Genomic DNA, 288,358 nt, shown 5'->3' on the forward strand with positions numbered 1-288,358 from the left:
AAGATTTACCTAAAACTTTCAATATTTTAGTAGTATTAAAGGTTTTTCTGAGTGAGCTCGTCCGGGATAAGCCATGCTTATTTCTCATGAGGCTTTACGGTGATAAAGTATAGCTTAAAAATAAATCACACCTATGAAATCTTAGAAATAACTGCTAGCCTCTTCTATAATTTGGTCTTTATTAAACTATAAAAATAAACTTCTAATCAATTGAGAAGTGTCATCTACCTACTGTATGATATCCATGACGGGTTGAAAGTAGGCACCTGATGACATTTGTTACATAGAATCTCAATGTCGTATACGCAAGTCAATTGTCAACTAGCAAACGTCAAAGTTAGTGATTCACTGTTGGAGGGCTTCTATAGGAAAGCCCTGTTGAAATACGCTGATGACCTGATGATGATGCTGATGTTTCCAGGGGGCTGGAGCATGGCGGGCATGGGTCTGCTGGGCGGCGGCGCTGGCGGCGCGGGCGGCGTGCTAGCAGCGGAGGTTTGTGCGCCGCTACTGCTGCTGTGCTGGCTGTGCTGCTGGCCCGATGACGACAGGTCCGGTATGTTCACACTCACGACGCGTGTTTACGTCAGCCAACCCGCATTAAAGCATCGTGGTGGGTTTAAACCCCATATCCCCATATAGGGAGGGAAGCCTGGCCTGTAGTGGCCTGTTAAAATAGGCTATTAATTCCTTCTCCAATACATAATTCGTTCTGACTCCACAGGGTAGGCAGTGGAATGATGGTTTTGGCTTTGCACCGCCTTTAATATATCTAATAATAATTAATATTATTTAAAAAATTGTGGGTAAATTATGAATTTGCATGTATTTGCATATTTATCTACCTATTATTAATTTGCATGTGGAATGTGATTTTTGTAAAAGTAGTAAGGGCCCGCGCAGACATTAGACAAAAAGCCGTTCTGAGTTCTGCGTTCTGCACACCGTTTGTATTCTTTAACTATATATTTATGTAACATTATAGCAGACTACTATCTTCTTGGGCTCTTACTATACTTACTACTTCGTTATTTTAAATCTGAGACGTAAGGATAAAATATACTGTTAGATATTCGTAGTCGTACATATAAATTATTTGGTTATTATCCACTTTTTATTATTATATTATATTTAAACTTGTCTTTTATATTTATTCTTTATGCTAATAAATTAAGTATAAAGTATATATAGCTTGCAAATAGGAAATATTTATTGTTTTCTTTACAGATTCTAGCTCAGAAATGCATCCTCAAAAGCCTGTTATTGCTAATGGTAAATAATATAATATTCTGTATGTAATATGTGTTTAATTTAATTTTGTAAATGTGTAAAATTATGTGTTTTTGGTTTTTACTGTGGAAGTAACCTTGGTGTCAAAAACACTTTTTTGTTCTTAAGTGATGTTGATTTTATCTGCCTTTTTTGTTTTGTAATTATTTTATATATTTGACTATTATTATCATGTTTAAATAAAATTACAGTCACCCGTGCTCTAGAATATTTATCTTGTTTAATTTTTTTTCGGATTTCATTACAGAGTCAAATTCACGACACCGCCGCTCCAATGAGTTGTTTGGCCGAAGACTTGGCAGCAGCGCCGTATCACTACACCTGCCCAGTACTTCTGGTAAGGTATTTATGAGACGAATAATTTAGCATTCCATGTGCTGGGCATATTGTGTGACAGAGAAAAAAGCTCTGAGCAGAGCCTGGAACTTTTGACACAGGTGTCAGGTTAAGGAGTTCCTCTATGACACAACAGCAGCACAACACAACAAGAGCAGCATGGGATCATAGAATTATGTGGCCTTGAGCTTGAGTGCTGTCGGGTAATATATCCAATTTTCTGTGTTACAAAAAAACCTCAATTTTGTCAACTTAAATTCAAAAACCCAAGATGTTAAAATTAAAGATAAAAATGGTTGTGTCACACCCACGTTCCTCTGAGAGTGCGTAAACGGGTCATTCCTGGTCTTAATATTAAAATTGTTACCGAGCGAAACACTATTGTCACTCTAGAGTTGCTTTCGTCTTTAGAGCTGTGTAGTGGGTTAACACTGAAAATTTCTGATCTATATAAGCTGTCCCTGCAGTAGGACACTAAAAATAACGATTCATAAAAGTAGGTACATAAATTGATTTATACATACATTTGATTTTTTATTGCATTAATATAAATAACATTTATAATAATGCAATCAAACTTTCAACTTGCAGGTCATACGAAACAACCCCTGTCTGCTCATAGAAGTCATGAAGAAATTAGGGGTCGGCGGAAATCACATTTGGATCCGAACGAACAAGAGACACGGTACCACTCGGCCCCGAGTGTCATAGATGAGGTACTGCATAGAAGGGATTGGGAGCGTTCTACCAAGGAACTTTACATACCGCTCAAATCTGACAATGACTTTTCTAACGCTAATAATGATAATGATAACTCTGACAAATCTGAAAAAGATGATTCCCTTCTTGGAAAATCGAACGAACAAAGTGCCAGTAAACCCTGTAAGAAACATCATAAAAATATCAAGTCTTCTCGAAAGAAAACTGTAAATAAAGAATCTCTGAATGATGACGTGAAAGACCAAGATGCAACTGAAACAACAACCAATTTTTACATCGGTGAATCTAGCAATACTACAAGCCCCGAATACACAAACGATGTCAAAGTTGATGATATTACTAAGACTGTATACAAGCCTAAGGAAGCGAAACAAAGTCTTAATGAGTCGATACGAAGCAAGGACAGGCAGAGGCCCTTAATTCCTCTCACAGAATATCAGGTAGCTGGTTTTAATTTGGAGGCTATTGACGACATAGAGTTCGATAGATCTGGCGCCGTCCATCACTCGGTGGAATCCCGATCAAGTCTTTATAACACGCATTCAATACCAGCCCCGCCGCCTTCTGTAGGTCAGTAACAATTTGTCATATTATGCTAAGATTGATATACCAGTTTTATTCATATTTAAAATTACATCGAAGTAAAAGAGTGTATTTTTATATCGAACTATCTAAACTATTAATTATATCCTTGGAAAATCTATACTTAAATAGCATAACAACAATTAAAATAAATTCATATTAATAACATATGCCCTGGCTTCACCTGGCGCTCTGGCTTCACAATATCTTATTCGTTCAGGTCAAGATTGTTTAAACACACAAACTACTTAGAATTACAATTTTTCTCTGTTGTTAATTATTTAATAAATAACTTAACCTAACAGAAGATATATCACAATTAAGAGTTATTTATGGGTGAATAAAAAATAACCACTAACGTAAGCCAAATACTTACAAGTTCCTTCAACTACAGAAGCTGTAAGTTACGAGATGGAAGTTTCTTATTTGGAAGAAACCGGTACAGCGGGTGTGTGGCGCGCCCCTGCCCCTGTGCCGCCAACGGTGTTGGCGCCGGTAGGCTGGTCGAGAGCCAGGCATGCCAGCGCTGGCGATGTGTTGGCCCCTGTTATTCGACCTCAGTCAGGAGCTCTTTCTGGTAATTTCATTTTTAACAATATCTCTTTTAACTACCTCAGACCACAGCTGTTGTGACATAATGCGGTTTTTTGTTTCAACAGAGGTTCTAACTCCTAGCTCGGCTTAATTCTTCGATTTAAATTGGCGCTTTGTGATCTTATGGTAGACTTTGGCTGTAGCTAGTTATCATTCTAATGGTAAAGCATTGTCTATTTTGTTGCATGTTCAATTTAATCTACTTGTAAACGTTGCATTCAAATTATGCAATAATTACGTAGTTTTTAAATTGGTCGTAAGAGATTTACTGACAGATCGGGATAAATGTATTAAAAGTAGCCAATCCAGGTTAAAATGATCTCAGTGATTTGAATCCAAAGCTTAAAGATTTTTTTTTAAAGTCTTTGAATCATCAAAATATCTACACATGTATTCGTTAGTTAATATTTTTTTTCATATTTAGGTAATTTTATTACTAGTAGATATTATGAAAGATCTTGTTTAATTTTCAGAAAGTGATCTAGACTTTGAGCTTGAAGGCTGCGACGAGCCACCGCCGGCATATGACGAAGTACTCCTAGCATCCATTGACAGAAAAGAAACTGCAATATGAGCTTTACTCTTTTACTTAAAAAATAAGATAAAATTTGTTAACAACTGATAATAATTTTTTCACAATACATATATTAGAGCCCACACTGACAAAAAACTCCGCGTTCTGAGTTCTGCATTCCGTTTTCTCTGGAACAATATTAATTCCGTGTAGTACATGGAATGAGGGACCGAATTATATCAATATTAATTAATAGAAGTTACGGATTTCTTATAAAAGTTGATTTAAATATCACGTATTTTTTCAAATTTTCCATATGTCAAAAACGCTGTCGTCCACTTTGTGACGTCACTAACACACTTGATGTTGTTTATAAACGTCGAACTAATTGTTAACTATTATTTTTGTCCAACGCTCCATTTGTATGGGATTTATTATAGTGACGTCATGAAGCAGTTGAAATATAGACTGTCATGGCCGCCAAGCGTTTGGCTCGTATTGTCAAATACATATTTAAAAATTTTAAATTTTTATATAATCACGTCAAATGAAATTTTCATGTAATCAAAAAATATTAAAAAAAATAATTTCAGTCTAGCAGAACGATAATGATTGATTTACGACCATTTAAAAAAAATCAACTAGTCTATTGAACTTCCATAGTACCGCACAGACTGCAAGCAACGCTGTTTAACCGCTTGTACCTAAGTTTTGGCAATATAGTTACAAAAATTGCGCAGAACGCAGAACACAGAACGCATTAACACTTTCAGTGTGCGCGGGCCCTTATAAGTTCTCTACCAAATATAATTAGTTTTTGACATTTGAAGTACCTGTTCTCTAGAAAAAGAATTCAAATTACTCCTGTAATAAAAATAATTTCACTACATACTGAATGTGCGCTATTCGTTTCAGAACTAATGAACAGTTGACGTATGATTTTCAACATAATTATGGTTATGTTGCGAAGATCTAAGATTTTTTAATTTTTCTATAGATTTATCACAGATCAGAATATAGTTAAGCACATCACAGTTTTACCACTCCAATATTTATAGGTATTCAATATTCATGTTAATTTGCACTGGCTACCTATTAACAATACAACTACAATCTTCAAATAGCTAAACACTTATATTGGACATATTAAGTTAAACATATAATATACATACTTGTATTTCACTACTAAGTTACAAATACAATATACTGTCATGTAAATAGTTCAATGTTCATAAATTGAAGAGAGTTAAAAAAATCACGCATGAATGTTAGATAATATATATTTTTGAAATATCTAACATTATTTTTGTAATCAATAAGATTTTTTAATAGTCATCTATTCATAGATTAAAGCTTTATTACGAGGAGTATTACATATGGTTAAATATTTGAACTCTACCCTTAAAGAAGTTTCTGATTTGGATGATGCCAATTTGGTTCAGTTCTACGCAACCAAAACGCAGACGTGTCTACTCACACCAAAACGGAGTCCTTTTACTGTAACTCCTGCTTTCCGAAATATATCTGTACCCAGCGCCGGCCCGAAGTAAATTTTAGAATGGAGCAAGATCCAATTATGGCGCCTCTCCTGTTTGCTCCAGACTCCTAATAATAATTATATGTACCAATTGTGAGTCCAAAGTAAGTATGGAACGCGAAGATCTCGACCATAGTCTGCAGTGACCAATTGAAAATCAGGCGCAATACCGTTTACGGTAGACTAGGATTTTAGTAGTAGGTAATATAATATCGATAACTTCTAAAATCATACTCCCGGACACCGGATTGCGAAGTGATGGGGCTTTCTTTTATTGTTCTTTACCATTTAGGCGCTCCGTTCGCGCGCCGTATGGACGGGCCGGTCCTATCTGTACCCATCACCGATCACATAGATCTTCTGGGTATCGACAGTTCCGCTACCATCCATTTCGGTCCATCCATAGAAGCCAAAGCCAAAACTGCTGCGGTATCCTTAATACGATGAAGCAGTACTTTACGCCCCACCAATTGGTACCACCACCACTAACTTTAAATCAAGCTCAAGTCCGGTCGTGCATGGAGTACTGCAGTCACCTTTTTGATGGCTCTGCTAAGTATCGGATGGCTGCTTTTGACCGTTAGACGCTGTAGATCGTCGACCCAGGACACTCAAAGGCGAAGACTTACCCTGTCTGAAAAAACCCTTGGTTATCGTAGGAAGGTTGCTAGTCTCTCGGTTTTTTACAGAACATATTTCGGAGAGTGTGTGTGATCGTGTGTTGGTCACGATCTGCATGATGCGATCAACACACGATCAGTTTTATCGGATGTCCTTCCGTTAGCGCTGTAAACTTATGAACTTATTGTCCGTGGCTGACATCAAAGAACCTGCCTGACCTGTCCCATGGTTGGACTTCATATCTGGGAGACATAAGAAATTGGTGACCTACGAAAAGTGTTCCCGCTATAGTTTTAGATAATGTAGTACCTACCTATAGAATACCTGCTAGACCTTAGAGAAGTCAGGTAGTAGTACTTGCTCCACTCAGGAGGACCATTCCTCCCAAAAAATACAGTAGTTGGATTATTAACAATGTTTTACGACAAACTGCTGACAAACTTTCGCCTTTTAAATTCACGTAAGTCTGATAATCACATGTTATTGTTTTAAGCTTCTCTGTGTTTTAAAAATGTGTTTTTTTTAAATAGTACACAATAATTTATTTATATTTTATAATGGTTTGTTAAGTTTGTTATATTATGTATTTTAATGTGTTAACTTATGTACCTACAAGTCTTTCTAGTCAATTAATTATCTAGGTACCAAACTATTAATAGTATTTGCTCAGAATTTGTATTTGCAAAAAAATATATTAATAACAAATCTAATGGATAAATAAGTAAAGACTATAAAAAAGGTAACTAACTACAACAGAACAACAGACCAATAGCGATCGATGCAATTAATTATTGTATGTACTCACTCGTATCTAAGTAGATTTTATCATATAATTATTATTCCAAAAAACCTACTTTTGTATCATTTTCTATATTCTTGGCAGGTTCGTTGATGACACTTTCATGATATGCGGGCGTCGGGAGGGGAAGTACTCGAAGATTATGAAGTCGTGCGCTCGGGGCAGGGGGAAGAACTGCGCAGGTATATAATCGTGCGCACGGGGCATCGCTACCCTCCCCCCGGCCCGCACGGACCATTGGGAGTGTTACGAACGAATTTGCAAAGCTATAGCCGATCATTAAATTTATCTCGTCATCACGTATCAAAACTGAGGCCCTAGTGGCAGTTTGATACTGTTACTATCGCGTTAACGTAAACGCGAATTTCTAAGGAATTGAAACAGCACCATCTATTGGCACTACTGCACAACTATTTCAATTCCATATAAATTCGCGTTTACGTTAACGCGATAGTAACCGTATGAAAATTGTTTTCACAGCATTTTTCACCAGAACTTCATAGTTGCAAAAATGCTCCGCCTTTCCTGAGGGAATTTTTTACTCCAAACGTAATTTCTACAATTTCTGTGACTATGCGTAAGAGTAAAGCTAGCGCAGCGATGCGTCAAGGGCTCCCATTTCGGGGCACATAAAACGGCTTACGAATCCTGCGACTACACACTATCTATGTGTTACAAATCTATGCCATTTTGTACAATTATTTGTAAGAATAGTGCTATCTTTTGTTAAAAACCTTAAGGTCGCCATTAACGGTCAATTATTCTCACGTTTCTGAAAAGCCAACGGCAGTACCCACGTGGCATACTATAGAAGTCATATACGCAGTGACCAACACACGATCAATTATAGTCGTAGGTGCTAACGTAACAGAAACGTGAGAATAATTAACCGTTTGTGGCTAGCATTATGCACCTTGTACGGTGATCGGCTCGGACAACTAATACAAAAGTATATTCGGCTTTAGGTACTTAGTGTACTTACAGGTTTTTATTATTTTAATGATCATATATTATGTAAAATTTATTGATTTTAAACAATAATAATTGATTCATTGATAGTGCGCCACACGAAAATTACAAACATTACAACTTTTTTTTAAGAAAATAATAAAAAGCTTAAGTAAAAATGACTAATTTAAAATAAATGTATTTATGTTGATTGCTGCTTAATATAATATTGTTAATATGTATCCAAACATTGTCGATTTTTTATCTAAGAATAAAATTGTTTTCTTAACACCGAATTCGCAACTGTTTTTTTTTCATTTAAAATTTACCTATGCATTGCCGATAATAATAAACAAACAAATGAAAATTATATTGTATCCCATAGATTGTATAAGATATTTTAGCGAGGCTAATTCACTAACATAGACGTATGTTAGTAGACATACGAAATTGGGATACTACTATTATAAAGCTGAAGAGTTTGTTTGATTGAACGCGCTAATCTCAGGAACTTCTGGTCCGATTTGAAAAATTCTTTCAGTGTTAGATAGCCCATTTAGCGAGGAAGGTTTTAGGCTATAAATTATCCCCGTAATCCTACGGGAACGGGAACCACGCGGGTGAAACCGCGCGGCGTCAGCTAGTATTATATATAGCATCTCTACTACTCGTATATTAAATAGAAATATCATCCGGTGTCTACTAACAACCCTTCGTGGATATCATATTAATAGAAGTAGGTAGGATATTTCACAGTTGATTTGATGTTTATTTATGTAAATTGTTAATAAAGACCAAATTAGTAACTAGGCCAGCAGTTTAGAGTAACTAGTTAGTAACCAATTACCTCAAAAACTACGCGACGGATTGTAAGAACTTCACCATACCTATAGGTTGTACCTATTCTAAAGCACTCTCTAAAAACTCACTTCGTTCGTTTTTTATAAAATGAATCTCGTGCTATATTGACCATAACCTACTATTGAAATATTAAATATTAGCGGACGCCCCTGACTTCGTCCGCATGGAATTTAGTTTTTCACAAATCCCTCAGTAACCATGGATTTTTCCGGTATAAAAAGTAGCCTATGTGTTAATCCAGACTATAATATATCTTAATACCAAATTTCAGCTAATTCGGTTTAGTAGTCGAGGCGTCAAAGAGAATCAAACATTCATATCATCAAAATCATCAGTTTTCGCAAATCTCGGGAAACCATGGATTTTTTCAGAATAAATCTATGTGTTAATCAAGAGTTAAATCTATTTCCATTCCAAATTTCAGCCAAATCGCTTCTGTAGTAGCGGCGTTAAAGAGTCACAAACATTCAAACAAACATCCAAACATCCATACGCGTTTATAATATTAGTAGGATTTCCCAAGATAAAATATTTCCAAGTCGTGTAAGATAACAACATTATCAAAGGACTGGTATGGTATATGCGGATATCTCTACATATCGTTTTGTGTTCTAAAAAATGCGCCTGTCAGCGCAAGCTCAGTCATGTCAAACTTAACGTCATTTACGGGAGTACCAAATTGTAAAAACGATGAGAAATGTCGTCTTAAATTATAAATGTTTTACCGAACAACACCTTAAATCGATACTACAGTTTTGCATCCTTAAACATTTATTCTTCACTCATAATCTTTAATTTAAACAACGTTTAGTCCATTGGCTGATATGATGATGATAATGATGATACCAAATTTGTGACCAGTATGATTCGGAGAAATTTGACTGTAACAGACGGACATACGGACTCGCGAGTGATCTTAATTATAAGAGTTCCGTTTTTGTACGTAGGTACGTATAGAATTCCTTTATTTTTTAGGGTTCCTAATATACTATAAGTATTTCGCAAAGGACAGAAAAGTCATTCATCTATTTCAAAGTCAGCTTATTTATTTTCTGATATACAATTTCAGTAATTACCAACTTAACTAGTCACTGGTTCTTCTTCTGGGTCTTCACTCATCGTTGGCAGAGGTGTGTGAGGGTTGTTATCCACGCATATACTCCGCAGAGTTATGGTAAGGGAGGGGAATGGCGGTGGTCCCAGAATCAGGATGGTAGTACAGCGGTGGTTGAGTTTTAGTTGGCGGCCAATAGACGGGTGCTGAAACGTAAAATTAAATTTGCTTGTCTTCCTGCCTTCTGCCTTCTGCAAGGTCAAGGATTCAATTCCCACAATATGGCACTTGCCTCTTTTTAAATCTATACTAATATTATAAAGAAGAAAACTTTGTTTGTATGTTTGTTTGTAATGAATAGGCTCAAAAACTACTGGACCGATTTTAAAAATTCTTTTACCATTCGAAAGCTACATTATCCACAAGTAACATAGGCTAAATTTTATTGTTGAAAAAAATAGGGTTCCGTAATATATTTGAGATTTTCGGACACAAGGTGTAAAAAATCAACCAGAAAAGTTACTTAATTTGTGTACGCTGCCTAAACTATAAAAGATAGAACCATAACATGTTCTAATTAATTGTAGATCTTATAAATATCTACAAAAAAGTCCGCGACACACTTTACCTATTTATGTCGACTGAGGCACAACAACCATTTTTTTTATTTAAATTTTTTTTTTTTTGGCCTACATTCAAACGCATTTATTTTACTCATGCTATTAATCCTTATCAAAATAAATTATTTCATCACTAAGTTCAGTTTATGTAGATAATATTTGGTCGTTGAATGATTAAAATTGGACGTTTGGTTTTCAAGTTATAGGGGTAGGGTAGGTAGGGGTAGGGTAGTGATAGGGTAAGTGTAGAATAATAGTAGAACCCTACCTCTACTATTATTCTACACTTACCCTATCACTAGGGTAGGAGTAGGTTAAGGTAGGAGTAGTTGAAAGTATACATCGGATTTTACGCAAACGAAGTCGCGGGCGTCTGCTAGTTATTAAATAAATAAATAATAAAAAAGAGGTAGATAGGTTACATAAACCACATTCGATGTTTACAACTGGGCACACATATTTCAGCGGCGACAGTGTGTGTTCCGTAGTGCACTAGTAACCCAAAAGTTTCTTTTTAATTTTTTTACGTATCCATTAACCGTTTAGCCGTTAAAGGGTAGGGACACTTGACTTTAACAAAAATTAGCTCTTAAAGGCTTAATACGTTAAGGGAGCTCCTCGACAGTTCACAGTAGCTACCTTGTGTTTGGACTAGATTAATTTTATATTGATGAGAACTTTCCATCCATATAGGTTGTGACTGCAAAAGAGGTCTGGTGATGAAGACGACGGAAAGTAAGGTCCTCATTGGTTTGATACCTTTCACGTTGTTTTTGGATATTCTTACGTGTGGATAATCAAAATTTTTAAATAAAAAAATTAAATAACTTAGGACTTAGGTACTTATCATAAGAAAATAACGTTTCAGCTAATTGCTTATTAATTTTTATTCACACTTAGGAGGTATATTAACACTAAAAATTAAAAAAATAAAAATTTTATTATAAAAAAATCAACTCAAAAATTAAGCAAAAATAACATCTTACCTATGTGCTACCTTCTGATCAGTTTGTAGGCGGTGCCAAGCCAGTGATAATTTAATTCAAGCCGTTTAAATTACAAAATTTCTGTGGTTCTTTCAGAAACGGTTTTAATTTTTCCATAATATTACGATGAAATTTTGGTACGCTTGTAATCTATCGGCCGATTTTTCGGACACAAGGCTTAAGCCGGATTTATATTTGTCTGACGCGTCGTGTTGTGACGCACATCAGAAGCCATCACGACATGTCACACATAAGTGTAAACGTTGCCATAAAAAATGTATGATACCGATTCTATTTTAATGCGTCACGACTCACGACACGACACGTCAGACAAATATAAATCCGGGTTTATTTTTACAATTTTTTTTTTATTTTTTACCTTTTTACGCTACCTTTGGGACTTTTAACGGTGTCGAATGAATAAATTCTCACTACTCGATATTTTAAAATTAAAACAATACAGCGTAAAAAAAACGCGCGGAATAATTTTTACTCAGATCCAGTATAACTAATAAAGCAGAATTAATATGTTTGTATTTTTGTTACAGATACGATTGTCATTTATTGTCAAAATTAAAGCATTAAATGTTTATCACACTAATCACACTTCACATCACACTAATATTATAAAGGCGAAAGTTTATGTGTAAGTGTGAAAGTGTGTGTGTAAATATGTTTGTTCCTCTTTTACGCGGCCACTGAAGCGATTTGGCTGAAATTTGAACTGGAAATAGATTTTACTCTGGATTTCACATAGGCTACATTTCATCCCGGAAAAATACATGGTTCCCGCCGAGTTTGTGAAAAACTGAATTCCACGCGGACGAAGTCGTGGGCGTCCACTAGTTTATTATAAATTATAACTCACAAAGTTTTATTTATAAAATGTTGAACACTTTTCTGACATAAAAACTCTTTGCTAAGATTTCACTTAGCTTTCGTTTTTAGACGGATGATTAACCGTGCGTTTTACGGTATACGAAATGACATACATTATGATATTGAAATTGGTGAAATAAGAAACACTTTACGAGCAAATGTGTTATAAAATGGGTCACATACATACCATTACGCCTCATTACCATAGGTGACCAAGTTCTTCCACTTGCATACCTATCTGATATTTATTTTTCCATTATTACTCTGTGGCGCAGTGGTATGCACGGTGGATTTACAAGACGGACGTCCTGGGTTCGATCCCCGGCTAGGCAGATTGAGGTTTTCTTAATTTGTCTAGGTCTGGCTGGTAGGAGGTTTCGGTTGTGGCTAGTTACAATCCTACCGTCAAAGATTTGACCCCACCGCCAAGCGATTTAGCATTCCGGTACGATGTCGTGTAGAATCCGAAAGGGGTGTGGATTTTCATCCTACACCTAACAAGTTAGCCCGCATCCATCTTAGATTGCACCATCACTTACCATCTGTTGAGAATGTAGTCAAGGGTTAACTTGTAAATAAAAAATAATCTCATCAATCCTTTTATACCAGTCCGTCGGTTTAAACAAAGACATAGACATATTTAGGGTGCCTACAGTTTCTTACTTAAAAATTAAAAGCCTTTGTTAGTATTAAAGTCAGTTTATTTTATTTGAAATATAATTTTATTAACTACCTACTAAACTGACCAGTCACTTTGAATCATTGTCTCACCGTTGGGCGAAGTTGGGTTGGGGCATCTGCATTGGATTTGGCCCATGCGTATAATGGGCCTGTTTCTGTACATACCCCATAGAGTTAGGGTAAGGTAGGGTGGTGGCCCCCGAACTGGGCTGCAGCGGAGGATGCGTTGTATTTGGCGGGTAGGAGACCCCCTGAGTTATTCCTAAAAGTAAAGAAAACGAAGGTAATGAATAGTTATCAGCAGTGGTGGATTTACCAGTAGGCTAAGTAGGCAGATTTTAGAGGGCGGCAAATTTAATCCAAAAAACTTTATCTTCTACAGAAATAAAGAAAAATTTTGCAATGGATCAGAGATAGAGGTGGTCACGACCCTCACACATGAGGATTACGACACAACGAGGATATGAATACGAAAGGTAAAACCACTTGACATACAAAGATGAAATTTGGCAGGGAGGTAGTTTATAGATAGTAGAGGTCAACTAACAACGGATTTTGCGAGAGGGCTGGATTAAAGAGGTCTGAGGGCGGACGAAGTCGCGGGCATCCGCTATTATGTATAATCAATAAATAGTTTAGATAGACAACTAGTTCTATTTTCCTCATATTCAAAATGAAAAGTAGAATGTTTAACACGGGTAAAAGAATCAATTCCTATTCGGACTATAGTCGCCCTTGCTACGCTCGAGCGTCTAAATAAATCGGGAATTGATTCTTTCCGCCCTCGGTTAACAATCTACTACCTATTTCATTTCTCAAACTCGGAAAGTAGTGTTGTTTTGATCTGAGTATTTTAGTCAAATCTAAAGTTAGGTTAGGTTAGGTTCGAACATGTCAATTGACACTTAGGTCACTCTTTAGGTATAATAAATAATTAAAATAAAAAAATATGTGACTATTGGATGGAAAATGCTGCTTCCCTCCTTAGAGAGGGAAAATTTCCTTTATATTACTTTCCACATAAGGGCCGGAATGAACTTTAAAAATAGAACCGCTGCCAGCTGTGTTGAGTTTTATGTTTATTTTTTAATTTGTCCCCAGCTAAATTCGGGGACAGGCAAAGATCGTTGACCATACAACCTGTTCAGACGTCAATGAGGAAGAAATAAACTAATTATAAAAAAATGCTGCGGCCATGTGAGTTTCTAAACAGTGAGTTCCATATTAAAAATTAAAAAAATATAAATTGGCGGGATTAATCTGTCATGTATCTGTGACGGAACCAATAAAAATAGGTAATAATCATAAAAATAAACTAAAAAAATACGCCCCAGTTTGTCTCAGACCACAACTTCCAAGGAGTATCCGCCATGGAATCCATCGTCTGATAAAATACCAGAGTCTCCTATTTTAACAGATATCCAGAACAGCCAAATTTGTTATAATATATCATGTAATATCATCATATCATCAAACAAACATGCAACTTTTAATTTAACGAATTGTCCTAATTTGACAATTAATTTTAAATTATTTATTTTATATTATATAATATTATTATACTCGTATATTATCAATAAATAGTTAAGACACACAACTAAGTTTTATTTTCCTTATATTCGAAATGAGAAGTAGAGTGTTTAACATGGGTAAAAGAATTAATTCCTACTCGGATTATAGCCTGAGGGATTGATTCTTGCCACCCTCGGTTAACAACCTACTATTTAACACGCTTTTAAAAGCTTCACTTGTAAGTGTAACTATGTATGTAAGAAAATTTGACCTGCAAGTTTCTTGTAATCTTAATTTGACCCGCTTCCCGGTCTTCGATTAGGATGAAATTTTGCACACGTTCTGAGTTTTGATGACAATAGATGACTAGCGAAGAAACGTCATTACAAATCCAATATGGCGGCCTCCCAAAGAAGACGGACTGGCAGTTCGAAATCCACCCCAATGATATGGACCTCAAATGGAAGGGTTTGTAGTCAGGAATACGAAAAAAGTAGTCACGTGACTTAAATCCTATATGGCGGGCGTCCAAGATGGCGGACAGGCTACTTGATATGCTACATGATATGGGTATCAAGCGTGTATTTAGTTCTTTAAACTATTCATGTTATTATTATTAAATACTAGCGGACGCCCGCGTCCGCGTGGAATTTAGTTTTTCACAAATCCCTCGGGAACCATGGATTTTTCCGGGATAAAAAGTAGCCTATGTGTTAATCCATGCTATAATATATCTCAATACCAAAATTCAGCTAATTCGGTTAAGTAGTCGAGGCGTGAAAGAGTAACAAACATTCATATCAATAAAATCATCAGTTTTCGCAAATCTCGGGAAACAATGGATTTTTTCGGGATAAAAAGTAGCCTATGTGTTAATTTAGAGTAAAATCCATTTCCATTTAAAATTGTAGCCAAATCGCTTCAGTAGTAGAGGCGTTAAAGAGTAACAAACATCCAAACATACACCCAAACATCCTTAAAAACGTTTGCGTTTATAATATTAGTAGGATAGTTGTATTATTTTAGAAGGTAGCCGTAGTAGTTGGTTATTAAACCAAAAGTCTACACTCACCATTGGCAGAGGTTAGGTGCGAGGTTGGTTGTCCATTGGTGGTGGTCCCCGACCTGGGCTGGTGCAGTGGAAGCGTTCCTTAAAGAAAGCAAGATTAAGGTAAGCAAGTTATCTGTTCGAAATCTTTGTTTTGAATAATGAAGAAGATCATCTAATAACAATGTAGGGCGGCAAATTTTGATTAAGTAGTATTTGTAAGTATTACTTTTCGTCGTCATTAACCCATATTCGGCTCACTGCTGAGCTCGAGTCTCCTCTCAGAATGAGAGGGTTAAGGCAATAGTCCACCACGCTGGCCCAATGCGGATTGGCAGACTTCACACACGCAGAGAATTAAGATAATTCTCTGGTATGCAGGTTTCCTCACGATGTTTTCCTTCACCGATTGAGACACGTGATATTTAATTTCTTAAAATGCACACAACTGAAAAGTTGGAGGTGCATGCCCCGGACCGGATTCGAACCCACACCCTCCGGAATCGGAGGCAGGGGTCATATCCACTGGGCTATCACTGGTACATATTACTTTTAATTTTATAGTCTTAGTATGATGATGATGATGAGATGTGTTACTAGCGCACGAAAAATGAGGCGCTCAAAAGAGGAAATTTATACACAACTCAATGTTAGTTGTAGTTAGCAACGAACGCTATATAAAAAAATAATACCTAAATATCGTCTACAATGTCTAGTTGTGTGTTCAGGGAGTGTAAAAACTATGTATACATATATTTTCCTTTAATTTCGATTTTCCTCTAAAGATATTACAATAATCCGCTAGAAGCAGCACTGAGGGGGGTATGTGTTGAATTTTCTATTAAAATCATCAATGCCAAATACATTTTGTTTTTTATTACCGTTTTGCAATTTATTCTGCAATTTCTTGGATTTTTTGAGGTACATAATTTCGTACAATACAATATAATACCATACAGTATATACAGTACAATACAAATCGTAAATTCAATTACGTTTTGATAAATTTGACGTTGTTGTCAATGGAGATTTTTAAACAAATCGATTGTAGCCGCTATACTGTGCTAACCGACAACAATAAAATTTTACAGGATTTTTTTGTCGTATTACGTTGAAGTAGGAATTTGATATTTTTTTTATTTGACCGGCGTTTTTTAAGCAAATGCACCAAAAAACAGTCAGTATTACTAATAAAGTAAATTAATATTTTTGTGTTTCTGTTAAAGATAATAAAATGTTTTTTTATTATATTTTATCTCATAAAATGTTGAGCATTTTTCTGACATAAAAACTCTTTGCCAAGATTTTAAAAAGTACCGTTCGTTTTTAGACGGATATAAAGGTTTTATATTACATTAAGGCACATGTGCATTTTACTTTACATTACGGCACATGTGCGTAATGAGATACATTACGACATTTAATTGGTGAAATAAGCGATACTTTATTAGCAAATGTGTTTTATTAGATGTTACAGTACAGGCGGGTTATTGGTTCGTTATCGTTAGTAAATAAAACTAATTTTAAAATTTTGCCCTTTGAAAATATTACTTGTATTAAAATTGGCACATATGATAAAAGTGTCGCTTACTATAATTTGACGGTCATTATATCTATTTGTACCCCCCTGGTGCTGTTTCTAGCGGATTATTTCAAAACATTCAGAGGAAAATGGCTCATTAAAGACAAAATTGGCATGCGTGCGCTCAGTGTTGTAGTGTATTCGAATCATGGATTTTGTAGGGACGTAGCCAATCTATAGTATAAAATTATCATTGACAAAGCATTTGTTCAGTAGGTACTCGATATCAAAGGGGGTAGGGTAGGTATAATAAAATAATGGACCAACGAACCACTGGCAAATTGCAGAATCGTAGTCTGCATGCTTTCTGAGTTCAAAGCTGCTAAATAGAATGCGGGCCTTTGAATATACACACTGGCATCACAGTCGTAATCGTGCTAATGTAAAGTTTGTCAGTCTTTATAAAATGAAGTATATCTGGATATCGCAGGTATGTGGTTTTAAAAATTAAATACTCGCACTTACGCGTCTTTTTTTTGGACTTGCAGCAGCGGTAGATACAGCATTTCACCAATACGATCATGGTCACTGTGCACCCAAAGGTTAATATTATTCCTATAATCTCATATACATTCGTCTCCGACGTATCCGAGTTTGAGTACCCGTACATCTCGGCTGCTACTCGATTTTCCATATTCTCAAAATCCTTCGACTCCCACGTATCCAAGGATGAGTACCCGTACATCTCGGCTGCTGCTCGAATACTGTAACTAATTATTGTTATACATAATATTGTACAGGATGTCCGTAAATTAATGGATAAAACGCAAATGGTAGATACACCACCAAATACATAAAATTAAAATATAAGTATACGGTTGAATTGAGAAACCTCCTCCTTTTTTTGAAGTCGTCGAAAATATAAGGGACTACATATATAACTTTGGGACCCTCCCATTTTACATTACGCTCAAATCATTAGATTTTCGAAATGCACACTTTTTTATGCACTAATCTTATTAGTTAATCGTAGTAGTTATCCTTATTTGATGTGCTTGTTGAGTATTTTTGAAGTAACTTCTGTATTTTTCCCAAATTTTAGGTTTACTGGTTTCGGAAAAAGGGGGGAATGGTCAATTCGTCGTATTTTTTACATTACTTGGAAACTATTTATTTTAAAATTACAAAAAATATATATTTGAGATCCTCTTTACACTCTCTTTCATTTGATGTGTCACATGGAATGCAGTTGGAAGGTTATTTTTCGTGTTTTCCAACTTGCCCCTCAAAAGTGACCTTCATATCCAAAAATTTATATAATTTCTGAGGTTTATCCGTAAGTAGAAAGCTAACTTCTGTATTTTTTTCAAAATGTCAGGTTTAGTAGTTTCGGAGAAAAGTTTGAATAACTTGGAAACTATGTATTTCTAAATTACAAAAACAAATTTTTTTTTAAAATTCACTTATCAAGGACCTTTCATTTGATGTGTCACATGATGCTGTTAAAAAATTTTGTATTTTCCATCATGCCCCCTAAAAGTGAATTCAAAATTTTCTAAAAATCTTCAAATAAAACGGTAATTTCTGTTTTTTATTCAAAATTTTAGAAAAGGGCAAGGTCAATTGTCGTCTATTGATTAAAATAACTTGAAAGCTATTTTATTTTTGATTCTACAAAAATTTTTTTTTTCAAATTCTCATAACAAGATGACTGATGTGACTCTGAGCCTTCTTATGAGGCCGAACCATAGGTCATCACTGGCAACACGCACTGTTCGAAGACAGAACAGAACAGACAGAAGAAAAGGTTCCGTTTTTGTACTACGTACGTTCGGAACCCTAACAATATAGTTTTCAAAATGTTTTTATTGTATGGATTGAGGAAGAACTAACTACGCAAACTTACCAACTGATTGAAGATGTTAAACACTCATTAAAGTTCTAGTGAGTACTGTATTTTACTGTCTCCAATAATTTTGAATATAATCAAGTTGTTGTTACTACCAAGCTCAGTGTAGGTCTAGTTACTTACTGAATTAAACTTTGATAGATATTTTGACCGTGCGTTATCCTCTAAGCGAGTAGGTTGACACACCTACCTACTCGTATAAGTGATAAGAGCTTAGCGCAAATAGTTTTAAATAATTATTTTAAGGATAAAATTGTTATCGAGTCGCGCGGAAGTCGCCAGCCAAATCGAGAGAACGGTTCATATAACTAAATCAAAAAATCAAAATCAAAATCAAAAATCATTTATTTCAAGTAGGCTCAGTTTACAAGCACTTTTGACTCGTCAGTTGACTACAGCTTAAATAGTTGTTCATATGATCTAATATATAAAATTCTCGTGTCACAGTTTTCGTTGCCATACTCCTCCGAAACGGCTTGTCATGCCGTTTCGGAGGAGTATGGTATACATATTGATGAAATTTTTTGTGCTTATCCGGTATCTATGAGAATAGGCCAACATCTATTTTTTATACCCCTGATTGTTATTCGAATCGTCCGTGGGTAAGGGTAGGGTAGGGATAGGGTAGGGGTAAGATAGGAGTACGGTAGGGGTAGGGTAGGGGTAGGATAGGGGTAGTTTAAAGTTTACATCGAGTTTCACGCGGAAGAAGTCGCGGGCGTCCGCTAGTAACATCTAAAAATCGTTTTATATAAGACTAGCGGACGCCCGCGTCTTCGTCCGCGTGAAACCCGATGTACACTTTCAACTACCCCTATCCTACCCCTACCCTACCCCTACCTCTACTTCTAAACTACCCCTACCCTACCCCTACCTACGCCTACCCTACCCCTACCCTACCCCTACCCTACCCCTACTCTAATCCTACCCTACCCCTACCCAACGACGATTCGAAAGTACCACGAAACGTTTCTTAAATATACCTTAAGCACCCCCGTATTGGTGACGCCCACTTCGCAAGGGGCCGTGCAGCAGAAATCGTAATATTTTAATTTCGCCATAACTTCAAAACCAAACGTCCAATTTTAATCACTCAAAGACCAAATATTATCTACATTTTAGCTGGTGGGAGGCTTCGGCCGTGGCTAGTTACCACCCTACCGACAAAGACGTACCGCCAAGCGATTTAGCGTTCCGGTACGATGTCGTGTAGAAACCGAAAGGGGTGTGGATTGTCATCCTACTCCTAACAAGTTAGCCCGCTTCCATCTTAGATTGCATCATCACTTACCATCAGGTGAGATTGTAGTCAAGGGCTAACTGGTACAGAATAAAAAAAAAAAAAAAACATAAACTGAACTTAGTGATGAAATAATTTATTTTGATAAGGATTAATAGCATGAGTAAAATAAATGCGTTTGAATGTAGTCCAAAAAAATCAAAATTTTAAAATAAAAAAATGGTTGTTGTGCCTCACTCGACATAGATAGGTATTGTGTGTCGCGGACTTTTTTGTAGATATTCATAAGATCTACAATAATTAATTAGAACATTTTATGGTTCTATCTTTTATAGTTTAGGCAGCGTACACCTAAGTAACTTATCTGGTTTATTTTTTACACCTTGTGCCCGAAAAATTCAAATATCTTACGGAACCCTATTTTTTTCCAAAATAAAATTTAGTCTATGTTACTTGTGGATAATGTAGCTTTCGAATGGTAAAAGAATTTTTAAAATAGGTCCAGTAGTTTTGAGCTTATTCATTACAAACAAACAAACATACAAAGTTTTCCTCTTTATAATATTAGTATAGAAGTATAGATGACATTTTGGCTTGTCATTTTTGCACAGATAACAAAGTGCGCACACCAGCTTTTGTTTTTTAAGACAAATGCACCAAAAACAGCCAGTATTATATAATAAAGTATAGGTGTCAAAGAATAAAGTATATTAATATTTTTGTGTTTCTGGTACAGATAAATTGTTGACATTTATTGACAAAATTATTAAAATTAAAGAATTAAAAGTCTAATGGATTATTAGACAATACAATTATTGAATCATAAATAGTACAATTATTTATACTAGCTAAGACAACAATATTTAACTAGGCTAAATTTATTATAAAAATAAAATAAAAGGAAATATCATTATATCTACAACTATAAATTTAAAATAAATTAAAACTAATCCCTAAAAATGCTTATAAAAACTCGCCGCCCTTGGTAGGGTGAACATCACGCAGGCAGCATTTATATCATTTTAAAAATCGTTATTTTTAAAATGATATACGAGTAGGTACTTAAAGATATGCATCAAAATGTTTATCCACTTCAGGATGACCTGGAATCTAGACCACAGATGAATGGAGAAACCTAGACTCCATACAAACGTGGGACCAAATGGTACATTTTGTGCATTATTTAAGGGATTAAAGTGCTATCTTAATCTACGGGACCCTTCACTGCGCGTGGCCCGCACGCACATGGCAGGTTTTTTCAAGATTAAATTTTACGACTTTGTCGAAACTTTTTTAATGTACACACATTCAAAATACATGTACATACGTCATACATGCTAAATTACAGCTTTCTAGTAGTAATAGTTTCTGAGCTAAACTGTGGACAGACAAACTGTCATGGCGAAACTAAATAGGTTCCTTGTTGACTACGGTACCCTAAAAATGATGTAGTGACTCAATACTAATGTCATCTACTTGTAGCAACATAGATTTGCAACACGCTGACCTAAAATTTGAAATCCTTTATTCTAGTTTTCCATGACTTTCCGCATGAATTACTGCCCTTAAGTATATGTTGAGTACCCCATAGGCATTGGTGATAAAATACATCCTTGATTAATAAAAAAATATATATTAAAATATTAAACATTTATTAATTAAAAATAGTTGTACAGGTACATTGAGCATAGATACATCAATACCTATATAAAAAGAGTAAGTTAGTAATTATTAAAAGTTAACGTAGAAAGACAATTTAACTTCAAAAATCAAGTAAATTTTTAAAGTTAAATTGTCTTTGTTCTTCAGTTTCTATAGTCAGTCATGAATTAGATTTAAAAAAAATGTTACCAAAACTTCAAACTTTACCTACTTATTTTAAGTAACACGATATAAATATTACATTTTTGTTTAATGTTTGCTGACTAGTAATATTATGTCTTTTAATATTTTTATTTTTACCAAAAAAAAAACTGAAATAAAATGTTAATTTCCAATTAAATAAAATCTATACTAATATTATAAAGAGGTAAAGTTTGTAAGTTTGTCACATTTTTTAAATGGGGTAATCTTCGGAACTACTGGTCCGATTTTAAAAATTCTTTCACCAGTAGAATGCTACATTATCGGGGAGTGCTATAGGCTATATTTTATATTGGTATCATATATATTAGCCGAGTTATCACAGTTTTTGTCATACAGGTCGGATTGAAAATCCTCTTAAACAGACTTATTCGCATGCGCTGCCTTAACTATTGTGTAAAATTGAAATTAATGTATATAGACTTTATGTATCTTTAAAAGTTCTACAAAAAAGTCCGCGACACCATACATCTATCTTCTATATATTAGCAGATATAGTACCTTTTGTGTTTTAAAAATTATTAATTTTATATACTTGGGTTAACGTCATTATTTATACAACTAAACTTTAATCCTTATTAAAATAAATTATTTAATAATCACCAGGATATTATGGAGATACGATTTGCCCTTTACAGTATGTTAATTAGTTAAATAGTTTCGGAGATAATACGAAATTTCTAAAAGACGCAGAAATTCCGCTATATGACGCACGGCGCTTTCATTTACGTAGTTTCCGTTCCCGTGTGAATATGGGGATCAAACATAGCCTATGACACTCGCAAATAACGTAGCTTTCTATTGGTAAAACAATTTTCCAAATCGGTCCAGTAGATCCAGAGATTACCTCCTACAACCACACGAACTTTACCTCTTTATATTATTAGCATAGAAGTCTCTATTTCTCTTGGTCATACCACCACTCTCGAAGGACTGGACCGATTTTGCTAAGGGTAGGAGTAAGATAGAGAAGTTACAGGGTAGGGTAGGGTACGGGTAGGGAAGCGTAGGGGTAGGGTAGGTTTAGGGCCGGGTTTAGGGTAGTGGTAGGGTAGGGGTAGAGGTAGGGTAGTGGTAGAGTAGAGGTACGGGTAGGATAGGGAAGTGGTAGGGTAGGGGTAGGGTAGGGTAGGGTTGGGGTAGTGGTAGGGTAGGGGTTGGGTAGGGTAGCGTTGGGGTAGTGGTAGGGTAGGGTAGCGTTGGGGTAGTGGTAGGGTAGGGTAGGGGTAGTAGTAAAGTTGACATCGAAATTTACGCGGACGAAGTCGCGGGCGTCCGCTAGTATGATATATGGCGGACCTAGCTCCCCCACGAGTGTGTGTTATATGTTTGGTTGGAAATAACGGGTGGTGCTAAGGGTTAATTCTTATTATTTTTTTTACATGTTTAGGTATACATAGGTATCCATCCAATACATGACGTTTGCATATTTTTATACTGATAAATATCTTCTGTCATCATTTGGAACTTGAATTATAAAAAAAAATATACCGACAATACAAGTTAATGCAATAAGTATATACAAATTGACTTGTGTAAATAAACATTTTTATGAGAAAATCTGGCAAAATGGTATAAATAACTCCAATAGGTACATTAAATAACGATAAATCAACATCGGAAGATGTTCATAGTCATGCTAAATTATAGCTTGGCAACTTCGTTCGTAACACTCCCGATGGTCTGCGCAGGCCGGGGGCCGTGTAGCGATGAATGAAAAACCCACGACTGATGCACCTCACTTCCCCGCACGCACGATTTCACACCACGAGTGTCATCAACGAGCTTGCCAGACTATACAGCATTGTAGTCTCTGCACTAAATCGCGGACAGACAGACTAACATGGCGAAACTAAAAACGATGTAATAGATCGTCGGTGGTTCGGGATACATAGTAACCCTTAACGGCCAATAGGGATGATGACAGATTTTTAAATTGTATAAATTAAGAGTATGCTAATAGTAAAGCAATTTTGTAAAAGGAACAGGGTATTTGCGATCATTACTTTCGGAGCTACAGGGATTTAAATGGTCAGATTTGCGGCGCTGCCACGGATCCCTGAAAAACGCCCCATACAAAATGGCACGAACTAATTAAACTTATTAAACTTTAGTTTAATATACATATATTGTTATCATCAGGAATAGATTTGGTTTGTTGTAAGTTTTAAGTTAACCATAGTCGTAGACACGTCCGTGAACACACAAGGTTTCACCTGAAAACCAGCGCCACAACTTTTGTTCACTTGTGTGTGGACAAATAAAGATATTCTATTCTATTCTAAATAGATCCCTGGTGGTCATTTAGTCAGCCTCAGTGGGCGGTACGCTGGCGATCTGTTTTCCAACTGGCGACGGTGGCTGGCTGATGATCCTGGGCGCAGGCAGTGACACGGCGCTGTGTGCTGGCGAGCGGCTTGAGGGGAACACTGTGTCGGTGTGTGTCGGTGCTGGAGGCAGCTTGCACAGGCGGGCCATCGCCGTCGCGCTCTCACGTACACCTGTTCATGAATGTTACGATCAGTGGCGGATTTGTAGTCTTGGTTGCTCTGCACACCATAGTAACAGCCGCTACCTTAGACCATTAAAAATAAAGGACCTGCCTCGTAAACCATTACCCGTCTGTCAAAGATCAAGAATCAATGATCTAACGCGTTTATAAAAACTGTTGCTATAGAATCGATGTTTCGTTGTTGTAATCGTTTTCGTCGTGTAAAGAGCTCCCTAAAAATTCCGGTTTGTGTAGTTGAATGGCATAAAAAACGGTACCTCAATTTTATCAAATTTGTAATAAAAACCATTTATAAAAAAATCGGTTCTTTTGACGAAACAGCCAAACATCAGTAATCGAATTTTCCATGTATTTAATCTGTGGATAGTATAAGCAATATGTTTGTTAGACTGTGTAAAAATTACGCGTGTGTGTATTGCGAGTCAATTATATAATTGTGTGTAGTGTATGGACACAGAATATACTTAATGGTGTTAAATGTTTTCGATGTGTGAGTTTACCTCGTCCCCCTCAAAAAACGACAGGCTTTTTTGTTGGTGAATTTGGGTGCGAAACAGGTCCATTCTTTTTAATGGTCTAAGGCCGGTACTCTCTCTCTCTCTCTATATACTAATATAGCTGACGCCGCGCGGTTTTACCCGCGTGGTTCCCGTTCCGTTCCGTTCGGTTGAATGCAATGTCTATTTAAAGATTCGCTAAATAGCTTGACGGTACGTCTTTGTCGGTAGGGTGGTAACTAGCCACGGATCAATTAAGAAAACCTCAACCGGCCCAGCCGGGGATCGAACCCAGGACCATTTTAGGAAATTAAATATCAAGTGTCTCAAACGGTGAAGGAAAACCTTAGTTAGGAAATCTGCATACCTGAGAATTTTCTTAATTCTCTACGTGTCTGAAGTCTGCCAATCCGCAATGGGTTATTAGCCTAACCCCTCTCATTCTGAGAAGAGACTTGTGCTCAACAGTGAGCCGAATATGGGTTGTTAATAGGGTTGCCAACCGTACTATAATATACAGTATTATATTACTACCGTACTATAATATATACTACATTTCGGGTCTGCGTACTATATACTGTTTAAGAAATATATAGTACGCAAAAATGCTATATTTTTAACAACTTTATGAACTTTAAATTTTATGATCATTATTATTGAATCCAAACTTGTCTATCTTATGGAATTCCAAACTTAAAATTGACGATTAAAAAAATAACCTTGAAAAACGTTAAAAACCATTTAATATCTTTTATTTACTTAAGACAAAAATTCTTGAAAAATACAATAAGTATAAATAAATATAGTTTTTTAGAAAACAAACGTGTTTTAACGCTTATTTCGTAAAATACTAAACTTTTAAAGTGTACTATATTTTTTTATCGCAAAATCTGGAAAATACTATATTTATCGCAAGAAATGTTGGGAACCCTAGTTGTTAATGACGGTGATTTTGAAAGAAACCCACCAGGCTGTACAGGGTAAGCTTGCGACTTGGGCTTTGGCGGGGCGGGCGGCGGTCTCACCGACGTGACCGGCTCGGGGAACGTTGCGTGAGATAACTCTGTAACAAGATCGTATTCTTGGGTTTAAAAATATTTATTATTTCACAAAGAATTCACTCATTCACTTATGTGAAACTTATAGGCTAATACAATATATTTCAGTTTGAGCGTACAAGAATAGTAAAAAGTAGTAATAATAGTAGTGCTAACAAATAAACTAAAAACAATAATATAATAACAAATAAACAATAAGAATTATAACGTGATAAACACAATACACAATATTTCAATAACTATTTGCGGGTAGTCATTAAAAAATACCAACAGCGGCCCTTCTTTACGTACTTTTTTTTTTTTTTTTTTTTTTTATTCTTTACAAGTTAGCCCTTGACTACAATCTCGCCTGATGGTAAGTGATGATGCAGTCTAAGATGGAAGCGGGCTAACTTGTTAGGAGGAGGATGAAAATCCACACCCCTTCCGGTTTCTACACGGCATCGTACCGGAACGCTAAATCGCTTGGCGGTACGTCTTTGCCGGTAGGGTGGTAACTAGCCACGGCCGAAGCCTCCCACCAGCCAGACCTGGACAAATTAAGAAAATCTCAATCTGCCCAGCCGGGGATCGAACCCAGGACCTCCGTCTTGTAAATCCACCGCGCATACCACTGCGCCACGGAAGCCGTCAAAACTTAATAATAATAATAATAATAATAATAATTTATTTATTCATCAGAAAGCAGGTTTACAAAGATTACTTAAATATAATAAGACCCTGATACTCTCTACCATAATAATTTGGTGTATGAAAAATTTAAATAGACTATGTATAATCTTAATTTAAAAGCAAACAAATAAAAAAGAAAACATATGTAATAGCTTATACAATTTAACATTTTAAGATTCAATGATTATGACAAATGTAACTCAAAACTACTGTGACAGATAAAATAAAATAATAGTCATAATATATACTGTCAAAATTATTAAACCTTGTTAAATTTAGTGCAAAGTCAAGTAATTTTTACCAGTGAAATGTTAAAATGTCAATTAAAATTATGTCAAACACACATGTCAATTAAAATTATGTCAAAATATTTATCATACGTCAAAAAAAAAGAATATCATTAAAATTTGTAATTTAAATACTCATTTAAGTTATAGAAACATTTATCCATAAGCATTTTAGAAACCTTATCGAATAGGCTGTGACAAAAGCTGCCTTCAATGTAAATAAGGTATTGACTCATATCAAATATCAATTAATTTGGTAAGTACATGAAGTGAGGATCCGAAATATATCCATATTTATTAATAAAAGTTAAGGATTTCAATTCAATTCAATTCTTCTTTATGGCTTTCATTTGTGCCAACTGGGCACTGTTTATCTCGCCAGTGTCGAGTAGATGGAGGAGGCACAATGGAGATTGTTCGGTGAAGGCTGACAAATTTAATTTTGAGAATCTACTAAATAGTTAATATTAAATGATATTATTTTGTTAGTTCTTAACCTAAAACAACACAAATAACATATATTAATAAACAAAATATATAAACCATATTACAATTTGATCTTATTACATTCTACATATTTACATAAAAATCTACAATATGGACTAAACACAAACATTAACAAACATTTAACACTTAAAGGACGAGGGACTTTTGGGGGAAGAACGTCATAGAGAGGATGAAGAAGTCTGGGACAGTTAAAAAGGAGATGAGTGACAGTGCCTTCATCCAAACCACACTCACAGATAGAGTTATCCCTAATCCGGAGCTTGTTTAGATGCACAGGTGTACATGAGTGACCAAGACGCAAACGGGAAATAGTTGTTAGAACCCAACGTTCAGTCATTTTTTGAAAGAAAAACCAGGGACGTCGTGGTATATTTAGCTGGATAGATGAATAATGTTTGCCTTCCACCAATTTTGATTAATTCCAGAAGGACTCCCAGGATCTATCCAGATAAGTTTTTGTAAGGGCAGTCAAGTCTTGTGAAGAATTTTCAAAATGTTCAAGGGAGCCAGTTAGCACAGCAGCTTTTGCACATGAATCAGCAGTCTCATTTCCAGGGATTCCGGAGTGACTTGGGATCCAAACAAGCAAGATGGATAATCCTCTTTGATAACTTGACAGCAGAGCTTGCCTGATCTTTAAGATAATGTGAAATCTTGATTTGCTTTTGAATGGGTTTTCTTTAATGGACAATAAACAACTTAAAGAGTCTGTAAAAATAACCGTCTGTTGAATGTTATGGGACTGTGCAAACAGGACTGCTTCCAATATAGCAGTGGCTTCTCCTGTGAACACAGAAGACTCGGGAGGACATTTGAATTTCAATATTATCTTATACCTGGGAACCCAGCAGGCAGCACCAACGCATCCATCTGGGGATAACTTTGATGCATCAGTATAAATATGCAGATGATTTGACCAATTTTGATTAATATGGCTTGAAATTTAATGCTAGTATCTGGGGCTCCTTTAACTAGGCCAAGATCTGTGATGATAGGAGGGTTATATAATAGAGCTTTATATGAGGTGGAAAAAAGTGGGTTACATTGGAATTTTGATATAGGATGAGGGAGGCTATTAAATTTCAAGAAGCTATCTAGCAAATAGGAAGAGGAGTAACGACAGTGGGGAGTGCGGGACAATTGAGTTAATTTGGCCCAAAGAGGATGTGATGATAACTGTAACACTTTGCTAACATACCGGTGACAAAGATATTGGCGACGGACAGAGGGTGGAGCCAGTTTGTTTGCAAAGTTGTCAAGCCAATCGGAGGGATTATTAGAAGTTCGGTCAACATGGTTAAGGGAACGACGGAATCTTCTAATATTTGTCCAAACAATAGAGGAAGGAGAACGAGGACTAAGGGATTCACAGAAACCCATCCAGCCTAACTTTTTCTTTTTTGATACAACCCTTTTGGCTTTAGCATCGAGTTTTTGGTAGACTAAAAAAATTCTTAGGGACATACAAGACGAGTATGCCTCCTCTGCAGAGGTTCTTTCCCTAAATAAATCACTGCATTCATCATCCCACCAGGGAGGTGAAAGCATGTGTTTTTTGGGAGGATGTTTTCTTGGGATATGTGAATCAGCCGAACGTTTAAGACAATTTAGAAAAGATTCATAACTAATCAAAGTATTTTCATCCACCTCAAGACTTGGCAGGGAATCAATCGTGCAGTCAACCGATTGGGCATACGCTGCCCAATTGGCTTTTTTAAGTTTATATTTTAAAAGAGGGTCATAGTTGGGGATGGGAAGGGATCTATTATTTAATGAGATTATGATAGGAAAATGGTCACTGCCATGGGTGGACGGCAGCACCCTCCAGTTCATTTGGGAAGCCAGGTTTGAGGAGCAGAGGGAAAGGTCCACTGCAGATTTTGGATTTTGACCAGGATATGCTCGACGTGTAGGAGAACCATCATTGAGGATGCAAAGGTTAACATCGTCCAGTATATCTATAAGTAGAGGACCAAACCCATCAGTGGCATGACACCCCCACATAGTGTGGTGAGTGTTGAAGTCACCCATGACTATGACCGGACTGGGAAGAGAAGATAGGATAGATTGGATTTCAGGAAAAACAGAAGAAGAAGGGTGAGGAATATACAGAGACACAAAAGAAATATCTAAAGAACGAACAGCCACAGCATTAAACTGTTGGCTGTGCGGAGGGAGAGGAATTTGGGAATAAGGAAGGGAGTGCCTCAGAAGGATGGCACTACCAGCACAACCGTCATCCCTGTCATCCCGCAAGCAGGAGAAACCTGGAACCCGAATACGAGAACCTGGAATCAGCCATGTTTCCGAGACGGCAACAATGACAGGTTTGTGCAGATTTATGATGGAAATTAATTCGTGTTTTTTGGAACGTAGGCTTCTACAGTTCCATTGAAGTAGGGTTATTGGGTCCATTATTGAGAATTTTGAAAAGTTGGGATAAGTTATGGGCAACGTTGGGCGGTAGGGGGATTTCGCTACAAGGAGCTATAATATTGACTAAAAATTCTGATAATATTTCTAAAATTCGACCCTGAGAAGGGACATCAACATTATTATTGTTGAGAGCGCAACCATTTGGTTGGGATGAGGAACATTCACCAACAATATTCTGATGAGCTCTTTTGTCATACCCTTTCCCCAGAGGTGCACGGGGTCGAGGGGAGCGGAATATTGTCTGGCGATATGAAGTTGTTGAGGGATGTTGAGATCTGGAGGGAGTCCTAGGGGAAGAGGAAGGCATTTCTTTTGCTACCTCTGCATACGAGGTACGCACAGGGGGGAACTGAGACGCTGCTTCCATGTAAGATATATTATTTTGTGACATTACCAGTTTTATGGACTGCTGACGAGAGAATTCAGGGCAGTCCTTGTCTGTGGCAAAGTGTTTGCCAGAACAATATAAACAAGTAGATTCAACCTGTGTAACAGGGCATGAATCACCTGAATGGGGTTGAGCACATCTGTAGCATCTCGCTTTGGATCTGCAAGCCAGTTTAATGTGGCCAAACCGACAACAGTTTTGGCACTGTATCGTGGGAAATTTGTACACTTCGACACGGAGAGAGGAGTAGTAGGAGTAGAGTCTTTCAGGGAGCATCTGCCCTCTGAAAGTTACTACAACAGTCTGGGTCGGCACCCATGTGGTTACACCCTCACTGGTGGTTTTCCTATTTAATCTTCTGGCCTTGAGAACGATTCCACAACCAGTAGGGAGCTCAATAGACTCTACAAATTCGTCCATCGTCCATTCTATTGGTACACCTTTAACCAGACCCATCCTGGAAATGTTGTATGTCGGGATAATTGCTTTGTATTTACATAGTGTTAATATTGGGTTAGTCAAAAATCAGTTGGCACTCTGTGCCGAGCAAAATTCAACAATAATTTTGTTACGCCCTACATTTTTAATGCCACCTATTAACAATTGAGTCTATTTTATTTTTGTGCAGAAATTGGCCAAAAGTTATGGCTCTTAAAGAGGCACCAGACGATGGGTCAACTACATCACGTGACACTTGGACAATGAACGGACCTTTGTCATCTAATGAGTATGATTTGGGGCCGTCGGAAAATGATGGGTGAACATATACATTTTGTATGGAAGGAATGGATTGGGAGTCATTGGGTTTTTTGGAGGATGGGACTTCTGCATTCTCTCCGTGTCGTTTACGGGATGGACCCGGGTCTGGGGGCTTTGGAGGCGGATCTATGTCATCCTTCAATTTTTAAAATTATAGCTACAATAAACTATAATAATTTACCACCACCAAAAGAGTTAGTAATATCTTAAATCTATATCTATACTAATATTATAAAGAGGTAAAGTTTGTAAGTTTGTAAGTTTGTCACATTTTTTAAATGGGGTAATCTTCGGAACTACTGGTCCGATTTCAAAAATTCTTTCACCAGTAGAATGCTACATTATTGGGGAGTGCTATAGGCTATATTTTATATTAGTATGATATATATTCGCCGAGTTAACACAGTTTTTGTCATACAGGTCGGACCGAAAATCCTCTTAAGCAGACTTATTCGCATGCGCTGCCTTAACCATTGTGTAAAATTGAAATTAATGTATGGAGGCTTTATGTATCTTTAAAAGTTCTACAAAAAAGTCCGCGACACCATATATCTATCTTCTATATATTAGCAGATATAGTACCTTTTGTGTTTTAAAAATTATAAATTTTATATACTTAGGTTTGCGTCATTATTTATGCTACTTAACTTAAATCCTTTTTAAAATAAATTATTTAATAATCACAAGGATATTATGGAGATAAGATTTGCCCTTTATAGTATGTTAATTAGTTAAATAGTTTCGGAGATAATACAAAATTTCTAAAAGACGCAGAAATTCCGCTACATGACGCCCCGCGCTTCCAATTACGTAGTTCCCGTTCCTGTGTGAATATGGGAATCAAACATAGCCTATGACACTCGCAAATAACGTAGCTTTCTATTGGTAAAACAATCTTTCAAATCGGTCCAGTAGATCCAAAGATTATAATTTTAGCATAGAAGTCTCTACATTCCTTTGTCATCGCACCACGCTCATAGGGCTGGACCGATTTTGCTAAGGGTAGGGGTAAGGTAGGGAAGGTATAGGGTAGGGTAGGGTAGGGTAGGGTAGGGTGGGGTAGGGCAGGGTAGTGGAGTGTATGCCTAGGTTAGGGGTAGGGTGGGGTAGGGCAGGGTAGGGTAGTGTATGCCTAGGTTAGGGGTAGGGCCTACCCCTATCCTAGGGGTAGGGAAAGGGAAGATTACGGGTAGGTAGGTTATCCTACCCCTACCCTACCCGTACCCTACGGGTAGGGTAGGGGTAGGATACAGTTAGGGTACGGGTAGGGTAGGAGTAGGGTAGAGGTAGGAGATCGATACTGAAGCCTATTTTATATTTTTTGTCTGTCTGTTTGCCTTTTTTTTTGACCGGGCATCACGCTGAAACTACAGAATGAATTCAAATGATACTTAAGACGATTTGAGACCATAATACGTAGAAAGATAATAGGATACTTTTTGTCGCGAAAACAAAATCAGAAATGGATGAAGTAGGGGTAGAAAGTTTGTACGGAAAGTCCTTAATTTTACTAGGTACATTTGTAAATGTAAAATGATAAGTGGACTATTTATTAGGTATCGATACATCGATTTTTACGCGGACGAAGTCGCGGGCGTCCGTTGGTTGTTAATATAAATATTTTTATTATGTTTATACTATTTTATTTTCCTTCCTGTTCAAATAAATGTGGGTATTTTACCCTACTTATCATACCTCATTAGTCAATGTGGTTTCGGATCACGAGGTTCTAATTGTTTAAAGATAAGGAGTTCGAGTCTTGAGTCGGTCTATGAAATATAAGCTTTTCTTTCTCCTTCGAAATTTCCAGAGCTAATTTTGAACCTGGAGTTGAGAAATGGGAAGATTGAAATATTGTATTACCTATCTCCCTTGAATTCCCAGTAGCAGTCTAGTGTTACACCCCCTTGTGCTGGAGAGTAATTTTTTTCAAGATCTTATATAATAGACTCTTATATAATGCGGGTTACAGGGAGCCGCTGGATGCTGGCACGAGATCATTGTGCTTGGAGGTCCATGCAACAGGCCTATGACCAGCAGTGGACGTCTATCGCCTGATAATTATGTTGATAATGATGCTAATATAATAGACTAGGCTTAGCTCGAAAAATGTCTTTTGTGTTTTGATGTACCACTAACTTTTGAACCACAATGTAAGATTGGTAATGTACGGCAGTCGAATCCAAAAAATATGTATTACACCGTGTGTATTATGTTACAACAATCATTTTGGTACCAATTTTACATTGTGGTTCAAGAGTTAGTGGTACATCATTGTGGACGTCATTGTGGACGTCATTGGTTCAAGAGTTAGGGATAGAGTTTTCGCCAAACAACGCGTACTTTAACAGTATTAACTGTCAAACAGACCTAACCGCGACGTATGCTTCTAGCGACAATAATTGTCGAATAGACCAATTATGATATATATATATATATAATTATGATATATATAGATGTACCGACAGAAGATGGACCGAAAGAGTGATGAAATGGGCAGGTCCAATAGGCACAAGATCGAGAGGCCGCCCAGCTGCTAGATGGGTAGACGAAATAGAGGCGACAGCGGGAGTGAAATGGCAAGATGCAGCTAAAGATAGGGAAAGGTGGAAAACATTGGAGGAGGCTTTTACCCTTAGGGGGTCCATATAAAAATAAATAAATAAAAAACGTGTAAATATAAACAAAAAAAAAATCAAATTTATTTTAGATATGTTATTTAAGATTGTGTGTTAGTTTTTAAGATTTATATGGAATTCAATAAAGCTTTATTATTATTATTATTAGACCAATTATTGGTCTATTCGACCGCTAATACCTACTGTCATAGTACAACTAACACAATTCGACGCTAAGTATAGCGTGGCGTCAGAAAGGCGCTTTAACGCGCGCTAAATTCGCGTTCTGTTCGGCAAAGCCTTAAGATATTGGGCGCTTCGGATGAAGAAATAACCTCAAAGGAGGCATTGGGCAATGTACTATGGTGTACAAGGAAAGCTAGCACAATAAACCACTACATAGTATAAAACAAAGTCGCTTTCTCTGTCCCTATACAGTGTCCCGTAAATATTACGACATACTTTACAAGGTGATAACTGACATCAAGACCTATTAAAATAACGCAATGTATGTTAGCCGAAATTTTACGGTTTTTAAGTTACATTTTGTACAATATACAAAAATCAACATAACTTAAAAATCGTAAAATTTTGGCCAACATATTACATTGCGTTATTTTAGATGGCCTTGTTGTCAGCTATCACCCTGTAGAGTATGTCGTACTAATAACGGGACACGCTGTATATCCCTTTATAATAAAGACATTCTTTAAAACTACGCAACGGATTTTGATGTGTGTATGTTTGTTCCTCCTTTACGCTGCGGCTACTGAAGCGGTTTGGCTGGGAATGGAAATAGATTTTACTCTGAAATAACAGGCTACTTTTCATCCCGGAGAAATCCATGGTTCCCGTGGGATTTGTGAAAAACTGAATTCCACGCGGACGAAGTCGCGGGCGTCCGCTAGTATCAAATATTTAGACTGTGTAAAAACAAAAAAAAGCGCCGAAAAATCACCGAAATCTCACTTACACGTGCGTCAACCAAGGTTACCCGTGAGCGAAAAAACAGGAGATTGTTATTGTTTGTCAGATAATCGTTAAGGATTTCAAAAACTTAATTAAAAATCATGTTTTTATTTTCCAAACGTCAAAAACGCTGTCGTCCATTTTGTGACGTCACAATGTACCTACTAAACGTCAAACTAATTATAATTTTGTGTGCAACGCACTGTTTAAAAGCAATTTGTTATTATGACGTCATGAAACAGTTGATTAGACCGCCATGGCCGTCAGGCGTTCGGGCTCAAATTGTCAAAATCGTTCGGTATTGTCAAAAGCATATTAATTATAAACTAAAATTTTCATATAATCTAACGTCACGTCTCAAAAGAATATGATTTTTTTTTCAATCTAGTAGAACGATAATTTATTTAAAAAACTCAACCATATCTACGGTGACTTAACTAACCTATTGTCTATGTTATACATACATACCTTGAAGTTGAATGACACGAGTTAATTTTCTTTCCACAGAAACAATCTACTTATTAGGTTGTCTCTATCATATTTATTTTAAACGAGCATTTTTGTGTCTATTGTAAGAAATCCATACCCTTCATTTGGGCCCCCCAATTGATTTATATACAGGGCCCAAGGCGCACGCTGCGCCACTGGTTTTCTACTGACCCCAAATAGTGGTATGGAACCAGACATTCGGATTTCTGGGGTACAAGTATACTACACTCACCATAGCTGGGCACCGTTAATCAAATAGTTAACTTCGTTAATCGTTACTCCGCTACAAAACAAGTTAGCTTCGTTAAACGTTAAATCGTTACATTTCGAAAGAATTAACGCAAGTTAACGTTAATCGTTAATCCGTTAATATGACTGTGTAAATTTGTATTTATAAATCGTTGCGTGGGATTGCCATTGGAAAAATGAGGATGAGCACTGGGGAAAAGTGTCATAATTTGTTTTTTGATGATTGATATCTATAATTTTAACATAATTATACTAATTTGTTGATTGCTTTGGAAATATAAATAAATAACCTTTCAAAAAAGTCATTGTTTATGTATAGTGTTTAATATTTAAAATACAAATGAATCCAATCAAAAGTTTTTCGCGCCGAGCCGCGATGCCGTGCGGTAAATAGTAGGCATTGGATTAACGATTAACGGACTTCTGCATATTAACGGAAGTTAACGTGTCCGTTAACATTTTTAAAGGTTAACTTAAAAGTTAATCCGTTAATCAAAATGTTAACTTCGTTAATTAACGGATTAACGAGTTAATGCCCAGCTATGACACTCACCCTTAATCCGTTTGACGCAGAAGTAGAAGAAGTAGCACAGTAGGAGTGCCAGTAAGACCAGTATTCCTGCCAGGGCCACGTAGTACGCGGTTTGGGACGGCGGCCTAGCACCGCGCACTGTGCCCATCTGTTGGTGCAAACAATTTTTTTTAAATATTTGCCATAATTATGTCCTTAAATATGACCAATATTCCCATTCCCCTCAAACTAGTCGGGGAAGACTGTTTAAGGAGTGGGTACGACAATAGACCAACGGGGCGAGGATCGAACTTTCATCCCTCGGTGATGACTCCGACCGCTCTTACCGTTGAACTATTGATGCTCTAAAGTTTAATAAAGACTAGCAGAACCTCGCGTTTTCCCCTGCGAAGTACGCAGGTTCAGGGTTAAAATGAAGCTTAGGTAACTCCCTGACAATATAACTTTCTATTGGTGAAAGATTTTTTTAAATCAGTTCAGTAGTTTCTGAGTTTATTCGTTACATCATTATCAACTACCTACATTAGGCTCACTATTGAGCACGAGTCTCCTCAGAATGAGAGGGGTTGGGCTAATAGTCCTCCACGCTGGCCCAATGCGGACTGGCAGACTTCACAAACGTAGAAGATTCTCAAATTAAGAAAATTCTCAGTTATGCAATTTACCTAACGATGTTCTTCCTTCACCGTTTGAGACACAAAAATTAAATATCACGCCCCAGAGATTTTTTTCAAAACTGTTCAAGTTACTAAGTCCATCGGCTATGTGCCCCGCCCATTGTCACTTCAGCTTCACGACACATTGAGCATTGAGCACACGTCGGTGACTTTATTTCTTCTGCGGATCTCCTCACTTCTGAATCGATCACGCAAAGATACTATAGCATAGCTCGTTCCATCGCCCGCTGTGTGACTCTGAGCCTTCTTATGAGGCCCATAGTTAGCGACCAAGTCTCAGAACTATATAGGTGCAACCCACATTGTTCGAAGACTTTAGTCTTCAGGCACTGAGGAATTTCGGACGAAAAGATATCGTGAAGTTTCCCGAAAGAGGCCCAGCCGAATTGGATACGAGTATTCCCACAGAAATGGGATCTATCCGACATTTAGCTGGTAAATTATTTCACTGTTCCAAATATAGCAGATGATAACACATATTTTGGCACACTTATTTCCTTGTACTACGTACCTTACCTACTATAAACGGTTCATTGGAATTTACGTAGATACAACTATAACTCAAACCAATTATAGAAGGACCTGTATCGCACTCATAGTCACGAACAAAATTATCTGTCATTTTCTGAGGAAAACGAGCTTAGATTTTGTATATAAGTTATACTAAATTAGAAGTTTTTGTACCTTTTTTACACAACTCAATTACACAAAAAGGTATTTTTACGGAGCTCTTTAACCGACGAACACGATTACAACTATTTAACATCGATACTATAGAGACAGTTTCTATAATCGCATTAGATCGTTGATCATACACTTTGACAGAAAAGTAACGTCTAGCGAGGCAGGTCCTATACAATACTAGTACAATTAATAGGTCTGAGAACTATAAATACAATTTATATAATTAATATTGGGATTACCTTCTCTTTGTTTCTCAAATCACTGTTCCTATGCTCTTCATGAATTCCTTATAGAGATTTCCACTGTCGAAATTTCTAACACTTTTTATATAGTTTAATTAAAGTAGACATTAAATTTATTATCAAATCTTGATTCTTATGATAGATAGAGAAGTATGACTTTACTAATCGTATGTAGTGGGTACTTTATAAAAAATCTAAACTTTTTCTACATTGTTCCAGCCAGGACAGCTGATATGGTTACTGTGATTATAGAGCAAAGTTATCCCAAAGTCGCCTTTAATTGAATGACTAACAACATATCGACACAGTGCACGCGCTGTTGGGAGTTGGTGTGATTTGTAAGGAGAAAGTTAACACAGTGTGCGTTTTGGTGCTAGTTGGAAAACGTGTGTGTTCGTCCTGGTGAGTGGGATGGGGGAGAAAACAAGGGCGGCCATGGGGAGAACATGGAGGAGACGCAACAATTGGTAGCGACACTCCGGCGCCTTTGCTATTAGGGGTGGCAGTATCAACATTGCGAGCGTCCTTTAGTAGGACTTGTTTAACCGACTACGGCGCAGTAAAAACGAGAGTTATGGTTATTACCGGCAGGTATCTATGTGGGTATGCAAAAGGTTTATAACTAGGGAAGGCATTATACATGAAAATTGTAGATAGAATGGATAATTTCTTTTTCAAATACGTTCGTAAATGCTAATGAGTCATGAAGATATAGATAATGCATTTTTGCATATAATATAAAGTGCACGCCACTGGCTTTTTAAGTAATGACTGATCATTACTTAAAAAGTAAGAAGGTATAAGTTATAAGTAACTTACCTTATAAGGAATAAGTCGGGATGATGGCAAGATACCTGATTGACGCTGGTTCCCTGGGAAATGTAGCGTGACACACACATTGGCTCTGTCTCATAACAATTATTCTTGCCACCATTCCACGTCCACAATCATCATCATCATATCAGCCGATGAACATCCACTGCAGGACACCTGTGTGGATGCAATCGAGTGCGAGAAGCGTCCATTGGATATGTGACGTCACATGATATTGAATAATAATATGGTGCCCTCTCATCATTACCAATGTATCTAATTTATCTCTCTCTTGTAATGTGTAGACCTGACTCTGACTCGGTCTCTAAAATATGCTGATATTGATGATTATCAAAGTAAGTAGTTCACGCAATGTTGTGGCAGCCCTAGGTGCTAAAAGGACGAGGCGTCGCGACGTCGCGCCTTGTCGCCTTCACGCATGCGCCTTGCAACCCTTAGATCATCTGCTATGACGAGATGAGGGTGCTATGAATCTAACATGCTCGGTACGATGACCTGATGAACTTTAGTATATTTTTTTATTTATAAATTTAATCAAGTATTTTCCTGTTTGAGCCTTCTAATACTTACGTAGTTGGTAGGTAGGTAAGTAGTTAAGTAGGTCATCATTATCAACCCACATTCAGCTCACTGCTGAGCTCGAATCTCCTCTCAGAGTGAGAGGGGTTAGGCCAATAGTCCGCCACGCTGGCCCAATGCGAATTGGCAGACTTCACACAAGCAGAGAATTAGGAAAATTAATAAATTTGAGATCCTTACTTATTTATCGCATATTAACCAACATTAATAAGATCAGAATAGGTTGATAGATTCTAAAAATATTGCCTTCTTTTCAGTTGATCAGATCATAGGCAGGTGCCTACGTCATTTGTTATGGAAGATTCGTGACTTTTACAAAAACATTGTCTAGACACAACTAGAATGATTATGTCTATTTTATGAGCATGCTAATGCTGAAATTCTGATAGCTTGCCAATATTTAAACGGGGTAGTAACCTTGCATCATAAAAACGTTCTAATCCAAATGGGGTAAGTAATAGGTACCTTTTAGCTATAAATCTCGCAAAACTAATAATATTGTTCACCCTGTATTCCTTAAAGACCTCTTTACGGAATACGAAAAATGCGGTTTTTTTGATTTTATATTAAATCATTTAGGTAGCTAACGTACGTCACTGTTAGTAAACTGACCGCCTGAACATTGGACGTAACTAATGCTAGCCAGAAACGGTCAATTATTCTCACGTTTCTGTAGCACCCACGACTTTAACTGTGTGTTGGTCACTGCGTACCTGACGGCTCGTCTTCAGCCGTGGGTGCTGCCGGTTTCACCGCAGAAACGTGAGAATTATTATTGACCGTCAGTGGGGGTCATTAGCGGGGCTATTAGGTATACTAGAGGGGCAGGTATACCTCCGTATAAAAAAGTATCTTTTTTTATTCTCTACAAGTTAGCCCTTGACTACAATCTCACCTGATGGTAAGTGATGAAGCAATCTAAAACTTTTGCGTTTATAATATTAGTAGGATAGCAGGAATAACGAAGGTAGCAAAGGAAAATGAAAGACTCGTTTGCAAAGTGTTTTTTTTATTTGATACAAAATTATTCATAACATCCAGTCATAATTCCGATTAACATCGAGATGGCTTTTGCGATTTAGAACAATAATAACAATAATTATTATCTATGGAACATTTGGAACAATGGAAGATCATTTGATAATAAAATATACATATAAAACAGCATTAGCGAATAATAATTTGTAAAATATTTACTATAGGTATATTAAATTAAGCTGTCAGCCTCAACTTCAGACTGCTAAAAATTCTAGAAAGAAAACCTGCAAACTGACATTTTCTTATGTAGGGCTATTCTGTAATGTTTTGTATTCAAAAGGCAAGAGCGAGTTCCGAATTCAGCTCTATTTTTCTCATTCCATAGTATCGTGACAGACAGAGAGAGATAGAGGTGAATTTTTTCAGACTCAACTTCAGACTGCTAAAAATTCTAGAAAGAAAACCTGCAAACTGACATTTTCTTATGTAGGGCTATTCTGTAATGTTTTGTATTCAAAAGGCAAGAGCGAGTTCCGAATTCACCTCTATTTTTGTCATTCTATAGTATCGTGACAGACAGAGAGAGAAATAGAGGTGAATTCGCAACTCGCAATAGCTAGTAAACTCACTATAATTATCATATTTATTTTACTATCCGCTAATGATTGCTCATTTTTTTTCTTTTCTCTTTTTGTTTGTTATTTTATTTAATATTGTTTATGAATTAACCATGTATATAATAATTATACGTATGTAATAACCAGTGCATAGTAAAACCAACTGTGGTTTCTGATGCATCATGGTTAGGCTTAATTTAAATATGTACTTTGTAGAATAATAAATAATCGTACAGAATAGCCCTCCTAACTCGTACTCGGGACATCGTGAAATAACAATGAGTCGAAAAGCTACTGTTATTTATTACTTAGTTAGACCTGTAAAATGTTTTTTTTAGATAAATTACTATTAAGCATTATCATCAGCTGTATTAATCAGAGAGTAATAAAATAAATGAACTAAACAAAAAAAAATTTGAAAATAACCCGCTATCTTGCGAAAAAAAAAGAACAAATTTCTTCAATTAGCATCTTAAGCACAGAATACAATTACTTGTTAATTATATTTCTGGTAAAAACGACCTTACACACCAATGAACTGTCTGTTAATTGTCTAATGTCAAATACTGCATCTTACAACTAAATCCTAAGCCTTTTAGATGTTAGATTTAGCAAGCAATCTCTGATTTTTTTTAAATTAATATTAGTAGGTAAATAAAGAATAAATAGTATTATTCAAATGTAACATTTTTTATTCATACTTTTTTTTATACATAATTATATAAAAATAAAAATATAAATCACGTAATATTGTGTAATCAAGCACAAATTAAAAGCAAAAACTAATTGCCCGGGCTACAGACCTTCAGTTCAGACCTGATCTAAATTTCAATCAAAATCATTAGAAAAAAAAACTACAGTTAAAATAGCAGGTCTGTAACTAGCATTACAGTTCGTTTCCTGTAGGATGGTGCGTAAATTTCAATCAAAATCATTAGAGAAAAACTACAGTTAAAATAGCAGGTCTTTAACTAGCATTACAGTTCGTTTCCTGTAGGATGGTGCGTAAGTTTCAATCAAAATCATTAGAGAAAAACTACAGTTAAAATAGCAGGTCTTTAACTAGCATTACAGTTCGTTTCCTGTAGGATGGTGCGTAAATTTCAATCAAAATCATTAGAAAAAAACTACAGTTAAAATAGCAGGTCTGTAACTAGCATTACAGTTCGTTTCCTGTAGGATGGTGGTTAATCGTAGACAGAGAAAGAACTAGACTACTGTTTGTCATTTTTTTTTCTTTTTTATTCTCTACAAGTTGACTGAAAAAACGGTACGCGTCATGATGCAGAGTAACAAATTGCCTTATCTCGTTTATTTACGAAGTTCACAAAAAAGTTGTTATCTTTTTTGAGGGAATGCGGCGGGAGCTATATATTCGTCTATTACTTTATCTGTCTACGATATCAATAATCTCAATATAGAGTATTTATATTAATTATAGTAAACTCCTTGGTTCAACAGTAACAACAAACTTTTTTTTTCATTTTCCGGATCCTTACAACAAAGGAAAACGTTTGTGGTAGCCTTAGTACTTGTACAATTAAGACTTGTACGCATTATAGTAAAAAAAGACATTAAAGTTCATCTTAGGTTTATTAGATAGATAATTTTACATTCATACCACTGAGTTATCAATAATTTTAAGTATATTTACATTGCAATCTATACTAATAAATAAAGCTGAAAAGTTTGTTTGTTTGATTGAACGCGCTAATCTCAGGAATTACTGGTCCGATTTTAAAAATTGTTTCAGTGTTAGATAGCCCATTTATCGAGGAAGGCTATAGGCCATATATTATCCCGTACTCCTACAGGAACGAGAACTACGCGGGTGAAACGGGCGGCAGGTATATAAATAAAAAGATAATAATATTATGTTCCAACTCTTTTACCTTTTATTATGGGAGACTACCACAAATTTTCTCATTTACTTAAAAGTGAAAAGTTGACCGCTCACACTATTTAAAAAAAATCGAAATTATTAGCTAACAATATAAATTTTGCATAACTACATCATAGGTATTGAATTTTTTTATCTATCTTTAATTTCATACCGTTATAATATCTAACAGCTATGAGCTAGATTACGTAAATTGTCTTAGTTTTGGAATAACTTTGACATATTAAAATTAGTTTAAATATAAGGCTATATAGATTAACAACAGCGTTAATAATTTACATTTAACATTTATATGTATATATTTAACTAGACATGTATCGTACTAATTATGTATATCTCAATATTACGTCAGGAATGTTTTGAGCGGTCATTAAATTGGAACAACTCTAATAAAATATTGAGAAAGGTGATTCATTAGTGATAAAAAAGTGGCTAGTTTTAATTTTTTTAGTTTTGTATATTGAGCGTGTTGTCCGAGGTTTGTTCGCTATGTCTCTCATAAGAAGAAGAGGGCCTTGAGTCTCAGACCAATTATTGTATGGGACCTGCCTCGATAGACGTTATTTTTCTGTCAAAGTATATGATCAATGATCTAATGCGATAGTATCGATGTTTCATAGTTGTAATCGTGTTCGTCGGTTAAAGAGGTCCGTAGAAATACCTTTCCATCCATATAGGTTGTGACTGCATAAGGGGTCTGGTGATGAAGACGACGGAAAGTTAAGAAAACTCCTCATTGGTTTGATACCTTTCACGTTGTTTTTGGATATTCTTACGTGTGGATAATCAAAATTTTTAAATAAAAAAATTAAATAATAAAGGAGGTGTGAAATTTTGTATTAGAGATAAGGTAGTATTTTCAAAATTAGGATTGTAGAACTTAGGTACTTATCATAAGAAAATAACGTTTCAGCTAATTGCTTATTTATTTTTATTTACACTTAGGAAGTATGCTAACACTAAAAATTAAAAAAATAAAAATTTTAATATAAAAAATTCAACTCAAAAATTAACCAAACTAAAAAGGAAAAATACCATCTTACCTATGTGCTACCTTCTGATCAGTTTGTAGGCGGTGCCAAGCCAGTGATAATTTAATTCAAGCCGTTTAAATTACAAAATATCTGTGATTCAGAAACGGTTTTAATTTTTCCATAATATTACGATGAAATTTTGGTACGCTTGTAATCTATCGGCCGATTTTTTAGACACGAGGCTTAAGCCGGATTTATATCTGTCTGACGCGTCGTGTTGTGACGCACATCAGAAGCCATCACGACATGTCACAACACATAAGTGTAAACGTTGCCATAAAAAATGTATGATACCGATTCTATTTTAATGCGTCACGACTCACGACACGACACGTCAGACAAATATAAATCTGGCTTTATTTTTACGATTTTTTTTTTATTTTTTACCTTTTTACGCTACCTTTGGGACTTTTAACGGTGTCGAATTAATAAATTCTCACTACTCGATATTTTAAAATAAAAACAATACAGCGAAAAAAAACGCACGGAATATTTTTTACCTAGATCCAGTATCTATACTAATATTATAAAGAGGAAAACTTTGTTTGTATGTTCGTATGTTTGTATGTTTGTTTGTTTGATTGTAATGAATAGGCTCAAAAACTACTGGACCGGTTTAAAAAATTCTTTCACCATTCGAAAACTATATTATCCACAAGTAACATAGGCTAAATTTTATTTAAAAAAAATAGGTTTTTTGGACACAAGGTGTAAAAAATCAACCAGAAAAGTAGGGTAGGGGTAAGTAGGAGTAAGGTACGGGTAGGGGTAGGCTAGGGGTAGTCTAGGGGTAGGGTAGGGGTAGTTGAAAGTTTACATCGAGTTTCACTCGGACGAAGTCGCGGGCGTCGGCTAGTTACTAATAAAGCAGAATTAATATGTTTGTATTTTTGTTACAGATTGTTGTCATTTATTGGCAAAATTAAAGCATTAAATGTTTATCACACTAATATTATAAAGGCGAAAGTTTATGTGTAAGTGTGTAAGTGTGAATGTATGTAAGTGTGTAAATATGTTTGTTCCTCTTTTACGCTGCGGCTACTGAAACGATTTGGCTGAAATTTGGACTGGAAATAGATTTTACTCTGGATTAACACATAGGCTACATTTCATCCCGGAAAAATACATGGATCTCGCCGAGTTTGTGAAAAACTGAATTCCACGCGGACGAAGTCGTGGGCGTCCACTAGTTTATTATAAATTAAAACTCACAAAGTTTTATTCATAAAATGTTGAACACTTTTCTGACATAAAAACTCTTTGCTAAGATTTCACTTAGCTTTCGTTTTTAGACGGATGATAAACCGTGCGTTTTACGATATACGAAATGAGATACATTATGATATTGAAATTGGTGAAATAAGAGACACTTTACGAGCAAATCTATACTAATATTATAAAGTGGTAAATCTATATCTATACTAATATTATAAAGTGGTAAAGTTTGTAAGTTTGTAAGTTTGTCACATTTTTTAAATGGGGTAATCTTCGGAACTACTGGACCGATTTTAAAAATTCTTTCACCAATAGAATGCTACATTATCGGGGAGTGCTATAGGCTATATTTTATATTGGTATCATATATATTAGCCGAGTTATCACAGTTTTTGCCATACAGGTCGGACTAAAAACCTTTTAAACAGACTTATTCGCATGCGCTGCCTTAACCATTGTGTAAAATTGAAATTAATGTATAGAGACTTTATGTATCTTTAAAAGTTCTACAAAAAAGTCCGCGACGCCATATATCTATCTTCTATATATTAGCAGATATAGTACCTTTTGTGTTTTAAAAATTATTAATTTTATATACTTAGGTTTACGTCATTATTTATACAACTAAACTTTAATCCTTATTAAAATAAATTGTTTAATAATCTCAAGGATTTGCCCTTTACAGTATGTTAATTACTTAAATAGTTTCGGAGATAATACAAAATTTCTAAAAGACGCAGTAATTCCGCTATATGACGCCCGGCGCTTTCATTTACGTAGCTCCCGTTCCCGTGTGAATATGGGGATCAAACATAGCCTATAACACTCGCAAATAACGTAGCTTTCTATTGGTAAGACAATTTTTCAAATCGGTCCAGTAGATCCAGAGATTACCTCCTACAACCACACGAACTTTACCTCTTTATATTATTAGCATAGGAGTCTCTATTTCTCTTGGTCATATCGTTTTCTCGAAGGACTGGACCGATTTTGCTAGGGGTAGGAGTAAGATAGAGAAGTTACAGGGTAGGGTAGGGTACGGGTAGGGAAGCGTAGGGGTAGTGTAGGGGTAGGGTAGGTTTAGGGCCGGGTTTAGGGTAGTGGTAGGGTAGAGGTAGAGATAGGGTAGTGGTAGGGTAGAGGTACGGGTAGGATAGGGAAGTGGTAGGGTAGGGGTAGGATAGGCGTGAGATAGGGGTAAGGGTGGGATAGGGGTAGGAAAGGGATAGGGTACGGGGAGGGTAGGTGTAGGATGGGGTTAGGGGTAGGATGGGGGTAGGGGTAGGATGGAGGTAGGGTGTAGGTAAGGTATGGGTAGGGTAGGGGTAGGTTGGGGTAGAGTAGGGGTAGGGTGGGGGTAGGGGTAGGGTAGATGAAGGGGTTGTGTAGGGTAGGGTAGGGGTAGTAGTAAAGTTGACATCGAAATTAAGGCGGACGAAGTCGCGGGCGTCCGCCAGTGTGTTATAAAATGGGTCACATACATACCATTACGCCTCATTACCATAGGTGACCAAGTTCTTCCACTTGCATACCTATCTGATATTTATTTTTCCATTATTACTCTGTGGCGCAGTGGTATGCACGGTGGATTTACAAGACAGACGTCCTGGGTTCGATCCCCGGCTAGGCAGATTGAGGTTTTCTTAATTGGTCTAGGTCTGGCTGGTAGGAGGTTTCGGCTGTGGCTAGTTACAATCCTACCGTCAAAGATTTGACCCCACCGTTAAGCGATTTAGCATTCCGGTACGATGTCGTGTAGAATCCGAAAGGGGTGTGGATTTTCATCCTACACCTAACAAGTTAGCCTGCATCAATCTTAGATTGCATCATCACTTACCATCTGTTAAGATTCTAGTCAAGGGTTAACTTGTAAATAAAAAAAAATCTCATCAATCCTTTTATACCAGTCCGTCGGTTTAAACAAAGACAGATATATTTAGGGTGCCTACAGTTTCTTACTTAAAAATTAAAAGCCTTTGTTAGTATTAGTCAGTTTATTTTATTTGAAATATAATTTTATTAACTACCTACTAAACTGACCAGTCACTTTGAATCATTGTCTCACCGTTGGGCGAAGTTGGGTTGGGGCATCTGCATTGGATTTGGCCCATGCGTATATAGCGTGGGTTGTGTGTCGCTAATATAAAAGTCTTGATAAATCAAGTAGGAGAGTGAGTGAAAGATAGCGAGATGCACGGAAGAATGTTTATTACAGCACAGGCACAAGTATAAAGTTCACAAGAAAGAGTAGGTACATAAAACACTAGAAACTATAGCTATTTAGCAGATACGTAATTAAACAGAATAGGTATGCGCGCGAAGTATAGCCGAAAGCAGACTTGAGACTACTCGCCGCGCCGCGCACGGCACCGAGCGGGCCGCGTGCGATACCGTTAACTAGTAGCATGTGTGCGTCGCACTGTACAATGCACGCACACTAAGGCCGCGCGCTAATATCTATAATATTAAATAATTACATTGGCTAACAACGCATATTTATGTAAAATGTAATGTTAAATCAATTTAATAGACATTCAAATGTAATATAATATAATAAAGATATTTAATGACTTTTAATTATGTGCCTATGTGGTTAAGCTATGCAGTACAAGTATTTACGCGTCCGCCACATATTCCCCCTGGCCAGACCGTAACTACGGTCGATAGAAGTCTGGGAATTTAACGCAACGTCCGCTTCTTGACACTTTCTCTGGTCTTTTGGTTGCCTCTGATTCTTCTTGTCTTCGTCTTTGCTCTGGTTTATCTGGTGATTGTTTTGCTGGACTTCGGTTTATTTCCGGTTTAGATGGGCTTCGGTTTTCTTCTGGATCTGCTGGACTTCGGTTTGTGTCTGGTTCTTTTGTGAGGTAAGCCGGCTTGAGTCTATCGATTGAGATGTTGTTCGGTTTACCTCGTATGTTTAATGAAAAGAACTTTGGATATTTATGAAGGACTTCGATTGGTCCGAAATATGGAGGTTCTAGAGAGCTTCTAACGTGGTCACGTCGAACGAATACGTGAGAACACGAATTTAGGTCGTTCGGAATATAGAATGGCGAATTAGAGTGCCATGAAGTAGGTTTGGGACTAAGTTGGGTCATATAAGACCGAAGACGAGTGGCATATTGGCTTATGTCACCAGTGGTATAATCTTTTTCTGGAGACAGAAATTGGCCGGGTAGATGCAGTGCTTCTCCGTAGACAAGTTCAGCCGGTGTAGTCTTGATGTCTTCTTTCCACGAGTTTCGGATTCCCAGCAGCACTATTGGAAGAACTTCCGTCCACTGGCTGGACGTGTGACACATAATGGCTGCTTTAAGCTGACGATGAAAGCGCTCGATGATGCCATTAGCAGCTGGATGATAGGCTGTTGTGCGGAAATGATGTGCTCCGATTAACGTGGTGAGGGTCTTGAAGAGCTGACTCTCGAAGTTGCGACCGCGATCTGTGGTCACTCGGGCAGGGCATCCAAATCTGGCTATCCAGCCGGATACCAGAGCAGCTGCACATGTTTCCGACGTCATATCCTTTATGGGAAACGCCTCAGGCCACCGCGTAAACCTGTCGATGACTGTGAGACAATATCTGTAATCAGAAGATGGGCTCATCGGGCCGATTAAGTCAAGATGGATATGGGAGAATCTGGAAGAAGGAGTGAGGTAAGGAGAAATAGGAGAGATGGTATGGCGAGAAATTTTACTAGTTTGGCATTGCAAGCATTGCCTAGCCCACTCTCTACAATCCTTACGAATCCCTGGCCACACAAAGAGTTGTGAGACCAGTCGTACAGTAGCTGAACTTCCCGGATGATGAAGATTGTGAAGCGAGTTGAAGACTTGTTTCCTTAGCTGTGGTGTTACGTATGGACGGGGTTTTGAAACCGATGTATCGCAGTAAACAGGTAAGTTACTGTTGAGAGTAGCGATTTTTTCTAGCTTCAATGAGGAGCCATGGAGAAGTAGGTCATGCAGTTCAGAATCTTCTTCCTGAAGTCGTGCAAGTTCCTCGAAGTTAATAGCTGCTGATACCTCATCAACGCGAGACAGAGCATCTGCTACCACATTTTCTTTTCCAGGTAAGTATCTTATGTCCGTAGTGAACTGACCTATGAAGTCCAGATAGCGAAATTGCCTTGGTGACTGCTTGTCTTTATTCTGCTTGAAAGCGAAGGAAAGTGGTCTATGATCTGTCCAAACTGCAAATGTTCTTACTTCGATCATGTGCCTAAAGTACTTGATGGCTTCATACACGGCCAACAACTCGCGATCGTACGGACTGTATTTCTTCTGCGAGTTGCTGAGTTTGTGTGAGTAAAAGGCTAATGGTTGCCAAATATCGCCTTTTTTCTGCTGAAGTACAGCACCTAAAGCAGTATCTGATGCGTCAGTTACTATAGCCAACTCAGCTGATGCATCTGGGTGAGACAAGAGAGTAGCTGTAGATAAAGATGACTTGCAGTCTTCAAATGCCTTCAGTAACTCTGGTGTCATGTCTACTGGATGAGATCCTTTAACTGTAGGTCCAGCTAAAACTGCGTTTAATGGAGCTTGAATGTGAGCAGCGTTTGGGACAAAACGACGGTAAAAATTAATCATCCCTAAAAATCGTCGTAGGGCTTTTACAGTCTTAGGAACCGGGTAGTTTAATATGGCTTCGACTTTGGACTCTAATGGCTTCGTGCCTTCAGATGATACACGATACCCTAAGAAGGTTACTTCAGGCTGGCCAATACAACATTTCGATGAATTAACGATAATGCCGTAATGCCGCAGACGTTCGAATAGCTTATGAAGATGGTTTTTGTGTTCTTCTGGAGAGGATGAAAAAACCAAGATGTCGTCTATGTAACCGTAACAGAAGTCCAATCCAAGCAAAACTTCGTCGATAAAACGCTGAAAGGTCTGCGCTGCGTTCCGTAAGCCAAAATTCATGAAAGGGAACTCAAAAAGGCCAAATGGAGTTGTAAGGGCTCCTTTAGGGATATCTTCTGGATTTATGGCGATTTGGTTGTAGGCTTTTACTAAGTCTATTGTCGAGAAGATGTTACAACCGGAAAGTTGGTAGGAGAAGTCATGAATGTGACGGATGGGATACCTGTCGGGTACAGTTCTAGCATTTAATGCTCTATAATCACCACAGGGTCTCCATCCATCGTCTTTCTTCTTCACTAGGTGCAGAGCCGAGGACCAAGCACTCTCTGATCGTCGAGCAACGCCACTTGCAAGCATGTCTTCGAACTCTTTTTTAGCGATTTGTAGTCGAACAGGATCCAGACGACGAGGTTTACAAGAAACTGGAGGTCCTGGTGTCGTCCTGATGTGGTGAAGCGTGTTGTGCTTAGCCGGTATATGTGTGCCTGGAGGTCGCGTGATTTCTGGGTACTCGCGTAATATCTGGTAGAACGGAGTTTCGCCAACAACAGCTTTTACTGATGCGATATCCTCCAAAGATCGAGCGTGGGCTGCGGAAACTGAGAGTGACGTCACATTATCAATAAGTCGTTGGTTTCTACAGTCAACAAGTAAGTGATAGAAACTTAAAAAATCAACGCCGATTATGGGTCGTGATACATCCGCTACAGTGAAATTCCAGGAGTAGCTTCTTCGTAGTCCAAGATCTAGCTGAAGACGTCTAGGGCCATAGGTATGAATAACCGTGTTATTAGCTGCTACTAGGTCATACTTGGATTTTATACAGGGCGTCTTGACTGCAGACCGGGGGAAAACACACAAGTCGGAACCAGTGTCTACAAGGAACTGCATTTTCGAAGTCCGGTCAGTGATGAATAGACGGCCTGACGTGGAAGGGCAGTCGTTGGCCGCTACTTGCGACCGCCCATGGAGTTTTCCGCCTTATACGAGCAGGGCTGCTTACACTTTTGCGCCTTGCTGCCAAATGTGTAATGGTAGAAACAGTGCGGGTGGGATTCAGGTGGATGACGGTGCCTAGACCGGTTATATTCTCGGTGTCCTGGCCGTGAGCGTGAGCGTGAACGTGGGCGTCGGTTTCTGTCCATGTGAGTGACAAGGAGAGCAACTTGCTTACTGAGCTCGCTTACCTGCCTGGCTATGTCATCATTGCCGGGCGAAGAGGTACTGGCAACCTGATGGGGAGACGCAGGTGCTATCTCGTGAACTCTGTCCGCTATTACCGCTAGCTTGTCTATTTCTATATCCCCTATCTGTGACGCTATTACCGTTTGGATGTTTTGTGGCAGGCGGCTCGTCCATATGCTCTTTACAAAGTCCGTAGCCCCCGATGGACCTGCCAGGTTCTGAAGATGGCGCAGGAACTGAGAAGGCTTGCGGTCTCCCAGCTCCTCGTGGACCAAGAGTTGTTGTATCCTTTTTTCCTGAGAAGCTGAGAGCCGATTAATTAATTCACTTTTAATTTTATCATATTTGTCGGTCGCCGGCGGATTGGTAATAACATCTTTTACTTGAATAGCGTACTTGGTTTCTAGTTGTGTGGCTACAAAGTAAAATTTCGTAGTGTCACTAGTGATTTTAGATAATATGAAATGTCCCTCTAGTTGCGCGAACCAAAGCGCTGCCTCGTCTGGGCAAAATGGCGGGCACCGTAAAGTACCAATCTTTGACACTTCTTCACCACAGTCGGCTTTGCTGTCTACTTTGTCTTGTGACATTATATTATTTTACTTATAGAAAATAAAAACGCTCACCTCTTATTTCGTGGCCCCACCGCACTGTAATATAGGTACTCACTGTTACGTACGAATGGTACGCACGTCGGGTTCACCAGTATAGCGTGGGTTGTGTGTCGCTAATATAAAAGTCTTGATAAATCAAGTAGGAGAGTGAGTGAAAGATAGCGAGATGCACGGAAGAATGTTTATTACAGCACAGGCACAAGTATAAAGTTCACAAGAAAGAGTAGGTACATAAAACACTAGAAACTATAGCTATTTAGCAGATACGTAATTAAACAGAATAGGTATGCGCGCGAAGTATAGCCGAAAGCAGACTTGAGACTACTCGCCGCGCCGCGCACGGCACCGAGCGGGCCGCGTGCGATACCGTTAACTAGTAGCATGTGTGCGTCGCACTGTACAATGCACGCACACTAAGGCCGCGCGCTAAAATCTAATATATTAAATAATTACATTGGCTAACAACGCATATTTATGTAAAATGTAATGTTAAATCAATTTAATAGACATTCAAATGTAATATAATATAATAAAGATATTTAATGACTTTTAATTATGTGCCTATGTGGTTAAGCTATGCAGTACAAGTATTTACGCGTCCGCCACACGTATAATGGGCCTGTTTCTGTACATACCCCATAGAGTTAGGGTAAGGTAGGGTGGTGGCCCCCGAACTGGGCTGCAGCGGAGGATGCGTTGTATTTGGCGGGTAGGAGACCCCCTGAGTTATTCCTAAAAGTAAAGAAAACGAAGGTAATGAATAGTTATCAGCAGTGGTGGATTTACCAGTAGGCTAAGTAGGCAGATTTTAGAGGGCGGCAAATTTAATCCAAAAAACTTTATCTTCTACAGAAATAAAGAAAAATTTTGCAATGGATCAGAGATAGAGGTGGTCACGACCCTCACACATGAGGATTACGACACACCGAGGATATGAATACGAAAGGTAAAACCACTTGACATACAAAGATGAAATTTGGCAGAGAGGTAGTTTATAGATAGTAGAGGTCAACTAACAACGGATTTTGCGAGAGGGCTGGATTAAAGAGGTCTGAGGGCGGACGAAGTCGCGGGCATCCGCTATTATATAATCAATAAATAGTTTAGTTTAGAAGAGCAGTGATAGCCTAGTGGATATGACCTCTGCCTCCGATTCCGGAGGGTGTGGGTTCGAATCCGGTCCCGGGCATGCACCTCCAACTTTTCAGTTGTGTGCATTTTAAGAAATTAAATAATCAATCAATCGGTGAAGGAAAACATCGTGAGGAAACCTGCACACCAGAGAATTATCTTCATTCTCTGCGTGTGTGAAGTCTGCCAATCCGCATTGGGCCAGCGTGGTGGACTATTGGCCTAACCCCTCTCATTCTGAGAGGAGACTCGAGCTCAGCAGTGAGCCGAATATGGGTTGATGACGACGAAATAGTTTAGATAGACAACTAGTTCTATTTTCCTCATATTCAAAATGAAAAGTAGAATGTTTAACACGGGTAAAAGAATCAATTCCTATTCGGACTATAGTCGCCCTCGCTACGCTCGAGCGTCTAAATAAATCGGGAATTGATTCTTTCCGCCCTTGGTTAACAATCTACTACCTATTTCATTTCTCATACTCGGAAAGTAGTGTTGTTTTGATCTGAGTATTTTAGTCAAATCTAAAGTTAGGTTAGGTTAGGTTCGAACATGTCAATTGACACTTAGGTCACTCTTTAGGTATAATAAATAATTAAAATAAAAAAATATGTGACTATTGGATGGAAAATGCTGCTTCCCTCCTTAGAGAGGGAAAATTTTCTTTATATTACTTTCCACATAAGGGCCGGAATGAACTTTAAAAATAAACCGCTGCCAGCTGTGATGAGATTTTTGTTTATTTTTTAATTTGTCCCCAGCTAAATTCGGGGACAGGCAAAGATTGTTGACCATACAACCTGTTCAGACGTCAATGAGGAAGACATAAACTAATTATAAAAAAATGCTGCGGCCATGTGAGTTTCTAAACAGTGAGTTCCATATTAAAAATTAAAAAAATATAAATTGGCGGGATTAATCTGTCATGTATCTGTGACGGAACCAATAAAAATAGGTAATAATCATAAAAATAAACTAAAAAAATACGCCCCAGTTTGTCTCAGACCACAACTTCCAAGGAGTATCCGCCATGGAATCCATCGTCTGATAAAATACCAGAGTCTCCTATTTTAACAGATATCCAGAACAGCCAAATTTGTTATAATATATCGTGTAATATCATCATATCATCAAACAAACATGCAACTTTTAATTTAACGAATTGTCCTAATTTGACAATTAATTTTAAATTATTTATTTTATATTATATAATATTATTATACTCGTATATTATCAGTAAATAGTTAAGACACACAACTAAGTTTTATTTTCCTTATATTCGAAATGAGAAGTAGAGTGTTTAACATGGGTAAAAGAATCAATTCCTACTCGGATTATAGCCTGAGGGATTGATTCTTGCCACCCTCGGTTAACAACCTACTATTTAACACGCTTTTAAAAGTTTCACTTGTAAGTGTAACTATGTATGTAAGAAAATTTGACCTGCAAGTTTTTTGCAATCTTAATTTGACCCGCTTCCCGGTCTTCGATTAGGATGAAATTTTGCACACGCTTTGAGTTTTGATGACAATAGATGACTAGCGAAGAAACGTCATTACAAATCCAATATGGCGGCCTCCCGAAGAAGACGGACTGGCAGTTCGAAATCCACCCCAATGATATGGACCTCAAATGGAAGGGTTTGTAGTCAGGAATACGAAAAAAGTAGTCACGTGACTTAAATCCTATATGGCGGGCGTCCAAGATGGCGGACAGGTTACTTGATATGCTACATGATATGGGTATCAAGCGTGTATTTAGTTTTTTAAACTATTCATGTTATTATTATTAAATACTAGCGGACGCCCGCGTCCGCGTGGAATTTAGTTTTTCACAAATCCCTCGGGAACCATGGATTTTTCCGGGATAAAAAGTAGCCTATGTGTTAATCCATGCTATAATATATCTCAATACCAAAATTCAGCTAATTCGGTTAAGTAGTCGAAGCGTGAAAGAGTAACAAACATTCATATCAATAAAATCATCAGTTTTCGCAAATCTCGGATGATGATGACAATGGATTTTTTCGGGATAAAAAGTAGCCTATGTGTTAATTTAGAGTAAAATCCATTTCCATTTAAAATTTTAGCCAAATCGCTTCAGTAGTAGCGGCGTTAAAGAGTAACAAACATCCAAACATACACCCAAACATCCTTAAAAACGTTTGCGTTTATAATATTAGTAGGATAGTTGTATTATTTTAGAAGGTAGCCGTAGTAGTTGGTTATTAAACCAAAAGTCTACACTCACCATTGGCAGAGGTTAGGTGCGAGGTTGGTTGTCCATTGGTGGTGGTCCCCGACCTGGGCTGGTGCAGTGGAAGCGTTCCTTAAAGAAAGCAAGATTAAGGTAAGCAAGTTATCTGTACCAAATCATTGTTTTGAAGAATGAAGAAGATCATTTAACAATGTAGGGCGGCAAATTTTGATTAAGTAGTATTTGTAAGTATTACTTTTCGTCGTCATCAACCCATATTCGGCTCACTGCTGAGCTCGAGTCTCCTCTCAGAATGAGAGGGTTAAGGCAATAGTCCACCACGCTGGCCCAATGCGGATTGGCAGACTTCACACACGCAGAGAATTAAGATAATTCTCTGGTATGCAGGTTTCCTCACGATGTTTTCCTTCACCGATTGAGACACGTGATATTTAATTTCTTAAAATGCACACAACTGAAAAGTTGGAGGTGCATGCCCCGGACCGGATTCGAACCCACACCCTCCGGAATCGGAGGCAGGGGTCATATCCACTGGGCTATCACTGGTACATATTACTTTTAATTTTATAGTCTTAGTATGATGATGATGATGAGATGTGTTACTAGCGCATGAAAAATGAGGCGCTCAAAAGAGGAAATTTATACACAACTCAATGTTAGTTGTAGTTAGCAACGAACGCTATATAAAAAATAATACCTAAATATCGTCTACAATGTCGAGTTGTGTGTTCAGGGAGTGTAAAAACTATGTATACATTTATTTTCCTTTAATTTCGATTTTCCTCTAAAGATATTACAAAAATCCGCTAGGAGCAGCACTGAGGGGGGTATGTGTTGAATTTTCTATTAAAATCATCAATGCCAAATACATTTTGCTTTTTATTACCGTTTTGCAATTTATTCTGCAATTTCTTGGATTTTTTGAGGTACATAATTTCGTACAATACAATATAATACCATACAGTATATACAGTACAATACAAATCGTAAATTCAATTACGTTTTGATAAATTTGACGTTGTTGTCAATGGAGATTTTTAAACAAATCGATTGTAGCCGCTATACTGTGCTAACCGACAACAATGAAATTTTACAGGATTTTTTTGTCGTATTACGTTGAAGTAGGAATTTGATGTTTTTTTTATTTGACCGGCGTTTTTTAGACAAATGCACCAAAAAACAGTCAGTATTACTAATAAAGTAAATTAATATTTTTGTGTTTCTGTTAAAGATAATAAAATGTTTTTTTATTATATTTTATCTCATAAAATGTTGAGCATTTTTCTGACATAAAAACTCTTTGCCAAGATTTTAAAAAGTACCGTTCGTTTTTAGACTGATATAAAGGTTTTATATAACATTAAGGCACATGTGCATTTTACTTTACATTACGGCACATGTGCGTAATGAGATACATTACGACATTTATTTGGTGAAATAAGCGATACTTTATTAGCAAATGTGTTTTTTTAGATGTTACAGTACAGGCGGGTTATTGGTTCGTTATCGTTAGTAAATAAAACTAATTTTAAAATTTTGCCCTTTGTAAAAATATTACTTGTATTAAAATTGGCACATATGATAAAAGTGTCGCTTACTATAATTTGACGGTCATTATATCTATTTGTACCCCCCTGGTGCTGTTTCTAGCGGATTATTTCAAAACATTCAGAGGAAAATGGCTCATTAAAGACAAAATTGGCATGCGTGCGCTCAGTGTTGTAGTGTATTCGAATCATGGATTTTGTAGGGACGTAGCCAATCTATAGTATAAAATTATCATTGACAAAGCATTTGTTCAGTACTCGATATCAAAGGGGGTAGGGTAGGTATAATAAAATAATGGACCAACGAAGCACTGGCAAATTGCAGAATCGTAATCTGCATGCTTTCTGAGTTCAAAGCTGCTAAATAGAATGCGGGCCTTTGAATATACACACTGGCATCACAGCGCCTGGTCTAATCGTGCTAATGTAAAGTTTGTCAGTCTTTATAAAATGAAGTATATCTGGATATCGCAGGTATGTGGTTTTAATAATAATAAAAATACAACCGACTTCAAAACCTAAAAAGCGAAAAATAACACCATAATATGTTCACCTGCTGATCAGTGATCAGTATGAAGGCGGTGCTAAGCCGGTGATGTATTAATTCAAAATTATTAAAAAAAAAAAAAAATACCGACCGAATTGAGAACCTCCTCCTTTTTGAAGTCGGTTAAAAATTAAATACTCGCACTTACGCGTCTTTTTTTTGGACTTGCAGCAGCGGTAGATACAGCATCTCACCGATACGATCACGATCGCTATGCACACAAGGCCAAATATTTTTCCCATATTCTCATAATCATTCGACTCCGACATATTCGAGGAGACCCTGTACATCTCGTCTGCTACTTGATTTTCCATATTCTCAAAATCCTTCGACTCCCACGTATCCAAGGATGAGTACCCGTACATCTCGGCTGCTGCTCGAATACTGTAACTAATTATTGTTATACATAATATTGTACAGGATGTCCGTAAATTAATGGATAAAACGCAAATGGTAGATACACCACCAAATACATAAAATTAAAATATAAGTATACGGTTGAATTGAGAAACCTCCTCCTTTTTTTGAAGTCGTCGAAAATATAAGGGACTACATATATAACTTTGGGACCCTCCCATTTTACATTACGCTCAAATCATTAGATTTTCGAAATGCACACTTTTTTATGCACTAATCTTATTAGTTAATCGTAGTAGTTATCCTTATTTGATGTGCTTGTTGAGTATTTTTGAAGTAACTTCTGTATTTTTCCCAAATTTTAGGTTTACTGGTTTCGGAAAAAGGGGGGAATGGTCAATTCGTCGTATTTTTTACATTACTTGGAAACTATTTATTTTAAAATTACAAAAAATATATATTTGAGATCCTCTTTACACTCTCTTTCATTTGATGTGTCACATGGAATGCAGTTGGAAGGTTATTTTTCGTGTTTTCCAACTTGCCCCTCAAAAGTGACCTTCATATCCAAAAATTTATATAATTTCTGAGGTTTATCCGTAAGTAGAAAGCTAACTTCTGTATTTTTTTCAAAATGTCAGGTTTAGTAGTTTCGGAGAAAAGTTTGAATAACTTGGAAACTATGTATTTCAAAATTACAAAAAAAAATATTTTTAAAATTCACTTATCAAGGACCTTTCATTTGATGTGTCGCATGACGTTGTTAAAAAATTTTGTATTTTCCATCATGCCCCCTAAAAGTGAATTCAAAATTTTCCAAAAATCTTCAAAAAAAACGGTAATTTCCGTTTTTTATTCAAAATTTTAGAAAAGGGCAAGGTCAATTGTCGTCTATTGATTAAAATAACTTGAAAGCTATTTTATTTTTGATTCTACAAAATTTTTTTTTTTCAAATTCTCATAACAAGATGACTGATGTGACTCTGAGCCTTCTTATGAGGCCGAACCATAGGTCATCACTGGCAACACGCACTGTTCGAAGACAGAACAAACAGACAGAAGATAAGGTTCCGTTTTTGTACTACGTACGTTCGGAACCCTAACAATATAGTTTTCAAAATGTTTTTATTGTATGGATTGAGGAAGAACTAACTACGCAAACTTACCAACTGATTGAAGATGTTAAACACTCATTAAAGTTCTAGTGAGTACTGTATTTTACTGTCTCCAATAATTTTGAATATAATCAAGTTGTTGTTACTACCAAGCTCAGTGTAGGTCTAGTTACTTACTGAATTAAACTTTGATAGATATTTTGACCGTGCGTTATCCTCTAAGCGAGTAGGTTGACACACCTACCTACTCGTATAAGTGATAAGAGCTTAGCGCAAATAGTTTTAAATAATTATTTTAAGGATAAAATTGTTATCGAGTCGCGCGGAAGTCGCCAGCCAAATCGAGAGAACGGTTCATATAACTAAATCAAAAAATCAAAATCAAAATCAAAAATCATTTATTTCAAGTAGGCTCAGTTTACAAGCACTTTTGACTCGTCAGTTGACTACAGCTTAAATAGTTGTTCATATGATCTAATATATAAAATTCTCGTGTCACAGTTTTCGTTGCCATACTCCTCCGAAACGGCTTGTCATGCCGTTTCGGAGGAGTATGGTATACATATTGATGAAATTTTTTGTGCTTATCCGGTATCTATGAGAATAGGCCAACATCTATTTTTTATACCCCTGATTGTTATTCGAATCGTCCGTGGGTAAGGGTAGGGTAGGGATAGGGTAGGGGTAAGATAGGAGTACGGTAGGGGTAGGGTAGGGGTAGGATAGGGGTAGTTTAAAGTTTACATCGAGTTTCACGCGGAAGAAGTCGCGGGCGTCCGCTAGTAACATCTAAAAATCGTTTTATATAAGACTAGCGGACGCCCGCGTCTTCGTCCGCGTGAAACCCGATGTACACTTTCAACTACCCCTATCCTACCCCTACCCTACCCCTACCTCTACTTCTAAACTACCCCTACCCTACCCCTACCTACGCCTACCCTACCCCTACCCTACCCCTACCCTACCCCTACTCTAATCCTACCCTACCCCTACCCAACGACGATTCGAAAGTACCACGAAACGTTTCTTAAATATACCTTAAGCACCCCCGTATTGGTGACGCCCACTTCGCAAGGGGCCGTGCAGCAGAAATCGTAATATTTTAATTTCGCCATAACTTCAAAACCAAACGTCCAATTTTAATCACTCAAAGACCAAATATTATCTACATTTTAGCTGGTGGGAGGCTTCGGCCGTGGCTAGTTACCACCCTACCGACAAAGACGTACCGCCAAGCGATTTAGCGTTCCGGTACGATGTCGTGTAGAAACCGAAAGGGGTGTGGATTGTCATCCTACTCCTAACAAGTTAGCCCGCTTCCATCTTAGATTGCATCATCACTTACCATCAGGTGAGATTGTAGTCAAGGGCTAACTGGTACAGAATAAAAAAAAAAAAAAAACATAAACTGAACTTAGTGATGAAATAATTTATTTTGATAAGGATTAATAGCATGAGTAAAATAAATGCGTTTGAATGTAGTCCAAAAAAATCAAAATTTTAAAATAAAAAAATGGTTGTTGTGCCTCACTCGACATAGATAGGTATTGTGTGTCGCGGACTTTTTTGTAGATATTCATAAGATCTACAATAATTAATTAGAACATTTTATGGTTCTATCTTTTATAGTTTAGGCAGCGTACACCTAAGTAACTTATCTGGTTTATTTTTTACACCTTGTGCCCGAAAAATTCAAATATCTTACGGAACCCTATTTTTTTCCAAAATAAAATTTAGTCTATGTTACTTGTGGATAATGTAGCTTTCGAATGGTAAAAGAATTTTTAAAATAGGTCCAGTAGTTTTGAGCTTATTCATTACAAACAAACAAACATACAAAGTTTTCCTCTTTATAATATTAGTATAGAAGTATAGATGACATTTTGGCTTGTCATTTTTGCACAGATAACAAAGTGCGCACACCAGCTTTTGTTTTTTAAGACAAATGCACCAAAAACAGCCAGTATTATATAATAAAGTATAGGTGTCAAAGAATAAAGTATATTAATATTTTTGTGTTTCTGGTACAGATAAATTGTTGACATTTATTGACAAAATTATTAAAATTAAAGAATTAAAAGTCTAATGGATTATTAGACAATACAATTATTGAATCATAAATAGTACAATTATTTATACTAGCTAAGACAACAATATTTAACTAGGCTAAATTTATTATAAAAATAAAATAAAAGGAAATATCATTATATCTACAACTATAAATTTAAAATAAATTAAAACTAATCCCTAAAAATGCTTATAAAAACTCGCCGCCCTTGGTAGGGTGAACATCACGCAGGCAGCATTTATATCATTTTAAAAATCGTTATTTTTAAAATGATATACGAGTAGGTACTTAAAGATATGCATCAAAATGTTTATCCACTTCAGGATGACCTGGAATCTAGACCACAGATGAATGGAGAAACCTAGACTCCATACAAACGTGGGACCAAATGGTACATTTTGTGCATTATTTAAGGGATTAAAGTGCTATCTTAATCTACGGGACCCTTCACTGCGCGTGGCCCGCACGCACATGGCAGGTTTTTTCAAGATTAAATTTTACGACTTTGTCGAAACTTTTTTAATGTACACACATTCAAAATACATGTACATACGTCATACATGCTAAATTACAGCTTTCTAGTAGTAATAGTTTCTGAGCTAAACTGTGGACAGACAAACTGTCATGGCGAAACTAAATAGGTTCCTTGTTGACTACGGTACCCTAAAAATGATGTAGTGACTCAATACTAATGTCATCTACTTGTAGCAACATAGATTTGCAACACGCTGACCTAAAATTTGAAATCCTTTATTCTAGTTTTGCATGACCTTCCCCATGAATTACTCCCCTTAAGTATATGTTGAGTACCCCATAGGCATTAGTGATAAAATACATCCTTGATTAATAAAAAAAAATATATTAAAATATTAAACATTTATTAATTAAAAATAGTTGTACAGGTACATTGAGCATAGATACATCAATACCTATATAAAAAGAGTAAGTTAGTAATTATTAAAAGTTAACGTAGAAAGACAATTTAACTTCAAAAATCAAGTAAATTTTTAAAGTTAAATTGTCTTTGTTCTTCAGTTTCTATAGTCAGTCATGAACTAGATTTAAAAAAAATGTTACCAAAACTTCAAACTTTACCTACTTATTTTAAGTAACACGATATAAATATTACATTTTTGTTTAATGTTTGCTGACTAGTAATATTATGTCTTTTAATATTTTTATTTTTTACCAAAAAAAAACTGATATAAAATGTTAATTTCCAATTAAATAAATGATATATGGCGGACCTAGCTCCCCCACGAGTGTGTGTTAATGTATGGTTGGAAATAACGGGTGGTGCTAAGGGTTAATTTTTATTATTTTTACATACTAAATTATATTTAGGTATACATAGGTATCCATCCAATACATGACGTTTGCATATTTTTATACTGATAAATATCTTCTGTCATCATTTGGAACTTGAATTATAAAAAAAATATACCGACTATACATGTTAATGCAATAAGTATATACAAATTGACTTGTGTAAATAAACATTTTTATGAGCAAATCTAGCAAAATGGTATAAATAACTCCAATAGGTACATTAAATAACGATAAATCAACATCGGAAGATGTTCATAGTCATGCTAAATTATAGCTTGGCAACTTCGTTCGTAACACTCCCGGGGGCCGTGTAGCGATGAATGAAAAACCCACGACTGATGCACCTCACCTCCGCGCACGCACGATTTCACACCACGAGTGTCATCAACGAGCTTGCCAGACTATACAGCATTGTAGTCTCTGCACTAAATCGCGGACAGACAGACTAACATGGCGAAACTAAAAACGACGTAATAGATCGTTGGTGGTTCGGGATACATAGTAACCCTTAACGGCCAATAGGGATGATGACAGATTTTTAAATTGTATAAATTAAGAGTATGCTAATAGTAAAGCAATTTTGTAAAAGGAACAGGGTATTTGCGATCATTACTTTCGGAGCTACAGGGATTTAAATGGTCAGATTTGCGGCGCTGCCACGGATCCCTGAAAAACGCCCCATACAAAATGGCACGAACTAATTAAACTTATTAAACTTTAGTTTAATATATATTGTTATCATCAGGAATAGATTTGGTTTGTTGTAAGTTTTAAGTTAACCATAGTCGTAGACACGTCCGTGAACACACAAGGTTTCACCTGAAAACCAGCGCCACAACTTTTGTTCACTTGTGTGTGGACAAATAAAGATATTCTATTCTATTCTAAATAGATCCCTGGTGGTCATTTAGTCAGCCTCAGTGGGCGGTAAGCTGGCGATCTGTTTTCCAACTGGCGACGGTGGCTGGCTGATGATCCTGGGCGCAGGCAGTGACACGGCGCTGTGTGCTGGCGAGCGGCTTGAGGGGAACACTGTGTCGGTGTGTGTCGGTGCTGGAGGCAGCTTGCACAGGCGGGCCATCGCCGTCGCGCTCTCACGTACACCTGTTCATGAATGTTACGATCAGTGGCGGATTTGTAGTCTTGGTTGCTCTGCACACCAAAGTAACAGCCGCTACCTTAGACCATTAAAAATAAAGGACCTGCCTCGTAAACCATTACCCCTCTGTCAAAGATCAAGAATCAATGATCTAACGCGTTTATAAAAACTGGTGCTATAGAATCGATGTTTCGTTGTTGTAATCGTTTTCGTCGTGTAAAGAGCTCCCTAAAAATTCCGGTTTGTGTAGTTGAATGGCATAAAAAACGGTACCTCAATTTTATCAAATTTGTAATAAAAACCATTTATAAAAAAATCGGTTCTTTTGACGAAACAGCCAAACATCAGTAATCGAATTTTCCATGTATTTAATCTGTGGATAGTATAAGCAATATGTTTGTTAGACTGTGTAAAAATTACGCGTGTGTGTATTGCGAGTCAATTATATAATTGTGTGTAGTGTATGGACACAGAATATACTTAATGGTGTTAATTGTTTTCGATGTGTGAGTTTACCTCGTCCCCTTCAAAAAACGACAGGCTTTTTTGTTGGTGAATTTGGGTGCGAAACAGGTCCATTATTTTTAATGGTCTAAGGCCGCTACTCTCTCTCTCTCTCTCTCTATATACTAATATAGCTGACGCCGCGCGGTTTTACCCGCGTGGTTCCCGTTCCGTTCCGTTCGGTTGAATGCAATGTCTATTTAAAGATTCGCTAAATCGCTTGACGGTACGTCTTTGTCGGTAGGGTGGTAACTAGCCACGGATCAATTAAGAAAACCTCAACCGGCTGGGCCGGTTGAGGTTTTCTTATCTCAAGTGTCTCTTATATCAAGTGTCTCAAACGGTGAAGGAAAACCTTAGTTAGGAAACCTGCATACCTGAGAATTTTCTTAATTCTCTACGTGTCTGAAGTCTGCCAATCCGCAATGGGCTATTAGCCTAACCCCTCTCATTCTGAGAAGAAACTTGTGCTCAACAGTGAGCCGAATATGGGTTGTTAATAGGGTTGCCAACCGTACTATAATATACAGTATTATATTACTACCGTAATATAATATATACTATATTTCGGGTCTGCGTACTATATACTGTTTAAGAAATATATAGTACGCAAAAATGCTATATTTTTAACAACTTTATGAACTTTAAATTTTATGATCATTATTATTGAATCCAAACTTGTCTATCTTATGGAATTCCAAACTTAAAATTGAAAAAATAACCTTGAAAAACGTTAAAAACCATTTAATATCTCTTATTTACTTAAGACAAAAATTCTTGAAAAATACAATAAGTGTATAAATAAATATAGTTTTTTAGAAAACAAACGTGTTTTATCGCTTATTTCGTAAAATACTAAATTTTATTAAGTGTACTAAATTTTTTATGGCTAAATCTGAAAATACTATATTTATCGCAAGAAATGTTGGCAACCCTAGTTGTTAATGACGATGATTTTGAAATAAACCCACCAGGCTGTACAGGGTAGGCTTGCGACTTGGGCTTTGGCGGGGCGGGCGGCGGTCTCACCGACGTGACCGGCTCAGGGAACGTTGCGTGAGATAACTCTGTAACAAGATCGTATTCTTGGGTTTAAAGATATTTATTATTTCACAAATAATTCACTCATTCACTTATGTGAAACTTATAGGCTATTTATTTTCTCGCAATCGTAGTGAAAAATATAGTGTAACACGCGGGGCTAAACCCATTATAAACTCGGTTTCTATTTAGCGAAATTTAATTTATTTATTTCATTTCACTTAATGCGAATTTCATTTAATGCGAAACAAAAACGCAAATTGGGCTAAGGACGTAACTGTTTGGTACCCTAGAGACAACAAAAGGAAACGCGGCAGGCCATTAAGAAGATGGGAAGATGATTTGAAGATGACAGCAGGAACACTTTGGAAAAGGAAAGTTCATGATCGCAAGGCATGGAAGATCTTGGGGGAGGCCTATGCCGAAAGGCAAGACGATTTACCGGTGTCGTAATTTTTTTTTTTATATTTTTATATTGTATAGTTTTTTTATATTAAGGTAAATTGTTAATAAAGGCTATTATTATTATTATTATTATTATTATTATTCTATTTAGCGGCCCTCGCTTTACGTCTTAGGCCCTAAAAATACCTCGTATATAATGGGTCGTTTTAGCACCTTGTATAACAATCTCGGTCATATGGGCTCCACATGAGGTTAAATATAGCCTGATGTTGGAGCGCGTACAGAATAAATTTATTAGATATTTGTATATGAGGCTGTATGGGGTATACCCATACTATCCATTAATGTACCCAACGTTATTTATACTAGGTATGGTCGGATATAATGAACTGCGGGTTAGGAGGGAACTGGCACTCGTGTTATATATCTTTAAACTCTTAAGAGGAAAGGTGTATAATGCGGAGGTACTAGTACAGGTGAGCCTAAACGTCCCGGACCGTTACGTGTCGCGGAGACGCAAGCCTCAGTTGCTGGTGGTACCGAGCGGACGTACTATTTTAGCCAAAAAAGCTCCGTTGACGTGCGCACTTCGCACTCTGAACGTCGTAGCTGAAAACATCGACATCTTCTCTTGTACTCTGAGTGAACTCACAAGGATTGCTGAGTGGTGTATTTGTTATACTAAGTAGGTAATATTAATTGTAATGTATATAGGTAAATAGAATTAAGTTTTAAATTTATAATATAGTACTAAGCTAGCGAATTAGGTGATACCTGTAAGGCTAGTTTTAAGTTATGATGATAATAAATAAATAAATAAATCTACTATTTTTTCAATCTAGTAGAACGATAATGAACTATATTTAAAAAAGTCAACTAACCTATTGTCTATGTTATACATACATATACCTTGAATGACAAGAGTTAATTTTCTTTCCACAGTCGTTGACGTCCCTAGAAGGGGCGTTGCTACCGCCGTATCAGCCGTATCAATGATACGGGGCCCCCAAACTACATGGGCCCCTTACGTGTGCAAGCAAAAATCAGTAATTATAATCTCTTGTGATTCCCGGAAAAAAACTCATAAAAACTGCAGAATATTCTGCACTTCATAAATGACAATACTAAAAAAAACCTTTTCTTCCCGCGTGCGCCCAAAAGTTAAAAACAATCTACTTATTAGGTTGTCACTATCATATTTATTTTAAGCGAGCATTTTTGTGTCTATTGTAAGAAATCCATACCCTTCATTTGGGCCCCTTAATTAAGACGCACGCTGCGCCACTGGTTTTCTACTGATCCCAAATAGTGGTATGGTATGTAGACATTCCGATTTCTGGGGTACAAGTATACTACACTCACCCTTAATCCGTTTTACGCAGAAGTAGAAGAAGTAGCACAGTAGGAGTGCCAGTAAGACCAGTATTCCTGCCAGGGCCACGTAGTACGCGGTTTGGGACGGCGGCCTGGCTCCGCGCACTGTGCCCATCTGTTGGTGCAAACATTAAAAAAAAAAACATTTGCCATAATTATATATTTAAATATGACCAATATTCCCATTCCCCTCAAACTAGTCGGGAAAGACTGTTTAAGGAGTGGGTACGACAATAGACCAACGGGGCGGGGATCGAACCACCATCCCTCAGTGATCTCTTACCTTTTTTATATTCTCTACAAGTTAGCCCTTGACTACAATCTCACCTGATGGTAAGTGAGATGCAATCTTAGATGGAAGCGGGCGAACTTGTTAGGAGTAGGTAGGATAAATCCACACTCCTTAGGTACCGGAACGCTAAATCGCTAGGCGATACGTCTTTGTCGGTAGAGTGGTAACTAGCCACGGCTGAAGCCTCCCACCAGCCAGACCTGGACCAATTAAGAAAACCTCAATCGGCCCAGCCGGGGATCGAACCCAGGACCTCCGTCTTGTAATTCCATTGCGCATACCACTGTGCCACGGAGGCCGTCGAAACCCGTTGAACTATTGAGGCTCTAAAGTTTAATAAAGACTAGCAGAACCTCGCGGCTTCACCTGCGTAGTTCGTATTCCCGATGGAATACGGGGTTAAAATGAAGCTCAAGTGACTCCCTGACAATGTAACTTTCCATTGGTGAAAGTTTTTTTTAAAATCGGTTTAATAGTTTTAGAGTTTATTCGTTACATTATCGACTACCTATATTCGGCTCACTGTTGAGCACGAGTCTCCTCAGAATGAGAGGGGTTGGGCTAATAGTCCTGCACGCTGCCCCAATGCGGACTGGCAGACTTCACAAACGTAGAAATTAAGAAAATTCTCAGTTATGCAATTTACCTAACGATGTTCTTCCTTCACCGTTTGAGACACAAAAATTAAATATCACGCCCCAGAGATTTTTTTCAAAACTGTTCAAGTTACTAAGTCCATCGGCTATGTGCCCCGCCCATTGTCACTTCAGCTTCACGACACATCGAGCATCGAGCACAAGTCGGTGACTTTATTTCTTCTGCGGATCTCCTCACTTCTGAATCGATCACGCAAAGATACTATAGCATAGCTCGTTCCATCGCCCGCTGTGTGACTCTGAGCCTTCTTATGAGGCCCATAGTTAGCGACCAAGTCTCAGAACTATATAGGTGCAACCCACATTGTTCGAAGACTTTAGTCTTCAGGCACTGAGGAATTTCGGACGAAAAGATATCGCGAAGTTTCCCGAAAGAGGCCCAGCCGAATTGGATACGAGTATTCCCACAGAAATGGGACATTTAGCTGGTAAATTATTTCACTGTTCCAAATATAGCAGATGATAACACATATTTTGGCACACTTATTTCCTTGTACTACGTACCTTACCTACTATAAACGGTTCATTGGAATTTACGTAGATACAACTATAACTCAGACCAATTATAGAAGGACCTGTATCGCACTCATAGTCACGAACAAAATTGTCTGTCATTTTCTGAGGAAAACGAGCTTAGATTTTGTATATAAGTTATACTAAATTAGAAGTTTTTGCCCCTTTTTTACACAACTCAATTACACAAAAAGGTATTTTTACGGAGCTCTTTAACCGACGAACACGATTACAACTATTTAACATCGATACTATAGAGACAGTTTCTATAATCGCATTAGATCGTTGATCATACACTTTGACAGAAAAGTAACGTCTAGCGAGGCAGGTCCTATACAATACTAGTACAATTAATAGGTCTGAGAACTATAAAAACAATTTATATAATTAATATTGGGATTACCTTCTCTTTGTTTCTCAAATCACTGTTCCTATGCTCTTCATGAATTCCTTATAGAGATTTCCACTGTCGAAATTTCTAACACTTTTTATATAGTTTAATTAAAGTAGACATTTAGTAAATTTATTATCAAATCTTGATTCTTATGATAGATAGAGAAGTATGACTTTACTAATCGTATGTAGTGGGTACTTTATAAAAAATCTAAACTGTTTCTACATTGGTCCAGCCAGGACAGCTGATATGGTTACTGTGATTATAGAGCAAAGTTATCCCAAAGTCGCCTTTAATTGAATCACTAACAACATATCGACACAGTGCACGCGCTGTTGGGAGTTGGTGTGATTTGTAAGGAGAAAGTTAACACAGTGTGCGTTTTGGTGTCAGTTGGAAAACGTGTGTGTTCGTCCTGGTGAGTGGGATGGGGGGAAAACCAGGGGGGGCATGGGGAGAGCATGGAGGAGACGCAACAATTGGTAGCGACACTCCGGCGCCTTTGCTATTAGGGGTGGCAGTATCAACATTGCGAGCGTCCTTTAGTAGGACTTGTTTAACCGACTACGGCCCAGTAAAAACGAGAGTTATGGTTATGACCGGCAGGTATCTATGTGGGTATGCAAAAGGTTTATAACTAGGGTAGGCATTATACATGAAAATTGTAGATAGAATGGATAATTTCTTTTTTAAATACGTTCGTACATGCTAATGAGTCATAAGGATATAGATAATGCATTTTTGCATATAATATAAAGTGCACGCCACTGGCTTTTTAAGCAATGACTGATCATTACTTAAAAAGTAAGAAGGTATAAGTTATAAGTAACTTACCTTATAAGGAACTAGCGGACGCCCGCGACTTCGTCCGCGTAAATTTCGATATCAACTTTACTACTACCCCTACCCTACCCCTACCCTACCGCTACCCCAACCCTACCCAACCCCTACATCTACCCTACCCTTACCCTACCCTACCCTACCCCCATCCTACCCCTACCCTCCTCGTACCCTATCCCTTTCCTACCCCTATCCCACCCGTACCCCTATCTCACGCCTATCCTACCCCTACCCTACCACTTCCCTATCCTACCCGTACCTCTACCCTACCACTACCCTACCTCTACCCCTACCCTACCACTACCCTAAACCCGGCCCTAAGCCTACCCTACCCCTACACTACCCCTACGCTTCCCTACACGTACCCTACCCTACCCTGTAACTTCTCTATCTTACTCCTACCCTTAGCAAAATCGGTCCAGTCCTTCGAGAGTGGTGGTATGACCAAGAGAAATAGAGACGTCTATGCTAATAATATAAAGAGGTAAAGTTCGTGTGGTTGTAGGAGGTAATCTCTGGATCTACTGGACCGATTTGGAAAATTGTTTTACCAATAGAAAGCTACGTTATTTGCGAGTGTCATAGGCTATGTTTGATCTCCATATTCACACGGGAACGGGAACTACGTAAATGAAAGCGCCGGGCGTCATATAGCGGAATTTCTGCGTCTTTTAGAAATTTTGTATTATCTCCGAAACTATTTAAGTAATTAACATACTGTAAAGGGCAAATCTTATCTCCATAATATCCTTGTGATTATTAAATAATTTATTTTAATAAGGATTAAAGTTTGGTGGTATAAATAATGACGTAAACCTAAGTATATAAAATTAATAATTTTTAAAACACAAAAGGTACTATATCTGATAATATATAGAAGATAGATATATGGTGTCGCGGACTTTTTTGTAGAACTTTTAAAGATACATAAAGTCTTCATACATTAATTTGAATTATTCACAATAGTTAAGGCAGCGCATGCGAATAAGTCTGTTTAAGAGGATTTTTAGTCCGACCTGTATGACAAAAACTGTGATAACTCGGCTAATATATATATGATACCAATATAAAATATAGCCTATAGCACTCCTCGATAATGTAGCATTCTACTGGTGAAAGAATTTTTAAAATCGGACCAGTAGTTCCAAAGATTACCCCATTTAAAAAATGTGACAAACTTACAAACTTACAAACTTTACCTCTTTATAATATTAGTATAGATAAGTCGGGATGATGGCAAGATACCTGATTGACGCTGGTTCCCTGGGAAATGTAGCGTGACACTCACATTGGCTCCGTCTCATAACAATTATTCTTGCCACCATTCCACGTCCACAATCATCATCATCATATCAGCCGATGAACATCCACTGCAGGACACCTGTGTGGATGCAATCGAGTGCGAGAAGCGTCCATTGGATATGTGACGTCACATGATATTGAATAATAATATGGTGCCCTCTCATCATTACCAATGTATCTAATTTATCTCTCTCTTGTAATGTGTAGATATGACTCTGACTCGGTTTCTAAAATATGCTGATAATGATGATTATCAAAGTAAGTAGGTTCACGCAATGTTGTGGCAGCCCTAGGTGCTAAAAGGACGAGGCGTCGCGACGTCGCGCCTTGTCGCCTTCACGCATGCGCCTTGCAACCCTTAGATCATCTGCTATGACGAGATGAGGGTGCTATGAATCTAACATGCTCGGTACGATGACCTGATGAACTTTAGTATATTTTTTTATTTATAAATTTAATCAAGTATTTTCCTGTTTGAGCCTTCTAATACTTACGTAGTTGGTAGGTAGGTAAGTAGTTATGTAGGTCATCATTATCAACCCACATTCAGCTCACTGCTGAGCTCGAATCTCCTCTCAGAGTGAGAGGGGTTAGGCCAATAGTCCGCCACGCTGGCCCAATGCGAATTGGCAGACTTCACACAAGCAGAGAATTAAGAAAATTTATAAATTTGAGATCCTTACTTATTTATCGCATATTAACCAACATTAATAAGATCAGAATAGGTTGATAGGTTCTAAAAATATTGCCTTCTTTTCAGTTGATCAGATCATAGGCAGGTGGCTACGTCATTTGTTATGGAAGATTCGTGACTTTACAAAAACATTGTCTAGACACAACTAGAATGATTATTTCTATTTTATGAGCATGCTAATGCTGAAATTCTGATAGCTTGCCAATATTTAAACGGGGTAGTAATCTTGCATCATAAAAACGTTCTAATCCAAATGGGGTAAGTAATAGGTACCTTTTAGCTATAAATCTCGCAAAACTATTAATATTGTTCACCCTGTATTCCTTAAAGACCTCTTTACGGAATACGAAAAATGCGGTTTTTTTGATTTTATATTAAATCATTTAGGTAGCTAACGTACGTCACTGTTAGTAAACTGACCGCCTGAACATTGGACGTAACTAATGCTAGCCAGAAACGGTCAATTATTCTCACGTTTCTGTAGCATCCACGACTTTAACTGTGTGTTGGTCACTGCGTACATGACGGCTCGACTTCAGCCGTGGGTGCTGCCGGTTTCACCGCAGAAACGTGAGAATTATTATTGACCGTCAGTGGGGCTCATTAGCGGGGCTATTAGGTATACCTCCGTATAAAAAAGATCTTTTTTTATTCTCTACAAGTTAGCCCTTGACTACAATCTCACCTGATGGTAAGTGATGAAGCAATCTAAGATGGAAACGGTCTAACTTGTTAGGAGTAGGATGAAATCCACACTCCTTTCGTTTCCACTCCTTAAAAAATGTTAAAGTAGATATAATTATGGAGGTGATAATATGATGTATAAATAAGGATCTGGTTAATTAGTTAATATATCACTCTTATAAGACAAAATGTTCACCGAAATAAAAGATGGATTAAAAATGTCGTAAAATGGTGTAGCAAACTTTTTTTTATAAAGTAATGATTGCACCTACCCACGCAGTTGGGCGTTTGGCGCTTTTTGGCAATAGCGGACTAGAAGTTTGGTCCGAATCATACGTTAAAACGCATCGTTAGCTTAGAGTTTCAAGGCAAGAGAGAGTACCTACCTATTTTTTAGGCAAACGCGCTCCAACTTAGACCACATGAATGCTTTCAGCAGGAGTGATTCTACTGAGCTCTCAGACATTCAGTTTTTGCAAATACCGTGGGAGCCGTGATTATTTCGTGCTACAAAGTGTATAAAAATCCAGGGTACCTGCATATAATCTATCTCCATTTAAGATTTCAGCAAAATCGGTTCAGTAGTTGCGGCGTAGAAACTTTTGCGTTTATAATATTAGTAGGATAGCAGGAATAACGAAGGTAGCAAAGGAAAATGAAAGACTCGTTTGCAAAGTGGTTTTTTTATTTGATACAAAATTATTCATAACATCCAGTCATAATTCCGATTTACATCGAGATGGCTTTTGCGATTTAGAACAATAATAACAATAATTATTATCTATGGAACATTTGGAACAATGGAAGATCATTTGATAATAAAATATACATATAAAACAGCATTAGTGAATAATAATTTGTAAAATATTTACTATAGGTATATTAAATTAAGCTGTCAGACTCAACTTCAGACTGCTAAAAATTCTAGAAAGAAAACCAGCAAACTGACATTTTCTATGTAGGGCTATTCTGTAATGTTTTGTATTGAAAAGGCAAGAGCGAGTTTCGAATTCAGCTCTATTTTTCTCATTCCATAGTATCGTGACAGACAGAGAGAGATAGAGGTGAATTTTTTCAGACTCAACTTCAGACTGCTAAAAATTCTAGAAAGAAAACCGCAACTCGCAATAGCTAGTAATAAAACGTCGGTATACTCACACTATAATTATCATGTTAATTTTACTATCCGCTAATGATTGTTCTATTTTTTTCTTTTCTCTTTTTGTGTTATTTTTTTCAATATTGTTTATGAAATAACCATGTATATAACAATTATGTATGTAATAACCAGTAAAACCAACTGTGCTTTGTGTTGCATCATGGTTACGGTTAGGCTTAATTTAAATATGTACTTTGTAGAATGATAAATAAATAAATAATCGTACAAAATAGCCCTCCTAACTCATACTCGGGACATCGTAAAATAACAATGAGTTGAAAAGGTACTGTTATTTATTACTTAGACCTGTAAAATGTTTTTTTCTTAGATATATTACTATTAAGCATTAACATCAGCTGTATTAAATCAGAGAGTAATAAACGAACTAAACAAAAAAAAATTGAAAAAAACCCTCTATCTTGCGAAAAAAAAGGAACAAATTTCTTCAATTAGCATCTAAAGCACAGAATACAATTACTTGTTAATTATATTTCTGGTAAAAACGACCTTACACACCAATGGGCTGTCTGTTAATTGTTCAAGGTCAAATGCTGCATCTTACAACTAAATCCTAAGCCTTTTAGATGTTAGATTTAGCAAGCAATCTCTGTTTTTTTTTTAAATTAATATTAGTAGGTAAATAAAGAATAAATAGTATTATTCAAATGTAACATTTTTTATTCATACTTTTTTTATACATAATTATATCAAAAATAAAAATATAAATCACGTAATATTGTGTAATCAAGCACAAATTAAAAGCAAAAACTAATTGCCCGGGCTACAGACCTTCAGTTTTATCTGATCTAAAATTCAATCAAAATCATTAGAAAAAAACTACAGTTAAAATAGCAGGTCTGTAACTAGCATTACAGTTCGTTTCCTGTAGGATGGTGGTTAATCGTAGACAGAGAAAGAACTAGACTACTGTTTGTCATTTTTTTTTTTCTTTTTTATTCTCTACAAGTTGACTGAAAAAACGGCACGCGTCATGATGCAGAGTAACAAATTGCCTTATCTCGTTTATTTACGAAGTTCGCAATAAAGTTGTTATCTTTTTTGAGGGAATGCGGCGGGAGCTATATATTTAAAAAAAAATCGAAATTATTAGCTAACAATATAAATTTTGCATAACTACATCATAGGTATTGAATTTTTTTATCTATCTTTAATTTCATACTGTTATAATATCTAACAGCTATGAGCTAGATTACGTAAATTGTCTTAGTTTTGGAATAACTTTGACATATTAAAATTAGTTTAAATATCAGGCTATATAGATTAACAACAGCGTTTATAATTTACATTTAACATTCATATGTATATTTTTAACTAGACGTGTATCATACTAATTATGTATATCTCAATATTACGTCAGGAATGTTTTGAGCGGCCCTTAAATAAGAACAACTCTTTAGTTCGTGCGTGTAGGGTGGTGCGGGTGACAGTTCGTTTCACTCTTGAATGTTGCCGCGATTCACGATAATAGTAGGTACGTATTATGAACGTCAACCGCATTATGCTACAGCGCACGAACTGTAATAAAATATTGAGAAAAGTACAGATTCATTAGTGATTAAAAAAAATATTGTCTAGTTTTTAAAGATTAAATATTCCTTATTAGTTTTTAAGAGTTTTGTATGTTGAGTGCGTATTGCCAGTGATGACATACGGATCCGAGGTTTGTTCGCTAACTATGTCTCTCACAAGAAGGCCCAGAGTCTCAGACCAATTATTGTATAGGACCCGCCTCGCTAGACGTTACTTTTCTGTCAAAGTATATGATCAACGATCTAATGCGATTAAAAAACTGTATCTGTAGTATAGATGTTTCATAGCTGTAATCGTGTTCGTCGGTTAGAGCTCAGTAGAAATACTTTTGTATGTAGTTGAGTGGTGTAAAAAAACAGGCAAAAACTTCAAATTTAGTATAAGATATACACCAAAGCTCATTTTCTAAGATATACACTGAATCTAAGCTCATTTTCTGAGGAAACAATGTTTGTGAATATGGGTGCGATACTGGTCCTTCTATAATTGGTCTGAGCCCAGAGTATACCCGCGCGCGATGAAGCGAACTATAGCTTGGCAACTTCGTTCGTAACACTCCCGATGGTCCGCGCGGGCCCGAGGGCGTGTAGCGACGAATGAAAAACCCTCGACTGATGCACCTCATTTCCCCGCACGCACGATTTCACACCCGCGCAGTCTTTCCCCCCGTCGCCCGCAGATCACGGGAGTGTCATCAACGAACTTGCCAGACTAAATGATCGGAGTTTCTTTACATGAGCGATTCAGTAATGAGATCCGCAGATGAACCAAGTCACCGACATAGCTCAACACGTCGCAAAGCTAAAGTGGCAGTGAGTAGGGTTAGTTCGAGGAGCCAGTGGACGTTGGTGTCCCAAGGTGCTAGAATGGTGAACCCCCACTAAATAATCCATCATCAAGCGGGTTACAAGGTTATAGGCCCTGTATTTCTTTGGTGTATTCGTATTCAATAGAAAAAGATGTCGCGGCTCTACTTTATGGACTAATCTCTTGACATGCATGTTATGAGATTAACATACTAGATATTATATCAGTCTTACAAACTACTTTTAACGTAATTTTTACAATTTTTTTTTTATAAGCATATCTATTACTGAAATAAAACATGTTAGTTTTTATTTATTTTAAGAGTGTGTCGAAAATAACGTATAAAGAACCCTGCGTTTTATAATAACTTAATAATTATATATTCCACTCGAAAACAAAATTGTATTCATACAAAATCGAAATTTTACCTAAATAGTACATACTTAAATACATAAACATGATGTACATAGTACATTTACATGAAGTGTTGCCATATTATATTTGACTACGTTAAATAAAATCGTTCAATTTGAGCGATCGTGAAATATTACATTAGAATATATTGAATTTCATAAGATTTTCGGGAAAATTAAGTCATTGACTACTATTAACATACTTTTAATATAATATGAACAATAAAAAAAAATGTCAACTACCCCATTCTTGTTAGAGCCCACAGATTTGGTATGGCGGCATAAGCACAAACCTTTTATGAGCTAAACTTCTAGTCCGTTCAAAACAAATCATAGTAGGGTCAAATTTCTTTTTAATTTTTTATAAGTTAGCCCTTGACTACAATCTCACCTGACGGTAAGTGATCATGCAATCTAAGATGGAAGCGGGCTAACTTGTTAGGGGAGGATGAAAATCCACACGCCTTTCGGTTTCCACACGACATGGTGCCGGAACCCTAAATCGCTTGGCGGTACGTCTTTGCTGGTACGGTGGGAACTAGCCACAACCGAAGCCTCCCACCAGCCAAGATAGCTGTGCAGTTCGACTGCAACTTCAGAGCGGACTAGAACTTTGACGTTTAACATTTGAGGGTCTTGTCGTTGTCGTGAGAATACGTTTAAATATTTGACTTAATAAAAAGGAGATATTTTTCCAATTAAATAATATTTAATAACTCGCATAATTAGGAAAATTTATCAAAATTGGCCCACGAGTTTTGTGTTTAGAGCGGCACAAAAACACACATATTATAGACAGATGAACACAGTAAAGACACAGTTAAACACACATTTTACATCGCGAAATCAAATAAAATAGATGAAATTTGGACAATACACAAATAAGCATATAGCTTGTGTTATGGGTACTAAAATAAATGAAGAATATATATTTTTTAATTTATATAAATACTCATAATATATAGATAAATATCCAGCCATTGGAAAACGCCCATTGTTATCATGCAAACATTTTCCAGTTGTAGAAATCGAACCCACAGCCTAGGATGCAAAAGGCAGGGCTACTACCCACTGTGTCATTAGGCAGTATATAATAATAATAATGAAAATATTGGTTTTTGTGAGGTATGAAGGTACACATTATATTCATATTTTAGCACATTTATTTGAGTAATAAGGTAGAGTATACATAGACTATTAAAAAAAAAAAATAATAAAAATAAAAAAAAAACGCAAATCCCAGTGTTCACATGGTAACTACTAGTATGCTTAATGTAATTACAAATAAGAAGTAAAATTATCATAACATAGGTACAATTACATGGCAATTACAATAATTAAACTTAAATCAATTTAAAAATTATTTTTAAGTACTTTTTCAAAACTAAAATAAATTCAATTTGCTATACAATATTCTTCATAAGCATTTAACATAAATCATATTTATATATAAACTATCTGTCATAATTTTTATCACAATGTAAAGCATTGATGGATTTGTGACTATCTATATATAGCTTGGCAACTTCGTTCGTAACACTCCCGATGTTCCGCGCGGGCCGGGGGGCGTGTAGCGATGAATGAAAAACCCTCGATTGATGCACGTCACTTCCCCGCACGCACGATTTTACACCCGCGCAGTCTTTCCCCCCGTCGCCCGCATATCATGGATGTGTTATCAACGAACTTGCCAGATTATAATACGAGATCCGGTTTAAGGAATATATAAAGCATCATTATCATTTTTAAAACCCATATTCGGCTCACTGCTGAGCACGAGTCTCCTCTCAGAATGCGAGGGGTTAAGCCAATAGTCCACCGTGCTAGTCCAAAGCGGATTGGCAGACTTCACACACGTATGTAGGTTCCCTTACGATTTTTCCTTCACCGTTTGAGACACGTGATATTTAATTCTTTAAAATATTTCAATATATCAATATTTTCTATCATTTATTTATTATCCCAAATAAATAACAGATGAGGAAATATATTCCTTATGCCAGATAAATAAATATTATACTTCTGTCACTCTCATTATATAGTGAAAGTACTTAATTCGGCTTCAGAAGATACATTGTTTTGAAATTTGATGAAATTAATGCCCAACTATTTATAATTTTTTTGTGATAAAATAAATCATATTATTAATGATGATGAAATGTTTTAATTTCAGTCTCTCGGTTTACAAAGCAAGAGATTACAATGTATAGGTGAAGTGCAATTTCATAAAATTTCATTTTACTTTCGAAATACAATGGGAAGTTTATAAACACAATCCATGAATTATGTATGATAATAATTGGAGAACTTTAACTTGCAATCAATAGGGATGATGACAGTTTTTTTAAATTGTATATAAATTAAGAGTATGCTAATAGTAAAGCAATTTTGTAAAAGTAACAGGGTATCTGCGATCATTACTTTCGGAGATACAGGGATTTAAAGGGTCAGATTTGCTGCACTGATACGGATCAATGAAAAACGCCCCATAGAAAATGGTACGAATTAATGACGTCGTAGGTACATAATAATCTTTAGATTTGTATGGGCGTTCAAACAAAATTACTAATATCTTTGTTATTTGTGCGTTTATGTTTATAGTTCATTTATTAAAAAATGTCACATTTAATATAAGCCAGCTAATATTGTACTGTATGAATTTTCATCTAATCACGATAAAAGATTTTTAATAGATTTTTGAAATTTTATAATCTTATTTATTTTGCAAATATCCAGACAATTTTGGTGTTTATGTATAAATTAGTTTACATTGACCTTATTTACCCGAATGTATCATAAAAATCAATATATTCAAACCTAGTCATCATCCCCATTCATGAACAAGTGTCATATCTCTTCCAAGTTCCAATAGAGAACACTGTTTTTACGGGTAAAAGGAAAAGCAAGTTGAGTATTTTGAGACTACTATATTAATAAATGTTACTCAATTGAAGAGAGATGAGTAGAGTGTTGAGTTTGTCACTATATAGGTAAATAAGCAATTTATGATCTCTTGTGCCCTGAAAAAGTTCGATTGTGAGGAACATCTATGAATATGGGCATCAGCATTCTTCACACACAATCAATGTTAGGATCCTCTTAAGCCAAGTAATTGTCTCGACTTTCAAAAGTGCCAGACGTATGTATAAATGTTCTATAATATAGATATATCTATAGAATTTTAACAGTAATACAAAGGTTTGAATGAGTTGATACTCTTCTACTATTGGTGAAATGTACATTTTGAGCGAGAGCCATTGAGTTATAATGTACTATATACTAGAGAAGTCATCACTACTGCGTTCCGTTCAACTGCGGTGATAACACCGCACTAGTTCATAGTTTCTTACTAGAATATCTTATTAAACGAAACATGACGTTATGGTCGCGATCTAGCTCTGCATAATTTTATAATATGGGTAGACCTAACTAATGTTTTAGTGCTGCAGTCAGTCCTGGATTAACCTATAAGCTATCTAAGCAATTGCTTAAGCTTGCATCCTGACTAAGAGAGCACCAGAAACGATCGAGAAAATAAACGAGCACACGAAAGTTAACGCATTTTTTTTAAAAACTCTTTGTAGTTTAATTAAGGATAAGGGACCCACAGGGTTGACTGTTTATAGCATCAAGTTACTTTAATCCATCACTGGCTGCTGCATATACTTCAATCAGCCAGAAAACGTGTTTTGTGTTTGACACAGCGTCTCCAGTATGTAGTACATACAACTCAATGGCAAGAACACTGTAATCCAGCCACAAATCATAAGAACGGTGCTAACCTACATCATGAAATATATAACTAAATCAAGACTTCCGATTCACTGAATTCTAATATAATCTCATATACGAGTAGTCTGTTTACCTGATCGCATATTACTGGGAAGATTAAATACTTGCTGTACCGTAATTTGCGAGCATAAATGCATAATCAGACGTAGAGCACATAAATAGCACTTAAAGACACTAGTGTGGTTATATCACATACACTTTAATTGTTATAACACTACTGCGCGGCGTAGGGGTTGGACGCAGCGGGCTTGGCGCATACGGCTTGTTCGTAGGAGGGCGGCATCGCTGAAAAGTGAAAACAGAATATATTACTATTATCTTTATATATATAAAAATTTCGTGTCACGTGTTTGTCCGCGATGGACTCCTAAACTACTAAACCGATTTTAAATTTGATTTGCATTCCGTGTGCATTTTGATCCAACTTGAAAGATAGGATAGCTTACATATCAATTTATAGTCACAACATTATTTTATTGCAAATTATTTGTCTCTATATATATAAAACAAAGTCGTATTAGTTACTCCACTTATAACTCAAGAACGTAGTTTAGAGCCAGGAGAATACTTACATAGGATCCTTTTTTTTTGTAGGGGTAGGGTAGGGTAGGGGTAGGGTAGGGGTAGGGTGGGGGTAGGATAGGGGTAGGGTAGAGGTAGTTGAAAGTTTACATCGAGTTTCACGCGGACGAAGTCGCGGGCGTCCGCTAGTATATATATATATATGCTAGCGGCCCCGATCATGCTTCGTTTTGACTTATATGCACTTACTTCTTCCCTATCCCTACCCTACACTATCATTCAAGTTGGATCAAAATGGTGTGAAAATTTTAGGAAAATTTAAGCGTGTAGATCATAGTTATTTTATGGACTTATAATACCTAAAATACAACCTATATTGATAAGTACTGTTTACCAACAAACAAATTAAAATTGAGGATATAAATCACAAATCATTTCACCCCTAATAATAATTATAATTAACTTGTTCTTAAATTAATAAAAAAATTAATTTGATTAATAAGCTTAGAACAATTAGATGTGGTTAATATATTTTATATAACATTTTTTAAAAAAATAATATATAATTAACAATGCCATGCGTTTTCTACCTTCATTTCCAATTTGTTTGTTGGTAAACAGTATTCATCAAAAAAGGCTGTAGTATAGAGCTAGACCTGTGCATCTTTTTGGCCAATCCTCATGGGCTTGCCAATGCCAAACACTCGTCGAGTGGCATGGAAAGTAAACAGAGACCAAGTGTTGCAACATACTCGTCATGCTCCTAATCCTGCCCATTGCTTCCTATTTGCGGAGCTTCGCTATTAATGGTGCTAGCAGAACAGTGCGGAAGCATAGAGGAAAATCTCGTAGCAGTGTCGGGGCCATTGGACAAGAGACAAGAAGATTTAAAGGAACTCATTCCAAACATACGGTGTTGACGAGTTTGTCAAGTTAATTAAAGGCTTGACTCTCATAGTATTGTCATTCCTCATTTAATGCGTAGGTAATCAAATTGTATGGAAATCTCTAAACTAAAAATCACACGCCAAAAGATTGTTGTATTACTTTACCTACATATAGAATACTAAAAATTTTGAAATATTATCTGTAGCAAAGTATGCGTAAACATATAAGTTTTTATATTTAAACAGGTATAAACTTAATTCACAGAATAATATACTGCTACTTAAATAATCTCAGACAACAAAAAATAAACGAGAAATGTTACTGCATGAGCTAAAGCTATCTACAGTTGGTTTCATGTAAGATGGTGCGGGTGACAGTTCGTTTCACTCTTGAAAGTTTGCCTTGATTCACGATATAGTACGTATTATGAATTACAGGCGAATGTCACCGTACCCATGATATCTGAAAAACACTTTAACCTACTATGTCATGAACTAAAGATCGTGCCTGAACTAGATCCGTAAAGACATTATATGAGGCCCTTCTCCAATAGGATAGTTGACTGTTATAAAATTTAATATAAACAATGTTCATTTCGTATATTACATAGTATAAGGGTCTGAAATATATCGATATTAATTATTAAAAGTTAAGAATTTCTTATAAAACTTAATGTCCTAATGACGCTCATTGTCAATTGGTAATGGCGGACTTATTGTCATTTGTATTAGGCGCTGTCAATTTTAGTTCAGGTTTTAGCCATGGGACTTCTTTCGTGGTGCGGAGTCTATTTTTCAATTTTTCCAAACGTCAGAAACGCTGTCGTCCATTTTGTGACGTCATGGTTTTACTAAAGGAATAAACGTCAAAGCAAGGCATGTCCAATTTTCCCGTAAACACTAAGCCGTGTGGTTAAGGTTTATAGTTTACGGGCTTAGTGACGTCATGACACAGATAAAATATAGACCATCATGGCCGATAGCGTTTTGGCTCGTATTGTCGAAACAATTAAAAAAAAAATTTATTAATGTCTCAAAAAAAATATGATAATTTTTTTCAATCTAGTAGAACGACAATAAACTATTAAAGACCATTTTAAAAAAGTGTCAACTACCCTATTCATTAGATAGGGTAATGTACACCCAGTAAAATGGTCACATTGGTATTTTTTTCAAAATGCTAGAGTAATTATGAACTCTGTAGGTTTAACATGCACACCACGACATTGTCTACTGTACACTATATTGTCAATTTGCTTATGTGTGCATTTCATGGTTACCCTCAAACCACGTGTCAGTGAATAACCATCTCCCTGATAAATATGTTCCAACCCACATTAATATTACCAAAACCATTTTCATTTCATTTCATCATTTTTCTTCTATGTAGGTTATGTTAGTTAAGTGGTTTGCCTGTCATCATCATCATTAACAAACCATATTTCGGCTCACTGTTGAGCACGGGGCTCCTCTCAGAATGAGAGGGATTAGGTCTTAGTCCACCACCCTGGATGTGGATTGGCAGATTTTACACATCTAGAGAATTAAGAAAATTCTCACGTATGCAGGTTTCCTCACGATAATTTTTCCTTCACCGATTGGGACACGTGATATTTAATTTCATAAAATGCACATAACTGAAAAGTAGGAGGTACTGGATTCGAACCTACGCCCTCCGAATCGGAGGCAGAGATTATATCCACTGGGCTATCACGTCATACAAACAGGCAAACCACATAACGAAGCTATTTAAATTATATTATTCACTTTTAACGTCTGGGAGACAAAAATAAACATGCTATTATCAAAAACAATATCTAACATAATTTAAGTGATAGCGATAGCGATACATAGCTTTCTAAATGATAGGGATATCAAAATGGTATATAATGAACAGTACAATTCTGCTATTTCTATTTATTACTAAGTACTACTAAACAACCTCCATGGTAGCAACATGCACAAATTAGCTAACAAATGCATCCAAAACATTCACTATTAATAACCTTACAGTTTAAAACGCAGTATAAATTCGGTCAATAAACACATAAACCAGGCGCTATCAGGAATTGAGTGTGCATAATATGAGGACCGCATTCTGTTTACGGTAAAGGCTTAGTTGCATATAACAAGCAACAAAACTGAAACAAAGCATTTGTTCAGTCCATATAGTCGATATTGAAGGGTATAAAAAAAACATACCTCCTAGCAACATAAAGAATAATAATCTGCATGCTTTCCTGACTTCAAAACCATAATCAGAATGCGGTCCATAAGATATGTATACTCAACTCCTCAGAGCGCCTGTGACGCTAATAGGTCTAACAGTTGAGATTCAGCCAATAAGATTTTTGAAAGACCACGTCATCTACTATTTTATTCTTGGAAGCTATACTGCGTTCACATTTTATATTAATAGATACGGGTGTAAATATATTGATAAATATCATTAAACAACCTTGAGTATTCCAGCCGGGCGGGGCGATCCCAAAGAAAACTGTCGGAAAAGTTGACATAAGTGGGAATTCCTAGTTATATTTGTACATAGATTTTCGTCATTATTTACATTAATTTATCTGATACGAATTTATCTTTTGTATGTAATAGTATACAGGAAGAAAATTTTTTTAGTGCGGATATTTTTATATTTTGTTCATAAACAAAATTTAATGATCACGTATTTTTTCTTTTTTTTTTTAACTCAAAAATAACAAAATTATCGTTAGCTAAAGTTATTTACTTTTGAACAGAATTTTAGGGTCACCCTATTGTGCGTTTATTTTATTTTCGTTTGATACCTAAAGGACGTCACCAGATCACTTTTAAGCTGAATATATCTTGTTTAGTAATAATATGTACATTATTTTGTTATTTTAGAGACATAAATTAAAAAAAAAATTACATTAAATGTATCGAACTGTTTGTAGATTTATATTCTATTAATGATACAGAACCACGAAAAAAAATATCCGCACTAAAGACCGAATCACCCTGTATAGTGAGATAAATGGATAATTTGGAATAACAGTTTTATCTAATAGAGTTATAACTTATAACTATGTACGATTGTAAGTAGCTTATATTTATTTATAATACAGTAGAACCTCTTTATGTTAAACTCTGAGGGAAGTGCCAAGAGATTTGAGTTGTAGAGTGTTACAGTCATCCATAAATTAATATACTTACTTTTTATCATTTCAAAAAAATACGTATAAAATGAATGTAAGAGTATTAGTTGAGGCGTGAAGGGAAGTGAATTACCAATGTAGTCGCATTATGGAGATTCGATGTTCGACATAAAGAGGTTCCATTGAAATTGACGATACAAGCGCATTGCGTACCTACAAAGCAACACTTCGCAGGGCGGACTCTCTAGAATAAAATAAAATAATTGATATATGGTTAAACAACCAAGGCCAACATGGTGTTGTGCTTCTAGTAAAAAAAATACCAGAACTGAAGGTGGCCGTTTTTCCAAATAACCCTTCAATAGGGATGATGACAGTTTTTTAAATTGTATATAAATTAAGAGTATGCTAATAATAAAGCAATTTTGTAAAAGTAACAGGGTATCTGCGATCATTACTTTCGGAGCTACAGGGATTTAAAGGGTCAGATTTGCAGCGCTGCCGCGGATCCCTGAAAAACGCCCCATACAAAATGGTACGAACTTATGACGTCGTAGGCAATTAATGATCGTTAGATTTGTATGGGTTGGGCGTTTAAACAAAATTACTAATATCTTTGTTATCTGCGTTTATGTTTATAGTTCATATATTAAAAAATGTCACATTTAATGTAAGGAAGCTAAAACTGTATGAATTTTCATCTAATTACGATAAAATATTTTTATAATCTTATTTATTCAAATATCCAGTCAATCTTTGCTTTTTATGTATAAATTAGTTAACATTGACCTTATTTGACCCGAATGTATCATAAAAATCTATATATTCAAACCTAGTCATCATCGCCATTGTGTGAGCTCTTAAACCTCATGTGCCTGGTATTTCACTTCCAAAGTTTTTTTTTTAATTATTTACTAAATGCTTACCATTAGCTTCGGGCGCGCTTGGTGCTGAAGGATAGGCAGTGCTCGGGTACGGCGTCGGGTAGGGCGCCGCCGCGGGGTAGGACGCAGTGGGGTAGGGCGCCGCGGAGGGCGCCGGGTTCGGGCTGGCGGTCGGCATCGAGGGGTACGGGTAACCCGTACTCTGGGGGTACGCTACTTGTGCACCCGTGTGCACAGGATACGTCGTCACCACTTGTGCAGCTGTGGAACATACAATGGAGGTTTTAGAGGTTTTTATATTTTGGAAAAAAATAGGATTCCGTAAGATATATGGGTTTTCGGAGACAAGGTGTAAAAAATCAACCAGAAAAGTTACTTATTTTACGTACGTTGCCTAAACTATAAAAGAAATATAGAAAGAACCATAAAATGTTTAATTAATTGTAGATCTTATAAATATCTACAAAAAAGTCCGCGACATACTGTGTCGAGTGAAGCACAACAACCATTTTTTATTAAAAATTTTTTTGGACTACATTTAAACGCATTTATTTAGTTACCACCCTGCCGACAAAGATGTACCGCCAAACAATACGATGTCGTGTAGAAACCGAAAAGGTTTTAATTTTTATCCTCCTCCTCACTAGTTAGCTCGCCTCCATCTTGGATTGCATCATCACTTACCATCAAGTGAGATTGTAACATCAGAGAGAGAGATAATATTATTTTCTTAGGCGCAACCTTATCCTAAATATTGAACATATTATTGACTGTGTGTGGGTTCTCTATACCTTTAGTAGCCAATGAAGCGATTTGAAAGTTTGTTTCTTACCGAGCAATTTCCAAAATTTCATTTTATTTTACAAAAGATACAAAGATTCCTACAGCCAAACATAGAAGCTATTTGCAAAACGGTCAATAACATATCATTTTTTTTCTGTAATTTTAATCCTCAGGGTAGAGAGTGGCAGATAAACTAAATGGTTTGTTTATCTTGTAATAAAACATGGCCGATATTGTACATTTTATACATATTATGATAAGATTGTGACGTATTAGATACCAATTAGTTGCAATATTATCTTTCAACTTATTTTATAACATGTTGCTCAGTTAAATAGGCTTACATATTTGAATGTATACTAATTAACTATGAGCCTTATTAGAAGGCTCAAAGTCACTCAGCGGGCGATGGAGCGAGCTATGCTTGGAGTTTGTCTGCGTGATCGAATCAGAAATGAGGAGATCCGCAGACGAACCAAAGTCACTGACATAGCTCAATGAGTCGCGAAGCTGAAGCGGCAATGGGACTTTTATGCTTGGAGATCCATGCAAGACCCTTTTGATACTGGGCACCTCCATTGCACGCTACACCCACAACTACAATTCCGACAACTGGAGCTTGTTTTATTTATTATACCGTTAAGGTAAGTAGGTACTTACTCGGATAGGGAACACTGTACTGTTGTTGTGGATACGGCGTCTGTACTGTTACTTGCTGCACCGGAGGCGCTAAGGGACAGAAATTAACAAGAGTAAGTGAATGATCTACGAGTGCCTATAATTTAAATACCCTTTCAAACAAAAAATAATTATCTAATCGGTCCAGGCCTCTTCGAGTAAACGAGTAACATACACACAAAAAAAACATACACTCGAATTGAGAACCTCCTCCTTGTTTTGAAGTCGGTTAAAAATTATCTGTGTCTATCAGACATCAGTCTCTGAACCATAATACGATCTACTGACTGTCATGTATATCGTTTCGGGTTTTGCACGTCCACTGATGTAGAGTCACTCCAAAAATGAGTATATAATACACTACACTATATGTTCCTACTAGACTATCAGGCTGAAACTCTTTCAGGCCCTTTTTAAGCGTTTTAAATTGTGATTATACTGTACTAACTATTTATACAGTTACTTTACAATTATTACCGCAACCATACGATGCTAGTGTTAAAAGTGATTGTCTAACGTAATATCGGCTGAGGCTTAATTTACATTGCCGCAAAACTGGAAGCGAATTTTTATAATGAGACTAGCGGACCCAGTCGAGCGGCTATGGTAGGGGTCTACCACAACACTACACTACCACAAAATTGATTGCAAATTTGATTGAAATTGGTTAATAAAAGTAATTTAATAGTCCATCGAAAACACAATGTGATACGTAATTTATATATATTGAGCCGTGATAGCACAATGGATATGACCTCTGCCTCCTCCTTCCTCATTTGAGGAAATAAAATATCACGTATCTCAATCGGAGAAGGACAAACATCGTGAGGAAACCTGCATACCTGAGATTTTTTTTAATTCTCTGCGTATGTGAAGTCTGCCAATCCGCATTGGGCCAGCGTGATGGACTATTACAGTGAGCCGAATATGGGTTGATAATGATGATGATGAAGACAGATAACTTTCTGGGTAATGTTTTGCGTAACGTATGTACGGAGAGTTGGTCGCTAACTATAGGCTCATAAGAAGGCTCAGAGTCACACGGGCGATGGAACGAGCTATGTTAGGAGTATCTCTGCGTGATCGAATCAGAAATGAAGAGATCCGCAGAAGGACCAAAGTAACCGACATAGCTCAACAAGTCGCGAAGCTGAAGTTGCAATGGGCGGGGAACATAGTTCGAAGAGCCGATGGACGTTGAGGCCCTAAAGTGCTGGAATGGCGACCCAGCACTAGAAAGTGCAGTGTTGGTCGACCCCCCAACCAGGTGGACTGACGACATCAAGCGAGTCGCAGGGATTCGCTGGATGCAGGTGGTTCAGCATCATTATGTTTGGAAGTCCCTACAAAAGGCCTATGTTCTGCAGTGAACGTCCATCGGCTGACATGATGATGTACGGAACCATGTACTTACGCTGCAGCACTTGGCCGCGGTTGCGGCGGCAGCAGCAGTGGGCGCAGCAAGCGATGAACAACACTACCAGCACTATGACGCCCACTATGTACAGCGTTGCTTGGAAGCTCATGTCGAGGGTTGTTGTGGTTACTTTCTGTAAAAGGGAAATGGCACAAAAAATAAAAATTCCGTTATTTTAAACGGATATACCTAGTAAGCGGTCTGAAAGTTTTTTTTTTCAACCGTCTAAAAAAGGAAGGAAAGGAGGTTCTCAATGCGACTGTTTTTTTAATGTTTGTTACCTCATAACTCCGTTATTTATTAAGCAATTTTGAAAATTCTTTTTTTGTTCGAAAGAGTATACTTGAGAGTATACTAAATGAATTATAATTGTTATAAAAGAATATTTGCTTTATCTTTTAGATATGAGCAATATTCCCATTTCCCTCCAATTAGTCGGAGAAAACTGTGTAAGGAGTGGGTACTATAATAGATCATCGGGCGGGCAAAGCAACGCGTTGATACGTACGAATTTTTTTTTATTCAATGACAAGTTAGCTCTTGACTGCGATCTCACCTGATGTTAATGTGACCATGTGACGATACAGTCTAAGATGGTAGCGGACTAACTTAGAAGAGGTACAAGTTTATCCTACACGTACCTCTAACGGTTTCTACGCGACAAGATATCGGAATGCTAAATCTCTTGGCGGTACGTCTTTGCTGGTATATAGGGTGGTAACTAGCCGCTGCCTACCAGACCAGACCTGAGCCAATTTAGAAATTATACAACCTTGACCCTACCAGGACGGGTCCACGGGGGATACAAGGAATCTCGCATTTAGTGGAGTTGCTGCCCCAGAAGGGTGAGAAAGCACATTATGGGACAAGGATGAAGAATAAAGAATAACTAAAACAGTGAAGGAGGAAACCTGCATACCAGAGAATTTTCTTAATTCTCTGCGTGTGTGAAGTCTGCCAATCCGCATTGGGCCAGCGTGGTGGACTATCGGCCTAACCGCTCTCATTCTGAGAGGAGACTCGAGCTCAGCAGTGAGCCGAATATGGGTTGATAACGAAGGGAGTCGTTAGAAGAAGGCGGCCCGGGAAAACGCGAAGAGCAAGTAAGAGACCCATTCATGCTAGCGCAATCACTATGCACAAATTTACAAAGGAGTGATATAAATTATAAATCGGTCTTTTAAAATAAGCATTTTTTCCGTAGCGTTGGGAAAACCGGTTTCATAATGATAACTGAGAAAAAAACAGATTCTGCTAAAGATCATACAAACAGAGATAATACATAAGATCATACATAAAGGTCTTGATATGGCACATCACGAAAAAAGCCCATTTGTGATTTAATGTAAACTACAAGAGATATTTAATACCAAAAAAAGACACTTGTAAATGTACAAATTTTGGCCAAAATATAAATTAGTAGGCTAGTTGCCTCGACTGGTGGGTGACAGAAGGGCTGGCTCTTTTTACCCGTGTACGGGAAAGCCAAAAGAAAGGGTAATGATTTAGGCAGTCTATATATGTATGTATGTATGTTCCACCGTAGCGCCTAAACTACTTAACCGATTTTAATGAATGAGGGGTCAAAAGATTCGTAATAATATAAATTGAGACATGAACTATATGACGGAATTTAAGCCTCAGATTCTAACCTAAAAAAACTGAGATAATCGTCACTTGTTTGGTACCAAAAGAAAGGTCATGACGAACACATTACAAATATGGATATTGTTAAGAGGAAATATATCTTTAAAATACGACCGTAAAGTTCTCGCGGTCCAGTCGTTTCATATCAGAATGCGACGATGTAGGTCCTCGTGGATATTGCAACGTAGGGCCCCATCGGGAAACGGAAAAGTATTAAATAAAACCCGATTACGTAAAAAGGTGCTTAAAAAGAACGAAACAAGAAAATATTTCAGATCGAAATAGAGAAAAGCATAGGAACAAAAATGGTCATGGTAGAGCCGTGGTCGTACCCATTATATGCCTAGCATGTGTATGTTTAAATAAAATAGTGTTCCTGGCATAATCACATTAGACCGTATACAGTCGGTGCGACCACGGCTCTACCGTGACCACTTTTGTTCTATCTCTATTTCGATCTGAAATATTTTATTGTTTCGTTCTTTTTAAACCCCTTTTTACGTAGTCAGGTTATAGTTTTTAAACTTTATTTTTTATTTGTGAATCGGCCTGGGTGTAAAGCGCGATAATGCAGTGTTCTCCAGTATTCTCCGTGTGAGATTGTGGGATTGATTTATATACGAGTAGTTATTAGGATATGTTAGCTTAAGTTTCTTATTGAATTCGTAGTTGATTAAATAGCTCAAAAACTATTGTTTTTTAATAACTGTTTGGTTGATCATTTTAATGTATTTGAATTGTGGCATGATTGTCAGTATCAACTGACAATCATGCCACAATTCAAATACATTATGTTCCTAATGTTTTGTTTTTCCTTACCTACTCATACTTTAATTCCAATAGGCGCAGGAAAGAAAACCGAGTTATTATTCAATGTACATATATTTGTTATAGGATTTTAAATGAACAAATAAAAATTAATAATAATTGATAGATTACAACAGTTTTTGACTACTAATAGTTGAACTGGAAAAACTTTTCATGATTCATGTAAGTAAAGCTATTATTATTAATTTTAAACACTAAATAAAAAGTTGTCTGGTTTTGCAATTGAGGTATACGTAATTTAGAGAAATTAAACGTTATTAACCCTAGCTTAATATTCTTAGTGGATAATAATAACAATAAATGCTTAATCATTCTATTAATATTAATCTTTCAGTTTGGGATTTTATATTGGCGAAACTACAACTTTGATAGAAGTGTAAAATTAGGCTAGGGGAATGTCCACCGGTCCTTACAACGTTGGCCCAGTGAACCCAGGTATAGGTATATAAATGTATATAGAGATGATAATATGATGTATAATTATGGATCTGGTTAAATAAGTGACTTAATAAAATGTATGTTTCTTTTAGAAAAGTACATTTCTTTTTATCACTCTTCTAGGGCAAAATGTACCAAAGCAGCGAAGTAACATTTGGAGCTGTATTAGTTTTATTATATTATTTTTTTCTGTTGCCAACAAGCTCAACAAACAAGAAAACGAACAAAGAAATCAATCATAAGTCTTCAAAAAATATCGTAAAACTCAGGCTTCATAGTAAACAATCTTAGCTTGTCCCCGTTGTGGACAAATTAAAGAAGAATTAAAAATGTTAAGTAAAATAATAGTAGTAGTAAAATGGTAGTAGTACTATCAGGATTTTTTTAGATATAACTAAGTTCCGGGGCGGTAAGGGTAGGCCTGGGCCGGCGATGGGCATTCCCCTTTGGTATAGCTAATAGTAAGATACTTAATAATAATTTATGCCTATACAAAAAAAATTTATTAAAATTTCTAATGTTGCTCAGTCTCTCCCATTATTTTTGTCTGACCTCGTCTGCACAAACTTAGTTATGTAATGTAGATTAATTTAAAGAAGAAGAAATTTATAATTCTGCTTAAAATACTTCACTTAAGGGCATATTTTCTATAATATTACATGTACCTACCTCAGTACTTATTTCAGTATTAAACAAGATTAGCACATGATCAAACAATAGATTCACAATAGAATACTGTCACTGAATCATAATCTCTTGAATTACCTGTCACAAGGTCAACAATTGTTCACCTTAGTACACTGCACAGCACTTGTGGAAGTGATCCAATACACTGAGTATTGAGTTACAACTTCAAATTAATATTATATGCCACTGATAACACATACCTACTGATGTGATAGGGTTGGCGCTTCAAAGATGTTTTCTGATGTTTCTTATTTATAAATGCGAAAATAAGTCTGTCTGTCTATCTGTTACATTTTCACGGCAAAACGGCTGAACCGATCATGATGAATTTTCATCATCATTATCAACCCATATTAGGCTCACTGCTGAGCTCGATTCTCCTCTCAGAATAAGAGGGGTTAGGCCAATAGTCCACCACGCTGGCCCAATGCGGATTGGCAGACATCACACACGCAGAGAATTATGAAAATTCTCTGGTATGCAGGTTTCCTCACGATGTTTTTCCTTCACCGTTTTGAGACACGTGATATTTAATTTCTTAAAATGCACACAACTGAAAAAGTTGGAGATGCATGCCCCCGATCGGATTCGAACCCACGCCCTCCGGAATCGGAAGCAGAGGTCATATCCACTGGGCTATCACAGCTCAAAGATGAATTTTGGTGTAGTGGTAAATGGGTTCTTGGAGCAAAACATCGGGTACTTTATGACCCTAAAATAAAAATAGAAGGGGGTGAAATAGGAGTTGAAAGTTTGTATGGAAATTGCTTCATTTTTAGAGTTACAGTTTTAAATTTGTTCATAAATCTTAGATAATCCGAAATATAATGTAATTTTAAAATATTTAAAATTCAATCCATAAATAAGTGATATAGCGACTTATGCACCTCACACGAGATAAGTTGAGAACAGTAGTTGGCCTAATAACAGGTCACTGCCCGCTAAACAAACACCTTTGAATTCTTGGTATGACTGACAGTCCTCTGTGCAGATCCTGTATGGAGGAAATCGAGACACCGCTACACGTTATGCTCAGTTGCAAAGGCGTAACGGAACAACGAGCAACCTACATTGGTTCCTCAGTGACACTCCATGAGGCTATCAGCGACCTGGGCGGCCTGCTAAGCTTTTGGAGCGATGGATGGAATAAATCCAGCGGGAACCTACACCGAGGGACCCACGCACAACGGTCAATCACATGGCTAAGTGCGGAAACGGCCCAGAAAAAAGAAGAAGAAGAAGTGATATAGCGGTTGAAAGTTTATATTGATTTTTACGCGGACGAAGTCGCGGTCGTCCGCTAGTTTAGATATAAATATTAAAAAATATGGGACTTTTATAATATCTTAAACAACATCACTGTTTTAGTCACACCTTTCATTGTAGTTTTGAAGAAATTATTTTTCGCACTACTATGTACAGGACAACTGTTACATAATATTATTCACTATATCTTGTATGTGTGTAATTTGTGCATATACAAGCAAATTAGAACTAAAAAATAATTAAAACTCCCTACAGATATTAAGTAATTTACAGCAAACGTTATGTCATCAAAACATCAATTTATGAAATTTGAGCTGAAAATTATTCACTTGTCTTCATGACAAGTTAGTATTACTAAGAGGAGTTTCAAAAAATACTAAAGTAACATACCGAGATTATCTGAGGAGTCAACCATAATTTTTACGACCTACCTTATATCTGTAAAATACTATATTTTACTGATGAAATGTTGCCAACCCTACATCTAAATTACCCTAATGATAACATATTTTGGCGTATTTTATTGTTTAGTGACGTTATTTCCTTAGATCTAAAAATTTAATACCTACCTATCTATTTTAAGTAATGGGGAATTTTCTTAAACAATTTTTTATTTAGTATGATTATACTAAATAAAAAATTGCTTCCTCAATTTAAGTTCATAATGAGTTTTTCAGGGTAGGCAATGCATTTTTGTATCTATGAAGTGCACACCACTATTTGGCTCCAGTATTTTCTCATTTGATTTGTCTTTATTTTGCTTTCTGTTTATAAAAGTAGGTACCGATAATGAGTCACAATAAAATTATCTACAGTCACTCATGCTAGTGATAATGGGAAAATAATCCATTAAGTAATGAAATATATATTTAAATTAATAAATGCTGTGTGGTGTATAACACAAATATATATGAAACATGACTCATAGGTTTCACAAGATTTATTTATATGGATTTATAGGGAGGTTAGGAAACAACAATTTTAACTGTGTATTTCCTTCCTTATTCTTGTTTTGGCATTTTGTGGAGCTGACAGCTGACAATCCTCTCTCCTATAAGTTGGGAGGCCTGGCCCTGTGTAGTTTTTTTTTTCTTATGTCTCCACTAGCTTGTCTATCGTGACAATACAACAAGCAATTCGCTTGTCTACAGTAGGTATTTATACTACAGCCTTTGTTGATGATTACTGTTTACCAACAAACAAATTAAAAATGAGGGTATAAATCACTAGTCATTTCACACCTAATAATAATTATAATTAACTCTTAGATTATTGAAAATAGATTAGATTAATAAGCTTATAAAATATATTTTATATAACATTTTATAAACAAACCATACATAATTTAAAATAAATAAGTTATGAAGTGACATGCATTTTCTACCTTCATTTCCAATTTCTTTGTTGGTAAACAATACTCATCAAGCAACGCTGTAGTATAGATGTGGTTTAAGCAAAGCAGTTCCGTCCTCTAAGGGGTCCCTGTCTGCTTTAGTTGTCAATATCACAGCTAGTGTAGGGACACTTTGCTTTTTTTCTTGCATGAGTGACACTAGTGCCTACTAGTTTTAATGCCAATTCAGTTGTTAGTAATTTTCAGTTATTTTAACACAAAATTAATGAACCGATTTTCATAAAAATTAAATGGGACCAATGCGAAAGTTTACACTTTCAGACAAAAAAGAATTTTCAAAATTGATTAATGAATGATTAAGCTATTAGGTAACATACATTAAAAACACATATAATTGAGAACCTCGTCCTTTTTTTTAAATGGAATGGACTGGGTGGACCGAGGACATCAAGCGGGTAGCAGGAAGTAGCTGGATGCTTGCGGCGCGAGACCGTTTTGTTTGAAAGTCTATGAAAGAGACCTATGTCCAGCAGTGGACGTCCATCGGCTGTTAATGATAATGACAATGAATAAGTCAAAACCTAAAACTGTTGTTAGTTTCATTCTACATATCAAATTATTAAAATTTTTTTGGCTACATATTGAGTGCACATGTAATATGAGGCTCTAGTGTGATGATCTCATGCTATACAAGGGCACAAACACTTGACATTAGTTTATACTATAGAATTTTGTAAGTGTAATATTGAACTAAAAGGTAAAATTAAATTTAATTAATTGTAAAAGGTTCAAATCCGGTCTGGGGCATGCAGCTCCAAGTTTTCAGTTGTGTGCATTTTAAGAAATTAAATATCACATGTCGTGAATGGTGATGGTCATCGTGAGGAAACCTGCGTACCAGATAATTTCCTTAATTCTCTGCTTGTGTGAAATCTGCCAATCTGCATTGGGCAAGGGAATATTGATAATGATGATGAAATATTGAACTAAGTATTCAGTTTGTTAAACATGGTGAGTTTTAAACTCAAATGATATTGTCAGAATATGCTCTTAGGAAATGTGTTTGATTTACAAATAAGGGCCCTGAATGGTATCTAGACTTGTTTTATTATACTTTGACAATATCATATATGAGTTGTTTATGTTTATGTTGTTGTTGTTTATGTGTAATTCACATTAATATTGTTAAATTTGCTCCATTGAAGGGTCACAATTCTGAATACTAACCAAGATTTGAATTGTTTTATTAATTTTTGTTACAAAAGCATTGGAACTGACTTAGTTGGCCTATAATAAAGTTAATAATAACTGATCAATGTCGAGCCATGATAGCCCAGTGGATATGACCAGTTAATTGCTCTGCCTTCGATTTGGAGGTTTGAATCTGGTCCGGGGCATGCACTTCCGACTTTTCAGTTATGTGCAATATTTAAGAAATCAAATGTCATGTGTCTCAAACGGTAAAGGAAAACCATTGAAAGGAAACCTGCATACCTGAAAATTTTACTTTACTCTCTGTGTGTGAACTCTGCCAATCAGCATAGGGCTAGCATGGTGAACTATTACCTTAACCCCTCTCATTCTGAGAATGACCGAATAAGGGTTGTTGATGCACTTAGTAATACGATAGTGAGACTTGAGTTGTATCGCCTTAAAATCAGCACCATGCTAGATACAACCAAAAAATAATTTAGTATACTTGATTTATACTAACTTTCTAATGAATATCATCAAAAAATCAAACTTACCTCCGTATAAAAACCTTCCAAATAATCGTCTTCGTCGAAGTGTTTATTGTCAAACATATTAGGCACAACAAAACTTAAAATATTATCATCACCATAATTAAATTTCACAACTGTTGCAACTGATAATCTTAAAGGGAAATGGTCCAGGATGTTATTATTAGTTTATGATTATGAGTCACAGGGGGATTTACCAATGTACAGCAATAGGCTACACTGTTTTCCTCTAAATTCCGCAAATCAACGAGTTTATTATTAGAGCCTGTTATGTAGTTATTGAATTTGAATGCAATTAAATATTTATTGATGAAATTCAAGAGATTTAAAATGAAATATTCACAAATACTCGACAAATCAACACAAATTACAATGCAAAATGCTTTTGCCTTTTTTTCTTGCTTTTGTTTGACACTGACAGTTGAATTGAATTGTCTTGTTTAACATTGACAGTTGACAAACTACAGATGACACAACAAACAGGCATAAATTGTTGAGTGTAGAGCGTAGCGTTCTAGCCTTAGACCATTAATAAGCCATTCGCTGCCCGCGAGTATTTTATCGAAAAGCCCGTCTGCACTGAAGAAGCCGACAGTCAGGGATTGCGGTTTTAATCTACCGTTGTGAGCCATTTAAAAAATCTTTATATTCCTCTATCGCGCGAAGCATGATACTGTGCTCGCCTATTGCCCTTAGTTTACTTTATATTTTTTAACGGTTACGATGGGCGAACGGTCGTCAGGAGTCAAGTGGCTAGATTTTCTAAAAGTCTATTATTTCTATGGATTAGACCTAATTTATTTATGAATTAGCGTACGCCCGCGACTTCGTCCCCGTGGTATTCAGTTTTTCAAAAATCGCACGGGAACCATGAATTTTTCCAGGATGCAAAGTAGCCTAAGAGTTAATCCAGAATGAAATCTATTTACATTTAAAATTTCAGAAAAATCGCTTCTGTAGCCGCAGCGTAAAGGATGAACAAACATACGATGTGTGATTGTAAGAGGTAAAGTTTGTGTGGTTGTAGGGGGTAATCTCTGGATCTACAGAACCGATTTCAAAAATTCTTTCACCGATAGAAAGCTACGTTATTTGCTAATGTCATGGGCTATGTTTTTAGTCCGTGTTCTTACGGGAACTGGAACTATGTGGGTGAAACCGCGGGGCGTCTTTTAGCGGCATTTTTTTGGTCTATTAGAAATTTTGTATTATCTCCGAAACTGAGTTGAGAATTAAACACATTATAATGCAGTCCAAGGAAGGTCGTAAAACGATATCAAATAGCCATAAGTCACCCTAAAGAACACCTTTCTAGTTGTAACAATTATAATTCAGTTTGAAGTTTATTTTGTTGCGGCCCATAGTTACAAAATGCTTTCGCGAAACCAATTTTTAGTTTCAATCATACTTCATTTTAGATCGATAGTGTAATGACGTCTCCATCGATCATTAGGCTATATTTTGACAACAATGAAAACATGCTACAACAATGAAAAATATTAATTTCTATGAATATTCATCTAAAATATCTATAGCAAATTACTCCAAAATAAATTATATTATTATATTTAACGTTCATTGAGACTGTTTTTCGTCAAACGAAAAATATCAATGATTCATTTGGACGATACGCATCGAATATCGCATGTCAACATTTCGCAATTGAGCTGCCAAGTTTCATTTTCAATTGTCATTATGACACTGACACTGTCAGTCATCTGTCAGTGTCAGTGGCTCCAAAACGAAAATCAAAATTCTAATTTCCATTCTAACCTACAATTTCAGAGCTGTAAAAAGTTTAATATATGTAAAAACTCAGTCTGATAAGCAAAACATAAAGAGGAAGAGCTAATGAAACTACAACTTAAACAAACTTTTAAATTTATGTCACTTATTTGCTAGAATCAGTACTAAAAAATTCCAACTATGTCGAAAATGTTGAATGTTTTGCAGACTTGTACCAAAATATTGCCACAAATATCAAGTCCTCAAATCACAAGCTGTAACAATTGGTTAAGTAAAGCATGCTTACATACAAATTCAACAAATTATGCAGTGAAAAAAACTACCACCGCCGCTGGAGGTGAGACCCATGGAGAAATTATTTATCTTATCTTTAGAACTTTAGAAGTAGTAGGACAAGCCTTGGAACCCTAATAATCTCTGCAATAGTGGCTTCAGTTACTATATTAATGAATTGTTGGTATTGAGATATAAACATATTTGATGTAGAATATTTGTGTAAAACTATAAATAAACATTTGCAGGGTTGTCACAATTTGAGAAATAAAATATTAAAGGCAAAAAAATCATTTAAACTACTTGATTAAAAAACGCATATTAATAAGTTAAAAAACTACCTTTAAAAAATACATTGCAAGTATCAAACTGGGTTACTCCAATATTTGCACTGTAATTTTAGAAACACACAGATTTTTTTAAATTTTCTGGGTGATTTCGGCCTCATCATTAGCTAAACACATATGAATACTTTTAAACACATATCAAGACAAGACTAACACCCTAAGGATCTGTAGCATTTTGCCAGCTATCCACCTTCAAATTACCTTCCCTTATTGTTTTCAGGTGTGTTGGGCCTAGGCAAAGGCAAAAAGAAGATCAGCAAGTTGGGATCTATGGAGAAGAAGCAATTGCCTGTAGAGACAGACCCTGAAAGACTGGTTAACTATGTGTGTGGGTCAAATATATACATTACTGGTGAAGATGTTAAGGTATTTTACCCAGCTATGAAAAAGTTAATGAAATTTTTGTTTGTATTTTTTTTATAGTATAAATTGCACAAGTCCTGCAAGTGGCCAGTTATACTAGTACCAATACATTTCATTTACTTTGTTGAGTGAGGGACACTTACAAAACTCAATAAAATGTATGGAAATGACAAATCATCAAACCTGTATACCTTGGTCCAAAGCAATCCTACAACATTGGTGCCTAACTAACTATTCCAAATGGGTAGTTCTAATGATACGTTTAATTTTATTTGGCTGGCACTTTCAGTGAAGCCAAAAAATGATCTTTGAATAAATTTATTACTTCAATGCTTTTCTTCCTTTCAGATAAAAGATGACAGTGAGTATCCTGACTGGCTATGGACACTGAACACAGGCAAACCTCCTCGCATCGAAGATCTGGATCCTAACACCAAGCAGTATTGGCTCAGAGTGAGAGCTGCCGGCATGCGTAGGAACAACAAACTACGCTCCATGCGCAAGTTCTAGACAATCCTTCTATAAGTCTTTAAAGTAGATTCAAAAGTACCACATTACTGGACACATGCATTTTTTTATTGGTGTACTTATGGCATAATATGGAAAGTAATTAAGTCTAAGTTGGAGCTTGCTCTACTTAAATATGACTGTTTACGCTTACCTGGAAGCTGTTTAAATTATAGGCGGCAGGAATCAGAAACCAGTAGTCCTAACATGTGTCATGAAAAGAAAAAACATTTTGTCTATGAATAGTGACAGAATCAAAAATAATGCTCTGTGTCCATCACATCAAAAGAGACTGAGATATTTATCCCTTCTCTTCTGTCATGTCTGGAGTACAAAAGGGTTTTGCCTGTTTCATTTGTACAATTTAAATATGTAAAAGCAAAGTTTTTTTGCAAAATTGCTTCTATGTCCACATAAGGTGGAAGGAACAAAATTGGTGCAGCCGAAAACATCCATAAAGCATTCTAAAGTGTGTGTGTCTAATTATGAATTAAGGTTGAATAAAAGTTATTTAGTAAATAATATTGTTAACAGAATCAATCTTTTATTACAATTTCCAAAAAGTACAATACTCCTACATAACACGTTACAAATTTTACAAAATACAGTATACAATAACAAAGCCTTTATTTATTTTCGTCTTCAAAGGTCAATTTTCCATACAAAATTACCAATTGGATGTTTTGTATTATTTTTTTCTACTCCATAATGGACTATGGACTACGGATGAATTTTAACTTTTTAAATGACTGTCGATTTAGTTTGAGCCTCTAAAGACAGTCCATGGTGTCTTCCTTGACAATTAATGGTGGAGCATAGTCGCCGTGTTTTGTGCCGAACGAATATGAATATGGGTTCTGAAACGGAAAACAAGAATAATTAAAATTAAATTTATTCATCGCCACGTTACGCCAAAACTTCTTTTGGCGTTGCCGACCATTGGGTAGATTTCACACGTATAGAAATAAGAAAATTCGCAGGTCTGCAGGTTTCCTCACGCTTTTCCTTCACCGTTTGAGACGCGTGATGTTTAATTTCTTAAAATGCACATATCTGAAAAGTTGGAGGTGCATGCCCCGGACCGGATTCCGAATCGGAGGCAGAGGTCATATCCACTGGGCTATCATGGCTCTCAAGTCAATGCCATTACGTGTGTTTTAGTAATTATTTCTCTTTAGGGATCTAATGGTGCTTATATACCTAATTTTTTTTTCCTAATTTTTATACAGTTATTTATTACAAGTTAGGTCCAGTGCAGCTTACATGTTTTTTTTTTTTTTTTAAAAAAAAAAAAGCTTACATGTTGCAGTTGGACCAACCTAGTAGTGGTTAGCCTTTTATGGTTTCCGATCACGACGTCCTGGATTCGAACCCTGGGTCGGGCTTTAGAATTTTTCTTTCTTCTACGAAATTTTGAGTTAAATTCTCAGACCAGAGTTAGAAAGTTAGTGATGTTAGGTAATCCCTCGTGCCTCAGAGAGTACCTAAAGCCATCGGTTCTGATCACTATCATTAACAACTAATGCCATTGAAAAAAAAACATACAGCTGAACGTAAAACCTCCTCCTTTTCGGAAGTCGGTTAAAAAAGAAGAGGCGCGGTGGATGTACGTAGGCCATTATAATAGGCTAGCTAGGATAATGAAGTAGGTACCTTTTTAACATTGTAGAGATTTGGTGGGTACGCAGCAGGACCAGGCGTCTTGGTTGGCTTGCCTGCGCCCTCCGCCCGCGCGCCGAGACTGTAGTGCGGAGACCTAAACAACAAAATAACCTTACAGTGAAATTCAAAAAAACCTTGAAGTCCAACGGCTCTCTCTGTTCAACGTTGTTTTGCGCTCATATATCTTGATCCCATGGGAATATAGGGATAAAAGTAGCCTATGTGCTATTACAGACTATAATTATCCATGTTTGCACCAAATTTTTATAATATGTGATTAACTTAATAATATTTTTCTATTCACAATCATTTCTTTTAAAAATCATTTTTCATTTTCACTTGTTATACCTACTTAATATTGCAACCAACTTTCTTTGTAACTGTATGTGGCCTTATTATTGTTTATTTTATATTTTTTGTACATATTTTGTTAAAACGCTGTTAGTTACAAATAAATAAATAAATAAATAAATAAATAAATAAATAAATAAATTTCATTCAAGTCGGTTCATCATTCTGGAAGTAAATAGCTGTACCTAATGTAACTAACTTGATTTGATTGAGGATTATCTACGTTATAAAAGGTAAAAACTTACTTGGTTTTGTACACATCAGTGTCTCTTTGGAAGTACACCGCGGGTCCAGGGGACTTCGGTTTGAGGTTGAAGCCGACTCTTGCCCCCATTGTATAGGCGGGTGTGCCAGAGCCCAATCTCAACGCGTAGGCGTTGGGCGCGGGCCCTGGGCGCTTCAACCCGAAGCCGAGGCGGGCACCCATGGAGTACTGGGGCGCCCGAGGCTCGCGTGTGGGAGGACAGCGCTCAGGCGCGTGAGCTCCAGGGCCCGGAGTTCGGAGTACGGCTCGTGTTGGGAATCTATGTTCATACAACCGGTAAATATTATGTACCGACCTCTATGTCCTCTTTGGCGGAGTTGGTAGTGCTGTGGTTTTGAACATTGGGGTTCGATTCTAAGTTCAGGTTAATTTAGGGTTTCATAATTTCTAAATTGGCTCTAGTCACGGTCAATGCCTACCACCAGACGGTGGTAGTAGACTAACTGCCATTACCACCCAAATAGCAAAGACGAAAACGTTTAGCATTTCGGTGTAGGCACGATGCTTTAAAGAAACCATCAGAGGTAAGTTAGTCCGCTTCCATCTTAGATCGCATCGTCACTTAAAAATACGTGAGATTGCAGTCAAGTGCAAATTACTATGATTGTACAAGTTGATGGAAAAAACGTAGGCTGTGGAACCCATGGAGAGAAGCCCAGGTGAAATTTATATCCACTCTAACAGTCAAGCGGCTCTTTCAACCTTGTCCGCTGAGGTTCCCTCCACCTACCTACCTCTAGGCTTGTTGAAAACTGCTGGCAATGTCTAAATAGGTACATTGGGTACCCGTTATCAGGTTATCCTTCGTTGGGTTCCAGGGCATACAGGAATAGTTTCCAACGAAAAAGCAAAACTAGACGCTAGGATACCCCATATTTACTGACCGTGCACCAAAACTCCAAGCCGGTGATGTCATCAACCCATCGCGCGTCATCCTTTCTAACCGGTACGCTGGTCCGGGGCTCAGCTGTTTTAGCTTGAAGCCGGCGCTTATGCCGAACGAATACATCGGGTTCCGGTACCGGGACGGATCGTGGAGGTTGAAGCCCACTGTTGTTGGCAGCCTGTAGGCGCCCGGGCCCGGCCCTGATGTTACAAAGCATGAAATACTTATGAATCATCGTCATGATGAAAATTCTCGGAAAAAGACGTTTTGGAACTCTCGTATCTTTCGTATGTGGTTTGGATTACAAGGGTCCTGGGTCTGGTTATGAAATAGTTAAAAAAAACCAGTCCAGTGTTGAGAAGTTGGTATTACACCTCTGACCTCTGTGTCTCGGAGAGCACGTCGTTGGTCCTGATCGTGGTGGGTCTAAGGGTTTAAGGCCCTGGCCCTATAGTGAGTCGGATAATGTTGAATGTTGTTATGTTAGGTGACTTACTTTGATGAATTGTACTTACCCAAAGGTTTTTTACATGCCATTGTTAATTTGGAAAAACGGGATGGAAGGATAAATTCACTAAAATTTCGTTTAATTTAATTTGGCATATTGTTGATACTCCTCCTGACAGTTGTTGATTTGATGTGAATAATTGTCATTTATCGAGCATTTTTAATATTCGTCACTATCGAAGATCACAGTAACCTTTTTTCAGTACCAAGTATTATTTCGACTGTCGAGTTTTCGAGTAGGGCTCAGTCTCCGAGCCAGGAACAGTTTCTACGGGGAATACCCTCCCAGACCAAAACTTGTAGTTATGTACAGTCTTTGAAAGTTTTTAATGCAGCATAAAAAAAAAATTTGGTAATTTCTTCCCCCATGAAAGGAAATATGTTGGTAACTTGAAGGATTTTTTTATTTTGCCATAGGCTTGAGTCAGAGTGACTTATTTGAAACAGTTCATAGATAAGTTAATGTACCATAGTCCTATAAGTAGGTACCTACTGATATATTAAAATTACCATACCAAAACAATACAAAAGGCTTTTTTTTTCAAAATGATACACTTTTATGTAAGTTCGTATACTTCTGTATTATTATTAGTTCTATGGTGTTGAAAGAGTACACAAATGGTTCAACAAAATCAGATTTAAATTTTCCTTTACTTTTATTCAAGCGGAGATCTAATAAATGAAACATTCGTTTGGTTTGGTCTTATTTTGCGGGTACGTGTGCAGAGGTCCCAAGAGGCGTCAGCTCATCCGATTCTACGTCTTCGTCCTCGGGTGTGTTGCTTGCTCCCCACTGTAAATTATACAGAGCTTATTACCGATACTTATACCTGACAAATTCCTACATACCTACTCCTTTTGTGCATCGCTGAAGCGTATACGGAATTATAATAGTGGTTTATAATTCCACAAACGCTTGTCGCCAACTGCAGTTATAGGTTTTCTTGACACTGTCTGTATTAGATAGAGAATTAATGAAGTCGGTAAATATTTCTCTGTTTAAAATATAGTAAAGTAAAGCCGACGGTATCTGTCTATATGCCTCATCAAAATCAGGCTGAAATCGTATACCTAGTAAGAACCTATAGCAATCTCAAGTGATTATTGAAGTCTTTATTACCTTTTCCGAAAGGGGATATTCAGAGAGTACTCGGTAGAGGTAGGCGGCGTACAGAATGTTCGCAACCCCTAGAAATCGCAGAGCGGTCTCAAATCCCGCGCACCAGGACACCACTCCTCCCATCACTGGACCTGTGGGTGCAAATTGGTAAACGTGTGGCACTTGAAGTCTCAATAGTTCAACACCGAGAAGTTGTGGATTCAAGCCCTGCCCTAATAGTCTATGTTGTCGTATCTACTCCTAACAGTCTTTAGGAGTACCATGGTGAATTTGGAATACCACGTTTCAAAGGTCCATATTATCAATCTTCCAAATATAAAGATTATTTATGTAGGTAAGTACGTTGTCTTCGGGATAACATGAAAATTAATGCCAGACTATGAATAGTTTTATATTTTGCTGTTTTTCGAAGGTTTGATATTTTATATTAGGTATTTTTGACATTATAGATATAGGCGAGCGCCTAGAAGCTACCTATTCACTCTTGTCTCGAATATACCCATGTAGGTGTTAAGGAAAGCGGAAGCTGGAAGGGTATTCCTTAACTTCGCATTGCGGATCACGAATTAATAGCCGAAACGCTTCGTATGAGGTACTTTAAAGATAATTCAATCACGCCTGAACGTCAGCAAAGATGCAGTGGAGTGGAGCATACCTGCTTGCCTTACATAAACTTTCAAGTCAGCAAAATGGTTGAAGTTGGGTTCGTGTGTGTATATCAGCTTACCAATAGCATATGCCGAAGCAGAAGCAGCTTGCAGCAAAGCAGCACGATGAGGCAGCGCTTGCGATCTCTTAGCCAGCAATGCTGGCACCAGCGCTGCGTCCGCCGCCCCCAGACCTCCACCTAACGCTGCTTGCGGGAACATCAACCAGCTTACCTGCGTATTATTAAATGTGCAATCTCTGAATACACCTAAGTACATGAACCCAGTTATATGTCGTATTCATTGAGTTTTTGATTACGGTAAGCTAACGACGTGACGGCTATAATAGCCGCCACGTCAGCTTCGCGAATCGCTGAGTTCTAAGTCAGAGAAGAAGAGTTCTTGCACTCAAATAAACTCCAAGTATACCTCGCTCCATCGCCCGCTTAGTAACTTTGAATTCAAAATTCAAATTCAAAATTCATTTGTTTCAATTAGGCTTAGTTTACAAACACTTTTGAAATGTCAGGATTATGTCATAATATAATTTAATCTAATGGTGGTAATAACAGTCGAAATCTTAAAATTAAAGTTACGAGGGTTCCAAAGCGCCTTGATCCGAAAATAGTCCACAACAAACTCAGCCAAGGTTTATTTGACCCTTCATAAAGGCCCATAGCACTGTATACATTTACTGTGCCCATAGCTTGACTATATCTCAGATCCGTAGGTCATTGCGTTTGGATACCTAACTACTTATCTAAAAATGTAGATACGAGCATATGTTTTCTGTGCCCATAGTTAGCGACCTATCGACACAGCAGAGTAGTTAACCTTTAGTAAAAAATGTAGATACATACGGAAGGAGCATGCGGCACAGCCAACGCCGCAAAGCCCACACACAACACGGCGACGATGGCGACTCGCTCCGGCCCCCAGCGCTGGGCGGGCGAGCCCAGCCCACTTGCAGCCACTAGGTACCCCGCGCTGTCCGGCAGAAACACGGCGCCTAAAGCCCATCTCTACACAGAAGAGCACGTTATCTTCTCTTTTGTTATATTAATTAGCAGATCTTTGCGGTTTTACCCGCGTAGTAACCATTCACGTGAGAATACGGGTATAAAATATAGCCCATGTTACTCCCTGACAGTGGAGCTTTCTCTAGTACTTAAAATATTTTTTCAAATCAGTCCAGTAGTTTTTGAGTTTGTTCGTTACACACAAAAGCACAAATCTTTCCTCTATAATAGTAGTAGGAACCTTAAAGTGAAACGTTCGGGATGTGGATGTCAACCACGTCGAGATGTCACTCACTGTTCTATACATCGTCTCACTGTTCTATGGTAGAAGGGAGAAGCAGGACCAAGATATTAGAGTTACTGAGTAACTCAGTACTCTCTAAAGTAGGTAGGTATAATTATCTGGTAACAAATGCACAACATGCGACATTGCAACGATACTGCTAAGTTAATGGAAAAGTCGTTGGGGGGTCGGCATCTAGGGCGACAACCGATGACCTTGCTTTTTAAAGTGTTGGTTTAAAACCTGCAAACACGACTTCACGATCCTGAACCGCCTAAGGGCTGCATCCAGCGAATCCCTGCGATTCGCTTGATGTCGGCAGAACACCTGGTCAACTAACACTGACGTTTTTTTGTGCGGAATCGCCGTTCCAGCACCTTGGGATCCCTTGGTACGGAGGTAAAAAACTAAATTGCATTGCGGACGAAGTTTAGCTTAGTGTGTAGGCATGCAGGTAGGTAGGCAGACCTCGGGATGAAACTTGTGTATGATCCACAGCGGCAGGCAGGGCTCCAGAGCGGCCATCACACACGTAGTGAGGAGCACAGCACCGGCGCAAGCACCCGTCGCGCCTCGCCCGGCTTCTGACCACATCACGCGCGCGCCCACACTTGCATCACTCGCTTCGTTGGTGCCCTTGACAATATTTTTTAATTTTTATGAATGACTAGCAGACGCCGCGCGGTCTCTCCCGCGAGGTTCCCATTCCCTTAGGAATACGGGGATAAAATATAGCTTATAGCACTCGAGGATAGTGTAGCTTTCCAATAGTGAAAGAATTTTTCAAGTCTGTTTAGTAGTTTCAGAGCCTATTCAATGCAAACAAACAATCAAATCTTTCTCATTACAATATAAGATAATCTTCAGAAAAACTGAAATAAACAGTGTAGGAAGTACAAGTAGATCGATGAGGAAGTAACTATTCATTAAATATTTTATACCTTTTAAAAATTTTAAACAGCCCTTTACATGGCCAGGCTTCTTTCAAGCTAAGAGAGGAGAGGATATTGAAATAATTTATGCTTGTTTTTTTAATGATCGGACGTAGGAAAAATATTAAGCATCCAGAAAATCGAATTGTAAGCAATCTATACTTATAATAAATCTGTAGAGAGATCAATTATTTTGTACATGTAAATATATTTCCAAAGTAACTATTAAGGGGTGATTAGTGATTGATAATGATACCAAAAAAGCAATCAGTAAAATTTTTGTCTGTCTGTCTGTATGTTCGTTATAGAAACAAAAACTACTCGACGGATTTTAACGAAACGTCATTTTCGTCAATTCAACGTACTTTTCATCACGCTACGATCAATAGGAGCAGAGCAGTGAAGGGAAATATTGGGAAAATGGGAGAAGTTACTCCATTTTTACAGCGATACTACTGTAAGGGCTGGATTATAGAGGGCGGACGAAGTCGCGGGCGTCCGCTAGTAAGTAATATATCTACGAGTGTAAACTTACCGTATTATATTCTTCTTTACCCAGGAAAATGTACTGCATTCCTAAACAAATAATTAGTTTTAATGCAAGTTTGTCCATTATCATAATACCTTTCTTCTTTTATGTATTCTGTGGTATTACCAAGATTGATCAAAAGCGCAGTAGCGATTAGTTGGAACGGTGCAGCCGGGCTCCATAGCTTGTATGCTGCACCACCAAACGGGTATCCTACTAAGACTCCTGCAAAATAAATAGGTAAATAAACTTCATACTCAGAAGTACTTTATAGTCCCAGGAATAAAATATTTATTTATGACCAATGACCATTATCGATAGGTAGGTTCTGCTCAAACTTTGCGTACGATATTCATGACGAGTCAGACTTAAGGCGGTTTGCCATCTGATGATGATATCGATATTAATTTGATTGTCAGTCACTGACGATCTAGTAAGCATACATGCCTGCGGCGCTAACCGCTTATCGTCCGATAAAACGGATCGTGTGTTGGTCGCGATCGGTATAATGTCATATCGCGACCAACACACGATCAGTTTTATCGGACGGCAAGCCGTTAGTGTTGTGTCTGACAATAGAGAAGGTATGATGACCTACAATAATGCAACAGGTCCGAATTTCTGCACAATGTTATAAAAGAAGGCTGGCAACCTCACACTAACGTCATCTGTGATGACTCTAGTCTCTGAGAGACCGTGAGCTCAGAAGTAATTTGACATGAAAAAAGTTTCCATTACCATTTTTCTGTGGCCTCATCTAAAGAGTTTGCCACGGGCACGGTTTGCACGGATTGTTAGATAGGTACTTAGGCGGATGAGGTATAACCAAGTATAACAGCTTCTAGCAATGCGCAGAGTGCTTGGTGGCGTCGATGCGCTGGCACGCCACCCGGCGCCGCACTTGTGCCTTGCGGAACAATAGCATAGAAGAACGTTCGAACCGATGAGTAACATCGAAGTTTACCGAGTGGGACAGCTGCCAGCAATGCACAGAGTACCCGGTGGTGGCAACGTGAGCCCCGCCACGCCACCCAGCGCCGCACTTGCGTCTCGCGCAACAATAGCTTAGAAGGACGTTCGAGCCGATGAGCAACATCCAAGTGTACCGAGTGCGACAGCTCCCAGCAGCGCGCCGAGTGCTCGGTGGCGTCGGTGCGGTGGCAGCGCGCGTGCCACCAGCGCGAGCCCCGCCACGCCACCCAGCGCTGCGCCCGCACCTTGCGACGCGCGCCCCAAGCCCGCGCACACCGCGCCGCCACGACCCGCGCAGCAGCCAAAAACTGTACACATTTATAATTACTAGCACTACTAGCTACTAGCACTAGGACTAGCAGACCTCCCACGGTTTCACCCGCGAAATAGCTTCGGCACCTATTTGTAATAATTAAACAAAAAACCTTTATAAATTATTATAGATTTTATACAGCGTCGTAGCTTGGGCCCTAGACCACAGTAAAATAGACCTTACGTCAAGTTGGCGGCAAATATTTTTTACGGAACGAAGTTAGGACGAGCACGAGGCGGTCCTGTCTGTGCCCCCGTGACGTTGAGGTAATGGATGGCATAATTATTTTGGAGGTAACTATTTGTCTGAAACGACAATTTCAAAATTTCCGTGACGTTGGAAATAAAACACGTTATGTAAGTATGCAGCGACTTTTAACTAGATAGGTACCTACTCCTAATTAAGAAATTTCTGCTGCGTACACCAAATTCCGATAATATTTAGCTATGGTCTCACGACTCAAGAATGTCAGAAAGTAAATATGTGACCCAAAAATGAAAGCGTATATTTACGAAATGTTAGATGCTTAGTGGATACTCGTAATAGTCTAGCTGAAAATATTAGCATCATCTTCAATCTCTATTTAATGACTCACTGGGTATTTAGAGCGTCGCCCTCGCCAGCGGCCGCAAAGGGGGTTGATAATGATCGGGCATACCAGTTTTATTTTAACAATAGTAAAACACCAACATTTAAAAAAAAAAAAAATTATCTCTCTGTCTCTTTGTTCGTTCTAATATCTGGAACGGCTGAAGTGATTTTAATGGGATTTTCACTGGAAAATAGAGGAGGTTATATTAATATTAAGCTACTTTTTATCCCGGGAAATCCATAGTTAGAAAAACTAACGTCCGCTAGTAACTAATTTAATCTACCTACCTTAAATGCCTGCGAAAAATCTATAGGTACCTACTAATATTATAAAGCTGAAGTTTGTTTGTTTGTTTGAACGCGCTAAGCTCAGGAACTACTGGCCCGATTTGAAAAATTCTTTCAGTGTTAGACAGCCCATTTATCGAGGATATATTATCCCCGTATTTTTACAGGAACGAAAACCATGCGGGTGAAACTGCGCGGGGTCATCTAGTAATAGGATAAAATGGTCAAACCCAGAGCAGCAGTGGCCAGCAAGGCAGTGGCCAGGCGTAGACCAGTGGCCGGGCCGCGGCAGGATGTGAGGTTGGCGGCGGCAGGAGTCACGAGCAGTTGTGTCGCCGCCTTCGCACCTAGTACTGCACCTACGATGGCCTGCGAAGTTCCTACGCGACTTCCTGCGTAGAACAGAGGACAAACATTCTAAAACCAAAAACAAACAGGCAAAAGCCTCAAGAGCTCAACGGTAAAGAGGCCGAACTCATTACCGAGAGGTCGTGGTTCGATCTCCGTCCGCTGGACCCACTCCTTACACAGCCTTTTAGACAACTTCAACGGGAATAGCGAACATTCTATAAACCGGAAAAAGGGTAGGTATAGTTAAGTACATACATTTATTACAAAGATTTGGCCCTTTTTTATAGTTTAGATTCACAAACTCCGCAGATAATCCACCGGTATCCTGATGGTTAGTGGAAAACAATCGCCTATACACCAGCAACTCTTTGGCGTTAAAGAACCTGCCCCTGTTAGAACCAGCCCCGGTCTTTACTTAAAGTAAGTACGTTAAATTGGGATTTTTTTTTCACCTACTTTTGTAAAAATTTAATAAACTCTACCATTGAATGAGATGGCTAATTACCGGGATCCTGATGGGTGATCTGATGCACCGTGGTGTTGAGAAGCTTGGCAAGCGGCGCGCCATGCTCCGTCCACAACGCCAGTGATTCGCCTTGCACCCAGTCCGGAATTATTGGCACTGGCAAGTTAATTTTTTAGTCGTTATGGGAAACCTTTTCAGCTACCAGTCTTAGCACGTACCAGTCAGACATCTATGAATTTTGGATACGGTTACAGTATCTTTAATTCTTTGCCAGCGAAGAAGTTGGTCCAAGATTACATATTTCACCTGGAAGTTGATTATAAACATGGACTCGGGATCTTGAGAATGAGGACCTGGTCAACCCTGACTACAAAGTAACCCATTTACAGAGGCGTGCAATGCACTAGGTAAATAGGATATGCTCTACTATTTTCATGTAATTTAATTTTTGGGAAAAAAATCAAGCTATCCAACGGCCTCCGTGGCGCAGTGGTATGCGCGGTGGATTTACAAGACGGAGGTCCTGGGTTCGATCCCCGGCTGGGCAGATTGAGATTTTCTTAATTTGTCTAGGTCTGGCTGGTGGGAGGCTTCGGCCGTGGCTAGTTACCACCCTACCGGCAAAGACGTACCGCCAAGCGATTTAGCGTTCAGGTACGATGCCGTGTAGAAACCGAAAGGGGTGTGGATTTTCATCCTCCTCCTAACAAGTTAGCCCGCTTCCATCTTAGACTGCATCATCACTTACCATCAGGTGAGATTGTAGTCAAGGGCTAACTTGTAAAGAATAAAAACAGTTAAACCGATTCTTTAGAAATATCTAGTATCCACAAATTTTTAAAAATAAAACCAGGTATTCAGCTGAAAATAAAAACAAATAAAGTCACTCAATCGGTCGACAAACATGCTAAGAAAATAAACCACTAACCTAACACAGTCAGTAAAACGTTGTCCAAGAAAAATGTTAGATAAACCAATGCAAAAGCAACTAATCCCGATGTGGACGTGTATTCCTGCATCTTTACTTGATGCTATGACGGTCGGGAGAAGACTGCAGGAACGCAGCACAAAAGTCCCATCTATAGATGATACATTGTCCCATCTATAGAGTCCCATCTGTGTCCCTCAATAGCGTGTGCCTCGATGATAAGAAGCAATTTGTTTTCAATCAGTGTTCGCCAGCGCGTGTGCGTTTTATTAGAATTTAACGCCATTGGATGAGGCTTTCAAGATAACTGGTGAAATTGATGAATTTCGCTTTTAAACCGATTTCAGTGTTGGTTTCCTGGTGCGATAATGGGCATTATTTCTACTTATGGTTCGATTTTTATTAGATAACTAGCGGACCCGGTCAAGCTTCGCTTTGAATTGCACTTCTTCCCTATCCCTACCCTAACCTACTCTTACCCTAAAATAGTCACATTAGGCCATAGTCTGTAAACCAATTTTCAGCTTTCTACGTTGAAAATTGCGGAATGCTCCGTACAAACTTCCACCCCTTATTTTAGGGAAATGGGGGGATAAGAAAGAGACAAAAGATAGCCTTCACTTAAAAATCACGTCAAAATGTCGCTCCGTTTTGCCGTGAAAGACGGACAAACAAACAGACAGACACACACACTTTCACATTTATATTACTAAGTATGGATAAAACAGTATGAAGCACGTATGAAGGTAGTTCTATCAAAAAATAATCGTCTTGTGAGGTGGCCGTAAGCTTTTAGGTGTCAATGCTTTTAGCGATGTCTGTTCTATGCATAGAAAAAAGAATCGGTACCTACGGATTCTGTGGGACTGTGGGTGGCACATGTCTAGTTAATTACATAAGGTTTTAATCAAGTTATGTATATGGTATCAACCCTTTATTTTGAATTTATGTGCAGTGCAGTGTGCTTAGTGTTTTATTTTACTGCATATTTGTGCGACATGTGTCCCCGACCCCCGTCGGCCGTCTCTTCTATGTATAAATGAGCTTAACGAAGACTGTCGGAGTAAAGGTTCTCGATTAAAGAAAACTGATAAGATTAATATATATCGACATCTATTGCAATATTCTGCTAAAAGTTTTTTTAAAGGTTTAATTAAATTGAGACCCATCCCAATTAAACTTTAAAAAAATTAAAACTTCAAAAAGTTTTATACGTGATCGACGAAATGAAAGCAAAAATTGAACGCAGCTGACGACAAACGTCAATGTCCACTGTCATGTCGAAGGCCAAAAGCTCGGGCGCACTTGTCAATGTCATAAATCGCAAAATAGTCAGCGAGAGAGGTCGATTTGTTCGATGGACTTGCTTCGCGTTCGTGATTCTGTGATCATTAAATGAAACGTGATTTGCAGCTACAGCATACATTCCTAACCAGAGGAATGTAGAACTAGGAAATCATCCCTATTCAATTATCAACACCTAGTGTATTGTTGAATATTACTGTCTGACTAAACTCACGTCCTGCCTGGCCCCATGCACTGATTGCTGCTTCCTTACGAAATAATGGTAAGTTAATTACTTTTATACTATTATTTAAATTACATATAAATATAACTCAAACTGTATCTGCCCTTTCAATATGTAGAAATTCTCGACATTCTAAATGAATGATTTTGAGCTTTAAGTTCATGTCTAAATTATATTCATACATGAAAACAAATAGTTTACGGTGTTCAAAAGCTGGCATTCCTTTAACTTTTACGCTTAGGTAGTAAGTTTAATCTAAATTATATTTTTAGAACAGTAGTTTATTGATCATAGACCATAGTTATTATAATAGTATTCATGCTTATGGCTGTTATTGATATAATAGTCATGCTTTGTGTTCAGTTTGTTTATATAATTCTATATTCACTGTAATTTGAACAAACATTTAATACATATACCTATAATAGGTATATATTTTTTTAATGTGATTTGAATCTTTACTAATATTATAAAGAGGCAATGAGTTTGTTATTGTAGGGGGTATCTCTGGATCTACAGAACCAATTTTGGAAATTCTTTTACCACAAGAAAGCCACAGAATTATTTATTAGTGTCATAGGCTATATTTTATCCCCATATTCACACAGGAATCAAAAAAATAGAAACCATGCACATGAGTAATTCATCTATGTTATAAAAGTATTGTTTGAATTAGTTATAATTTTTGTTATAATATATTTAGTTTCGTCTGTTGTTTGCATGTCATTTTTTTATTGTAATAAAAAAGTATTATTTTCTGAATCAAAGGTACCCTACATTGTTTCTATATTCTTAATTAATATTTAATGATAATATTATTTAAATTGAAAAATTATTGATGGGATTAGAAACAATGACATATACCAATATAGGATTAGAAATTAATATTATGGAATTATACAGGGCACAATTATCCACCCACTTTACTTTACCCGCATTATATTAAAGTGGGCAGATAATTGTGCGTCTGAGTATATAATTATTGGATATGGAATTAGAAATGGCATCAAGATACATTTATTTTGGCATTCAGTACTGATGAGCGAGTATAGACACAAATAATGTGTGGTGATGAAGCACCACCATTTTTTATCCTATTTCCACAAGCATAGCAGTGTATCTTGATAATTTAGGATAATCTTGAGAGTATAAGAAATCATCATTTGCATTTACAATATTCTTTCTTTTTTCCTTCTGTTGGATGTAACTTTTCCAATAGTTGACTGTTTTATATATATTGCCTATGGTGTGTTGCTTAGGAACCAATGTTATGTGTTTCTCTGACTCACTACTTTTCATCATTAACAGCTGATGGACGTCTACTGCTGGACATAGACGTCTTGCATGGACTCCCAAACAAATAGCTTCAAGCTGCCTGCAACCCTGCAACCTGGTTTAAAAACACTACTTTTAACCATAACATGATATATTGGTGTCTTATTTTTCTCTAGGCACGCTCAGCACAGAGGACTGTACTCAATGTATTGTCTAGGAGTGTAACTAATCCTATAATAAGACACAGTCCTACTACCTTCATTGGTGCAGCTCATCGCAATAGCTCATCTGCTGCATTTGTTAGGATCTTAAATGGTCAATTACATTTGTACATAATAAACCTTTATAAATTTTCTATTTGAGAGCCTTGATAGTCCAGTAGATATTATGACCTCTGCCTTTGATTCTGAGGGTGTAGGCTTATATTAAAAAACGTTGTAGGGAAACCTGAATAACTGAGAATTTTCTTAATTCTCTGTGTGAAGTCTGCCAATATAGATTAGTCCAGTCCTCGAATGAGCTGTAAAATATTGAGTTTTTGTTCTTCCTTGATATTTCTGGGTATCCTCTTTTGACTTTTTTGACTCCAGAATGTTACATTTGCGAAGTCGAGAATAGCAAAATAAATAGATTTTCATTGTTCATAAAATTCATGAACTTCCACAATGTAACGCCTGCTTCTATTAAATAAATTACAAGAGTACTATATACATGCATACAAATATATTGTATGATGTTAAAAAAAATGAATGTTTTTCTCAAGTTCTCATAATAGCTACAAACAATAGTCCAAGTGAGTCTGATAACAAGTCACACTTCATTGCATCTTTCATCTTGTTCTTATAATTCAAGGCTATTCTTATTGGAATCTTGTATTTTCTTTAAGCTGCTATGCAATACTATTGTGAATGTGTAAGTTTATTTAATTACTAGAAGACGCCGCGCGGTTTCTCCTGCGTGTTTCCCGACCCCGTAGGAATACGGGGATAAAATATGGCCTATAGCACTCGGGGATAGTGTAGCTTCCCAATCGTGAAAGAATTTTTCAAATCGGTTCAGTAGTTTCAGAGCCTATTCAATGCATACTAACAAATAATCAATTTTTTCCTCTTTATAATCTTAATATATAAATGCAAAAGGTCTCATTCATTACGAAATCTCGAAAACCCCTTGACGTACAAAGATGAAATTTGCCAGGGAGGTAGCATTAGTAAATATCCGTTAAAAATTTTGCGACAGGGCCGGATTAAGGAGGTCTAAGGGCGGACTAAGTCGCGGGCGTCCGCTAGTATTAGTATAGATTATATACCTTTGTGAGTGTCATAGGTTAAATTTTACCCTCATATTCTCACGGGAACGGAAACTACGCGGGTGAAATCCTGGTCACTGATAAAATATTAAGTAATGTTGGTAGATATTAAATTTTACAGTGTGGTTATATAAAAATGCAGCAAAACACCTATTTAATAATATGTAGTGCAATTACTATTAAAATTCTGAAATAAAATAAAAAAATCATAGTAGTATGTAAAACATATAAGTAGGTACATATATTTCTGTGTCTACGTATTTTTGACAATAAAATACCTATTTGATGCTAAAGATTTTCAACCTTACTCGACGATTTTCAAAAATCACAATAAGTAGTCCCGAAAAGTATAAAATATTTAGGTACAATGCATAAAGTAGGTATTCATTAATTAGCTTTATCACCGATTCCATTTGCATAACAAGCAATGGTATACTTATTTAAATAATAATGACCGTGCGTAAAGCCTTCGATATGAGATCGATTAATTAAACAAAAAATATTTTTTCATTACATTTATGAATACGCTTAAGTTTACTATTGGGTTTTCATAATAATTAATTAATTTATTATTAGTTTAACTGGATCACTTTCCGATGCATATTAATTAGCTTTTTAAATTGAATTTAATTAGAACCATGCGGGCGGAAAAACACTACAATCACAATGAACCCCTTTGACAAAAACGACTCGACGCCGACGGACCTCTCAATCGAATTTTATTATTTACAAGTTAGCCCAAGGGCTACTAAGACTACTACAAAGACTACAATCTCACCTGATGGTAAATGATGATGTAATCTTAGACGGAAGCGGGCTAACTTGTTATGAGAAGTATGAAAATCCACACCCCTTTCGGTTTCTACAAGACATCGTCCCGGAACGCCAAAACGCTTGGCGGTACGTTTTGCCGGTAGGGTGGTACTACCCACGGACGTAATTAGCCACGGCCGAAGCCTCCCACCAGCTAGACCTGGACAAATTAAGCAAAACCTCAATCGACCTAGCCGGGGATCAAGCCCATGAGATAGCTTTCGTTCTATCTTATATTATTTTAATATTGATAATTAATAATTATCTTATATGTATAATATTGATATGGTTCCTCCTGAGTTTTATCACATACTAGCGTTCACTCGAAACTTCGTCCGTGTGAAAATCGATGTAAACTTTCAATTTCCCTACTTCACCAACCTTATTTCACACCCTTCTATTTATATTTTTGCAAGTTTTTTTGAAGTATAATAAATAGTCTACTAATTTTACATTTACAAAATATGTACCTTGAAAACTGAAGGAATTTCCATACAAACTTCCTACCCCTAGTTGTCCTCTTTTTGATTTGGTTTTCGCGACAAAAAGTATCCCATTACCCATCTTCGTATTATGGCATCAAATCGAGCCAAGTTTCATTTGAATTCATTCAGTAGTTTCAGCGTGATGCCCGGTAATAAAATAGACGGACTGTCAGACAGACAAAAAATAACAAAAACGTGTTTTGGGCCTTAGTATCTTAGGTGTCTTTTAGCGGCATTTTTGCGTCTTATCACATAGGATATTTTAAATATATACCACTAAACAATATATGTGCTTGCGCTATTAGAAGTTATTTACTATGGGAGTTGGGAAATAGAGATCATCTAGTGGGTAAACAGAAACAAGAAACTGGTGAAATTGGTAATGATTTATTTGTTTTCACGCGTTTTGGTTATAAAAATAGTAGGTACGTGTTTTAAAATCCGGTTTCTCGTGAATATGGGTTAAATAAAACACGCCATTCGTTTAGTTTGAAATTAGAATAAATAATACACGTTTTTTTTTAATTATACAGCAAAGCTCTGGCCAAAGTAGAACGATTAACATTAATATTAAGTAACTCTTAAAATATTCGAATAATAATAAAATATAGATGAAGTTTAAGGTCTGTGACTGTGAGCGTTACAAGGTTAGCTAGAACAGTCGAGATTGGAAACAAATGAGCAATACTCTTTGTCAATTTATATTACGAGTAGTCTTTGTTTGTCTAGCAAATGAGGAAGAAAGTTCCAAAGTCATTGGTAAATAATATGTATCATGGACCTTAATAAAGAAAATTTGTCGCAAGCATTGAAGAGATGTTATTTAAGAGATTTTTGTATGAAATATTTAGGTAGATACTGGAATTTCGTGACGTGCGTGGCATACCTAACTAAGGGTGCTTTTTCCACCAGAGATGTGCTATGCTACGTTGCTATGTATGCGTATGTTATCCACCAATCACATTCATTGGTGCACATAGCTTAGCACTGGTGGAAACTGATTCAACTAAGGCAAATTTGATGGCAATAGTGAGATTGTGAATTACATTTTACCACAGAACAGAAAACGCTAAAACCAAACGCTTCTTTAATCCGTGCATTTCAAAAATTTTTTTTACACGTTAGGGGCCCCTGAAGTCCGGGGGCCTCATATCAATGAAACGGCTGATACGGTGGTAGATTCGCTTCTGCTGAAAAATTCTAGGAACATTAGTCACGAAAGTCTGGCTATGACAGGCTCTTAATAGACAAGAACAAATTGATTTTTTTTACCGAAACTATATCCGTACAAATGGTAAAAACGCGGCTTAAGCCTTCTTCCGCACGAGAGTTTTTTTAACGGACGTTAAAAAGGCGTTCAAATACAACAAATGCATTCCCAAGTATATTCAAAATTAATTTATTTCAAGTAGCCTCAGTTTACAAGCACGTTTGATACGTCAGTTGACTATTTGTAAAGACTCTACCACCGGTTAGGAAGGCAGGTTCTGCTGAGAAGAAACCGGCATGAAACTCGACAGTTGCTTTTTTACAATATTATAATTGAGACAACATTACAATTTCTCATAGTTTTACTTCCTGTGTGAAGGTGGAAGCTGATCCAACGTCCTCCGAGCATCTTTATAATTAAGGAACTCATCCATGGTGTAGTAACTTCGACCAAGTATGTTTTTAACACATTGCTTAAAGCTATACATTGGGAGGTCCACCACAGTCTTGGGGATCTTGTTATAGAAGAGTACACCCAAACTTGCAAAAAATTTTTTTACTCGTTGGAGACGATATGCAGAAAACGTTTCACACGTTTTTAAACTTTGTTTTTAAAATACGTCCCTTTTTTGAGCAGTGTTGCATTTTCAATTTTGGGCGTTGGAAATAGACCTTCATTTGACTTCATATTAAATTTGAACGCTTTTTTAATGTCCGTTAAAAAAACTCTCGTGCGAATGAGGGCTAAGAGCATGTCGTCACATCAAGTGCTATAACCGCTAGTGGTTTTCTGTTTTACGTTTCTTTTGTCACGTTAGTTTTCTGTCTGGCTCTAGATGTTGAAGATGTGTCTGGAGTTTTCTTTCCTTTGTTTGATACAAGCTTTTATTTGACTTGTTAATGTGGGTCAAATCTTTTACTGTATTTTAAAATATTTTCATCTGAATGAAAATGCTTACGTAGAACTACAGCCGAAACTCTAGATATGGCGGATCACTTATGTTTTACACACCCCCTATTAGATACTTAGTCCTTGGGATCAGGCTTTTACAATGTATTCATGACCATATGTTTTAGTACTCAATGTTTGTCTGTGATATTTATGGCGAGTCAGACAAATTTTGAACCTAGTGAACAAGGAACCTTTCTTCTTTCAAGACATATTCCAGACTTCGGCCGATATTATAATATGGTTGTGGCCATGGTTAGCTACTTTCAAATTTGTTCAACTCACCATGAATGTCACATACGAGTATATACATAGTTTGTTCAGAGGTCATAAACAGTTTTGTAAGCCTGGGCTATATTTATGAAAATGTATGAAATCAAATGATTTGCTGATAAAGACATTATGGACATCAGTATACCAATTTAAAACAAGAAATAATAATTCTAATAGGAATTTCTCTAAAACGAGTTTCAATACGTTACCACGAAAAACAAGACGAAATAAATAATACAAGACAAAATATACTACTTGCTTTGGATATTTTTATTGAACATCCTCAGAATAGTATAGCTTCAAATAGAAATAGATGGTGGGGAGCTTTAAATATCAGTTCGACATGTTTTTGGAAGAGTTGCTGAAACTTTCATGGAGTTTTAGAGATTTAACATAGTATTAGTATTGTAACGTAGTGTTTTAGTAGAAGTCTAGGGATGTAATACATCGAAGATTTATTTGCAAACGATATTATTATACAAATGGCCCTAACAAGTTAGGGTTTGCTGACTGATTTTATGGAATTTCCAACGGCTTTTCCAACCATTCACACACATACAGCACTTATATAGGTACTTTACTTTGATTTTGGAAATTCTTTCTCCAATATCAAAGTACCTATACAGGGTGATTCGGACTTTAGTACCGATATTTTTTTTCGTGGTTCAGTATTATTAATAGAACATAAATCTACAAACAGTTCGATACATTTTATGTAATGTTTTTTTTTCAATTTATGTCTCAGAAATAACAAAATTTTTTTATAACAATAAAAATATAATAACAATATTTATTTTTTATTTGACGGAATTATGTATTCCAATTATTTTTTGACGGCCTCCGTGGCGCAGTGGATTTAATGACGGAGGTCCTGGGTTCGATCCCCGGACGATTGAAGTTTTCTTAATTGGTCCAGGTCTAGCTGGTAGGAGGCTTCGGCCGTGGCTAGTCACCACCCTACCGACAAAGACGTACCGCCAAGCGATTTTGCGTTTCGGTACGAATTACGATGTCGCGTAGAAACCGAAAGGAGTGTGGATTTTCATCCTCCTCCTAAAAAATTAGTCCGCTTCCATCTTAGATTACATCATCAATTACCATCAGGTGATATTGTAGTCAAGGGCTAACTTGTAAAGAATAAAAAAAAACCAAGTCACGTTATTTGTGAGTGTCGCAGGCTATATTTTTTCTTCGTATTTCCATACGGGGGTGAAGTCGCAGTGCTTTTGCTAGTTTGTTAAAAAAATTTAATGAACTATTCTCACGTCATTACGCTCTGAAACCAAAACTCGTATCTGCATTCTGCAAGTTACTATTTTTACCTTACATAAACATTTGTTAGCATGTTGGAAATGGTGTCAGTTTTAATGGTCGAAACACGTAATCAGCCGGCCAATTCACTAACTATGACGTATTGTTAGCTACCTAATATAATTAACATGAAATCAATAAAAACCATAGCCGTTATAGCCCAGTGGATATGACCCCTGCCTCCGATTCCGGAGGGTGCGGGTTCGAATCCGGTCCGGGGCATGCCTTAAACTTTTCAGTTGTGTGCAATTTAAGAAATTAAATATCACGTGTCTCAAACGGTGAAGGAAAACATCGTGAGGAAACCTGCATACCAGAGAATTTTCTTAATTCTCTGCGTGTGTAAAGTCTGCCAAACCGCATTGGGCCAGCGTGGTGGACTATTGGCCTAACCCCTCTCTTTCTGAGAGGAGACTCGAGCTCAGCAGTGAGCCGAAAATGGGTTGATAACGACAATAAAAACCGAATTTTCCGTATTCCGTGAAACCCATTGTAAACAATAGTTACAATGTCAACTGGGCAATGTCATCTAATTCACCATATTTGACGTATGCTAGTTGACATATACGAAACTGAGATGATATGTAAAATGTCATCAGTTGCTTACTGGTAAATGACATTTTGTCAATTGATTTTATGTTTTTTTTTCATAGGTTCATATTAAAGACCAAAACAGTGAATATGCCTGCAGTACTCTTTTCTCTTGAGTCCTTTATTATGATTATTTGATAATATTTAGAGATAGACCGGTTTCGAAACGAAGCGAAACCTTTCACTGATATAAGTATAACCCAGTCGAGTTTACGTAGATTGAAATATTTATATGAATGTATTTTCGTCATTCAATGTATTTTTCACAGCACGGCGAAAAATTCAAATATAAACTACTAGCTGACGCCGCGCGGTTTCACCTGCGTGGTTCTCGTTCCCGTAGGAATACGGGAATAATATATAGCCTTTAACTTTCCTCGATAAATGGGCTATCTAACACTTAAAGAATTTTTCAAATCAGTTCAGTAGTTCCTGAGATTAGCGCGTTCAAACAAACAAACAAACTCTTCAGCTTTATATATTAATAGAAGTATAGATAGTGCAGGCGCTGCACTTAGTTGTACATGCAAAATATGAGGACAATAACTGTTGAAAACTCTAAATAATTACTGCATTAATCATTAAAATATTTTTTTATAAATAAGTTTATATTTGACGACCCCATTTTGAAACATGGACCGACATAATCACGTGATTTAAAGCCGTTTTTCTATTTCAGTAAAATGGTAAACACTCACGATAGATTGAAGTCTAAAAAGTGTATAAATAACGTGGTCATATTTACAACTAGCGGACGCCAGCGACTTCGCGTGGAAATCAATGTAAATTTTCAAGCCTTATTTCACCACTTTACAGTTTAATTTTTAAAAATTTTGAATCACATTATATTTAGTATTTTTTTATGATTTATGAACAAATTTTTAAACCTGTAACCCTCAAAATTAAGGACTTTCCATTTCAACCCCCTTCTTATTTTATTTTCGCAATAAAAAGTATCCTATAACCTTCTCCGTATTATGGTCTTAAACCGTGCCAAGTTTCATTTGAAATCATTCAGTAGTTTCAGCGTGATGCCTGAATAACAAAAAAACATGAACAGACAGATAGAGAGACAAAAATTCAAAAAAAGATGCAATGCAACAAAAAATTTCAAAATATTTTCAATGAACAGAATTAGACCTGCTACAGTTTTATTATAAGTACCTATGGACAGACATACAAAAAATCGAAAAAAAAAATATTTTTGGCTTCAGTATCGAATATATAATGTCACCCAACAAAATTTTTTAAAATATCTATAATGTACAGAATTGGACCTGCTACAGTTTTATTATAAGTTTACATTCAGTTAGTTAGCAATACGTGTAACCAGCTCGTTTTGCGTCGCAGTTTGTTCAAACCTGTTTGGAGTTGAACTGGCTGACGTAGTGGATGGTCGTCTACCTCTGCAGTGGCAATGTCATGTATCGCAGTGTGTATTAGGCGGCGGATAGTTGTAATTGGAAGTGCACGAGCAAAAACTAGCTCATAGATCTGGTGCCGTTGACTAGCTGGAAACGTAGTAAAAAATTAGGTACTGATTCTTAAAACAGATAGGTATGAGTTACATTTTCCTTGTATGTTCATGTAAATCAATAGTAGGTGCATACATACAATGATTATTTTAAAGTATAGTTATGTTACTTTCAAAAGCAGCGATGGGAATACCAATCCAAGATCCAATTTCTCCCCACCGCTTGAGCTATTAACCAAGGCAAGGACAGGGAAAGGTGGAAAAGATTGGTAGAGGCCTATACCCAAAATGGGGTCCATATCCTATATAATTTAGATTTAAGTTAAACATTAACATTAACACAAGATATTAAGTAAATTTGTAAAAAAATAAATCACTAGCACAATGTAAAATGTAAAAATTGACGATACTGGATTAAATAGGCTTTCAGTGAAAGGTTGGGGGAGGCCTATACCCAAAATGGGGTCCATATCCTAAATAATTTAGATTTAAGTTAAACACTACTATTAACTAACACTAGATATTAAATAAATTTGTAAAAAAATAAATCACTAGCACAATGTAAAATGTAAAAATTGAGGATACTGGAATAAAAAGGCTTATAATTATTATTATAGATAGATATGTTTTGTGCCTACAAAATAACCGCGAAAAGTGATTTGAATTTAGAGATTCCACTGAGTGCACAAATGCACAATTTTGTGTTTACTTACATTATATATTTATGTACTCGTATATACGAGTATATTATAGTTTTTACACTTCCTATACACACAGCTCGGCAATGTAGACAATAAATGTATTATGTGTTTAAATAACTTTCGTTTTTTAATAAGGGACTAAATGAAATTAAGACATTTATGCACATTTGTACGCCTCAGTTTTGATATGCTAGTGGCCTATCTCTGGTATAAAATATCATCGCATACATATAAATAAAATTGAAGTGTCTGTCTATATAGTTATTTGTAGGATAGTAAAACACAGTCAATTTTAAAATTTTTGTCTCTCTGTCTGTTTATCCGGGCTAATCACATGAACGCCTGAACCGATTTGAACGGGATTTTCACTGGTATATAGAAGAGGTTCTGGAGCAACATATAGGTTACTTTTTATCCTGGAAAAATCCAAGGTTTCTACGGGGCTTATGAAAAACTGAATAACGAAATTTCGGGCGTCCGCTAATAAAGATCATTCGAGAGAGAAACAAAATCGTTTATTTTAAATGTCAACTTTAACACTAAAATAACAACATAATTATCGATAAGCAAATAAAATATAATAATAATTATCGATATTTATCGATACACGAATAAATAAAATTTGTATATTTTTTTAATGTCAAGGCTATTTTAAAGTCAGTAAAGATTTAACTACTTCAAAAAGTAGTATTTTTTTTTATTTAATAGGTACTTTTTTACTAGGTTTAATTTAATAGGTCTGTGGTGTTTAAAATCTAGTTATAGTCAAGGTTTTGACGATATTGTAAAATTGTCGTTATTAAGCAAATCAGTTGAGATATTTCCGGCAAATCGCTTTGGCACAAAATTATATTTCGCAAGTCCAAAGAATTGAATCCACCATCACCGCATCACATTGTAATTAAAAAAAAATGTTTAGTAATTTAAACCAATATTATAATAGAGGTAAGATTTGATTTTTAATTTTTTTTTGTTACGAATTTACCTAAAAACTATTCCATCGATTTTAAATATTGTTCTAATTGTTTTTAAGTTAATCTAAAGTCAACTAAATATTTTCCTAGATCATTAGAAAGCTAGCACCAACGAGTGCACATGGACTATATTTTATCTCCGTTTTCTCACGGGAACGCGGCGGCGAGGCGACTGCTATAATAGTAGGGGAGTCCGGGATGCTAAATTTGCAGTTACTACAGCGTCATTGGGATCGATTAGATTTGGTAGATTAGATGATACAAATTATAATTTTCGCTTTCAGCGGTGGGGAAAAAATACTTTGGTTTACTGAAATCATCAGAAAACATGAGCGATTATTCAAGAGATACTTTCATTGAAAATAAGTAAAAAATTAACCGCAATCGTGGCTCGATAACAGGAATATATATATCTAAGAGTTTTATTTTGTAACTTTGGAACTCTCCCATTCCTTTACGTTACGCTCAAATCGTCAGATTTTCGAAATGGACACCTTTTATCTATCAACTCATCTACCTTATCTTAATCTGACGTGCTGGTTGAGTATTTCTGAAATTAGTTTTTTTTTGGTTGCCCTAAACGCACCCACCCAAGGGTTCATACTTTGTGGAGGTACTCAACGTGCAAGGTATACTACCTTATGTTCATCTGCCGCGCTCGAGTAACTGCAAATATCCCCTCTTCGGCTCCCCTATTATAAAAATAATATAAATTGTTAAAACAACCGTTCAAAAGACCAGCCTCACAAGAATTAGCTATAGACTAATTCAAACACCAGTAAGGTATAAATGTAGACCTAACCAGTGACCTAGTTCTATTGGCTCGTCACTAATACAGATCAGAGCCTTTGAAATCAGATCAAAAACCTCTATTAATAGATCTAGAATATAGAAGAGACACATTCGCCTTGTATAAAAAATGTGGAGTCAGCATTTCAGCCCTGAAAAGTATTTGCTCGAGTGGCTAAGTCGGTCACGAGGTGGCCATCGAGGGAACTTAATACTTTTCACCTACGTTGTATATCTACTTGGATAGCCCAATGTAGAAAAGGCTGTAGGTATTTTTTTGTACTATAGAAAGTTATTTTCTTCTTCGGTCGTGTAGATATTTAGATTAATCTACTGTTTAGCGGATATCCGCGTGTGTAATGTGACGTAACAGTGATTATTTTGTGGCAGAGTAAACGCCTCGAGCAGGTCCCAGGACTTGTGACCTTGGAAGTAGGTTTAAGGGGTCGATTCCTTTATAATGCATCAACACTCACCTTCCCTGCCCGATATGTTCTCCATGCCCACACTAAACAATTTATGATAAACAATAATTACAACACAAAACATTATTGCACACAATTACTAATGCGACTGGCAGCGTGACGGTGTGTATGCTGCCTAACAATTGAGCTCAAGTCGTCAAATACCAAAAACTGATACCTCCCCTCTACAGTAACATAAATAATGAATGTTAATACCACGACCCCCCACTAGGTGGACCGAAAACATCAAGCGGGTTGCAGGGAGCCGGTGGACGCTGGCAGCTCGAGACTGTTTTGTTTGGAAGTCCATGCAAGAGGCCTACGTCTAGCAGTGGACGCCCATCAGCTGATAATGATGATAATACCACCTGTAATCGAGGAACTTATAACAGTAATGTAAACCCTTGACGTGAATAAAAGTTGAACATCAACGCAAATAATCTTTAATTTTAGTAGAAATTGATTAGGTACCATAAAAATCTACAGTGAGTCAAACTTAAAAGTTAAGCATAAATATGATATCGCGGACTTTTTTAAACTTTTAAAAGGACGCAGCGCAAGGTTGTCAAAAGGAATAATTTCCCCGTTTTTGCCACATTTTTCATTGATACTCCGCTCATATTGGTCGTAACTCGTAGCATGATGTTATAAAGCCTTCACAGAAAAACAATTTTTCAATTCGAACCAGTATTTCCTGAGATTAGCGTGTTCAACCACACAAACCAACTCAGCTTTTTAGTATTAGTACGTACTAGCGGACGGCCGCGACTTCGTCCGCGTGGAAATCAGTTTTTCACAAATCCCGCGGGAACCATGGATTTTTCCGGGATGAAAAGTACCATTCCAAATACAACCAAATCGCTTCAGTAGCTGCAGCTTAAAGGAGGATCAAACGTACACACAAATTTTCGCCTTTATAATATTAGTGTGATAGATAATTTTGTCTAGATTCTAGAGAGAATTAATTATACTAATTTTAATCTTCAATTGTTTAGCGGCTCACGTCTGTACCGTGAAATTATTTATCGTCAGACCCATTATTTTCATATGCAGGATATGCCAGCAATTATTTATTACTCATGTTAAGGTCGAAGCAGAATTTTGCACTTAGGGTAATTCCCCGGCGCGGTAATGTGATAAAATGCTTCGTATTGATTAATTCAATACGAATTGTGATGCTACGCGTACGTATCGATACATAATTGTATTGGGACTTGAAGTCGTTCGACTACAAAACACGTTTGACTCTTGTTACGCGTCGGACTTGTTAATCCACATTTGCACTATTTAATAAAAGCGAAAGTGTATTTGTGGTTATTAATCACTGCTTATTAAGCGTCTATAAATCCTTAATAAGATTGACTTAAGAATATTTTACGATAAAGATATTTTAAGTAAATTTTGGTACATACCTATCACCTGTGAAAAAATTTTGAGCTCAAAAAGTTCGTATACGTACCTAGGTAAATCGGGATAAACTAAACCTTCGCTAAGGGACATACCTAGTTAGGCATTATAAAATATGGTGCCTAATTTTACTTTATATATATATATATATACTATCATAACATAATGGTGAACTCGTCATCCTCACATAAACGTCAAGTATATGAGGATGACTATTTATGTACCTAATTATATAACACTTACTTACTAATTAGTCACATAAATAGAACAGTGCCGTGTACTTCATAGGTGCAAAACAACACTGCTTACTTCGAAGACTCATTACGAACATGTGTTGAATAAAAGGAATTTTCCATTTTGTACAAATTTTACGTATAGTGCATAGTTACAAACAATGGACCATTTCAGCTCATCGTATAATTCTACTATTGTATGTATTCAATAATGTGGTAAAACATGTCAAAATAGACATAAATAGCCATGTTACACATGGAACTATCACATTATTCATGTGACATTGCCACTGCTCGTTCACAGTGTTGGCGCGCAGGTATTCTGTGCATGTGTGTGGTTGCCGTTAGCGAGTGGTCGGGGCCTTGACCTCTCTGACCACTGAGTCAGCAACCACCTGCATCTACACGTTTATAGCATGGTTTCCTAGCTCAGATGCATTCACGTAGGCTGCGGTGGGCATTCCGAGCCTTGGCTGAGTTTGTTGTTTGAGCACGGCGGGTTTGGAACCCTCGTAACTTTAATTTTAAGTTTTCGAATGATTATTATCACCATTATCTTAAGTTTAATATTATGACCTGACGTTTCGAAAGAGCTTGTAAAGTAAGCCTATTTGAAATAAATGAATTTTGACTTTGACTTTGAACCTGAAGGTATTCATATTTTACAATTTCATTAATGTATTTCGGTATTAAACTTGTATAAATTTTCCGATTGAGTCAGATGAGCGCTTTCGACTCTTGTTTCAAATTGAAATTACGCTTCTTTGAAACTTTTATGTTAATACCATAGATTAAAGAATAATAGGCAGATAGAGCGCACGGAGCACGACGGACTAACATTTTAATACTTTCCGATTGAGTCACAAATTTACGTATGTTTCGTTTCAAATCATGCTTCTTTGAAAAGTTGTGTCATTTAAAATACCAGTGAAATTATCTCGCTTTTGGTCAATGCTATATCCACCTCCCAGCGTTCCGTCCACAGAATGGTATATCGTCAAATATCCGCGCTTGGGGGGGTTAGTGATGCCCCGCTCGCACCACTTCATACCTGTGCAGTCCTTTCCCCTCGTCGCCCGCATATCATGGGAGTCATCAACGAACTTGCCAAGCTATAACGTGCTTCTCATAAAGTCATAAGATCCGTCGTATAACAACTTCATGTAACACATAAAATATCCATGTCCATATCCAGTCAAATTAAAAACGGTAGACACAAATAGATGCTTTTTTGCGTAACTTGCTTTATTATTTTAGTAACAAGTCGTGACAAAGTTGTCCTCGCCGAAGAAGATTATATACCCTAAAATATTTCGTCATCATTTGATGCGTAATGCCTTCAATTGTACTAGTACGCTCAATTGTATTAATTAATACTTCTAATAAAAAATGTGGATTTGCAAGTTCGTTTGTTTGTTACGCTTTCACGCCTAAACCACTTAACCGATATTAAAAAATATTTTATATATGGAAAGTTTTATTATCGCGGATAATAAAGCTTTCCATATCGTAATCCTAATCCTAATCACACTAATATAATAAAGGCGAATGTTTGTAAGTGTGTAAGTATGTTTGTTCCTCTTTTACGCTGCGGCTACTGAAGCGATTTGGCTGAAATTTGAAATGGAAATATATTTTGCTCTGGATTAACACATAGGCTACTTTTCATCCCGGAAAAATCCACGGTTCCCGCGGGATATGTGAAAACTGAATTCCACGCGGACGAAGTCGCGGGCGTTCGCTAGTATTATATAAAATATTTTTCTATATATAAAAATCTCCACAGCCCTTTCATTTGAAGGACACGATGTAGTCCGAAAATACTTTTTTAATTTACCATCTTGCCCACCTAAGTGACCCCACCCATTACTAAGAAAAAATCAGTATAAGGGGGACATGAAAACATCACAACGTTGCGTTTGGCGTTTGGGCACAAATTTGAGTCACTAGGAGTTGATATTTACCTCAACTAAATAGTAGTAACTAGTAGATTCGGAGCAAACTGTGACGGACTGACTGACGAACACGACTGATCCTTTTAAAGAGAGAGAGATTTTGTCTAGACTAGACAACCTCTCTCTCTTTGAAACGATCAATAAATAGTTAGTAAATAGTAGTAGGTAAAAATAAATTCCTAGTGACCCAAACGCCAAACGCAAAGTTGTGATGTTTTCAAGTCCTTAAATCCTAAAAAACGTCATTTCAAATGTTGAATCCGTTTTAAAAATCTTATAAATCTGTTAAATCGGTGAAGTACAAATACTAAACTAAGCTGAATATATTGCGCGAATCCTTTTCCGTAGAATTACGACCGATCAATCCATCTATTCAACAAACGTATCAGAGACAAAACTGTCAGGGCCTTCTTTATTTATTGCTGGTATTTCCGAAAGAATTTTATATAATCAAACCGTTTGCACCTTTTCCTCTTATCACGTTTTTCCTCAGAATTGTCTACCATTGTCTTTAACGATCTTTTGCAATGCGCGAATACATTGTTCCGTTAAGGAAAGGTGGCTTGTAATAAAGATGTACGTAGCGTGATCAAAAAGAGGACGTCATTTTAATTTGTTCCCAATATTGATTGGTTTTTATAGTCACGTGATTGTACTGTAATTGTTGGTGTCATATGGTCTATGAATATTATATTCAACGTTTTCACAGTCATCTAAAAAAGCCATATTCGTTTAACATATTAAATTGATGTATTCGTACTCAATATTACATACTAGTATACCTTTATTATAAATGCTTCACGACGAGCGTCGACTAAGCCGCTGAAACGATTTAGAGGTTCAAAATTTTACCCCAAAAAAGTTGAAAGGGCTCGAAAATTGTATTCGTAAAAATTCGTGTGTTAATAATTTTAAAAATTCACTTGTTGGTTGGGTGGAAAAGGAGTTGACTTTTTTTTTATATGAAAGTCAAAGTCTATACCCATGTTATTTTTCAATTTATGTTGGAGGTAACAGGTACATTTACTATGGTTTTAAATGTATTTATGATGGAGGTAAAAAGGGGATGATAGCTTGCACTAACATACATACATAATTTCTATGCTCTCCTTTACACTGATATCCGTTCGAAGGGCGTCTAGACCAGTATTTAGACGGATGGCTCAATACCAGACAAACCGGCTACTGTGATTGAACGATTGAATTTAGCGGATCCGATCAAGCTTCGCTTTGACTTATGTATAAGTACTTCCATAGATTAGAGAATCTACCCTCATCCTACGCCTACCCCCTACCGTAAATAATGAGCATTTTCTAACGGCGGCATTTCCATTATTTTTTTTAAATAAAAGAACACTTATATTACATAACATTACATCTTACTGTCGCAATATTTTTTGTTAAAAATGATGCTCTACAAAGTTGTTATACATTATTTTATTCTATTATCAATAGATTTTGCAGCATTCGCGATGTAAACAATATTATAGGTATTTTTTTACATCTTGGATTACATTATTGGAGTTTTAATAGGATACCTAATTTTTTTGAAAATATAATATAGCTTACAGCATACGGGGATAGTTAGCAGGATAGTAGTTTCGTGGCCTATTCAATGCATACAAACATTCAACATACGTAAACCTTCCCCAAGAATCGCTCGATCTATTGAAGATGATGATGTACTTTGAGCCGTGATAGCCCAGTGGATATGACTTTTCAGTTGTGTGCATTTTAAGAAATTAAATATCACGTGTCTCAAACGGTGAAGAAAAAACATCGCGAGGAAACCTGCATACCAGAGAATGTTCTTAATTCTCTGCGAGTGTGAAGTCTGCCAATCTGCATTGGGCCAGCGTGGTGGACTATCGGCCTAACGCCTATCATTCTGAGAGGAGACTCGAGCTCAGCAGTGAGCCGTATATGGGTTGATAACGACGAACGACATGAAGTCTGCCAATCCGCATTGGGCCAGCGTGGTGGACTATCGCCCTCTCATTCTGAGAGGAGACTCGAGCTTGGCAGTGAGATATTGAGACTGATGATTGATTCTAAGTTAGATACCCATCTGATTGTATGGAGTCAACATTACATAAATGCTTAACCAATTGTGTACCGTAAGTAGGGCATCTCAAATATTAGCTAACAAGCAGCTATTCGATTCGTAATTTAGTACGTACGATGACCTTCATTGTTCACATCGCCCACACGAATTTGATGTGTACACAATATATTCCGTATACAATTTTCAAGCGTACCCCGCTTGAAAGTTATTGAAGACGACCAGTTTACATAATGGTTTGACGAAATTGAATACAATATTTTCGTGTTTTCCATTTAAAATGTAAATACAAACAGAATTGTTTATTTCTATTTTAAATTGAAAAATTTGTTTTTTAAATGTTAAGGATTTTAATAAACAAATTTTTCAATACCTGCGTAAAGTCTGTGCCCGTGAGAATTCGGAGATATTTAATATACAGGTGTCCCGTAATTAATGGGTAAAACGCACATGGTAGATATCACTACCTAATTTAGGTAGCTAAAACTAATTTGAATAGTTTTGAAAAAATCCCAATATTTAGTTTTTTATGTATCAGTTTTTTAAATGCTACTGTAATTAAAATTTTAATAATGATCAGAATTTTTGCTAAACATTATGGATTAATTAACCAATATAGTGTAATTCGATTTTTATGATAATTTTTTTATGGATTTGGATTAATTTGTTTTGTAGAAGAAAGTTTTACTTAAGTGCAATAATTATTTTTTTTTCATTAAACACCATAGATTGAATTTGATAATAAAGCAGCAAGTTACTTTTATGGTTTTATTTAATATCAATTACTACATAAGCTATAGCTTGGCAACTTCGTTAGTGGCACTCCCGATGGTCCGCGCAGGCCGGGGGGCGTGTAGCGATGAATGAAAATCCCGCGACTGATGCATCTCACTTCCCCGCACGCACGAATTCACACACGCACAGGCTTTCCCCCCGTCGCCCGCATATCATGGGAGTGTCATCAACGCACTTGCCAGACTTCGTGAATTTGTTCAGTTAAACACCGTACCGTATGTGAGCGGCTGAAACCTATGACCACATGTGAGCTGAAATGTGAGACTATCTGATAACATGTTTAACATTGACGATGTACCGTGGCTTTTAAATGTGACAATTAAAATTTCCGTTCGATCTTCTCGACTATTATGGTCTAACTCAGAGTTTCCCAAATGTTGCCCTTGCCATGTTTTTCCCCCTACTTATTTGATATTGATTTTCTGTATCCTACAACTTACACAATTCTATAAACATATATAATATTTTTTTTACTTCATAGTTACTTTTAAAATAATGTATGTGTTTTGATGTTATAAGATAACATGATGTAAAAAATAGGTACTATCAGTGTATGTGTTATGATCCACTATCGTGGAAACCATTTTCATTTAATGGAGCCCCAAATTTTTTTTCGCTGACATAGACCCCTAGGGGTCGATATAGACCACTTTGGGAATCACTGGTCTAACTGAAAAGTTGGAAGAGCATGCTCCGGACCGGATTCCAACCTACGTCTGAATCGAAGGCAGAGGTCATATCCACTGAGCTATCACGTCACATTTTAAGTATTAAATATCATGTGTATTAAACTGTAAAGAAAAAATCGTGAGGAAACATACATACCTGAGAATTTTCTTAATTCTCTACGTGTGTGAAATCTGCTAATCCGCATCGGGCCAGCGTGGTGGATTAAGGCCTAACCTCTCCTTTAAACCTAGGGATTATTGTTCAGTAGCTGACGCCGCGCGGTTTCACCCGCGTGGTTCCCGTTCCCGTTGGAATAAGGGGATAATATATAGTCTATAGCCTTCCTCGATAAATGAGCTATCTAACACTGAAAGAATTTTTGAGATCGGACCAGTAGTTCCTGAGATTAGCCCGTTCAATCAAACAAACAAACAAACAAACTCTTCAGCTTTATAATATTAGTATAGATTGTTTATTTAAAATAAAGTTGTAAGACTAAAAAGAACGAAACAAAAAAACATTTCAGCTAGAAATAAAAAGATGCATTTTTTTCATACAAAAATGGTCACGGTAGAGAGTTTATATACTTTATTTATTATTAATTACTTTCCGTTACGCGATCAGTCACACTAGCCGTGAATATCAACATCGTCACATTCTGATATGAAACGACTGGGCCGCGCGAATTGTATGACCGTATTTAATTTTATATTTTGACTAATACAATATGATATAATATGTCATATTTGTAATGTGCTCGCCAAGACCTTTCCTATGATACCAAACACGTGATGATTATCTTAGTTTAACTTTTTTCGAGGTTAGAATCTGAAATTTAAATTCCGTTGTATAAAATTTATATAGTCTGTGTCATACGAATGTTTTAACACCTCATTTATTAACATCAGTTAAGTAATTTCGGCGCTACCGTGGAACATACAAACATTCAGAAGTAGATACTGCCAAAATCATTACCCTTCCTTTTGACTTGCCGTGGTCGGGTAAAAACTTGATTATACAATATTTACAACAAATATTGGCTTTTTATTCTCTCTCAAACAGCGCGTCGGTAAGTCGCTCAACATTTCCTCCATTATTAAATATGCTGTATCTATACAGGGTGCTCGGGAGAAGTTCCCATGACTTAAAGGTGTTGACGAGATCACTTATGCGAACCAAACTGCATAACTAATATTGCTTTAACTAAAAAATAAAAACTTTTTATGTTCTCATACAAAGTAATTCAAATAATTCCGTAACACACGCCTTTATCTATCCTTGCATTTTAAAATACGTAAAACTTGGCTACGTCATAATTATAAGGATGCGTATAAGGGACACATTTAAGAGCTATTTACAAAAGTAATACTTTCACTCCGAAAATATTAATTTAGAACACGTGTTCCTTAGACATATTTAATTAATTTTCCTTAAAGAATATAAACCTAGAGTTTTGAGAAATACTCCGGAGCATCCTGTATAAAGCTTTTATGTGATTATTATTATATTATTACTTTTATATTGTTTAATATTACCCGTCTATAAACATTTTTTAAGTCTCACTAATTCCGTTAAATCTTTCTACTCTTTTTAGGGTTACAGCCAAATGGCAAAAACGGAACCCTTATAGATTCTTCATGTCTGTCTGTCTGTCTGTCTGTCCGTATGTCATAGCCATTTATATATAAGAGAGACGCTTCCAAAGTGGTAAAATATCCCCCCCCCCCCCCCCGTAACTTCTAAAATAAGAGAATAGTAATATTTTTAAAAAATATATGATGCCATACCATACCATGCAAAATTCCACCGAAAATTGGTTTCAACGATCTTGTAAGTAGTTTTTTTTTAATACGTCATAAATCGTAATCGTAATAAGTATATACATATATAATGTGTATATGTAATTAATGAGCAAAAAGTTCATGTTACTTGCTGCCACGGAACCCTTCATGGGCGAGTCCGACTCGCACTTGTCGGTTTTTTATTATTTACGAGTATCTAATATTTGCATCAGGCTTAGAGCTAACTACGTCTTTTAAATAATATTACGTGAATATTTTTGAAATGAAAATTCTTATTACTTTGACGAAGACTGCAGTGCGTTCGCGCTGTTGCATTTGAGACTTCGTTTTACATTTTATTTTAATCTTATAAATACTATACAGGTTTAACACCTTGTAGTTTAATAGGTGTGTGTGTGTTTTTTTTGCCGTAAAAGTATTAATACTGTATGTGTATACTATAGCTGTTACATGTAGTTTTACCTGCGTATGGACGCCATAGGAGACGCTCAGAATCACATAGCGGAGCGGGCGATGGAACGAGCTATGCTCGGAGTATCTCTACGTGATCGAATCAGAACGATCAAAGGAGCCTGTGTGCCTATTGGCGTATCTAGAATTATTTCCTAGGGTGGGCCTTTCTTAAAAAGTATGTATATATATATATATATCTTCCAAACCGCTGAACGGATTTACGTAATTATTTTACTAAATTCGTCTTGATTACCCAAGTGTTCTTAGAGACTGAGATAAGACTGTTTTCTAATTGCTAAAAAAAACTAAGCTCGGTCCAGAAGTGTAGAAACACTTCTGGACTGTGCTTAGTTTTTTTTACTTTTAAGTTTTTATATTTTATGCAGTCGGGTTTTTATATTTCTTTAATTATTTTATTCCTTCTGAGGTACGAAACTCAAAAAAAGATGAATAAAATTGGTTGATCGTTCTCAGTATTTTTGATAAAATATACATTTTTGAATTCGCTGTTATTTATAGGACCTTGATACGGCCTCGATTAACAAGCAATTAATTTAATAAACAACATTATAATGAGTATTCCGTGTTTAGTGCAAGTTGTTTAACAAGGTTCTGTTGATCGTGACTTTGAAATGTAAGATGATCTGATAAACCTTGTGCTCCAAGAACAACTTGTAAAATATCTAATAGGAATATGCAGTGCCTATTAAATATTTTATAGGTAACTTTTTAAACTAAATTATTGTATTTAATTGAAAAATGGAAAATAATTTAAGTAGTATGTATGCAGTGAAGTTGATTTTTGAGATTTTTCGAATAAAACTCGCAAAAAGAAACTTTCTAGCACGAGCAAAATATAAAATACGCTTTATCACTAATTTGTAGTTTAAGTACCTATCTTAAATACACCTTTTTATTTTTTTATATTTCACGTTGCATGCTACCTCCCAAAGGCACCAATATCTTGTTCTGTTTTATCTTCTTCTACTTTGCAATAATGTAAAATAAAATCAATTTATGGTCGATTCAAAACAGGCAATCTTTTACAGATTTTATTAAATAAAATATTTTAGACTTGACTTTATAGAAAACAATTTTTGTGACCGTTTTTCCCAAATTCAGTGGAGAAAACGACGGCAACAAAATGGAAATATCTTTGTACGAGTATACTGTGAGCTGTGACCTTAGCATGCATATTTCATGTATTTACCAATCCGTAGGTGATAAATTGCATGATCACGTTTTTATTTGAAAAATGAATGAATGTTAAGAAACTCGTGTCTATTTACCCATCAAATAAGATAACCGCTGTGAAGGTTATGAATGTTCAATGAAATATTACGAAATGATTTTTATACTTGTAGATATTGAAATGGAGACGCCTGTATCAATTTGGTTTGATTCTGCCGAAATACAATGTGTACCTCATCACCTCCATTGTTTGGATGCAGAAATAAGTATCGTTGTAAATTGTACACCGACAAAAATCCTGGACCGTCATACTTAAAATACGTAGCAAACTCGTCACTATTACTCTTGTAGTCGGCACCATGTTGTATAGAAACTTCATAGGTGACATGGTGTTGCTTCAAAACTGTGCAGTTAGTTGCACCATTACTATTCAGAAAATGAAAATGAGAAAAAGAAGTGGTCCTAGTATAGATCCTTGAGGAACCCCCCATTCTTAAATCAGACCCAGTAGACTGATTTCCATTGATGTCTACTTTCTGTATTCTATTTATCAAATAGGAAATCAGCAAGTAAAGGGATTTATCAGTAATTCCGTGGTAGTGTTTCTTAAGAAGACATAAGTAGCTTATTTTGGTATTTATTTGGTAAGGTTTTCGGCTTAAATGCAACGTTTCATCTCCATTTCTTAGACGCACATATATAATTAACATCATCATTAACAACCCTTTTTCGGTCAAAGTTGAGCACGAGTCCTCTTAGAATGGGGTTAGGCCACCACACTGGCCCAATGCGGATTACGTAACACACACTTAGAGAATTTAGAAAATCTCTTCAGGTATGCAGGTTTCTTTCACCGTTTGAGACATGTAATACCTATTTAATTTCTTAAAATGCACATAACTGAAAAGTTGAAAGTGCATGCCCGCACCGAAGGCAGAGGTCGTATCCACTGGGCTACCAAGGCTGTAAATCGTAATACTTCCATGGAGGAGTTCTTAAAAATAAAAGAAACTTCTATTATCTCCAGAGGCGACTTCGAGCACCGCAGTTGCCGCTGGGTCGCGTGGGGTGAGGCGATGGGCGCCCTCGGCGCGGGCGGCGCGCTGCGGCGCTCGCACGCGGCCGCGCTCACGGCGCTCGCGGCGCTGCTGCTGCTGCTGCTGGCTCGGCACGCGCCCGCGCCGCCGCCCCGCCCGCGACCCGCACACCCCGCGCCTCCGCCAGCTTCGCCCCCGCACACGGACGCGCTGCCGCCCTCGCAGCCGCTCGTGGACACCACCAAGCTCGAAGCGTCTAAGATTGAATCCCCCAAGATTGAGTCTACGGTATGTCAATTTCTACGGCTTACTACAGGGTTAGCTTCTCTCTTATGACCTGCACCATTGCGGTTTGGCGGGATTAGGGTATGCCTTTTGTAGGGACTTACAAACATCACGATCCAGAGCCGCCTGCATCCAGCGAATCCCTGCGACTCGCTTAATCTCGACAGTCCACCTGGTGGGGGTGGTCTACTACGCGCTTTTTACTACGGGGTCGCCATTCAGATAGTACATTAAATTGTCTCGATCATTGTCATTATCATCCGATATCGAATCTGAATTGAGGAGATCCGCAGAAGTACCAAAGTCACCGACATAGCTCAGCTCAGTCGCGAAGCTGAAGTTTCAATGGGCGGTACACATAGTTCGAAAAGCCAATGGACGGTGGGGTCCCAAGGTGTTGCATGGCGACCCCGCAGCGGAAAGTGCAGTGTTCGTCGACCCCCCACTAGATGAACCGAGGGCATCAAGCAGGTTGCAGGGAGCCGCTGATTGTTGGTGGCCCGAGATAGCGATGTTTGGAAGTCTTTACAAGAGGCCTTTGTCCAGCAGTGGACGTCCATCGGCTGATAATGATGATAAAGATGACTTCCTATTCTAATCAACGTTACGTCTGTTTTACATAAAGATCAATTGTTAGACAGAGATGAATTAACAGTTTCATCAGAATTGCGATGAAAGATAGAGCTATATTTCCCTCGCACTCCCTTGCGATGGGGGGAAAGAGAGAGACATAAGTAGATAATTATCTCGTGAAGCGCAAACAACATAAAATAAAAAATAAAAAAAACACAATCCAAACGAGGATTCAAAGGGCGGCCTAGAAGATCACAACTATTGCAATTGACATTGCTCTATGAATCACAGCGACAACCATCGTCGACAAATTGACAACATTATCGCTTATGAAAGATAAGAAAAGAGATATTCGTAGCTCGCTTTCACAATTTAAGTTATTAAGGGTTGTTTTGTTTACGTATTTTTTTTCTCATTTACGAGGTGACTTCTGCTTTAAATTTCCTAAAAGTTAAAAGCTAAAATTTATTTTAAATTCCAGGTACGCATCATTCCTCCCGTGGTCACACAACCCCGCAACGTCACCGCTGCACCGTCAGTGGCGCCCCCCGCCCCGCGCCGCGACCCGCGCGTCGTGCTCACGCGCGACATGTACGTGGCCGGCCACGAGCGCCCGCACCCCGAGCTGTGCCCCGCGCTCGGGGCACATTTACGCCTGCTGATACTGGTCACCTCAGCGCCTTCTCACTCCACCGCGCGCGACGCTGTCCGCCTCACCTGGGGCCACTACGCGGCGAGGCGAGACGTCGCGATGGCCTTCGTCCTCGGCTCTCCGCCAGAGTCCATGCGAGCCGCACTCGAAGCCGAAGACTCCTTGTACGGCGATCTAGTCGTCGGCCGCTCCCTCGACTCCTACTCCAATCTAACCCTCAAAACGCTGTCGATGCTCGAGTGGGCGGACACGTACTGTCCCCGCGTCGCGCGGCTCCTCAAGACCGACGATGACATGTTCATCAACGTCCCGCGACTTTTACGCTTCGTGGCCGCGCACGAGAATTCGACGCGCACAATTTGGGGCAAAGTCGTGCGGAAATCGCTGCCTAAACGCACGACGAAATCCAAATACTACGTCTCTCCGCTGCAATTCCCGGGCAAAGTGTTTCCCGATTTCGCAACAGGTCCAGCGTATTTGATGACTTCGGACGTGATTCGGCCGCTGTTGGAGGCGGCGCCGAACGAACCCTACCTGAGATTGGAGGATGTTTTTATAACGGGGGTGCTCGGGGCGCGGTTGGGGATGAAGCGACAACACGCAGCGGAGTTTTACAATAAGAAGGTGGCGGCGCATCCTTGCGCTGTGCAACGCGGCATCGCCATACACATGGTTCAGTACCACGAGCAATTCGACCTGTGGCGTAAGCTGCTAGACGGTAAAACGAAATGCGCCAGCTAGCGGCGATCGCGGCCGTAAAATCACTCACTGCGTGTCGAGTGATTGATTACGTTGAAACAGTTGATCACTAAGTCTAGGAAAATGTAGACTTTTAGGTAAATTTAAATCTTACCTAAGTATTTATTAAGTAAATTGCGATTTCAGTATATGGTTACTATCATAAATCACGATTTGATCTGACTATAGCGAAGATATGTTTGATATATTTAAAATATTCGCTTCGATTGAACAAGGCTACACGTTTATTGCGTACGAATGAATAAGTATATTTTGTGGTTCGTCTCAAAGGTGTGATATTAGAAGGACATGAACGTTTTCATAGAAAATACCAGTAATAGTCACAAGAAAGGCAGCGGACAGTAGTTTTAGATTACTCGTGCAACTCTGTGAATCTCCATTTGGTACAACTAAGTTACAAATAATAATTATTTTGTATATAACATGTAATATATGTTTTACAATTTTTGAGCTCTCTTAATTAAGGATCTGCTATTTTTTTGTAAAAATTCAATTTTGATATGATAGAATGAATGAAACAAAAGTTGACTTCCTTTTTTGTACATTTGATTGTTAAATGAGAAAAAAACGATTCGTAGGTGAAGCACCTTGACTCTACTTCAAAATTGACATACCTACCGAGCTAATACTACTGAATTTTGAATACTCCATTGATAGCCCTCCAATCTAAAGTAAGTACCTATAAATATATTTTTTTCATTTTATATTTAATAAACTAAAGATTTGATAAACAGTATCAAAAAATGTGACTCAACAAAAATCAAAAGTACACCGAATCGTAAAGATTTTCAAGCCTTTTACTTTTCTTAATATTTTTGTAATTTTAGAGTTATGTCAGGTCTCGTTCGTTGAAACTGAAAACCTTTTCGAACATTGTTAGAAGTTTTTTACAAGTATTATTTTAGATGATAAGAATTTTGGATAGAAGCAGGCGTTACTTTGCGGAAGTTCATCATGATTATATAATGATTTATTTATTTTGCTACATAAATAAATACAAATACAACATAAATTAGCAGCTTTCCATAGTTATGTTCATAGACTGATGTCCATTCCTCTAACTAGGGATCAGTATAACAAGGAATTAAATATAATATATCGCATGGCCATTTCGAATGGATACAACCCGAATATTGTGAATAGAATAATCAATAAGAAACAATTAGTGTTGATTAGAAAAGAACTTTATGGCATTCCATTAGAAAAACCTAAAAAATTTAAAGCTAGTCTAACATACTTTGGTCCAGTGTCGGAACGTATTGCAAAAACACTTAGAAAGCATGATATAAATGTGGCTTTCAGAACAAATAACTCTCTTAAAAATATTTGCAATGGTAAAGATAAACTAGAAAAGCAACATAAATCGGGAGTATATAAATTGCAATGTTCTGAATGTAATGCAACATATATTGGTCAAACCGGTCGGAATTTTGATACACGTTACAAGGAACACATATCCGCTGTTCGAAATGACCGTCCACAAAGGTCGCACTTTGCAAAGCATCTCCTAGATACTGGTCATAAGCTGGCAGATAATCATATATATGACATTTTACACACTTGCAATAAAGGCCTACGACTATGCGTTTTGGAACAATTAGAAATAATAAAACATAATAAGTCAGGAATTACCCTATTAAATGAACAAATAGAGTTATCGAAGTCACCATTAATAAAAATGTTTGAATGCGATGCAAGATAAATCGCTTATATTATGAGTATCTTGGCAACGCCCACCTCTTGCCCCACCTACTTTTTGGTCTATAAAAGACGAAGCAAAGGTCGAAAACGACACTTTGCAATTGCACGTTGTAGAGTCAACATCTCCTGAGGATCCTCCGGTTTCGGGGTGAAACGTACGTAGAGAGTATTTTGTCGGACCTGGGTGACGTTGTCGCATGGGTTCGCCGAATTTTCGCGGATGATAGCAAAATAAATAAATCATTATATAATCATGATAAGAATTTGTTTTTACGGATTGAGACGATAAACCCTGTGAATTTGGTATAGGTGGTTAATAAAGATGACGAATTGATGGGCTGTCTAGTTGGATATGCGGCTTTACTAGAATTACCTGATATTATTTTTGTACTTTTTATTATACGAATTATATTTTTGTATTACTTTCTTAATAAATCAATTTGTATTATTTTGTAGAAAGGCCGTCTTGGGTCTGCGAATGCATCTTGCAATGGTCTGTATTATTATTAATTGTATTATTTAATTCCAGTTTATACATTTTGTGAACGTGCGTTTGTTTCTATTGTAGTAGCAAAAGATACTCTTATTTGAATAAGTTTTTAGACATTTAAAGTAAGACTGCGTATTATTTAATAATTCTCATTTATTATTTAAACAAAGCAATGAGTCGCTTTTGGTCAATCGTGTGACTGATTGCAATCGTGACTAAAAGGGTGCAAAACTGACAAAAATCTGCAAAAGTGCATTTTAGTGAATCTCAACCTTGTGTTTTAAACCTTTGTAAAAAGTAGATTTACTCCAATCTACAGTAAAAGTAGATTTAATCTGATACATCGGTAGCGCTGTTACTATATTTTTTTCTAATAAATGTAAATTTTGGCAGTTTTATTCGCAGCAAATCGTGAAAATTGTTTCTTAACACTTTACACTACTATACATAATAATTAGATAAGGATGTTTTTTTTTATTTCATACTTTTCTGGGACTCGATAATGATAAAATCTCAATTACCTAAGATCTGTTGACGAGTGTTCCAGTTTTCTTTGGTGTATATTTCACGAACAATGATACAAATGAGATTGCCATAACGAATTGTACAAGATTGCTTATAAAACTAATAGTATATAGCAATGTATATCGACAAAATGGTTTTCTTGAAGCTGACATTTATTTGAATTTAATCCATCGTCTGATAATCTACTTTAGAAAGTTTCGATGACTCCATAATAATTCGCTCAAGCTCTCGTGGTGGCAGCTTTGATATTCTTACACGTTTAAAACTATAATTTAGTTTTTATAAGTAATTTTGTACACTAAGGATAATGACATTAGTAAATATTATTTAGAAGAGTTAGACTCTGTGGCGATAGATGTCGAGGATCACTTGTCTGAGGCACGGACGTATTATAAAGTCTGGTCAGGAGGCCAAGCTTTTTACGCACTGTCGAGTATAATATCAATTTTATTCAATTAACAATTGATTGTTTTTTAAGAGATCACTGTTATCGACAACCCTTTCTACTTCAATATAAGGTACTTATTTGGGGAAGTTAATATCATGTATTTATGCCAAAGTGTTTCTTTGCTATTTGCCTATACTTAGGTAGATATTTTGGTCAAATCAGAACATCTGTCGAATATACATACTTGTGTTTGCCAAAAACTGGCTGCAAAGATGTCATCCTAAAAGAGATACCTACCTACTGACTTAGTTATCCTTTTCTTTATCTTCCTAGCCTATAACATAAAAGTTGTCTATGCACTAAGAACGTTTATTCACTATAACACCATCTAAAGCATAATTTGTCATTGTAGATTTTTTTACTTTTCAGTAAGTTAGCTTTTTTCGGTATATAACGAAAACATCTACACCGAGGGGGGAGATGTTTAAATATATATTTAAATGCAAAGCAACCAAAATCTTAGGACTTTTGTATTTGACTTGGCCTTTCAGTTGACTTGCATTTTCAAAACACTGCTCGTCTAAATACCCCCTTAATTTTTATTGCAGTCATGTAGTGATGGAAATAAAAGCTTGCTATATTGAATTGTAGACTGAGCTGTATAAAGAAAGATAGAGTGTATGTACCTAATATACTTTTATTTTAGTTTCAATGTACATATAACACATACCTTAACATTAAATGTTTTGTTTATTGATTTCGCATCTATACTAATATTAAAAAGCTGAAGAGTTTGTTTGTTTGCTTGATCTCTTAAATCTCGGGAACTACTGGTCCGATTTGAAAAATTCTTTTAGTGTTAGATAGCCCATCGAGGAAGACTATAGGCTATATATTATCCCCGTATTCCTACGGAAACGAGAACCACGCGGGTGAAACCGCGCGGCGTCAGATAGTCCTTCATATTATCAACACCTGCTCGGCCATGACCTGGACACGCCCTTCACACCCATCTCTAAAGTTTCAAAGTGCGGTAAGAAGCTTAGCCTCATACCTTCGTACAGTTGTAACGTACAGACCTACGTATTTTAAGTCACACATGGCATATGTATGCATCAGTTTGAAGAGAGCCTTGTGTCTAGTGTAATTTGAGCCTCATCATGTCTTAGTTGCCAAAAAAAACATATTGTTTGATAAATTTAAATAGTATTTGTAGACAGAATGAGGCTCACTGCCGCCTTGCACATTGCGCGTTGAGGAAGCGGCGCACGCTTGGATACAGAATAGTGAAAAGTAGCTTACCAACGTAATATTACCTTTCTTATCAGTACGGTAAATGAATGATATCAAATTCTACAGATTTATACAAACTAACCTTTTTTCAATATGTTCAAATTCAAAGTTAGCTGGCAAAATCGATTTTGTCAGAACGAATTCTTTTGGTACGGTTGACATTTCGCCATGTTAGATTTAATATGACGCGAGTAATACGTTATATTACTTAGATAAGGTGAAATAAACAGCGTCCTAACATTTACAATTACGAAAATAAGCTTGGATATATTATTCTTTAAAATGTGTAATTAATTATTTTTCATTAATTTATAAACCTGACCAGAAAAATAAACCGCCATGTTGGAGGAATAAAAAGGAACCTTGCATACTAAGCACAGATTAAAAATAAGTACTTGTGGCGCCTATTGTACACTTATTACAACCTACCTCCTGTTGTAAAAAGCTGTTCCAAACAAAAACCTGGTTGAAGTACCTGTTTGCTGCAGCGCTAAAATATTAGTTTTACCCATACTATTAAATGATGCAGCGCTAGATCGTTTATATAGTATTGTTTTCTTGCGACTAAAACGTAAGCGTCATGAATTAGCAAGAAACTATGGAGCGCTCACTAGGGACTATCACCGCAGTTGACCGGAATAGTGATGGACTTAGTAGTGTGTTCTCTAGTGCTTAGTACCTACATATTATAACTCAATGGTGGCGCCCTTATTCCAGGTTTTTTATATTTCTGGTTAGGCTTTGCGAACACTTTGCCATTCATTATTCGAGCGGGTACGTTTTTTGCGCATTGAGTGACAGCGTCTTTTTCATTTGGAAGGAAACGTCGCTGACCACCGTCATTCCTGACAGTTTATTCATGGAAAATAACAAAAGCGAAAGTGACCGATCATCAATGAAGGGGTTCGTAGACTATTACTATTATTTTTAAGATCGGACGCCATTTAAAAATATTATTATTGACCAGTGAATATAATGACCGTATGTTGAGAAATGAATAGATAACTGATTTGCTTGCCGTTGCCAATCAATATATTTTGACGTGATTTTCAAATGACAATACTGAACTATTTTTGCATCAATATATTTTTTAGCTAAATGGTTACTTAAATAATTTATAACATGAGGCTGTAACTTTGTGCCCACATAAAGTTCATTTTATATTTTTTAATAAAAGCTTTAAAATATAATATTGAATGATAAATAGCCCAACTTGTTTGACCCGTTGTTGGGAACCGAAGAATGGCACGCGTTCTGCTACCGAATATCGTATCGACGTCTCGATTCTTCAGAGTCCACGCATAAATTGTTTTCTTTATTACTAATCATCTATTTTGAAAGAAATCAAAATGGAGTGAATCATCCACATCTTTATCGGTATATCTTAGAAGGTAATCCATAAATATGTTTTATTTATGGATTTATTTATTAATTATTGCACCAAACAAAAAAATAAACTAAAAAAAAAATTCTCCCAGAAAACCTTTGATGAGAGCAATCGATTAAGGTAAACGGGTTGGTTGGTGGTAGAATAAAATGGTGATGCAGTGGGGAAGATCATTTCATAATAGCAATTTTTTACTAACTTACACGGCATGCAAACGGCAGGTACCGTTGAATGATAAATATACCACTAAGGTTGCGACGTGACCTTCCAATGTTTAAGTAGATAATTTTAATCTATAGTATTCCATTGTAAGCAGAAATTAAATGATGATGTTATAAAATTGTACACATTTATATTTTTTGTTCCTTGTCTGAAATGTAAAAATCTTCGTAAAATATACTCTTGCATAAACTGATACAAGCATTTTTATTTCATATTGATTTATCTCTTTCATTTCCGAAGTTGTTGGTAGTTGATTATTATCTTAATGAAATCAAATCAAAAACATTTATTTAGAATAGGCAAAATGTTGCCTATTACGTGCTTGCTTAATGAAGCCAGCACGTCATAGGCAAACGTCAACACAGATGCTCTTTTAAAAATGTTAGTTTGTAATTGAAAATTTACAATTTAGTTATGTCATAGTACATTATGATATAAGTGCGGTAAGTTGAAAATTACAGCCGAGGCGATATTGCAGCTCGAGCCAAAGGCGAGAGCTATAGTAAAGACGCAGACGCTATAATTATCAAAGCAAACGTATTTCATACGACGTTATATTATAACACATTTGCGAGAAAACACTTTGGACACACTTTCTGAAAACGAATTTGCATCTTTGCCTGTTATCCTTAAGACGACTTTTGATACGCTTGTCATTTTTGCACAGATAACGAAATGCTCACCAGCGTTTGTTTTTTTTAGAGAAATGCACCAAACACAGCCAGTATTACTAATAAAGTAAATTAACATTTTTATATTAATATTAAAAAGGTAAAAGAGGGAATTGGCTTATTAATAAAACACAAATTGGCATGTTTGACATATAAACATTTTTATTAATTTATTGCAAAATAGGATATATTTATTGCTAATGGTGTCATAGGTACATTACTAAACCAGTAAAGGTTACAATAGAAATCTTAATCCTATTTTGATGGAAGCAACAGTGCCTTGCAGGTCCGAGACCGCAAACATTGCATTCGATTATGAAGTTGGTTAACAGAAATTTCACGTTATTAATATGATATTTAACAATATCCAATTTTGTAATATAGATGACAAATTTAAATAAGTATTTACATAATTTTCCTACTCCCAACAACCAAAATATTAGTAAAGTAAAGTATTTTTTTTTCACATAATTTCACAAGGTTTCAGACGTTTTGCGTACATTAGTTATTATTACCTACTTATCTGAGTTTTATTACTCCTGCTGATACGTATGACATTTATAAATTGCTAATGATTTTCGATCGAGGATTGCAATTGAAATTTCAGTACCTCGCAAATTAAAAAAAATACTGAATTTTCGAATTTCTTCAATCATAGCATTGTGTCATTTAAACTATCAAGATGTTTTACAGATATAGGGCGAAATTCTGTCAAGTTGAGTACACATACTCGTAGACATAATATTTTTTTCTTAAAAAAAAAACAATGTTTTTATGGTAGTTTTTACGATTCTGATGATTAAATTCATCTATTATTTAGTGTTAACAGAACATGAATATTAGATTTAAAATGAAAGGAATGTTATTAAAATATCTTAAAAAAGACATTCTATTACATTCTATTGCATTATATTACAAGGAATGGTATTCCTTGTAATAGAATGCATTTACTAAAGTCTTTTAAAAAAAATAATGTGGGGTGCAACAAAATATAATAAACATAGTTTTCCGAAGCATTCTTTCAAAGATTTAGATGGGAAGGCTTTTAATAATCGGAAATCTATAAATGGGGTATAGTATGTGCAAAACTTCGATTCTGTTCCGAAAACGAGGCTTATCCCATCAGGGCTATAATGTATGTGCACTTCGGCGTGTTGCAACTAGGGTTGCCAACATTTTTTCAGCAAAATATAATATATAAATATATTTAGATTTAAGGTCTAAATATATAGTACACATAAAGAAAATATAGTATTAGTAGTTTTTTAGACGAAGATTATTACTTATATTTGTTGCCTATTTATTTTTATAAAAACTGTATTTATTAGCATTTATTTCTTACATTTTTTAAGAATTTTTTGTTAAAACTATGAGCGCGACATGCTTTTTCACATTTAATATGTAAAAAATAAAGTATTTTTGCGTACTATATATTTCTTCAACAGTATGTAGTACGCAGACCCGAAATATACTACAATACTATATATTATAGTACGGTTGGCAACCCTAGTTGCAACTACAGAGAGGACTAGAAGTTTGGCACATACTGCGTGTGTGTATTTCACCTTGAAATCAATGGATCCATGAAATATTATAAATTCAAGGTCAGAAACAGTTTATATTAAATAGTAAATTAAAATATTTTGGACGAATCGTTAAAATACTTTAATATAATCGAGAATCATACACACACGTATATTAGATTTTTATACAAATCTGTATAAATGACCATCGAAAATGTCATACAAATTCAATAAATTCATGGAAAAAACAATTCAACACGTGGGAATGACTTAATTGTGCCAGATAATATTCTAAAATCAGTTAAAATGCTTCCAACGAATAAAATAATGCATGTTAGTATATAAAAGTAACATTGGTACATATGGAATGCACAGTTAATTTCATTACAATATTATGCGATTTAAAGGAATAAATCTACAATTAAATCAAGGCTTAAATATCTTATATCTATATGGAGCATTCACTGTAAGGTTTCACGATATACAAATTAAAATCATCTCACATTTCTTCACAATGAATTCTATAACATCGACGCTAATTCTGTTTTACAAATCCTGAACTAAATTGACAGGTTTAATAAATAGTGTTGTCCAATGTCAATCATAAAAACCAAATTGTGTTGCACTACTTTTAGACCTGTAAATTTTGTTTAGAATTGCATTTAACAAACACCATTAAATATATAAATTTGCGGTTAAATATAAAACACCAATGATCCCAGGCGATTATAATTAAAGTTTTATAAAAATGCGTGTAAAGGCATCGACCCGTAGACCGCGCGCACTGTTTTGTTGACCATCAACTTCTATAGTCTATGAATTGGATATTTTCCGAAGTAGGTAGTATAATGGAATTTTCGAAGAAACTGGCTATACTCGTAATATTATAGCAGATATATTTTTGTCCTATTTGTGTGTGTCAGTAAAAATAGGTTGAATTTGTGGTTTTCTTTCGATCATTGCTATAAAATAAAATTATAAATTCGGACAAAATATATTATTGGTCAAATATAGTATGTATTTTATGAAAATAGATGTTTATTATCGTTCAACTATATTGAAAAAAATCATCATATATTTTCGAGAAGTGAATACATAAAAATTTTAATTGTTAATTTTTTTTTAACAATACGAGCCAAAACGCTATCGGCCATGATGGTCTATGCCTATGGTCTATGGATGATACTTTATCGTTACATGACGTCAAGTTAACACTAAACCTAATAATTTTGACAAACACTAAACCAAACGGATTAGTGTTTGTCAAAATTATTAGTTTTACGTTTATCGCTTTAGTACATCAAGTAACATTGTGACGTCACATAATAGCGTTTTTGACGTTTAGAAAAATTTATAAAATACATTATTTTCAAATTAAGTTTTCTATGAAATCCTTAACTTTTATTAATTAAGATCGATATATTTCGAACCCTTATTCCATGCGAAATTAATATTGTTTATATTAAAGGGGAATGTCCACCAGCCCATACAACTTTGGCCCAAGAAACCCAGTTACGCCCCCCCATAAAAGTATATGGAGATGATAATATGATGTATAAATAAGGATTTGGTTAAATAATTTTTTTAATAAAAGTTTGCTAGACATAAAAAAAAATATTTTATTTTATCACTCTCACTGCTCAAAAAGTACACCGGAGATGAAGTAACATTAAAGCTGTACATGAATAGATTTATTGTTTTATGTAACCAACAAGCTTAACAAATAAATCAATAAATGAAACAACCAACCAACCAGGCAGTGGCGTGCATATGGTTGTCGGTCAGGGTATGCACTAGTAATAAAATTAAGCAAAGTGGAAAAATCTGTATTTACTAATGAAGACAACTCTTAGGATATGCAGTACTTTAATGCATGTATGAAGTGCACACCACTACTTGGAGGCCATTAGATCAGCTTCTACTAGAAGAAATTATTGTAATGATGTTAACAATTGTAAATTATAATATTGTATTACTTTTCTAAAAAAGAGTGACTGTTGAGTTTCTTGCTGACACTCCTCAGCAGAACTTGTCTTCCTATCTGGTGAGGTCTGTCTGTCATCATGTCAGCATCATGTGGCGGAGTTTTCTTTCTTATAGCAAATATTTATATATTATACTATGTGTAACTTATATGTGTAATCAATATTATATTTAATAATGTACAAATTTAGTAATTATTCATTCATATTACATTTTTATATAAATATTCTTTTTCTTTTTCTTTTTTTATTTATTATGTAGTTATAGTAAGTAAATACTAAATAATAATAGTATAGTTATTAAACTTGGGAATAAATTTGATTGTTGGTTTTAATACTGTAGGTACTTTAATGTTATATAATTTTTCTTTTTGTTCTTTTTTATATATTTTAAACTAGTTATAAGTTTTAATTTGGTTTTGCTTTAAATATAGGTTTATGTTGCCTGTTTTCATGGTGGCACTTAGAACTGGGTCCTAGCTGAAAATCAGCGCTGTATGTTCTTTGTTTATGGGGAGCATACAGCAATATGCTGAGCTAGGACCTTTTTCTAGGTTATGCCACATATCGCAGGGTATTATTCTTAAATAATTGTGGTGTGTGGCATAATGTAGTAATAAATATATTTTCTTTCTTTCTTTCTGTCTGTCTGGAGATGGACAAATAGTCAACCTTATTATTTCAAAAGTGCTTGTTTGCAAAACCAAGGCTTAGTTTACAAGCACTGTAAATAAATGAATTTACAAATGTATTACAGCGAGGAAAACAACATTGATTTGGAGTGTTTGTCACTATTACATAATTATTTTCTGTTCTTCAGTTGAGCAAGATGCTGCTTTATCAGTCGTTTTCCAGCAATTTTGACAAACTTGGGATGACTCTGGATAACTGAAATAGTAATAAAATATGAAAATCCAGCAAATAATTTAATCAGAGTTTTAAAATTGGTTTACTTAGTGGATTTAATAATGTTATGTTATTCCACAATTTATTCGTTGTCATCATCAACCCATATTCGGCTCACTACTGAGCTCGAGTCTCCTCTCAGAATGATAGGGGTTAGGCCAATAGTCCACCACACTGGCCCAATGCGGATTGGCAGACTTCACACACGCAGAGAATTAAGATAATTCTCTAGTATGCACAATTTATTACTGTTTTAAAATTGGTTTAGGGTATGAAAATGTAGCAAACTGACATACAAACTCACAGTTCACATTTAATATTAATCAGGAAAGTAGGATAAATATACTATAATACTTCTATGCACTAAATATTGCTTGAACAAACCATCAACAATGCAAGAAAACCTATGTGCTGTCCTACATCTGACTAGATGTTATTCCTTTTACGTCAGTAATTACACAGTAAATGTACTTTTTAATACAGCAATATTGGTTAGTCATAAAAATACACTGAGCGACACTTCAACACTTATATGGGAAACTACACTCTGTTGTGACTTGACACAATAACATGACAAAAATTATTAAAGTTATACATATTATTTCTTATTAATAATAATCGTTTTTCACATTAAAAATGGATCAAACATTATTTATGCTGCCTGCACCTGCTGTGTACTTGTTTACGAGCATGTTTCAAACAGAATGTATTCGTATTTTCGTGACATTTTATTGACAATTGATGCCAACTATAATAATTTTAATATTGATATTAACATTGATTAATGCAGCGTAAATGTCCTCTTGTATTTATATCTGAGAGCTGAAATAAACTTGTAATTTTTCCGGTTCAGGGTCAACATTATTCGAATTTCGAATTTAACTTCGTGCAAGTTTTATTTATATTATAGCTGTGGTTTGAAAAATTATAATTCGGTTCAAAAAATACTGAAGGTAAACAGAAAACAGACAAAATCAGTAAATTAATTCAATGACATTAACTAATTATTAAAATGAGAATGACATTGACAATTATTGACATCAACAGATTATCTGTCCAAAAGTCAAATCGATGTTGCCATACGAAACACGAAAAATCGAATAACTTCGTATCGATTTCTAATTGAATAATTTTATTACTAGAATAACACGTCATTGTTTTCACCATCTTTTACACGACGCAATGGTTTTTATTGGTTTTCAATAATAAATAAAGTGATTCAAGAAGAAGGTTTATACAAGTAGTTTGTCATGATATTGCGTTTTCACCCGGACAAAATTGCGGACGCCTGCAATTTTATGTCAATGTATTATGTAAACATAATATATTATCTACAATATGTATACTATTACATACATACATAGAAATATATAGAATTTGTTTTAGTTAGATCGAATGAAAGGATAAAGTTATCGGAAGAAAGGGATTGAATATCAACTATTAAGACCATTTTGACCACTTATTTATATCAGCTTAGTATAGCTGTAGCTTGCGCGTTGGCCGATCGTGTAGCTAGCTTATATAGAGTATGGAAAAATTGTATAAAAAAACCGCATTGCACGCGCCGAAGTTACGGGCTTGCGCTACTACTCATATTATATATTATACTAGCTGACGCCGCGCGGTTTACCCGCGTGGTTCCCGTTCCCGTAGGAATGCGGAGATAATATATAGCTTATAGCCTTCCTCGATAAATGGGTTATCTAACACTGAAAGAATTTTTCAAATCGGACCAGTAGTGCCTGAGATTAAAAAACAAACTCTCCAGCTTTATAATATTAGTATAGATAGTATTTAAATGGCGTAGTTGGTAATGTTTCTACGCAGTGATCCTATGTTCTTAATGTTATGCTCGATTATTATTATTATCCATTTAAATATCGATTAAACTAAAAAAATCAGATGAGTTCTTAGTGGTTGATTATTGCGAAAAATATAATAGGTACTTTGATATCAAGAAACGTTTTATAATGTCGACTATGCAATGGTTTTTAAAGAGTGAGGCAGATATTATAATCAAAAACATTATAATCTATTACAACTTTTGCTTTTGCAGGTGATTTTGTTGTAGATAAAGATCGATTATTATTATTCGGTTAAAATATTGATTAAACCAAATAAATCACTTAGCTGGCAACACTGTTCATGTTCGTGTCTTCAAAAATGTCATGCAACAACTATCATATTGTCAAATATCGTTGCGAAACTTATTTTTTGGGGAAAGTTATAGCAAACCGCTATGGATAAAGTAATTTATTCATTATTAAACAAAAATTATCAAGTATTTTTTAGTTTTATGTAAAGTGGGGGGCGGGGACGAAAGGTCTGGGCCGGGAATGGACATTCCCCTTTGATATGAATCAACTACCCTATTATGCCGAAATTATAGAAGTTGGTAGTCACCAAGGCAGTGCGCGGTCCACGATAAATTTTGAGGTAGGTTCAATAGCGCACGGCTGATAATAATTACATTTTTAAACTCCCGACACAAAAACACCTAACATTCACATAATATACTTGATGTTAATTTTAAGAGTATCTTAGTAGCCCTATTATTAATAACACCAGTATCCCCCTATTTGCTTAGGTAACTTTCATTGGTCGATAAACAAGTGCGAGAAATTATGGATAATCCACAAATATCGATAATCACAAGGCACATCACTGATTGTTTGTTCAAGCGAGACAAGAACTTCGCACGCAACTATCTCTCGTTTCATAACCAATACGAGGTTTCATGTTTTTTTTTTAATATTTGCCATTTTTTTTTAAATGACCCATATTTCCATTCTCCTCCAACTAGTCGGGAAAGACTGTATTAGGAGTGGGTACGACAATAGACCAACACAGCGGAGATCGAACCAGCACCCCTCGATGATGATTCTGATCGCTTTTACCGTTGAGCTATTAAGGGTTTACTGATGATTTTTCATCTCTTATGCAGAAATCACTCATGTCACTTATCGATCGAGTTATCGACCAATGAAAATGCACCATAATTTGATCACACAGTACCCCACCGAAATAACCAATCAATATAATTTACGTTTCGCTCCAAATTTAGTTTTCATAATAAAAATGTAGTTAAAATTAAGTTCGGTGCGGGCTAATGTGTCAATAGCTTTATTGCTAAAATTTCTGTGACGGGAATTTTTTTTATGACAATTCCTAATTTTATCTAAAACATTAAATATAATACTCAAGGTTAAAATACTAATCGCGTCCCGAAATATGGCGACGGAGACGATACGCAAACAGTTCCTACTATATAAAATCTTTATATTGTAAATGCCTCAGAGTAACAATGATATTAAGAGTATAATACTTATATTATTAGTAATAATATTTTTTGTTGGAATGCTATTTATTATCAATACAGGGTGCTCGGGAAAATTTCCCATAACTCTAGGGTTATATTCTCTAAGGAAATTTAATAAAAAATGTCTAAGAAACATGTATTCTATAATGAATATTTTTGAAGTAAAAAATGTTTCTTTTGTAAATAGATCTTAAATTGTGTACCTTATATAGCATCCGTATTCCTATTATATATAAACTTATTCATTGATAAATATCGTTAAAAAATAATTTACAAACAAAAGAGAAGAAAAACCAAGAACAATCATTATCAGGTATGTATGAAAACATGAAAGTTTTTACTTTTTAGTTAAAAAAAATATTAGTTATGCACTTCGGCTCCTATAAATACTCGGTCTCGTTAATACCTTGAAATTATGGAAAATACTCCCGAGCACCCTGTATAAGACGAACAATAAAACATACTCATATAAAACCTTTCAGTCGATATATCAGTGAAAAGACAAGTGCATAAAACCACCACAAGTGTCCTTTATAGAGTGAAAAGTAAAGGTTCACGAACACTATATAATATACATATAAATATAATAAGTATATAAAATATTAACAATAAATGCATTAGATAAAATGCTTACTTTAAAAAACTGCCGAAATCGAGAAAATCTTTACCTTTTTGAATACATATAATTATCGTGCAATAGTAAAACTTTAAAATATTACTTTACTTTTATAAAAATAGTATATTTTATTTCAATTTCATTAGTGAAATATAAAATAATAAATTGTATACAGCAATAAGTAATTATGATACATGTAACCCAAAAACTGTCATGACAAGTAATAAATCATCAATATACACCAAATAAAGCTGCAAACAAATTCGGAACTTAAAACCGAGGAATAGGGTTCATATTCCTCGGTTTGCCGTTAACTTTACACATTTCGATTCTTAAAATAATTAATAAATATTTTAAGTATCGAAAAGTGTAAAATATTTAATAATAAATATTAAAATATTTAAAAATGTGATCACATTTTTTTTTAATCTCGCTGTAGTCCAAAATTAATCTGGCTTTTCCCTTCAAATCATACTTCCTAGTATAGACCCCGGCAAGTAAGTTGAATTTCGCAAGCGATTGTAATGGCGTGAAGGTTGCTATGGTTACGCATATCAGCTCGCTGCGAACACCCTTAAAATGTGTTGCTGCGCATAGTTAAACTTACAAGCCGCGTACTATACGTAAATATGCTAACTCAATGACATTCAAATCAAACTTCCTAGTATAGACCCCGGCAAGTAAGTTGAACCATAATGTCAGTTTTACAACTACAGACAAAGTGTTGGAACCGTCCTCCGTGGTTGCCAGGTACATTAAATACGTTAAATAATTCAGAATTTCGCAAGCGATTGTAATGGCGTGAAGGTTGCTATGGTTACGCGTATCACCAACACATCGCCAAACTCACTGCGCATAGTTCAACTTACAGGCCGCGTGCTATACGTAAATATATGCTAACTCAATGACATGACCGTTACTCTGAGGTAAATGCTGTTAACAGAGAGGGGACGCGTGGAATGTGTGGCGAACGGGCGCGTGACGTCACTGCGGGCTCAACCCGTTCTCCTGCGGGACGATCTCCTGAAAACAAATGAAGTTCACGTGTGAATTGAATAGGAACACTAGGCACTACCAAATGTGACAGAGAGGTATTATCACAGAATACATACATGTACAATACACGTATATGTACAAGTACAGACGAATCACACTGCAACGTCATTAAAATAAATAGCGACTCTCGCTACTACACAATAGAGTGCAATTCAGTTCGAACGAAATTAATAGCCTAACGTTTTATTTACCTACAACTCTTATTATCTCAGGGTTGTTTTGAAATACAACATACTTGATACTAGATTTGACGCGCGGCTATGTTTGCGTGCTTTGTTGATAAAATAAAAAAGTAGTGCGTGTCATTACTGTACTAATAATACAACAACACATAACTTTTTGAATAGGCAACCCGAAACCGCCGTAGAAACCGAAAGGGGTTTGGATTTTCATCCTCCTCCTAATAAGTTAGCCCGCTTCCACCTTAGATTGCATCATCACTTACCATCAGGTTTTTTATTCTTTACAAGTTAGCCTAGTTTAACTTGTAAAGAATAAAAAAAAAAGGCATACACATTATGTAATGCATAAAAATAGAATATTTAAGAATGTTTGCCCTACTCTACGATGATATGCCAATGTTTGCCCTACTGTACAAAATTTATTATATTTCGTCTAAGAAACTAAACTTCGTTAAGAGTGATTGGCACGAGTACATGGGAATGATATCTGGAATCTGCTAGGAGCAGAAATCACAATGATTTATAATGATTGATTGATGATGAAATCATAATGCAGACCATTTTTACCTTAATATTATTAAAAAAAAATTCAAAATCAAATTTCATCAAAATCTGTTCTTAAATTAAGCAAGCAAGCAAGTAACAATAAGCTTTCGGATCTGCGGTGTGAAAATTGATCAAATGACCAAAATATCTTTAACGTTCAAGATACTATACCTTTTGTGTATGTTCAGACGGATGATCATCCAACTTGCTGAGAGGCGACACTGGCGCCGGCGGTGCGCACAGAGTCGTCCACTGTCCGTCCGGCTCGTACAAACACTCGACGCACGCCAGGAAGTCTTTCCCCGAGAAGCCGCCGACAGCGTACAGTACATCGTCGAGCGCGACCAGTGCGGGCGCGGCGCGAGGCCTACGCAGCATAGGCCCGGCCTTCCATGCAGCGTCGCCGCGGGACAAGAAGGCCGTGTCTCGCAAGGAGGCCGCGCCCGCCGACCCGCCCGCTACGACCGCGTGCCCGCGCCACACTGCCGCGCCTACTGAACGCCGCGCGGTTCCTAGTGGCGGACCTGTTGACGTACGACTTTGTTTTAACATTGTGTAAAGGTATACTTTACTAGTAATAATATAACATAAACATTTAATAAATAATTAAAAAGGATTTTGCAATTGTCTCCAATATCCTTAATTATAGCATTGTGATCGAAGAGTTAAGATTTTTCCAGGTTTTTTATACACCACGATCATACAGCGATTCGTTCCATGTCTCGTCTAATTAGTCTATGACAGCTTACTTTCGACTCACAAAGCGAACGAGCGGCCCGTGTTCAGCGCTGACGACTCGCTCCATGTGTGTAAGGGAACTGACCTTCGACCCACACAGCGCCCTCGTCCTTCAGCGACAGCATCTCCGTGGACGCGATGCAGTTCCACGTGTCGCAGCCGCCGAACACCCACAGCGCGTCCTCCCACACCACGCCCGCGCACTGCGAGCGGCCCGTGTTCAGCGCTGACTCGCTCCATGTGTGTAAGGGAACTGACCTTCGACCCACACAGCGCCCTCGTCCTTCAGCGACAGCGTCTCCGTGGACGCGATGCAGTTCCACGTGTCGCAGCCGCCGAACACCCACAGCGCGTCCTCCCACACCACGCCCGCGCACTGCGAGCGGCCCGTGTTCAGCGCTGACTCGCTCCATGTGTGTAAGGGAACTGACCTTCGACCCACACAGCGCCCTCGTCCTTCAGCGACAGCGTCTCCGTGGACGCGATGCAGTTCCACGTGTCGCAGCCGCCGAACACCCACAGCGCGTCCTCCCACACCACGCCCGCGCACTGCGAGCGGCCCGTGTTCAGCGCTGACGACTCGCTCCATGTGTCTGTTTCTGTTTTAATAAGTTTTTGACTAGAGTAAGCAATAGACAATAAGCAAATTTAATCAAACTAAAAAGTCTCGTAATAAAAATTACGAAAACTAAAGGTATATACTATACTATATATATATATACTCAGTATGCTTGTACTAGTGGACCTAACTTCGCTTTGACTTATGTGCACTTACTTTTCTTACACCTACCCTACCTACCCTACCCTTATCCTTAAACATGGCATAAAATAAGATGACGCCTGTACAGCGCGGGCGAGGACTCCCGTTTTCTATATACACACTAATGTCAGAAAGAATATGCTGAGTGATCAGAGTGACCCTCACTCTCTTTCCAGTCGGTCCCTCATGACTGAGGATCGTGGCCACCATGGCGAGTCATCTTTTGGTATACAATATTCCGTAAGTAAGGTCGCTGGCCATTTGGACGGCACTGTTAAAGGTGCGGGCTCCTGTTTGCTTGAGAAGATCCGATCGGGTTGGAAATCTTCCTCGTGGCTGATTGCCTTCCACATTTCCCATTACAATAATTTTCTCCAAGTTGTCGTTACCACGGCGTATGTCCAAAATAACTGAGGTTGCGCTGTAGACAGATGGTTGGTTGTTTTAATTTGTGGCTTTGAAGGAATTGACACATTTGTATGTTTGGCAGTCCAGGTATAAGTAACATTCACCTCCAACACCACATCTCGAACGCATCAATTCTTTGTCTTTCTATGGTGTGATTGCGATTTTCCTTTATGGTGTAGAGACGTGGACTATCCACGTCTCTACACCATAAAGGAAAATCGGAAAAATAAACAAAAAATCAAAAATTCATTTATTTCAAGTAGGCTCAGTATACAAGCACTTTTGATACGTCAGTTAACTATTTGTAAAGATTCTACCACCGGTTCGGAAGGCAGATTCTGCTGAGAAGATACCGACAAGAAACTCAACAGTTGCTCTTTTTAAAAAAAAATCATACAATAATATTATAATTACAATTTATGACAACATTACAATTTCTTATAGTTTTACTTCCTGTGTGAAAGTGGAAGCTGATCCAACGGCCTCCAAGCAACTTTGTCATTAAGGAACTCACCGATGGTGTAGTAACCTCGACTAAGCAAATGTTTTTAACACATTGCTTAAAGTTATGCATTGGCAGATCCATCACAGTACCATGCGCAGTTGGTAGTGTTGTGGTTCTCAACAGGGAGGTCCTGGGTTGGATTCCCAGCTCTATTTATAATTTATTTCCTTTTTTTAAATGGTTCAGGTTTAGTCCGTCGGTTCGTAGAAACCGTCAGAGATATGAGTAGTATAAACTTATATATCTTAAAGTTATGCATTGGCAGGTCCATAAGTGCTTGGACCAGGCGTGTTTTGGTTCACTCACCAGGCACGTAGCGGTGCACGGCGCGCAGACTGCGGCCGCCGGCCCAGCCGCCCACCACGTAGAGCGCGCCGCGCGCGGGGTCCGCCGCCGCCGCCGCGTACGAGCGCGCCAGCGGCATCTTTGCGCGCGCGCGCCACGCACCGCCGCCGGCGTCATTCTGAACGGGTCAAACCATACTAACGTTTTCATTTGTTTTTTATTTAATGACAAGTTAGCACTTGACTGCGATCTCTACTGGTGTTTGTGTGTGGTTCGTCTATGTCAGTAGGGTTGGCTGTATGTGAGAGGAACTTTATTTCGTTTTTGTTGACATATTATTTTTGTTCATAAGCCTTAAGAAAATTAAATGTGATCAAAGGGAACATCTTGGTTTCGCATTTGCACTCATATTTAGAAAGTTAAATGAGGCCGGTCGCTTTCATACAAGCTATGACCAGACTATGAAATACAATAATCATATGTAATCTAATTGAACTTTTTACTTTTTAAAGCTGGAGAATATTTATATAATTCATCTTTTGTTGAGGTCAGAAGTGTATTTAAAATTGTCAGTTTTTTTAAATCATTCAAGAGACTTCTCTGTCACTTCAAATTAGTTCAAAAGAAATTTTAAAATTATTACATTTTATTAATTCAGTTTTAAAAAAGAAATTGTTACAGTGGTAATTGAATCCTCCCACAAATGAACTATTTTTTCATGTAGTTGTTTGTAGTTAAATGTGACCGACCTCCTTTTTGTGTATCCTATAAATATCATCATCTATAGGATACACAAAATATATTTTGGCTGGTGAGAGGCGTCGGCCGTGGCTAGTTACCACCCTACCGGCAAAGACGTACCGCCAAGCGATTTAGCGTTCCGGTACGATGTCGTGTAGAAACCGAAAAGGGGTGTGGATTTTCATCCTCCTCCTAACAAGTTAGCCTACTTCCATCTTAGACTGCATCATCACTTACCATCAGGTGAGATTGTAGTCAAGCCGTTTTGTCATCACAAGAGCCGTTTATTGGACTCACCTCCTCATACACGTCAACGGAGTCCAGCTCGGTCTGTCCATCGGAGCCGCCGAACACATAGAGAGCGCTCCCGAGGCGTGCGGCGGGGAAGCGCGCGCGCGCCCGCTTCATGTCGGGCAGCGGCGTCCACTCGTTGGTGCGCGGGTCGTACGCCTCCGCGGCGCGCAGCACGCGCACGCGGTCGTAGCCGCCGCACACAACGAGGCGCTCGCCGAGCACCGCCGCTCCCACCGCGCAGCGTCCCACCGACATATGCGCGCGTGATCGCCCCGCACCCTCCGCCGCTAACCTGTAGTATTGTAATTTATTATGAAAAACTGTCTGATACAATGAGCATGCCCTATACTTAAGCCACACAAATTTTACCGTATCATTTCACCGCGGCTAGTTAGGCTCATTTTTTGCGCAAAGGATCAGCCTGGCTGTCCAGCGCGGGAATGCAGCCAGTTTTCTTGCCACAATTCCACGTGGGCATGATTTGTATAGTTATTAGGATAAGTTAGCTTAAGTTCCTTATTGTATTCTTTCTCAATAAAAAAAACGCCACACTCGAAGAGTACTGTTTACCAACAAACAAATTAGAAATGAGTCATTTCACAAATAATAATAAATATCATTAACTTGTTCTTAAATTAATGAAAACAAATTTGATTAATAAGCTTAAAACAATTAGATATAGTTAATATATTTTGAATAATATTTTAAAAAACAACAATAGATCATTTAAAATAAAAAGTTATGAAATAACACGCGTTTTCTACCCTCATTTCTAATTTGTTTGTTAGTAAACAGTACTGTCCTCGAGTATGGCTTTAGTAGTTCGAATTCTAAATAAATTTTTTAGCATAAAAATTCAACTGACTTCATAGACGTGTTTCAGTTATTTTGATTTTAACACAAAATTATTAAAACGATTTTTATGAAAATGAAATGGGTCCAATCTGGAACTATAGTTTTTCCAACAAAAAAATAATTTTCAAAATTGCTTAATGAATGACGAAGTTATGAAGTAACAAACATAAAAAAAAATAAGTCCGCGTCGAATTGAGAAACTCCTCCTTTCAAGTCGGTTAAAAAGTAATTTGGTTTATTTATCGAATTATAATCGGCTTAAGGAATAAGTTGGTGAATGCGTTATGAAAAATTATTGAAATCGGACGATGAGTGCTGCCATCTACAGGCAAAGTGAAAAAAGTTCGTTATTTTCAACTACCAGTAGATGGCGTTTATAGTGCACTTTGAAACAATCCCTTTTTATACACGCGAACCTGCTGAGATGCAGTTATGCCTGAGGCTCATAGATAGCGCTTTGGTATTTTTAAATTTTGAATTTTGAATCACAGATTGTTACAAGACCTTTGACTAGGGCTCAAAAACCGTCAACGATCGGAAGTTCAACGAGATGAGGCGAGGTTGCACGAAGCGGAGCGAAGTTTTTTTTTACACTATTGTATTCGGTTTACTTTGAGAGTTTGCTCTGTTTTAAGAAATTGATAGTAGCAGCTTGGTGTTTTTTTATTTATTTTTTCTTTTATTCATTTCCTTCCAGCCTTCCTGGTACCGCAGTATACGTGCGTTACTTCAGGAAGGAGGTAGTCTATCAAGCTTCGCTATCGGCTTTCTGGCGATCTCATTCGTCTCTCACGCGTCGCCCCATAATATTGTGTAGCATTTTCGCGCCCTTAGCCCATGCTTCCTTGCTGTATATGACATTAAATTTGCTTTTGTCAAGGGTACATCGCCTTGGCGTGCGTTGCTACTTTTGGTTGGGGTTTAAAAAACTAGAAAAGAACGCTGTGACATGATCTGTACACTCACTTGCCCCCGCGCGGCCCGTCCGCCCCGCCCGTGCGCCACGCCGCCCGCGCCGCCGCCAGCCGCCCGCGCAGCGCCACCACGGCGCGCGTCACGCCGCACGCGCCCGCGCGCGCCGCTATCACCGTGCACTCCGACTGCGCGCTTTGCGACTGCGGCGCTGCCTGTACCTGGACATACAAATACCATAGTATATAGCATTAGATGGGATATAAAGACATTTCACTGTTAAATAATAGATACACATATATGTAATTTAACAGTTGCATCGCGGCACGATCCAAACTGCGTAGCGGCTGCTCGCATTGCGCGCTGGGAAAGGGGTTGAGTGGTGGGGAGTGAAGGTTCCGTTACACTCTACGACGGTTCATTAATGTCATCTTCATTAGACTCGTCTTCTTGTAAGCAAACCGAACTAACTCTATCTTGTTCCAAGCAGTGTTTCACAATCAATTAATATGAATAACACTCACGATAGTTTAAATTCTAAAATATACATACAGACAGACACAGTATAATCTTTAAACTTACACATCATGTAGGATTCAATCATTTGTACTTCTACCAAACAGCGTGTGATACGATGCGTCAACACTCACATGGTCGTCATCCGGCACGTGCGCAGTGCCGGCCCGCTGCCGGCGGCGCGTGGCCCGCTCGCGCTCGCTCGCAGCTCGGGCGCGTCCCCGGTAGCGGCCGACAGCTCGCGGCAGTCAAAGATATTTAGCGCCCGGGTCAACACTCACATGGTCGTCATCCGGCACGTGCGTGGCCCCAGCCCGCTCCCGGCGGCGCGTAGCTCGCTCGCGCTCCCGCTCGCGGCGGTACTCCTGCAGCTCGGGCGCGTCCCCGGTGGCGGCCGGCAGCTCGCCGCAGTCCCGCAGCGCGCCCGACCCGTCCACGAACAGCAGGTGCGTGCGCGAACACAGCTCGTCCAACTGTCACACCACACACGCACTGAATTTCTCTTGAATGCGCAGTCATCTATTTTGTGTGTAACAAATTATTATTATCACTATTAAAAATCTCTTCTAAAAATGTACTTATACGCTATAGATCATAATATAATAAACAAAACCTGAAACACTGAGAATTTTCTAAAAACAATATTATAGGTAGGTAGGTATATCTATGAATAGGATACCAAAACCAACCAGCCCAAAAATGGATCGATCGTTTTTTATGCAGTTTTAAAAGGTCCAATATACATATATCCAATTATTTCCTAGTTTCATTGCACTCACGTCGATATTAGCGGCGTGGTGGTCGCGCAGCCAGGCGAGCGCCGCGTCGGCCACAGCGGCGGGCGCCTCCTCGCCGCCCTCCGCGCTCGTCTCGCGCAACAGCTCGATGCGGATCAGAGGCAGCGCCGCGAGCGCACCGCTCGAACATATCTCATCGAACTGAGAACATTAACAAAGAACATCTCATGTGGTCACGGTGGGAGGAATAATGAAGGACATTACGCCACTAAATATCCTTGGTGGGCGGTATGTTTACCAGTAGTGCAGTGGCACTAGATGGCGCCACTCACACTTTATATCACGCCACACGCCACTTTACATCACATTATATATAAGACTTGGTTCATACTAAAGTATATGAGGCAAACCATTGGCAAGTTGTTGGTGTTCTCCAATGTTGGTTCCTACATTGTTTGATTAAATAAACCCAACCCATCGAGATCAAGCCTCAGAGTTTCATTGGTTGTGACCCGCGGCCCCAGTTCGATAGTGCACGGTGGGTTTGGGTGCTCCGGCTGAATACAATGACAATTCATTAAAATTACAAAACGAGCGTGCTTTACACTACTACACGATTGAAGTAAAACTTCTTTCAAAAATTAAAAACAAAGCGCCATCTATGACTCTCGGGCACAACTGCATCGCAAGAGGTACCTGAAGTGTACAAAAAGGATTGTTTCAAAGTTTCTCTAAGTACGCCATCTACTAGAAGTTTAAAATAATAAACATTGTGCCTGTATATGGCAGCACGCATTTTTGAAACCTTACCTGATTACTCTTTTCGTAACGAACTCACGGGCCTACTCCTCAAGTTAAGCGTGCGTAGTGAAGTTTTACTTCAAAAAGTATGCAGCATGACATAGTTGACAGACTCACATTCTCAGCAATGTACGCGTCGAGCAGCGCGCGGTGCGTCGGCGAAAGATCGGGCAGCGCGCGCAAAGCAAGGCAGTCACCAGGCGTGGGGTGACGCAGTAACCGCTCAGCAAGGTGCGCTCGTACAGGCTCCACACGCAGGCGGGCGGCGGCGCAGTACGCACGGCGTGCGGCCGCTGTATCGCGTACACGCAGGCGCCCCGTGTACGCGTACTCCACCAGCTCGCGTAGAGCGTCCGCGTCTACGCCGGGCAGGCGCAGCGTCACCGGAGCGGCGGTGGGCGGCGGCTCGCCCAGCATGGCCAGCAGACATGGGGACACAGCCGCTAAGACGGCGCGGTGTGCTGCCACCTGTGTCATAATTAATAAATGAAACAATGTACGATTTATTGATGTGACCAAAAGCCTCAACCTCGGGAGGGGTTGGAAGAGAGTACCGGGGGAGCAAGGTTTACCCGCGACGAACCCGGGCAAGGAGGTATTGCCTCGAAGCCCGTACCCCCGCTTGTTCACACGGGCCGGAGAAGATCCACACGTGATAACGTCTTATTGTTCGCGTCGTTTACACCAGTTTGTCACTAGATGGTGCTATATGTATTTTAGCTCACGCTCGCGTTCGTTGGTTCGTCATTTCGAAAATATATCTTGATCGAAATCTTGTTTGATAGTAAAGTCAGAATTCAGTTGTATATTTATTATGTGTGTTCAATAATGAATAATGTAATGTATACAGTGGGGACTAGTTAGTGTGTTTCATAGGATTGGACCCGGGTAGTACGCCATATCCCGTTTACTTATAAATCGACGAAACACCCTTTTGGGTTAGTTTTTCTGTCTAGGTTAATATTAAATTGTATTTTTTGCCCTAGATAGTGGGATCATTGCGTACTGAGTACCAGAACAACTAAAATTTTTTATATAACTTTACAGATAAATGGATCGGCTTTCTTTCAACGGCTGCTTTCTGAACTGGTTGTATAGTAATCAAGCAGCAAGCAGTACCAAAAGTATAGTTAGAAAATATAATAAAAAAAATACAACCGACTTCAAAACCTAAAAACGTACCTACTAAACTAGCAACATCATAATAATGTTGTGTATGTTCTACCTGCTGATCAGTATGAAGGCGGTGCTAAGCCGGTGATGTATTAATTAAAGCCACTGCTGTAAATCGCCGAGGAGTTTCCTCGTCTGTTTTATGGCTCCATCATCAGATCGATTTTAAACCTTCATGAAATTGTAGTGCTTAAAAGTACCAAATGGAAAAGTTTACGAACACACTAAACACCCATATAATTTTCGAAAGTCCCCCTCAATTTCTCCAGAATTCCATCATCAGATCTTGACATGATGACAATGGGACCAAATGGGGACTATACCGTTTCAAACAAAAAAGAATTTTTGAAATCGGGCCAGGCGTCTTTGAGTAATCGGTGTACATACATACACCTCCTCCTTTTGAAAGTCGGTTAAAAATTACAAATAGGACAAATAACCGCACCTCTTCCCCCGCCGCCGCCAGCAGCACATCGTAATGCTGCCTCGCTTTCCGCAGTGCATTGAGCGCGGCGAGCGTGCGCGCGGGCGCCTCGGGATCGTCCAACTGCAGCTCCTGCTCGAGGGCGCTCGCCTCTTCACTGTCGCTGTCATCAGAACGGGACGCCGATGACGTAGCTCCGCCTGAAACAAATTTCATTTGTTTAAAAACTTACACTAGATGGACCGAGGACATCAAGCGGTTTGCAGGAAACCGTTGAATGCTGGCAGCTCGAGACCGTTATGCTTGGAGGTCCATGCTTAGAGGACCATGCATTATATAATTATTGTAAAGATGTAAATTTTAAATGGTGATTTTGTCATTTGAATCATTAAATACTTAATAAATAATTTGCATGCCAAATTGGCAATATATATAATGCATGTATCTGCAAATAAATAAATTGATTGATTGATTGATTGAAGAGACCTATGTCCAGCGGTGGGCGTCCATCGGCTGATAAAGGTGAAGAGAAGATGAAAAACTTACAACACAAGTTAGACTTTAGCTTGCCAAATTCGTTCGTGACACTCCCGATGGTCGCGGGGGCCGGGAGTCTAGTAGTGATGAATAATAAACCCACAAGTGATGCATTCCACTTCCAGCCTCTGCCTCGCGCCCTCATTTCATTCATTCCCTCCCCGTCGCCCGCATATCATAGGAGTGTCATCAACGCACTTGCTAAGCTATAAACAAATTAGTATCGAGATTTTAAGACACCTTGAACAGTTTGTAGTCATCATCATCATTGTTCATCAGCTGATAGACTGCTAGACATAGGCCTCTTGTAAAAATTCCAACGCTCAGAAGTGGCGTTGGAAGCCGGCAGCTTCCATCGGCACTCGCTTGTATTCATTAGTCCCCCTATTGGAGGGTCGACCAACACTGTGCTTTCCAGTGCAGGATCGCTTTTCCTTAGAACCATAACCAACGTCCAGCAGCTCTTTAAACTGTGCACCGGCGTTTTTCGGTGCGAAAAAGCTATTGCACCGCCTTTGGACTACAACGTACATCGGAGTTATGGGGGTGACATTGGTCCTTCTGTAGATCTCCTTATTTTTGATTTAATTACACACAGGCACTCCTTGTTCCAATCGCCCGCTGAGTGACTTTGAGTAATCTTATGTAAATGTAATTCTTGTATGTGTAATTAATCCAAAGCATTGCATTTGTGCAAGAGTTCGGATTAAAATATAATATTGTACAAACCCAGATTTTATTAATAGACGTTGTTACGTTTACTTTCAGTTTAGCTGACTTTGTAGAGAGATACGAGTTTATAGATAAAATACATAAACTTAGGTAAGTTAGGTTGTTTTCTTAAATCACAGTATAATAATTTCGTGATCTGGTTAAAGATTGTCACAAGGTTTATTTGTAAAAAATGTGATTTTATAGGTAGTACGTATTACGTAGTAATGCGTTTTAAGTACATTTACAAAACAATACAATTGTTTTTTTTTCTATTTATCACTTACGTACGAGTAGATTAAATATCAGATAATGGCGATTTATACATTTATGATGATTACTAAGATAAAGCAACAGAAAATACAAGTAATATTCCTATCCTATCTTATAGACGCCATTTTCTAGATGTTATAAATGTTTTGGTTACGTAATGTCGGGTAAACCTTTATTATGTTTGACGCACGCGTTGTTTTTAAAAGCCAATTACTGAGAGCTAGAGATAGTCTCTTAGTAAATCGGTAAGTAGGCAGTTTCTTTCAAAGATACCTAATAACCCAATGATATTAAATACTGTTAGATGTGTTACTAGCGCATGAAAAATGAGGCGCTTAAAAGAGGAAATTTATAGTCAACTCAATGTTAGTTGTGGTCAACAACGAACGTTATTTAAACAAATAATAGGTACCTAAATATCCTCAAGAATGTCGAGTTGTGTGTTCAGGAAATGTAAAAACTATATATTCATAAATAATGGAATAACGAAATAGAATTGTGCATGTGTGCGCTCAGTGTTGTAGCCTATAATTATTCGGACCACTTTTTGCGGTGATTTTGTACCATAACATACCATTTTGTTGGACATAACCAGTATAAAATTATCATTGTAATAACCGTAGCATTGAAACTATATTAACGGCGGTAGATATTAACCATCCGCAATGAATTATTTGGGTCGTGTCATAATCAAGTTCGTGGTCACCAATTCGGTAAAACAAACCTTGAATTGAAGGGTACGGTCACATGATTTTGATTATGACTAGAATTGACGAGTTTATCCTAGATGCGGCGTCGCATATCAGTCAATTATGTTGATTTGGCACTTTTGTTTAGGTGAGGTTCGGAATTATCTGTATTATCTGGCAATAATCAAAAAATAATAAATAACGTCGCTATGCGAATAGATAATAATATACCTAATAACAATGATTTTGCACTATGATGTGTCATACTAGCGCGTCGAAACTGAGAATGTAACTAAACATAAAATTGTGCATGTGCACCCAGTGGAGCAGCAGTTTGGAACCCTTTTTGTGATGATTTTGTAGGCACGTTACATATCTATTGTATACAAATCATTGCCCACAACCAATAGTGTGAGATGCGCCCACGATAAATTTGCGCGTGGCCAAAATCGGAACAAATCAAAAGTGCTGCCATCTTGTCGTCTATCTCTATCTATTTTTCGGCGGGTAAAAGAGATCACTAATGGATGCTGGCGTCGCCATTCGCGCGCAGACTTATTTTGCGCGCACTCTAACTCTAGGCTTGTACCAGGAGATGGACTTGCATCAATGATTACTTGCATTAGAGAAGTGTAACCAGTGGCAAAGCGTGGATTTTCACCTGGAAACTTTGTGTAGATTTTGCGGCTGTTTAAACGATCTCAAAATTAAGCAGGTACTCAATTACGCGACTAATAAGTTTTATGATGCCCATTTGGATTTTCCATTTAACTTTTAATTGACAAAATCGTAGTGCACATATTATTATGTATTATATCATATAGATAAGTATATTATACACGACATTCAAAACGAGACAATGAAAGTTCGGACGGCAGAAATGCATCATTAACAATTTATGGGTCGTTATCATCAATTGGTTAATTTATGGGCCGGGTAGTTTGAGGCACTGCGATCCGGCGTGCTCTACATCTGCGAGTGTCAATATTATATGATCAGACTATAAGATGCGTAGGAATTTGTGTTCGTTTGTCGAGACATTCACATAATTTTGTGGAGGTAGTTTGTACTTTAGATCCTAAAATTACCTTGTAGGCAACGACATTTTACAATATAGATATGTTACGTGCCTCCAAAATCACCGCAAGAAGTGATCCGATTTGAATTTGGGCTACGTAATTTGCACGACTTTGTGTTTAATTATATTATATGTATATTTATGTAAGTATATATAGTTTTTACACTTCCTGAATACACAACTCGACATTGTATACAATAATTAGGTATTATTTGTTTAAACAAACTTCATTGTTTATTATGCTACTCAATGAAATTAAGACAATTAGCCGCTTTTGTTTGCCTCAGTTTTGACGCGATAGTCTACACATCTTCAGTATAATTTTTTTGCTTGTAGGGGTAATTATAGAATCTACTTAGTTGATTTTGAAAAAACATTCATCTTCACCGAGTAACATAGTCTATATTTTATCCCCGTATTCTACAAACGGAAACTACGCGGGTGAAAATACGGGGCGTTTGCTATTTTATCTGCATGGCTGATATAGTAAGTATTATTGAGGTATCTAAGATGACAATTTTTATACTATAGATTGGTTACGTCCTTGAAAAATCACCGCAAAAGATCCGAATAATTGCACAATTTTGTCTTTAATTACATTATATATTTATGTATTATAGTTTTTACACTTCCTGTTCACACAACTTGAGATTGTAGGCGTTATTTAGTTATTATTTGTTTAAATAACGTTCGTTGTTGACCACAACTAACATTGAGTAGACTGTAAATTTGGGAGCCTTTTTGAGAGCCTCATTTTTCATGCGCTAGTGACATATCCAATAGTATTTAATATCATTGGGTATCTCAAGACTTATAGTGTCCTTCAAGTTTATTACAAAACATAGCAAAATTATACTGGTATTAGAGGAAAATGTTAATACATATTTTTTCCGTGCCCCTTGCATTTTAATTTATTTTATTATTTTTTATATTTAACAATTTGAATATAATAATATTTATTGTGTTGGAAAAGGAGAAGTATTAAAAAAAGATATACCGCCATTAGTATACTGTGTTTAATAATATTTAATAGGACTTTGTGGAATAACCATGTTTTTGAATTATTGTATTTGTTTCATTATTATTAACTCATACTAAAAACGGTGCATTATTTCGTTTAAAATTTGAATTCGAAGTTTTTACGCTAGCGATTAAAAAAGTCATTAGACACGCCGATTTTGTAAGATAAAATATATTTTTTTCTACTCCCATTTCGTAATCTACTCAATATAAAACCTCAAACAATATCACAAAGCTATTTTATTCCTACAGGTCGTTTGGTAATATTCATTACCATACTAGTAAACCATGCTACAAAAATTCAGTCTTCCATAACAGAAACTAATCTAGGAGGCCACGCCCAACGCCAATTATATATTTTTTTACTATGTTTAGTTAATTTTTTTATTTCTTTCAGTAAGGTCGTACAAAAAGTATTGTATGCCACTGCACGTAATTAGCGATTGTAGCACTCGTGCTATCTACTGCTACAATGCCCCCATTACATGACAGTGGCATAAATAACCATTTCCAGCTAGTGAGATGAAAATTGTGTACACATACCAGATGTGACGTAGGTACTACTGCATCAAACAATAATTTTATTGACTGATGGAATTGCGCCCTATTTAACATATTTTCTTTAATGAATTAATAAAAAAAAAGGCCGTTTTCCTAATAGGAGGAAATTCACCACGTAATTTAAAAATGTCCACTCGATTTAAATACGTACTTATATAAAGTAGTTAGGGGTGCTTACTTGCTTAAGTGATTTGACTGCGCATTTAACTTGAGTGATATCTATACTAATATTATAAAGCTGAAGAGTTTGTTTGTTTGTTTGATTGAACGCGCTAATCTCAGGAAATACTGGTCCGAATTGAAAAAATTTTTCAGTGTTAGATAGCCCATTTATCGAGGAAGGCTATAGGCTATATATTATCCCCGTATATCTACGGGAACGAGAACTACGCGGGTGAAACCGCGCAGAGTTAGCTAGTTCTTATATATATCTAGGTATTCTATCTTCCTACTACATACTCGTAAGTAAAATATAGTAAGTATCACTGTTATAATATAGATTTCATTTTAAAATGTTAAATTTTTCACACTTTAACATGATTTATTTTTGTTAATATTATTTTTTATTCTATAGTTTAATAGTGCAAATATGTCGAAAAAAAGGAACTTTCGTACGAATTCAAAACATGTATGGAAAATTATAATATAAGAATTTAAATAAAGCATAATTAATGCAATCAGTCACTGGAGTTATTTCAATATTTTCATAGATTAATATGCAGTTTCCATATTCTGTTAAATAATAACAAATAATAATATTTAATCCTAAATTTAACCGAGATGGGAAACGAACTTTTTACGAGGTACTAAAATACGACAAAAAACTTTTTTGTTTTCCGAAGAACCTAAGTACCTTACTTACCTAAGTACTCGTAACTACCTTTTCAGAAGTAGCTAGCTCTAATTTTAAGCAGGTTTTCCAAGGGTTTGAAGCACTAAGACATTGTGGACTGAGATCTTATGATGCCCAAACATTCATGATGTTAAAGGCAAATACAGTAAATAACTATAAGGTTTAGACCATCGTGGCTTTGAAGGCACATTTCTAAGGTCCAGACCCTAAATCGTCCAAGTATAAAGTAGACCTAATTTATCTTTGGAATAATAAAAACTGTTTCTCCAGCCGCCAGACAGACAGCCTTTAAACTTGATTTTATGACATTCAAAATAAAAATTCATTTATTTCAAGTAAGCTTAGCTTAAACTTTTGAAACGTGAGGTTCAGTATATGATAATGTGGTGATAAGTAAAGCTACGAGGGTTCCAAACGCGCGTTGGAAATTCGTCTTCTTTACCTATATCGGTATATTGTCTGTAGTCAGAGTAAAAGAAGAAGAAGAAGAAGAAATACTTTATTGCACACAAAAATACAATTATAAATTAAAACAATAAAAAGATAAATTAAACTTAGCAAAGGCGGTCTTATTACTAAAAGTAATCTCTACCAGGCAACCCCTGACGAGATAACTTGCGAAGAAAGAGCGGGAAGGTGCAATACATTATATGTAATTATATATAAATGATTAAATAAATATAATATAATATATACGTAAATATAATATTAAAATTTACATATGTATTACATAATACAACTAAAACAAAAAATATATAATATATACTACATAAATAATAAATAACAATAAAATAAATACCTCGAAAAATGAAATTTTAATTCAAAGACAAATAATGTCGTCTCAAACGAAACTTAAAAATGGCAAGTATTACTGGCACGGACAAAAGACGGCAAATTATTCCACATTTTGACAGCTTCAGCCGGGCTAGCATGGGCAAGGGATAAAATTTTTATCCACCCATTATATCCACTGACTAAGGATATAAATCCACCCGTCATAGAATGGCCACAAGGGAGGGGAGGGGAGGGTGGGGGGGTTGGTTTAGGGGGGGAGGAGGGGGGAGGGGGGTTAGGGGCGGGGTGGTGTAGGGGTGGGGTAGGGGGGGTAGGGGGTGGGGTAGGGGGGGTAGGGGGTGGGGTAGGGGGTTAGGGTAGGGCAGGGGTAGGGTAGGGGTAGGGCAGGGGTAGGGTAGGGGTAGGGTAGGGGTAGGGCAGGGGTAGGGTAGGGGTAGAGGTAAAGAAGGGTAGAGTAGGGATAGAGAACAAGTGCACTTATGTCAAAACGAAGCTTGACCGGGTCCGCTAGTATGATAGATACTATAGATACCTACTACAAACCACCGCAAAAAACAATCACCAAACAAAACAATGCCAACAGAAAACAGATAAATAATATGCACAAAAAAACCAAATATTATCAAATTTACGTTTATTTCGGACTATTAATATACCTAATGCCAATTTATAAGATATATACAAATGGGTTGACAAGTCTTTCCCTCCGTTTATCCACCGGGGATATTATATCCACCGACGTGCCCATGCGCGGTGAGTGGATAAAACGAGTGTGGGGGATAAACGTTTTATCCTCTCCCCGTGGATAAATTTCTCCCTTGCCCGTGCTAGCCCTGCAGAAGTAAAAGAGTAGGTATAAGGTACCTATTGGCAACTGCATGCCGCACGAGGCATCGCGTCACGTTACAGTTGATATCTTTCAGTAATTGACTTTGCAAGAGCCTTGAAAGTTGTTTATGCGGCTACATCGATTTCCAGTCGGTAGCTTCCAATCTAACCAATCCACTGAAAAAGGCTGAGGCATAAAAAATAATGCGGAACAATTTATCACTGGCTATAAATTAATTTGTAATTCGTTCCGCATGAGATAACTAACTGTGATTAGTCATTTACTCTCGTAACTTAGAGGTAAAACTAATTTAAGATGGAAACAAGGAAGCTGTCTACCTAGTAATAATAAATAACCATCATATGCCTATTTTTAAAGGTATCTACAATTCTACAGTCTTCCAGTCGCATGCACTTCATAGATGAAAAAAACTTTCTGTACAAGAGACGAACATGTATTGGAGAAGGTATTCTACATTAAGTACAATTTGTACGCATATATTATAGTGTCTTTCTAACCTATATAATCTACATACCCTTTACAATCTCCGTGGCGCAGTGGTTTACGAGGTGGATTTATAAAATGGAGCTCCTGGGTTCGATCCCCGGCTAGGCCGATTGAGATTTTCTTAATTGGTCCGTTAAGGTCTAGCTGGTGAGAGGTTTCGGCCGGCAAAGACGTACCGCCAAGCGATTTACCGTTCCTGTAGGTACGAGCCGTGTAGGAATCGAAAAGGGGTGTGGATTTTGATCTTCCTCTTAACAAGTTAGCCTGCTTCCATCTTAGACTGCATCATCACTTATCATCAGGGGAGTTGCTGGGTGTAAGCCTTTAAGATGATGGCGTTTGACTCACGACGATGCCAATCACATTCAACCCTACAAACGGTTTCCGTAATGTACACTCAATGGCACATCTAGTCATCATTAGTATTTATAGTCAGATTGAGTAGGTATTTTAAACTATGTAAACAAACAAAAACAGCTGACTCAGGTTTGCTCAACATTTTATCATTATTTACGAATATTATCATGAAATAAAACTTCCTGTGGTAAACAAATATTTTTTTAATTTTATATTCCTATATAATATATCCTGTTATTTATCAAACAGATAATGCTTCACTTATATTAAGGGTTCCGTAGGCAATAAAGAACTCTTATAGTTTTGTTTCTTTATTATGTAGAAGCAAGCATAAGGTTTCCTCGACATATTTAAACACATTAATCAAAACGGTTTTCTCGGAGGACGATAAGGGTGATTGATTCGTACGTTTCTTTTTTGGTGACGGAAACAATAGCAACGCGGAATAACTGCTCCGGCTAGTACCAGGCTCCGGTTCACTAATTTTCGTACTAAACTAAATAAAATTAATTAATTAAACTGATAAAAAACCCGACTGCATAAATGATAAAAAAACTGAAAAGAAAAAAAAAGCTCAGTCCAGAAGTGTAGAAAACAATTAGAAAACAGTCGGGACCTATTATATTGAATAGAATTTCGTCTACATTTTTTATTAGGTCCCGACTTTAGTTTGATCAATTTTTATATCATTTATGCCGGGTTTTTATATTTGTTTAATTAATTAATTTATTTCACACTTTTTAGTTACGATAGATGGTGAATTTCGGATTTATTGGTTACGTTTGTTACAAAGTACGATAATGTATACCTAAGTCCAACCGAAATTAAGTAAATATTCAAAAAATCTACGCAACCCTCGGTGGCCGAATCCGACTCGCACTTGTCCGATTTTTATAATCAATATATTTCTTTTAGTCTATTTTAGGTGTTTTATAACTACACTTCATAAACCTCGCACCTTATAGTCGTCCGCCTCGCGTATTATGTATAGACTTAATTAATATTAGAATTAATAAATAACGTTTTCCTAATTGTAGTTTTTTTAACATGGCCATGATATACTATTTTGAAATTCTCACAAAAATCCCTTGAATTTGATTCGCATGTTGAAATATTCACAAAAAAAAAACTTCACCCCGATTCTATAGCGTCTCACAGTCGTCTTGTTGGTTTTTTTTTTCTAATTTCACCTATCTAAGAACACTTGGGTTATTAAAACAAATCTAACGTTATCTGAATTACGTAAATCCGTTCAACGGTTTGGAAGATATGAGGTAATAAAGAATATTACATACATACATACAAGATACGCGCGAAAAACATAACCCTTCTTGCAGTCGGGTAAAAACAGTAAACAAACAACAAATAAACTATAATTAACAATAACAACGAAACGAGAACAAAACGAAATAACAAAAATTACAAGGGAAGAAAATACGCACGACAGACTGGATTTAGTTAAAGAATCATTAACGAATACTGATATATAAGTAGGAGTATTAGTCATAGACAGCAAATAAAGTAGTGTTCTGTGCTGTGAAGTGTGAACTGTCAAATGTCAAATCTTCTTTCACTTATTAATACAAAATCAAAAAAATTATCATAGTATATGGTAATTCTGCAATAAATGAAAGGTTAAATTCACATTAAAATAAAAGAAATCATCGTTTTAATTACAACTTCTTTCTTCTTTTGATATGAAAATACGACATTTATAAAATAATTAAAGTTATAATTTAATTTTATAAATGCACATTTAATACCCATAAAACTCAATATCTTTATTTTTCATAATGGTTTGTGACTCATGTCTGCTTGGGTTCTTTTTATGTCGTTTGTATTGTTTTTGTGCAAACTCTATATATTTAACATAGAGGAATTAGAAATGGAAATGGATCGCACCCAAATGCAGCAACAAAATTGTCTGTCGTTTTTGAAGGGTACGAGGTAAACTCAGTCATCGATAATATTTAACAAAAATAAATAATAAAATATTTAACAAGAATAATATAATCTGTACACAGAATATTAAATTAATGGATCGATGTTTTGCTGTTTGTTCGTTCGTTAGAAGAATAGTATCTATTTTTCTTTTAGATATGCTTGTTTTTATTACAAATTTATTATTTATTATAATTATGTTTTTGATGACCTCCGTGGCGCAGTGGTATGCGCGGTGGATTTACAAGAAGGAGGTCCTGGGTTGGATTCCTGACTGGGCTGATTGAGGTTTTCTTAATTGGACCAGGTCTGGCTGGTGGAAGGCTTCGGCCGTGGCTAGTTACCACCCTACCGGCAAAGACGTACCGCCGAGCGATTTAGCGTTCCGGTACGATGCCGTAACCGAAAGGGGTGTGGATTTTCATCCTCCTCCTTACAAGTTAGCCCGCTTCCATCTAAGACTACATCATCACTTACCATCAGGTGAGATTGTAGTCAAGGGCTAACTTGTAAACAATAAAAAAAAAAATCTTAGATTGCATCATCGCTTACCATCAGGTGAAACTGAAATCGAACGTCACGTCATCTTTTAGTGAATTAGAAGTTGTTGACCATTTTTCATGCCATTGAACTACTTACTACACAAACCGGAATGATTAGGGAGTTTTTTCAGTCGACGAAAACGATTACAACAATGAAACATCGATACGATATAAGTATACACGCGTTAGATCGTTGATTGATTGACAGAGAGGTAACGTCTTGCGAGGCAGGTCCTTCTATAATTAGTCCAAGATAATTAATTAATTGTATGTGAATCCGGGCTCAAAAGGGCTAGAACCCAGAGCCGTAAAGCTTATTATTAAAAATAAAATGTATGTAAATCGAAACGAAAAGTGTCGCTTAAAAGAACCTTTTTGAGTAGTATTATTGTTGTGTAAAAAACCTAAAGTTGTGGACTATAGTCATCATCATCATTACATAGTTTAGGATGCAGGCCCATTATGAAGGCTCGTGTCCGGCAGAAAGTCCATCAGCTTTTATAATGATACGATATATTTTATCTAACTTTACTACCTGTGCCTACTTGAAAAAATATATTTTTCGATAAAAGTAAAATAGCATCGCTAAACATATTTACCTCGAATTGATTTACAACATAATAATCGACAATATATTACATAAATACTTAGTGTTGAACTTTTTTAAGTAGGTGCCTTTTTAGTCGTTTGAAGGCCATGGTATTAGTCAAACCATGACGGCTACTACGCACATTTAGTAAGTAAACACATTCCTATTTACGATTTAGGTATTGTATTGTGATTCTTGCAGGGCCATAGCCCGTATGTCTAAGGGCAATGAGGGCAAGTGCCTGAGGCGAGAGGTTCAAGAGGGCGATCGGAGGACGTAACCTCATAAGTTAATTTCACATTCATAGCATTGAGTATTTTTACAAGACTGTTTTATTGTTTACGTTCACGAGATTAATCGACAAACGAAGACTACAACTTTATTGGCTTGGATATACTAATTAAAAATGTATGATCATTAAAAATTTCTTCTAATGTTAGATCTCAAGCGAAGTTAAGTCTAGTCAGAATCATTATCAGACCTCTTGCATGGGACTTCCAGAGACCACACTGGCAGAGAGCCGCTAGATGCTGGAGGTTCGAATCAGCATCCAGCGGCTTCCTGCAATCCAATCAGTCTTCATCAACACTGCGCTTTCCGGTGGGGAGTTGCCCTTCCTCCTTTAGGGACCCTAATTTTAATTACCTATGTAGGTGCCCTGTACTATAATAATTCAGATTAGCGATTCATTGAGCTATGTCGGTGACTTTGGTTTTTCTGTGAATTTCTGTTTATGACGCAGGGAAACTAAATCTCACTACAATAATAAAAAAAAGGCTAGCTTAAATACCATTTTATGATTTGTTTGCACTACGTAATACTACAGAAGTGGTTGAAAAACAAATAAAAAATTGGGAAATCACAGAGGGACATATTATGATTTTGACGGCCTCCATGGCGTAGTGGTGGATTTACAAAACGGAGGCTTCGACCGTGGCTAGTTACCACCCTACAAACAAAGACGTACCGCCAAAAGTTTTAGCGTTCTGATACGATGTCATATAGAAACCGAAAGAGGTGTGGATTTCCTCCTCTTAACAAGTTAGCCCGCTTTCATATTAGATTGCATCATAACTTACCATCAGGTGAGATTGTAGTCAAGGGCCAAGTTAGCCCTTGACTACAATAATATACAAAGAATAAAAAATAATAATAATGATAAAATCGATATGGGTAATTTTGGATGTAAATATTCATTAAGTTAAAATAGCTGGTATAAAGTCCACTCGGCCAGTTATTTATTCATGAAATACTTCCTTGAACTGCTGGTAACAATGAACTGAACTTGATCAGAAACAAATAAGCTTAAACTGTATAGGACACACAACTAAAACTCACGTCATACAACATTGGGGTATGCCCGACTAGTTGCAAGAATACAAGAACCAGCTCAAAACAAATGGCATTGGGCAAGTTGCTTGGAAAACAGGATAAAGAATGATAATTTCATTTCGCAACATAAGTATGGAACACATATTAGAACTGCTGAGTTAATACCTAAACAACCTTGTGTAACATAATTAAATATGTACAAAGCGGTTTAAAGATATATTATGTGTTTGTGTGTAATATTTTTATAATGTTTCAACAAAACATAAAAGGCTATAAAACCCAAATATAGTTTTATATGCAAACAATCATGGTGACCAATCACTTAGAAAACTTTCCATTATATACTAATATACTAATATTATAAAGCTGCTTCGCAACGAAGCAGAAGCTCAAGTGGCAATGGGTGGGGCACATAGTTCAAAGAGCCGATGGACGTTGGGGTCCCAAAGTGCTGGACTGGCAACCCCGCACTAGTAAGCGCAGTGTTGGCCGACCCCCCACCAGGTGGACTGACGACATCAAGCGAGTCGCAGGGATTCGCTGGATACAGGTGGCTCAGTATTGTGATGTTTGGAAGTCCCTACAAAAGGCCTATGTCCTGCAGTCCGATGGACGTCCATCGGCTGATATGATGATGATGATGATGATAAAGCTGAATAGTTTATTTGGTTGAATGCACTAATCATACATTTTTCTACTTTTCCAAGCGTTAGCGTTTGTAGAAAGAGAATTGACGTGCTACTTGTCTACAGGTCCTGTAGTTTCATAGATTAGTGCATTCAACAAAATAATCTCTTCAGCTTTACCACCACCACAGGCAGTAGTAGTAGTTTGGCAGGCCTGTTTGATCTTTATCAAAAATTATTGATAGCACCCGGAAAAAGTGCTTCCTTGAGGCCTTATTGTAATTTGAGTACTAGACTTCATGATCAACAGTGCACAAGTAATCACAGGACCAATGAGGCAAATGTGTGTGATTATATAATACAATATAAAAAAGAGAAGTTGCAGAACTCTTTACCCAATGACAAACTAACTCCAGTCCGAGACATGCACCTCCAACTTTTCAGTTACGTGCTTTTTAAGAAATTAAATATCACATGTCTCCTACAGTTATGGACAAACAGCACGAGGAAACATACCTGACAATTTTCTTAATTCTCAGGTATTCAAATTACTAAATAACAGAAGATTTTTATTACAATATATTGTATATGTATAAGTAAGCCTGTTAATACATTAACATAAATTATTAATTTTTTATTAAAATTAGTATCTTGTACACTTTAAAAATAATTTAATATTTACATATTTTATATTTAGTTTTCTTAAACTTAAACAAAAGTTTCAACTTGTGTCTCATAAAAGCATTATTGTTGTCATTCATGTATTAGTTTTACCTGGTAAAGTCTATGTAACAATATCAACTTTTATACATCCTAATACTCAACTGGAGCAATCTAGAAGAATTTATTATGCTCATTACAAATGAATTCTACAATAGGACGACAAAACTCAAGTCCACCAAACAGGTTTTATATGTTTTTTGCCATGCCTCCAATCTATAACAAACAAGTTCACCACAAGTATCAATTATCTAAAGTTACTGTAATGTAATGTCAGTAGCTTTAATAAAAAACTTAAAACTGTGATTTCGTAAACATACATTTACTACAGTTATTACGTACTTTAGTTTTTTATGTGATTGAACTTGTTTTTTATGTTTAGATCGCACTAATAGTTGTTTTACTGGACTTACCGTCGCCGTTCCTGTAATCGTCGCGTGGTTTCATGATGCCGGCAATCGTGATGAAGCGTGGACGGTGAGCCAAGCCGGCACGGCGCTACGCCGTCACCTGGACACACCACAAACCGATGAGCGCAATGCCCACTCGTCTCCAGAACACCGGTCGACGACCAGCGACCACTAACCAGATTACACTAGACTCGGAGGCCGCAGCACGCGGCGGCGAAGGTCGCTGCGTAGTATCGAGTCACATGGCTCGCCACAACCCTTGCCTCACAACCCCACAATAAATATTTATTAAATTAAATCTATAAATAGCATTACGTTATCACTGGAGACGCCGTGAAACCAGCTGGCAGCTTCAAGAAATATCAACACGACAAGTTAATAACATTAACAAGCACTCACTCAACGCGCCTTGTTTTGAAAATTGAAATTTAATAAATAAAAATTAACCAGAATACAGATTAAAAATGGTTGAACGTATTAGCTGTCAAATCTTCCATGATCGTATAGTGTTGCCTTACTTATACTTTGAAACTTCCCAAAGTAGGTAAATGATAAAGAATGCTTCAAACTAAGGAAACTAGTGTGAAGAAGCAGTTTTTTAATAATTTATTGTTTTGAATTCAATTTAGAATTCAAAACAATTCAAAATTGAATTCAAAACAATAAATTATTAAAAAACTGCTTCTTCACACTGGCTTCCTTAGTTTGAAGCATTCTTTATCATCATCGCGTATATAGCGGGTGGGCCGTGCCCACCCTAGGATTCTGGGCTACCAATATGAAATTCTATTATGATACCAATGGCCTGGCTCCCAACATCAAGTCTCTTACTTGATGTTGGGGGCCACCGGGCCAGGCCCACCCTAGGAAATAATTCAAGATACGGCAATGATTATTGATGATAATCATGTATTACGGTAGCAGCTAAGACGCCTCAATGACGTAGTGAAAACAATAACGTCTTCGTGACCATGCTGACATTGTTTATAGATATTAAAACACATTTATGTATTTGTGTGTTGGACAGTTCCTAAAAAGTGTCGTAATATTATGTTCGTGACATTTCTATAAAATTTCTTTAGTCTATAGATATTGCTTACAATCATGGAAAGATTGGTAAACTGGTAACATTAACAAATAGTTGTCATTGCGGCATTGACCTTTAGCGTCACAGAATATCAATATTATGCGATAGGACCATTGTGTAAGATTCACATGTGGTTGTACTGCTCTCCTCTATGGTAGGACCTATATGTATGATCCTTGATTTATTTTACAAAAGAAGTGCAAAACTGCAAAGCTATGGCTTGCAATGGGGTCAACATTGGGACATGTACTTTTACATAAATAAAAAGAAAACTTAAAAAAAATATGTATTTATTTTAATAATACTTTTCGATTGTATAAGGCACATAATTATACATATAGCTAGGCAAATTCGTTCGTAAAACTCCTTATGGCCCGCGCGGGCCGGGAGGGTCGTAGCGATGCCCCGCGCGCATGACTTCATATCCGCGCAACCTTTCCCCCCGTCGGCCGCATATCATGGAAGTGTCATCAACGAACTTGCCAAGCTATAGACAGATAGTTTAATTTGACGCAACTCGACAACTGGTAACTTTTTTAAATTATTATTAACAGTTTATATTTGCAGCATGGAGATGTAGCAACAAAGGTATAAAATATGCGCGTAAGACAGAATAGAGGCTGCAGAAACCTTTAATGAGACAATTGTTCTAAAGACAGATAAAGAACCTGCAAAATAGCTAGGAAATCTCATTCACTCAGTCATCACTCTACAACTTAAAATAATTTTAAATAAAGTTTTCATCAAATTCCCTAATATTAATAATACCTATATACTATAGACTTCTAGACAAAATTTAGGACATAACAATCAAGATGCATAAAGAAATCTAGTTTATTAGGTTTCATTTCAAGATTAAACCACCAATACATTTGACTAAATGCAGCAACTAATACATTTATTACCAAATTTTGTAAACTACATTTGCTATGTTGGTCACTTTCTTAAAATTATAAAATATACAAAGTCATAAAGAACTATAGATATATTTTAAATAACTAAAGATGCCTGTTGCCACAACACTGAGATAAAAATAGTAAACAGAATGGTACTTTTCCAACTTCCTTAAATATAAGCTATATTACACTAACATAGCCACAACTTTTATTTCGAATCAAGCTATTACGAGTATGTATACTACTAGTTCATCTGTATATGTATTAATTTCATAATACTTAGCTAGTTATCAGCCAAGATTTAACGCCAAGCGATTTAGCGTTCCGGTACGATGCTACATAGAAACCGTCAGAGTTATGGGTATAATACACACAGATAGCAGTCAAGGGATAACTTGTCATTAATTTTTTTTGACGTGACAACGTCTTAAAATTCGATGGAGCCGGCTGCACACTCGAAAAAGATGACGTCATGCGTCGTTCCTCGCTCTAGGGTTGCCAACTTTTTTACAAGAAATAAAGTATATTCTGGTCTATGAAGATTATTAAATAGTATTTTAGAAAAACGAACATTTTGTTTTGAAAAATGCAACCATTCCCTCAGTATTTTCTTATGACGTTGTCACGTTCAACTATCGTCAGTAAACCGACTTTGCAGACAACCGATTTTTTAGTTGTTCCTGCAATCTGTCGTGAGATTTTCAGCTATATTTTAAGTATTTACAATAAGGCTTGTTAGGTGCAATATCCAGCGTTTTTTTCCAAATATATAGTATCTATTTCATGACATCCTGTGGTGCCACAAATCGCTTAAGCCTTCTTAGGTTCCTTGGTTGATTTGGACGTTTCCGAATAAGCTTTTGGTATGTTTTCATTGAATTTGCAACTTCTGTCTTTACAGTTTTTCTGTCTTTAATTTTTAGTAAAATGCAAGCAATCACTTTTAAAATACCAAGGAGCATTGGTAATCATACGAAGCATTGTATTGGAACCATTGCAGAATTTCTAAATACGAGTTTGATGCTGAACCCAAAAGTTGCACTCCGTACATCCATACCGGTTTAATTATTACCAAGTCAGTAAATACAAAATCTTCCCAATGACAGTTATATAGTTTGGCAAGTTCTTTTTTTTTCTTTACAAGTTAGCCCTTGACTATAATCTCACCTGATGGTAAATGATGATACAATCTAAGATGGAAACGGGCTAATCTCTTAGGAGGAGGATGAAAATTCACACTCGTTTCGGTTTCTACACGACATCGTACGGGGACGCTAATTCGCTTGGCGGTACATCTTTGTCGGTAGGTGAAACCCGCCACCCCCCCTCCTCGCGCGCAACATCGTGAGCGTTACGAAGTTTCCAAGCTATAGTAGTATACATAGAATCACATTTTATTTCTAACACTACCGGTCACAGTTATATCACGAGACATCAGCTTGCGTTTGTAGAAGGAGTTTGGCTAGAGCGTGCCTCGCTCCAAGTTGGAGGTCTGGGAAGCCCCGGTCGCGCTCCCTGCGGAGGCATGCTGCTTGTGCTTCTATCGCCGGGTCTGTTGTGTTCTGAGGGGGTGGCACAGGGTTGCAGGGGGTGCACGGCGCATCCCTTGGCGGTAGGAGGAAAGCTGGTTCAGGAGCACGGATACAACGCAGAGGGGATGCGGCTAGTACATCCGCTGCCTCCACGTCTCTGCCTCCGCCGTTTGTGCGCCAGGATTCTAAGCCTGCAATAGGTAATTAATTTCGTATAGTGCATGGAATCATCATTATCAACCCATATTCGGCTCACTGCTGAGCTCGAGTTTCTTCTCAAAAGGAGAGGGGTTAGGTCAATAGTCCACCACGCTGGCCCAATGCGGATTGTCAGACTTCACACACGCAGAGAATTCTGAAAATTCTCTGGTATGCAGGTTCCCTCACGATGTTTTTCCTTCAGTTTCGAATAAGGGTCCGGAATATATCGATATTCAATTCATAATTAAAGAAAATTTCATTTAAAAATTACGTATTTAATAAATTTTTCCAAACGTCAAAAACGTACATTTTGTGACGTCATGATGTTACTTGATGTCACTAAAGGAATGAACGTCAAACTAAATTATTAACTAAAATTTTTGTAAAACATCGCTTTTCGTTTGGCTAAGGTTTAGTGTTAACGTGTCGTAATAAAACAGTTAAAATGGCCCACAGCGTTTCGTATTATTAAAAAAATATTTAAAACTGTCCATTCTTAATCAATATATAAAACAGTGAAATAAATTAACGGAAACACTCAGCTGCAAAAACTGAAGGCAATCGATTTCTTTCTTAATACCTTTTTGTGAGCCTGCAAAATTAAGAGAACCTGTAGTCAGGATCTCGTTTGTGAAATGAGAATGGCGAGGTTGCATGTATTTTGGGACTAGCAGATAGAAGTTGCGTACATAATGGAAACCCATAAATAGTTGTTAATCGTGATTAAACTAAGAGAAAAGCAAACGGTAACCAAACTTGAAAAGCTGGGAGAAAAGAGATATAACTTAAAATTAGAAGGTACCGTATCTATGCATACGAATAAATGTGAATTTTATACTGAAAAACACCGCCAAATCCGCCGCCAATCACCGCCAATCACAGTAAAAAACATTTATTATTATACTGTGACTGCGTGAATGCTTTATAAATACTACAAGGCGTTTCGGTCTCAGGCAACAAGTAGAACAATTTTACTATGCTAAGTATAGAAGTAATCTTGATTGCCGTTCTGTAAAATTTCAATATTTTTGAAGTGATACTTCTTTAGGCGCATGAGGGTAAAATTTTTACAGATGTAACGTCACGCCGGTATGCAACGGAATGTCGAAAAAGAGAGAGAGAGCGATCGAGACCGATTGAGAGAGAGAGTAAGACAGGGCGAACGTAGCATGAAGCAACTAGCCGTGGAGTGAGAGTAGGGAGCAAGCAAGTGAGAAAAAGTGAGACAGAGCGAACGTCGTATCAATCACAGTGCTATGGAGTGAGAGGTGGGAGAGAGCTATAATGAGAAAGATTGAACGAGAGAGAGAAATCGCGCAATGTAAATATTAAAGAAATAAATTGAAAAAATTTAATTTATAATTTACATTAATTTTCAACACTTTTTATATTTTAATGACAATTAAATTCCTAACCTATTTTCCTTTTTCCCTTCTTCATCTAAAGTTTTAGATTTGTATAAATATAAACAAGATTTATAAATTAGTTCGCCAAAGAAGTTTCACTTCTGGCATGTGTGCGCACGCATACTTTTTACAAGCATCTTATAAAATAATAGTTTTAATTAATACAAATGTACGAGTGTACGACACTTTTGAGAGTGACTCCCACTTTCGCCAACCTCCTTTAGTAGTTTATACCAATTTGTCTGATCCCTGTCAAATCGGCTGTATCAACAAGACTGTTTACTCAAGTTACCTGCGACATAATCCTGCCGATAGAAGGATATGACGAGCGGCGCGGCGAGCGTGGGGAAGCGGCCCGTGTTCTGCGTGGGCTTGGCGCCCGCCGCGTCGACAAATAGCGGGTTCGCGAACTGGGCGTACCGCGCGAACGGTAGCGGCAGGAACCACTGCTCGCCGCGTATTGTGTTCATGCGCACCTATTGACAACAAATAAAAAAATTGGACTTGTAGATTAAAGAAATAAAAAAAGAAAAGTTTAGTACACACAAAGGAAAGAGAAAAAATTTAATAACTATAAATTAAAAACAATAATTAAAATACATTACAACTAGCATGATGTGATCCTAAAAGGGTCTCAGCATATTCTTATGTCCGTGGGGGCACCGCGCTGATCCTCAGTGGAGCCATTAAAGTGTTAGTAAAAGATGACATATCTCGAGACGAGAGTAAGATAAATGTCGATCAATAGCGGCAGAATCGAAAATATTCTCTCTATCGCTGCTTTGGGACGAAAGAGAGAAAATAAAGTTTTTTTTTCGAGTAGCGATTTCAATAAGTCGCGGTGCATGTGCACAATTAAGTTAGCCTATGTAGAGTACTGGTCATCTCAAAAGCAAACTGAGGGCTGTTTCATCACATTCTGAGTGAAGTGTTGTGTTGTGAGTGAAGCAAAGTGATTTTGTCACTTTCTTACTGTATGTCAAATGACAACCTGTCCAACTCATCGAACATTCAATTTATTTTTGAGGAAGCAATAGGCAAGCTAGTTATCTATATTATTTCTCAAACGATTCAAATAAAAAAAATAAACTCACTCTATTGAGGAAGTCCTCAGTAAACTCCATATATGGAAGGGAGAGTAATAACAACGCGTCACGCTGTAACTTCGGCAAAGCAGTACTCAAAGCTGAGCGAGCCGCGTGCTTCTGTATCTCCGTGTCACTCCATATACGGCCTTCTCCCCAAGGCACGGCCACATCTGGCGCCTCCAGGATATCTATCTGCGAGTTGCGGAACTTCTCCGTGAAGTTCTTCACTGTGTTACGCATTATTTGCAGCGTCGAGTTATCCGTTTTGCGTATCGCTAGCACTGTTGTGTTGTCCGCATTCTTCGGCCACTCGATTCTTGGGACTATCACCTGATGACAATTCATATTTAGAATTTAAATTCAAGTGATTTTTTGGTGTAGTGGAATAGCAAATCGTCTGAAAATCATGTAATGTATTTGATTCATCATCATTATTAACAATCCATATTTGGCTCACGATTGAGTACGAAACAAGTTTTAATAAGAGAACTTAATCTTGTGTGCCAAAGAAGTCTAAGATGGAAGAGAGCATAAGGAAGAGTTACATGTTTTACTCATTGTGATATTTTGTGGTAGAGGAACACCTCAAGCAGGTGCCAGACCTTGTGACCTTGGGAGTAAGTAAATTGAAAGGATCCTTTCAGAATTCATAAACAAAGGTGAGTGCTCCATGCCCACACTAAACAATAATTACCTACAACACAAAACATTATTGCACAAAATCACTAACGCGACTGGCAGCGTGACGGTGTCTACGCTGCCTCACAAACTGAGCTCAAGTCATCAAATACCCACTTATTTATACCACTATACTTGTAACACCATACGCCTAATGGTTTCTACACGGCATCGTACCGGAGCGCTAACTCGCTTGGCGGTACGTCTTTTGCCGTCTTTGTCATTTAGGTGGTAACTAACTACGGCCGCTGCCTTCAACCAGACTAGACCTAAGCGAATTTAGAATTAAAAAAAAAAATGTAGCAGCAGCGTGACGCGCGCGCTCTCCGTCACGTCGCGCGGGGCCAGGCGGGGGCTCGCTGTGCCGTCACCGTCAGCCTGACACACAAACGTGACGCCTCACCACAATGAGCGCGGTGTTGGTGTCCTTCTGCAGGCACACGGTGTGGTATCTGTGCAGGAAGTCGGTCGCCAGCGACGCGTGCTCGGCGGGCAGCGGCAGCAGCAGCGTGACGCGCGCGCTCTCCGTCACGTCGCGCGGGGCCAGGCGGGGGCTCGCTGTGCCGTCACCGTCAGCCTGACACACAAGCGTGACGCCTCACCACAATGAGCGCGGTGTTGGTGTCCTTCTGCAGGCACACGGTGTGGTATCTGTGCAGGAAGTCGGCCGCCAGCGACGCGTGCTCGGCGGGCAGCGGCAGCAGCAGCGTGACGCGCGCGCTCTCCGTCACGTCGCGCGGGGCCAGGCGGGGGCTCGCTGTGCCGTCACCGTCAGCCTGACACACAAGCGTGACGCCTCACCACAATGAGCGCGGTGTTGGTGTCCTTCTGCAGGCACACGGTGTGGTATCTGTGCAGGAAGTCGGCCGCCAGCGACGCGTGCTCGGCGGGCAGCGGCAGCAGCAGCGTGACGCGCGCGCTCTCCGTCACGTCGCGCGGGGCCAGGCGGGGGCTCGCTGTGCCGTCACCGTCAGCCTGACACACAAGCGTGACGCCTCACCACAATGAGCGCGGTGTTGGTGTCCTTCTGCAGGCACACGGTGTGGTATCTGTGCAGGAAGTCGGCCGCCAGCGACGCGTGCTCGGCGGGCAGCGGCAGCAGCAGCGTGACGCGCGCGCTCTCCGTCACGTCGCGCGGGGCCAGGCGGGGGCTCGCTGTGCCGTCACCGTCAGCCTGACACACAAGCGTGACGCCTCACCACAATGAGCGCGGTGTTGGTGTCCTTCTGCAGGCACACGGTGTGGTATCTGTGCAGGAAGTCGGCCGCCAGCGACGCGTGCTCGGCGGGCAGCGGCAGCAGCAGCGTGACGCGCGCGCTCTCCGTCACGTAGCGTGCCGGCGCCAAGCGTGCTGCGCCCAACGCGCGCGCTGCTTCCACCTGCACCAGTGCCCCGCGGGGGTTCGCTGTGCCATCGGCCTGGCAAATAAAAAAGGCAAAATGTATATTTTTTTTCATGAATGATAGACAGTAGCAGAGCAGTAATGCGTTACGCGGTTAAGTTGAAGCGTGCGTTCTTAGAATATGCCTATTCACTGTTGCCGTCTACGATTAATTCGAATCGACTGTACTCTCTGGATCAGGTATCCAGTAGTAGATGGTCGTAGGTACGCAGAAGACTGACGTGTAATGTGGGCGTGGTCTATGAGATGTCACTCTCTCACAAATATAGTCACAGATCAAGCGGCTGAAACTTCAGTACAAAGTTTTTTGGACTTGAGAGATTATGCATGTATTGGTTGCGAACATAAATTGGTAGGTACAGAAATCAGACAGTAGACATAGTCATTTGGTCGAGTGGTGTAAATGGTCGAGTTGTGTATATCTAAGATACGTTAAAAAAATTAAGAGTTCGAGCCCGGGTAACGATACCAGAAAAAAAAATTCTTTTTTTTTGTTTTTCTAAATTTTTTGAAACTAAACTATTTTATGTGTTTCATCAAACCTCGATGAAAAAAAAAAAATCCATTTAAAATTGCCGCTGTTCTAGTTCCAAAATATTCCGTTTGCGGAACTAGTAGCGCTGCTATGTCCAATGTCGCTTTCGTGTATGTACCTTCACTTCTTCTTCTTGGAGTAATAATATATTCTTTGGTCACAGATACAAAACTCTTACAAATATAGTCAGTCACCTGTCGCGTAGGCAGTCGCAGCAGGAGCCTGTACCGCAGCGCGACGGGCGGCTCCCAGCACCACGCGCCCTCTTCCAGCGAGATATCTTCGGGCGATATCTTGCTGACTGCATCAGTCTCCTGTGCGTCAGCCACGGCGCTCCATCTATTTGCTGCCCAGGCACGAGCTTCTTCCAGTATCAACTAAATATAACCAAACATTAATTATATGTCAAATATTACTAGTGTAGAAAATAGTAGTCTGACGTCGCTAGATATGGTGTTAACATTATTATAACGCTAGGTGGCGCGACTTGTTTCCGTAAAGTGTAGGGAGTAAGAGAGGGGTAGCTATCGGGCGGGAACGACTGGCTATATAAGGTGCTCGCCGTACGGTCGGCTTCAGTATTCTCGTGGCGTTCAAGCCGTCCACATTTATTGTTGTGTAGTTCTTTATGGGTTACTTGGGATAGGCGGGGAGAATAGCTTGAGCAGTGAATGGTGAATGTTGGCATATCGGAAGGGATCCCCTAAACCTGCATCCGGAGTCACAAGCCTGAGGGACTGCTCAAGGTATTCTCTTCCATTCTAGGGTCTTGTTTTACTTACAGTTCAAATAATTGTTGATTAAGTTGTCCTGACAAATAAATTGTCTTTGTTCGACATTTTGTAATCAATTTCTGAGTCTGCTAAAAATAGTACCTTAGGTGTATGATTATGATTATAACTCTGTAACTCACATGCACAGCCTCTTTGTAAGCGCTAGTGAGCGGCGCCACCACGCGGTGGTCGTCCGGCATGAAGGCGTGCGTGGTGTTGAACCGCGTCCAGCGCAAGTGGTCGAACCTGTCATGGGACAAAGTGGATATTTTAATAGAAGAAGGCTAAATTTGGAGCTTTCTTTTATTCTAAGTGAGTGTAAGTAGTAAGTAAGTAAGTGAGAAAGAGTTTTTTTTAATATTTTGTTTGTTTGGTTAAACACACTAATCTCAGGAACAAGTGGTTCAAATTGAAAATTTCTTTTTGTGTTGTCCATTTATCGAGGAAGGCTCAGTAGCGAGGTATCATGCTGTGAGACTCAACTGCCACGCGGATGAACTGCGACTATTGGCTTGTAAGCCTCAGACCAATTATAGAAGGTCCTGTATCGCACTCATAGTCTCAAAACAAATTGTCTGTCATTTTCTGAGGAAAACGAGCTTAGATTTGGTATGTATCTTATACAGAACTTGAAGTTTTTGTACGTTTTTTACACCCTAACAACTTCACAAAAAGGTATTTTTACGGAGCACTTTAACCGACGAACACGATTACAACGATCGATTCAATAGAGACAGCTTTCATAATGGCATTAGATCGTCGATCATATACTTTGACAAAATAGTTGGTCTGAGTTGTAAGCTGATGATGTTTTACCTTGTAGGCGGTCTGGGCGTGGCGAGCCCGGCGTCCTCCCGCAGCGCGGCGGGCCACGACGCGTTGCGGTATCCGCGCGGGTGGTGTCGCGAGCTCCACGCAGCCTGCCCTCTCTCGCGCGCTATGCTTAATTGAGCACGTTCTAGATACACCTGGGATACATTTTTTTTTTAAAGAATATTTGCCATATATCCCTCCAACTTGTCGGGAAAGACTGTGCTAGGAGTGGGTACGACAATAGACCAACGGGGCGGGCATTGAACCACCACCTCTCGGTGATGAGTCCAACCGCTCCTACCGTTGAGCTATTGAGGCTTTATATTGTATAAATTTTAGTAATTCAATTGCTATTAAATATGTATAAAGCACTTTTTTTGACCAAGTCTCAGAAGACTTTTGTCATCAGACACTGAGGAATTTCGGACAAAAAGATATCGTGAAGTTTTCCGAATACCTCGTTAATCTGCAAAATCCAATTAGAAATGAGGAGATCCGCAAAAGAACCGAAGTCACTGACATAGCTCAACGAGTCGCAAAGTGGTGATGAACACGTGATGGCACATAGTTCGAAATGTGCTGGTATGGTGTCCACGCACTAATTACACACCAGGTAGACTGACGATATCAAGCGAGTCGCAGAGTTTCGCTGGATGCAGGCGGCTCAAGATCGTAAAGTTTGGAAGGTGATGATGATGACGATGATGGTGATGATACCATAATATGCTCACCCGTGAGATGTACGCCAGTAGCTGGTGGAAGTGGCTCGGCTCGATGGCAGGCTGCACCACCACAGCGTCAGCCAGCGCCGGCGACAGGATCCCGCCCACGCCGTTGCCTGCCGTGTTCACGTGCACCGACATATAGCTCTCTCCCTGCACAATAGGGATGATGACAGTTTTTTAATTTGTATAAAAGAAAGAGTAATAGTAAAGCAATACTGTAGAAATAACAGGGTATCTGCAATCACTACTTACAGAGTTACAGGGACTTAGAGGGTCATATATTTGCGCTGCCACAGATAGCTAAAAATGCTCCATACTAAATAGCAAAAAAGAATGACAATTTGTAAGAACATTATATTGTATGGGCTTTCAAACAAAATCTATATATATAAAAATGAATTGCTGTTCGTTAGTCTCGCTAAAACTCGAGAACGGCTGAACGGATTTATCTTATCTTGGTCTTCAAATGTTCGTGGAGGTATAGGGAAGGTTTAAAAGGTGAGAAAAATTAGAATAATTGTCGGGAAAACCATAAAAACAACCCTTTTCTATTTCCCATACAAACGTTTAAGAGTCAAGGGGTAGGGTATGGTAGAAGTAGAGTAGTGTAGAGTAGGGATAGGGAAGAAGTGCACATAAGTCAAAGCGAAGCTTGACCGGGTCCACTAGTTACAAATAAATGTTTGCAGGATATGTTATTTAGTTAGTAGTAGTTAGCCCTTGACTACAATCTCACTTGATGGTAAGTGCAATCTAAGATGGAAGCAGGCTAACTTGGATTGGGATGCAAATCCACACCACTTTCGTCTTCCACGTGACATTGTACCGGAATGCTTAATCACTTGGAGGTATGTCTGTTTGCATAAGGACATCACCAACTTCTTAACTTGATGAGGATATCTTTGCCTAACCTAAGACCACATGATTCCAAAGTTGAATAATATGCTAACCACTGGACTATAAAGGCAGTTCAACCTTGTTGTACTAAGTAATGTTTTGTGTACTGATAATGATAATAATTGTACTATTTTGTAATGTTTTATGATATGAAGGCATGTGATAAAAGTTAATGTTAATTACTAGACATCTATTACTTTTGTTTTCAACACACATTCAGACAATTCTTGCAGATTTTATGTAGATAGTTTGGTGTTTAAGCATTAGAATTTGTATAAAATTAATTTAAATTTATATGAATGGTGTTGATAACTCAAATTTGTCAATCAGCAAATTAATATCCAGATTATACTGTGATACCTAATTACTTATGTACCTATAACTTATATACATAATTTATTAAGTATCTTAATAGATTATGCTTTCTAAGGCATGCAGCAATCAAATTCCTTTTACAAACAATGGGAAATTACCTATCTGATCTAAATCACAATTTTTCCTGCATTTCCAAGTGGTTATTTTACTGATTTGTTTTTTTTTCAGAATAGCTGTTAGCATCACTTGATAGACAGGTGGCAGGCCTCTAGATGTACAATAATCAGTAATTTCCTTTAAATAATTAAACATAGGTTGTGTAAAAAAAGCTTCTTACCTGTACTTGACTGACACAGGACAAATGGGCAGCGTGAAGCACACACCGGCCAAGATTCTCATGATGGTGAGGAGAGTACGAGTTTCGTACACACCAGTCCAGTTCACTGTGTATAGCCCTCAGCACTGAGTTTGACAGTAGTATACCACCCTCTGTGAAAAATGTTGTGAAACTGAAATCTCTCAAGTCAAAGTGATTTTATTTTTTTTTGGAGTATACTCCTTAAGAATCGACTTTTCATTAGCCGGCACGAAAAAAATATGGGCAGTAAAATTCGATGAACTAATGACAGTGCAACGTTTTTTGTGCGCAACCTATTCTGCACACCTTTATCTGTGTGCACTCGCCAACAGCGTGCACATATGCGTGCAGGTGTACATCAATTTTATTTAACATTAGCAGACAACCAATGTTTATTTTAAGCTCATTAAAATTGGTTTAGCCATTCCAGAGATAAACCTAGATAAACAGACAGACACAAACTTAAAAGTGTGTTTGTATTTTAGTGTCATGTAAGTAACTAAATGCACTAGAGAAAAGAGAAAAAGATTTATCAATGAGAACTGTGACTATTTTTTTTGTCTTAAAAATCAAAGATTTCCTAGATTTATCATCATCATGATCATATCAGCCGATGGACATCCGTTGCTGGACAAAGCATCCATCCTGAGCCATCTGTATCCATCGAATCTCTACGACTTGCTGTGGGATCAACCAAAACTGTGCTTTGTAGTGTGAGGTCTCCATTCCAGCAAGTTGGGACGTCAATGTTCATCAGCTCTTTGTACAATGTGCCCCGCCCAATGCCACTTCTTAGATTAGTATGACTTACAAAAAAAAAATTACCCAGTGTGCAGTACTGTGTATCATCATCAGCTACAGTGCCCATGTAGATGTCTTGACTGACGCTCAATTTAGAGACCAACTCTTGCAAGCGACGGGAGTTCACAAAGGACATATCCGACACAAGAAAGAAAAAATCATACTCCTCCAAGTAATTGTCAGCTAAATATTTGAGTGCATGGAATGGTTTGAGCATTTCCCTCGTGTCTGTGAAACCAACAACATTGGCTCGGCCAGGGGCTTCTTGTAGGGCACTAGCGGTGATAAAGAAACGTAACGCGGGTTGTAAGCGGGCTGCTGTTCTATTAAGTGCCGCTGCTCGAGTTTCAAGCACTTCCTCTGAACTGAGAACACCTGTAAAATAATTATTTGGGAGATTCAAAACTAGTTTTCATACATACTTAGAGTATACAAGTTCTATTTCATGTTTAAAATCAGATAATCAATTTAAGTTTAATATTCTTAAATATGCTATGTTAGTTACAATAGGTACCTATAGATTTTGCCAGTTACTGGTAATTGTGACTGTAAGCCTCTCTACAGTTGTAGAAGGTACAGTGTTTGCCAGTTGTTACTAGTAATTGTGACTGTAAACATTCTACGGTTTCAAAAGGAATAGCTTTTGCCAGTTGTTGCTGTTGATTCCAACTATAAACAGCTCTTCTAGAGTCTAGAGATGTTTAGTAATATCTCTCGATACCTACAAAAGTATCTATCTATCCAGTAACAACTTGTAGTATTGTTAATTGTTACATTATACAAGTCATTCACGTTGAAGTACTCGCCTGTAAGAAGTCCGCTGCGCATTCCAAGCTCAGTACTGTAATACCGCGGCCTTTGGACACTTCGGCCGGGCTGACTCCTGGACCCGAGCGGTCGTTCTTCACGTTGAGGCTCATATTCGTCTGGAGCTGCCAATGTGACCGCGTCACAAGCCACCACGTCCTCGTCGAAGGGTACCGTCGCCAGTGCAAGCCATAGCCCTACCCCCAAACCCACCAGGAAGTAGGAATTATGTTTCACTTGCGACACCACGTATCGCGACAACATTCTCACAACTTAACCGACTAATTTAAACCTATCACATTAACATGTCCACACGATCAGATTACGCTTGTATTGTTGATAAGTATTTATGTAGATTTAGAGATAAGTGTAAATAACTGATTAAAAATGATCACAAAATATTCGTGGAAGTTGTTTTGGGACGCGAAATTAAGCGGGAGCGAGACCGAGACATGGAAACAAGGGAGACAGCGATAGCACGAGATTGACGTTGACAATTGCCATAAAGTTAACTTAGTTGTCACTTTGACAGCTTGACAGATGTCTAAACTAAGTGACAATTAGTGTCAAATTCCTAGGAACTAATCTCAGAATACAGATTACAAAGTGGTATTCTTGTATCCTATAATCTATTATAATTTTACAAGAAATTCGACACGACACGAATAAGCTATTTAATTATTACAAAATACTTATCACAACCATTGTCAGTATTATTTTGTCGATACGAAAACCTATTAGAGCTTGTATGATAAAATAAATACTTTCTGTATTTATTTTATCATGCCGGTCATCGTCTTAATATCTGATAGTGGTTATCAATATTAAATGACTATAAGATGGTCATTAAAGCATATATCATTGGAGCAGCGTGGTGGGTCAGAACTTTATATCACCTCTCCTTTAAAGAGGAAGACCAGGTTCTATGGACTTGTTACTCGGTTGAAGCATCAAAATTGAGTTCATCGGGTTGGGTCCTCGGCAATCCCAACAGGTCGCTGGAAAATAGCGGACGTAGCATCCGCCCCCCTGTGGAGTGTCTCAACCATAGAATTAATAGTACAAGAAGGGCTGTAAAATAACGAAGTCAGGACGAAAAATAAAATGTTCTATGTGTGTAATGTGGTCAGTAATTGGACTTACTTCGACAATTTCAAAAACAGTTAAACATCTCGTAACGTAATTTATAATTATTATAAAAATAATATTTTTCACTACTCTTGCTCAAAAACACTGTCATATTACTACTCCACAGCGGGGCTTACAGAAAAGTAACGTCTAGCGAGGCAGGTCCTATACAATAATTGGTCTGAGGTTACGAGCCAAGTACTACTACTATAAAACGGAGGAGGTTTTATTCGAAAATAGAATCATTATAGGTAAGGCCCTGATTGTTTTGAAAAATAAATAATAAATGAAATGGAGCGTACTTGTCTGTGGAATGCGTTAATTTTTCCATTTAATTTTTATTGAGTTGCGAATAGAGCGAGATTTGAAGACATGGGACATCCTGTACGGTGTACAGGATGTCAAATAACACGTAAGTACGTAAATAACACGATAATAAAACACAGAATGTAATAGTTTTGCTATTACAGACAAACACTTCAATTTTATTAATAGCGATAATAGAATTTGTTATTCACATGATACGTAAATAACACAATAATAAAACGAAGCGTGTGAGGTAAACGTGGGAGATAATAGTTTAAAAAACTCCTTTCGTAAGTGAATCCATTCGTTGTTGTTTTCTCCACTTTACCTAGGTAGGTATTTAAGTAAATGCGTCTCGACTTTGATGGTAACAGATTGAAAATTTCATCCATCTCCTTTCGATTCCACAGACAAGAACGCTGCATTTCATTCTAATATAAAGTTTTTTATTTATTTTTCAAAACAATCAGGGCCTTACCTATAATGATTCTATTTTAGAATAAAACCTCCTCCGTTTCATTAGGCTAGTACTCGTAGCAGACAAGAATAAAAAAAAACAAAATTACTTTAGCCACTAGAGGCTGAAATGCTTGTTTAGCCCCGCTGTGTAGTGGTAATATGACAGTGTTTTTGAGCAAGAGTAGTGAAAAGGATATTGTTTGTCCCAAAAAACTCATGTTTATCATAAGATTTGTGAAAAAAATAACTTCACGTGGACGAAGTCGCAGGCGTCCGCTATGTAATATGTATATAAACAATTAATGAAACACTACACAATTATGTAGTATTACAATTACGAGTATTTAAACAACAACTATTTTAATATTTCCATAAACATTATAAATTATATTATTTATATTTTCTAATAATATACTTATTTATTGAATTAATATGTACTTTAAAACTATCTAATAATATTTTTGAACATTACAAACCAGAAAGCTAGTCATACATACTACTTTTACATATTTTACTCGAACTCTATCGATAACTTTCACTATCGATTGTGTCAATCACATCTCTACAAAGTAAAAATTCACGTATTTAATATTTTTTCTATTGGTATTCCTATGTATTTACACCACTGATTTAGTAAAATGCACTAAATTTTCCTACTAATCAGTATGCAAACCTTTTATAATAACTCTAAAAAACGCACCTATAGAGCAAAACATTTCAAATTACTTTCAGGTGAAAAGTAGATTTTTGGGGGTTTTCTCTTTCGATGATCTACATCCAGGCACTGCACAATGTACCACTTTAGTTGTTCTAACAAATAAACATTACTTTACAGTTCTAACATGAAAACTGGATAAAAAATAGCTGTATTTAAATTTACTCTTACTGATAAGGCCTCGGGGTGTTTGACTGTTGTCTTGTTGTCTATTTCCCTCTAACATACGGTTGTCATTACGTTCTCTTTCGCATCACCGACCTTTAGGTACTTGTACCGACTCGTAAATCTATGGTCTCAACTGTCAAGCTCTTTCACTTCGATCTGCAGCAGGACATAGGCCTTTTTCTACCAAACTTCCATAGTTTGGAATCCAAACATCACAATCATGAGCCGCCTGCAGCTAGCGAATACCCTGCGACTCGCTCGACTCGATGTCGTCCACCTAGTGAGGCGTCGAACAACCACTGCACTTTCTAGTGCGGGGTCGCCATTCCAGCATCTTTTGACCTCAATACTCATCGACTCTTTGAACTTGTGCCCGCCCATCGACACTTCTGTATTATTTAATAAGTAAAAAACATAAAATCCTAATTTGTCCTGAGCTGGGAAAAGAACCCAGAACCACACTGTTGCGAACTACCAACTACGCCAGAAATGGCGTCAAAAGTGTTTTCAAAAATTGGCGAGTTTTCATTTGTCGTCTATACAGTACAATACTCTCGTCGCGCGTCATGAGGAGTACAATTAATATGTTCGAAGAATTTATATAATAGCATGTTACGTTGTAGGTAATTGATAAGATAAGTTATAATAATAAATAGATGATCTAACCGCAACGCGACGTGAGATGCGATCCTCTGTGATCTTCCTTAACAAGGGAAATGCCGATAGAGAAAAACAATGATTCTTACGTTATTGTTGTATACGATACAATTAAATATTATTTACCTGTTACTAACTTTTAAAACAATCTGTTTGACCAGAACGGCTTAACCGATTTTGATGGGCTTTTTCTGAAAGATAGAGGAGTTTATTGACAGGTTATTTTACACGGGCGTCCGCTAGAGTTTTATATAACCCGAATACCTTAAAAAAATGGTCTCAAAAGGACGAAAGAAGAAAATATTTCAGATAAAGTGGCCAAGGTAGAGCCGTGGTTCCTAGATGCGCATCCCATCGTATTCTATTCAGTAAGCGTTTATCAAAAGTAGGTACCTAAGGCACAAAGTTGTATACCATTACCAATTTCCGCTTGCCTTAGAATGATCATAATATTATTAGTGTTGTTCGTTGTTCTGGAAAATTACTTACCAAGTACCAATCAACAAACTTAGCGGTTAGGGCAAACACCAAATAAAAAATAAGCTTTTGTTATTCTTCACATAACTTACGAGTTAGTACTACAATTATGTACCTATTTCGTTTATTAGGGTTCCGTACTTCCGTGAAAAATTCACAGAAGTCGCATATATAGGTACCTATGTATAATAAAATTACAAGAAAAATTACCTTTAAGAGCCATTATAGGTACCTAGTGATTACTATTTCTACAGAGCATAATACACGAATAACTTTAAAAACGTACTTTTTTAAAGCAGGAAAATTTCATACTATTTCCATTGTTAATCAATTAGATAAAGTTACAGGCAAGTAACATAACTCTCGTAATCTCATAATATATATAGATAGCTGCAAAGTGGCAAAAGAAAAAATATCTCATCTACGTATCATCAGGTAGGTTTTCAAAAAATATTGTGGATGTGGCAGCACCAGATAACTCTGTAGATAAGTCCTATTTAAATCTACGGAACCCTACACTATATCATCATTCATCAAGATGTGATGGAATCACGATAATTTACATAAGAGGATAACATTTTATAATGAAAAGAGACTCTTTTTAAAATGTTAAAATTAATAATTTAAACGTTAAAGTATTAAAAAGGTATCATTTAATGATTCTCTCATATAGCGAACGCCTGCGATTTCATCTGTGTGGAAATCCTTTTAGAACTTTTAGTGAGAAAATTCCACTATTTGTTAATTCATTATCCGCTCTCGATAAATGCCACGGGAAGAAAAATTGGAATCTGTAGTTCCTCAGATTTTCAGCGAAATTCAGTTTTTTTACAAATCCCGCGGGATCCATAGATTTTTTCGGGACAAAAAGTAGCCTATATGTTGCTTAATAACCTCCTCTACCCTATAGTGAAATTTCCATTAAAATTGGTACAGCCTTTCTAAAGATTAGCCCGGACAAATAGACAGATAGACAAACAAAAAAATCGATTGCGTTTGTGTTAAGTACCGCGTAAATAACAAGAAGCACATAAGAAAACACAGTTGTTTTGAAATCACTCATCAGACTGACACTTCAATTTTATTTATATGTAAAGTTATGTTACGTTTACAGCAACAACTAAGTATAACTAGGACTTAGGTACTTTACTTATTATAATAGGTGCTCCGCTCCTATTAGTCTTAGCGTAATAATATATAGTCTATACTATAGACTATATATTATTAAGGAAGGCTATAGACTCTATAGCCTTCCTCGATAAATGGGCTATCTAACACTGAAATAATTTTTCAAATCAGACCAGTAGTTCCTGAGATTAGCGCGTTCAATCAAACTAACAAACAAACTCATCAGCTTTATATTATTAGTATAGATTTACCTGTACGTACTATCTGGCTAATTCTCGAATCAGTTTGTAATCAAACTTGGAATGTTGTTACTGTAACACGTACGACTAGAAACCTAAACCTAAAATTGGCAAATCTCTTGTGTCGTTCATGTTACAATTTCAACGCTACCATTCGTTTTAATCAAAGGTGCTTTATGTAACTCCGCCACCCATTTCCGTTTACTAATACACTCTGGTCAAAACACCCTTCCCGAATTCGTCGTCCGTATCTCAGAAGAGATGACCTGAGAGAGCTCTTCCTCCCATATCTTCAGATTTACACAGATAACTGGTTCGTTGTTGTTCATACAACTATCTCAGTGAAATGAACTCAGTACGAATAACTTCGACAAGGAGGCTGACAGATGAATTACGCTTATTAATTTGGCTGGTTGTATGGGAAATTGCGACGGGTCTTCAAATCGTCAATACCCCTGCCTGAAGACAAAAGTCTTTAATGAGAGTCTTGCCTGTGATGACGTATGGAGCGGAAACGAGGTCACTGACGGTTCAGTGAGCTAATAGAGATCACTGAAGGACTAAATCCGGAACGAGGAAATCCATAGGATAGGAGAATGAAATTAATCGACGTAGCTCAAAGGATTAGCCAAATGAAGTGGCTGTGTGAACCATATTTGTAGCAGAACCAATGGCTGCTGGGGCAGACGTGTTCTGGAGTAGAGACCATGTACCAGCAAGCGCAGAGTAGGACGCCCTCCAGCTAGATGGTCCGATGACATTAAGAAGGTAGTGGGAAGTGGCTGGATGAGGAAGGCGAAGGATTGTGTGTGGTGGTATACTCTCGGAAAGGCCTATGTTCAGAATACAGGTTGATGATGATGAACTGGCTCGATAGCTCACTAGAATATCACTAGCGTATGCCCCGGAGTTTAGAAGTTAGTGGGGAACCCTCATGTCTGAGAGAGCTCGTCGGATTCGATCAATATCATTAACGCATGATAGCGATCGTTGAAAAAAAAGGAACAGCGTAGTCAAGCTCCATTCTCCCAAATGGAAAAAGGCTTGACTCTGTACCGGGAGTATTTTAGAATTTATACTATCGTGAGGGCTTGCGTAGTTCATATTAATTTATTTATTATGAAACTCGGCTAACACTCACGTGATATAACGTCGGAGAATGCACGACTAGTTTCGAACCCATACGGGGCCCTTAGTCATGAGTCTTGTAACGCAGCACGAATCAAACTGATCGTGGTGATGATGATATAATATGATATATCTACATCAATGATGATAATTAGATATTTTTGGTAGGTAATTTTCTATATTTTTTGGTAGCTATTTTCCTTGAAAACCATAAAGAAGCCTACAGCTACCCATCAATAGAAAAATTGGCATGGATTTCTGTGGTAGCGAAAAATAAATGACCAAGTAGGTACGTAGAACTGCGTGTTGGGATGCCCGTGAAGCTCTCATTCAAGGCACGTACGGCTTTAGCGCCGTACGCTCTTCACGTGCGAATTTATTAATTCACTAGCGACTACTCGTGACTTCGAGTGCGAAGAATTCGCGTTAGAATCAATGTATGGCGTTTACGGTCACTACGGACACACTAAAAACAGAAAAATTAAATCTTTTTAACAAAAAAATTTAACCGGCTTCAAAGATGCATTACCGTAAAAGACGTACCGCCAAGCAATTTAGCGTTTCGATACGATGTCGTGTAGAAACCGAAAGGGGTGTGGATTTTCATTCACAACTTTCATTCTAACAAGTTAGTCCGCTTTAATTTTAGATTGCATCATCACTTACCATCAGGTGAGATTGTCAAGGACTAACTTGTAAAAAAACAAAATACAAAAATGCATTACATATTTTGTAAAGTCAAATAAATAGAAATAAAATTTCCATTTAATTATTTACTATAGTTAAAAAAATACCCCGTTCCTTGTCAGTTATTAAAACTACACTATAAAAATATAAAAAATACTAAGACTCCGCAGTCCGTCCGTCACGAACCGTGGTAGTTAGATACCTAGTTGAAATTATCGCAGATGAGTTATTTTCTATTGTCGCTATTATAATAAATACTATAAAAAACAAAATAAAATTAATATTTAAGGGGCTCCAATACACCAAACATGTTTTGTCTTACGGAACACGTAATGCGACCAACTCGCACTTGGCTAGTTTTTGTAATCGCCGTAGAGGTATCTTGAGATCGATTAAGTCATTCTCAATGAACTGACAGATCTTTAACAAAACAAAAAATATCGCCTCACACGAAATGTATCGCTAAGACGATTTTGATTAAAAAAAAAAAAACTAGAAACAGGTAGCATTTTTGTGTTAGCTTAAAATAGGCTAATTATTATTCTCATTGATGAAACAGTTATACGGAAAAGCCAGGAAAAATTCCCAAATGATCATATCATGTCATAATTGAAATATATGTAATATGAATGTACTTGTCAACGAACTAGAGTTCAAAACCGATAACTATAGTTATGTATTCAGATGCAGTTATTAACTTGTGAACAATAAAAAATATTCAAAACAAACAGACTGACCTGTGTAATTTTTGTGCAGTACAGATTATAGTAGGTATCAATTTATACAAACAAGTTCACTTTTCATTGTTTTGAATAGTAGGTACCTACCTATTGAGGAAGCTGACGACATTACAAAATTCTAAATATTCAGGGTTAAAGTTGTGACGCATTGAAATAATCTGCAATGTTATTTTACTCGTTTTTGGTAACAGTAACCTTTAAGGAAATAAGTAGACCTACAGTATGTTCAAAAGACAGGACAATTTTTTTTCTTGGGGCACTTGTACTGTCATTATCATCACTGGGTGCCTTTCTCCTACTGAAGTTTGGCAGTCATGTGTAGCAAAACTGTTCCGGTCTTGTGCAAAATTTTCAAGCATCTCTTTCTCTTCTTTCTCTTCTCTTTCTTAAGACATCTTCTATCAACTTTCTTCTCTGTCTTCATTTGCAGATGCCCGAAAACTGCAATTTTCTTCTCATTATGATTGTCATACTACGATTGAGGCTACAGTGACAATCGGCTCTTTTTAGAACTTGAGCATTCGAGTGTGGAAAGGAAGTGTTTCCAGGAAATTTTAAACATTTTTCTCAACCCCCACATATCAAAAGCATGCAATCGTCGACATATTAGGTATAAGTAGTATCTTATGTGACCCGACTACCCAACTCAAATCCAGTTTAACTTAATATTATTAGTCAGGGGTGTAGGTTTCTGTGGAAGGGGGTTTTGACCTTTAACTCCACTGCTGGATAAGCTTAAATGTTTTGAGCCACCAAGACCTTTGGTTCCTAAGGTTCTGTCTAATAAATATGTTGAGCTTCAAACAAATGAGTTAACAGCACTAAAGGAGGAAGGAGGGTGCTGCTCAATGTGTACTAAAGAAATAAAGTAACGAGTTTGCTTTGTTCTCCTACATATTTTAATCGCAATTTTAATTATTATGAGAAAATTTTACCACGGCTAATTGCCTCAAATGGTGAATGGCCTAGCTGTTTGGCGTGGAAATGTAGCTAGTATTCTTGCCACAATTCTTTCTTTCTTTCCATTCTCATTCTACGTGGGCATACTTTGTAATAGTTTATTTGTATTAGTTTAGGATAAGTTAGAAAAAAAATATGATATAAACTTATATATCAGGACGTTTGCCGGATCAGCTAGTAAGTACGTAGAATACAGATGAATGTATGATTACTTCGAGATGCTTTGATATGAAGAATAATGCCATTCTTCAGTCCGAATATGAATGTATTGTGTCATAGCAACTTAAAGAGTCTATAGAACTCTAGGCAGGATATTCCCCGAGCCTATTTTGCTTGAAGGGTAAAACTTGGATGTATGCCAGAGGATAATCTATACTGGAACTTACAGCTTTAAAAGTATTGCACGTACAGAATAAATTAGGCAAGAGACACGGCTGGTTTAAGACAGTGATCTCCCGCGTCGGTCATACAAACGTAACAAACGAGAACGAAGACTGACGTGCGCCTGCGGTTTGAAAAAAACAGTGATTAAGAGTTCGGTTTATATAGATCAATATATCGATTAAATATATGATCGTTGAACTATCTGCTATATTATATCTTTGTAAATATAGTCAATATTTAGACAATGACTGTGAAAAGTTCTTGGCTGGTGTGGTTGGCAAGAATCAAATGTGCCATCAACCAAGTGATGATTGTCCTTCTGAGTAAGTTGTGTTGTTTACATCTAAAATTAAACATAACATTGTACCTACCAGTTTTGTACCTTTCGTGGCTTTAAAAATACAGTAATCTATCGTTAATTCACTTTGCATTTGTTTATTTACAAACATCTGTGTTTTTATTACATCAACCAATGACATTTGATACTATACACATGTTACGTGCCTACAAAATCACCGCAAAACGTGAGCCGATTTTAGCTACTCCACTAACGCACACATGCACAATTTTGTTTTTAAGTCCTTGTTGGCTTGTATATAGTACGACATACTCTACAGGGCGGTAGTTTTATATATTTACTTTAGGCTTATATTATTTACATACTCATGCTTTCTAGTACGTATAGTTTCTGAGCTAAACCGCGGACGGACAGACAGACGGGAAAATAAAAGGGTTTTAGTTGACTACGACTAAACTAAATATTTTTAAAATAACGACTTGCCTTTGTACTACACTTTCCTTGTTGTTTTTGTCATTTCAACTGTTTATCTTATGATTCAATATAAGTTCTTGAATTATATAAGTGACAGGTACACTGAAAATTTATTAGAATAATTTCAGTTAACATACATTGCGCTATTTTAGTATGCCTTGAGGTCAGCTATCACCTTGTAATGTACGTCTTAATATTTAAAGGACACCCTGTATATATTATATATATACAGTTTTTAAAGTTCCTAAGGACACAATTCGAGATTGTTTAAGTATAAAAAAATAAATGAGTAAAAAAGCCTTTTATTATTTCCCATTTACATAAGATAATTATTAAGATAATTATTCAAATACTTTTTATACAAAACAAAGTAGGTAACACTTTTATACTTAGTACATTTTTTGCATTATATCTTTTTATTAATAATTTTTATGTTATTTGTATCTATTTGTTTTTCTTTCTTTTTGTCTATGTATTATATATATATATATATCCTTAATTTTTAAAATGAGAACCCCTCTGTAGGGTAAAGGCCTCCTCCAGATTTTTCCATTTTTCCCTATCGTTTGCTTTTGATTGCCAATCGTCCAAACCACAGTAGTGTAGCGTAGTAGCGTAAAAAAAACACGTAATTTCTTATAAATTGAGTAGATGCGTTCGCTTGTAGCTTCGAGAGAGAAATGCATGATTCATACTAGTTTCATCTCTCGGGCCCGCAATGGCCCAGGGGAGACCTGACCGGGGTCCCCCGTGTGGTCATTCTTCGTGCCGTGTGACTACACTGTACTGTGGTCCTTGGGTTGACCCCCGGTTGGAGGTGCTCTTCCTTTTCTTTTGTTATTTTATGAAGTCCTCCGTGGGCTCCATGTAGAGGCTGCATTTGAGTTCCGTCTTCTTGGTGGTTTCCCAACAGGATGTCTCTAGATAGAGCCAACCTATCGGGTGGGTGTTTCCCTTATGTGTGGGTGTATACACAGACCACCTGGTTCTTTATGGCTTCGTCTAGAGCCTCGATACGGAGGTCTCTCGCAATAGTTTGACACACGTATCGAGGGGCGTTCGAGTGATTCGTCTCAGAGCTTTCGCCTGTTGGGCTCTCAAGGTCTTCCTGTTGCTTTCGCCGGCTAGAGAGTACCACGCCGGAAACGCGTACGTAAGAATGGGGCGTCCATATGTTTTGTACATCCCTATCTTAGTTTTAGCGGCAGGCGTGATGAGAGCACTGGGTGGAGCAAGTGAGTGGCCACTCTAGTCTTGTTTGCTGCATATTTAATTTGGTGTTTCATCGTTAAGTTTCTACACTTTCACTTTCACTTTTGGATCCAATCAGGTAGAGCATCTAGTTGGGCTTGCATCTTTTGCTGTGCTCTGTTTAGATTGATAGACGATGTGATGAAGGCGGCATCGTCAGCGTACGGAGTCGTTGGTATGTCGTCAGTAAAGATGTAGTAAAGCGTTGGCGAAAGTCAGCTACCTTGCGGAACGCCTGTTCTTATCGGGTATTCCTCGGACAACTCCGACTCTACCCGCACCTGGAATCGCCTGTTTTCTAGGAAGGAGCAGATGGTTCTTTGGGCTCTATGAGGAATCGTTATGTTTATTGATATTTTATAGAGTAGGCCTTCGTGCCAGACTCTATCGAAGGCCTTCTCCATATCAATGTAAATAGCTACCGTCTTCTCTTTTTTGTTAGCTGCGTTGGCCATCATGTGGAGCACTCTACTTATTTGGAGCATGATACTGTGCTCACTTCTAAAGCCGAACTGCTCTGGTCGGGCATTGAAGTGTGGCTCTATCTTTTTCAGTAAGAGTTTTTGAAATACTTTTGATATGGCCGACAGGAGAGTAATCGGCCTATAACTCTCAGGCTTCGATGGGTTCTTCCCCTGCTTCGGTAGCACTATAATGTGCCCGAGCTTCCAGCTGTTGGGGAAGTGGGCCGCGCGTAGAATACAGTTGAACAGCCTGGTCAGTGCGACGATTGCCTTTCTTGGCAGGTGACGTAGTGCGGCATTAGTCACTTCGTCAGCACCAGGGGCTTTCTTGGCTTGCAGCGTTTTCATGATCTTGTTTTGGCCTGGAGTAAAGAAGATTTGTTCCTCATCTGGGTCTTCGGTTCCAGGGTGTTTTTTATGGTTATGTAAAGTCACCATCCTGGTGTGCCTGGCGTGGTTTTCGTTCGGTGAGAACTGTTTCTACAGGAACCTCGCTAGTATACCCGCCCGGTCCTCTGCACGGTAACGGAGGTTTCCGTTCTCGTGCAGTAGAGGCCGTTTGGGTTTCGGCGTCTTAGTTAAGTTCCTGCAGAGTCTGTGTAGAGACATGGGATCTTCGCTGGCCTTTTCAATGTTATCCTCCCAGTCTTGGGTTGCTCTATCTTGCAGGGTGTTTTGAATTTCTTCTGAGAGCTGGTTCAGTTCAGTCTTCATTCTAGGACAGCGGGTGATTTACCATTTTCCCTTCAGTTTCCGTTTTTGTTCCCGTGATTCATAATTGGGGGGCCAAGTTTTATTGCTTTACAAGCGCTCGCATACTTTATTGTTTCTTGCAGTAAATAGAGAAATAGTGAAAGTGATGAATGTATGGGTTAAATAGATATAGATACAGACAAGGAAGGCAAATCAGACAGAGATAGCGTTATTCTAAGCTTATAATGTACAGAGCGCCGAGCAGTTTAGAACTAACAATAATATGAGGTTATGAACTTATAACAAAGGGAAATAAACACAAATAGCTTGAACATTTATTTGCTACTTATTACTACAGTCTCTAATTAGTCATTTACAATATAATGTGTATAATATGCTCGCACTAATCTGATATATTATTGATTACCTCTAATGTATACTTATGTTGACTTATTTTAATACATTGATTATATTTATGCTATAATCATAAATTTTAATTAAGTATTAATATATACAATAGTATATATTAATACTTATGTTAAAACAATCTTCAGTGAATGCCTACTTAACAGTAACTATATTCTAAGCTATATTAATATGTACATTTATCATCAAATATCGTCAACTAGAATTAGTTGCCTAATAATTCTTAACAATTTGTTTAAATAACTTTCGTTGTTTACTACGCGACTCAATGAAATGCGGTCAATTAGCCGCTTTTGTACGCCTCAATTTTGACGCGCTAGTGACATATCTCTTTTATAATATCTTTGACATCAACATCATTTAAATCCATGCAAAGCTAAATGAACACCAAGTCTGGGATATAAATACTGTGTCAATAAAAATAAAACAACAATTTTTAAATATAAAATAAATCCTTTGTATTTGGATCTCATCATTCTCATATGAATATTCATTGTGTATTCACATATACGCGCCAATTTTTATTCTTGTGTTATTAAAATGGAGAGAGCGTATAAAGAGAACCGAATTGCGATATAAAAGCTGAATATAACTTTTTTTTTAACTTCATCCTCTTGCTCTCGAATGAAGCTAACTTTCAAAGTAAAAAAAAGTTATAGAGAAACTCTAAGCTTAAATGTGAGTAAAATCTGTCAATCCGCATTGGGCCTATAGGGTGGTGGACTATTAGCCTAACCCTTCTCATTCTGAGAGGAGACTCGTGCTCAATAGTGAGCCGATTATAGGTTCATAGTGAGGATGATGGATAGACATTTGTGAGTGTCATTGTCTTTATTAGGTCTATATGTTGGTAGGCTATATTAACTTAGAATGTCTGCCATAATATGTTATTTATGTATAGGAAAAAGCTATGAATTCGTACGGTTTTCGAGTAAATAGTCACTTCCAAGCAGCGCCGGACCGAGGTAAATTTTAGAATGGAGCGAGATCCAATTATGGCGCCTTTCCTGTTTGCTCCTAACATTATATACTAGGGACGTTTGAAAAGTTCGTAGCCTAATTTATATCGGAATGTCATACATTTTTAACCGACTTCAAAAAAAGGAGGAGTTTTCTCAATTCGACCTTTCGGTTTCGATTCGATTCAAGCCGTTTAAATCATAAAGATTTTAACTGGATTTTCAGATACTTATTTCAGATACGGCTTTAAGTAACACAGCACTAACTTGACCGCCTTCAAACTGATCAGAAGGTAGCACATACGATGTTATGTTTCGGTTTTAATTTAATGGAAACTTTTTTATGATTTTAAGGTCGGTTGTTCTTTTTTATTAATTTTTTTTAAATTACCCTCATGTTAAAGCTACATTATTGAATGTATAGCTATATTAATACAATAAAATTTTATGCATTCGTTACGTTCCCCACGCGATCCCTTCAAACAAATCGTGACTAGATACTCGTATTTTTTAACATGAAAAAAAATCGAGTATCTTAATCTTAATAATAAACATAATCACTGCAATGAAGAACTTGAAGAAGAAAGGTTTAGCAAAAAGGCCGGTGCAGAATAAAGTTCGCGTTTTTTGCGCTTGGGTAAAATGCCCAGCCATAGTCACAGTCAGAAGCCCTATCACAAACCCCCGGCCGAAGGCCGCGCGTTTTTCACGCTTGGGTAAAATGCCCAGCCATAGCCACAGTCCAAAGGCCTATTACAAACTCCCGGCCGAAGGCCGGTGCACAATAAAGTTCGCGGCCGAAGGCCGCGCGTATTTTGCGCTTGGGTAAAATGCCCAGCCATAGTCACAGTCAGAAGCCCTATCACAAACTCCCGGCCGAAGGCCGGTGCAGAACAAAGTTCGCGGCCAAATGGCAGCGTTTTTTGCGCTTGGGTAAAATGTTCCAAAAAGGCAGAAGCAGTTTTGCGTGTTGGAAAAGTAATGGTCTTAGCTTTTTGAGATTCGCGGGATGTAATTACGGTGGATTACTAAAAAAAGGCGTAAATATAAACTCTGCTTAATAGTGAAATCTGCTGCGATGTTTCAGAGGACAAATTAAAGAAAAATGGCCATGGTCATTGAGAAGAAAAGTTTTGTTTCATCAGGATAATTTGCGAGTTTCTGCTATGCTTTTAACAAACGTGTGAAACGTTTGTTAAAGCATAGCAGAAATTCATCAGTATAATTTAGAATTCCTACCTTATTCATATGATCTAGTCTCGTCTTCATCAGACTTTTATCTATTTCCGAAGCTAGAAAAAGCACTTATCGAGTTCAAAATTTTTATGAAAGTGGTCTATGCATTTTCTAAGAGTTTAAAGAAAAAAAATAGCTGGTATAGAAATGTTTCCAGGCCAACAAAATAAGTGTATTGAGCTCTAAATAAAGTTGAAAAATAAATTAACTAAAAAAATATAGCTTTGTAGTTTCCTGGTTTACTTAGGCTACAAACTTATGGAACGCGAAGATTTTGACCATATTCAGACCAATTGAAAATCAGGCACAATACCGTCTCTCGATTACGTAGTGCCCGGGTGCAATCATCACCCTAGCGCCGCTTAGTACCTATAGAACCCGCGCGACGAGTGGCGCTTGGGCGCCCCTGAGATCGCGGCACGCGGGTGTAACGCATCCCATGCACTACAGGTAAAGACTCTAGCTCACGAAGCGCCCGGGTGCAATCATCACCGTAGCGCCCTCTATTACATGTATATACCCGGGTTAAAATCAACGCACTCCCTGCACCATAGGTAAAGAAAGACGCCTCTATTAGAAGTAAATTCGCGCACGTCGCGTTCATCTCTTCGCTTTAAATATAGACGATCGATTTAATTTATTTCTTTTCGATCGTCTATATTTAAAGCCTTGTCTTTACCATTTCGGCGCCCCCTAGGATTTGGCGCCTGGAGCGACCGCTCCGTTCGCCGTATGGACGGTCCGGCCTTGTTTCCAAGTATAAATTAGGTATAGAATTCTTTAAATAGTTTACAGTGACTAAAACAATAATTCATAACAATGGCTGTGGCTAATTTTCCCACGGAGAAATTGCCTATTAGTCGATAACTAGCTACTTAAGATTATTTCAAAGTCGATGGCGATATTTTGGCATTGGGTTAAATGTTTCCTAATGTAGAAAAGCCTCAAAAAAAAATCACAATTAATTTCCTTCAAGTAGGCTCAGTTTTGATACGTCAGTCGACTATTTGTAAAGATTCTACCACCGGTTCGGAAAGCAGGTTCTGTTGAGAAGAAACCGGCAAGAAACTCAACAGTTGCTCTTTTAAAAAAAAATCATACATTATTATAATTTACAATTGTTGAAAACATTACAATTTCTTATAGTAAAACTATAAGAAATTGTTCCTGTGTGAAGGTGGAAGCTGATACAACGGCCTCCTAGCATCTTTATTATTACAGAACTCATCGATGGTGTAGTAACCTCGACTAAGTAAATGTTTTTTAACACATTATTTAAAGCTATGCATTGATTGGCAGGTCCATCACAGTATCATGCGCAGTTGGTAGTGGTTCTCAACAGGGAGGTCCTGGGTTGGATTCCCAGCTCTATATAAGATTTATTTCCTTTTTTTAAATGGTTTAGTCCGTCGGTTCGTAGAAACCGTCAAAGATATGAGTAGTATAAACTTATATATCTTCCAATGGAAGCCTGCTTCTATCTTAGATTGCATCGCTATTTAGTATCATTTGACATCACAGTCAAGGGCTAACTTTATGTTTGTTTGGATGTTTGTTACTCTTTAACGCCGCTACTATTTTGCAGAAATTCGGAATGGAAATAGATTTTAATCTGGATTAATACATAGGCTACTTTTTATCCCGAAAAAATCCATAGATTCCCGAGATTTGCGAAAACCTTTGATGGTATGAATGTTTGTTACTCTTTCACGCCTCTGCTAGTATAACGAATCACCTGAAACTTGAAGTAGAGATAAACTATAGTCTGGAATAACACAAAGGCTACTTTTTATCCCGAAAAAATCAATGGTTCCCGAGGGATTTGTGAAAAACTAAATTCCACCCGGAAGAAGTCGCGCGTCCGCTAGTTTGTCATATGACCTTTTCTTTTAAATATGACTAATATTCCCATTCTCTTCCAACTAGTCGGGAAAGCCTGTATTAGGAGTGGGTACGACAATAGACCAACGGGGCGAAGATCGAACCAGCTCTTCGGTGATGAGCCCGACCGCTTTACCGTTGAGCTATTGAGGCTCTACCTTGTTATTGGAAAAAAAAAACAAGGCGTTTTCCTTGATATATTTAGGGCAAGTTTATGTAATTACTATTTTACCATAACAATGATTTATTGATAACAATGTTGCAGGTGTATCACGGTTAACGATTTGACGAGTAAGCCGATTTAGATTGAAATGTAACAATGAACTTTTTTTTTTATTATTCTTTACAAGTTAGCCCTTGAATACAATCTCATCTGATGGTAAGTGATGATGCAATCTAAGACCCCCCGGTGACCGTAGTGGTTCCGCAGGGAGCTATCGGCACCTACTCAGACAGGAAAAAAAAAGCAATCTAAGATGGAATCGGGCTAACTTGTTAGGGAGGATGAAATCCACACCCCTTTCGGTTTCTACATGACGTCGTACCGGAACGCTAAATCCTTAGCGGTACGTCTTTGTCGGTAGGGTGGTAACTAGCCACGGCCAAAGCCTCCCACCAGTAAGACCAATTAAGAAAACCTCAATCGGTCCAGCAAGGGATCGAACCCAGGACCTCCGTCTTGTAACTCCATTGCGCATACCACTGCGCCACGGAGGCTGTCAAAACCTTAGGTGATTAAAACTGATCAAGTGTGAATTACGTGCACAAGATAGTTAAATAGATAGTGTGTATATAAAAAAGTATAGTAAAGTTACCAGTTCAATATCACACACTACACATAAAGCCGAAGGCCTCATTCACACGAGAGTAATAAATAAATTAATTAAATAAATATAATTAGTTTTGTATATTTTAGGTGTTATATAACTTCACTTCATAAACCTCGCACCTTATAGTCATCCGCCTCGCGTATTTTGTATAGACAATTAATAAATAACGTTTTTCTAATTATAGTTTTTTTTTAACATGGCTATGATATACCATTTTGAATTCCTCACAAAAAGCCCTTGATTTTGATACCCATGTTGCAATAGTAAAAAAAAAAAAATTTTTTTCACCTCGAGTCTATAGCGTCTCAGAGTCGTCTTGTTGTTTTTTTTTAATTTCACCTATCTAAGAACACTTGGGTTATTGAGACAAATCTAATGATAGCTTAATTACGTAAATCCGTCCAGCGGTTTGGAAGATATGAGGTAATAAAGAATATTACATACATACATACATACATACATACATACATACAAGATACGCGCGAAAAACATAACCCTTCTTGCAGTCGGGTAAAAAGGCTATTCATTAAAACCCAGCGTTGGCGCTTTTATAACGTTCTTAATTTAATTCATGACCTATTTCAAACGCAAAAAAAAAGAAAATTCAACAATGTTAGAAAAAAAGCGATGTGTTTTTAAAACGCTGTCGTGTGAATACTTGGGAATTCATTTGTTGTATTTGAACGCTTTTTAACGTCCGTGCGCATGATGGGTTAGGAGGTACGACGATAGTCCAACGGGAACAGAATCCATGAACAATCGGTGTTTAGTCTGACACAGGCCATGGACGTTGGGTCCCAAGATGTTGGAATGCGAGCTAGCACCGGAAAGCGCAGTGTTCGTCGACCTGCCACTGGGTGGACCGAGCACATCAAGCGGGTTGCAGGGAGCTGCTGGATGCTGGATGTTGTGTGTCTAGCCTCAGACCAATTATAGAAGGACCTGTATCACACACGAACAAAATTGTCTGTCATTTTCTGAAGAAAACGAGCTTAGATTTTGTATATCTTATACTAAACTAAAGATTTTGCCCGTTTTTTACACAATTCAATTACACAAAAAGATATTTTTACGGAGCTCTTTAACCGACGAACACGATTACAACTATTTAACATCGATTCTTTAGAGACAGTTTTTATAATCGCATTAGATCGTTGATCATATACTTTGACAGAAAAGTAACGTCTAGCGAGGCAGGTCCTATACAATAATTGGTCTGAGGTTACTAACAGTGGATGTCCACAGGCTGATAATGATAATGATGATGATGAAGATTGCGTCCGACTATACACGTAGCAATAATAAAACTGTTATTCTATTTAGTCCCAATATTGACTCTACATCTCGTTATTACAACATTCCCCACGTCTTATATATTTAGGCGTGTGTGCTAAGTTGCAACAGATGTGTTTGAACAGTATGCTCTTGGCCTTCTGGAAGCGAGTACTCGATCGATTATTCAAAACAAACACTAACCGGAAAGCACGTAGTCAAAATAAAGCTAATATGCAAATATGCATTAAATAATACCAGTAAACAAACGTTTTTGTGTTTTTTTTTTTTTAAGTAATTGCTTATATTTTATACTAAACATCTCGGTGTTACTAAACATCGAATTTCATGCATAGTTTTTTGATATTAGATCCTTAGAGTTTGGCTAATGAAAGAAGGTAGAGACTGAAATCGCCTGCTAAAAAAAAATCGGTGTTAATTCTGAAAATTATAGAGCAAATATTGGAATAACTGAGTTTAATACTTTTTTATTGTACCTATTCACGAACAAAAAATAAATTAAACAAATTAAAAAAAAAGCATGTTTTTTCAATTTGTTTAAAATTGGCGGACGATTTCAATCTCTACTTTCATTAGCCAGACTCTACTTACGAGTATAAAACAATATTACTTATTATCTTCTTCTCACTTAAAACTCAGTAATGCGAGATCGAGGGTAGATTACAAACAATTGGAAAAAAATATTGTTCAACAGACTTAAAATTAAAAATACCCAAAAACAAAATTAAAAGCGAAAAATTAAATCGTGTTTTGGACGGTTTTGTAAAAATTTTCAAAATGTTTTTTTTTTATTTAAAAATATTTAAAAAATTGTGAATTGGTAACCTCCTCCGCTCTTTATAAATATCTATAGTCATTTGTAATGCTTATTAATTGCTTGTTTATTTAATTTAGTTGAACTTAATTTTCTTTATTACCCCTAGTTAACGTGCCAACCATTTCATTCGGGCTGGCAATGGGCTGGGTGTCCCTCGCAAGTGGCGAAGCAGGCCCCGAAGCCTCCCGCGGGGCAGTCATCGCTTCTGTGACTACGTTCGCTGCTTCGCTCGTCGGTGTACCACTCAGCGCTAGAGCTCTGCTTGCTGGAAGAAAAGTAGCGCTCATTGGGACGTCGGCTTCCTTTGTGGTCGGTACGATGGACGGTTGTTAATTTTTTTTGACTATTTGAACCATCGATATAAATCGTTAGATGGGCCCCTCCATATTAAAAAAAATCGGTTGTCTGTAAAGTCGGTTTACTGACGATAGTTGAACGCGACAACGTCATAAAAAAATACTGATGAAATGGTTGCATTTCTCAAAAGAAAATGTTCGTTTTTCTAAAATACTGTTTAATAATCTTCATAAACCAGAATATACTTTATTTCTTGTAAAAAAAGTTGGCAACCCTAGAGCGAGGGAACGACGCTTGACGTCATCTTTTTTCCGATCGGTCGGCTCCATCGAATTATTAGACGTTGTTATGTCAAAACGCACAATGTTATGTCATTACTCAAGACGTGCAGGCACATCTTAACTTAGTATGCAACAAGAGCATGCTGTGACTTAAAAAATATTTTACTGTTTTTTCCTGTTTAATTCCTTAATTATACGTTCGTGATCATTTTGGAAGTGTAAAACACAAGCCGCGACACGAATATATTGAGAAAGTTGTTACTTTTCATTCATAAGTATTTGCGAAACCAATGACAATTCCGCGACGCTTCGGAGCCCATCTAACGATCTACGATCGATGATTTGAACTGCTACGGTCCAATGGTCAGTTTATCTAGCTTCTGATAATGCTACCACTCACCTTTCAATAAGCCCACATGGGCAATTTAATTTTTTTGGGGTTGGGTTATTTTAATTTTAACTCAAAATTACTAAACCAATTTTCATGAAAATTAAATGGGACCTATCGAGAAGTACTCTTTCAAATAAAAAGAGTTTTACAAAACGACGATGATAAGAGGTATCAAACATGCATACGAGTCGAATCGAGTCGAATCGAATCGAGTCGAATCCTCCTTTTATTTTGAAATCGGTTAAAAATGGTTTAATTTAACTTAATTTTTACTTCTTGATTGTGAAGTGAACACCTCACACCAAGTTGATTATTCCATTATCATTGATTCCACCACTATCCACGGTCCACGTTGGGTCTACCGGCACCGTTGTCTCACAATTAGGCCACGGGTAAATAAACAGGGAATGTTGAGATAGTTATTTCCCCAAGGGCTACAAGGTAAAAGGACTTATCACAAGGTTCGCCCTTAAGCCTTAATTAGAAGCCGCTGTTATTTACTGGAAATTCATACATAATCATTACTGCTTGAAAGGCTGGAAGTCAGAATTATTGTGTTTTAAAAATAAACGGGCCACTAACTTTCTAACTAATAATATTTATCTACTAAGAATTTCCCTGAAGAATGAAAACCTTTATATTCCACATGACCCAGGGATCGAATGTATGACTTCGGGATCTGAAGCCACATAACCTAATCTCTGAAGTAACGAGGCATTAATAGTAATAAAGTAGTCATCATCATCATCAACCTTCGGCTCACTGCTGAGCTTGAGTCTCCTCTCAGAATAAGAGGGGTTAGGCCAATAGCCCACCACGCTAGCCCAATGCGGATTGTTGTATTAATAAAGTAGTACCTACTCTAAAATATTATAGTTACAATAGAACTATTTATTATAATAATATATATTTTTTCAAGTTACAGTTAGATAAATTACTCGTAAATATGTGTTTGCAATATACATTACATACATCGCCTTCTAGCCAATGAAAGGTTTTGCTTCTAGCTCTAAAGTATTCCCTATGTTCTTGATGTCCCTAAGACACGTGCTAAACGCTTTGCGATTTTTTTTTCTCTTACGCAATATAGGGTTTCCCAAATTTTTCCCCTTCCCAAATCTACACTTAACATCAGGTGAGATCATTGTCAAACGCGAGTCTATGTTGCTTAAAAAATTATCTATGATATTAACGAAGTATTGTCGGCAGACACCGAATGACATTTTTACATTAAATAATTCTTCTTCTTTGTCCGTTACACTCTTGACAGAGTGGTCGTGGTCGTCATTTGGGTGTGGTGCCAAGCTTCACTATCCGTCGCTATTCCTCCCGTAGTGTGGTTCTCCTAGCACATTCGTGGGGCGAGCCATGGAGAGCGGTTTTTACTTGGTCAGTCCAGCGCATTGGTGACCTGCCACGTGCTCTTGTGTCCTCAACCTTTCCTTGTACCACAAGTCTCTCTATGGATGTGTCATCTCTTCGTGTAATATGACCACAGAAAGTCAGTATGCGACATTGGACTATGGAAGACAGACGCTGGTTGATGCTCAGTTATTGGAGGATTGATATGTTGGATTGGAACTGTCTCCAGGATATGCCAAGTATTCTTCTACAGCACCACATTTCTAGAGCGTCTATCTTTTGTTTCTCGCTTACTAGTATTAGTGAATACCAAATCACGTACTTAAGAAATACCTACTACTAACTTGGTGATCAACTATAGATACTCAAAGTTAGTGAATAGCTTTTAGTCGACGCCTAACGCCGCCATTGTTACCAGATATGCTGGTCGCTGAAGCTGGCCAGTGTGTGGGGCGGCGAGTGGTGCATCGTGGCGGCGCGAGTTGCTGCGGGCCTGGGTGGTGCTGCGGCTTGGGCACTGTCTCCGTTACTGGCCAGAGAGGTTACTAATTCATCTACCATCCTGATCATCATCATCATCATTATCATCATCATCATCATTATCATCATCATCATCATTATCATCATCATCATCATATCAACCGATGGACGTCCACTGCAGGACATAGGCCTTTTGTAGAGATCCAAAAACATCACGATCCCGAGCCGCCTGCATTCAGCGAATTCTTTCGACTTCTTTGATGTAGTAAGTCCATCTGGTCTGGGGTAGACCAACACTGCGCTTTCTAGTGTGGGGTCGCCAATCCGGTACCTTGGAACCCCAACGACCGTCGGCTCTTCGAACTATATATACTATGTTATAATAGCGACCTCACATCGGAATCGTTTCGCGCTGTGGTGCGAGGTGGGCTGAGGATATCGGTAAAATCGGTTCAGTAAATCCAAAGATTACCCCGACAATACCACAAACTTCACCTCATAGATGTACCTTAGTATAGATTTCATCATATTATATCGATTTTGAACAAAATCTATCCACTAAAATTACTAATTAATCATGATTACCTACTTGACTTGACTTTAACTCACCATTTTGTCCAAAGAGCTACTACTCGTATTTCAGATGTGCAGTGAGAAGTACCGCGGTGCTGCTGTATCAGCCTTAGCATTGACTCACAATGCTGGAGTACTGATAATGTATCTGGCAGCAGACTCTGCTTTGACACACAGGTTAGTATATCTGCCTTTTTTTTTAATAACCAAGGATCATGTAGATGGGTATGCCCTGTTTTCATCTACGAGGCGGAGGTATCTGTTTACCTGTAGGTAAACATACCCATTATGGAATAGATCAATGTTGCTCAGTAGAATTTAGTCATGACGATAGTCCAACATCCTTACTTAGCCACAGAATACGTACTGACTCAGCCATTTACAACTTAATATTCCAACCCGGAGAGGCTGGTGCGGGCCTATTTATGGAGTTTTAGCAAAATATATAATTAGAAGATAAATAAACAGTAAGTATCTAAGCTAGTCCCATGTTGACACGATTTAGAAATCCTAATTTAACTATAGACTCATATACTCACTATAGAGTCAAATTGAGAACCTCCTCCTTTTTGAAGTCGGTTAAAAATGCCAAATCAGAGACGCTCTTAAAAAGGACGCTTCTGCGTAGTTACAGCACTTTGCGGCTTTCTATATTCAGGTCTACAAGATGCCGAGAAGTGGACCTACCTTTATTACAAAATCCTTTTTATTTTCAATCGTAAGACGGTGATAATATAAAACCTGTTTTCCTAACCTAAGTTTTCTGGGAATTTCTTTCAAGATAAACTTACTTATACGTTTCGTAATTTCATTTTCTAAACTTGATTAGTTGCATGAGGTGATTCGGTAGGTACCTTTAGGTTTAGAAAACAGTTTAAGATTGTAAACCTACACCTTGATTTTATTCTATGTAAAACTAAATGTGTTTTTAGACTCAGCAAAATGATAAAACGCAACATCTTCCAGTGTAACTGTATAAATATATGTAATTTCATTTAAGTTACCTACATGTTGAATTCATTTAGTTCAGACGGCGTGGATTTACTACAATATTATCGTTGTTTAGTTATTTATATTATTAGTCTGATGTTTTTATTTATAACAATCACTTTTTTATTAGGACTGTGCTATGGTGGTGCTTGGGCTTAGCTCTGGTACATTGCTTCGTGTTCGCTTTTGTGCCTGAGTCTCCATCCTTCCTTGCGGCTAAGGGAAAAATTAAGGTAAATTATTATTTTCAAATACACCTTTAGATTATAGGTAGGTATATGTATACCAACATCTAATTTGTGTAGCTTATTCGAGAGATAGAAAATAGAGAGAATGTCTCTGAATTGGGTATTTACGTCGGAACCTTAAAGAGTCAAAAATCATCTTCATTATCAACACATATTCGGCTCACTGCTGAGTTCGAGACACCTCTCACAGAATGAGAGGGGTTAGGCCAATAGTCTACCACGCTGGCCAATTCGGATCGCCATACTTTACACATGCAGAGAATTAAGAAAATTCTCAGGTATGCAGGTTTCCTCACGATGTTTTTCCTTCACCGTTTGAGACACGTGATATTTAATTTATAAATGCACACGACTGAAAAGTTGGAGGTGCATGCCCAGGACCGGATTCGAACCCTCACCCCTTGGAATCGGAGGCAGAGGTCATATCCACTGGGCTATCACGGCTATAAATAAATTTTCTATTGCAGGAGGCGCGCGTCGCACTAGCTTGGTTCAGAAGTATGTCAGTAGACGACCCTGCGTTAGAAACTGAATTGGCTGCACTCCCACCGCCTGAGAGCGAACAGACTCCATTTAGCCTCGCTAAAGAAATGTGTGAGTTACATCACATTAAATTAAAGTTAAAACGGAGTCCTTTGTAGCTCTTCATTCATAGACCAAGCAACCAAGTTTTGGATACATAACAGCTTAAACCGTTTCAGGTGTTTGGAAATTCTTACAAGAGGCTTACGTTCAACCCAGTCCAGCAGTATGTGGACGCCTATGGATGATGGTGATAACATCATCATTAACACTCACTGTTTAGCACGAGTCTCCTCTTAGAACAAGAGGGCTCATAGTGTACCACGCTGGCCCTATGTGGATTGGTAGATTTCACATACAAAGAGAATTAAAAAAATCTCAGGTTTGGACATGGTGTTTTTTCTTCTCCGTGTGACATTTAATTTCATGTATGCCCCGGTCCGAACCAGATTCGAAGCAACGCCCTCCGAATGCAGAGGTTTACTGGGCCTGCATAAATATTACGTTAGATACATAAGGGTAAGAACTTCCATTATGAAGTCAGTTAAAAAAATGCAGTCATAGTTAACGGAGCTTTCTTCTTACCTGTTTTATCATTTTTATGTTCGTATGAAACCTCTTAATTTCGGGGAAGTTTAACTCTGCTACGAAGTTTCCGAAGTACCTTTAAGGTTTCGTACCTTTGTAAAGACGCTCTTGCATGTGTTACTTAATAATGTTACATGAAATTATAATTATGTAATAGCTGAATAATAAAGTAACAAAATAGTATTGAAACAATACGATTATTCTTATAAATATATAACTTGCAGATATTTTGTGTACCTTGGGAACGGGTCTGATGATTTGCATAAAATTTGTATCGAGATACGGAATATATAAATTTTGATGAGGTTTTGCATTTTATGTTTTCCAATTAAATATCTCTTCCACTATTTGAACATATTGGGTTTGACTCACGTTAGATGGACTATTTTCGCCTGTCACGGGTATCAGAGGTTAGTTAGCGGAGAAAGAAGAATGCCAACAAAAACAAAATTTGGAAAAAGACTAAGAATTTTGGAAAAAAACGTTGTGAGATCCATGTAATATCAAGTCAGTTAATTTATTTTGTTCCTACTTAATGGGACATTCTGTCTTAGTTATTGTGTAATCATCTAACCTAATAACATCTTATAGTGACCATTGACCATATAATTTTTAAAATACTTTATATTCTAAATAAAAGACATTGTTTTGGCAATCGCTCTTAACAATCTTAATGAATAAGTATATTTCTTGTGAAATACACTGTGTTTTTGCGATGGCCAAGTCAATCTATGTTTTTTGAATTAAATACGATTTGTAATATTTATATGGCTATTATAAGACGTTATTAGGGTAGCTAGTACATCATAACCGGTCCTTTAAGTACGGACTGAATAAAGTAATCGACTTGGTATTACATGGATCTCACAACTTTTTACGGTAAAAGAACTGAGTTGCTAGAATTGGTATATTTTACAATTAGTTTTATTTTTGATGGTATTACGTTTTGTAAAACAATAATGAAAATTACTTATGTGAATTAATTACAATTTCAATTTACAGTGAAAGATCTACAAAGAAGGCGAGCATTCATCATCGGTGCAATAGCAGTTATAGGACAAGAAGTATGCGGTATACTCGCTATCATGCAATACGCAGAACGAGTGTTCGTACTAGCACGTGAAGAAGTAAAAGTAAATGAAACACCATTCATAGAAGTGTTAAATAAAACTCTAACAAGCAGTTTACTACATAAAACAACATCGAGGGAAGGTTTAACTGATACAGTAGCTAATGTGTTGAACAGAACTGTAGCTACCAGTTTAATAGATAAAGTAACATCGACTGAAGCTATTGATGTTGTAGCTATGTCAGTGGAACATGGAATGTCGTCTGAGTTGGTGACACCGGCGCGACATGCGGTTATAATCGGAGCAGTTCAATTGGCGACGTCGGCTTTATCGCTGTATCTCGTTGAAAGGGTTGGACGAAGGGTGAGTTTGACTTCATTAGTTGGTCCTTCGAATTATGTCTTGGGATTTATTGGGTGCTAGCGGACGCTCCGTGGTTTGACCCGCGTAGTTCCCGTTTCCGTGGGAATACAATGATATAATATAGCTCATGTTACTCTGTAAGGATGTAGCTTTCTAATGATGTAAGAATTTTTAGAATCGTTTGAGTAGTTTTGAGTTTAATGGTATTAAACAAACGAACAAAATTTAAGCTCGTTTTAATATTAGATAGTAGATTTAAGGAAGATGGCTCGGTTTTGGGTTTGTGTGTGTAGTAAATTAAAGGAAAGTTAGTAGGCACACCAGTGAACAAATTGTTTAGTTATTAATTAAGGGACATATAAGGGGAGGTGTTATTACTACAAACTAACCTTGTTAAACTTGGCACTCACAGACAAAAATTACAAATTTTACATGTTTCTGCTTTGCGAACCCTCCTTTTACGCACAAACGCGCTTGTCAGTATGTACGCCTTACAATGAATTTCAAACCGTCTTTCTAAAATAGAAAATATATTTTACAATGAAATTGGGTGGCTTTGAAAATTTTGAAACTTATTAGTATACATAGATAGGTAGGTACGTCTAGGTATGCTAATAGGTTTCAAAATTGATAACTCGGTTATAGCGATCAAAATGGAGGTCGGGGTTCTCTTTAGTTAACACTTTCTAAATTGGATCAGAGTCTGGTGCTAGACATAGCCAATCCATACAAACATCAAATTTTTCTCCCCATATGTCTTTGTACGAGATATCTAACTGGATGTTTTAATATCTCTACTTTAAACTAATGTTATAAGTACGAAATTAAGTACATATATGTCTTTATGAGTCAGATGGTTAAGCTACAATACAAATGTTTGCTACAGTCGAAAATGAGGGTAGAATGTTGGTTATTTTTGTTAAGAATAATTTTTGTTTTCCAATTCACACGAGCGAGTTCGCAGGCGTACTTTGAATAAAAATATTTTTTTTATTGTTTATAAGTTAGCCCTTGACTACAATATCACCTAATGGTAAGTGATGATGCTCTAAGATAGAAGCGGGCTGACTTGTTATGGGGAGTATGAAAATCCACACTCCTTTCGGTTTCTACACGACATCGTACCGGAAAGTTAAATTGGTGGTACGTCTTTGTCGGTGGGTACTAATTGATTTTCGACAATTGTGTTCGGGTTTTTTTGAAAGTCCGGGCCCATTTCCATGAAGCTGTTAGGTCCTTTCAGTTCCTAATAATTATAAAACAAAAATTATAATGAAAATAATCTTCCAGCCCTTGTTGATATGGTGCGCGGTACTGACGGGAGTATCCCTGGCGCTGGCGGCGTGGCTGGTGGGCGTGAGCACGAATGGCACCGCCATCGCCATTGCTGTGGCCATCGCAGCGGACTCTGCGGGTCTGCAGCCTGCGCCGTACGCCGTGCTCGCTGACATGTTCCATTATCAGGTGATGATTTTGTGACAAGAGGCAAGGACAAGAGATGACAGCAGACAATGTAATAAATATAATGCAGTGAGAAATGGAATATAGTTAGGAATTATCTGGACAATATAATAAGGACCAAGGAGAAGGATCTCTGACGGCCTCCGTGGCGCAGTGGTATGCGCGGTGGATTTACAAGACGGAGGTCCTGGATTCGATCCCCGGCTGGGCAGACTGAGATTTGCTTAATTTTGTCCAGGTCTGGCTGGTGGGAGGCTTCGGCCGTGGCTAGTTACCACCCTACCGGCAAAGACGTACCGCCAAGCGATTTAGCGTTCCGGTACGATGCCGTGTAGAAACCGAAAGGGGTGTGGATTTTCATCCTCCTCCTAACAAGTTAGCCCGCGTCCATCTTAGACTGCATCATCACTTAAAATCAGGTGAGATTGTAGTCAAGGGCTAACTTGTAAAGAATTAAAAAAAAAAAGGATGAAAGAGAGAATGGGAAGTAAAATAAGACTAGCGACGTTGGTGGTAGGCTTTATGGCTGGAACACCAAACGTCTAGAAGGTAGGAGGGGTTTTTAGCAGGTAAGAGTCCGGCACTACCCAACATGGGTGTCCATTAGGATTTGCCTCGTAAGTTCAGTGTATATGGCTAGGGCTAGTTCCTGAGTTCGACTCTAGTATCGTAGTATTTAATTAAAGAGATTTTCTTTTGCTGTACTATACTCGTAGATAGATATTATTAAGTTTCGCTTTGCTTACCGTGTACCTACCGACATTCGCGTTTGGGTGTGAAAAAGTATGAGTGAATTCCATATTACTATATTATCATTTGCCTCTGTATAGTTGCCAAGATAATATAGTTTTTTGGTAAACAGGTTTCTATGATAATTATAAAAAAACGTTTTTGTTTTGTCATCACTAGTTTTTAGCGCTTATCTTGTATATCTTAGTAATACAACCATATTACGTCATAAAAAACTAATATCTCTAACACATTATTTGTATCTGTTGCAGTATCGCGGCTGTGCTTTGATGCTGGTAACAGCTGCTGGTTGTATAGCAAATGCACTAGAAGTGGCAATATTTCCCGCAGCTGTCGCAGCCGGAGGACTCCGTACAGCACTAATACTTGCAGCTGTGATAACCCTCTCATACGCTGTATTCACCATCATCGCCGTCCCCGAAACGAGAGGCAAAACCCCCGAGGAGATATACAACGCCATCTATCCGTTGAAGGAGGCAACTGACTGTGAAAGTGGACAAAAAAAGTGCCCAGTACTTTCTGATAAAGAGTGTAGTGTTACGGATTGTGGAAATAACGTTGAGAAATCTGTGTGTACAAATCTGTGATAATCTAAAAAGCTTTAAAATAAGTGTTATAATTGTAATTGTAAGTTTAGTCTAAGTAAAAAGTTGTGTCAAAAATTAAATACTTAACGGAAAGTAAGCAATGTTTTTAATTTCTTTTCGATATCATAACAGTATAACAGATGCCTCGCGATTTCACCCTCATATTTCCGTTCCCGTGGGATTACAGGGATAAAATATAGCCTATGCCACTCACAATAACGTAGCTTTCTATTGGTGAAAGAATTTTCAAAATCGGTTCAGTAAATCCAATCCAGTGATTACTCCCGACAACCCACAAACTTTACCTCTATATAATACCTACTAACAGACGCCCGTGACTTCGTCCGCTCTTAGACCTCCTTAATCTGACCCTCTTGCAAAATTCGTTCTTAGCGGACGTCTACTAACTATAAACAACCTCTCTGCCAAATTTTATCTCTATAGGTCAAGTAGTTTTTTTCAGATTTCGTGATGAATGAACCTTTCGCATTTATTTATTTAGATTAGAGTAATAAACATAGCTTTAATTAATTTATGGATTTATTATAGTATGTTGTGCTTTCTACTAAAGCTTAATATGAGGATGTATTAAAGTAAAAGCCTAGATGGTTACTATACCTACGCCTACGTTAATCGTAAGTTGGTACGGCAATTACCATAGCAACCCCACCCATAGTTAGTCGATAGAAAGCGATATGCGAACAAGTTCTATTGTTTTCAATTTTATAACAAGATGTGAACTTCAATAATCCTCCTGTAATTAGTGTTCTTCGGCAATAACTGGTGAGAGTGTTCATGGAACATAATAAGGAGTAATTATTTTAATATAATTCGTAAGGGTAAGTAGGTATTGGTGTGAAAATTGTAAAGCGACGTAATTTAATAGGTTATTAACTATGAGATCGATGGTTATTAATGGTTATTTTGTCATTTGTTTACTTATTTACTCTATGTTTTAATACATAAATATAGCTTGAATATCACTATTTGACTTGAATATAACACTGAATCTAGACAACTACCTAGATTCATTATAATTTCGAAATATAAAAACCTGAAAAATATCCAAGTAATTTTTAAGAAACTTCATTAATTTATGGATATAGGCTCCACTTAACCTTTGGTATTTAAAACCAAGATGATGTGATACCCGATTAATTTATCTATACAAATATTATAATGAGGAATAAATCGTTTGATTATTTATTCATTAAAAGTTACGATGTTTCTAAACTACTGAATACGTTTTGTTACTAATTTTGTGAGAAATCGTTACTTACGAGTACATTTGCAATATTTAACCCAATAAAAGAAAACCAGCAAAAAGCAGTATCCTCTTTAGCAGAGATGTCCATTCAGCTGATAATTATGAATGATGACGTTTATCATTACAGCAATTAATTCATCTATACTTACAATAATACGGAGAAGGTTATAGGATACTTTTTATTGCGAAAATAAAATAAGAAGAGGGTGAAATAAGGGTTGAAAGTTTGTATGGAAAGTCCTTAATTTTTAGAGTTTTAAAAATTTGTTCATAAATCATAAAAAAAATACGAAATATATTTACGGATTCAATTTTTTTTTTTAATTTAAACTCTAAATTGGTGAAATAGAGCTTAAAAGTTTACATTGATTTCCACGCGGACGAAGTCGCGGGCGTCCGCTAGTACTGTATAACATGATAATCATAATTTCGATTTCTTGTAGGAACATATAAACAATAAAACTATGGGTCTACTAGACAAGTTGTCAGCTTGGATGGGTGGAGGAGTCACCCAGGCGACCGTATTAGTGCTGGGATTAGACAACAGTGGGAAGACGTCATTACTCAACGCTCTACGCCCTCCTGAACAAAGGGCAGCGCTCACTGTGCCCACGGTAGCCCAGCAACAGGATCAGTTCCAAAGTAAGTTCATACATAAACGTAGAAAAAAGTTCATACACCGTCTTCTGAATCAAAAAGTGACGCAGCCCTGCCTGTTTACATATACGTACACGCCGATACGCACAGATGAAGACAGACCTACTGTCACTATAGCTTGGCAACTACGTTCGTAACACTCTCGATGTTGCGCGCGGGCCGGGGGGCGGGTAGCGATGAATGAAAAACCCACGACTGATGCACGTCACTTGATGACACTCTCATAATATGCGTGCGACGGGGGGGAAAAGACTGCGCGGATGTGAAAGCGTGCGTGCGGGGAAGTGAGGTACACGCCCCCTGGCCCGCGCGGATCATCGGGAGTGTTACCAAGGTTGCCAAGATACATACATAGAAATAAATTAATAAGTCTTCAATACAATCTCATATACCTATTGGGTTATAGACAGAATTTATGCTCCGTTGAGCAAATTTAACCTCCATTCAACCTTTCGACTAATTTATGTACGCACATAAGGTTTATTCTTTTTTCTTTCGCTCTATATTTGGATTTGATGAGATTGATAAAATTTATTAGGGTTCGTGAAACATACTCTTAGACCTAGTACATGTTTAATTCAATAGATACTTCGAGAAAGTTAACCTTGATGTTATTATCTCGGATGAAAGGACCATTCTCTGGAAGCAATGCTGTGACAAATTCGATTGAATCTTGTGGCCCCTATGTTCCGCTCTAAGGTCCGATTTCTCTCTTTACCAAAATTTATCTAAATCGGTTCAGCAGCTTAGACCTGAAAAGGTAAGTCATACAAACAAACTAATTTTTAAGACAAGTTTTTTTGACGGCCTCCGTGTCGCAGTGGTATTCGCGCTGGATTTACAATACGGAGGTCCTGGGTTCGATTCAGATCTGGCTGGTGTGAGGCTTCGGCTGTAGCTAGTTACCACCCTACCGGCAAAGACGTACCGCCAAGTGATTTAGCGTTCCGGTACGATGTTGCGTAGAAACCGAAAGGAGTGTGAATTTTCATCCTCCTCCTAACAAGTTAGCCTATCATAAACTGCATCATCACTTACCATCAGGTGAGATTGTAGTCAAGGGCTAACTTGTAAAGAATAAAAAAAAACGCTGGAGTAGGTAATGCCGTAGGTAATTAGGAATGTTGTAGTGCTAGAAATACCATGGAATGATGGAATCAAAGAAGAATAAGAAATACCTACCTGCCCTACTGGCAAAGACGTACCGCCAAGCGATTTAGCGTTCCGGTACGATGCCGTGTAGAAACCGAAAGGGGTGTGGATTTTCATCCTCCTCCTAACAAGTTAGCCCGCTTCCATCTTAGACTGCATCATCACTTACCATTAGGTGAGATTGTAGTCAAGGGCTAACTTGTAAAGAATAACAGAAAAAAAAATCTCAGTGACAGCCTTTTGAAACATTCTTTTGGAAAATGGGGTAGCTCTAGTTATCATATGCTCTGTAGAGTTTGTGTCGCTTTGTGCCTCTATATCTTGGCAAGTTCGTTAATGACACTCCCATGATATGCGGGCGACGGGGCGGGAAGGACTGCGCGAATGTGAAGTCGTCCGCGCGGTGCAGAAGGGAGGACAATGCGTGTATGAAATCGGGCGAGTGGAGGCATCGCTACCCCCTCCCGGCCCACGCGGACCATGGGGAGTGGTACGAACGAACTTGCCAAGCTATAATACCTTATACTACATAGGTGGAGAGCCGTGATAGCCCAGTGGATATGACCTCTGCCTCCGGAGGGTGTAGGTTTGAATCCGGTCCGGGGCATGCACCTCCAACTTTTCAGTTGTGTGCATTTTTTAATAAATTAAATACAACAATTAAAAAATCGTGAGGAAACCTTCTAGAGAATTTTCTTAATTCTCTGCGTGTGTGAAGTCTGCCAATCCGCATTGGGCCAGCGTGGTGGACTATTGGCCTAACCCCTCTCATTCTGAGAGGAGACTCGAGCTCAGGAGTGAGCCGAATATGAGTTGATGATGATGATGATGACACAGGTGGTGGGGTATCATTCAGCGCGTGGGACGTGTCTGGTGCCGCTCGCATGCGCGCGCTGTGGGAGCGTCACTATCGCTACGCGCACGCTGTCATCTTCGTCGTGGATGCTGCAGACCATCTACGATTAGGTATGGACCACATATATAAAAGATAGCTTAAGCGCTTCATCTATGTTCAGTAGTATGGAATCTGAAACCTCTTGTCAGTGTCAATGTTTAGTCGATCATCATACTAATATTATAAACGCAAAAGTTTGTATGTATGTTTGGATGTTTGTTACTCTTTAACGCCGTTACTATTAAAGCGATTTGGCTGAAATTTGGAATAGAAATAGATTTTACACTGGATTAACACATAGGCTACTTTTTATCCCGAAAAAATCCATGGTTTCCCAAGATTAGCGAAAACTAAAATCATCATTTTAATGATATGAATGTTTGTTACTCTTTCACGTCTTGACTACCGAATTAGCTGAAATTTGGTATTGAGATATATTATAGCCTGGATTAACACATAGGCTTCTTTTTATCCCGGAAAAATCCATGGTTCCCGAGGAATTTGTGAAAACTAAATTCCACGCGGACGAAGTCGCGGGCGTCCGCTAGTCTATCTATAATGCCGCTGCTTCACACTGCACGAGTAGTATATGGAAGTGACGATGATAGTCAGAAGGGAATTTGTGTGGCCACGTCACTCGACCTGCCGCTAATAATTACACTAATATTCGTTAGAATATTTCCGCTTGTAGAGCAGTGTGGAAGGAACGAAAAAACAAACGTTTCATGCGCGTCTAAGGGATATTAACTATAGTGTTTTTCAGATAGCATGGGTACTGTGACAGTTGCCTTATGACGTCTATAATACTATTATCGCGAAACGCGGCCAACTTCCCACAGTGAAATGAACTGTCACCCGCACCATGCTATACTGTTGAGATATTGGTATGGAAACCAAACAAACAGTGTGAGATGGGGCGACGCGACATCTAGCGAATACAAGCTAAAATGCGGTGTACGCCAAGGAGGGCTGACCTCTCCTGACCTCTTTAGCCTGTATGTGAATGATCTGATCGAGGAACTGAGAAGAGCCAAGGTGGGTTGTCATATCGGGCCCACCTGCATGAATAATTTTAGCTATGCGGACGATATGGTTCTTCTCAGTCCCTCAATCAGTGGACTTCGTAAACTAGTTGCAATCTGCGAACGTTACACCTTAGATCATGGCTTAAAATATAACGTCAAGAAAACAGTTACGATGGTGTTCCGTGCAGGCAGAGGTCCAGAGAGGATCCCTGGGGTGTTCCTTGAAGGAAATTTACTTAAAAGGGTTGAGCGGTTCAGATATCTCGGACACGTTGTGACTGAGGATCTCAATGACAATGAAGATATAGAGAGGGAGCGACGTGCTCTGTCTGTCAGATGCAACATGCTCGCACGTCGGTTTGCAAAGTGCAGCGAACAGGTCAAAGTGACATTGTTTAGAGCATACTGTCTATGCTTCTACTCATGTCAACTTTGGACCAAGTACACTAGACGCGCAATCAACAACATCAGGGTACAATACAATGATGCGTATCGTATCCTGATGAAGTTGCCGCGGTACTGCAGCGCGTCGGGCATGTTCGCGATGGCCAGAGTACCGGACTTCTTCGCGATCATCCGATCGCGAATCGCAAATTTTTGGTACCGTTTGCGATCCTCAAAAAATGAGATTCTCACCACGCTGGCTGAGTGTCTGGACTGCTCAATCTATAAACATTGGCTTTCAGTGCACCAAGAGCCTAATAGAAAGTAGCAGAACATACGAATATGTATAGATAATACCTATACTAGTTAGACAATTAAATTAGTGTAATGTCAATTTTAATTAATATTTTTACTATTTTTGTATTGTTAATATTATTGTTTGTTTTACACTGGGTTTTTACCTTTAAATAAACTATTATTATTATTATTATTATTATACGTAATGAACTGTACATAGCGGTGCAGGGCAGACTAATTAGAAAGGTGAAGAAGGAACGAGATCAAACAATACATAATACCACTTTTCGAGATAGATCTTGTGGAGTACTTAGGCTTCTATTAAGTCGCTTATTAAAAATCCTGGGTAATTTTTCTCATGGTCTTAATCATGAAAATAATTACATCATTATAGGTACGCAGCGCCGGCCCGAAGTAATTTTTAAAATGGAGCGAGATCCAATAATGGCGCCTCTCCTGTTTGTTCCTACTAAGATCTCTTCTTATAGTGCCATCTCCTATCGGAGGTCAGCAATCATTAAGTACTAGTACTAATTTAACTTTGTTCACTGCTGCCCGAAAGAGTGATCTGGTACTCATATTAAACCATTGGCGTAAGTTCTTGAGCCAAGATGTACGTCTACGACCAGGCCTACTAAGATACCTGTACCAAATTATGAGTGTAAAGTAAAAATGGAATGCGAAGATCTCGACCATACTCTGGGGTGACCAATTGAATATCAGGCGCAGTACCGTCTACAGTTGAGAAGGATTATCATTTAGGCGCTCTCTTGGATTTGGCGCCTGGAGTGACTGCTCCGTTCGCCGTATGGACGAGCTGGCCCTGATTACACGTACAAAGATGAAATTTGGCAGAGAGGTAGTTCATAGTCAAAGTCTTGGGCGTCCGCTAGTGCCATTGTCTTCTCCATTTCCAGTGGTGGCCCGGGAAGAGTTGGAGCTGATGCTAGCGCACCCGGACATGTTCGGGCGGCGAGTACCACTGCTTGTCCTTGCCAACAAGAGCGATGCGTCTCACGCCTTGTCTGCCACACATGTTGCCGCTGGTAAACTAACACAGTTATCAACAAGTACTTTTATCATTGTACTAAGATTCAGTATAGCCGTGGAAAGTTAATAGATAGACGGACTTGCACATCTATCTATCTATATCTATACTTATAATAAAAGTAATCGAATTCTATTATATATATATTAATTCGTTACCTTGGCAAAAACTACTACTAGCGCCATCTAGAACTTATAATAAAACTGTAACAGGTAGGTACATTTTTTACATTCTGTACATTGAAGATATTTTATATAATCGATACTGAAGCTAAAAATATTTTTTTTTCGATTTTCTGTCTATCTGTCTGTCCGTGTTTTTTTGTTATTCGGAAATCACACTGAAACTACTGAATAAATTCAAATAAAACTTTTGCTCGGTTTAAAACCATAATATGTAGAAGGTTAAAGGATACTTTTTATTGTGAAAATAAAATAAGAAGAAAGAAGAAAGAAAAGAAAGAAAGATTTTATTTGGCAAAACACAAAAAAGGAAATCATGACACATAAATACAAATAGAAAAATATTAAATATTACTACCAAATTTTTGTGAGTGCCCCAGCTATCTGAACTAGTTAGAAACTGTATCTCAGAAAGCTGGAACTTCCCTACTATATATACAATCCAATCCTATAAATATTATCATAAAATTATGCCCTTGTACGTTAGTATTTGTGTGTGTGCAATTGTGTGTGTGTGTGTAATTATATGTGTGTGATTATGTGTGTGTGTGTTTGTGTGTTTGTGTGTGTGTGTGTATGTGTGTTTGCGGGTGTGTGTATGTGATTTATGATTTTACATTTACATAACTATACACTACAATGATGATGCTAGCAGTCAGCCTCTTGATATATCTATAGTCCTATATATTATGTAGACGGTTTGATAAAGCGATTCAGATTATCTTAGAATTTGGAGTAATTCTTCTGTTTGCTCATAAGAGCGGGTCTGTAACCATTTTGTTAAACAAGTTTTACACTGTTTGATGGTAAGAGGATAGATGTTAATGATTCTGTTTAACTTGTTATAAATTCTGGAACTAGAAATATAGAAATGCCTCCGAGCAACTTGTGTTCTGTGTTTGGTAGCGTGACATACTATGTCAGATCTTCTTTTGTTTAGATTATTATGAAAAGCTAGTGTTGAGTGTTTTCGTAAAACAGTCTGAAGAATATAAAGTTGACGAACTGTAAGCACATTACAATCCTTGTATAACTCTTGAGTAGAATATCTGTAGGGCTTGTGAGTCATGACTTTTAAGATGGCCCTTTGGGATCTCTCGATACGCAACATAGATGTCTTAGAGCTACCCCCCCCCAAACAGTGATACAGTAACCAAGTATGGATTGCGCAAGAGCATAGTAAACGGTTAAAAGTGTAGATTTGTCAGCAGATGTTCTCAGCTTACGGAAAATATGGATCAGTTTTCTAGCTTTTGCAGTAATGTTACAAATGTGTAAGTTCCAAGATAAAGTACTATCAATCTGTACACCTAGGTATTTTATGTCATGAACATATTCGACAGCTGGGCAGGAACAAGAACTGGGATTTTCAATTGGATTCTTACAGCTATGAATTTTGATATTTAAATTTTGAGATTGAGGTAGTGTACGAGAAGAAGTATGGAACGCTAGAAATTTAGTTTTCCCAGTATTTAAACTTAAGACATTTGTCGACAGCCAATTAGACACCTGTCGTAGGGCCTTTTCTGTGTTCGTCAAGGCATCCTCCCAGGTATCACCCGTTAACAATAGGACTGTGTCGTCAGCATATGACACAATTTTACCTTTCGAAATGGGTAAAAGACATAGATTGTTCATGTAGATAAGAAACAGGGTAGGGCCTAGGATGCTGCCCTGTGGTACACCAAAGGTCAGGTTAATTTCATCACTGAGGTGGTTACTTATCTTAACTTGTTGAGTGCGGTTAGTCAAGTAATCGGTAAAAATTTGTAATGCAATGCCCCTGATACCGAGAGAGTCCAATTTATCCACAAGAATAGGGATCGAGACCGTGTCAAATGCTTTGGATAAGTCTAAAAATACCCCTATGCATTTTAGTTTGTTATCTATAGCTTTTGTGATAGTTTCAGTTAGTTGAAGGACGGCGTCTTCTGTAGACGTTCCTTTCCTGAAGCCAAATTGATTGGGAGCCAAGAGGTTTTTGGATTCCAAATACATTACTAATCTTCTATTTAGAGCACTTTCCATAATTTTAGATAAAGCTGGTAGTATTGATATAGGTCTATAATTATTGACACAGTCTCTATCTCCGCCCTTGTGGATCGGAATTATTAAAGCTTTTTTGAAAACCTTAGGGAAGGTACCAGAGGAGAAAGATAGGTTGCAAATATGAGTCATTAGAGGAGCTATTATTGATACATTTGCTTTGATTACTCTAACAGGCATACCATCCCAACCAACCGAAACATTATTCTTAAGACTGTTTATAATATTTTCTATTTCCTTTTCATCAACAGGAATTAGTCCAAAGGAATTTAAAGGTCCAGCTTGTGAAGGCCGGTGATATTTAGTATAATTTGTTTTTTGGTAAATATATGAGGCAAGGTGGCTACCAACTCCTGCAAAATGCTCGTTAACAAGGTTTAGTGATTTATTGGGGTCTTGATCCAAAGTAAGTAGTTCCGTTGCAGTAGGAGTTTTCAAACTGATGTTGGCGACCTTTTTTATGACTTCCCAAGTAGCTTTCATGTTATTCTTCGCTTTATCAAATTCCATTTTTTCATAGTTAATCTTTACTTTTTTTAATATATTATTGCAAAAATTCCTATATCGATTATATGTTATTTTAAGTATTGCATTATGTGGTGCAGATTTGAGTTTTTTATGTAGGCGGTCACGATTTCTAATGCATCGTAAAAGTCCCGGGGTGATCCAGGGTTTTAGTATTATTCTTTTACGTGAAACTTTAATTGACTTTGTATTAGCCTTAATGATTGTGATCAAAGAATTCACTAGTAGTAGTGTAGCAGTATTTGCATTCGTAGCAGCAAGGACCTCAGAAAAATCAGTCGCTGCTATGTCTTTATCAACGGCTGCGTAGTCTGTGTTAGTGCTAAAGTTTAATAGAGATTGTTTTTGAGTAGTCATATCGGTTGAAAATATTACAGGAGAGTGATCAGTAACCGATGGATTTAAAACCAATGTTACAGATTTGTGCACACTTTTTACAAATACATGGTCAATGCAGTTTTTGTCATGTGTAGGAAAGAAATGAGTAGATAAAAGACCATGTGAATATAAGAAATTTAGATAGTCTTGTGAGCGACTGTCTAAATTTTCTGGCGAAATATTTAAATTGATATCGCCCAGTATTACAGTGGATTTATATTGATTCAGCGAGTTTAAAATGGTGTCTAGGCTGTCACAGAATCTATCAATTTGTTTAAAAGACGGAGACCGATATATTGCTATTAAGCACAGTTTATTATTTTCCAAAGAACAAATAATGGAGCTAGCGTCGAGAAGATCAGGATATAGAATGGTGTGCTGCAACTCTTTTTTAATGTATAATATTACACCGTCATTTCGATTTATGATGTTTTTAGAGCAGTAAGATATGTAGCCAGATATTATAGGGATTTGATCAATATATTGGAGCCAACACTCCGTTAGTGCTATAATATCTAAGTCGATATTAAGGCGCTTTAACAAAACCATAAATCCGTCAAAATTGCAATTAATACTGCGAATATTCATATGAAGCATATTAATATTATTTTTGCGTTTAAAAATGAGATCCTGACTTTTTTCGGTTTCGCACTGATAGGAATTTGTATTGCCTAATAATTGGAGATCATTGTTAATCTTAAGCCAACTATCCATCGTCAGAGTTAATGAAATAATATTGGAGTCTTTTGGTTGGACAGCTTTGGAAGCATGAAATTGTCATGGTTGGCAAAATGGAGTCAAGGCAATAAAATATATAGATTTTCAAAATTATAATGTGTATTGTACCGTGAGGCAAGGTATTCTGTATCCGGATTTTTTTTGTTATAATATTATGGTGTAGAAAGATTAGGACCCGAAAAGGTGTATATGTAAATGAGAGTAGATATGTAGGATATGAATGAGTAACAATTAGTGGTGTGAGTTTATGTGTACATGAGGTATGTGTGTTAATTATAATAGTCTTATAATTAAATACAATGAAGTTTAAGAAGTTTACAAAAACAGAGTAATTTTGTAAAAAAATCTTAATGTTTTATCTTAAGTGTAAACAAGGATACTAGTCGTTCTACAATTCATGAAGAAAAATAACAATAAAAACAATTTGATGAAAAACATAAACAATAAAACCTGTTGTAACCAGGTAAGGCGTGTAGGATAAAATACGAGTAAGTATTTATATTTACAGTTAGATGTGGTATAATATAATTATAAACCGCACATATTTTCAACGTGCCATCCGTTAACTGACAGTCTACCTCTAGTATACAAGTATGGGAGTTGTCTATTTAAGATATATATTTATTTTAATCTTGAACAATGATTAAAGATACAAAAAAAAAAAAATCGGTACTGTATATCCTATCATAAAAAATATATATATATATATCTATACTAATATTATAAAGAGGTAAAGTTTGTAAGTTTGTAAGTTTGTCACATTTTTCAAATGGGGTAATCTTCGGAACTACTGGTCCGATTTCAAAAATTCTTTCACCAGTAGAATGCTACATTATCGGAGAGTGCTATAGGCTATATTTATATATATTTATAGGTATATATTTATATATTTTATATAGGTATCATATATATTAGCCGAGTTATCACAGTTTTTGTCATACAGGTCGGACCGAAATTCATCATAAACAGACTTATGCGCATGCGCTGCCTTATCCATTGTGTAAAATTGAAATCAATGTATGGAGGCTTTATGTACCTTTAAAAGTTCTACAAAAAAGTCCGCCACACCATATATCTAACTTCTATATATTAGCAGATATAGTACCTTTTGTGTTTTAAAAATTATAAATTTTATATAATTAGGTTTGCGTCATTATTTATGCTACTTAACTTAAATCCTTATCAAAATAAATTATTTAATAATCACAAGGATATTATGGAGATAAGATTTGCCCTTTATAGTATGTTAATTAGTTAAATAGTTTCGGAGATAATACAAAATTTCTAAAAGACGCAGAAATTCCGCTACATGACGCCCAGCGCTTTCAATTACGTAGTTCCCGTTCCCGTGTGAATATGGGGATCAAGCATAGGGTAGCATAGCCTATCACACTCGCAAATAACGTAGCTTTCTATTGGTAAAACAATTTTCCAAATCGGTCCAGTAGATCCAAAGATTACCTCCGACAACCACACAAACTTTACCTCATTATAATTTTAGAATAGAAGTCGCTATTTCCCTTTGTCATCGCACCACGCTCATAGGGCTGGACCGATTTTGCTAAGGGTACGGGTAAGGTAGGGGAGGTATAGGGTAGGGTAGGGCAGGGTACGGGTAGGGTAGGGTACGGGTAGTGTAGGGGTTGTGTAAGGGTAGGGTAGGGGTAGGGTAGGGGAGGGTATGCCTAGGTTAGGGCTAGGTAGTGGTAGGGTAGGGGTAGGGTAGGGGTAGGGTAGGGGTAGGGTAGATGTAGGATAGGGGTATGGTAAGGGTAGGGTAGGGGTAGGGTAGGGTTAGGGTAGGGATAGGGTGAGGGGTGGGGTAAGGGTAGGGCCTACCCTATCCTAGCACTATCCAAGGGGTTGGGAAAGGGAAGATTACGGGTAGGGTAGGGTACGGGCAGGGTAGGGGTAGGATACAGTTAGGGAACGGGTAGGGTAGGAGTAGGGTAGAGGTAGAAAGTTTGTACGGAAAGTCCTTAATTTTTCTAGGTACATTTGTAAATGTAAAATGATAAGCGGACTATTTATTAGGTATAAGTTATAAAACTTTCCAAATAGAATGTGAAATAGGGGTTGAAAGTTGACATCGATTTTTACGCGGACGAAGTCGCGGGCGTCCGCTAGTATATATATATATTTATATCTTTAATCATTGTTCAAGTAATCTTACATTGAATTGCATATTGTATGCTGCTTAGCTAAATACCTATTTAGTTAAATGAATAATAATTCTTGTTTTAACTTATCCAACATAAATACACAATAAAAGTAATACAAAAACAAAAACAAAAGGGAGTGTAAGGGAGTGAAATAGGGGTTGAAAATTTGTATGGAAAGTCCTTCATTTTTAGAGTTACAGTTTTAAACATTTGTTCATAAATCATAAAAACAATACGAAATATAATGTTATTCAAAAATTTTTATAATTCAACCCCTAAAGTGGTGAAATAGGGCTTGAAAGTTTACATTGATTTCCACGCGGACAAAGTCGCGGGCGTCCGCTAGTTAAACATAACATAAGAATGGATGTCTTCGTAATATTATGGAATCAATCCATTATATAAGGCAACTTTTGAAGTTATCTATGTGCATTTTAAGAAATTAAATATCACGTGTCTCAAACGGTGAAGGAAAAACATCGTGAGGAAACCTGCATACCAGAGAGTTTTCTTAATTCTGTCTGTGTGAAGTCTGCCAATCCGCAGCGGGCCAGCGTGGTGGATTATTGGCCTAACCCCTCTCATTCTGAGAGGAGACTCGTGCTCAGCAGTGAGTCGAATAATTGATAATGATCATAGCTTATAAAGCGGTTTTTCTTTTCAGCTCTAGGTTTGGAGCGTATAGCGGATAAGCCTTGGCACATCTGCGCCTGCAGTGCCCTCACAGGATCCGGCCTTCCTGATGGGATAGCGTGGCTTGCTCGTCAACTGCGGGAGCAAAAAAATAAATAAATATATCACAAAATGATATTTCTTTTTTGAGTTTAGTCCTTAAGAATCGACTATATATAGCCTTCGGTATGGAAAAAATATGGGCAGTAAAATTCGATGAACGAATGACAGCGTTACGTTTTTTGTGCGCAACCTATTCTGTGCACCTATCACCGTGCGTTCGCGCCGCAGCCTGCTGCTCCTCGGTTGCGCACCTTTTATGTTTTAGGCGTAAGTATTGAGACGTACGTAGTGTATGCTGCAAGGCAACAAACACCTATTTAGACAGTCGATCAGTCGATCGAGAGTAAACTCCATTCGTGCGACGGAGCTAACATACTTTTTTTCATTATTTTGTTTACCTTTTAAAAACCATTAGCGGAGTGCAGCGCGGTTTTACCCGTGTGGTATTTGTTCCCGTAGGAATACGGTGATAATATATAGCATATTGCATCCAGGAATAGTGTAGCTTTTTAACAGTGAAAGAATTTTCAAATCGGTTCAGTAGTTTCAGAAGCTATCCAATGCAAACAAACAAACTTAAACAATCAAATCTTTCCTCTTTCTGATATTGGCATAGAAGTATAGATTAACAGACCCCCCGCGGTATCATCTGCGTAGATCCCGTTCCCAACATAAGAATACAGCCCCTGTAGCTAAGTGACACGACGATTGTCTTTCTACGATCGCAAACGCTTCGAAAACTAGAAAAATCCATGGGAATGACATTTGCTATCGACAGGCCACGTGATCAATATACATTTTTCTAGTTTTCGAAGCGTTTGCGATCGTAGAAAGAGAATCGACGTGTCACTTGGCTACAGGGGCAGGTACCTATAATACTATGAACGAATTTGTAGCTATTATTTAAAATTTTAGAGAAAATAAAATTAAGTAACAAGTTAGTACGCTTCCATTTTAGACTGCATCATCACTTACCACTAGGTGAGATTGTAGTCAAGGGCTAACTTGTAAAGAATAAAAAAAAAAAAAGTATATTATAAGTATATAAAAAAAAAAATAGTAATATTTAAATATTAACTGTTCTAGCTTAATAATTATAACAGTTAGTTTAACAAACGAACACTTAACAGCTGTTAAGATTTAAGACGCGGCAGTTTCTAAGTGGATCCAAGGAGTTAAGCCGTCTGAGTAATTGACTCGCTCTGACCTGCCTTGCGCTTGGGACAGATAAACTTATGATGGCTTATTCGCGCTGTTATTTCAGCGAGGAAAGCATCATTTCGCGGCTGAAATAATAATGATGAAGACGCTCATCACGTATCGGACTAAAGGCAGTGCCGGATTAAGGTATTGTGATGCCCCCTATGTGATAGCCCAGTGGATATGACCTCTGCCTCCAATTCCGGAGGGTGTGGGTTTGAATCCGGTCCGGGGCATGCACCTCCAATATTTCAGTTGTGTGCATTTTTAGAAATTAAATATCACGTGTCTCAAACGGTGAAGAAAAAACCTCGTGAGGAAACCTGCACGCCAGAGAATTTCTTAATTCTCTGCGTGTGTGAAGTCTGCCAATCCGCATTGGGCCAGCGTTGTGGACTATTTATTGGCCTAACCCCTCTCATTCTGAGAGGAGACTCGAGCTCAGCAGTGAGCCGTATATGGGTTGATAACGACGATGCCCCCTATCCTTAAGTATTTTAGTTATCTATACTTATAATAAATCTGTAGAGAGGTCAATTCTGTACATGAAATATATTTCCAAAATAACTATCAGGGGGTGATTAGTGATCGATACTGATGCCAAAAATGCAATCAGTAAAATTTTTGTCTGTCTTCGTTATAGAAACAAAAGCTGCTCGACGGATTTTAACAAAACTTGGTACATTTATTCTTCATACTCCTGGGGAGGTTATAGTATACGTTTCATCACGCTATCATCAATAGGAGTAGAGCAGTGAAGGGAAATGTTGGGAAAACGGGAAGAGTTACTCTATTTTTACAGCGATACTACTGTAAGGGCTGGATTAAAGAGTTCTAAGGGCGGACTAAGTCGCGAGCGTCCGCTAGTAAAGAATAAATAAAAAAACGCATGTATTGTAGGTACAATTTGTATGTTTTGTTTCTCCTGCTCGTATCCCATGTTAGATGGGGTTGGCACAAGATAATTTAACGTTTTTTGGACTTTTTGAAGGGTTTACAATTTCAGACACGTCAGACAAATATAATTCCACCTTAACTCAAGCCCAGGATCTCATCTTTGAAAGCCTCATAGGCTAATCGCTGGACTGGACTGGATTGGAATATTTTTATTGGAATTGGACCGGGCTTGGAATCTTGACATATTGAAGTTATTTACATTACAGATAATCAGTTTCTTCTGATATACGAAAAGGGAAATTTCTATAATCTAATATATTTTGTGATCTCGGAAAGAGTTTGGAACTCATTTTGTATTTAGATTAGATTTTGCTCTTTAAGTTTATCTATATTAACTTTCTTGAGAAAACGCGATTTTACAAATAAACGATATTAACTTATCTACTATTTTGTAAGATAGGGGCGAAGAACAAGCCGATTCCCGTCAGATTTCATTTTAAATACCCATATGTACATACATATTCATTGTTGTAATGAATATATAATGAGGATGATGACTAGGTTTGAATATATCGATTAATATGATACATTCGGGTAAATAAAGCCAATTCTATCTAACTTATATATAAAAAGCAAAGATTGACTGGATATTTGCAAAAAAAATAAGATTATAAAATTTCAAAATCTATTAAGAATGTTTTATCGTAATTAGATGAAACTTCATACAGTTTTAGCTTCCTTACATTAAATGTGACATTTTTAATATATTAACTATAAACATAAAAGCACAAATAACAATGATATTAGTAATTTTGTTTGAACGCTCATACAAATCTAACGATCATTATGTACCTATGACGTCATTAATTCGTACCATTTTGTATGGGGCGCGCGAATGAGGGCTTATATAATCCGATACTCCCGGTCCGTATACAGACACCTGTTGATTTGAAGTCAGGTTTAGGATTGATTTAATTACTGTTTCATTACAATCACAAAATAAAATATACAGAGCTAAAACATCACTCAAAATGTCCAGTGAAATGGCCGCCGTTATAAATTACATAGCCTTACTTGACGGTTGTAAATTGGATGAAATTAAATAAATTAATTACATAAATCGTCACTCGGCATTTTAATAGGGCCGTCCTTTGGTACTCAACGGAATTAGAGTAGGGTAAATAACTCTTCGTAGGTCCAACCTACGTGACTTCGCGGCTCTGGGTTCGAATCCTTTTGTTCATAATAAACTTACAATAAACTAACGCCTGCTTCTTTTTAATAATAATAATAATAGTTCTTTTTGATGGCCTCTGTGGCGCAGTGGTATGCACGGTGGATTTACAAAAAAAGGGAGGTCCTGGGTTCGATCCCCGGCTGGGCTGATTGAGATTTTCTTAATTGGTCCAGGTCTGGCTGGTGGGAGGCTGCGGCCGTGGCTAGTTACCACCTTACCGGTAAAGACGTACCGCCAAGCGATTTAGCATTCCGGTACGATGCCGCGTAGAAACTTAAAGGGGTATGGATTTTCATCCTCCTCCTAACAAGTTAGCCCGCTATCATCTTAGATTGCATCATCACTTACTAACAGGTGATTGTAGTCAAGGACTAACTTAAAGTAAAGAATAAAAAATAGATACTCGTAAGTGTATAAGGTAACAAGTTCTGTTTATTCTTCAACTGATGACGTTGCGTATTTTCAACTTAAGTGGGATGAGAGGGTGGAAATATTCAACGTTTTTAAAAACAGACCATGACGTCATGGTCATGTTTATTTTTATTAATCAACGAGCACATGCCCTGCAGTTACACCAGCTTAGTTCCAGTTCCCATGGGATTATATGAATAAAATATAGCCTATGTCACTCACAAATAACGTGGCTATCTGTACTTATAATAAATCCGTAGAGAGGTCAGTTCTGTACATGAAATACATTTCCAAAATAACTAGCAGGGGGTGATTGGTGATCGATACTGATGCTAAAAATGCAATCAGTAAAATTTTCGTCTGTCTGTCTGTATGTTCGTTATAGAAACAAAAACTACTGAACGGATTTTAAAGAAACTTGGCACAATTATTCTTCATACTCCAGGGCAGGTTATAGTATACTTTTCATCACGCTACGATCAATAGAAGCAGAGAAGCGAAGGGAAATGTTGGGAAAACGGGAGAAGTTACTCCATTTTTACAGCGATACTACTGTAAGGGCTGGATTAAAGAGGTTTAAGGGCGGACAAAGTCGCGGGCGTCCGCTAGTCTGTTAATAAATTTAGATCTAGTAGATTCAGAGATTACCTCACAAACTGACGAACTTAACCTTTCTAGTATAGTATAGATATAATATCAGCACATAACACACATAACATTTTAAAAGTATTTTTTTTGTATGTGGTAGAAAAGATCTATCAGTTTTAATGCATAAGGATATAGAATGAGAAGAAAACATTGTTTATTTTATTTGTGTCAGGAAAATGCTGGGGAAAATACGACAGGAAGGCTGTATGTTATGGCGTCGACAGGGTACTGTGGCGTCAGACGTCAGTGAGGCGCCGATGGTGAGCCAGGCGAGTCCTGTCGCGTGCCTCTCGAGTCTCCACCCCTTATATCGAATTAGGCAAAACGTGGCCGTGTTCTCGAAGTATTTTACGTGATAACGCCTCAAGGACTCTTTGGTAGGTACCTCTTTATTTTCTCTGTGCTATATTTTTTATGAAAAACATTTCCCGCTTACATCTATAATTTTTTTGCGTATTTTTTTTTGGGGTAAAAGACGACTGTTTCATTAAAAACTTTGCGTTGAGCAATTTGAATGGGACGTCTTAAAGTTTACAGTGGAACATTAATTTTTAAGAAAGTTTTTGTCAAGGAAAGAGATGTTTCAGAATAATTTTAAATACGATTTTTTGTGCATAGTCAAAATGTGATGATGATAAATCTCTTCATTATAATCAACATCATAATGATTGATCATCATTAACATCCATCATTGCATCAACTGTAGGTGAAAACTCTTAAAATTATTTTTTTTTGCGATATGTTAAATCTTATATTTACATGTGGATCACAGAATACATATGTACAAGGTTGTATGTCATTAATATTTTTGGTCTACAGTTGTCGAGTAATGCGTGTATTGTAAATTTAAATTGTCTAGTCAATTTAACTGTATAATTTAAAATGAACCTTCAAGAATATTTCTTACCAATGATCTTGTTATCTTTGTCGTTATATCATGAAGCAACGGGCGTTTTATTCCTGGTCGTTTAGCTATAGGAGAAGTGACTGACCTATTTCATAATATCGACATGCAAAAAGGAAGAATAGTAGGTACTATTAGTACTCCTAGTACTTACTCTACTACTAGTACTCCTAGTACTTCAGTAATACAAATAGCAATAAGTAATCGAACACTGTTCCTATTTTTTGTTCAAGCATGCAAACTGGAATAGTACTCTCATTATTCCGATATCCACTTCTTACAGATTTTATTGTATTTTTAACCGACTTCAAAGAAAGGAGGAGGTTATCAAATCGTCGGAATCTTTTTTTTATGTATGTTCATTGATAAAGCGATCTTAAATGTTGGGTGAAATTAAAATGATTTGTTTTAATCTACTTTCATAAAATATTGAAACACGTGTTTAACAATTAAATTATAAAAGCAATTAATATTGAAATTGAATTTCGCAATTTGAGTATTACGCCCACAGATTGAGTCGGTCTTGACGGAATAGTTCACAAAGCGGTTCATATGTGCGTGGGATTGGAAAATACATCCATTAGTTTTCAGAAGAAGCACATCGGGAGCAGAAAATAAAGCATTTCAACGTATCTACGCAATTTTCAAGTGACTCATATTCTACGTGACACTGTTTTTATTTCTTATCTGAGATGTTGGACGAATGCCCCGGACTGGATTCGAACCTACGTCCTTCAATTCAAAGGTAGGGACTCTCCTTAAGAAATTAAATATCACGTGTCTCAAACGGCGAAGGAAACATATCGTGAGGAAATCTGCATACCTGAGATTTTTTTTAATTCTCTACTTGTGTGAAGTCTGCCAATCCGCATTGTGCCAGCGTGGTGGACTATCCCTAATTTATTTCATTGTGAGAGGAGACTTGTGCTCAACAGTGAGTTGAATTGTTAATGATGATGAGATGATATTCTTCAGCCAAGATATTTCGTTTTTAATTTCATGAAACCAAAATATTTCAAAATTTTAAATTGATTTCATTTCAAGTAAAATATGAAAATAAACTGAAGTGTCTTAACATAAAAGATTTCAATAGGTATGCTAATTAAGTATTAATAACGTAGTAGAGTGCGTATAGCCCATGATAGGAAACTATGGATATATTTGGGAGAGGCCTACGCCGTAGCCTGTAGAGGCGCCTTGTACATAGATTTAGACTAGAAATTGGAAGGTACTAAATTTTTTTTTTTAAATTAATTATTTACTAATAAAATAAAACATTAATAATGCAATTGTGGATTTTAAGTCCGCCAATCTATATACTAATATTTTAAAGAGCTAAAGTTTGTGGTGTTGTATGGGGTAATCTCTGGATCTATTTGGACCAGTATTTTAATAATGAAAAGCCACATCATCTATGAGTATCAAGGGCTATATTTTATCTTTATTATCCCACGGGTACGGAAACTGTGCGGGGCGTCGGCTAGTTGCCTTATAAATTGAAAACTAAAACACAATGACTATCCTTTATAAAGTTTTACAATAATATTAAAACTACGTACCTAAATATCTATAACTACATATTATAAAAATTAAAAAGAAAATATACTAAATTTAAATTATATCTAAAGGCTCAGGCGTCGTAGAATTCGTCCGAATCGACGATCATAGGTAAAGTGCCCAGAAGGCTGGCAGTATTGCCACGTTGTATGGCAATACTAATTCTTTCGCCTAAATATAGGCCAGCCTTCTGGTCACGGGAGGTGTCGATTAAACGCTTTGCAATTTCTTTGTAAAGAAAGCGTGTACTCGGACCCCACGGTCCTAGTGTTTCGACCGCAAACGGCTCAAATATGTAATCTCCGACGAGATTGCTATATTTGCTATATCCTTTATTATGTGTGACAGCTATGACATTATAAGAGTCGAGATAGCCCAGTGTATATGACCTCTGCCTTCAATTTGGAGGGCGTAGGTTCGAATCCGGTTAGGAGCATGCACCTACAACTTTTCAGTTATGTGCATTTTAAGAAACTAATATCACGTGTCTCAAAAACATCGTGAGGAAACCTGCATACCTGAGAATTTTCTTAATTATCTACGTGTGTGAAGTCTGCCGATCAGCATTTGACCAACGTGGTAGACTAAGGCCTAACACCTCTCATTCTGATTCTGATTTCTGAGTCTGGAGACTCGTGCTCAACAGTGAGCCGAATATGGGTTGTTAATGATGATGCATTTTAAAATATTTGGTATAACAAATAAGCGCACAAATATCCATAACAAATTAAAAGAAAGGCATTAACAGTACTTACTTCGATTTCGCATTTTCTATCAGACGCTAAGCCCGAGATATTCATCAGATCCGTACTGATTGCTTGCGGTCCCGGCAGATTAATGCGATTATCGGAATCGCCTGAGCCGCCCGTAAATTGAGCTTAACTGGGCTTGCAAATAATACCAGTGCAGAATATTAAACAGCCTTGTGCTCGCAGCGCAACAATTGCTTTCGATAAAATGCTTCTTCAGTTACATAGGTATATTTCTGTTCTGTTTATATATCTTCATCGTCACATCAGGATGGACTTCCACTGCTGGACATAGGCCTTTTGTAGATACATCGAAATACAACGGTCCTGAATCGCCTATGTAGGAGCTCCCTGCGGCACGTTTAATATCGTCAGTTCACCAAATGCGCACATCTTTTGGCTGGTGGGAGGCTTCGGCCGTGGCTAGTTATCACCCTACCGACAAAGACGTGCCGCCAAGCGATTTAGCGTTCCGGTACAGGATAAACCTGGCTGAGATTTTGTGGGCTCTTCTCGGACCAAGGCGCATTTGGAACCCTCGTAACTTTAATTTTAAGTTTTCGAATAACCTGACGTTTCGAAAGAGCTTGTAAACTAAGCCTTTTGAAATAAATGAATTTTGATTTGATTTGGTACGATGATGTGTAGAAACCGAAAGGAGTGTGGATTTTCATCCTCTTCCTAATAAGTTATCCCGCTTCCATCTTAGATTGCATCATCACTTACCAGCAGGTGAGATTGTAGTCAAGAGCTAACTTGTAAAGAATAAAAAAAACCTATTCGCATTCACAAATTATTATTATTAGCATTAAGGTGCTAATGTGTGCATGGGTGCACACACCCTAGCACCTTGGAATCCAAACCGCCATCGGCTCTTCGAACTAAGTGCCCCGCTCATTACCACTTCAGCTTTGCGACTCGTTGAGCTATGTCGTTAATTTTCGTTTTGCTACGGATCACCTCATTTTTTGTCAAAGGCAGTTTAACAAAAAAATGGAAGAAAGAACCTAAGCGAACAGCCCATTTTTTAAGAATTTTATATGGAAGATGTCATTCCAACATTTTATAGGTCGTACGAAGTACAAGGGATCGTTAAAGATATTTTATTACCAAAAGTAAGTACCTTACTTTACAGATCTCTGATGGACAGAAACCTCCTTTTTTATAGAAGGTGTGTGAGCTTGTTCTACGTGCCAGTGACTTGGTCAGTGACTAAGATTATGTTGGACCCGCCACTTTATCCAGGGACACATTCACTAGTTCACACTTTCGTTCATAGTTGTGTTCTGCGTCCAAGCAATTCCAAGTTAATACCCGTTTCAAGCGCCTGCCGATAGGTAGGATGCAATTGCAATCTTGACGCAGATGTATACGCAACAGAGAACTAATGATTTTATAGTGCATTCCGCGGTTTGAGGTGCAATAGGTATCATAAACACAAACTCCGTGATGGCATTTGAGTAAGTTTTTATTTACAGAAACGGGCGATAAGTTTTCTTTCTTGGCTCGATCCAGGACGTGAACCCCAGATCTCTGAAACTGTATACGGTTGATAGTAATAAAAAAATATTTTTAAAGAAGTCTATACAGGTTGTCCCGTATTTTAATGGATAAAACGCAAGATGATGTTTTAGATAGTTAGATGGTGTATATACCATTTGCGTTTTATCCATTAATTACGGGACAAATACTTAGTTATAGATAATTAGGTAGTGCATCTACCATTTGTGGACATTGATTACGGGACACCCTGTATATTGATAACTAGTGGACGCTAGAAACTTGGTCTGCGTGAAAAACCTTGACCCTTCTAACTTCAACAAACAACAACAAACCCCTCCCATAAAATTTAAATTTCCATAAATCCTTTAATGAGACTCGTCATAAAACGAAACTACTGTCCAAATTTCAACTTACTACTACTTTTGTTTATGTTGTCTGCTTTTGGATGTTTGACTTGACAGTCGACAGACAGACAGACAGCGTTCGTGTGTGAAACTGAAGTAACGTTCGTTAGCGCAACAAACCTTCAGTTCACTACATACAAACGCGTTTGGTCTGTCGTCTTACCTCTACAAAAAATACAATCAACTGCAAAACATTAACGTACCCACGAAACTAAAAAGGGAGAAATAACGTTACAATACTTTCTAGCTATTGATCAGTTTGAAGGAGGTGTCATGCAAGTGATCTATTACTTCACGGCGTACCTGTCACAAAGATTTTTGTTTCTCAGACATTATTGTTTCTTTCATATGGTTTTAACTAACGATTAAAATCAACACCACACTGGCTTGGCGCCGATATAAACTCTGTGAATCTATACTTCTATACATGCTAATAGGTAAAGTTTGAGGTATTGTATGGGGTATCTCTGGATCTACTAAATCAAGTTTAAAAATTATTTTAACACTAGAAAGCCTCGTTATTTGTGAGTGTCAAAGGCTATATTTTATCTCCCTATTCTCATAGGAACGAGAACTTGTAATATCGCGAAGGGACGGCGGCTAATTTATACTAATATAATAAAGAGATAGAATTTGTGTCACAGGCTGTCCCCGTATTTCATCCCCGAATTCTCAGGGGAACATGTGACGTAGCGGATAGCAGCGACATTGATTGTACCATTATTTTGTGGTAGAGGAAACACCTCAACCACCTTAAACCAACCTTGAGAGTAGGTTTAAGGGATCGCTTCCGACTAGCCAACACTCACCTTCCCTGCTCGGTATGTTCTCCATACCCACACTAAACAATTTATGATAAAGAATAAAGTTATGATAAAGAATAAAGTTGTTTGTTAGGCAGCGTGACGACGTCTACGCTGCCTAACAAACAACTGAGCTCAAGTCCCTCTTATTTATACCAACACTGATACCTCTCCTGTACAATTACCAAAAAAATGAATGTTAAAACTACCTGTAATGGAAGAACTTGTAACAAACAGTAACTACGCGAGAACCCGCTAGGCGTGTGCTAGTTATTTATATACCTAGGTTAAAGTACTTTTTTTCTTTCATATGAATTTTCACAAGGCGATATAACATGACTACGTACCAATTTTACGAAGTCAATAGGATGGAACTATCTATTAAGTCAGTGTCGCGACAAGATCACAAGTTAGGTAGAGCAGCTCGTTTAATATTCTACGGCGGTGTTATTTGCGGGTACACTGAAGTCAAATTTACGGCTCGCCCGGGATTGGAACCGCCGTATTCTGTCGCCGCGACCGCGATTGTGTGCCGGTACACAGAATAATTTGTGGGTTTGCACGAAAACATGTTTGTACTGTGTACATTCATTTTTAGAGGGTTTTTATTGAATTCTCTGTCTACAAGCTATTGAACCTGTGAAGGCTCAGAAGGAAGCTTGATCCACCAGTAATTTTATTTTACTGTTTTCGCGAAGTGTTGACAAATCTGTATTTCACTAATGCGATAGAAACCCTTCACTTTCTAGCTATTGATCAATTGAAAGGAGGAGCCAAGCAAGTGATTTATTACTTCAACTGAACTTTCAAATTTTTTAAAATAATGAAGGTCTGGAGTTCACGGGCTTTCCGTCTATTAGACGTCGCTAGTTTTTGCAAATGGGGATATCAAACTCCATAATTGGCTATACTTACTTAAGGTAGGAGCATGAGCTGATAAACGTTTAGCTTTTATAAATTGACGAAGGTCTGGGGTTCACGGGCTCTCCGTCTATTACACGTTGCTAGTTTTTGCAAATGGGGATATCAAACTCCATAATTGGCTATACTTACTTAAGGTAGGAGCATGAGCTGATAAACGTTTAGCTTTTATAAATTGACGAAGGTCTGGGGTTCACGGGCTTTCCGTCTATTACACGTTTTTGCAAATGGGGATATCAAACTCCATAATGGGCTATACTTACTTAAGGTACGAGCATGAGCTGATAAACTTACAGCTTTAATAAATTGACGAAGGGCTGGGGTTCACTGGCTCTCCGTCTATTAGACGTCGTTAGTTTTTGCTTTAAGAGATCGCGTGTTAGATCGAATAGAGCTGTGTTATATCGCACGGAGTCAGATTAATACGTACAATAAAATAAAAATATTTAGTACAATAAAAGTTATTGCTTAGTGTAAGATATTTATTGTTTCTTACCTTGGAATTAAGTGGAAAGAACTTTGGGTGCCTGCAAATGCCAAGCAAGTTAATAGAGCAGACCACAATCAAAGGAATGAGGCTGAAAAAACAGAGGGGAAAAATATTAACATCATAGACTGGAGCTATACATTAAATACATTATGGTTTAATTAAGCACCTAATTCATAATGCTTTTTATAATGACATTTTTCTTAAAATCAACTTTATACTACACCACATTTCCAGGGCGTCTATCTTCTTTTTCTCACTTTCTTTCACAGTCTCAGAGCTCCATAAAGAAATATGGGAAACACCAATGCCCGCACTAGTTTCATATAATTACGAGAAAATGCTAAAATTGTAAACTACCCACGGTTTACAACACTAATTACTTAAGTCTAGCAAATTGTAGTAGACAAATTAATTATATATATGTGTTATAAGTACATGAGAAAGTTATTTAAAAAAAAATAGATAAATAGTTAAATGTGATCGCGTGCTTAGGTGTCGACGCGAAAGGTCACGAGCACTTAGTAACGAGTGCATTTTCCAGTAAGTGTTGGCTTTAAACGCTTTCTGTAACTACCGTTGAACGCGTCTTGTATGGCTTTTTTATAGCAAGTGCTGTTATAGAAAGCCTTACGCACGCTTTGGCGTGTATGGAGTAATTTTCCATTACATTTCCTCTCAATGAGTCTAGACGGAATGTATATCGAACTCCGAGCGTCGACAAACGAATTCGTTGCAAGATGTTAATAGGCAATTTCTTCTTGGGATTTATTTATACTATACTAGCGGACGCCCGCGACATTGTCCGCGTGGAATACAGTTTTTTACAAATCCCACGGATTTGTAAAAAACTGTATTCCATCCCCCATGGATTCCATTTCCCATGGATTTTTCCGGAATGAAAAGTAAATGTTAATGACCAGAATGAAATCTATTTCTGTTCTAAATTTCACCCAAATCACTTCAGTAGACGCAGCGTAAAAGAGGAACTTACACACACACACATTTATACACAAACTTTCGTCTTATCATCTAGCACTCTGGCTAGTCTAACTGACTAACGCTTTACGCTTAGCACGTTAGACGCAGTTACGCCACAGTTGATATATTCTATACTCAAGTGCGGTCAGTTACGTCACGTCTCAAACTCCATAAACATATCGCCCTGGGATTAGTACCGATGACCTCAAAACGGGTAATCGTTAATTACATTGCGTGCGGTTATCGCTGTTGACATTGAAATGTTTATAAGTATTTTATTTTAACGCTTGGATGTATTTCTATGAATAACAATAATAAGAATAAATTAAGTCTCAACGATAATCTGGTTAAAGCTGAAAAGAAAAAAGTATCAAAATACTTGACTTGGACCTCACTCACGAGATTACCGCCATGTGAAATGTTGAATCAACCATTATTGTTCCGATAGTTGTTTCAGTCAACCGTCATAAATCGAAAAGCTTTGATCAACACCTTAAAACGCTTTCACTTAACTGTTGGATCAAGAGTCGGACACGTATTGTGAGGAGGTTCCTCACTCTGGAGCCCTGACCACCGGTTGCTTGGGCACTCAAATGTCCTGCAGCGGGAGGGTTGATTTTTTTTTTATAAATTTTCAACAGTGTTTTGTATTTTATTTTTAAATCAACATTGTTAAGAATTTAAAAAAAGGACTGATAAATAAATGAGAGAATAATAAATGAAGTCTCAATAACTGTATGGTAAACGGTCGGTCTCAACAGGGAGAAGTCATGGGTCCGATCCCCGCCCGCTGGAATATTGACATATCCACTCCTTCCGAGGTGGGAAACGGGAATATGATCGTATTATTAAATAATCTATACTTATAATAAATCTGTAGAGAGGTCAATTCTCTACTTGAAATATATTTCCAAATCATGGGGTGATTAGTGATCGATACTGATGCCAAAAATGCAATCATTAAAATTTTTGTCTGTATGTTCGTTAAAGAAACAAAAACTACTCGACGGATTTAACGAAGTTTGGTACAATTATTCTTCATACTCCGGGGCAGGTTATAGCATTTTTTTCATCACGCTACGATCAATAGGAGCAGAGCATTGAAGGGAAATGTTGAGAAAACGGGAGAAGTTACTCCATTTTTACAGCGATTAAGGGCTGGATTCAAGAAGTCTAAGAGCGGACGAAGTCGCGGGCGTCCGCTAGTTATAAAAACAATTGTGAGTTTGGTTTGTTAGTAAATGGGTTTCAATGTCACACTCGTATTACTGTGTCTAAATGTGCTGTTAACTCACTACTAAATCCAAAGATAAACTACTTCCTGAGGATAGCAATACAGTTAATTTCTATATCCTATTTATCGCTGTTTCTAATAGCTAGGGGATTTTAGGCTACTCCAGTTTGAGCTTGTGGTCTTAGTATATATTTTTTTTATATTTTACTGTGACAAGCTTAGGATTTGGAGAACACTTTGATGTTACAAAAATTCGTTTTTAAATTAATTCCAATTCTAAAAAAGAAAACATTGGCTGAGGGACCCAAAATTAATTAAAATTTCGTAATCGGATTTTCCTTGTATACGCACCAAGAGCTTTGTATTTAGGTACCCATAAGTATTTTATTTACTTTTTTTTCATTTTGATTTATTTATTTTTGATTGCTTTGTGAATGTTTACCATTACAAGTAGATGAATTACTTAATATGGTTAATTGTATATTTTTCGTAATATATTCAGAGGCACAATTATCCGCCCACATTAATATACTCGCGCCATATTAAAGAGGGCGGATAATTGTGCCCCTGAGTATATTAGCTTTATTGGAAAACCTTTCACGAATCACGAACAAACTGTTGACTTTACAAGTTATAGACACTATTAACTGTTCATAATTATGTTTACTGACGCTTCAGCTTTATTTTGTACCCATATCTACTTCAAAAACTGTTGTATATACTTAGGTACATGTACAGTTTCGAAAGTAAGCTTAACACTTGGATTGAACGTATTCATCATCATCATCATATCATCCGATGGACGTCCGCTGCAGGACATAGGCCTTTTGTAGGAACTTCAAAACATCACGATACTGAGCCGCCTGCATCCAGCGAATCCCTGCGACTCGGTTGATATCGTCAGTCCACCTGGTGGGGGGTCTACCAACACAGCGCTTCGTAGTGCGGGGTCGCCATTCCAGCACTTTGGGACCCCAACGTCCATGGGCTCTTCGAACTATGTGCCCCGCCCAGTGCCACTTTAGCTTCGCGACTCGTTAAGCTTTGTCGGTGACTTTGGTTCTTCTGCGGAAACGTATTCGCCATTAATAAATGAGACTAATATAAATAAGATAATAATATAATAGTTTAAGAAATTAAAAAACACGCTTTTAGCACGCACTAAAAATTACAATTTTTCGTATTCCTGACAGCAAACCCTTTCATTTGATACCCATATCATGGGGGTGCATTTCAAATAGCCTATTCGCCATCTTGGACGTCCGCCAAATTAGATTTAAGTCACGTGATTATATTTTTTGTATTTCTGACAGCAAACCGTCATTTGTAATGACGTTTCTTAGCTAGTCATGTACTGTCATCAGAACTCAGAGCGTGTGCAAAATTTCATCCTAATCGAAGACCGGGAAGTGGATCAAATTAATATACAAGTGAAGCTAATATAAGCGTGCTAAAATAAAACGGATAAAGTATCACTGTATTGAAGATTGCAAGATGTTTTATAAGCTGCCTTATTGGCAAAAATCCTAATAAAAACAGAAGCTTGTTTCTTTTTTCTTTATTTTTCGTGTCTATTAAGTCTTCGATATTGTGATACTCGTAGTTAATTGCTTAACCACACCAAATGACCAAAATATTTATTTAGGCGTCTTAATCAAGAACACATATATTTCTTAATTAATTAAGAATAAGAAGAAAACTACTTTGAAAGCTCAAGGCCAACTGTATCTATAATAATTTTATAAATAACTGCGGTAGCTATACATACCCGTACCTCATTTTTAACTGACTTTAAAAAAGGAGGAGGTTCTCAATTCGTTTTCCTCGCAGTTGTTTTCTTTGCTTGTATCAAAATTAGTTGTAACGCCCAATTTAGACGAGCGGCAAATTCCGAAAAATCTCTTTAGTTTTTGATTTAATCTACCATAAAGTACGGCTTTTTATACTTTTATTTTTGCAGTTTTTTGAATGTTTTTTTTTTCCTGGAAAGCACAACCCAGATTATATAATATAGTAGATTACTTTTTACTAATTTTTGCTTTCACTTCTAAGGGGCCCCTGTAGGCCGGGAGCCCTGTATCATTGATACGGCTGATAGCGGTAGCTACGCCCCTGTTTATAATCTATACTAATATTATAAAGCTGAGAGTTTGTTTGTTTGATTGATTGATTGAACGCGCTAACCTCAGGAACTACTGGACCGATTTGAAAAATACTTTCAGTAATAGATAGCCCATTTATCGAGGAAGGCTATAGGCTACATTATATTTTCAAAAAATTAGGGTTCCTTCCTGAAACTCCAATAATGTAACCCAAGGTGTACAAAAGTTTTGTTTACATGGCGTCCGCTGCAAAAACTATTGATGTAAGAATAAAATAATGTACTATAACTTTGCAGAACGTATCTTTTTCTACAAAAGTGTCGCAACAGCATATATCTATCTTCTATATTTTAGCAGATATAGTACCTTTTGTACTTTAATAAATTATTTAAATCTTAGACTACGTCATTAATCCATATCAAAATGAATTACTTAATAATCAAGAGACACTTATATAGATAAGATTTGTCTTTTACAGTATGTTAATTAGTCTATAGTTTCGGAGATAATATAGTATTAATATAATTATATAAAACTTTTCTTCAATCACAAGTTTTATGATATGAAAGTGATCTGCAAGTAATCTCTAACCTCGACCAGCCTACCTCCCTCGCTACTCAGTAATAAATGTCAGCTTACAGCTTTATGAAGTGAATTTTTATTACTTACCTACTGCCGTATATTCTTTTTATTGCCGGATAGCTTAGCAGACTTTATACGTATTCCCTATTCCTATTCAAATATTCTATGGTAGGTATACATTAGTCATACTATAGTTATGACTTCATGACTTATGTTGAGTCTACTGTCTGGTCGTTATGTTCCGTATTCACGTCTGGGAAATTGAATATATCTTTTTAAAAAAATCTTGGTGTATAAATAGTTTGAATTTTACCACAAAAAAAGAAACGCTAAAGGGGTGAATTAATTGTATAGTGTATTGTGAGAAAACTGACTTTCATTTCATTAGATTTTAAAAGTAAAAAGAAACAAGGAAGAAGTAAATACACAAAAATCTGTGAAGGTGGTCTTATTGGTAGTACGATTTCTTACAGTCTACATTCGCAAACGGTAAAATAATAGAATAAAGCTTTTGAAATTTTAAAACAATGAATTTTGTTAGACGCGGTGTCGTTTTCAAAACAATATATACGTATTTTCACAACTGGAACGGTTCGGCAAGCTCACATGTAAATTGCCTTCAAAGTATTGACAGAGATGGATGGACATCATCTGTGGAACCCATTTGATAGCGAATGGCTCATTTGTCGTTGTCGTTAACCCGTACTGTGACTTTAAAACCAATCATTGATGATAAACGAATGTGACTGCATTGTGCATTGAGAGTTAATAATTTATTGTTACGTTGGTTCGAGGATTTGGAATGAAACACCAGCCGCCCTAGCCAAGTGGCAAGGTGATTCTCTTTCTACGATCTACGATCGCTAACTCTTCGAAAACTAGAAAAATGTAGGGCAATGACAGATCTTTTGACGGCTTCCGTGGCGCAGTGGTTTGCGCGGTGGATTTAATTGCGGAGTTCCTGGGTGAGCAAATTGAGGTTTTCTTAATTGGTCCAGGTCTAGCTGGTGGTAGACTTCGGCCGTGGCTAGTTACCACCCTACCGACAAAGACGTACCGCCAAGCGATTTAGCGTTAGGGTACGATGTCGTGTAGAAACCGAAAGGAGTGTGGATTTTCATCCTCCTCCTAACAAGTTAGCCCGCTTCCATCTTAAATAACATCATGACTTACCATCAGGTGAGATTGTAGTCAATGGCTAACTTGTAAAGAATAAAAAAAAAAGATCTTGATAACGTGACTTGTCGATAGCAAATGTCATTCCCAGCAAATGGCGCTTGACTACAGGGACAGGTAAGATAGCTGCCAAGAGCTATCTTGTCGTTTAATGAAATAAAAATATAATAGTTAAAAAAACTAAAAAAAACACCCTTTTAGGAGGCACTAAAAATTACAAATGGAGTATTTTTGTATGTCTGACAGCAAACCCTTTCATTTGATACTCATAACATGGGGTTGCATTTCAAATAGCCTGTCCGCCATCTTGGACGTCCGCCATATTGGATTTAAGTCACGTGACTATTTTTTTTCGTATTCCTGACAGCAAACCCTTTCATTTGATATCCATATCATGGGGGTGTATTTCAAACAGCCAGTCCGCAATGTTGGAGAGGCCGGCATATTGGATTTGTTTTTTGGTTTTTTGTTGTTTGGACGTTTCTTAGGTAGTCATGTATTGTCATCAGAACTCCGAGCGTGTGCAAAATTTCATCCTAATCGAAGATCGGGAATGGTCAAATTAAGATTCCAAGATTATCTTACATACAAGTGAAGCTAATATAAGCGTGTTAAAAAAGAAAACCTCATCGTTTTAAAACGTCAAGGTTGCTAAATAAAGAAAAGCAGTACAAAAGTTCCCCTCTGACCCTGACGATGATTAATTAATTGATGGCAGGCGCTGCATAATTAGGAGTTTTTATTCTCGCCGTGCCGGGAAACTTATATTGGAGAATCGTTGTCATTAAGCCCCGAGTTCCGGTCACTATCGCTTGTGAATAGTGGGGCAATTAATTAATGTCTGTGGTTCTGTTTCCGTCAGAAAAGGGAAAATACAAAGATCTATTAACAACTAAGCTAAAATTCCAATGCACATGCAGACTGTTCAATCCATTATGGTGTTATGTGTTATAAGAACGCAGGTTGCATTAAGAAGATCTTGATGATGATGATGAAGATGTGTTAATAGATTCTAAACGTAATTACCGACCAAGAGCTTCACCCTTAGGCTATCGGAAAGTTTGTGTAACTATATTGATGTTATGTCTATGAACTCTTCCTCAATAATGGATGGAAATTTTCTCTCTTCGATTTAATTAAGCTTCATGTACTGAGTTCAGATGCTGATAATGTAGAAAGTAGTATACACTTTTGTTAAGTTTACTTGTTTCGTTGCTGTGAAACGTATATAAACGAGAATATTTTGTTGGACCTGGGTGACGTTGTCGCATGGGTTCGTCGGCTTTTCGGATGATAGCAAAATAAATAATTTATTATATATTCATGATGAACTTCCGCAAAGTAACGCCTGCTTCTATCCAGTGATTCAACTACTAGCTCGAAAAACAAAGCCTAATGTACGCTTTGTAGTAATACCTACTTTTTGAAACACTAACTGTACCATTCCATCCATCAACTCGCATTAGAGTAGCTTAATGGGTATAAGCTCCATAAATCCTCTCCTAAATGATGAACTGTACCATCAGTTAAGAAAGCAGATACTGTGAAGAAACGCCCATTAGGAGGTAAAACACTACATCATCATCATACCACGACATTTTTCGAGACGTTAATAGACAAAATATGTAGACCAATAGCGAGGGAATTAAAAACATCGCTCTTTCGTCTCGTCCCATCGCAACGAAGGAGAGCGATATTACCTATAATATATCGGTATGGTATGTCATTTATGGCGTTCAGATATCTTCAAAATATGTAGTATTCATATATCATTTATATAATTAGGTAGTTATATTGCTCATAATATAAGAGTTCTACAAAGAGTAGACACGCAAATATCCGTACGTTTGGTTCGACTGTTTTTTTTTTGGCCACGAATTGATCACATTTTCTCTCGATAGTAGACAGAACGATCAAATAAAATCAGTTAGAGCCCTGCGCTATTTGTCTTTGTCAATACGAAGGTATTGTGTTTGCAAATCGATATGTGTTTTAGACGTGCAAATAGTTCGACAAGATAATTAAAATCCAAGTACGAGAACAACTTCAACTGTTGTTGGATAACTAAATTTTATTTTGAGTTTATAACTAGCTGACGCTGCACGGTTTCACCGACGTTGTTCCCGTTCCCGTAGCAATACGGGGATAATATATAGCCTATAGCCTTCCTCGATAAATAGGCTATTTAAAATAGAAAGAATTTTTTAAATCGGACTAGTAGTTCCTGAGATTAGCGCGTTCAAACAAACAAACAAGCAACCTCTTCAGCTTTATAATATTAATATAGTTTATTTACACTAACAAAAAATATATGTTTACCTAAATTAACTACCTAATCCTAAAATAATAAAAAAACAGAAAAGGAAATATAAAATTATAACTAAAGACTTACTAAAGAAGAACAAAAGACTTATTGTAGGCATTGTAAAATTCATCCGAATCATTAGTAAAGTGCCCAGAAGGCTGGCAGTATCGCCATGTTGTTTGGCTATACTGATTCTCTGATCTAAATATAAGCCAGCCTTCTGGTTAAGCCGACTACATAAATAAGTGGTCTAAAAAGGACGAGACAATAAAATATTTCTGATAGAAATCGGGAAATGCATAGGCACAAAAATGATCACGGTAAAACCGTGGTCGCACCTACTATAATATACCTATTGTGATTATGCAGGGAACACGTCCATTAAACATAGGTACACGGTAGGTATATGTATAATTGGAGCGAACTCGGCTCTACCATGATCATTTTAGTACCACTTACCCATATTCGGCTCACTGCTGAGCTAAATTAATTTCTTAAAATGCACACAATGGGGATGATGACTAGGTTTGAATATATTGATTTTTATGATACATTCGGGTAAATAGGGTCAATGTTAACTAATTTATACATAACTAGCGGACGCCCGCGACTTCGTCCGCGTAAAAATTGATGTAAACTTCTCTACCTCTACCTTACCCTGCTCGTAAACCTACCCAACCCTACCCTACCCTACCCTACCCCTACCTTACCCTGCTCGTAAACCTACCCAACCCTACCCTACCCTACCCTACCCCTACCTTACTCCTACCCTACCGCTAACCCTAACCCTTCCCTACCCCTACCTTATCCCTACCCTAACCCTACCCTACCCGTACCCTACCCCTACCCTACCCTACCCCTATCCTACTCCTCCCCTACCTCTACCTTGCCCCTACCCTACACTACCCCTACCTTACTCCTACCCTACCGCTAACGCTAACCCTTCCCTCCCCCCACCTTACCTTACCCTAACCCTACCCGTAACCTATCCATACCCTATCCTACCCTACCCCTACCCTACCCCTACCTTACTCCTACCCTACCGCTAACCCTAACCCTTCCCTACCCCTACCTTATCCCTACCCTAACCCTACCCTACCCGTACCCTACCCGTACCCTACCCCTACCCTACCCTACCCCTATCCTACTCCTCCCCTACCCTATACGTTCCATATCCTTCCCCTACCTCTACCTTGCCCCTACCCTACACTACCCCTACCTTATCCGTACCGTACCCTACCCTACCCTACACTTTCCCTAAATTACCCCTACCCTACCTCTATCCTACCCCTTCCCTACCTCTATCCTATCCCTACCCTCAGCAAAATTGGTCCAGCCTTTTGTGCGTGGTGCAATGACCAAAAGACTATAATTTCCCAAGCGACTTCTATGCTAATACTATAAAGATGTAAAGTTTGCGTGGTTGTCGGGGGTAATCTCTGGATCTACTGGACCGATTTGGAAAATTCTTTTACCAATAGAAAGCTACATTATTTGCGAGTGTCATAGGCTATGTTTGGTCCTCATATTCATACGGGAACGGGAACCACGTAATTGAAACCGCGGGGCGTCATATAGCGGCATTTCTGCGACTTTCAGAAATTTTGTATTATCTCCGAAACTATATAACTAATTAACATACTGTAAAGGGCAAATCTTATCTCTATAATATCCTTGTGATTATTAAATAATTTATTTTGATAAGGATTTAAGTTTAGTTGTGTAAATAATGACGTAAACCTTAGTTTAAAATTTAAATAATTTATTAAAGTACTAAAAGTACTATATCTGCTAAATTATAAAAGATAGATATATGGTGTCGCGGACTTTTTTGTAGAACTTTTAAAGGTTCAAAAAGCCTCCATACATTTATTTCAGTTATACGCAATGGTTGAGGCAGCGCATGCGAATAAGTAAGTTTTTCGGTCTGACCTGTAAGAGAAAACCCGCGATATCTCAGTAGTTATATATGATAGAAATATAAAATATAGCCTATAGCACTCCCCGATAACGTAGCATTCTACTGGTGAAAGAATTTTTAAAATCGGTCCAGTAGTTCCGAAGATTACCCCATTTCAAAAAATTGTTACAAACTTACAAACTTACAAACTTACAAACTTACAAACTTTACCTCTTTATAATATTAGTATAGAAAAGCAAAGATTGTCTGGATATTTGCAAAATAAATGAGATTATAAAATTTCAAAAACTACTAAAATTTTTTTATCGTAATTAGATGAAAATTCATACAGTTTTAGCTTCCTTACATTAAATGTGACTTTTTTTAATAAATCTATACTAATATTATAAAGAGGTAAAGTTTGTAAGTTTGTAAGTTTGTCACATTTTTTAAATGGGGTAATCTTCGGAACTACTGGTCCGATTTCAAAAATTCTTTCACCAGTAGAATGCTACATTATCGGGGAGTGCTATAGGCTATATTTTATATTAGTATGATATATATTCGCCGAGTAAATACAGTTTTTGTCATACAGGTCGGACCGAAAATTCTCTTAAGCAGACTTATTCGCATGCGCTGCCTTAACCATTGTGTAAAATTGAAATTAATGTATGGAGACTTTATGTATCTCTAAAAGTTCTACAAAAAAGTCCGCGACACCATATATCTACCTTCTATATATTAGCAGATATAGTACCTTTTGTGTTTTAAAAATTATTAATTTTATATACTTCGGTTTGCGTCATTATTTATGCTACTTAACTTAAATCCTTATCAAAATAAATTATTTAATAATCACAAGGATATTATGGAGATAAGATTTGCCCTTTATAGTATGTTAATTAGTTAAATAGTTTCGGAGATAATAAAAAATTTCTAAAAGACGCAGGAATTCCGCTACATGACGCCCCGCGCTTTCAATTACGTATTTCCCGTTCCTGTGTGAATATGGGAATCAAACATAGCCTATGACACTCGCAAATAACGTAGCTTTCTATTGGTAAAACAATCTTTCAAATCGGTCCAAAGGTAGATCCAAAGATTATAATTTTAGCATAGAACTCTCTATTTTCCTTTGTCATCGCACCACGCTCATAGGGCTGGACCGATTTTGCTAAGGGTAGGGGTAAGGTAGGGAAGGTATAGGGTAGGATAGGGTACAGGTAGGGTAGGGGTTGTGTATGGGTAGGGTAGGGGTAAAGGTAGGGTAGGGGTAGGGTGGGGTAGGGCAGGGTAGGGGAGTGTATGCCTAGGTTAGGGGTAGGGTAGGGGTAGGGCCTACCCCTATCCTAGGGGTAGGGAAAGGGAAGATTACGGGTAGGGTAGGGGTAGGATACAGTAAGGGTACGGGTAGGGTAGGAGTAGGGTAAAGGTAGGAGATCGATACTGAAGCCTATTTTCTATTTCTTGTCTGTCTGTTTGCCTTTTTTTTGACCGGGCATCACGCTGAAACTACAGAATGAATTCAAATGATACTTAAGACGATTTGAGACCATAATACGTAGAAGGATAATAGGATACTTTTTGTCACAAAAACAAAATCAGAAATGGGTGAAGTAGGGGTAGAAAGTTTGTACGGAAAGTCCTTAATTTTTCTAGGTACATTTGTAAATGTAAAATGATAAGTGGACTATTTATTAGGTATAAGTTATAAAACTTGCAAAATATAATGTGAAATAGGGGTTGAAAGTTTACATCGATTTTTACGCGGACGAAGTCGCGGGCGTCCGCTAGTGAACTATAAAGATAAACGCACAAATAACAAAGATATTAGTAATTTTCTTTGAACGCGCATACAAATCTAACGATCATTACATTGCCTATGACGTAATTTTTTCGAGCCATTTTGTATGGGGCGTTTTTCAGGGATCAAATCTGACTCTTCAAATCCCTGTAGCTCCGAAAGTAATGATCGCAGATACCCTGTTCCTTTTACAAAATTGCTTTACTATTAGTATACTCTTAATTTATATACAACTAGCGGACGCCCGCGACTTCGTCCGCGTAAAAATTGATGTAAACTTCTCTACCTCTACCTTACCCTGCTCGTAAACCTACCCAACCCTACCCTACCCTACCCTACCCCTACCTTACCCTGCTCGTAAACCTACCCAACCCTACCCTACCCTACCCTACCCCTACCTTACTCCTACCCTACCGCTAACCCTAACCCTTCCCTACCCCTACCTTATCCCTACCCTAACCCTACCCTACCCGTACCCTACCCCTACCCTACCCTACCCCTATCCTACTCCTCCCCTACCTCTACCTTGCCCCTACCCTACACTACCCCTACCTTACTCCTACCCTACCGCTAACGCTAACCCTTCCCTCCCCCCACCTTACCTTACCCTAACCCTACCCGTAACCTATCCATACCCTATCCTACCCTACCCCTACCCTACCCCTACCTTACTCCTACCCTACCGCTAACCCTAACCCTTCCCTACCCCTACCTTATCCCTACCCTAACCCTACCCTACCCGTACCCTACCCGTACCCTACCCCTACCCTACCCTACCCCTATCCTACTCCTCCCCTACCCTATACGTTCCATATCCTTCCCCTACCTCTACCTTGCCCCTACCCTACACTACCCCTACCTTATCCGTACCGTACCCTACCCTACCCTACACTTTCCCTAAATTACCCCTACCCTACCTCTATCCTACCCCTTCCCTACCTCTATCCTATCCCTACCCTCAGCAAAATTGGTCCAGCCTTTTGTGCGTGGTGCAATGACCAAAAGACTATAATTTCCCAAGCGACTTCTATGCTAATACTATAAAGATGTAAAGTTTGCGTGGTTGTCGGGGGTAATCTCTGGATCTACTGGACCGATTTGGAAAATTCTTTTACCAATAGAAAGCTACATTATTTGCGAGTGTCATAGGCTATGTTTGGTCCTCATATTCATACGGGAACGGGAACCACGTAATTGAAACCGCGGGGCGTCATATAGCGGCATTTCTGCGACTTTCAGAAATTTTGTATTATCTCCGAAACTATATAACTAATTAACATACTGTAAAGGGCAAATCTTATCTCTATAATATCCTTGTGATTATTAAATAATTTATTTTGATAAGGATTTAAGTTTAGTTGTGTAAATAATGACGTAAACCTTAGTTTAAAATTTAAATAATTTATTAAAGTACTAAAAGTACTATATCTGCTAAATTATAAAAGATAGATATATGGTGTCGCGGACTTTTTTGTAGAACTTTTAAAGGTTCAAAAAGCCTCCATACATTTATTTCAGTTATACGCAATGGTTGAGGCAGCGCATGCGAATAAGTAAGTTTTTCGGTCTGACCTGTAAGAGAAAACCCGCGATATCTCAGTAGTTATATATGATAGAAATATAAAATATAGCCTATAGCACTCCCCGATAACGTAGCATTCTACTGGTGAAAGAATTTTTAAAATCGGTCCAGTAGTTCCGAAGATTACCCCATTTCAAAAAATTGTTACAAACTTACAAACTTACAAACTTACAAACTTACAAACTTACAAACTTTACCTCTTTATAATATTAGTATAGATTTAAAAAACTGTCATCATCCCTATTGAAAAGTTTGAGATGCATGCCCTGGACCAGATTCGAATCCACACCCTCCGGAATTAGAGGCAGAGGTCATATCCACTGAGCTATCACGGTTTCTACCAATTGCAATTTGTACCAATGAATTTTCCGATTTCAATCAGAAATATTTTCTTGTTTCGTCCTTTTTAGACCACTTTTTTACGTAGTCGGGTTATAGTTTATATATTTTATTTTTAGTGTCTACGTTTCAGGCACACAAAACATCAATTTTAGAAATACTCTGGTTAAACTTTTATTAGTATTTTTGTTGTCGACTTTTGCTTAATGATAGTTTATCTTAACCATTAATTTACAAGTAAATTTTCGAGTGACTGATTATGGAAATGTGATTCAACTAAAAGCCGTGTACAACGTTACATTGCAAAACAGATGTTGTCTTCGTCAATAACACTTGAATGGGAAATTTTAGCTCAGCCGTCGAATCCCTTTAATCAACGTCTTGCTTTACTAAATAGTTCATACATAAACATGAATTAACCGACGAGTTCTCGGTTTATTTATTGATAGAAGATGCTCAACTTTAAGTACTCGCTCAGGCACTGCCATCTCGGTAGGTATTTGATCTTTCTAGATTAAATTAACAGTGTTTACATACTAGTTGAACGATGGAACGAGCTATGCTCGGAGTGTCTCTGCGTGATCGAATCAGAGATGAGAAGATCCGCAGAAGAACCAAAGTCACCAAAATAACTCTAAAGGACACATAGTTCGAAGAGCCGATGGACGTTGGGATCCCAAGGTAATGAAATGGCGACCTCGCACTAGAAAGCGCAGTGTTGGTCGACCCCCACACCAGGTGGACTGTCGACATCAAGCGAGTCGCAGGGATTCGATGGATACAGGCCGCTCTAGATCGTGATGTTTAGAAGTCCATCGGCTGATATAATGATGATGGTGATGAAATACTATTTGCTACCCGTAATTTCATTCGATTAATTAATATCGCGGTTAGGGGATACTCGTATCTGGTAGGTCGTTAGTTCGATTCCCGCTCGTTAGACGATTGTCCTACCCACTCCTAGGCTTTTAGTTAAGTTGGAGGGGTAAAGAGAATATTGGCTATTTTAAACCCATGGCAAAAAAATCTTGTTTTGTCAAGGAACAATATTTGTACTTTTTAAGAGGATACGATGATTGTTCTTATAAAATTAAAAGCTTTAGGATAGATACATGGAAGGATTTAAGGGATGGAGGATTACAGAAATGTATAAGCTAGTCAACAAATGATGACAAGATATCTGTTAATTTATCATCACCATCTTACATTCTTTACTTACCTATCTGCAAAAATATTTTTATCTATGACACCTTACTTCTCTCACGGAGTCCCATAAAACATATAAGTAACGTAAACAACTTTGTACCGGCTTAAATTTCTTATCGTTGATTTAACTGTCCAACAGTCTACAACACATTACTGCAAAGTTGATTTACACACAATTTCATTTCCATCAAAACACCAGTTTTCCCTCTACGAAAACTTTGCTTAAACTAAGTCTTTGCATTCAAAACTTTCACGACCATTTAATTAAGGCGCGTTATATGAAGCTCTGTAATTCAAATGCCTCTACAAAATATATTAACAATGATAATGTAGATTAATAGTAAGCGACATTACAGCTTACAAGCTAATCTAACTTTAATCTCTATATTCAAAGAGTTGAGAATGGATTGTAGCATTGTCACATGCGATTTTGTAAGATGAATACTGCCACCTGTTGGATTCAACGCCCGAAGTGTAGAAGAAGCCTTTTGTTTGCTTGGTTTACTTGAAATGTGGTTTTAATGAAGTGGTTACTGCTAAAATTGTTATAGGTACTTATGCAAAACTTTTTTAAACTAAAATACCTTTATTTGAATATCTGCTTGGCTTCTTCATACAAGTAGACAAATAAATTAGATTGTAAATAGTTTTATTGTCTTTAAGAAAATTTCCTCACGTACATATATAATATCTACATATAAATAAAATTAAAGTGATTGTCTGTAATTTCAAAATAACTATGTGTTCTCAGTGCTTATAGTGATTTACGCGATACCAAAACATGATCAAGCTTTTTTTATAATTTTCGTCTGTCTGTCTGTCATTCTGTTTGTTCGGCGTAATCTTTGGAAAGGCTCGACCAATTTTATTGGAACTTTCACTGGGAGATTAAGAAGCAACTTATTGGCTATTTTTTATCCCGGAAAAATAAATGGTTACCGCGGGATTTAAAACAATGAATGTAACTTTAAAAAATATAACTAAAGAAACAATGCATAAGAAAAATAGGCATTGAGCCTAGCCTGAAAATAACTGAAAAACATAGCCCCATAGTTCTATTAAAAATGTTGAATGTTGTATTAAATACAGGAAATAGTTCTTTCAATTAGGTATTGATTCCGTCGAGTTATGTAATGTTGTGATGTAATAGAAACATCAACCCATATTCGGTTCACTGCTGAGCTCGGGTCTCCTCTCAGAATGAGAGGGGTTAGGCCAATAGTCCACCACGCTATGCCAATACGGATTGGTAGACTTCACACACGCAGAGAATTAAGAACATTCTCATGCAGGTTTCCTCGCGATGTTTTACATAACTGAAAAGTTGGAAGTTCATGCACCGGACCGGGTTCGAACCCACACCTCCGGAATCGGAAGCAGAGGTCATATCCACTGGGCTATCACGATGATGAATAGAAACTTAGAATTAGTTACATAGAAACGAAAACGTTTCTAAGGATTTCCTTCTTTTCCTACGTTGTATTATTTGTCCGCAGGTCACACAGTAATAAAATTCAGTTATGTAAGTTGGCGGTATTCCAAAACAAAAACAGTTTTTATGACATCTTTTAACTAAATACAAGTATTTTATCTTGAATCTGATATGAGCCGTGATATCCCAGTGGATATGATTCCTGTCTTCGATTCGGAAGGCGTAGGTTCGAATCCGGTCCTGTGCGTGCGCCTCTAACTTTTGAGTTATGTGCATTTTAAGAAATTAAATATCACGTGTCTCAAACGGTGAAGGAAAAACATCGTAAGGAAGCCTGCATACCTGAAGTTTGTAACACTCCCGGTTGACAGCGCGGGCCGGGCGAGGGGTAGCGATACCCAGCGCGCACGACCTCACACCCGTGCAAGCCTTTCCTCCCGTCGCCCGCATATCATGGGAGTGTTATCAACGAACTTGTCAAGCTATAACGTAGGTGTGATCATCATTCCATGACTTCCTTATAAGACCAAGAATGCCTTAGGCAGTATTTCTATTTTTTCAGGACTAGGTAAGCCTCAGGGGGTGAAAATTGCTTTTTGAACGCAATGCGAATTTTTAGTACGAGTGCCCAATATGACCATTTCAATGCCACAACGGTTTCAATAGGGTTATAAAATACACATAAAATATTATTGTTTACTCTATAAGTACAGCCCGTCTAACACGTTATCTGTTAAAGCTATATATAACATCTGTTAAAGCTTCACAGATAGGCCGAGTTTTTTCTCTAACTCATTATTTTATTATAACCATCAGTAAGACCGTTTGTCCTGTAGATAAATACAAATAATTTTACTATAACAACGAAAGTGAAAACTTTTAAGAATTAAAGTAAAATTTCACTATCAGATTTATTGTATCTTGACGACACTGAGCTATATGTATAGCATTTATCAATTTGAAACAATACTAGCGAATCAATTGGAATAATTCGTTTAAATTAGATTGCCTAGATTGTAGCTCCAGATTACTCTACTAATTGTTCATGGATTGATATGTGTTGCTATGAGCAAATTGTTCCTCAATAAAGGGGAATGCACATCCCCGGCCCAGGAATATCATCCTTACCTCCCGTCAACTTACATATATCTAAAAAAAATCTTGATAATTCTACTTTAATAATGAAATCATTACTTTATCAAAAAATGTTTGCTACAACGTTTTACGACATTTTGAATTCATCTTTAATTTGTCCACAACGGGGACAAGCTAAGATCTCTGACTATACAGCCTGAGTAATACGATATTTTTTGAAGACTTATGGTTGGTTTGTTTGTTCGTTTACTTGTTTGTTAAGCTTGTTGGTAACAGAAACAAAAAATACAAAATAAATAATAATAATATGCTCCCGACCGACTTTTTTTTTTTTTTCGGTCACGGCGGCTAATCTCATGGTGAGATTAGCCATGTACGCAGGAGATATTACAGTGCACAAGTGTATGCGCAAGCACAGGTGCACTCTCTCTTCCCTCACTCTCGAAATCCGATGGGACGGCAGACCGACACGACCGGTGAAAGATCAGGCGCAGGACCGACGGCTTCACGTGCTCTCCGAGGCACGGGGGTGTACTAACACCGCCAACTTCCCAACTCCAGGCTGCTATTAAGATTTTCCTTGTAAGAAAAATCCCAATTTGTTTTTGTTGGCCTGACCCGGGATTCGAACCCTGGACCTCATTGTCCGTAGCTGAACTAGCTAACCACGGGACCAATGAGGCAGTTAACACGAAATAAATAATTCAGCTTCAAATGTTACTTCGCCGTATTGGTACACCAGCGAACATTTTGCTCTAGAAGAGTGTTAAAAAAATTATTTTTGTTCAAGAAACATACTTTCAGTAAGCCAATTGTTTAACCATATCCTTTCCTTATTTATACGTATATTATCATCTCCATATACTATACGGGGGTATACCCGGGATCCCTGGGACGACGTCGTATGGGCTGATGGGAATTCCCCTTTCCCCTGTAAGCGCACTGTTGGTATTGAAGCTATTTTCATAACATCACGCAATATTTTGCCACCTCTTTTGGTAACTACTCTATTTACGTGTTGATTAAGTTATTCATAATTACATTATTATACGTCTACACGCTATATCTCGTGTGAAATTAAAACCTAATTCCAGATTCAACCATACTTAATATTATAAATGTGAAAGTGTGTGTATCTGTCTGTTTGTTTATTCGTCTTTCACGGCAAAACGGAACGACGAATTGACGCGAATTTTTAAGTGAAAAGGATGAAAAGTGACAAAGGCTACTTTTTGTCTCTTTCTATCCCCCCACTTCCCTAAAATGAGAGGTGGAAGTTTGTATGTAAACTATTGACTGACAAATAACTATTTTAGTGTAGGGGTAGGGTACAGGTAGGGTACGGGTAAGGTAGGGGTAGCGTAGAGGTAGGGTAGGGATAGGGAAGAAGTGCACATAAGTCAAAGCAAAGCTTGACCGGGTCCGCTAGTGATAATACATATCTAGAATCTGTAGCGTAGGTAACTAAAGGAGGCAAGGTTGGCAAATGCAATCGGCGCACTCGAATGGTCCAGCTCGCGAGGACGTGAACTCAAAGTAATCTATAGGTACCTACGAAGAAGCATGATAGCTAGTGGATATGACCTCTGCCTCCGATTCCAGAGGGCGTGGGTTCGAATCCGGTCCGGGGCATGCACCTCCAACTTTTCAGTTGTGTGCATTTTAAGAAATTAATTATCACGTGCCTCAAACGGTGAAGGAAAACATCGTGTGGAAACCTGCATACCAGAGAATTTTCTTAATTCTCTGCGTGTGTGAAGTCTGTCAATCCACATTGGGCCAGCGTGGTGGACTATTGGTCTAACCCCTCTTATTCTGAGAGGAGAATTGAGCTCAACAGCGAGCCGAATATGGGTTGTTAACGAACCTACTAATTACAAAGAGGTAAAGTTTGTGGTATTATGGGGGGACTTTGAAAACTATTTTATCACTAAAAAGCTACGTTATTTATGGGTGTATTATATCCCCGTATTCTAACGCGAACAGGAACAAAGCGAGTGAAACAACGGGGCGTTAACTAGTCTAACATTAAAAGAAAGGTGACGATTTTTCTGGGGCCCAATGAATTTGTGATAGTATCGAGTGAATATGGATAGTCTATATATATATAGGATAGGTATAGTTACGTCACTGCCTAGAATTGCTTTTTTTGCCGTCCTTAATGGCTACTTTACGACTTACGAGACAAAATAGTATATATTGTACAAATGTATTATGAACAAGCTTGGACTTTCATCCAATTTACTCGGCGCGCCCGATCTTAATTATCACGAACATTTAAGAATCGGAAAACAATAATCCGACGAAGTCTTTCACGTAATACCTATTGCCAGGGTTATAAACGCACAAACTAAATGTTAGGTATATGTTTTTATAGATTTCTCAAAAATACTAAATATTTATTATGTTGTGTAGATTGACTAACTTGCTCTGAAACGAGGGATGACGACTTTTCGGTCCACAATTAAATATTATAAACGCGAAAGTTTGTATGTTTGTTACTCTTTAACGCCGCAACTACTGTACCGATTTGGCTGACATTTGGAATGGATTTAGATTTTACTCTGGATTAACACATAGGCTCTCTTTGTCCCGAAAAAAATCTATGGTTTCCCGAGATTTGCAAAAAACTGATGATTTTGATGACTTGTTTGTTACTCTTTCACGCCTCTACTACCTGATATTTGAAGTAAAGATAGATTACAGTCTGGATTAATACATAGACTACTTTTATCCCGGAAAAATCCATGGTTCCCGAGATATTTGTGAAAAACTAAATTCCACGCGGACGAAGTCGCTGGCGTCCGCTAGTTCTATATATTTCCGTTCGCTAATGAGCTGAGGTACTTCTTACTCGTACTTATTTTGTTGTAATACAGTACCTCTTAGAATATAGTACTTTTAGAAAGTCTCGTCCTATGAGTTGTACGTGCCTTAATACTTATACTTATACTTATACTTAAGTACTTTGAACAATTCGCACGTGAGTTGTACGTGCATTAATACTTATACTTATACTTATACTTATACTTATACTTATACTTATACTTATACTTAAGTACTTTGAACAATTCGCACGTGTCCACTTTGTGTAGGGTTGCTTTTGGGGTATTATAATAAACCAATACTTAGTGTATTTCGCTATAGAATAACCCTTTTTATACAAACCTCCCTTATTCTACAGAAAAACACCTTAATGGGTTTTCACAGATTTACAAAACTAAATCGGATGTTGGCAAATTTCACAAATCGACAGAGGTCTGGACCATTAAAACTGTACCTACTTAAATACTAATTTAAAAGACATTAGATTCTTATATATTATTGCTGTGACTGTTAAGTTGGTGTTTTTAATTAATAATGTTAATTACTTAATTTAAAATAAATATTAATTAAAAATGAAATGATAAATTAATAATTGTTTTCTTTTGCTCAAAAACTTTATATAAAGTGGAAGAAAACGTTACATTATCTTGGTTTTAATTTTTTTTTAATATAAAGCTGTCTTCGTCAATATGTAAAATATCTGAGCAACCATTACTTAATATACGAACTATATTATCTTATAAAGCAATATATCGACTTATTTATTAAAATCAAATGATTGAAAATCTATTTATTATGACGGTCGGTAGCGGACGTGCGTATTGTTCAGACGACGTGACTTTGGGGAAGTATGACAGGTCTTCAATACGAAATTATTGTGTGATTTGACTTATAACGAGCCACGACTAAGCTATATTTCAACTTTTGTTTATAAGTTTCGTACACCATATTTATAATATGATGTATGAAACTAAGAAACAGAGTATTTACTTATAATTTTAATAATTTTCTCCAACGGTTTCAATAAAAAGCCAATATAAGATTTTACCTTAAAATATATAAACTTTATATAGAAAGTTATTTATTTTCCATAGACCCTATCTACACGATTGAATTAAACTGAAGATTGAGTAAGATCTGACACAATACTATGTTTCTTAATGTCATTTTTATTGTATTCCATTTGAAAAGTTTTCAAGATAAAAGAGATAATTTATCGTGCGTACGTTTTATTACCATTTTTGTGTGTGATTGTTGCACCCGCTAGCAATTTCTTACTCGTATACAATTTAGTTGGAGATAACAGGGAAAGTATACTATAATATGCATAAGATACTAAAAATATTAAGACAAATTAAATATTAATTTATCATAAAACACGACTAAAACTAACGTGATACAACGTCGGAGTATGCCCGACTAGTTTTGAACCCAAGGGGCCCTTAGTCATGAGCTATTCTTGCAAGGCGGCACGATCAAAGTTATAATAAATTAATATGAATAACACTCACGAAAGTTTAAATTCTAAAAATAAATGCTTGGAAATTTGATTTTAGACATGGTCAAGAGATCTAAGTAAAGTACTAAGCATATTATATAAATGAATCTTTAAAAAAATTTAAGTCATTCTCAAGTTATGGCATGACTAAGAGTAGTCATGCCATAACTTGAGAATGACTTAAATTTTTCATCTTTTATGTTTTACCACAGGTTCTTCCGGAACGAAAAATTAGGAAAAATTGGGCAATAAAATGGAAAAATTCAGAAACTTAACGATCATTTTACGGATGGTACTCAATCACGGATCAATGTCGGAATATTTCCGAATTTTTAGCGCAATGAAAGATTATATTTTAGTAGAGCACATGAGTTAGAATATAATGTATTTCAAAAAGTTCTTAAAATATCTAGACAAAAGTACTTACAGTTGGCTTGAAATCACGAGTTCATAGGTCGAGCTATAAAATTCTGATATATTCTTTCTTTTAAGAAATATTCAGTACAAATTCTCAGTCCGGTGTCCAAAAGCTGGTGGTGTTACACCTGTATATAGTTAACATCTGAATTTTAGTTTCTCGTTATAGAATTTACCATTATCAATCTAAGCCTGCCACTCGCATTGGAGAAGTGTGGTTAGTCTAAGCTCCTTTTCCTCTCACTTGTAACAAAAGAAGCCTGACCCTATTACAATAGGCTAAAATAAAAGTGCAGGAAACCGCGTCTCTAACTAGGCAAATTCATTCGTAACACTCCCGATAGCACGGGGGCGGGACGGGGGTCGCAATGACAGATAAACCTACAACTGTTTCACACCACTTCATCCCGCGTAGTCCTTCCCTCCCCGTCGCCCGCATATCACGGGAGTGTCAACAACGAACTTGCCAAGTTATAGATGTCTCGATCCACAGAATCGATTTCAAAAATTCTTCTGCCATTAGAAAACTACGTTATTAGTGAGTGAGTAGACTTTATTTTATCTCCGTATTCTCACGGGAACGAGAACTATGCGGGAGAAACCGTGGTGCCTCGACTTCATTCATCACGAAATCTCAAAAACCGCTTGACGTATAAAAATGTAATTTGGCAGGGAGTCTATAGTTTGTAGGTATCCGCTATGAACTGATTTTCCGTTAGGGCCGGATTAAGGAGGTCTAAGAGCGGAAGTCGCGGGCGTCCGGTAGTGCAATATATTTACGAGCTCGTCCGTGAGATTGATAGCGGGTGTCGCGCATAGATTAGCGCATTAGAGTCGGGCCAGTGGCGCGGAATATTGCGCCCGACGCCGGCGCCTCGCTGCAACTTTCGGCACATTTCACAGTTTATATCATTATGCTTCAGTGAGAATCAGTCATGAGGTTACCTAAGGACCGGTTTTGTCACCTTCTGATAAGTAGTTTGACGGCCTCCGTGGCGCTGTGGTATGCGCGGTGGATTTACAAAACGGAAATCCTTAGTTCGATCCTCGGCTAGGCCAATTGAGATTTTCTTAATTGGTCCAGGTCTGGCTGGTGGGAGGCTTCGGCCGTGGCTTGTTACCACCCTACCGACAAAGTCGTACCCCCAAGCGATTCAGCGTTCTGGTACGATGTCGTGTAGAAACCGAAAAGGGGTGTGGATTTTATCTTAGACTGCATCATCACTTACCATCATGTGAGATTGTAGTCAAGGGCTAACTTGCAAAGAATTAAAAAAAAAAGAAAAAAGTGACTGATAGCTTAATCACATGTTCTGTCTTTGTCACTCGATGCTCTTGCTAAAGTCCTTTTCATGAAAGAAGTCTTCTAGACGCGGCGCTAATGTCTTAATGGCTCTCATTTTCTTTTGGTAATGGCGGTCTAATTGTCATTTGTGCAATTTTAGCTCGAATTCAGCCGCGGGACTTCTTTTATGAAAAGAGACTCTAACTATCCTTAGTGTGTATAATTGTATACATCGATACAAGTAAATTTACTTTTGCAACTTGTCTTTTGAATTTAAAACCTCAATTGGATAAATTGAAACAAGTACAAGCTTATTTTTTAATCGTTTTTAATACATCGAACATAAAATTACAATTTCCAATCGACTTTGAAAATGAAATTTGGTAAGAAATGAGTTTAGGAGATTAAGAGCGCTGTATTTAACTCATATTTTAGTTTTATATGAGTAGTTTCCGTAGATACTCTATACCTGCAGAATATACACAGGATAGGACAGGATATACACAGGATAATGTGAGTGTCTTAGCTTTTAGCGTTGTTTGTTCTGCGGTTTCAGCAACGTTCCAATATCTATGTATTTAGAACTTTTATTTGTGCACATTGAAATTGAATCGCTATGGCCACCTGTTGATTCAACCTGATGCGTTGTGTTCTATATTGCTTTACTGTTATTTAACTGCATATACACCTTGATAAAGTTACAAGCTGCTAGCATTGTAACCGAGATATTCAGTATCTTGGTTAAAAGCTTATTGAAGTGTTGCTTCCAATTGCAACTCCTATGCGAACGCTAAAACTTCTGGCAACGTCGTCCTTTTCGTTTTATTTCTTAGTTTTAAAAATATAGCCACGAACATTAAATTTTCTGGTGCGTTACGTAAGTTAGATATACATAGGTGGATACTGTTTTACATTAGATATAATTGATTATAATTATAATACTTTAAAAATATTTGTGAGCTTTTTGGTAATTTTTGTCACTTATAAAAAAAGGTTTTTAAACTTTTTTTCCTGATATATATGACGTTGACGTTAACTTATAAATGATTAAACACAAAACATACCCACTTAAAATGCATCCTTTTCACAAGCACTATTTAACAATAGATAACTTAATTAATTTTAATAGAAGTATATTTTAACCGTATATAAAAGACAATTTAAAAACAAAAAAATAAAATAAAAGGAAGGAATGTACGGTCTAAAATTATAATTTTGCATTCCTGAAAATGTCAACATTACAAAAGCTCTTTCTATCTTATGTTTGAAATTTATCTTAGATAGGCTGAGTTAAAAAATAAATGCTTTGAGCTTGAGAACAAAGGTCAGTTTTCGGGCTTGATGTCAAAAACTCTCGCTGGTAAAAATCATCGTTCTGTAAATGCTCTTGTGAGAGCATTGTTGTTGGCTTATCTTGTGTATTTCACTTAAAAATTAAAAATTATTATTAAGAAGCACAAAGAAAAATCACATTATATTAGATTGTTATACAAGGGGCTAAAAAGACCCATTATATACGAGGTATTTTTAGGGCCCGAGAGGTATGGCGAGGGCCGCCTATATAGAAACCGAGTTTATATAATGGGTTTAGCCCCACGTGTTACACTCTGCTTTTCACTACGATTGCGAGAAAATAAAATAGTTTAGTACGATATTCAATGATTTATTTTAATTGAAAATTAAATGTACAAAGTCTACAATTTTGTTGGAGTTTACTCCTTAAGAATCGATTTTTTATATATAAGGCGCCCGGTATGAGAAAAATCCGAGGGGTAAAACCAACTGAACTAACGAAAAAGTGTCACGTTTTTGTGCGCAACTTTCTAATTTAGCTGTGAGTGTATTGAGACGTACATAGGGTATGCTGTATAGGCGACCATACCTATATACTATATGTTATTGGGCTTGTTTGTTTAATGATTATATCATTGTAAGAGTAAAATATATAATGTGAAGTATATTATAAAGTCTATTAGTTATTTTACAATTCTATACATTTAGTCTTCTTTAACATAAGTATTACTAAAGCCCTACTCGATGTGCACTGTTTACCAACAAAAAAAAGTGTGTATGTTAAAAAAAACAAAAAGTTAGCTCGAAGCACGTCTCAATACTCGCGCCTTATAAGTGAAAGGTGCGCAACCGAGGTGCAGCAGGCCGCGGCGTGCGCACCCGCCTACAGCGTGCACATGGGTGCGATGTGCAAGTTGTTGGCGGCACAGCGCACGGTGAAAGGTGCGCAGAATAGGTTGCGCACAAAAAAACGTAACGCATGTCATTTCATAACTTATTGGAGTTTACTCCTTAACAATCGATTTTTCATTTATACCCCTCGGTACGTTTTTTGTGCGCAACCTATTCTGCGCACCTTTCACCGTACGTAGCCGCCATAGCGTGCACATGCCTAGCGCGTCCGCACGCACGTGCACGCTGTTTGCGGGCGCCCACGCAGCGCTGCACCTCGGTTGCGCACCTTTCACTTTTCAGGCGTTGCTATTGAAAAGAGTAAACTCCATTCGTGCGACGGAGCTGACACACTTTTTTTTTTTGGATATTAAGGGAGATGCTTTTACCCGGTAATATAATTTCCGACTACTGTGAAGATGAATAATAAGTATGTGAGGTAAACGTGGGAGATAATAGTTTAAAAAACTCCATTCGTAAGTGAATCCATTCGTTGTTGTTTTCTCCACTTTACCTCGGTAGGTATTTAAGTAAATGAGTCTCGACTTTGATGGTAACAGATTGAAAATTTCATCCATCTCCAAATTAGGATCACCATTCTCACTAGATGAATGATGAAGATGAATGATGAACAACAACAACAATTAATGTTGAAAAATATGTAAGTTACGGTCACAAATTTACAATGAATTTCTTTAAAAAATCAAGTGTGTATTATACACGCCAATTGTTTTTTAAATTCTCGCTTTTTAATTTTATTTTTCTTTCACATGAGAATAAGGCAAAGGTATTACGCAGTACAGAATGTCCCATGTCTTCAAATCTCGCTCTATTCGCAACTCAATAAAAAATAAATAAAAAAATGAACGCATTCCACAGACAAGAACGCTGCATTTCATTCCAATTTAAAGTTTTTTATTTATTTTTCAAAACAATCAGGGCCTAACCTATAATGATTCTATTTTCGAATAAAACCTCCTCCGTTTTATAGTAGGATAGTACTCGTAACAGATAAAAATTAAAAAAACAAAATTACTTTGGCCCCTAGAGGCTGAAATGCTTGTTTAGCCCCGCTGTGGAGTGGTAATATGACAATGTTTTTGAGCAAGAGTAGTGAAAAATATTTTTTTTCAAATACATCCACGTATGTTTTGTATAATACTAGCGGATCAAAGCGGGCAAATGCTGATTGCAAATGTCATTCCCATACACTTTTTTTTAATTTTTGAAGCGTTTGCTTCTTAAAAATCGATAAGTAAAAATACAACCAATAGTAAATAATCACAATATACACAGGGTGTCCCGTAATTAATGGATAATATGCAAATGGTAGATACACCACCTAATTATCTAAAATAATTCTATTAATTACATATAAATAAATACAATTTTGACGGCCTCCGTGGCGCAGTGGTATGTGAGATTGTAGCCAAGTAACAACTAACTTGTAAAGAATAAAAAAAATATATAGTAGGTATATGCAAAACTGGGTACTGGGTCCTTGGGGAAATTCTTTTATTTATATCCCAGATAACTCCAACCAATTAGGTATTGTAAGGAAATAGCGTAACGTAACACCTCTCGTCCCTTCCCCTACTTGTTGTAACTCCCATCCCTTCGTAACTTGTTGATTTTATTGTTTTAGGGAATGTTCGTACAAACTTTATTATGAAGAATAATTGTTAGTAGCGTTTAATTGTTTAATTTTTATTTTTTTATTTATTTTATTGTACAAAATATAAAAAGTGTAATTAGGTACATAAATAACCATCCTCATAATCTTGACGTTTTTGTGAGGACGGCGAGATCACAATTATGTTAAGTTATTATATAAAAAAAAACTTACCTATACACATAAGCGACTCAATTACTGTTTGATTTAAATGATTTGAATGACCACGTTCGAGGGCCTTAGCCTGTAACCATGTGGCATGTGATTCTCTTTCTACAATCGCAAACGCTTCGAAAATTAAAATTGTATGGGAATGACATTTGTCGACAGGTGTCGTGATCAAGTTTTCGATCGAATCTGTTAATGCCATACATTTTTTTAGTTTTCGAAACGTTAGAATTTGTAGAAAGAGAATCGATGTGCTACATGGCTATAGGCCATAGCTTTATAGCGAACCACTAAAATAAATAACGCACGGGGGATCAAACCCACGACCCATTCGCTATTGGAGCTTATAGAGATTATCTTTATCGACGATAGAATTACAACGAAGCGTGGGAAGCACTGCAAAACGCAAATAAAACTCGAAACAAACAGAAATATTAATTGGGTGTCCATCAAACTAAGGGGGTGGAGGGGGGGTGAGCCAATCTTTCGCTGTATTGTTCACAAATGACGCGCCGAGGGCACGACTTCACTATCTCATAGGCTGAACATCCATCGAAATGAAATCAAGTCATGAACTATATTAGACTAGCGGACACCCGCGACTTCGTCGCGTGGAATTCAGTTTTTCACAAATCCCGCGGAAACCATAGATTTTTCCGGGATAAAAAGTAGCCTATGTGTTAATCCAAGCTATAATATATTTTAATACCAAATATCAGCTAATTTAATTCAGTAGTCGAGGCGTGAAAGAGTAACAAACAATCATATCATCAAAATCATTAGTTTTCGCAAATCTCGGGAAACCATGGATTTTTTCGGGATAAAAAATAGCCTATGTGTTAATCCAGAGTAAAATCTATTTCCATTCCAAAATTCAGCTAAATCACTTCAGTAGTAGCGGCGTTATAGAGTAACAAACATCCAAACATTCATATAAACTTTCGCGTTTATAATATTAGTAGGATTACTATTGTGCAATCAGCTGCAACAGCTTTAAGCAAATTGCTTGAGGGTACCTACTTCATGGCATGTAATGACAATATTTGTTATATATTATAAAATATGTGACAAATATTAAAAAAAAAGATGAGTCAACTACCCTATTCTTGCTTACTAGTTATAGAGATAATAATAATAAAATAAACATACCTCAGAAGCTAACGAACTAGCATAGCTTTCCTCATGAAAATGTACCTATAAGTCAGAGCGTGCAGAGTTGATTAAAATCATCAGACACTCGAACACAGGCTTTGATCTCCATCGACGGATCGAGGGCTCGTCTCAATGTTAAATTAATTGAGAAAACTTCAGCAAACTTGTATCTTGTCTTAGTTTTTATTACTTTCCTGATACTTTGTTCAGATCGTATTTTGTTGTCAGTATTTAATAAACGTATCTTGTTACGTTGACGGTCAAAGATTTTCTACATAAAGATATGTTACGTGCCTACAAAATAAACGCAAAAAGTGAACAGAATTTAGCTACTTCACTGAGTGCACAATTTTGTGTTTACTTTGTGTTTACAATATACCATACTTATGTGCAGGTATGTACCTACACATAAGTATAGTATATTGTAAACACAAAATTGTGCAATGTCGAGTTGTATGTTCAGATAGTATATAAACTATGTAGTTTATACACTATCTGAACACACAACTCGACATTGTAGACAATATTTTGGTATTATTTGTTTAAATAACTTTCATTGTTTATAATACAACTAAATGAAATTAAGACAATTAGCCACTTTTGTCCGCCACAGTTTCGACTCGCTAGTGATATATCTATAGTATAAAATCTTTGTTGACGGTAAATAAGTTGAAACGGGAAAATCAGCATTTTTTTGGAAATAATTTCGTGATTATTCATAAGTAATCTTATTCCTGTGCCATGTACCGAACATGATGGATGATGATGAATTTCGTAAAATAACGTTTATATTATCAATCATTTTAGCTAAAGTGAGTTAAGTATGTAGTTTATGAATACGTACAATATTGGAATATTATAAAATTAAGAACAAACTGTTGTAATGTTAATGTCCTAACATGTCTGAGCCCTTATTAAGGTTTACGATACCATCTGGCAAAGATGATTGTTATATTGTTTGTATTTCTAATTTCTTTAACAAATTGTTTGTATTTCTAATTTCTTTAAAAAAGAACTTTTTTTTTATAAAATAAAAATTTAAGTATATCCAGAGATTCAGCACACAAACTTAACCTCTTTTAATTAATCTATTAAAGTACAAGAAATTCTGAGCAAAACTTAAGATATTCTGAGCAAAATCTCAATATTATAGTGCAAATATTGGAATAACTGAGTTTAATATTTAAAGTATTAGTTGTAACAAACAAAAAAATAATTTAAACAAATTATGAAAACGCATGTTTTTTAATTTGTTTAAATTACTTTTTTTTTGCGGGCGAATTCAGGGCTAATGTAATTCATTACTTACATTAGCCAAACTCTAGTAAATATTGAACAAATGAATATTAATCTAAGTTCAATTGCTTTAAACTCAAATAAAATATTAAACTACATAATTACATATCACACAGGCTCAATCGTAATCAAGCTCTATTGGATGTTGTTGGAATCTTACTAGCCATGAAGACATCTTCAAACTTTGAACTTGTGGTTTGCGGAAACTAAGGAAATGAGATATGTATGGGAACCGACCCGCACTTCAAAATTAACTACGGTTACGGCTCCAGAGATTGCGAGGGAACATCACTTGAGATATCGTTTATTAAAGCTTTTGTCTATGATTAGCTTTCACGCCTAAAACGTTGAGCCTTTGAATAAATTTGGCAGAAAGGAACCAGGCATTACGAAAACAAAGACTTTTAGAACGATCTGGAAACTTAATGTTCTTTAAGTAAAGTTTAAGTTTAAAATTAATAAAGAATGAGTATTAAATAACTTAACTAATGACTTTGTTTCATTGTTATAGGAAGCTATGTCTAACAAACTAATGTACTAGCATAACTTTATTCGTTCTAAAAACAGACATCCTAGAAAATCAATAAGCTTTGTTAAAATTTTAACAAAATCTAAAAATATATATCTATACTAATATTATAAAGAGGAATGATTTGATTTGTTTGTATGCTCTAAAACTACTGATATCGATTTGAAAAAGTCTTTCACCGTTGGAAAGCTATATCTACTATGCGCGGGTGCTATAGGCTCTATTTTATTCCCGTATTCCTACGGAACGGGAGAAAATGGTTCACGAAAATATGCGTTTTTTCATAAGTGCATGTTTTTTCGTGTGATCATTGCTAACATAACATTGTAGTTATTAAACTTCGATTACACTATCTGAAAAAAATGGAATTTATTACAAAATACATACAAATAATAATGGCGGCACGCTACACGCGGCTTGTATGATATTACAGTAACACTTGTGGTACTTATATTGAAACTAGCGGACGCCTGTGACTTCGTCTGCGTGGAAATCAATGTAAATTTCAATCCCTATTTCACCACTGTAAAGGTTGAATTTAAAAAATCTTGAATCACATTATATTTCGTATTTTTTTATGATTTATGAACTTTTTTTTTTAAAATTGTGACTCTTAAAATGAAGGACTTACAGATCGAAATCGATACAAACTTTCAACCCCTATTTCACCCTCTTCTATTTTTATATTAGGGTCAAAAGTACTCTATGTTTTGCTCCAAGGACTCATTTACCATTATACCAAAATTCATCTTGATCGATTCAGCCGTTTAGCCAAGAAAAGGTAACAGACAGACTTCGCGAAACAATATATGCTCAACAATCACTTGCAAAGTCATTATTTGCTATTTTCTAAATTGATGAACTTCTAAATTGATACATAATTGATAGTAATGAGTACAGTGCGCTCGAGGCGAGCATTCACATTAAAAACTTTTTATACACGTCGTAAACGAAAAAGTCTTAAGTATCAAAAGCACTAAGTGAAGGACGTTTTTACCAAAAATTTTTGGCAGTGAGTGCTAAAAGCTATATTAAGTTAAAATGGGCAAGACCAACAAAGTTGTTTTTTTTGTCGGATATAGATAAGACAAATGACGGGAGTTTTCATCGCAAATCAAAATTATTTTATGAGTGTCGTAAACGTTTTATGCCACGACGTGACACTGATCGAACTGTGCATTTTTTTAGGGTTCTGTACCTCAAAAAGAAAAAAAAACGGAACCTTTATAAGATCACTTTTTTGTCCACCTGTCTGTCTGTCTGCCAAGATTCTTTATTTTGGAAATGCGTATGTATCAAGTTAAATTTTAAACCGTATACTCAGGTCTACGGTCCCATGAAGTTGTAAAAAAATCAAACTTCTAAGTTTAAGTAAAAAACGATATAACCGTTTATTAAACATAAAACAAGTATTTCGACACTCTCAATGGAATCAAATCTAAAAAGTAAAGGTTCTTTTCGTTGACCTAGTACTATGAAATTTAGCAAGTAACATCTTTAAAGACCAAAATCAAGAAAAAATCTCAAACTATACATTTATAATAAAATCACCCTCAAAGGGTGAGTCTGACTCACACTTGACCGGTTTTTTTTCTTATTGTTTGGTCTAAGTAGAAATACAGAGTATGTCGAGAGATATACTGCCAAATATCTAAGCTCATAAAACGAATGTATAATTCATTTTATGACTGAATAAAACTGGGATTCCTGTGGAATTTGTATTGCATCGTTATTAACTTAGGTTTTCTTAGAAGACGTTCTTAGAAGTTTTATACACTATGTAAGAAAGAAAGAAAGAAAAATGCGTTTATTTCGAAATTATACCACACATAACAATATCTCCAGTACACCAGTTCACCCAGGACAATTATACCCTGCGATGTGTGGCATATGATGAGACGTGATAGCCCAGTGGATATGACCTCTGCCTCCAATTCCGGAGGGTGTGGGTTCGAATCCGGTCCGGGGAATGCACCTCCAACTTTTCAGTCGTGTGCATTTTAAGAAATTAAATATCACGTGAAGGAAAACATCGTGAGGAAACCGACACGCCAAAGAATTTCTTAATTCTCTGTGTGTGAAGTCTGCCAATCCGCATTGGGCCAGCGTGGTGGACTATTGGCCTAACCCCTCTCATTCTGAGAGGAGACTCGAGCTCAGCAGTAAGCCGTATATGGGTTGATGACGACGACGACGATGTGTGGCATAACCCAGAAAATGACCCCAGCTTAACGTTACGTGACCATTTGAATTAAGACACGTAGCAGTATTTTCAGCTGGAACCACAGATTGGGTAGCGCCACTATGTATTATTGAATATTTTGTATATTGCTAAATAATTTATTTATTCATTAATTTATTGACCGACATTTTCTTGGTATTTTTTCTTCATAAGATAGTTTTTCTTAGCGATACTTAGTACGTACCTTAAAGATGTAAGTACGAAAATACTTACATTAAAAAACACTTAGTTTATGAATGAAGACATTTACGGTAATATCAGAAATATACAACCAAATAAAGTTAGTCTATGACGAATTACTATGAATTACCAGATAATTATAGGGTCAAGGTAAAGGTCTGTGAGTAAAGGTAAAATCCAATGATAGTGTGAATTCTCTATTATTTCTCGAACTAATTTTGATGCGATAGTTAATTATTATTTTATTGCATTTAATGTCGCTCAAATTATTTTTTTATTTGGAGTAAACATGCTCGTCAAAGAGGCGGTATCGGTTGACAGTATTGCGCAACTTAAGTTGTTTGCAGACCGCCACATGAGCCGTTTGAATGATTTTGGCAAGGACTTGCTGTCTCAGCAAGTGCAAAGTTTGGAACCCTCATATTTCAAGTTTACCTATTTGTCAAAATTACGATAGATACAATAAAATTGGCTGGCGGGAGGCTTCGGCCGTGGCTAATTACCACCCTACCGGCATAGGCGATTTAGCGTTCCGGTAATGTCGTGTAGAAACCAAAAGGGGTGTGGATTGTCTTCCTACTCCTAACAAGTTAGCCCGATTATCTTAGATTACATCATCACTTACCATCAGATGAGATTGTAGTCAAGAGTTAACTTGTAAAGAATAAATAAATAAATAAATAAACTAATAACTGTTGACAATTTAAATATTGATCTTATATTATCAACGTATTTTTTAATGAAAAAGATTACAATAGATAACTTATCCTAATAATTATACAAAACATACGTGGAATGAATATCTATACTAATATTATAAAGAGGTAAAGTTTGTGGTATTGTTGGGGGTAATCTCTGGTTCTATATTCTGAATCTCTCATTCTGAACCGATTATGAAAACTCTAGTACCACTAGAAAACCACGATATTAGATCAATGTCATGTTAACCAACACGTTATTTATAGACGTGAACGCCTGAACCTGTTTCTGATAAAGCCTGTAGGCTATATGCGTGTAGCAGCATCTACGGCTCTTGTAGCAGTGTGCAATCAGCTAAATGTGGTTTATTGTAGTCCGAGCGCGGATACAGTTTCAACAGATTGCTGTCCGCGTGATCGATCACGAACAGGAAACATGTGGGAAAATATTAATTTTATTTTATAACCAATATCAAATGAGACAAAAATATATTGTCTGTGTAAGTTGTTAGGTACGGGAAGAGTGTATTTCCTAGACAAAAATAAAGGTAATTTATTATAAAACACTTGTTACTTGAGTTGATCCAGTTATACAGCTCCAAGAAAAATAGTATAAAAATCTAACGAACGAATGAAAAATACTATATATTTATTCAAGCTATGTCCTAGTTTTATATTACTTGTATAGATTAGGTCTGCTTGTCAACCAACTAGTTTCCACATGTTCCGACAGTAATTTAACGGTTTCGTGCGAATCCGGCGATCCCGCGAAATCCCGCAAATCCCGGGGGCTAGCAGGCAGTTCCGCCACGATATTTACATATTCCCGGGAATTGACTTCACATGTGATATTAGGGGATTTGCATATCTTATGTAAACATGGGAAGCTATTGTCATTGGCTGTATCCAAAATATCTGATAGCGGGAAATGGCTCAATATAATAAGCTTTTTGCGTAGGGCAGTAAGTATTATGTATGTACTAGTTAAATCATCGGGCGATGGAGCGAGCTATGCTTGGGGTTTCTTTGCGTGATCGAATCAGAATGAGGAGATCCGTATACGAACTATAGTCACTGATATAGCTCAGCGAGTCGTGAAGCTGAATGGCAAGCCACATAGTTCGAAGAGCCGATGGACGTTGGGTCCCAAGGTGCTGGAATGGCGACCCCGCACCGGAAAGCGCAGTGTTGGTCGACCCCCCACTAGGTAGACCGAATACATCAATAGGGTTGCAGGGAGCCACTGGATGCGGCTCGAGACCGTTTTGTTTGGAAGTCCATGTAAGAGGCCTATGTCCAGCAGTGGACGTTCATCGGCTGATAATGATGATGATAATGAATAGTTGAATAGGCCTCCTCTAAAGTTTTACACTCTGTCCGCTATACTCCTGATGTCTTCCTCTCATCTTTTAGACTGTCTACCTACCTTTAAAGGAGGCCTTTGTTGGATGACAAGCTGAACCAATTAACGGCCGTTTGCCCATATTTAACATGGGCAAATTAAATTGTAATTTATATGTAAAAACAACCAAACCAGAAATAATAGTGTAGTCATGTTGTTTATCGTCTAAATATAATGATATTCACTGTAATACAATGTAGGTGTTAGGTCTTGACTTATCAAGGTGGTGTCTTGACTGCTGAAGGTGGTGTTCGCATTTCATTCATTCCTCGTTGCGTTTCTTCCACTCATTTCGATCCTCTGCTTTTCTGATAGCCGTCGTAAGTGGAAGGCCCGTGAGCGACTTTTCTTGGTCAAACCAGCGGCTAAGTGATCGGCCGCGCGGTTTTTTGCCCTCCACATTGCCCACAATAATGAGTTTGTCCAATTTATCGGAAATGACCAAAACAACTTGAAACTCTCTGTATGAAGTAACAGATAGATGTGAGCCTAGTGCCAATTCGAATGTTTCGGGATCAAGATATAAGTTTCCTGGCGGTCCGTGGTAGACGAAGCATCCTACTCCAACATCACATCTCACAATGTTTGTACTAAAACCTACATTAATTTTAATATTATGAATAGCTTGTGTTGAAGGCACTGAAATAATATAAATACGGAAAAATAAATATACGCAGGAAATACGGGTGCCGGAACGAAATTCCACTAATTAGCGACACGAAACAGAAATGAGAAAATAATTAAATGCAAAAGCAATCATGGCATCTCCTGCCATCATGGCATTTTGGTTTGCCAATGAATGAATATAAAAGTCGATGTATCGAATATATCATGAATAAACTACGATTTCATGTACTTGAATACTAAATATATAAGTACTTATATATACATTATACATATTATTTATGCATTGAATTATAAAAAAATCTTATACGGTGTTTTTCGAAGGACTGACTTTACTTACTCGTATATGCTGAGAAAATTATCACATCACATCACACTATTACATCACATCACACGTCACATCACACTAATATATGAATGCGAAAGTTTGTGTGAAAATGTGTATGTTTGTTCCTCCTTTGTGCAGCGGCTACTAAAGTGATTTGGCTGAAATTTAGGATGGAAATAGATTTTACTCTGGATTAACACATAGGCTACTTTTCATCCCGGAAAATCCATGGTTCCCGTGGGATTTGTGAAAAGCTGAATTCCACGCGGACAAACCGCGGGCGTCCGCTAGTGAAAAATAAAGTATGTTTTATACTTGGACGGTTGAAGGTCTAAACCCTTGTAACCTGTTACCTCTCAAAGCCACCACAGTCTCCAAACTATAATTAACGGCCTCCGTGGCGCAGTGTTATGCGCGGTGGATTTACAAGACAAAGGTCCTGGGTTCGATCCCCGGCTGGGCCGATTGAGGTTTTCTTAATTGGTTGAAATCTGGCTGGTGGGAGGTTTGGCCGTGGCTAGTTACCGGCAAACACGTACCGCTGAGTGATTTAACGTTCCGGTACGATGTCGTGTAAAAACCGAAAAGGGTGTGGATTTTCATTCTCCTCCTAATATATTAGCCCGTTTTCATTTTAGATTGCATCATCATCAGATATTGTAGTCAAGGTGTAACTTGCAAAGAATAAAAAAAACATTGGCTTATGTACCTACTTTTCTATACAAGGAGAATGGGCTACAAACCGTTTAGTCTTCCTAAAATCAGTTAGGTATGTTAGTCACAAGCTCTGGATCTATAAAAAATCAATGTTTAGTTTTTTTTTTCAATTTATTTTCCGGTAACAAACATCGAAGCCTTGAGTTTTTAAAGAAGCTTGTTAGCTTACTTGACATAAATAAGGTCTTGTAAATTGCAATGGCATTCGTTCAAAGCTAAATTACTCAAAGCTGCATTTCATATCAACCGTTGTTTCATTTTATTTGCCAAATGCGACAATGATAGATGATTCAATTTTTATTATATTATATATTTGGCGTTCATTCTGTTACTATTTTTTTGGTTGCAATATTTTCATGGGTTTTCCAATCTACGTAAAGTTCAATATCTAAATGAGAATGATGTATAATCTTCTAACAAAAAGTAGGAGGCTCTTCTTAGCAAATATTATCCAAAGCCTAGCGATTTAGCGTTCCGGTAAGATGTCGTGTAGAAACCGAAAAGGGTGTGGATTTTCATCCTCTTCCTAACAAGTTAGCCCGCTTTCATCTTACCACTCTAAGCCCGCCAACCCGCCTTGGAGAAGCGTGGTGAGTCTAATCTCCATATCCCCTCTCCTGTACGGAGGGAGGCGTAGTTTTCTAGAGGGCTATTCGTATCGTTCGTATCGTTATCAACCCATAGTCGGCTCACTGCTGAGCTCGAGTATCCTCTCAGAATGAGAGGGGTTAGGCCAATATTCCACCACGCTGGCTCTATGCGGATTGGCAGACTTTACACAAGCAGAGAATTAAGAAAATTCAATTTTCTGATATACAGGTTGCCTCACGATGTTTTCCTTCACCGTTTGAGATACATGATATTTAATTTCTTAAAATGCACAACTGAAAAGTTGGAGGCATGCCCCGGACCGGATTCGAACCCATACCCTCCGGAATCGGATGCAGAGGTCATATCCACACTATCACGGCTCAGAGAGCTATTAAAAGGCCGATAATAATGATGATTTATTCAGAGGTATTCAATGCGGACAAACGTTTCATTGAATAGTTAACACCGATCGTAGTTTTCCTCGCTAAATGAGACAAATGATAATGAATATGAGAATATGAGAAATGAGAGAAATAATTATTGTAATTATAATAGAACGGCATTCATTCAAGCCTACAAAAATACTAAAGGCGTTTCTGGTTCAATGCACAGAACACTTCATACCAACCGCAGCTTGCCAAATGGGACGATAATAGATAGATGAACATTCCATTTGCATGTGACATTTTCTTTTAAGACCCTTCTGGGGAAAGTTTGGCATTATTTGCCCCTAATGATTTTTATTGTACTGGGAGTGGCTCTTTTTACAAGGACAATTAGCTTGTTTGATATTTCTAGTTCACGAGAAATTCAATTTAGAATTTTCCCAGGTTAAAAGTAGCATGCTCGTTAACCTCTTCTTTCTTCTCATTAAAATCGGTACAGCTGTTCCTAAGCTCGGATAAACACACAGACAGACATTTTATTCTGGCTTCTTAAAAACAGTGAGCTAGTTTGGAAGACAGGGAACTACTCAATTGTTGTTTATAATTACTGTGTAATTGAAATAAAAAAAATGGATTTATTTTAAAAAGTTTGATTGTGTTCTTATTATTTACTAGCCAACGCCCGTGACTTCGTCCGCGTGAAACTCGATGTAAACTTTCAACTACCCCTATCCTACCCCTACCCTACCCTACTCCTACCTACCCCTACCCTACTTTTCTGGTTGATTTTTTACACCTTGTGTCCGAAAAACGCAAATATCTTACGGAACCCTAATTTTTCCAAAATTAAATTTAGCCTATGTTATTTGTGGATAATGTAACTATCGAATGGTGAAAGAATTTTTAAAATCGGTCTAGTAGTTTTTGAGCCTATTCATTACAATCAAACAAACATACAAACAAAGTTTTCCTCTTTATAATATTAGTATAGATATGTACCATTGTACCTACTGATTTACGACAGTAAGTACGTGTGTACTGGTAGGTATTAGGTACTATCCAATAAGACTGATTTTGTGATATTTTCATAACCCACGCTATGTCAGATCACCTTACAAATTAGATTTATTACTCCGATGTCTACAATTTCTTATTTATCTCATAATACTATGTAATTACGGTTTGTAAGGACAAACGTATTATTATTATGGACAAATATTATATTATCTCTCTTTTTTTGTGTAAATTATTTATATTATATTCTATACTAATATTATACAGAGGTAAAGTTTGTAGGTGTTAGGTATTGTAGGGGGTAATCTCCGGATCTGCTAAACCGATTTTGAATGTTATCGCCAGAAAGCCACGTTATTTGCGAGTGTTTTAATAGTTCATTCCGATATTCTCACGGAAAAGGGAACTTCGCGAGTAGAATTTTGAAAGTTGGCTGCATGTGGCTCAGACCTTACAATAGGCCTATGTCTTGCAGTGGACGCAAATTATGATAATGATAAAGATGACATGAGAGAAAGAAGAAAGAATGAAAAAATCTTAATTAGAGCATTATGCCACACAACAAAATTTGTTATTTACATGTATATTACTTAAAAAAGTAAGTAACTTTTCAGTTGTGTGCATTATGACTTTTAATATCACGTGTCTCAAAAAACGGTGAAGGAAAACATCGTGAGGAAACCGGCATACCAGAGAATTTTCTTAATTCTCTGCGTGTGTGACGTCTGCCAATCCGCATTAGGCCAGCGTGGTGGACTATTGGCCTAACCCCTCTCATTCTGAGAGGAGACTCGAGCACAGCAGTGAGCCGAATATGGGTTAA

General features: G+C 37.2%; 11 protein-coding genes across 15 annotated transcripts; 4 read left to right on the forward strand and 7 right to left on the reverse strand.

Annotated features, from left to right (window-relative positions):
• The first annotated feature begins 294 nt into the window (after positions 1 to 294).
• Positions 295 to 2,924, forward strand: LOC128198709 (uncharacterized). The gene is made up of 2 exons (XM_052885299.1): positions 295 to 556; positions 2,218 to 2,924. The coding sequence occupies exons 1-2, from the start codon at positions 295 to 297 to the stop codon at positions 2,922 to 2,924; spliced, it is 969 nt and encodes a 322-aa protein (XP_052741259.1).
• A 6,902-nt stretch (positions 2,925 to 9,826) lies between these two features.
• On the reverse strand, positions 9,827 to 19,191 carry LOC112054952 (uncharacterized). 3 transcript variants are annotated; one of them, XM_024094908.2, is made up of 5 exons: positions 19,011 to 19,191; positions 17,630 to 17,868; positions 15,607 to 15,684; positions 13,113 to 13,284; positions 9,827 to 10,062 (listed from the first exon to the last, which is right to left on the reverse strand). In XM_024094908.2, the coding sequence occupies exons 2-5, from the start codon at positions 17,847 to 17,849 to the stop codon at positions 10,038 to 10,040; spliced, it is 495 nt and encodes a 164-aa protein (XP_023950676.1). In that variant the 5' UTR covers positions 17,850 to 17,868; positions 19,011 to 19,191; the 3' UTR covers positions 9,827 to 10,037. The 3 variants fall into 3 exon arrangements, with proteins under 3 accessions (XP_023950676.1, XP_023950677.1, XP_052743068.1); XM_024094909.2 differs by having other exon boundaries at positions 17,630 to 17,874; XM_052887108.1 differs by lacking the exon at positions 13,113 to 13,284 and having other exon boundaries at positions 17,630 to 17,874; positions 19,011 to 19,177.
• Positions 19,192 to 21,934: 2,743 nt separating this feature from the next.
• On the reverse strand, positions 21,935 to 36,237 carry LOC128198710 (uncharacterized). The gene is made up of 3 exons (XM_052885302.1): positions 36,111 to 36,237; positions 26,093 to 26,188; positions 21,935 to 24,617 (listed from the first exon to the last, which is right to left on the reverse strand). The coding sequence occupies exons 1-3, from the start codon at positions 36,235 to 36,237 to the stop codon at positions 24,421 to 24,423; spliced, it is 420 nt and encodes a 139-aa protein (XP_052741262.1). The 3' UTR covers positions 21,935 to 24,420.
• A 36,058-nt stretch (positions 36,238 to 72,295) lies between these two features.
• Positions 72,296 to 96,029, reverse strand: LOC112054950 (nematocyst expressed protein 4). Of its 2 annotated transcripts, XM_024094902.2 has the most exons (6): positions 95,618 to 96,029; positions 87,647 to 87,782; positions 86,215 to 86,283; positions 84,814 to 85,032; positions 83,218 to 83,256; positions 72,296 to 79,635 (listed from the first exon to the last, which is right to left on the reverse strand). In XM_024094902.2, the coding sequence occupies exons 1-6, from the start codon at positions 95,672 to 95,674 to the stop codon at positions 79,565 to 79,567; spliced, it is 591 nt and encodes a 196-aa protein (XP_023950670.1). In that variant the 5' UTR covers positions 95,675 to 96,029; the 3' UTR covers positions 72,296 to 79,564. The 2 variants fall into 2 exon arrangements, with proteins under 2 accessions (XP_023950670.1, XP_023950672.1); XM_024094904.2 differs by lacking the exon at positions 83,218 to 83,256 and having other exon boundaries at positions 95,618 to 96,028.
• Positions 96,030 to 97,327: 1,298 nt separating this feature from the next.
• On the forward strand, positions 97,328 to 99,383 carry LOC112054948 (39S ribosomal protein L54, mitochondrial). Its single transcript, XM_024094900.2, has 3 exons — positions 97,328 to 97,694; positions 98,198 to 98,343; positions 98,689 to 99,383. The coding sequence occupies exons 1-3, from the start codon at positions 97,538 to 97,540 to the stop codon at positions 98,848 to 98,850; spliced, it is 465 nt and encodes a 154-aa protein (XP_023950668.2). The 5' UTR covers positions 97,328 to 97,537; the 3' UTR covers positions 98,851 to 99,383.
• A 135-nt stretch (positions 99,384 to 99,518) lies between these two features.
• Positions 99,519 to 102,843, reverse strand: LOC112054946 (outer dense fiber protein 3-like). Its single transcript, XM_024094899.2, has 5 exons — positions 102,527 to 102,843; positions 102,010 to 102,211; positions 101,106 to 101,384; positions 100,501 to 100,603; positions 99,519 to 99,704 (listed from the first exon to the last, which is right to left on the reverse strand). The coding sequence occupies exons 1-5, from the start codon at positions 102,546 to 102,548 to the stop codon at positions 99,618 to 99,620; spliced, it is 693 nt and encodes a 230-aa protein (XP_023950667.1). The 5' UTR covers positions 102,549 to 102,843; the 3' UTR covers positions 99,519 to 99,617.
• Positions 102,844 to 103,150: 307 nt separating this feature from the next.
• Positions 103,151 to 111,273, reverse strand: LOC112054945 (chromaffin granule amine transporter-like). The gene is made up of 11 exons (XM_052887171.1): positions 110,958 to 111,273; positions 110,069 to 110,185; positions 109,443 to 109,604; positions 108,155 to 108,328; positions 107,175 to 107,273; positions 107,055 to 107,095; positions 106,056 to 106,223; positions 105,146 to 105,307; positions 104,366 to 104,519; positions 103,639 to 103,769; positions 103,151 to 103,311 (listed from the first exon to the last, which is right to left on the reverse strand). Exons 1-11 carry the CDS (start codon positions 111,046 to 111,048, stop codon positions 103,222 to 103,224), a joined length of 1,389 nt encoding a protein of 462 aa, XP_052743131.1. The 5' UTR covers positions 111,049 to 111,273; the 3' UTR covers positions 103,151 to 103,221.
• A 993-nt stretch (positions 111,274 to 112,266) lies between these two features.
• LOC112054943 (beta-1,3-galactosyltransferase 5) lies at positions 112,267 to 145,179 on the forward strand. Its single transcript, XM_024094896.2, has 3 exons — positions 112,267 to 112,524; positions 136,697 to 136,994; positions 138,046 to 145,179. The coding sequence occupies exons 2-3, from the start codon at positions 136,746 to 136,748 to the stop codon at positions 138,955 to 138,957; spliced, it is 1,161 nt and encodes a 386-aa protein (XP_023950664.2). The 5' UTR covers positions 112,267 to 112,524; positions 136,697 to 136,745; the 3' UTR covers positions 138,958 to 145,179.
• Positions 145,180 to 145,788: 609 nt separating this feature from the next.
• LOC112054954 (influenza virus NS1A-binding protein homolog B) lies at positions 145,789 to 179,778 on the reverse strand. 2 transcript variants are annotated; one of them, XM_052887128.1, is made up of 12 exons: positions 179,617 to 179,778; positions 179,305 to 179,401; positions 164,953 to 165,131; positions 163,452 to 163,802; positions 162,576 to 162,734; positions 162,078 to 162,269; positions 161,335 to 161,501; positions 159,517 to 159,805; positions 158,500 to 158,656; positions 156,952 to 157,119; positions 155,954 to 156,306; positions 145,789 to 155,021 (listed from the first exon to the last, which is right to left on the reverse strand). In XM_052887128.1, exons 2-12 carry the CDS (start codon positions 179,336 to 179,338, stop codon positions 154,983 to 154,985), a joined length of 2,088 nt encoding a protein of 695 aa, XP_052743088.1. In that variant the 5' UTR covers positions 179,339 to 179,401; positions 179,617 to 179,778; the 3' UTR covers positions 145,789 to 154,982. The 2 variants fall into 2 exon arrangements, with proteins under 2 accessions (XP_052743088.1, XP_052743081.1); XM_052887121.1 differs by lacking the exons at positions 145,789 to 155,021; positions 155,954 to 156,306 and having other exon boundaries at positions 156,899 to 157,119; positions 179,478 to 179,617.
• An 883-nt stretch (positions 179,779 to 180,661) lies between these two features.
• On the reverse strand, positions 180,662 to 194,080 carry LOC112054949 (chondroitin sulfate synthase 2). Its single transcript, XM_052885309.1, has 13 exons — positions 193,615 to 194,080; positions 192,833 to 193,183; positions 191,987 to 192,138; positions 190,444 to 190,587; positions 189,716 to 189,867; positions 189,040 to 189,145; positions 188,321 to 188,503; positions 187,377 to 187,607; positions 186,975 to 187,164; positions 186,593 to 186,786; positions 185,518 to 185,841; positions 184,716 to 184,899; positions 180,662 to 183,007 (listed from the first exon to the last, which is right to left on the reverse strand). The coding sequence occupies exons 1-13, from the start codon at positions 193,877 to 193,879 to the stop codon at positions 182,709 to 182,711; spliced, it is 2,775 nt and encodes a 924-aa protein (XP_052741269.1). The 5' UTR covers positions 193,880 to 194,080; the 3' UTR covers positions 180,662 to 182,708.
• Positions 194,081 to 202,869: 8,789 nt separating this feature from the next.
• LOC112053076 (solute carrier family 2, facilitated glucose transporter member 8-like) lies at positions 202,870 to 236,942 on the forward strand. Its single transcript, XM_052885319.1, has 14 exons — positions 202,870 to 203,114; positions 213,520 to 213,722; positions 216,163 to 216,285; positions 216,868 to 216,974; positions 217,918 to 218,020; positions 218,503 to 218,629; positions 220,148 to 220,578; positions 221,869 to 222,042; positions 223,041 to 223,372; positions 224,391 to 224,445; positions 225,087 to 225,285; positions 227,290 to 227,418; positions 229,971 to 230,099; positions 236,797 to 236,942. Exons 1-14 carry the CDS (start codon positions 203,036 to 203,038, stop codon positions 236,922 to 236,924), a joined length of 2,319 nt encoding a protein of 772 aa, XP_052741279.1. The 5' UTR covers positions 202,870 to 203,035; the 3' UTR covers positions 236,925 to 236,942.
• The last annotated feature ends 51,416 nt before the right edge of the window (positions 236,943 to 288,358 follow it).

The sequence above is a fragment of the Bicyclus anynana genome, chromosome 2 (assembly GCF_947172395.1).
Source record: "Bicyclus anynana chromosome 2, ilBicAnyn1.1, whole genome shotgun sequence".
In the NCBI taxonomy this organism is placed as follows: Eukaryota; Metazoa; Arthropoda; class Insecta; order Lepidoptera; family Nymphalidae; genus Bicyclus; species Bicyclus anynana.

What these genes read in the sequence shown, in the direction of transcription:
- LOC112053076 (XM_052885319.1), top strand. Translation starts at nt 203,036, where the DNA reads ATGACTGTGAAAAGTTCTTGGCTGGTGTGGTTGGCAAGAATCAAATGT. An exon ending in AAAACCTGAAAAATATCCAA is followed by an intron (nt 224,446 to 225,086) that starts GTAATTTTTAAG and finishes GATTTCTTGTAG; the next exon opens with GAACATATAAACAATAAAAC. An exon ending in TGCCACACATGTTGCCGCTG is followed by an intron (nt 230,100 to 236,796) that starts GTAAACTAACAC and finishes TTTTCTTTTCAG; the next exon opens with CTCTAGGTTTGGAGCGTATA.
- LOC112054950 (XM_024094902.2), bottom strand. Translation starts at nt 95,674, where the DNA reads ATGTTTGACAATAAACACTTCGACGAAGACGATTATTTGGAAGGTTTT. An exon ending in TGGAAGGTTTTTATACGGAG is followed by an intron (nt 87,783 to 95,617) that starts GTAAGTTTGATT and finishes TCCCTTTTACAG; the next exon opens with AAAGTAACCACAACAACCCT. An exon ending in GCCCGGCTGGAATACTCAAG is followed by an intron (nt 79,636 to 83,217) that starts GTTGTTTAATGA and finishes TTCACTTTTCAG; the next exon opens with CGATGCCGCCCTCCTACGAA.
- LOC128198709 (XM_052885299.1), top strand. Translation starts at nt 295, where the DNA reads ATGTCGTATACGCAAGTCAATTGTCAACTAGCAAACGTCAAAGTTAGT. An exon ending in GCCCGATGACGACAGGTCCG is followed by an intron (nt 557 to 2,217) that starts GTATGTTCACAC and finishes TTCAACTTGCAG; the next exon opens with GTCATACGAAACAACCCCTG.
- LOC128198710 (XM_052885302.1), bottom strand. Translation starts at nt 36,237, where the DNA reads ATGGGCACAGTGCGCGGTGCTAGGCCGCCGTCCCAAACCGCGTACTAC. An exon ending in CTGCGTCAAACGGATTAAGG is followed by an intron (nt 26,189 to 36,110) that starts GTGAGTGTCATA and finishes ATCTTGTTACAG; the next exon opens with AGTTATCTCACGCAACGTTC. An exon ending in AGCTTACCCTGTACAGCCTG is followed by an intron (nt 24,618 to 26,092) that starts GTGGGTTTCTTT and finishes ATTCATGAACAG; the next exon opens with GTGTACGTGAGAGCGCGACG.
- LOC112054954 (XM_052887128.1), bottom strand. Translation starts at nt 179,338, where the DNA reads ATGAAACCACGCGACGATTACAGGAACGGCGACG. An exon ending in GACGGGCCGCGCGGGGGCAA is followed by an intron (nt 159,806 to 161,334) that starts GTGAGTGTACAG and finishes ACAATACTACAG; the next exon opens with GTTAGCGGCGGAGGGTGCGG. An exon ending in CGTGCACCGCTACGTGCCTG is followed by an intron (nt 157,120 to 158,499) that starts GTGAGTGAACCA and finishes TTATTAAAACAG; the next exon opens with AAACAGACACATGGAGCGAG.
- LOC112054949 (XM_052885309.1), bottom strand. Translation starts at nt 193,879, where the DNA reads ATGTTGTCGCGATACGTGGTGTCGCAAGTGAAACATAATTCCTACTTC. An exon ending in TACACAGTACTGCACACTGG is followed by an intron (nt 192,139 to 192,832) that starts GTAATTTTTTTT and finishes CATTTTTCACAG; the next exon opens with AGGGTGGTATACTACTGTCA. An exon ending in ACGCCCAGACCGCCTACAAG is followed by an intron (nt 189,146 to 189,715) that starts GTAAAACATCAT and finishes GTCCCATGACAG; the next exon opens with GTTCGACCACTTGCGCTGGA.
- LOC112054948 (XM_024094900.2), top strand. Translation starts at nt 97,538, where the DNA reads ATGTCGAAAATGTTGAATGTTTTGCAGACTTGTACCAAAATATTGCCA. An exon ending in AACTACCACCGCCGCTGGAG is followed by an intron (nt 97,695 to 98,197) that starts GTGAGACCCATG and finishes TATTGTTTTCAG; the next exon opens with GTGTGTTGGGCCTAGGCAAA. An exon ending in TTACTGGTGAAGATGTTAAG is followed by an intron (nt 98,344 to 98,688) that starts GTATTTTACCCA and finishes TCTTCCTTTCAG; the next exon opens with ATAAAAGATGACAGTGAGTA.
- LOC112054952 (XM_024094908.2), bottom strand. Translation starts at nt 17,849, where the DNA reads ATGTACGGGTACTCATCCTTGGATACGTGGGAGTCGAAGGATTTTGAG. An exon ending in CAAGTCCAAAAAAAAGACGC is followed by an intron (nt 15,685 to 17,629) that starts GTAAGTGCGAGT and finishes GCTTTCTTTAAG; the next exon opens with GAACGCTTCCACTGCACCAG. An exon ending in GCACCTAACCTCTGCCAATG is followed by an intron (nt 13,285 to 15,606) that starts GTGAGTGTAGAC and finishes CTTTACTTTTAG; the next exon opens with GAATAACTCAGGGGGTCTCC.
- LOC112054946 (XM_024094899.2), bottom strand. Translation starts at nt 102,548, where the DNA reads ATGGCATGTAAAAAACCTTTGG. An exon ending in ACTGATGTGTACAAAACCAA is followed by an intron (nt 100,604 to 101,105) that starts GTAAGTTTTTAC and finishes TTTGTTGTTTAG; the next exon opens with GTCTCCGCACTACAGTCTCG. An exon ending in ATCTCTACAATGTTAAAAAG is followed by an intron (nt 99,705 to 100,500) that starts GTACCTACTTCA and finishes TTTCCGTTTCAG; the next exon opens with AACCCATATTCATATTCGTT.
- LOC112054943 (XM_024094896.2), top strand. Translation starts at nt 136,746, where the DNA reads ATGGGCGCCCTCGGCGCGGGCGGCGCGCTGCGGCGCTCGCACGCGGCC. An exon ending in CCCCCAAGATTGAGTCTACG is followed by an intron (nt 136,995 to 138,045) that starts GTATGTCAATTT and finishes TTTAAATTCCAG; the next exon opens with GTACGCATCATTCCTCCCGT.
- LOC112054945 (XM_052887171.1), bottom strand. Translation starts at nt 111,048, where the DNA reads ATGCAGGAATACACGTCCACATCGGGATTAGTTGCTTTTGCATTGGTT. An exon ending in GCTGGCCACTGCTGCTCTGG is followed by an intron (nt 108,329 to 109,442) that starts GTTTGACCATTT and finishes AAATGTGTACAG; the next exon opens with TTTTTGGCTGCTGCGCGGGT. An exon ending in CTGTGCCGCATGCTCCTTCC is followed by an intron (nt 104,520 to 105,145) that starts GTATGTATCTAC and finishes AATAATACGCAG; the next exon opens with GTAAGCTGGTTGATGTTCCC.